At 49.4% G+C, this 231,107-nt stretch overlaps 1 protein-coding gene across 1 annotated transcript; it reads left to right on the plus strand.

Annotated features, from left to right (window-relative positions):
- Positions 1-88,409: 88,409 nt before the first annotated feature.
- On the plus strand, positions 88,410-225,191 carry HS6ST2 (heparan sulfate 6-O-sulfotransferase 2). The gene is made up of 2 exons (XM_026111079.2): positions 88,410-89,089; positions 222,369-225,191. The coding sequence occupies exons 1-2, from the start codon at positions 88,578-88,580 to the stop codon at positions 223,069-223,071; spliced, it is 1,215 nt and encodes a 404-aa protein (XP_025966864.2). The 5' UTR covers positions 88,410-88,577; the 3' UTR covers positions 223,072-225,191.
- Positions 225,192-231,107: the final 5,916 nt, after the last annotated feature.

Raw genomic sequence — 231,107 nt, forward strand, 5'->3', positions numbered from 1 at the left:
GCGAACCCGTGGGCCAGCTGTGCCAGCCTTATGTTGGGATTCATCCCTTGGCTTTCCCCCGGAGGGAGAGCAGACCCGGCGGTGCGCGGGAGGAGGAAACCCCCAGCCGGAGAAGGTGACGTGCTGGCGCCTGGAGAGGATTAAACTCGCCCTCTTCCTGCAGAGCTGCCAACGTCGTAAACACGTGTGGGCAGGAAGAGCAGCAACTCGTGTAAATTCGCGGCCCACAGAAAAGGGGTTTCTTCGAGTCCCAGATGGTGGAGCAGCATCTAAATTTGGGCTCTGAATCACTGCCTGGAAACCTCCCCGTCTCGCCGGTGGCTGTGCGGGAGCCGAGCAGGAATGGTTCCCTCCACGGGGCTAAGTCTGGGGTGCCCGTGGCCCTCTTAAATACATCATGACAGTACAATGCACTGTTCATCTCTCCGGAGTGTCCCGCCACGATGTCTCCTGCTATGCATGTCATTAATTTAAGTAATCTGATGCAAATCGATATGCTAAACCCTTCATTAATTGAGTCCCTGATTTATACTAATGAGACTTAAAATCTTGGAGGAGGCTGAGGGTATTTGTTTCTCTCCTAAACGGCTTGACAAGCTATTGTCAGCGCCACAATGGCTGGCCCTTGCCTGGGCTGGTAATGGCCTGGTGAGGGGATTTGCATCAGCATAATAGTGAGGATGTTAGCAGGAGTTAAGACATCTCATCTTTCCTCTGAACAGGAAAATTCAGGATTAACAAGGTGCAATGGGTCTGCCGGCAGCTGCCCGCAGCCCTGTTGTGCGATGTGGCTGCTCTTCACCTACAGCTCCGGTCTGTCAGGGTTTCCATCACAAACCTCCTTTTTTTCAGAGCTTTGTAACCCCAGCCATAAAATTCAGGCCTGCCTGAAACTTGGCACATTAGGAATTGGACAGGCTTTTATTTTTTCTGGTGGGAAGAGCTGATGATTATTTTTAGAAGAAATTGTTGCATCTGTTAAGTTTAATGGGTTGAAATGCTGTTTTGGCATTCGCGAGCCTTGAAAACAGCTTCGCTGAAAACCCCATTTAGCATCATCAGTAATACAGTAATGCTGGGGCTCCCCAGGGACAGGCAACTAAAACAATAGCTGAAATCTTACATTTATAAAGCTAATTGTTGTACATGCTCAGCCATTTCCCCTGTGCCAATACCACACACATGCTGGCTGTCTTGTGCAAGCAGATCGGGGGACGCTTAGGTCCGCAGGAGGCTTTTTGCTGGCATTACCAGGAGGTGCATCTGCCCCTGGCTTTTCAAGGGACTCCCACCAGGGCAAGGTCACATATACGTATCAGCCAGGTTGGGGTAGAAAAGCTATTTTGATGTAACCAAGGGGAGAGCCTTCTCTCTCTCTCTTTTTTTTTTTTTAAACTCTGTCTTCATGCAGATCCATGTGAGGTGGGCTGTTAGAACTGGTATGGACTATCCCAGACCAATCCATGCCTGTGTTGCTGTGCTCCGGGAGCGTTTTGCAGCGAGTTTGGTCCTCAGATCCCCCTTTGGACATGGAGTAGAGCTGTCGCCCTGCCGCGTTTGCTGGGATGAGCCAGGTGCCCTGGGGAAAGCAGAACTGGCTCCCGTTCAAACAGTCCTCAACATCTGCGGTGGTTTGCACCGCAGCTTCCATGTGCTAGCGTAATTCATGCTGCTTTCTTGAGGATGTTTCAGGTGGAATGTGTCAGTGAGTGAGACCAGGCATCAGTCTCAGACTTCTGCTGAGAAGCGCTGGCACCTCCCTGTCTTGGGGCAAGTGTGAAATTTGGCTGGGATGCGGCGGCTTTGTTACTTTTGCTGTTCCCATTGGAAAAAAAAAATGTCCAAATTTGGAAAAGTTTTAACACACATAACCACTGTTTATTCGCTATGAAGTTCTTTGGATGTTTGTGCAGCCTTCAAAAATACAAAACTTTAGTATTAAATAAGAACATGCCACCACAAAAATAGTGACGGGCTGTTCAGTTCTGAGCAGCGCTCGCCCATGGCGGGACAACGGGTGAATTGTGCTTCTGCGGGGACCGCGGGCTGCCCGCTCGCCTGGGTCTTCCGGAGTCTCGTTGTCTGAAAATAATTAACCAAATAAATTAGGTGTGTTATACTCCCTGTGCATTTTATGCTAAAAAAATTCTGACATTTGGCTTCCTAGCGAAAGGGACAATGTATATAGAATAGATGCTGGGGTTAGTCCTTTGCCAGCGTGCTGGCTTCAGAGTGGCTCCCTGCAAAACCCTGCTCAGAGCTGCGTTTTGGCGCTCCGGGGCTGCCCGCACACGAGTGTGGCCTGCTGCGGAGGGGGCTTTTCCTGAAAATTGGTGATTTTTCGCAGCCTCCTTCAGCGTCGGTCCTGGTTCCCACCTGCAGCCCCTGGAGCTTCGCCCTTGACCCCGCGCGTGGGCAGCGTCTCCCCTGCTTTGAACGACCTGCAGCCTGCATTTGGAGAAATGGGAAGATCTCAGGGAAATGTAGAATTTTCCCTTTTAAAAAAGGAGTGAAAGGGGTTTACTCTGCGGTGCAGCGTGCTTTCCCCTTGTGCTCCCCGTTAAAAGGCTCTGCATGTGGTTTTCCAGCTCCGGGAGGCTCTCGGGGACTGGAGCTGGCAGTGTGTCCCATCCTTTGAGTCCCCAAAAGTGTCACGGGAGGCGAAAAGTCCCCTCCAGCCCACTCCACTGCCGGAGCGAGAGCCGGCACTCGGCGCCGGGGGCCTCTCGCCCGGGAGACGGGGATCGCGGGGACGCGTGTGGCCGGCCCCGGGGCTCGCAGGAAAGCCCGGCGTCACGGCAGAGCCACCGCCGAGCCGGGGCGGCAGCCGAGCGGGAGGGTTTTTGCAGGCAGGAGTTTCGTCGTCCCCCTCTCCCGGGCCCGGCAACGAGACAGCGGAGTGTTTTTAATGAGGGCGTATAAGTCCAAATTGGTTTTCTCCTTTCAAAATTAGTGGCAGACTGTGGCTGGTCAGGTTGCTGTTTTAACTGCTCCAGATGTCAAGCACAGCTCTGCTGAGATCAATGCGTAATCCAAAGGAAATACTATTAATTTCAAAGGAATGTGGTCGATATTTTAATGTTTTGGATCTTTTTAATACGTGGACGGTGGTAGGGGTCTAGCTGGGCTTATTAACCGTGCTGGTGGAGCGGTGATTCTATTAGCCTGAATTAATGGCTATTAACATTATTGATTTTCATTTATTTTAACGCGCAGGCCTGTAACGATAGTGGTTATTTAAGACATTCTCCAAGGCTGTACTCAGTCGGGAGCTGTTGGTTTAAGGCCTGATCCCACAAGCTTTTATCCTTCCCGTTGCTACTTAAGCCTTGGTTTAACTCCAAGTCTGCGGAGCGGCTCCCGCCGGCCCCGGGAAGGGACTGAGCCTGCTCTGCCGAGGGGCTTTGCTTGCGGAGGGGCTTCGCCCTGGTCCCGGCGTGTCCCGGCCGGATTTAACCCTTTGAGCACAGCAGTAGTCAAAAGAAAATATCCCCCCTGCCCTATGCCAAGTTATTCTGCTCATTCACAGGCAGATGCGGGAACTAACCTGGCTCCTACGCCTGCAAGCCAGTGGTTGCGAGCGGCGGTGGACCTGGTCTACGCAGTAAGTTCTGTTCCTAAACCAAGCCTAGGCAGAAGGATTTTTTTCCGCTGACTTTTTGTGCCCTTTAAATGTTATGAAGTGCTTGTAATGCAAAAAATTTGTTCCGAGGAACCGCGCAGAGTCTGTGTGAAGGTTTTGTGTTGAGGGTTTGACAAAATTTGAGAGAAACATTTTTTTAAAAAAAAGCTAAGTTTCCTTTAAAGCAGGTTGAAGAGCAGCTTAGGAAAACACTTGAGAGTGCCTAACATCTTGCAAAACTAGAAGTGGACTCAGATTTTGGCAAAACAAAAAGTTCATAACTTTTTGTTATTTTTAAACAAAATATCTGTTTTCAATAGCTGTTTGAAATATTTGGCTGGTAGAGGTCACGCATTCCTAGCAAAAGTTGTGCTTTTTTGTCAAAAGGATTTCAAAAAGCCAAACGATTTCCATTTCACAGTAATTGATTTAAATCACCAGTGAAATTACAGAAAGTTGCACAAGAAGAAAATTATAATCAGCACGGATATATTTTTGGAAAAAGTGGGGGCTCAAAAAAAAAAAAAGAAAGAAGACGACAAACGCAAAAGACTTCAGCCTGCGTCAAACGCTTTCGGTAAAACGAGACCTTTGGCTCCTTTGTCTGAGGACACCTCACTCTTTGTTCGTGCCTAAGAAAAATGTTTCTTGTTATTGCGAGAGCGTTTGTCCTGCATGAAAAAAAACATTTCGGAGGGAGATGTTTTACATCCAAGTGATGCTGGAGAGGCAAAACGTTGGGCTGCATCGGCCGCAGAGGTGCTGCAGCCAGAGCAATTAAATGGAGATGCATGGGGGAGGAAAGGAGAGGGCTCCCCCCTCGCAGGAGGGATGCAGGGCTGGGCTCGCTTTTTTGGGGGGGCAGATGGAGGTGAGGTCTGCAGCCCGCGGGGCCGCGGCTTGGCGCGGGGTGCTCTTGGCACGCCGCTGTTGCTGCTCCAGCCTGCACGGAGAAGTTGGGCAAACATGGGAGAGGCCGGTCCCTGGTGCCTTAAGTCACGGGGAATCCGCGTACCAGAGACCTCAGGAGCTAACGGCACCTCTGGCTTCCCCATTCGGGCTGTTTCCATTCGCTCTCTCTGATTATAGTGTTGCACCGACCCATCCTCTCTCTTTTAGTGTCGGTATCGCTGCGCGTGGTGGGCCAGGATCAGCAGCCAGGCACTGCAGCATAACACGGGAAGGTGTGGGAAGAGGACGCATCCGAGCGGCTGCTACCTAGCTCCTTGGATACAGCAGTTGGCACTGACTGCCTAAAACATCCTAAAAATAGAGGAACTGGAAACCCCTGTGTCATTTTAAACTGTCGCTTGCTTCTCAGACTCCCTTACTACTTGGGAGAGTCACAAGTATCTTGCTGGCTACTCCTGCGTTCCTCTGTCCCCGTGTCCCTTTGCTGAGAGCAAGCCAAGGCAGTAAAGCCCGGGAGGGAACGGCGCAGTGCGAGCTGTGCACTCGCGAGCACGGAGCCCGTCCCGGGGCGCCAAGCAACGCGGGTAACCGTGGTCCTTCCCCGCTCTGGCAGCACCGGGGTGCTCAGCCCCGCTTGCGTATTTATGCTCTAAGATGTCCCGGCACCGCCGCGGAGCTGGGCCAGCACCTCCTTCTCTGCAGGGTTAGTGCAAACCCAGAGGCTTTGCTGCGACGAATGCGTTCTTGCTTCTAGCGTTGTTTGCAGTTTCTCTTGAAAACGAAATCCTGAGCAGCACTCGCTAAAAAATGGGTCCCCGCTTCCCCCAAGGGTGGTCAGCGAGCGATGCGGTCCCTGAGGAGCGTCTGCTCCTCTGCAATCTCCTGCCTGCCGCTCCCGGGGTGCTGAGTCCTGGTGCTGGAGCACTGATACGGACCGAATGCAGCTTTGCTTTTCATTTAACGTTGCTTTTTCTTGCCTGAAGGTGTCCGTACAGAGCGCTAGCGTGCAGTTGCCGATAGATCTAATGATGAACAGAAGCATCATGTATTGTGTTAACATCTTAACCTAGCCTTGTCTTCAGACTTTCCAGGCTGCTCCGCTACAAGGTCAGCGTGCCTTCGCGCCTTCGTCCCCTGGCAGCGAAGCTCAGGTCAAGGTTTGTCTGTTGGTGCTTGTGCGCAGCGCTGGTTTTCACCTGGGGCTTTTAGGCCGGGCGTGAGCCTGCACAGGCGGCTGCGCAGGCTGAGCCAGCGTGTGGGGCCCAGCAGGCTCGGTCAGGTTTGGTGTGACCCTGCGCAAGACTTCTGCACGACCGCGCCGGCCACGTGCACGGTCACCCCGTCCCCTCCTGGGACACCGGGGAACACATGTGCGTATTTGCTGTCTGCTGCACGTGCTTGGATCAGGCGGAGGAGGCTGCCTCTGCGCAATGCTCCGCTGCACCCCTGGAGAGCAGTCTCCGGTAGGCTACGTATTTCCAAAACGCTATGGAAAGCCCTAGGAATTAGTAGTATGGGAGACTTCACAATGCGGTCCTGCGCAGCAGACTTGCAAAAAGCCCTTCCCTCTGCATGTGAGTGGGTGTTTGATCTCGGGGAGAGCTGCTCACACCAGTTTGGTTGCTCAAGTTTCCAAGGAGAGGGAGCTGGCCGGCTTTCCTCCCGGCGAGGTGGACGGCTTCGAGCAGAGCCGCTCTTGGAAAATGGAGCGTTTGTGTTTGGTTGAGCTTCTCGGAAGAAGGACTTGGCCTGAGTGTGCTGCTCGGGCTGTTCCAGCGCTGTCAATCAGGGATTCTTGGTTTCATGCCTTGTTTTACATGAAACCTATTTTGTATGATCTTTGGCAAGATGCTTAACTTCTCTGTCTCTATTGTGCTCTTGGAGAAACAGATGTAAAACCTTATCTGCAGCAAAGAACTAAGCTGTGAGCTAAAAGAGCTATTGCGAAGTTCACCCCCTGCTTTCTGCCTTTTCTGCACTTAGCCAGCAGCACCACCGCTGCAACGTTTCGCCATTTCTGATGGAATATGGTGATTTTCCTGTTTATCAAGGGAGGTAGTTGGACGTGCCTGATCTGATGCTCAGCTTGCTAAGCAAACCTCCAGAAACACGGTGTGGTTCTTGTTTTAATGCTGAACTGCATCGTAATTTTGTTTTTTTTTTCCCTTTGTAATTTAAGGGAATGTATCCATTGTCTTAGCAACCAAAAAATCTGCTGTCATAAAGCATATAAATTTACCTTTCCCCCCCTGCCGTTTGACTGTTTGTTTAAATGGGATTTCAAAGCTAACTTAAAATGCAATTCACTCCTTAGTATTCCTGCAGACTTGGGTAATTTGACGTGTTCAGAGAACCAGAACATCTGTATCTAGGACTGTGATGTGGACAGGAAATGTGCGTTTTTACTGCACACTCAGGGTAGAAATCTCATTAGATTCATGTGATCACGAACCAATTATAATCCCTGTGCAAAAAACAGGCCTCAAGCACTGCGGCGAATATCTTTAAGGCAATGAAAATAAAACAGTATCATCTGTAATGTCCTTCTTGATGGGATGAATTAGGAAGCTTATGTATGGACATGATGCTACAGACTACAGTAAGCATAAGCGATGGTAGGAGGAGGATAAAAGAGTATGTCAGAAGTCTTCAGCGTTATTAAAGGGAGACAGTTATTCATGTGCATGATCTTGGAGCGCTAGTGTCCAAATATTGTGATCGCAGCAGGCACCCTGAGCGGTGCTCATCTGCTGGGTAAATAACAGCGAGGCACCTCTATTTACAAATTAAATTGCTCGCACGCCGCGGCAGCCTGGAGAAGCCGGTGCACCTCCTGCAGCCGCCTGGACGGGAGCCGCCTCGGCCACGCTCGGCTCTGGAAGCGGAGCAGCTCCCGAGGCCGTGGGCTGAGCTGCTCGGAGAGACGAGCACGCAGAGACCAGCAAAGCTGCCAGCGGTGCCGCTCCAGACTGAATCCGATACAGACCCGGCCAGAGCTGCACCTTTCCTCTCCCGGTTATAAACCCCCTTAGGCTGGTGCTCAGTCCACGTGTGAATAATGCAGGGCATGTTTGCAGGCACAGGCAGTTATAGACATTAAAAGGAATTTAAATGCAGAGGCCTGGAGAGTTGTAGGATTCTTATTGTGCCCCCTTGCACCGCTGCTCTGCAATAGCAGCCCGATGGGTTACGCTGGTTAGCGATGTGTGACATTCCTGTTTTCCCTCATCCACTGATGGCAAGGGAGACAAGCTGTTCGGAAAAGGCATAAAACTGTGGGAGATGCTCAACTTATAAAAAAGCTTCATTGTCTCTGTTACAAAGAATGATTTCGTGGGGAAGGGATGGTGTCCATTCACTGTTAAACATCTTCACCCTCCTCCCCAAACCCTCCCACCCTTTCTTCTAGACCTGCTTATGCATACGTTTTTTTAAACTATATGTGAATGTTTTTTAACTATATGTGAGCTGGACCGGGTCTGTGCTCTTCTGGCACTGGAATTAATGTGGACAAAATGTAGCCTGACAACAGCCTATCCATTTCTGAAGGTGCCTTTCAAAATAAGGTAATAACTCTTAAATTATCCTGGTGACTAGCAAACCTGTGCGAGCCCTGCTTGCGAAACAGCCGGGCCTGGACTCAGCCCACCTTGCTGCCACGGCGTTAGCTGTCGGAGGCACCCAAGGTGGCTGTGGGTGGGAGAGTGATGCCGGCCGGATAACGTCTCAGAGAGCGAGCGGGCGAGTTGGCCACCGGCCCTGTGTGAGGGCAGGAATTTGGCCACTTGGTGGGCGTCCGCCGAGGACGCGGGGTGGTTTCCACGTGCATCGGCGTGATCCTCTGCTTTAAGTGCCAAGCCATCTCTGCCTGAAGCTGGGAGCTGATCCGAGTGCTTTCATAATAGAATTAATACCTAAAAATATGCTGCAGCATCTCCTTAAGACATGATCTGTCTTTCAGCGGGTGAGCTCTATCTTGAAATTACAGCTAAACTTCTGCAGTTCAGTATCTGGGTGAAGGTTTGATTATCTGGGAAGAAAGAAAAAAGAAAAATCCCAAACATACAGAACTGAGCAGCAGGTTTTATCTCAATGGATTTCATTGGTAACCTTCTTGGGGAACTTAACAGAAAATTAGATCTCTGCCACTGAATTCTTAAAGGCATTAAAAAACACTGTAGAGAAGATCTTACCTTCCGTCAGCTTCTACTTGAGCAACTTTTAAAGAATGCTGCTGTTCACTCTGTCTGAATTCTTTCAGGCTTTTCCACAGGGGATATTTCTAGTTTTGCAAACAGTTTCCCATCAGCTCAGTGAGGAGGGGGAAAAGCAGAAAGGCATTTTGTCCTGGGGAAAATATCTCATGTACGAAGCTGGAGCCCTTCCCCGCGAAGCCGCTCGCCCCCCACCCAGGGAGCTGCTGCGAGTTCCCGTGTCCCTCCCTTGGCTCTGCCCGCCAGCTGCTCGAGGACACCATCCCTGGGCGTGGGTGACACGGTCGTCCTGGGCCATGTGTGGTGGGCCTGTACGGAGTAACGCTGGTGGGTTCCCAGGGCGAAACTCCCCAAGGGAGTCAGCTAGCAAAAAAACCCCTGCACGTCACAAGGTTTAAAAAAGAAAAAAAAATATTGCCAGGAATATGTTTATCATTTGTTTTGGCTAGTCTTGTCTTTCCAGCTGAGGAAGCCACCTCTGGTTAAGTTTTGATGGCCCAGCCTCAGGCGATGGATAAACATCCCTCCTCCCTCTGCACCTATCTCTTCCAGGCTTTCCTTTGAAAAGTTGGCCTTTTTGGCTGAAGTTTTGCCATGTTTGGTCCCAGCCCAAAAGATTATTTTTTAAAGATCTAGTAAGAATCCAGCCGAATGACTTCAGCAAGGGAGAAGCTAATGGTGGTCTCCCATGGAAAGGTTTGCAGCCGGAGGTGTGGAGGAGCTGCTGAGCTCAGGCACCCGACTCTTGCTGACGGGGCAGCGAGCTGGGCGCCCACCTCTGCTCAAAGGGCCGCCTGTGCCACCAGCATTACCAGCGCGTTACCAGCACCTTTTGCTTTTCTTCTTGCTCTCTCCAGGTTTTTGGCTCTGCCACAGGGACGTGGCACACTGTGTGACGGCCTTGGCAGCCCACGGTGTTCACCTGGGATGTGCTGCAATGCTGTTTGCTTTTGGCAAAGGTAGGAGGAACGGGTTATTTCCTTGTGCTTCTCCACGATAGCTGTGCATGATGCTGACTGTGAAGTTAAAATGAAAAATGTCTTGTTTTTTGTTTTCTTTAAATACATATTGACAAGAGGAGCTTTTGGCCGGTGGCTTTGGACAAACAGAAGACTGACCCAGCAGCGTTGCTTGCGGGTCAAGGAAGTTAAACGAAAGTAAAACAAAATTATTGAAACAAAAACTAACGGAGGAGAATCATGTTTCCTGGAGGGTTTTGCTCCTCTTGGGTGTGGTGGTTCCTTCTGGCCGGGCATCCGGCTGAGCTCCCCCCGGGCTGCCCCGCGATGCCTGCCACGGAACAGCCGCTTTGTTCCCGGCACGCGGGGTGGGGCCTCTTTATTGACCTCGATAAACCCCCACTGACTCTGGATTGTCATTTCTCTTTCTGCAGCATCAGCTTTAGTACACGGTATTCTGTACTTTCATCTAAGACCTTTTTATTTAATAAGTCCTGACCAGTAATTACGCCTTCTGGTTCTCCTCTTGCAAATACCGCAGAGACTTGGAATTGTGGCCAAGATAAGGAGGAAACACGCTGTGGTTAGCGGTGGTCCTCACCTACACTGCCCCAGTGTGGGCATGGTCTGATTTTCACCTATCTGAGCTACAGAGGAGGAAGTTTTTGCATGGTGTGAGGGCTCTTAATGTTGTTGAGCTCCCGGAGATGTTGTCCCAGAGTCTGGTGAATGCTGGTGAGCTCCCAGAGGAGATGTTGTCCCAGGGTCTGGTGAATGCTGGTGCCATTTTAGCTCTGGTTCTGGGTGGTTAAACTGATGCACATGAATGCCCTTACCCAGGACTGTTCCCCTCCAGCTTTGCTCTGGTTTTATTTCCATCCTGTGACAGCAGTCGTCATAGCTTTGCCCTGAAAAGGCAGGTGCTAAAGGTGGTGCTGGACCAGTGCGTGGTGGTTGTGGAGACTCAGGGCTCAGAAGCTGGGCAGCTGCTTCCTGCGGTCGGCCAGGGCTGAAGCCCTGCCTGGTCAGGCTCTGCTGCCACAGCCCTTCGTGGAGGCATGGGCAGGTCCCTGCAGTCCCTGCTCTCCGTCCTGCTGCAGGGCGCAGGCTGGTAACCGTCTGTATGTGGCTCTGTGTGCAAACGGGATGGAAGGGGACAAGTTAGTCCCTTAAGGGAGAAGGTTGTACGGTGAGTTTCAGTGTGGAAAAAAAGTTGCATGCAAAAGCTACAGAAAACTATGTTTCTTCAGTTTAACTGTTCTCAGGTCTGCTTGTTCTTCCATTAGTTGTGCCTGTAAACAAGACCTAAATCTATCTTTCTCTGTTTCCACTTCACACTTTTTCACCCCGTCTTGAAAATGAAGTGCTTTTACTTAAGAAGTCACATTTGCAAACTTATTCTGTAAGGAACTGGCAGCCTCTAGTCTAGCAAAAGGGTTGACCTAGAAGGAAGAAAATGGCAGAATGAGGATCTGAAGACAGCTGAAGGAAAACCTTAGGTCAAGCTTAAATATCAGCGTGGATGTGCTCTACATACCCATGCTCAGCTAAAGGGCTGAGTCTGCCAGACGGGAGCAGGAGTTGCATTAAGGCATACTGGGGACTCTGTGTCCTCTGAGCTGTTAAGCACCTTGTGAGACGGCACCAAAATCCTGTTAACAATGAATCTTCTGCCATTCAGGGCAGTCTTGAGTCATTGCGGTTTAAAAAAAATAAATTATCATATAAATAGCTGCTTAGGAATCTGAGCCTGAAGACCACAAAATCTCACTAGCGCGTAGCTTTTTTGGCTTGCGTAGCACCATGTCTACTTGTGGAAAATTTTGGCCACATGTCGTAAAACCGCTTCCTACTGAACAAATCATAGGAAAAGAATAAAGTCTATTGTCAGTGACAACGGCTGGTGGTTTCCTGGTGTCTCTCGTTCCAGGCGGCTGAGCATGTTCTCACTGGTTTTTGCATCCTGTCTTCAACCAGTCTCACTGGTGTGGCCCTGGCTGCTGACCCTTCCCCGCGGCGTCGCTCCCCTGGGGGCACCGGTGCCGGGGGAGGCTGGCAGGGTGGTGGGCACCAGCACCCATGGGTCTCCTGTAACGTGCGAGGGGCTTTCTGGGCAGCTCTCGGGAAGGCCTAGCGTGTGTCGTGAAGGCGGAGCAGAGCCCAGGATGGGGAGAGGCTGTGAACCAGCAGAGCCTTGTGCTCCTGAAGTTGGAAAACACCACTGGGACTTTCCTCTGTAAGCCACCTCCTCTTGAACGGTGTCCCGTCATGTTGCCTCCAAGCAAAGCTGAGGATGACCCTTTTGAATCTGGGAGCCTGTGTAACGTGAGAAAGTACCAAGGCCTTTTTTACAGGCATCTATCTCTGTCCTTGTGCTATGGATGGCTAATAACATTTTCACTGGCTTTAACGGGAGCAGGATCAGACACCGACAGTGAAAATCCTCCCGGGGAAACCATTCCGAGTGAACTCCAGCCAGTCGGCTTGCATGTAATCCGTCCTTGCGCTTTCCCACAACGCTGGCTCTGGCTAATAAACTGCTTATTTTAGTTTTATTTTTTTATTTTTTTGTTTGCTTTATTTGCTTATTTGTGAATTCCCTTCAGAAAAAAATGGCCAGGGGCACAACGGTACCCTCCGAGGCTGTGGGACTGTGCGGACGGCAGCGGCCCGCTGTGCGATTTCTTTCTCAGGCTTTCTACAAAGGTTCACAGTCCCGGCGCAAAATGTGAGAATGATGTCTGTATCAAGAAGGCATTTTCCCAGCACGGCTGAGCTGTGATATGAAACAAGTTGATTTTCTCATGAGAGGGGAATAAATCCTTGGAAGTGTTATTTTTCTAATGTTTTATTTGAAAAGTCCTAGCATGACCTTTTCTTGATGTTGCTGTTTCTTTCTCTTTTTTCTTTGTAAAAGCCCTGCAGGATTGTGATTAGCAAGATAATGAATACCATCTGCTTTTAATCAATTCCTTCCTTTTCTCCCAAACCTTCCTAACTTCCAATATTAATGGAAACAGATTTGAATACTGGGAAGGGGCTGCTCTGGAAAACGGTTGGCTATTTACTAGGTGAAAAGTGAAATTGCACAGGTTTATTTCATAGCGTTGGGCATTTGACAGGTGCAATTTTTCTTCTAAACGTGCTGTATGCCTGTTTTATAAACCAAAATGGTTACTGACACGTGAGATTATAATTCTGCATGGAGGGAAACCTCAAGAAGGGGAGGTGACCTCATGTGTGAACCCGAGCTGCTGAGCGAACCCTTCCAAAAAGGGAGCGATTGCTTGTTGCCACCATGGCCCAGCTAGGCTGTAAACGTGATTTACAGGTAAACCAGGTAAAAAAATGCTGCTTCCTGGCAGGAAAGCAATGCCTACAGGCCCAGGCTAGTCTGAGCATCCCTCTTCATTCGGTTTTGCCATATAATACAGATAGGACTTCATGCTACAGCTCTTCATAATGCCTGTGCTTCCAGATTTCCATTGCACACCTTTATCTCGGAAGCCAAAAAATCTGAATTCGTCTGCTGTCAAGACTTGCTTCAGATGAAACCCTTTTTTTCCTCTGGACAGGAATCAGTTTGATTTGTGCTTTTCTCTTCGGTTGGAATCAATCATCCCGCTCTGATCTGAATGACCATTTTACCCCTCTGAAGGTTTGCATTAACAGGCATTCCTAGGATGTTTTCTTGATTGGGTTCAAGGCATTGTGCATTCCCATCTGTCCTGGCTGATTACAAGACAGCTCTGCCAGCTAACATTGGCTGGGAAACGTTTTCTTTCATGCATCGGTCCAAACTGGGCCTCGAGGAGAGAAATTGCTATTCCTACTACAAACATATCAAAGCCCGTCATTATTATAATATGTATTGGCCAGTTGGGATTGCTTATGTTGTGCTTGCTTATTAATATGATGGTGTTTGAACACCAGAGCCACGGAAGGAGCACCAGCATTCACGGCGCTTTACAAACTCCATCAAAGGTCCTGCTTACCCCAGAGAGCTGAAATTCTAAAAAGATGAGACAGAAATGCCAGGAATGGAGGAAGAGCACAACAGAGAGCTCCGAGGGTTTGCTGTGTGCCGTGTGCCCAGAAGCAGCGTGGAGTGGAAACTCCAGGTTGCCCCAAAGACCTGCATGGGTCTGGGCATGGTCAGGGATATGTCCTCCAGCATGCCTAGTGGGTGCGTGCGGACTCTGGATTGTTTCCACGCTGCAAAGCTTTTTGGGGGCTGCTGTTGTTTTCTAAACAGGGACTGGCTGCAAAAGTTTTGAAGGAAGTTAGTTTTCAGCAGAGAGTTTTAACTTCTCTGGTTTCTTCTCTAATCTTGTGTTATAGGAGCTTTGAGCAGGCAGTTTGGGGATGTGGCAGTAAAACGTCACCTTTTTGGCTTGGAGCTGGAGATGTGAAACCGCTGAAGGGAGAGGCAAGCCTCAAAGCGGCCGCGGCTGGGAGGCGGGTAAGCGGCAGGGGCTGCACGTCCGACGCACGCGGGGAGGATGCTCCTCCTGCGCCTCCCGTCAGCACCCGCTCACTGACTCACCTGCAGAGTCGCGGTGGGGTTTGGCGAAAAAAAAAAAAAAACTTTTTTGCAAGGCTGATTAAACAGAGAAGTGGGGTGGGGAGGAGGAGGAAAGGAAAATGGTCGTGGGCTGCACCTCTTGCTAGCAGCGGCAAGCTGAAGGAGAAGTGAAGGAGGGCAGCAGTGGCTGGTGGAAAAACCCCTTATTATCAGCAGCCATGTCATGCATGTAGACCTAAAAGGCCTCCTTCACCGCCCGGGTCACCTGCAGCTCCTGTCCAGGCAGGTACAGAGCTCGGACGTTTTTCAGTTCTTGCGTCCAGGAGCCTCACCGTGGCCGCGCTGGCTGGCTGCGGTGTCCCTGCGTCCTTGCTGCCTCCTACAGAGGTGGTGGTGGGTGCTTTTGGCTGCTCCTGGCTTTGAGCAGGATCCAAGCAGCTCGATGCCCGCGAGCCTCTCCCGCCTCACCGCTTCGTGGTCACCCAGCCCCGAACGCGAAACAAGGGGCGAGGGCTGCCCCAGCGCCGACCGAAGCCCAGCCGGCGGGGCCTATGGAGACAAACGTCAACTTTAACACAAAGAGGCTTAAATGACTGACACAGAAAGGACTAATCCTGGATCTGTTTTCCAGGCTGCTCCCCAGCATAGCTGCGCTGCAGACGGAGACAATTTTCCGTTCCCGAGGGAGATCGTATAGCCAAAAAAAGATACTTGGTGGTGATATGCTATAAGACTAGGTCATGAGAATGGATGTTTGGAATAATGACAGAATTCGTTATAGGCAAACTAAATTAGCAGAGTGTCTTGAGAAACATATGGGGAGGAAATTGCCACTGAAGCCCTGCGAAGTGCAGCTTTATTTCTCATTGTACCGGAGTCTCCCAAAGGCCTCCGTGAGATGGGATAGCGGGTTGGGGAAGGCGTTTTGCGGCAACTGTGTGAATTGGTTGCCTTTTTTTGTTTGCAGAAGGGAGAGCAAGCTGCTATGTATAGCTGCCCCCAAATGCTCCGGAAAAGCAAAAGTAATTAAGGTTCGTAAATAACGGGATGGAAATGAAAATATACCCACCTCCTCCCCGAAGTGGCAGATAAGCAGGTGATGTGGCATACTGCTGAGCAGGGACCTGGGGCCATGGCTGTGGGTCCCGACTGGGAGAAAGTGCCCGGTGTGGGGCCAGGCCCTCGCCACCTGCAAAGCTGGGGCACTTCTGGTGGCTTTCTTAGGGCACATTAGTATTTTTTGCACACCGTGTTTATAATCCTATTGATTCATACACCAATACGGGTAATGCGTGTGTGTGCATGTACGTCAAGGGACGAAAGCATGTCACAAACCCAGAGAGGTGTTTTTGGAGCATGGTGCTGGGTGGAGAACTGCATCAACAGTGTTCACCACGGAAAAATATCTTAAAACTAGTAAAGCCTAATTAACTTGTGCCCAGGAGTCCTAAAGGAGCTGGCTGCGGAAATCTCCGTGTGATGCTGGGGAGGGTCTGGATTTTGCACCAGCACTTGAACAGGAAAGGGAGGAGGCACAGCGTAATCAGCGCTGGTTAGCCTGGCATTCGTCCTAGGCTAAACAACGGCGAACGGGGTCCCAGATTCAATTAGTAAAGAATTAAGGGATTGAAATTCAATTAACGTGGAGCATTATGGAAATAGCCTCTTTTTTTCTTTTTTTTTTTCTTCTTCCAGACAAACCCGCCTTCAGTGTTTGCCTCCCCAGGTTTTGTAAATCAAGGTGATAAGGAAGCACGGCGTATTCGGATCCTGGGAAGATGTTCAGCGCAATGCTTCAGGAGCTCCTGATGAAGGCACCGTGTACCAGCGGTGGGACGTGGCAGTGTCTCAGAGCAGTATGTGTATGTATGCAGTACGTGCTCCTGCTTTGGGGGAGACTTTATTTCCAGTGGCACCTCTGGGCCCTGATCTCGGATATGAGTCGTGGTCCAGCCAGCAGCTCTCCCTGGCCATGGAGGGGAAGAGCCCTGTTTGAAAATAAGGTTTGGCCTTTTTTTGTTTGTTTGTGTTTTTCCCTACAAGTCCTTTCAGAGTTGGAAAGGTTTGGGGCTTGGGCCAGTGATAACTAAAACCAGATATGTGTGCATATATAAAAATATATATATATGCTTTTTGTAAAGTGTTGGCAGTTTAACAGCCACGGAGCCGGAGACATGTGCAGGAAGGTTTAGCCTCCTCCTGGGTGGTTCGTGCAGCGGGGCCGAGACAATGGCCAAACCCCAGGTTTTCTGCCCGCCTTTAAAAGGATTTGCGCTTGCGGCTAGCTCTGATTCAGGGTGGAAAAGGAAAGGGCCGGGGAAGCTCAGAAGAGCTGACAGCAGCAGAAAAAGGGTGTGAAATTCCTGCTATCTGGTGCGTCTCCTTTGATGTGTCACGCCGAGATTGTGCCGGCGCTCAGGAGCGAAGGGGTTAAAGCGTTTCTCAGTAACCATTGAAATGGGGGTTGTTATGGTCTATTTAGGCAATGATCTGTTACAATATCAATGGCATTTTCGATGGCAGTGTCTCCCATTCTTCTATTGAAATCACAATAGCTTTGGAAGTTCATGGCCACGGCGGTCTCAGGGACAGATTTCTGTTCATTTTTCTTTGTTGTGAAGATTTTTTTTTTAAAGTAAATTAACTCACACAAACGTGAAAGAAGCCTCAAGTGTGTGACCTTTAGACAAAGCCTCCAGATTTGTCATTCTCTCCCCTTAACGCCTGCCGCTGGGCTCAGAAACGCCGGCAATACAATGCGCTGAGCGCTGCCTGCGCGCTCTTAGGTACCTGGGCACCAATAGCCCCGCAAGGACGGAGTGACAACGTCAAATCTACATTTCTATGCCGTTGTCAGGAAAAAGCCCGAGCCGGGGTGAGGTTTTAGCTGTCTGCCTTCCATGCATTTAAATATAATGGAAGCCTCCGGCTCGGCCCCTCGGTGCTGCTTTAGAAACCCAGGGGCTAATGCAGCCTCTCAGGACTGTCTCCAGCGGTTACGCGCCCAGCCTTCACTTTGATGATTGATGACAGTGGAGAAACTAATGATATTTTATTCACCTGTCAAAAAAATTACTTGCCCTGGGCAAGGCCTGCCAGAATTTTAAGGCTGCTTTTTTTTTAAAAAAGAACGCTGTTATCCTGTTTCCCCTAAAATATTATCTCACAGGCAAAGAAAACAGTGCCATCCTGCCGAGCCCGAGGGGAACCTCTCCCACCTTCAAAGTCCCTTGAAGTTTGCATTTGGAGCGGGAAACGTGCACTGCGAGGGCGTTCCCAGGGGCTCCCGTTGTCTCTGTGGGCAAGCAAAAGCCCTCAGGGCCCATGGATGTTTCGAAGCTTTTTCCCAAAGAAAGCAAAGTATCTTTAGATGGGAGTCCCCAGGTACCTGTTGTGCCTTAAACAAGTGTACTGAGTTTAAATCTCCACCATGGAAAAGAAGGATGAAGCGGGTGAAAAGGAATCTAAATTCCTACTCAGCCTTGAGCTTTCCAAAGCTGGATCCTCGCAGGAGAGCTGATAGCATGGACACGTGCAAAGTAAGCACCTCCTCTTAATGCCGCAGCAGGTAGGGCTGCTCAGACAGGACGCAAACAGCTCTCTGCAGCCCAACTGGTCTGAAGTACCACTAAAATTCAGAAACAAGAAACCCACAGTGCAAAAAATGGCTTCTTTTGACCTATTTCTGAGTTCACCATGGGGCTGCCATGTCCCGTGCGTGACCGGGGGGCATCATCCCTGCTCCCCGCAGCGCCGATCTGCCAGGCACCCAATTCCCGCGGGATGAACTCCCCGAATGAGGCCCGCCGTGCCGAGGAGACAGAGCCGACGTGTCCCTCATCCGCTCAGTACAGGAGTGAAGGGAAACGTGTATCGCGGCCCCCGCCTCGGGCGAGAGCTGCTCCGGCGGCAGTGCTCGCCCCGTGGCAGGCAGCCCGTCGGGTGGCCTTGCACGGCCACGCTTCTGCAGGAGCTGCGATTACACCCAGAGGTGGAACCGAGGGCTTGTGCACGTTTCGAATATTACCCTTTTTTTAGCTTGACTTTTTTTTTTTTCTTTTTTTAAATTGGATAATGTGAACGCCAGTTCGAGTTCAGGCTCTGGTTACAAGGGCTCACCTCTATTTCACACTAAGAAATTTGTCTCGACATTAATCAATGCAGGTTTAAAAAAAGAAGAGAGAGGAAGAGAAACGTAAAGCATTTGAAATCTGCAGGTTCCAGTGAGCTGTAATTTCAGCTCCTTCTCTTCCACCTCCACGTCGAATACCAAGAAAGAAATGTTCTTTTTTGACATCTCCATGCAATTATGGAGATAGAAATGAAACTTATGGAAATGAAAATTGCTGCATCATAGGGACGCAAGACTTCCCGAGCACATAACTCCCACAGAAAGGGTGAAATCTCCCTCTCTGGAAAATCGCACTTGATTTTTTTATTTTTTTTTAAATTCTACCCAGTTGTGGTAATTACTGTGTTGCTGTTATTGCCCCCTGCAAAGTCACAGCAGAATGTTTTATTTCACTACGTTTCTACGCAAAATGGTGGCATTTCGGCAAAAACTTGAGAACTGAGCTGTTTTGCTTCAGCAGCACGGGTGCAGCATTGCAGGCAAACAGGAGCTTGGATGTGCCCTTCCCTTGCTGGGAAGTATCCCACGCGCTATAGCATCTGGCTACCGAAAGTGGCATGCTTCAGCCTGCTGAGATTTGGGGTTTCAGCAAGCAGTATATATGTGTGTGTGTGTGTGTGTGTGTATATATATATACACACTTTTTTTGCCCCTCAGGAGACAGACGCTTCTCCTAGGGCGAAACAAGCAGCAGGGACCGACTTGCTCTGCTGCATCTCCTCCGGCCAAGGGGCTCTGCTGGAAACGTTCCTGCTCCCAGCCCCGGCCCCCGAGAGCTCTTTCTAGCTGAGCTGTCCATGAATTAAAAGCACAGTGGAGATGGAAGTCATCTTCGTAACAGCCTTGATGTTTTTGACGCTTTCTCTTGGCTTTGTGCTGTATCGAAGAAATAAACATGAGGCTCAAACGGGATCTGGCCAGAAATCAGGGGTTTTCAGCCACGCGCCAGCAGGAAGAGTCACCGAAATGGCTTGGTTTGGATGGCTGTGGGCTGCTGGCAAACTCCCCGAGCTATTACTTTAAATTGCCACTAAGTGGCAGCCGAGTAAAAAATATAGGAAAATGAAACTCTCCTGAATAAATATTTCATTTTGCGTCAACACAGGTGCAGAAACAAAGACAAAATTTCTAAGCTCTTGTTCCTGAGCTCTGCGGTGCCCTGCTGTTTACCCCTGGAGATTCAACCTGGAGAAGAGAAAGCAAGGACAGGGACTTTGAAGAAATCCCCAGAAGTTTTATTTCCCTTTGGGGAAGCTAAGTGTGGCCATCGTGCATGTTGGGGACTAGACCAACAATTCAGCCAACACTTCTGCCTCCTGATTTCAGCCTTGGTTGGCCAGCGCGCTATTGAACACTTCAAAAATCAGCCCAAAGGGGTTTGGGGCATCAGTCCAACGCAGTGAGCACGTGTAGGGTTGAAATAAAGGCAGGGAATTAGACGGACAGCGTTTGCTTCCCGCAGTAACAAGGAGGAATACGCTGTCCGCAAGCAAAGCTGGGGCTCCCGGCAAAGCCAGCCCCTGGGTAACATTTGGTTGTGATGCATTATTAACCATTTTAATTTTTAAGTGGTTTGAAGATACCTAGGTAAAGCTCCTGCAAGCAAGGCAGAACTAGGTCAGACACATGCTATGTTGGCTTTAATTAGCAGCTGGGCAGATTTTTTAACCTTTTGTGAAATCCGGGGACCTCAGGTACCCACCCTGCTCTGCTGTGAGGCCGAGTCGGAGATGACCTCTTCAGGGAGAAATGGTAATTGGAAGTGTCAGTTATCTGAAACTTTTATCCAAAAAGACAGGATCCTGGGCACCGTGCCAAGGTCCTTACGTTTAGAATATTTTAAAATATTTGAAGAAAGTAGCGTGCATGGCATAAATTTTAATGTTCAAAGGGCTCCTGAGACGATGGATTTTTTTAAGCATAAGCCAAATAGTAGCAAGCGGAGATAACTATCACAAAGTCATATAAAAATGCCAGTGGGTCTGTCTGCAGCAACCGCCAAAGTCCGATGGTGTGGGCATGCTGAAATGGAGCAAAGATCGGCCACGATTCAGTGCTGCAATTGCTCTTTGTGCGTATCGTTTCGCTGACTGTCACTTAAACTGGCAGCTGCAGGGCGAGTTGTGGTCTCGCCCCGGGAGGGTTTTGGGGTGGTCCTGTGCCTTGGTCGCAGGAGGGGCCTGCGCAGGTCTTGTTGCTCCTCTTGCTGCCCCCCTGGGGAAGGAGCTTGCTCTTGGACCCATTGCCACCTCGGGGTGTTGGGGGGCTCTGCCTCGTCCTCCCCGGGGCGCGTGTGCCACACGCTTGCTCCTGGGAGCTGCTGGCGAGAGGTAACTGCCTGACCCGTGCTTGCCGGCTGGGCTTAGCCATGTCCACGGCATCGATAGTCCCTCTGTCCTGTCCTCAACGCTGCATCGTGTTTTGCTTCTGTACATTGCACCCTCTGCAGGGGCACTTTTCCTGTATGAAATAAGGACTACAAGCAGCCAAAAAAGGGGACGGGCCTTTCAAACTGTACCCAGGCTGCTCTATCTTACAATGTCTTTTTTTTTCTTAAAGGTTACGCCAAGCGACTGTGTTTTCAGTGTTGAGCTCGTTCATTTCCACCGCAACCACTGTTTAATCTTTAGGGGGTGGAAAGAAAAATTAACCTACGTTCTTGGAAAGATTATATAATGCAACCAGAAAGCTCGGCAGAACATGCAAGATGTGTCCAGATGCGGGAGCCGCGCTCTGGGGTCTCCTCAAAGGTTGGCAGAAAGCCGCGTGGTTTCACGCAGGGTTTTCTCCAGACGGTGAATGTTTCCAGCACATACTCATGCCTCTTCCAGCCATGCTGGGGGCAGCTCGAGCTGAGCGTCGAGGCCGGGTCGCGTGCGCGGGGCTCGCAGCCTCCTCCGTTGGGGCGGGCGCTGTGCTGCTCGGGGCACGCTGGCCTGAGCTCGTCCTGCTGAGATACCTTCTGGCACAGCTGCTCTTCGTCCAAAGGTGATGTGTTTCATTGCCGGAGCTGCTGGGCTTGTTGCAGGTGCTGCTCTCCAGCCCTTCTGCTTCCCCGGAGGGTTTTCCCTTGTGATGTGCCCAAGTTCACAGCAGCCTTTCCTATTTTGGAGCAGAAATGCCGTAACACAGACTAAACTGTTTGTTGCTGATTGCTTTTTTTTTCATGCACTGATTTAGACATCAGGTTTCCTTTGGAGTTTATCTCAGCCTTCCCATCTGGATTCAGTCCGGGCTGGGTCTGGTTTGCCATCTGCATGTGACACCGCAAAGCAGCGATGGGCTTCAAACGGTGTTACCTCTGCGTAGGTGCCAGGGAAGCACCGTGCCAAAACTGTGGTTCAGCATAGACAGGCGGTCTGAAATGCTGCAGAACAAACGCTGCCTGGGATGTGCTTTTGGAGCTCTGTTTCCAACTAGCTGTGCAGCCAGGATCTGTGCACAGAGGCAAGGTGAGCTGTCTCCAGCCTGTGACACCCCCGCGCTTCCCGTTTCTCCGCTGGACATATCTGGGGAGAGACGTGCCGTCCCCTTTGGTGCCCCAGCGCTGCTTCTGCGTCACCAGGTTTGCTCTGATTGCTGGATGTGTTTGTTTTGTTGGAAATCAAATGCTTGGCAAATAGCAAATTAGCCCTTGTTTGAATTTCTTCTGCTTCCCATCTGGTGACTCTGCCACCAGTTACAAACTCAAGTATCAAACGCATTTTTCTCAACCAGCATCTCAGTAGAAATTAGATACGTTTGAACAAAAAAGCTCTATTACAAGCATGGCACAATATATTTCTCATTGTTTTAACCTTGTCAGTGGAGTACTAAAATGGATTGTCTGTTTGAAAGCCTACAGCACTACTTGCTGCTGAGCACAGAAGGGGGAAATGCCTTCCACTCTTCAATCCGTAACTTCTGCCCTTTGCATGATGATGAACAGAAACATCGCAAGACCTGCCTTTCAATTTGGAGGCATTAAGAATGCCATTTACCAACAGAGGGAAACGCATCTTATTTTAGATGTGTGATTAGCCCCATTCTCTTCAAAGGGAGAGAGCTGTAGCTGGAAGTTGGGCATGTCCTGAGGTCTCTTGCTGAAATGGAGCCCAAGAACAGAAGAAATTGGGGCAGCTCAAATTTGCCGTTCCCTGCACTGAGAGTGTGTATAGGCAACTGGTGAGGGGAGTGCGCCTACAGATTGGCCCTGATATTCCTCTTCAGATGCCAGCTCGATGGTACTTACCATTAACAGAGCTTAAATCACCAGGGTCAGATCCTCAGCTGGAAAAATCTGAGGTGTTCTGCTGACCTTGGTGGGTCTGCACTAGCGTATACCCCAGGAGGTTTGGCCTTGAACGCTTCTGGAGTTCACACAATACTTCTACAGCCCTTTCATGAAAGTACCACCTGCTGTTTCTTCTTTCTTTCTTTCTTTTTTTCTTTTTTTGAACCTGTGCAGCATCAGCTTGTCTTTGCACGTTTGTGTTCATTTCCTATGCACATCTAGCAGATAAATGGTGCTAAATATTGTGCTGTTACTTCATGCAATTTGATTGATTCATAAGGGGGTTGTGCTGGTCTCATTAGGAGCAAGATTTGTTGCTTCTCTTAACACTCAGGGTTAACTTTTGCAAGCATGTGTGTAGAGGATAGTGATGGGAAAATATTGATAGGGAAGAATGACTTCTATCACCAACATATCAGAGAATTCTGGGAAATCGCATCAATTGGCAAGCGATATCCAATGGATCATATCGGATGATGTATTTCCTTGTTGTGTATGTTCCGTATTGCCTCCGGCAACACAATCGCTTACACCGTGCACCCGCTCAGAGAAAGTTTACTGTTGCAGTAAGACATGACAGGATTGAGGAATGGGGAGTATTCGTCTGTGTCTAATTGTGCCAACAGCACAAGGCCAAGCAGCTCATGCCTAGCAAATGAGATCTAAACAAATACACCAGAATGCCTGCCTGGTCTTCAGCTGATTTCTTGTTCCCACAAGGGTATATAAATATGAGCAGTTTGTGATACCACTAGCATCCCAAGGCCGACCTTGGTTCACGTTACCCGGCACCTGCTCACGTATCCCCATGTTGCAGGATGGGCAAAGAGGGAAGGGGATGCATGACAGTGTGAGGGCATCTATTTTGGGGACCTCTGCCCCACGCTTTGATGCAGAGAGTTAGTTTGTAATTCACAGCTTCAGAACTGGCTCAGGAAGCAGAGGTGTATGTTGGATGCTTTTAATGTGAGAGATGCTGCTGCACTGCCTGTGCTGCTCCCACACTGCCTTTGTTTTCACTTTTGCTGGTTTGATTTACAGATTTCCTTTCTCATTAAAAATGGTGGCAATATTAAGCCCATGAACCACAGGCCCTTGATGGATTTCAAATTGAATACTGTGAGTATTTTATTAATGCAGGTTAGCTGCAAATAAAGGAGGAAATCCATTAAGCATGTGGCGTGCATCATAAATATTCCATAACGAAAAGTGTTAATGTAATGATAAGGAAGGAAAAGCAAAAGTTCAGGAGTCAGGAAATGCCTCGTGTCTAGGGGCCACTCTGAACTTCGCTAGCTTCTGCATTAGCAACCGTTCAAATGATAAAGGACTCCTCACCGAGCCCTGTGAGCAAGGAGCATCTTTCTTTTTTTTTCTGATTAGATTTGAAATCTCATGCAAGTTTTGCATAACCAGCCAAGTTTGAGTGACATAGTTAAACACATGTAGCACTAAAAACGAAGTAATTGTAGATGTAACCAGTAATGACTTCAATGAGGCTGTGCCTACTTACTACCAGTGCGCTTGTCCTTTGATGTGTGATTGGGTAATTGAAGCTTCTGTTTATAAAATATTAATCCAGAACTGGGCACTGTGCTCTGGAGCCATATAAAGTGCATGGCAGGCCGTGACCTGACGTGGCGAAGTCAGTACTGCCAAGTCTGCTCCAGGTGTTTGCGTTGACACCATTAGCAGACACGTGCAATTAGGAGAGTTATATTAAAAATCAATCCAGCACATCTGCCTCAGAGTCGAAAAACAACGAACGAAGCGTGTGGTGCACTCGGAGCAAATAATAAGAAATGCAGCATATCACCAATGTGTGGACTCCTCTCCATCGGCTACAGAGACAAATGTTCTGGCTGGATTTTAATAGGCGCATTCATTACTTGTGCAGCTATGCACGCAGGGACAAGGACAGAGTAAACCCGACCAAACAAATGTGCACGCACACGGAGAAAGCCCTGCAGTGACGCATGCTTGTGCACGGGAGGTGAAGAAAGCACCAGGCACATTCATGCCACCTGCAAACCTCCCCCATCGTAAATGCTCCCCGCTGCCGGGATCGCTTGGCAAAAGCAGTGCTGTGCCCTCCATCGAGGGCACTGGCTTTTTGGGCTTTCTCTGGGTGGTGCGCAGAGCGCTGTGTATTTTCCTCCTGTGCATTGCTTCTTAAAGAAGAGGCTGGCTCCTGGCACTCTCCCCCTCCTCCCCGTGCCGGCTCGCATCGCTGTGCTCAGCAGCCCGGCGCTGCAGCCAGCGCTTACCGCTGGCAAAGCAAGGTTTGCAGCTACCTCCAAACTGGCAGTGATGGGGGCGAGGAGGTACAGCTCTGGCAAGCAGCGTCCTGCCTGCCCAGGTGGTTTGCAGGCTGGAAGGCTCCACACACGGGGGAATTTGGTCGGCCAGGTGGGCCGGCGACAGAGATTGAATTGCTGGCTGCAAGCAGCAGTTTTTAGCAGTTTCCTTTCAGCCTCCTGGGTCTGAGCAGCAGGAGAGGTGAGCTACGGGGCCGGGGTGTGCAAACCTCCCTCGGCTGCCTGGCACAGCTCCCGCTTGGCGCTGGGTACGGAGGTTGCGTTTGAACATCTGGTGGCTGCTGCACCGACAGTGTGAGCCGCGGTGCCTTGGTGGAAATAAGCTCACGGGGTGCTCTGGCCTGTCTGCCTTCTCCGACAAGTCTGCCTGTGCGTCAGCAGAGGGTCCAGGGGGTGGCACTGGCTGGTCCTGGTGACGGCACCTGTGCTGGTGTCCTCTTAGGTACCGCGATAACGAAAGAGATGAAGCCAAAGCACCACAGGCCTTGATGTGAGTGGAGAATGAGCTGGGTGCTAGCTGCTAGCTCACGTTAAGCCTGCGCTGTTACCGTTACTGATGCTAACTAGATTGTGCTGACATTCTCTGGCGACACAGTTATTCCGCTGTGGAGGCAGGACTCAGCCGCCCGAACGGCAGAGCTCGGGCTGGAGCGCCCCGGTTTCAGCACGGAGCGTCTCTTTTCTGCGATTTGCACTTTGCTTGTGTTTGTGCAGAGGCCCTGCAGTGCCACGGTGTGCGTCGCGGGATAAGATCATTGCTGTTTGGAAATACCGGCGAGGCAAATCTGTCTCCTCTGCACTGCAGTGCAAAAGCTCCCTGCAGACGCCGTCAAAGGAAGCAGCAGATAAGCTGCGAGCGAGGGAGCTGGAGCCTTGCCTTGTCTCAGGCGCTGAACAGTAACACCGTGTGCCCAGGTGTCCCGCTGCTCGGCTGTCTTTGGACCCCATGCTGGATCACATCTTCGGACTGGCTGCCCCAAATTATCTAATGCATTTTGTTTTTCCATCTACAACCCTGTGCTGTCACTGTTGCTCGCTTTTCATCCTGAAGAAGCGTTTGGGCTGACTAAAGTCTTTTTGAAGCCCAAGCATCTTAGAGAGCAAAGTGATATTGATTTATTATCAAGCCGAACGGAAGGGACTGGAGCCAGAGGTGGTGGGAATGGGGAGCACCTTGCAGACATCAGTTCAGTCCCAGTCCCCTCCGATATCCGAGGCACTGTGCCCTGTATTTTTGCACCCCAGTGGTCTGGCTGTTGGAAAGGAGCAGAGTCAGAACTCCCCACTCGCCATCCGCCGGGGAGTATTTTCAATTTGGCTTCAGATCTGAGGTGGTAGATGGCGACTCTTTAGAGCCAGATGTTTGAACTTCCATTTCATTCACCAAACGAACTGGCTGACACCAAGTTGGTTTGGAGGTGACAGCAAAGTATTCTTTGTTTTGCTATGCCACAGATGACCTGAGACCCAAAAAAAGCTAGGAGGTGTGACAACAACCTGGTGACAACTTAGTGCATTGGCCCAGCCTGTTTTGGGGTCTAATGCCGGGGAGATTTCAGTGAAAGGCTCATCATGGGGGTAATCACTGAACTCAGCAGGGATGTTTTGAGTCCCCCGTCAGGGGCAGAGCTGTAAGTCATTCCACCATGGGAAAGGTGCCTGGGCTATGAGACGGTGGAGGCGGCTGCGCCTTAACACCCCTCTCAAGGCATGCAGAACGGGAGAGGAGAGCCTGTCTTCAGACGCTTCCACCTACTCGACAGAAGTGGCGGGTTGTTTTATTCCTGTTCCAGGCTTTGGGGGAGAAACTGAAATATTCTGTAGTTTGCAGTCCTTACTACGTTGTTTTTTTTTTGTTTTTTTTTTTGTTGTTGTTTTTTTTTTTTAAACTCATCTGCCAGATGGGGGAATTTTGCCTGTTTTGCATGAATAAGAAAAGTTCTTTCTGGAGATTCAGCACTGTCCCCAGGCAGGGATTTTACCCCTGCTGCCTATACATTAATGGTGGCCTATAGCTTCACAGGCTGACTGCGGTGAGGTAGGCTGGTTTTGTCGTCCCGTGTTTCAGTACCCCTGTGCACCATCGCGGCGTTGCAGGGAAGTTCGCTGAGGGGCTCATGCTTTTAGCACAGGGACCACTGGAAAGCAAATCCAATTCGAGGAAGAGTGAGAGGCTTTTTTCCCCCAGCCTCTCTTATGCAGCGGTTAGTTACGATCTCTTTTTAACCTGGAGTCTCAAAATGCTGTGAGTGGCATGGCTGGCTGTTGCCCGAATCTCCTCTGACAGGCTGGCTCTCATGATATATTGGATTCGAAGGAAGTTGTCTTGCACACATGTGGCAGGCGCACAAAGTTTACACTGACCTTGAAGGAAAGATACCCTTAGCAGAATATGTCATCAAATTAGGCAGGAGCACGTGGTCTTTCAGTGACTTATGCAGCAGAGATGCCACTTTTCTCTCTTAGTTTTTCCTCCAACAAGCATTTACTGCTGTCTGAGAGGCAAGGAAAAACCTGTTTTCCCCTGCTTTTCACTTTGTTGTCCCCGGTCCCTGGCTTTTGACGGGGCTCAGGATTGCTGGATTTGGAATCGTCTTGTTTTTGAATGTGTGAGGGTGATGGAGCACCTGGTCTTGCAGGATGACCTTGCTGGCTGGGAGGTCCAGCCCAGCGTGCCTCGTCCTTCCCCATGGCAGGTATCGCTCCAAGCGCTGGCTCTCACTTCGGTGCTCCCTCTCACGTGGGGGGGCAGGAGGCAGGTGCTGGGGGGCCGGGATGTGTCAGGAGCAGACCCGCAAAGGACTGAGCTGGTTTACGGTCGATCTTGGAGCTTGGCCTGTGAAACCTGCTAGTTTCCATGGGCTGTTTCTAAAGGAAGATGTCTTGTTAGAGTGTAAAGAAATTCTTTATAGTAAGCTAAAATGGTCAGATGCCCTCCACTCACAAGTGAAAGGTATGTCTCAGTACAGATCTAACCTGATGCTGTGCGCTGTGATAGATAGATATGATACAAGAAATGTGACACATTTCTGTGAAAATAGCATTAGAAATCCTAAGTCTTGGTTTATCAGCATGAAATAAAATAGAAGTAGAAAAATTGGGCTACTGCAGAAATATTTCCAACATAAACAAGCAAGGGAGCCTTTGCTGCATGTATCATTTCTATATTGCTCATCCTGTCTTTGCCAGAAGCTTTTGGTGTCTTGGTCTCCATTCTACACCCCGGTGATGGGCAAGTGGTGTACTCAGAGGTCACCTAAGAAGTAATTGAGTAATAGAGGAAGAACAAGGTTAAAATAGGGAAAAGGTAAAAGTACGAGTAGTCTATTGACTTTGCAGAGTGGAAGCTGCTAATTTGCAGTAGATCACTAAGTGGAATAGCAAACCAGCAGGAATAACAATGCTCCAATCCAGCTTGCTAAAAAGAAGCCAGTGGCTGGGCTCGTCATGTTTGTCTCTCTCTCTGACCCGCTTAGATTCCTTCCTTTTAAAGGACGTCTCTCCAAATGACAGTGTTTAACTAATGCAGAATTTCTACGTCTGAAGGACAGTCTGCGATCCAGTCCATTGACTCCTGATTTCATTTAAACTGCAATTCATTATTTTCTTCCTGTGCTCATTCAAGAACCCATTGTTCATTACTCTTTCATCACTCTATGATTGGAACAATTTGTATCTGTCGTTCATACATTGGCCAGATAATGAAATAATCATTTGTGCATCTACACAGTATTTTACATTTATTTTTCACAGTGTAATTCACTTCGTAGGGTCATTTTATCATTCTGGAACAAATTGTGATCTTGTTTAAGCATTTACTAGTTGGTAACAGTCTGCAACTGCCAATGTCAGGACACATGTCTGAATATTGCTGTTCACAGACAGACTGAACAGCAGGAAAGTTCTTGCTGATCCCCCAGCCAACGGAACGAGCCCATCTTCTAGGAGGAAGGATTCTGCTGACCATGGTCTTGATCCAAAGTGTACTGATGTTGTTGAGCAAATTCCTACAGTCTTTTCCAGGCTTTGGGTCAGCCCTTCAGAGAGAGACATAATAAGAAGGGATAAGATTACCTTAATAAAAATGGAACTAGATGATAATGCACACAGAGCGCAGTTATGGCTCTATTCAAATAAGCTCCTATTCTCATGGAGGTCAGCAAGGTTATGATTTCTAGAGGAGTCAAGAGATTAGGAGAATAAACCAATTATTCTGACATCAAACAGAAAGGTGATTGCTGATTGGTTAATTTATTTTTCTTCTGTAAATCTATTTCTGCTCAATTAATTAAAATGACACATATGTTATACTCTTCAAATATCACACACATTATTATGTAAAGGTTGAGTTAGTCATTATGTTAGAAAAGGTCAAGGCTTGAATTTAATGCTGGAGGGAGATACTGTCTTCCACTCACACGTCGTAATTACCACCCAGTTCCAGCCCTACCCACCGATGGGATCTCCGGTGTGTCTTTCAATGGATTTGCCACACAAAGTGTTTTGGGACTCCCTCCAGGAGATTCTCCAGGAAAAGCAGGATTAAAGCAAATAATACAGTCCTTAAACCCCTTGCTTTGGCATGAAAGCTGAATTGGATCAGTGGCAGGATGCGTAATTCTTCCATCTTCTGTGTATCTCAAGGTACCACCAGGAATCTCTAGCAGAGGTGAGGCCTCCTTTATGTTGGACATTTTGCACAAACAGCAGCAGGAGACATTTGCCCAGCTGAGGACTTTGTGGTATAAAATGCACAGAAGAGACCAGTGGTAGAAGAGGAGCAGATGCGTGGAGGAGCAGGTGACTGTGCACTGTCGACTTTGCTTCAACCTCAGACCCACTGGCCTCAACATCTTGCTGGACTTTGTACAGACAAGGTACGGAGACTGGTGTTCCCTCTTTGACTCACCATTTCAAGTCCCTTGGGAAAGCAGTGCTCTTTTTGCATCTCCTAGATGGAAATGTGGGTTTTGGTCTTCAGGGCCATTGCTCCAGGACGCTTCTCTATTTGTGGGCTTGTCCCTCAGAAAACACCAAATCTTCTAGAGATGGAGAAAGCCAGAAGGATTTTTGCTAGCCTTGTAAAGCAGCCCAAAATATTCCAGGTTAATACCAAGTAAAGAGTTCAAGCATTTGCTTACGCTGTCTGTTTGGAACAGGAATGGGAGAGGGGGTACATGTGGCCATGAGGCTTGCCAGAGTCTGTAAAACCAGATCTGCAGTCACGTTTGTAAATTAAATGCATTACGTGAGGCATTTTACACTTATGTTAATGGCCCAGAAATACTTTTTTTGGTAAATATATTCATTCTTCTTAGTTACGCTCCATTAAGCGGTGTTTAGTTAATGTGTGTATAGACTGTACCAACCATTTTAATAGAACAAGAATGGTAAGAAATGCTACAAGACACTAGCTGGCATCAGATTTATCTAGAGAGAAAATGTTGGCAGAAACAAACTGTCGCTGGATGTTAAAAAATCACCTGCTTCTTAGACGAGATACAATTGGGTAACGATCCATGGAAACATGAACATTTCAGATTGCATATCTTCTATTCAAATTTATGACCAGCTGTCAGAGTGCTGGTGCCCCTCACTCCCCTAGAAGAATTGCTCTTTGCCAAAAAGTAATGAGCAGATTATGGGTGGCGCTAGAAAAAGTATGGAACCCTTTGAGAAACTGCAGTGCATCGTATTAACTTCTCTCTGATGTTAGCAATTTCCCATCATATTGTATTACCAATCACTGTCACTAATATACCATGAAATTCAGATGTATAATGTAGTGTACAACTCAACCTCTCATTTCAAAGGTTTGTTACCCATAATCCTGCATGAGTCATTAGTAATGTCACTGAACAGAGTAAAACTCATTCACTTCTTGCAGTGTTTCCCCTATTGGCAAATAACTGACATATTACACGTGGGCACAATGCTTAATTCTCCGGAGAACCTTGATTGCAGCATTGTGAAATGTGTGCCTCTTTAATGGGCAATCAGGTCTATATGCAGCCCTCAACTCTCCCCAGTCTAGCACACCCCGCCGGATGGCTGAACATCTGGGTACTCTGATAAAGCATCTATTTTCTTTTCTTTAAATTATTTATCTATCGAGATGCTGTTTGTAGCATTTTAAGGGCAAGATCGTGCTAAAGAGTGAGAATACACCCACCAAAAATGGAAAAACTTACAGGTAGGGTTAAAATTTAGAAAAGAAATTATTTAGGACTCGGTCTCACTTGCAAAAGTCACTTGACCACTTGTGGCCTGAATTTGGGGAGGAACGTAGGCTCCTAGGTCCCTATCAGCAGCACAGAGACAGGAGCTAGGCACGCTGCAGTCGGTCTGGGAGTGAGGTGCTGACACAACACTGGAAATGCTCTCTTAAGTGTAAGGAAAAGCCCTCAAGGCAGGCTCAGCAGAAGATTTCACAAGGAAAGGGGTTGTCTGTCTCCTTGAACAAGAAAGGGAAAGGCTCTAGAGAGTCTCAGAGCCCCAGCCAACCTCTGGTCTAGCTATTGGGCTGTTGCATTCAACAAATGGCCTTACTGAATTTCACCATGCTGATTTTGGGCTATTTCTCCCATTTGGTGAGGTCATCTGGAATGGTGATCCTGCTGCCCAGAGTGCTCATGCTGCCGTGCAGATGTGTGTTTGCCATTTGTGGCGGACAGATGAATGAATTTTTTGCCTTAAACATTTCTTGGTGCATGGGGTGCAGGCAGGCCATAACCCCGAACAAGCCATCTGTCCCTGGCGGAAACAGGACTGGGCTGCTGCGACCCCCGAGATGGTCTCCCTGCGACCACCCAGGACACACCGAGCCTGCATTGAACGAGACCACAATCGGGCAGAGACTTTGGGATCCGTTTTTAGCACAACTTCTATAAACCTTGCTTGGCATGAGTGGCTAAATTTGCTGAAGCCTTATGACCGCGCTCCCTAGTTCGGTGAGAAAGGGCCCCAGAGCTGGTGCAGGCGGGAACGATAAGGGAGTTACCAGCAATTTGCATTCCTGTGCACTGCTGAAACAGTGCTAATTGCTGGAGTTACCACCTCTTTGTCAAGACCTTGAGAGATGATGGTGGGACCCGAGGAAAGAAGACACACCTATAGAAAGGAAGACACACCTGTCGGAAGAAACTGCAACAGAAAAGATAAGGGAGAAAAGAAACAGCCTGCCTAGGAACAACGATGAGATCCAATAAGGAGCAGGAGACCCCAGACTCAAAAATTACTATTGGTCTGAACTACCACGTGAGGGGTGGGAAACTTAATTTGAAAAAGCTATAATTGCCCAGGGATCTCTTCGTTCAGGGTCCCTCTTTGGAGGTACCCAGCTGAGCTGTAACCACTGCACGCATGTCATTCCGAGCTAACCTAGGGTCGGACCCAACTCGAGTTGTAATTACTGCACTTGCACCACCAAAACTTACACCCAGGGTGAAGAGGACCCACCTACCACCAGACGGGAGCCCCCCCACCGCCGAGACTCCCAAAGGAAGAGGACCAACAGGACGCCGCTGGATCCACGGGTGGTGATATCTTTCTCTCTCTCTCTCTTTCCCCCTCTCTTTTGTTGAATGTTGGTAAGATCTGTTTTTGTCTAGCTAGTTGCAGTATTCGCCATTGAATTATCCTATTTGACCACATGCCTTATCTTTGTGTTAATAAATCTTAAAACCGGTTGGCTGGTGTCGTTTCACCTTAATTCAGTCCAAGGGCATCACGAACTTGGTCATTTGGCCCCAAGGGGAGGGAGGTCGTCCTGAACCACTCCTTTCGGGCCGCGACACCGTTTTGTAAGTGAGAGATGCATCCTGCCAGCAGAAAGACTGGCCACAGGACAGGGCTGTGTTTGATGGTCACCTGCAGATAATCTTTTTGAAAGTGTAGATTTGCAGTATGTTTTCATTTAGCTACTATTTCCTTAATTTGCTCATGTGAAAGTTAAATGGGATGGTGTCAAGAGCTTTCCTGAACCAAGATATATCACACCTCCCCTTTGCCTCCATGTTAATTATCCTGTCAAAGGAGGAAGCTAGATTGGTTTGCTGTGATTTATTTGTGAAATCTGTTGATCATTTCCCACCTTCTCATTGTCCAAATAAACGAGTAGTGTTTAGTTGTTTTCTCCAGGCTCTTTGCAGGTGATAGTTTGTCTGGCTGGTCTGTACTTCCCTAGCTGCCTCCTGCCCTCCCGCGGGGCCTGGCCATGGCCTGCCGTGGATTCCCACCAAGCTGCCGCTTCTTGGTTAACTTCAGAACCAGCATCTTTAGCAGCAGAAACCATGTGCATGGTACTGACTTGTCATCCGAGCAGTTAGACCATGTGGCAGTCACTCGTGGAAGACTCTGCTCTAGATCTGGAGTGTCTTTCTGCCCAGTGTCCAGGTCGTGCTTCCTCCCACTTCACCATGTTTAACAGCTTACATGTAGCGTCTGGAAATGCCACTCACGTGCTGCCTCCTGACAAATACATTAATAGACTGCCTATTTATTCAGTTCCTTCCTTAGATTAAGTCTTAACAGTGAGTTTTGCCTTCTAAATGTTTTTGTCATTTTATTTTTAGTCCATAATGTAAGGTTTTTTTCCCCTCCCACTGTCCTTTCATCACGTCCAAGATCAGGTCAAGAGCTTTAAGGCTGGCAGGCCACTTTGCTCATGAAGGTGCTCTGACAGTTTGGCATTACAGTGTGCCTGAAGCAGTTATAGGGAAAAAAAGTGCTCGAAGTAGCAGGTGAAGTACGCAGCAGGCTGAGGAGCAGGATGGCAGCGGGTCTATAAGATCCCCCGCCAAGGCATGGTTGTAGCTGCTTCATTTTGCCTGACCTGGGCTGCGTGGAGGTGATGTTGCAGCTGTGCTCGCAGCTCGCGCGCACGACAACGCTGCAGTCATTACAGCCGAAGACAGCCAGGTTCATCGTCTATTCTCCCAGCAATAGCGTGTCAGCCGAACGACAGGCCCAGTGGTTCCTGCATCGTCAGTCCAAGTACTTAGCCTGCCATTCCCAATTTATTTCATGAAGTGTCTGCAGCCTCCACGTCTGCTAATGTCATGATGGTGATGTATCTATTCTTGTCTCCGAAAGGATACAAAAGGGGGACATTAGAGCCAGCGCAGCCCTGTTAAATACCTTGTTGGCAGCGTTTATCAGAAATGCAATCTGTTTTTTGAACACGACTTGCGAAAAATTATGTTTCGTGGAGTACATGATTATTAGGAATGATGCCTGTGATGGTAACATGCATGGCATTTGAGCTGTTCCTCTATTTGGTCTGGCTGAGTAACGGCTTATGGCCTGATTGGGGTGCCAATATTTTTTGCCTATACAAATAACCGGACAGCTATTCTCAAGCTGCAATTAAAAATGAGATCCAAGCTGTTACAGGTTTAAATCTGGATGGCTAAAGACATACCAACACAGGAATAATAAGCCATCAGTGACACCATCAGCAACTTACAGTGAATTAATGTTTGTAGCCCAGCCTGCGCTAGGCTGGAGGCAAAGCTGCTAAGTGTCGTAACGCAGAAATGTGTCATCTGCCAAAGGCTGCGATCCCGCATCTGGGTGTTGCGTGATACAGAGAGCCAGTCAGGATCTCTCAAAAAAACAAAAAAAAACCAAAAAAAAAACCAAAAAAAAAACCTCATTACAAATCATTAGTTTATGCAGCCCCAAACTTTCTGCAGAAAATACAAGCTCCAGTAAAACACAAAGGTTATGGCACTCACCACTGATGAAAGGAAAAGAGGTTCAGGACCCTATTCTGCCTCCTGGAGACTATGTTAGCTAAACCTTGTTTTCCAAAGCTCCAGGTGAGCACTCAGGCTTCTGAGATCCAGGCTGGCCTGGGTTGGCGCTCTCTCAATCCCCAGCTCATCACGATTCAATTTTGACACTTTAGAAGTCTCAGATCTATTTCTGACTGGCTCTGCCAGTGTACCCCTGTATGTTGTTCAGATGGCAGGAAGAATAGCAAGGAAGCCTTCACTTCAAATCCCAGTTCAGCTCAACACTTCTCTAAATTTAAGAATTTGCATAAACCCACCAAGTCTCTCTGCTGCAATTTCTATACTGGGCTTTAGGAGAAAATGCTATAAAAAAACCATGAGTGGAACAGAGAGATATTACATATATATGCCTGTTTTTTTTTGGCAAAAATTTCTGATCTAAAGCCCAGAGTGGCTCAAAGATATTCAGGTTAGTCAGATGTTTAGAGGCTTGTCTAAATGCAGTTGCTGAGGTTTTGGGTCCATGAGAAAGTGAAACATCAACCAAGTCTAATTTTTAGTCATTCACATTTATTACTAGTTGCTTTGGGGCCCAGGTCTCATTCTGCTCTCTAATGACTGTTTTTCTCTACCAGAGAGTGGCACTGGAGCTGGTAGGTACAGATAAGCCCTAGGGGCAGAAGTTTCTTTACAACTTGGAGACCTGAAGGCTAGAAAACAAGAGGTGCACGTGGACCACCTGGGGCTTTTGCAGAAGAGAGCGTGAACATCCAGGGTGGAAAACCAAGCTTAGGACCTTGTCTGGTAGCAGGTTCAGAATAAACAACACAGCTGTATCTTCTCTCAACATGTTGTTCAACTGCAGCACTCATTGCCACAGGAGACTGTAGTTGCCAAAAGCTCAAAGGGTGCAAAAAACAGTTAGGCAAATTCATGGAAGAGCAATGCAGCGAGGTCTATTACGCACCAAGAGACTCCTTCTTGCTCAGAAAGTCTCTAAGCCCAGATCACTGGAGAGGGTCAAAGCACCCCAGGGAATGATCACTGTGTGTTTGCCCTATTCTTATTCTCCTCTGTAGACATCCACAACTATTTAGCACCAGAGAGAGTAGTGGGCTAGAGACACTTTTGGTCTGAGCCAACATGGCCATTCTTATAAGGTGGAAGGACAGACTTGTTTTCATCTCTGTTTTAAACAGCACTTGAAGATGCCAAGTCTGCAGGATGTCTTCCATTAGTGATGTGGGCTCTCTTTCATAGTGTCTTTGGGAGCTGTTTCTGTTATGAAGAGCCTCAATTCACCTTCAGGAGACAGTCTGGAGGAGGAGGGTGGCAGTCATTTGTGTGTCTTGCTAAAGAGTATCATAACTGTGCTGGGTTTTGAACTGGTTCAAGTTAAAAAGGAGGAAAAAAAAACAAAATAAGAAAAGGAGAGGTTGACTTGGCAATTCTGGTGTCAACAGGAGCTGATCCCAAAAGTTCAACATAATCACTGAAAGTGGAGAAAATCCAGGAGATTTCACTGGAACTGAGCAAGAGCTTGACAGCTGGCAAATGCTAATGTAAGTAGGCAACTGGGAGCGTGGGGTGGAGGGAGGGTGGTGTCATTTAGCATCACTTAGAGAAGCACCGTTTCTATCTGAACAGAGCCTGTAGAAAATTTGCCGCTTTTTGCTCGGCCTCCCTCCTCTGCAACACACTTTTGCTCCCAGGCACTACAGACCTGGGCACTGTTTAGCTGGAGCATCCTGCTGCTTTCGCTGAAGCCCTGATTTCCACACCAGGGATGGGGCGGATGAGGGATGGCTGAGGTGGGGCTGGCGCAGGGCAGGGCTGGCTGTCTAATCTAAATGCACCAGCGTTTTTTTTTCCTCAGCTGAACCTCTGCCCAAATGGCCTCTGTCCCTGTTGGCGGATCGGTAATGCTGGTAACACTGGTGAGTAGCTGCTGTGATTTTTCTGGACGCAAAGTTTCCTTGCTTCTCATAAGCCACTGTGTGTTATTTAACCCTGGGCTATTGGGAAGTTCAGCATCCAGTTCCATCTCTGTTTTACTGCCTCTCTGGATTTCTGGCAGGACTTCGTGACCAAATGGGGCCAAAACATTTCTGGATGAGTACTAGCAAATATAGCCGTTTTTGTTCTCTTAGCGGTGAATTTATCCCATAAGCATCAAACCTAAAGCAGTTTTCTTCTAGAAATATCTCAATGCCGGCATCCACTCTGTTCTGAAGACAAGAACTACCGCAGGTTGTCCAAGATTACATCAGGGCAGAGCACACCATATTTAGGCTGTCAGTGCACCAACAATAATGTCCTTCACACCTAGCAACATTTCTCTGGCTATTTTCCCCCTCCATACAATTAACTATTTAACATTTGACAGTTCAGAAAAGCTTGATTGCACTGAAGTGAGGGTCTACAAGACAGTTCCACCACCTAATGCTCTGAAATCACTCCCTTGCCTCCATTTCCAGCAGCCTTGTCCAGGGTATGTGATAAAATGCTGAAGTGATGAGCCCATATTCTCATTTTAACATCAAAACTGATTTTTTCTCTGTCTAGATAATAATTTTCTTGTCTCAGAATAAGATTTTTTGGCCTTAGAGCTCATATTTTGGAATTTTCTCTCACTAACACCTGACCACATTAAATGTCCATGCTGGACACTGTGATCTCCTAAAGGAAAAAAAATTAGCAAGCAGCGTGTGAAGCTTTTAACTGCAAATCAAAACACTTTCTAATTTCCGGAATGTCATTGTGCTATTCAGAGTTTCAGAGGTATTGTTTTCTCTCATAGATTGTATGTAACTTGGGATACACTCCAATAATTTTCCACAATGGCTTTATATTGAAGAGTTAAATGTAATGTTAAAGAATCAGATTCACAGGAAAGTCTTCCTTTGTTGACCGCTGTTAATAACAAAGTTCTGCAGGAAGAGAACACCTGGTCTATAATCCAGGCTGCTTTTGTGCAAATTACTTCTGGTTTCCTGTAAAATATTTAGTTTTAGGGATCTTGAGAAGTGACGTATTTGGATGTTTCTGCAGGCATTCCTTGAATGACACCTTACTGATGATAGGCTTCGGAAGCCTGTGGGTGTATTAATTTGAATTAATTATAGCCTATTTGACTTGCCTTCGCTATAAAATTGACTTGTCTAATTTGCCCAGCAGAAGTTGTCACTATTAAATCCAGAGGGCTTATGAGGATAAACATCTCGGGATTCTGGTGTCCCCCCAAAAGCTTGAACCACACTGTAGCTGAAATCAGTGGAATATCAGGTCCCGCGCGTGTGTTTACGGTTGACCACCATTCAGAAAGCCAGGTGCATGCAAACCCTGAACATTTTATGCTCTTTTTGATATTATTCTAGTTCAGAGGGTGTGGGGGAAGTCACTGATCTCCCAGGAACCTCCTTACTACAGAATGTCACTTTGTGTTTCCAAAACCAGCGAGAGGTGGTCCTGGGAGGAGAGGCGAGAGACGTGTCACTTTGTTGAATGAAGGCCACGACGGGGACAACTTCATTAGCGGGCACGAGGGCTTGCAGGAGCTGGGCTGCAGCTGGGGGCTGCGGGTCTGGCAGACCCTTGGGGAAGCCGGTTCTCACATGGTGAAGGGAGACTGCAGGACTGACTGCTTGGGGAAATCAAGCGCCAAGACCTTGGCAGCTCTTGGGTTATCTGTTTCTTTGGGATGAGGGGAAGAATCTCACCCTGAGCCCTCCAGCTCAGGCAGCCGGACCACGTGTGTGCCCAGGCTGGGGGCTGGCGTGCAGCTGCGGAGCTGGCAGGGACCCAGCTTTGGGGTATTTCTTGCCAGGTGCACTTATGTTGGCTTAAGGAAAACCACCGTGGTGCCGAATTTCCATTGCTGAGAGAGCAGCAGGAGAGAAAAGACACAGACTCCGGGGGTTAGACGTTCCCCTGGGTGGTCTAGACAGGGGATCAAACCCCGGACCCCGCGCGCCTGGCGGGGCCTTCCCCAAGGGCTGCTCCGCAGGACTGCGCTCCTGCGGGACCGGCACCCTTTGCACTGAGCTGTTCACCCCAACCTCATCCGCTGCCGAGACAAGTTTCATGCAACGTTTTTTTTCCTGCGTGAGGAATAAGGTGAGCAGGAAGGAGAGCTGAGCTCCAGCGTGAGGGTTTTTACATTTCAGTGAGAATGGGAGAATTATATATTGCCCTACAGAGCTAGACTCAAATATTCTGTCTAACATACATGTGTGGCTAATTCGTCTTTTTATATTGTTAACATTAAGACACTTTACACTAAGATTAACTGTGCTTGTAATTTGAATTCATTGGAACATTGTTCTGTGTAAGCTGCATTTTTATAACGAGTATGTGGAAGAGTATTTTTGTCCTTTTGCATGTACTTGTCTTGGGCTTTATCTTCATTAGCCCCCAACCATGTCTAAGACAGGAAAAAAAACAACTCCCGTTCATGAGGAAAGATGTAAGAGAGAGCAGGAAGCCCCAGTTTCATATGGGCTACATTAAAATTCGAAGATATGGCTGTACCACAGCTGAAATTTTGTGTTTAGATTTAAATGCACTTGGATTAATAAAACTTGTTAATTTACATCAAGTTGGAAATGCAGTGACAGAGCAGGTTTGGGGACGCTAGTTTATGCAAGACGCAGGGGATTGCAAACGTGGCGTGGGGCTTGCCGAGCCCCTCCTGGGTCGCAGATGCTGCCGGCTCATCTTCAAAATGATTAAACAGCACGTGGCATAAACTGCACAGACAGGAGAGGTGGTGCGTTCAGAACTGCAATATAAAACTGGAAAATGTACAGACTGTCTTATTAAGTTTTTGGGCTCCTTGACATGTTATAAGAAAATTAAGGTAAAAACAGGATAACCTGTGAACAGGTTAATTATAGGAACTTAAGTCATTTTCTGAGCTATGTTTTCCATAATAATCTGTGCAGTTTAGCCAATGTAGAGTTGAAGAGTCTGGCTGCACTGTATTTTAGGCATTTACTACGAATCGGCATGGAATTTAAGGGTAATCTGCAGCGGAATGAAATCAAGTTAAAATTTTGAAAGGAAGGCCACAAAGTCTGAATGGATGAATTTAACATGGGACGGTAAAACTCAAGGTAAAACTCAAGAAGCATGACAGGAGATGAATGGGACAAGCAGTCTCTGGTAATCCAAGTAACCTCACGGAGCAGATTGCTTATAGGGGAAAACAAGCTTGCCCAGGTGCTGCTGAGCTTGCTCGCATTCGTGGCGGGGAGGATTCAGTGATCTGGGGGTAACTTTGTAGGAAACTATTCAAAGTGGTATTTCTTTACTCAATCTTATTATACTGAGTATTGCCAATTAGTAATGATTTTGTGGTTAGCTTAATTCCATATTTCATTTGCTGTGTTTATCGCGTGGGATGTTAGCACGCCAAGTAATGAACCTGGAGCAGCTGAATGATTCAGCTAAGTGTTTGCTCAGATGATGAAGCTGGTTAGTGATCAATTATAGTTTTGTTATTCAGGAAAATGCTAGTTTCTAGGTGCATTAATTTCGATGTCTGTAGTCACAGTGGAAAGCAATATGCTCGGAGATTATTTTATTCTAACTAGTTCAAGAAGTTCCAGTAATGGAAAAATGGAAGTTAAAAGTTATGCGTCCTATGGTACTTTACATTAATTTTAATCATGTTATTCTTCCTCTCATGAAGTGCCTTTCTGGTACTCATCAACCACAGAAGTGAGTATCTTCTACTCTGACTACAAGTTTACATGAAAAGTAGTTACATGTAGAGTTTCTCAGTTCCTGTTTGAGACAATTCCTTACTTTGTTATGCCATTAACAGCATTTTTCACAGTTTTGTATATACATACAATACATTCCCTGCTCTGGGCATCCTTCACAGCTTTCAGAAACGCACATAAAAATCAGATATCAGTTATCTCAGGATAAATCAAATAACTCTAAAAATAACATAAATGCAATTAAGATAAATGTACTTGCAGGCCTCCCGTTGGAGTTGCACCCAGCCCTGCCAACCTCCCAATTCACAGCTGCAAGGACAGAAAGACATTTTTGGCTATGTATTACACACCCTTTCTATAAAGTTACTGCTTCCCCCCCCCCCCAAAAAAAAAAATGTATTTTGGGTGCTTGGTTTTGTTCAAACCACTTGGCTTTTTCTTGGCTTGGGAGTTTGCTGTGTCTTGCTGTGTTTTTAGATCTGTGTCCTGAGGGCTTCTCTGTCCCCACTGCCCCCGTCCTGCTTCCTCCCATCGTGGACTGCGCCAGCAGGACCAAATTCGGTAAGTGGGAGTAAAAGCCTGCTCCAGACAGGCCTGGCCTCCTTGTCCATGGCGTACAGGACAAGAAACCAGAGACTTCAGCAAAGAAAAAGACTCAGGGGGATGCAAGGAAAAACTTCCTAAAAGCTGGGCTAGGAGAGCACGGGGAAGATAGGCTGGAAAGGCTGCAGCATCCCTGTCCTTGGGGGTCATCAAGAACAGGTTGATCAAACCTTGGCCAGGAATGACATAGCTATGGACGAGTCTGCCTTGGGCAAGGAGAGGACATGAGGTGACCTCTTCCCTCCTGTCCAGCTTCTGCCTCTGCAGGCATGGTCTCCTGGCTGATGGGCAGGCGCCTTGGCTCTGCCGCCGGCCAAGCAAGAAGCAGGAAAAGAGCTGGAAAGGGGCTTCTGCTGGCAGGGGAGGTTTGCTGGGAGATTCTGCTGGCCAAGCGCCCAGGCTGGCACTTTGCATGCGGGAAAGTAACGCGAAGGAAAGCTTATTGCTTAAATAAAGACAACCGCACAACTAAAGTTTGGTTCACAAGAATGAAACAATAGTCCCACAGCTAATGGCCAAAGGAGCTACCCACAAGCAAAAGAAAAATCAACACTGCTGATGAATCCCCTTTTATTTCACTCTTAAGGATCATCCACTTCTAAGGATCCTCAGGTTTTGCGTGTCTGAGCATCAAATAGGAAGAAGCGCAGTAACTGTTCCAAGGAGCTGGCTTTACAGAAGACCATGACACCTACTTTTATTGTTGAGTCTTTCTGCTCAAAATCTAGGAAATTTAACAGGAGTTAATAGAGAAATGGGACTGAGTCACACTGTCAAACAGCAAGAAAAGAATATTTTCTATACTAATAAGTGCTTCTAACAACATCTATTTTCGTAATACTGTTTTGTTGAATGGGCGGCTTGGACAAAAGTGCCGGTAAATCACCTGAAACGAGACTGCCAGACGCTCAAGTAGCTGCTAATGGTAGGTAGCTCCTTGCCTTCTTGTGTATTTCTCTCTTGCATTTAATCCTGTCCTTCTCATCCCATTATATAGAAAGACACTGCTTTGCTTGAAGGATTATCCATGTAGTCAGGCACTGGAGAAGATCCGGGTGCAAGGTAGTTGCACTTAGTATTAAGATTCAGAGATGGGGCCAAGGAAGGGAGCAAGCAGGCTGCCGGGAGACCCCGTGGGAAGCACCCAGCTCAGGCAGAGCTGGGCTCTGTGGGCTGGAAAAAGCCCACAGTCCAGAGTCTTTTCAAAGTCCAGAGACCCTTTCCAAAGGTTGGCATGTGGGAAAATCCCAGTACACCAAAAGGGCACAAGGAGGGCACTGTCAGCAGCGGCTCCATCACTAACAGTGCAGGGCACTTTCCATTTTAAGTCATTTTTTGCTCCTCTTCCAGTAGAGTGATGCTCACGGAGGAGCAGCTAAATCGCTCATAATCTAAGCAGCGTCTTTGGGCTCTGCTGCCCTAATCACGTCCTGTCAGCATTGGGGGTTTCTATGGCAACTCCCTGGGGAGTATTCCTGCTATCCGGGGGAATTTAGCTGGAAACAAGTAAACACGTTTGAGATGAAGCGGTGATGAAGGTTGCCTTCAGAGTGCCGCTTCACAAAAAAGCTGAGTTCTTTGCAGGAACTCTCCCAGTTGGGTTTTGAAGCCTCTGTGATCAAATATTTTGCCCATGGGCCCAAACGGCACCACCAGCCACGGCGCGAGAGCGGTCCCAGGTAGAGGCAAATGCTGCCGCGCTAATAATAAAACATGCGGCGCTGGAGCCGGCCAAGCCTGGAGATGCCTAGCCGGGGAATGGGATTTTCACACACAGTTTGAGAAGATCAATAGTCCCTGTTTGAACCAAATTATAATAAACCTGATGTCACGTCTCATTAGCGGGCGTTGCTGCACGCGGTGTCACATCCTGCGGCGGGGGGAGACGGCGCCGGGCGAGCTCCATTTCTTGTGCCGTCCTCAGGGCTGCCGGCGGGAAGCCGCGGTTCGGCCGCCCGGTGAAGCGGTGTTGGCGGGGATGGGGACGGCGCGGAGGGCAGGGAGGCGGAAAGCTGCCGCGGAGGGGCTGCCGCCCGCGGAAACGCCGGAGCCGGCTGCAAGGCAGCACCTCTGCTCGGGGGCGGCCGTTCGCCCACCTGCAATGATGTGCGGAGCGAGGCAGAGCCCTGTCCCTGCCGAAACACACGTTGCCGCAGGCGATCCAGCAGGCTGGCACGGTTTAATGAAAGAATGCTAAAGAGAGGCCTTTCCTGCAGCCAGGCCAAGCTTAAACACTTTCCGACTTAAAGATTTGCTGACCTTAATGCTCTTTTCTGTTGCATTTCAGACCACTGCGGACCCAAGCTGCTGGCGGGCCGGCAGCTGTTTGCACGCTCCTGGACCCGCGCTGCTTGCTGAGCATCTCTGCTGAAGCTTGGGAAGCTGCTGGGCTGGAGCGCTGCGCCGTGCCGCTGCCGTCACGGGGGAGTGGGAGCCCGGCCGCCTCTGCGGCGCAAGCTGCAGACGCCAGCAGCCTCCTTCCCTCGCTTCAATTTTTGGCTACCGGCCACGGGTTGCTTATCATCGGCTCTGATCCCCAAAGCTGAGGTGCCGATGCTAATCTGCAGCTGCAGCCGGGTTTAAATCTTTATCCGCAATCGGTGAGCCTGAGCGCTGAGTGTGCAGAGACATTATTAGATTATTAAATCAATGACACTCAGGTTATTAGTCACACTCATCCGCATTACCTGACACTGTAATGATGTTCTATTTTTACTTCCATCCTGCTAATGTCCCAGAGGTACTGAAATTATGACCAGAAAATTAATTTCTATACGTTTGAACAAGAAATAGAAGTATAGGGAATAATCCCACATCGACAGTATAAATCCTAATGGAGTTGTTTGGAAAAGCAATGGGGAAAAGGAAAGGGCTGAGAACCACGTCTCCCATACAGCCTGCTCTCTGTGCCGCGATGCCAAGCCCTGATGGGCGTGCTGGCTGGTAATAACTGGGCCAGCCTATTTTAGCGTGTAACTTATTTGGGGCAATTAGGACTCCTGAGCTGGCGTTAATGATTCCACTAGCTCAGCCAATGTTTTCTTCCAGAATCCCTCCATCAGGATGCTGCATGCGGCTTTTTCTTTTCGGAAGTGCAATCAAACCCAGCAAACAGAAAAAGGACAGCACGTGGCAAGATGATGTTTTTGTTTTCAAAAATTACTCCTTCGGTGCAAGCAAATTAACGTCTCAGCCCACAGGTTGAGTTACGAACGGAGGCCCGATGTGACGGTGCCCGAGGGCTGGATTTGGTGTTGTTTCTGCTCCGTGTGGCTAACCATCTGCAAGTCAGGAGGAATCTGTTTCTGGGGAAAAATACACCCAAAGGCGCTCAAAGTCCGTGCCCACCCTTGCCTGGCAGAGCGGTGGTTGCACCTTGTCCCTGCGGCGTTTCTCCCAGGGAGCCCCGAAACGGGACGTCTCCTCCCTCCTCGCCGGGGCTCTGCTGCTCCTTGAGATGCCCCTGGGCCATCCCGGCGCTGGGGGCTCTGCACCGAGGGGGGGTGCGATTGCAGCTGGGGGGTGCTGGAGTGGGACTGGCACAACACCGGGGTGAAGATGGTGGAAAATGAGGAGAAACATGGTGAAACACCCCCCTTCCCACAAAAGAGCTTCTTGCCCTCTCCCCACGCCGCCGACAGCTCTGGCTACCTGAAGTTCCTCCAGTTTGTTGATTACTGGGGGCAGTTTTGCATATTGCAAAATCATAATTTGCCTTTAACCTGCATTTTAACAGTGGGATTTATTTTGTATTTGCAATTCATTTCAAAAGGTGCTTGTGCTAACCACAAATGGAGCAGGACAGCTTTCCGAGGTCTTCAGCTGGAAAATTGCCACTTAAACATGGAGAGGGATGTGTGATTGCATGTGTGTGAGCACAGGTCCTGTTGGTACCTGCCACAATGCATCTTTCAGGATGCTCTCATGGACAAAAGTTGTGCTGGCATTATAATGAGCTGAGCTGTTTAGGTGTAATTAAAAGATGGGGTGTGAACCTGCATGGAAATCCTTCACTCCAGGCTTTGGGAAGCCTGCTAATAAGAAGCAAACATTTAGCAGCTCAGCTGGAGTACAGTGTGCTCCTTGGTTAAACATTAAAGGGGCATCGTCAAGTGGGTTTAATTAATTAGCTAGGCTTTAAATGAAATCAAATCAATTTGGAGCAGTTAGGCTTAAAATTAAAGTTGTTTTCACCTGGTGGGAAATGTCCTTCAAATTCTGAGCATCTTAAAGACAAAGAGAATTAAAAAAGTCTTTCAGAAATTGCATCCACACAGTTCCCTTCCGCTTTCCCACTTACCCAGAGAACAGCCAGTATCTGATTATCTGGCATCACTGTAATTGCTATAATAATGATATGTCCAAATTAGTCTTTTAATCTGTGTACGGCCAGTGTTTACACAAAATCTCCTAGACGTGCAATGCCTAGAACCCCCAACAAACCTGGCTTATAGGGTTTTGAATATATAGGTTTCCCTTTTTATTACAGCTTGTCCTCCTGGTGCAACAGGTCGTCGCTGGCACTAACAGGTAAATAAGAAGGTTGGGCAAATAGTTTTGTTTACACGTTGTTAACACCATTGCTGAACATGGTGGGGATATCGTTATCTCACGCTCGGTCTCCAGTAATTTTGGGCTGTCTGCTCGCTTTTGGTGGGGATGACGTGCACGGCTGGTCGTCACCTCGCTGGACGAGGGGGGCACGCTCCGGGCCACCGGGCAGCCGGCTGCTTTCTCTTTTTCTTCTTGCTGTTTTTGGAAAGCAAATAACATTGCAGGTATTGACTTTTTAAAAGCAGAAAATTGCACAAAATGAGGGTTTTGGCACCTCTTATTAGGCCAGCACAACGCTGCATGTTATCTTAGACGCTTTTTGTCAGATTTGGGGGGGGGGACAGAAATCAGCACAAACTCCCTGTGACACAATGGGCCATAGCTGCTCGAAGCTGCTATGGCTATTATGTGAAGCTGCTACAGTCTGTTGAGTAAATAATCTACAGATTAAAGCTTTCTAAGCACACAGTAACTTGATAGGTAACCAAAGAAGCCATTACGATATGTCATGTCAATAAGAGGAGGATTAAGGTCCCTCACGCTTTATACAGTGGCAGGGTCTCTCTGCTGTAAACCGCTGTTAAACAAAAGCGAGTGCTTTTTCCAAGAAAACCCAACCAAACCGTGCAGTGCAGTTGTGCTCCGGGGCAGGGGACAGGAGAGAGGCTAATTTATTGCAACCCCTGGGTGAGCGTGCAAACCCCTGCCTCCTCGTGGGTCGCAGCCCCCCGGGCTCGCTGGATGCCTGGGCTGCAGGTCAGCCGGACACAGACCCAGCTGCCGCCTGCAAGCAGCGGGATGTGCATCCCCGCATCCCCCTTGCTCTGCCGGCACCGAAAGCCGCCCGCTCCCCGCCGGCCATCCCTCCCGGAGCTCCTTCCCCGGCGCCTCCCCCGCAGCATTTAATTACTCCAGGTTGCCGGTCGCGCTGGTGTGTTTAATATGAGCTATGTAAATTTTCTCCCAAGAATGATAGGATTTTGACAGTCTGATTTGCCTCACAGGCATACTCAAACCAGCTCATTTTCTCTTCCCTGGAATTTTTGAGCGTTCGGGTGGCATTTGATTATCATTGGCTGGCATGTCTGAGCTCCGGGGTTGAGCATAGAGATATTTTAAATTTAATAGGTTTAAGATGTCATTATTTCCATGCTGATGAATTTATACTTGTAACCAGAGAAACTTATAGCATTTAATGAACTTATTTAGATATAATGGTGCAAGCTTTAAACCCAATCCTGAATATGAAATTAAATCATCCTGGGTAAAAACTAACACCCAGAAGCAAAAACCGAACTGGGTAAATGAATGAATTTCAAAAGACTGAATAAATACAGACATAAGGCACCTAGGGGACAGATTTACGGAGAGTTTTTGCACTGTTTTCAATGGAGCTTGTAATAGCATAAAAGTATTAAATCTGATTTACTAGGATTTGTACAGTCTTCCAGCGCCCGCTTCCCAGTGTCGGCAGCCCCTTCCCGTCGCTCCTGCTAGCAGTAATTCTGGACACAGCTGTGCACTTTGGAGAGAAAGCTCCTGCTTTATTGAAGACTATGAGCAACCAAACAGTCAACTAATGCAACCGTTCAGTGATCCAAAAGGATTAACAACGTGACTGTGAAAATCAGTGCTATCGCTGCAGCGGTGGATGTGGCGCGGGACGGGAGGGGACGAGCGCGGCACACTCACGCCCGCCGGTCCTGCCCACCCTCCGCAGCGAGCTGGGGGCTTTCGGTTTGCCGAGCCTGCGACGTCCAGATGGCAGCTTCGAAATATCCTGCCTGGCTTCGTGGTGCTAAGACTTTTCTGAATAACTTAAAAACCCTGTGAAGTGCTGTAGGCTGAAACGCTGATACCATGTTTTGCTGCAGAACCTCGAAACTTTCCGAGTCTGCGCGAGGGAGGCAGCAAAGCCAGCAATAATGGGAGACTTTGGTTTGCCACAGGACAAGTTGGTCATGTCAGGCCATGACGCACCGACCAGGTTTTGAAACACCATAAGTGACATTTTTTTGAAACAATTAACGAGCCCGGGTGAGGAAAAGCAACTCTTAATTTGCTCCTGAGCAGCCCGCAGGCCCTCATTCAAGATGTAATTACCTAAGAGCTACTCTCTAATAGCGACCGTCGTTATCAAATTCAAAAAAAGGCAATTGCCTCAGTGCCACTTACCAGCACTATACCAAATGGGCAGGGATCGCCCGTATGACGCGTACCAAGTTTGCTAATGCACCAGAAAGCAAGGCAGCAGGTTTAAATGACAGTGGATGATGGATATTACAACTAAAGGATGATGGATATCAGAACCTTTAAATGTACAAAAAGCCTCTGAAAAAGAGACTCACCAAAGGGACTTAACAGGACGAAGCTTTCCCAAGATTAATCTTCTCATGGACTGGAAAGAGGTAGGAAACAAAGCCTGGGAACAAACGGTCTGTTTTTACAATGGATGGAAATTGCGCTAGAAATCCTACAGGTTCCTCTGCTGCAATCTGTCCAGCATATTCAGACATGATCTGGAAGAAGAGGTGAGTGGTGAGGTGGCGAAGTTTGCAGGTGACACGGATTTGTCAGGGTAGCCAGATCTGCAAGCAGCTGTGGAGGTCTGCAGAAGGATCTCCCAGAAAGAAGTGATGGGGCGATATAACAGGTAGGTGAAATTCAGTGCTGGTAAGTGCACGTTAATGCCCCTGTTAAAACAGACCTTATACATACACAGAACAAGGAGCTCTAAATTAGCACTTCCCATTAAGTAGGAAAGATATGCTGGGGTCTTTGGGGCTGTTCCTCTCCTAATGCGGGCACCAGCCTCAGCCACGTGGGCAGGAAGGGAGAGATGGATGCCTCTCTGAGGCGGAGAGGCATCGCTGCACCACTCTTCATCCCAGACCATCAGAGAGAACAAGAAGACAATACAGAAAAGACAACAAAGATCATTAGACGTGTGGATCAGCCTCTGTGGAAGGAAAAGCTGAATATCTCTTGCTTGGAAAGGGCCTGAGTGAGGGGGATCAGGGTGGAGGTCTGGGCCATGCTGCTGGCGTGAAGGTGGATAGGAATGATTGAGATGGGCAATGCTAGAGGCAGAGGGTGCCCATCTCTCAGTTTAGGAAGAAGGGGTTTTTTGTTTGTTTTTGTTTTTGTTTTTTTTTTTTTAAAGTGTGGTTCTCGGCTGTCTTGCTCAATGATCAGCCGCCAATAGAGCGGGTCAACAATTTTCCAGCAGAATAGTTTTCTGAACCACTTTCTGTTGGAAAATGCTGATTCGATGGAATCGGGATGCTCTGTGGGAACATGTCGAAGCCATCAAAGCGGTTCACAGCAGCCAGACATCTGCCTGGCCGCCCGGCCTGCTGCCCAGCTGGCTGGCTCCCTGGGCAGCTGGGCTGCTGCTCAGCAGCGAGCAGGCGCTTTGATTTTTCTTTACTTTGTTGTTGTTGTTCTATTTATATTGCATTTTTTCCCTTTATTTTAATCTTCATATTTTATATCCAACATATTTACAGCATTATAAAACCCCCAGTTGCCTGTTAGAATATCAGGCGCCAAATCACAGTACAAGTGACGCAATGAGAATAATTTATATTATCATTTAAATGAGGTTTTAAACCTGCATTTTAAGGTATAAAAATGTACAGATGTAAAAGAATATGTGCAGTAAGAAGCTGGTATGTTTTTATTAGTGTATGATGTCATATATTAATATAATGCTATATTTTATGTTGCATAAAGGTTGAGTCCATGAAGCTAAAAAGAAAATTTATAGTTGCATCTCTTTCAAGCTTACTGGGTTAAATGGAAATGGCGTATCGGGTTTTGCAGAACACAATATCAGAACATCACTCCACGGGCAATATTAACATTTCAATGTTTTGCTGGGTGGTTTCATTGCACAGATGTGTCCACAAAGAGCAGGCAGAATGGACTGGACGTTCTCTCTGTTTAAATGAAAGTACCTGTTCTTAACCCAAATCAAGGCTGACACGTATCACATAAAATACATGAGTTGGATTTTAAAAGCAGGTGGAAAATCATCCATACTTGGGGTAAAACGAGCAGAGCAGAAAGCCGCACCTGGACGAATCCTGCCTGCGCGAGGGTGGTCCCCACTCGCACCGGACAGCCAGCGCTCGCTCCTTGCTAGGTAAGCAGAACCTCCCAAATTCTCATTATGGCCGTTTTGATCTAAAAGGTTTAAATTTGGGCCATGCGCTCACATGAATGACTTGAAGCCTTAGCAGGTTGTTTCTTGGGCGAGCTGGTGGTCCCGGAGTAAATTAGTGCCATTACTTTTGTGCAGTTGAGCTCGAGGAGGGTCTTCTGCACACAGCATTGCTGCCATCGTCCCCAAATCCATCGGTTGCCCCTCGCCTGCTGCTACTTTTTGCCTTTCTGGGGCAATTATTCCCAATAATTTCGAAAAGGCAGCTGCAATAACTTTGGCACGCCACAGGCTGCCATTAGCAATTAAAATGAGATAAACAATTAGCCCGTGAACTCGGCGCTTGGATCACAGCTGCCTGCGCGGGAACCTCCTGTGCTCCCCAGTGCACCCGGGGCCGGCCGCGGCCGCAGCAGCGCGGGGTGCTGCGAGGGGTACGCCGCGTTGTTTATTAGACCTTCGCTTTCTTTCTCTTTCCCCTTTCTTCATCAGGACATGGGAGGGAATAGGAACATGCTATCTAACTTCCTAATTTTCCTGTCAGCTTTCTGGCTTTCAGAATGATTGCAGCAGAAATCAATAAAATGAGGATGAGGGAAGCAAACTTAATACTGCTGTAAATCTCCAAAATGGATGCAGAAACACAGTGCTCAGATAGGAGTAAATAAAAGCAAGGAGAGATTCATTCCCGTTTTCTTCTCTGTAAACCTACTGGCAGCTTGGAATTATTTAGAAAACAACATTTAACAGAGAAGAAAGGGAACCCTGTAAAACAGTAAAGATTATACTGTAAAGCTAAGCACCCTCCATCAATCATAGCCGGGAACACTGCTAAGTTGTAGGAACCTGCAGATGGCTGTCATTAAAGGCAAAGGGCCTCTCCCGGCTTGGTGGCCACGTGGCACCGCGTTGCACAGCCCCAAAGCGAGCGGCTTCCATGGGAGAGCCACAAAAGGCAGGTTAAAAGAGGAATTGAAAACAGGCGCTGCGTGAGCAGTTCAGCAGGACTCATGCTTTTTGGGAAACCACCACGGTAATTTAAGGTGTGATTTACAGGAGATCCTGATAAGCCTCCCTTGTTTAAAATAATATGGGAATAGTTTATCGCTAGCAGCTCTCTGAGGGCAGAGCAGCAGCGGTGGGCAAGGTGCCTTGAGTGTGCAGAGACTTAATCCTACATACTGCCCTGGGGCACAAGCCCTCCCCGTGGCGATCCCGCACCAGGCGGTTCAGCTGCAGGTCTGGCAATCTGTGTATCAAGGCCTCCACGAAGCTTGCGAAGAGGGTGGAAACGCCTCGTCCCACTCAGCCAGCCTCTCCAGGGCTCGTGGTTTTTCAAGGTCACCATCTCTAGCAATGCCAGGAGCCTTTCCTGATGCAAAATGGCACAGCAGCTGATTGCACTGACTTTTCTCCCCCCAGCCTTCCCACTGCTGTTGTGCTGTTCTTGCTTTCTGTTCTCAGCACTTCTGTAGGACCCTCAGAGTGCTTCTACCTGCGGGTGCTGGCAGAGGCTTTCTGGGCTTGCTGCTCCCCAGGCTCTTCCAGGCGCTAGCCACGTTCCCCTGTGAATGCCGTATTCACAACGCTTTCCAAAAACTTGGCCAGGAGGAGCTGGAGCCCGTAGTATTTTTCTTCTTCTCTCTATCTCTGGGTGAACTCGAGAGCTGCTCACTGCATCCCCAACAACTGTATTCAGCGCCTTGTGACAACCCCCTTTTGTGTGTTGGTAGAAAAGAGATCACCAGCAGATGCAGTTCCTTTCAGTGCTGGAATTGTGTTTATTTTACTGGAATTGTACTCCATTTATCTGGTTGCAAAGGGACTAGGCAATTTATATTGGCAGCAACGAATGTACCGAGATCAGCAGCGGTTGGGCACTCATGGCTTGTTACCCAGGGAAAGTTCAGAGCATACTAATTTATCCCACCATGCAGCAGTGAGAGAAGAAACGTACAATTGGATCAATCAGTCTTACATTAGTAACACTGTAAACATTTTTTCAGATGGTAAAAGATTCAATAAATCTGCTTTATTCTCTTTCATTGTAAGGTCCAGTTCCTCCTTTCAATCATACAAACAACTTCAGGTAATGGAAGGGATATTGCATTCACTATTCACAAATCACAGTTCGACCTATTATTTGTAATTTTCAGTGCCTGCTTTTTTATGTGGTGTTCATAAAATGAGATTAGAGTGATTTGCAATAGTGAAAGATGGAACAAGACCATGAGGAGATGTGACTCATTAGACATCATCCTGTGGCTGCTGGAATAAAACAGAGCTGCATCATTCAGGAAGATGTGCTGCGATTTTTCCAGAGTGGTCCAGGGGATTTAGACATATCTGTGAGGGGTTTCATCACCAAAGTGTCCGTGTTCATCCGAAAGCATGACCTACCATCCCTGTTTCTATCTTTTATGAGGCCAGCAAAGAAATTCAGAGGGAAGACTCTCAAGACTCCTTTCTGACCCTCTAGTCTTCTTTATATTTCTCTAAAATAGTGTCCTTTAAATGTTGTGTCGCTGTGCTTTTAGAAAGGGAATGAGATATTTTTGTTGGTTTTCAACACGGGGAAATTATGCTTTGGTTGTAACTTTTGGTTTTTCAAAGTTATCAATATTAGTTACAGTTCAAGTGTTTAGCTGCTGTATCTGGAGTCTAACAAAGAAATAGCATCGCTGGTGGAAAAAACCAAAACCACACATCTCTTCTGTTAACGGGTATGAACTGGGCTTCAGAGAGCAAATGAAAAAGAAATAGGAAGGACACCTGAGAGTTTAAACGTGCGAGGAGCCTAACTCCAGCGGGAGCCGGTTTGCCTCTGGCGGCATTCCTGGCATGGGGAACAGGAGCGTGGATGCATGTCCCAGCGTTTGGAGGGTGGTAACAGCCCTCCTGTTCCAGTATCTCCTGGCTCCAGGTTCACCCTTCCTGAGCACCCTGCTATTTCTGCCAAGCTGCTTGATGCATCTTGTTAAAAAAAGAATTGCTTGTCAGGAAGCAGCACTAACTTCTGTTCTCGCTGAACGTACAGGAGCCGTAACAAATGACTCACACGTGGTAATTACACTCTACTTCTTCTTATCCCGCATTGATTATTCACATGTGAGAGGAATAGTTCTATCCTGAATAAAAGAAAAAGATCTGAAGACCCAAATACTGGATCATTGTTATCTTTTTTCTCCCCCCCGCAGCCTTTCTTTTTCAAGGCAGTGTTTGCAGCCATGGTATACCGAAGAGATGAAACATTCATAAACAAAACCTCCTGTCGGAGCGCTTGTAGTTTATGTTTGTTTAAAGGACAGTTTTGTGTCACCTCTTTGTATTTTAATAGTCAAAATAAATTTTGCATAATAATTCAGCTCCTCTCTGCTGCCTGTAATGAGGATCTGCATTTCTCTGATGGATGTTTGTATTTGTTTCCCATGATTTACATGACCTGACGTCTCATATAATGAGCTTCCTAGCACAAATGTCATTTGTGATACTCTGTGCAGCACTAATCTATCATCTGATGACCTTACAAGTGCTGGGGTCATGGATTCAATCACTAAAATGTTTCAGGGTGCAATTAATTAATTCCTCCCTCCCAATGCTCCACAACTGTTTGCTTGAAACCTGATGGAAGCAACATTTTTTCATAACACTTCTTCAATACATACCGAGTTTGTGTATGTAATCAATCATGCTAAGTTGGGGAGTTCTTTGTATTCATGGCTTTGTCTTGCCTGAAACTTCCAAATGTTTATTTTCTAGCATAATTTAATAGTTTAATTAGCCAAGCTACTGTACTTTTGAAAGTACATTCAGGTTGTGATTTAATAACGAGGGAGCAGCCGTATTTTTGCCGGTGATAAAGCTGGGATAGCTTGTGCCAGCCGGGAAGCAGAGCCCGCCCGGGGCCAGTGCTGTGTTCTGCAGAGCTTTGTTAGTAACTGAAGCAGCTTTATTTTTTTGTGTATTCAGCCATCTTTTCACCCAATAACGTGAATCTCTCATCTGTAGGTAGCTCTGGACCTGGCCTAAGGGATTCTGTTGGAGAAGAAGATCTTTGCCAGCAGCGCGAAGGGCAACTGGGACAGGGACAGGATCCCCTCGGTGCCTTTGCCATGGATGCTCGAAGATGTCATGTTATTGTTATGTTAACAAGTTTTCTCTTACCCTACAGAGGTCTTAGGGAATCTTTCTCTTGACCATTAAGGCAAAGCGAGACAAAACGTGCTGAAATTGAGAACTCAGTGCTTATGGATGGAAAAACCTGCAATGTTAAAATGTTCACTTTGGGTAAAGACAACTCCCTTGGCATCTGGCTTCTCACAATGGCGAGAGCCTTTGGAGAGCGAGGGGCTGTCCTGGTGCCGGGAAGGCGGTAGATGCTCCTTCGGTTTGGCTCTCCGCTGCTGGGAGCCAGCGTTCAGCGCGCTCGGCCCCGCAGCACGAGCGGCCGCAGCCCCCGGCTTTGGGAATAAGTTGCAGTGGGAAGAAAGGCTGGGAGGCGACTCCTTGGCATGGTTTCAGTCACTGCTCTAGAACTCGCTTTCTTGCAAATTAGGTTTTCTTTCCACTGTTTTAAACAGTGCAGCATCAAGGCATAGTATGGAATTGGCTGCATCCAAAAAGAGGCATGGTCAACATGCTGAGAACAAAACATATAGTCTTGCTATATAGACTAGGTATATATAGACATATATAGACTTTAACCATTGTTATAGTGGGGGAATGAATGTTGCTGCACAGACTTTTTGCAGCGGTATTTGGGCTATGGAGAATATGTGTTTTCCTTTGAAATGTTAGAGGTCAGGGATGACTAGTCCCAGCTAAGAACTAATTGCCTGGAGCATAGTTTTTCTATAGTGAGACAGTATGGAAGTAACATCTGAAACCACGCAAAAGTCACTGTGGTTTTTGCTCTATCAGCAGACTTTAATGAAATTTTGAAGGGGGAAAAATTGCTTCTTGGCTTAAAGCATAAGCTATGTTATTAATCTCTGCAAAGGCATTTTGTAATTGAAATGCCGATGCAATGGCAGCTCTGCTGACTGTAATGATGACCTCCCACTATCTCACATAAGCATATATGAAGCCACATAATGCTATGTCATGATCATAAGAGTCACCGATAACGTAAGCAGATTGAAAACTGCGGGTTACTAAATTGGGCCCCTTTGAAACTGTTTTTCCCCACCCTAATGACACCTGGTTCCTGTATGACCCGACAAGGCCTCAGACTACCCCATGGGGTCACGTACGCTGCGGGAGTTGCCTTTGGCAGGTTTTTGGCGTGATTTATACTGCCTGTTGGTAAAATAGTTTTTTTCTGTGCTGTCATTGGAGTTACTATTTTTAAGAAAGCAAGTTAAGAGTGATTTTTGTACCTATACTGACAGCATCCGTGGCCTCAAACCAGCAGCTGATTATTAGAAAAGAAAAGCTAGTGTTCTCCTCACTGCGCTCTTCCCTGCATCTCTCAGGCAAACTGTGCGTTTGAAGGATGGTTTCTTGGCTAGGTTAGCTCAGGGGCCTCTCGGCCAAGCCAGAAGCTCAGCTCTTCCCAGCTAATCCTGGTCCACATAGCTTATTTTGGATTTTTGCTCTAGTTTGCTCAGCGCTAAGGAAACCGTGACCTCGTAGGGCTGGTGCACTCAGGGAGACCTGCTCAGATCTGCTCTCTGAAATGCTGACAAGTAATGGTAATTTTTATTCCTATTTCTCTACATTTTCCTCTTCTTAAGGTTTGAAAAAAACTGTGAAGAAAGAGAGACATATAAATTACTAGGCTCAGCCTGAGCCTTTCTGTGTGCCTTTCTGATTAATACCCGCCAACATGCCTTCATTATCACCCTGTTTTGTACTTACCCGTCAGATATGTAAAGCAACGCTGATATCGGAAAATCTCATCTCCTGCTTCCCTTTGTTTGAAACTAGGTGAATGTGCAAACGAGCTCGAAAGAGAGACGGTGCAAAACAGCCTTAGCTTTTTAAACGACAATTTCCTTCCCTCGACCGGAACGCGAGCGTTTAAGGGGACGCTCGCTCTCCCTTTTCATCCAGGCTTTGGGGAAGCTTTACAGAGAGGAGAGGGCAGGCGAGGACGGGAGCGGGAACCCGCCTGGGAGGGGAGCGCGGGGAGGCGGCAGGGAGGGCACGGCGCGTGCAAGGCAGGAGGCCGGACGCTTTGCAACCGAGGCGGTTGGATCAGACTTCTGCCTCGGCTCTCTGGGCCCGGCATTGCTCCTAAAATAAAGCCCCTTTCCCTTGCCAAGCAGATGCTGCTCCAGTTGAATATCTGACGAAAGGGAACCAGCTTTGAAATGGGCCCCAGAGGAGCCGTGTGTTTCGTCTCCAGCCGGCTGAAAGCTCCGGCAGCCTTCGCTCCGGAGAGCCTCCCCTCGGCCGGGCGCCCGCGGAGCTTGGCGCAGCATCCGCGAATCTGGGGCGCTACAGCTGGGGAACTGGGAGGATCTTTTTTTTTTTTTTTGGCTTACATAACCAAAGCTATTTTTTGGATGAATGCAGCGAAAGTCACTCTTATAACCACCTTTTCAGGGTGCCTGCAAATGAAAGAGTGAGCAATGGGGCAGCAGAGCAGCCCAGGGGTCCTGCCAGCTCCTGGTCCTGCTGATGTCCCTGGCTCCGCAGTGCCCTGCTGGTTTCCCCATGGAAAACCATGGGGAGCTGCAGTTGGGACCCCTTATGGGTGCCTTAAAGGTATCGAGGAGCTGTCAGTGCCACGGAGACCCTCCCAGAGTGCCTATCTCCTGATCCGGAGAGCTTGTGAAAAATGAGAGTGGTTTAATATCTACTCTTTATATTTACGGTACACAGAGTTCTTTGTGCACCTTTTAAATGTTACATTAAAATACAGAGTGGCACCAGCTTTAAAGCACAAAAGCTGCTTTCCAGCTCTTGTCTCCTATCGTGAGGAATTTGCAAAACTCTCAGGGAGCCTCTTGAATTATGGCTCTTCCTCTTCCTCACGATGCATGGGGAAAATAAATGTATTATTAATCTGCCCGCCGTCAGAGATCTCTGCTCTCCCTCTCTCTGTCTGTACACAGGGAGACAGACTGACAAGAACAGCAGACGTATGCAGAATTGCCTAGCGTGTGTTTAGGCTGGTGAATCACCAAATGCGCGGGCTGATGAGACGCTCGGTCTGAACGAGCGCTTCGAGCTGCCCGTGCTGCAATGCTGTGCTGTCTCCCCGGCGGCCGGCGTTCCCGGAGGAATTCGGCGTGGGAAGGGAGCCGCGAGGCTCTCGCCCAGACCGCTCGGTCCTGGACTGCAGTGTCCTTCAGAGCCTTGCAGCAAGCTTTTTTAAAAGCAGCCTGTCAGTTTGGGGACAGCCAGCCGGAGACATAGTAAACGGTGGTTTTGGAGGACTTTCACCCAGCACCGCTGCTGGCGGGAGCTGCCTCTCCAAGGGGCACGGGCAGCGGGCGAAGTGGGAGGGGAGCAGGCTGGGTGCAGACCCTGGCCCTGGGCAGAGCTGCCCGTACCAATTCGGGCTGCAGAAGCGCCAGGTGAGGCCTCGTTCAGCCAGAGGTGGGACCTTTCTTCCCTGAGCAGCTCCCCGGGTGCTGCTCATGGCTGCACAGATTTATTCCGGTGTTGACTCTGCCCCCTTCCTGCTCTGACTCCTACCAAACGCATTCGCCCTGCACCACTAGCTGAGTCTGCACGGGGCGGGGAATCAAGTGGTCCTGGGATCTCAGCAAATCCCTGTTTTAGCTTTGGAAAGCCGGAGCCAAGGCTGGATTCAGCAGACGTGAAAGTGCCTCCGGGTGTGACTCAGTCTCCGTGGGATGCGTCTGTCCCTTGGGGGGAACCCCGCAGCTCGCACGATGACAACAGCTGCCTGAGCCTTGCGGAGGGCCAGACACCTGCTGAGCAATACCTGTCTCCCAGACAGAGAGGGATTTAAGCTGGATGTTAGCATGTGCTTTCTCATAGGGCCTCAACGAATGACAGGGATCAGGTGGATGTCACAGTATGAGACACAGCTTGCTCTGGGCTATGTTGCGCTTTTCCCTCCATATGGACCGGTTCCTTCATCCCTGAGTAGTTCCAGTGGGAATGCTCTTGCTCTTAGCTGATATTGAGAAGGAGCTAGTTTCACATCCTAGCGTGCATCTCCTTGGTGGTTCGTTTTGCTGCAGTACCCTGAGCTCAGCTGCAGAGAAGGCCCAGATTTATTTGCAAAAAGAGGATCTGCTGCTCCCTCAGTTCAAAATATTTTCCATCTCAAAAATTCTGTTGGAGTATCTGGGCACCAAGCACTGCCATGGTATGACAGCAGAGATGACCACTCATGTTACATGTAAGACGTACAGTGTGCTGGCAAGGGGCATCTAAGGAGTTCTAGCATCTCCCACCACCTTTGTGGTAGAGATCCCACCGCCTTCTCAGTCCTATCCTTGACAGGGGATATGAGAAGTGTTCTGTGGCCTCTTGTAACATGACAACTTTGGCTTGTGTTTCTGGAGCAGGAAATTTGGCCTTCCCTGGGCTAGAGCATGAGGCCCAGAGCAGGACACTGGCCATCAGTTTGCAGGGGGTTTAGGAGAGCTGGCCAGGTGTTGTATCCTGCCTGCTGTATGTATCCCCGATGGAGCAGAAAACGGGTGGGAGGAAAGCTGTACTAGACACGTGCATTAGCAATGTCTCTTTGTGGCTCTGTTAGGATGTTTTTGCTCTGTTGTTATTCCGATGGCTCTTTGTTAGTTCCATCTAGTGCTCAGCGAGGCCTTCGCAGCCCTTATTGCATGCAAAGCAAAACAATAGCTGTTTTCTTCCAGAAGTTCCCATTCATGTTTCCTTCTGTTCTCCAAGGCCCTGAGGAGAACTGTGATGAGGTCAGGGCCTGTTCCCCTCCTGAGCACTATGGGCTGTTGAGAGGGAAGCTCATTCATATTTGTATGAGCATGTTAATAGCCTGGAAAAGTGCACTGACGCTAATTGGCTTCCTGTCTTTTTCCATGTCCAAATGATCTGCTGTATCAGTGCTATAAAATCAAAAACCTCCTGGTTCAAAAAACCGTGGCTGAAAGTCATAGCCTTGTGGTTACAGGAATAAAGGGCAAGAGAAATACCAGCTGTTGGTCATCTCAGCTGAACTCCAGCCTTCTCTCCTTGATGCCAGGCCTTTGCTCCTGTGTTTTTCATCTACGCTATGTGCTCTGGCAGCCACCTGTCTCTTTCCTCCCACGCAGGAGTGGCCAAAGGTTGGTGTGACAGACGACACTGCCGTGTGCCAGTGAAGATGCAGCTAGGGTGATGCTGGTGCCACTCGCATGGACACGATGAACCCGGTGGGCAAACACATGGGGAGGAAGCCATTCCAGGGCTGCCGTGACCCTCCGGGGAATGGGGGACTGTGGGAGTTTTGTACATAGCAACAAGTGTCATAAAGAGGCAGAGAAACCTCTCACCCTACGAAATTTTAAGTTTATAGGGAATGTAATACATCATAAGAAATGTAAGGACAGTGTAACTTCATGTGAACTGGCTGGAAGCCCTCTTCAGCAGTTGGGTAAGGTCAAGAGATGCCTGGGCTTTGCATTGGGATGGAGCTGTTCTGACTGTTATCACCGGGTGAGGACACTCCCTCCATGAAGTCTTGCATTAAGCCAAATCTCTTGTGCTTGGCCAAGGGCATACCTTGTGCTTGACATCTCTTAAAGTAAAAGCTCCAAGTGTTTGAGAATTCAGCATAGTCTTTGAGCTGATGGGCAGTCACCTTCCTGGTTAAAAATGAGGCTTACCTTCATAAAAAGGGAAGGCTAGGGGAGGCATGATAATAACCTGCCCTCCTTGGTTTGGGTAACTTCTGGGAGATCACGTGGTAGGAGGGGAAATACAACTTTGTCACAGATTCACTGTCAATTAGCACAATCATTTTAACAATCCTATATCTGATATTCATTCAGATAATATTGAATGAATTTTCCTAGCAAATAACAATCACTACTAACTTCCACTCTGACAGCACCCAAGGAAGACCTAAAAGCAGCTAAATTTTGCAACGCAGAAACCTGCATCCAGTTAACTAATTTGCTCAAGGTGTGACCTGACTCATTAGGCTGGACAGAAGTCATTAATCTCAGAAATAAGGGACAATTTGAAGAGCCTGGAGAAAAGCCCTTGTCTGCCTGGTGTTTGGAGGAGGGAAGTGAAATGGTTGGGTGGTGACCTGGGCAAAGCAATGCAAGTGCAGATTCTGGTGAAGAAGAGCTGAAAGAAGGTGAGATAATTTGAGTCAGTCAACATAGGGCTATATAAACTAGATCTTTTCACATTAACATGATGTTGTGTCCTCATTAGATTACATCTGAGGTTAATAAAAGCAATAGTATTCAGGTAAGGTAGGTAGCTGTATGTGTTTATGATTCTACAAGCTTTTATTATCAGTCAAGAATGATACTTAATCATTAAGGCACATGTTAAATGGCTTAAAAGTGGCCAACCTATGTCAAAAATGCCTATGCAAATGAAGACATTTCTTGTTTGTAAGGATCAGACTTTGTTTCTATGCTCTTTGTTACATTTTTGTCAATGGTGTGGAAGACTATATTTTGAAAGTATTGATAAGGTTTCCATGTGATTTGAGGATTGGAAATATGGTAAACAGGGAACAAGTAGGGTCTGATATACAACCTGGAAGGCTAACTAAGCCAAGTGTCAGCAAACAAATATGCATTTCAACACATGCAAATACAAGGTCATGCGAATGCAAGGTCATGCGTTTAGAAGCAAAGAATGTAGGTCAGGCTTGTGGAGGAGGAGACTGTCTTAGGAGGCAATAACTCAGTAAAGGCATGGTGGAAAAATAAATGCATGTGATTTCCCACTTGTGGCAGCAGCTAGAAGACCAGTAAGATTTCTGGGAGTATGGCTAAGTATAGTAGGGAGTAGGAGTAGGGAGCTTGTGTTACCTCTGGGTTTGGCATTGGTGCACAGCTGCTGGATGCTGTGCTCATTTCTGGTGTCCACGTTTCAGAAAGTGTGAAGAAAAACATGAAAGTGTCAGATGAGAGACACAGGAATGATCAAAGTGTTGAGAAACTGCCTTATAGGTGAGAGCTGCTGCATTTCATTTATCACCCAGAAGGTTAAGGAGTGCTCGAATCACGGTCTATGAACGCTGGCTGGGGGAAAGGCAGCCGTGTCATGCAGAGCTCTTCCTTCTCCAAGCTAGGCAACGGGATGGGAAATAGGTGGCAAATTGTTAGCAGCTGGGGCAAAGACCCGTTGCAGTGGCTGCAGGTTCTCCACCACTGCAGATCTTAATAACCAAGATCGTTTTTCTCAGAAATATGTGATTTAACCACAGACGGTTCAGTGTGGCCTGGATGGTCCTAAGGAGACCAAGTGAGACACATGTGCTGCTGCCTTCTGCCAGCTTTCTGGTCCCGGCTGGTATCTCGTGCTGGGCAGGCCGAGCTCTGTCGGGAAAGCGAGGCAGGAGAGCCGGGACGGCGCTTGGCGCACGATGGCCAGCTGTTCATTAGCTGGTCCTGCTTTGCGTCTTGGGGTATGTTTGATACCTCTCTGGTCGTTTCATCAGCTGATTTGACTGCTGGGTGTTTTTTGTCTGTTAAAACACCTGGTTGCCTGCAATTTGTTTTCTCTTATCAGCTCATCCCAGGCCCCCCTTCTACTTTTGCAGGAGTTATAAATAAAAACCACTTCCTTTTCCCATGGGTCTCTCTGCCTAATGTGATACTGTAACCTAATTCCCTCAGGTAAACAGCCTTATCCAGGCTTTCTGTATTCATCTAAAACACAGCAGTATAGTTTTTTGAGATCCAAAGCCCCCAGATAGTGTGCTGAAGCAGGTGAAACCAGTTCAGGAGATCAAACGTGAAAGGAGACCGGTCAGGGCGAGGTGCCGTGCTCTGCAAGGGCTTGTGAAGCTCTCTGCAGTACTGCTGACTTCTGCAGAGGGTCTATTATCAGATCCAATTTCGCTGCCTGTTTGTTTTTGTTTATTTTTATTGTCATTATTGCAGCTTGGATCTTCGGCTCGCTGTCGCCTTGCAGTGCCTCTGCACTATAGCCATGTAAACAGCATCACCGGTAATACATAATCCCTGGTTTTAACATACTGTTATTCCAAAGGTTAGGTTATCTCCTTGACAGCTTGACATTCAAGGATCACAAAGCCACCCTGTAAGAGCAATGCGTGGAGTGATCTAATTACATTCTGACAGGTCATCCCACAAAACAATTAGCTGGGACTGGAGGTATTTTATCATGCTGCTGTGTGCTACATGTCAAAGGCATAGAGGTAGGAAAACTTTAAAATAAACAGTGCTTTCGGGACTGACGGTTGCAGCTGGGTGACCTGTCTGATTCCCTTCCCACCCCCCCCGCTGTACGCTGCCTTGCAGCGGCTGAGGTTGTGGCTCTCAAACTTGCTCTGTCCGCTTTCAGCTATGGCAAATTGTATGGCAAAATCCTTTCAGTGACAGGAGAATCTGGGCCAAGTGCAGCTGGCATCTGGAGCTGCAAAAATGCAGCAAATGACCTTCCTGATATACTTTATGGGATTTGCCTTGTTGTCTCCTTATTTTCCTTTGGTATTCTCTCCACCCAAGCCTTGCTGCAGTGGGACCGGTTCTCTCCTCTCTAGCACTCCCTGTGCTCATTGCACTGGAAGTAAAATGTTGCATTTCTGCCTTTATACCAGAATGAAGAAGAGGAGCTAAGTTCCTGGCTAAGGTCCTTTTCAGAGAGGTAGCTCTGGGAAGAGCTTCCCTGTAGCATCTTAATTGCTACTCACCTGGTGTTGGTCCTCCAGGGCTCCACCTCGGTGCCCTAGCAGGGATGTCGTCTTTTGTTTTGGAGCTAGTAGCACTTGTATGCTCGCTGACTGAAATGCTTCACAAGCAAGGCACCAGCAAGACCAAGTGGATAGTTTTTCCATGAACTGTACCTTTCGGCTTGCCGCTGCCTCCTCTACTGTAATTTAGAATGAGATATTGCTGTGTTCTTGGCAGTAATTACATATGTACTATGATAAAGGTTTTCTTGATTAAGAAGGTAGGATGCATTATTTAAAATGGTCCAAATATCGTTTCCATTAAGATAAAGGGATTATTTAGTGTAATAGAATGGTATTGAGCACTTATGGCATTTTTCCTTTTCAAAGCACTTTAGCAATATTATTCTAGGGGGAAAAAAAGTCTTCTATAAAACTGGAAGAGAACACTGGGGTCATGGGGACAGAATTCAATGTTTCATCATCTTCTGTCGAAAGGCTGGAGCCCTTCAAAAAGGCATTGCCACTAATATTGTTTAGCAGAGAAGAACCCGACCTGTTTCACAGGCCTCTTATGCAGGAAAAGGGTCCGGCCTGATGATGAAACCTCCAGGAGAAAATGTTCCCTGTCTCAGAGAGGCCATGCCAAGGTTCTTCACAAAGGCTGGGCTTTGAGAAGCCCTGAGCATTTGGAAACATGCCAGGGAAGGAGAAACACTGAGTCATCCTGAGCAAGAGGGGCCGAAGGCTCTGCAGCACCTAAAAAAGGCAGGAGGAAATTTTTTTTTAAAATGTACCTTTAATTGCTTTCCAAACGATTATGTCATTGTCCTTGGTAAATCCCAGCTTAGAAGATGCTTCTTACAACAAGTTACCTTCCTCTTTAAAATAAAGGTTAGTTTAAGCTTATCAAGAAAATTAATTGCCATTGCAATGTACCATGGAAAAATGCTTTCACTCTGTCCTGGAGACAGCTGTGAGGCTGTAACTCTCCTTCTGGATACACGAATAAGTTCTTTGCCAGGACAGTAATTATCTCTGCATCTGTCTGTTCCTTCGCGAGACTCCGAAGCCTCTGACAGGGTTTGCAGCTCAGAAACATGGGGGGATGCTCTGCCTGCCTCCCCAAGGATGGACGCTCGCATCCTTGCCTTGCTCTCTGCTCCAGCCCCGTGGTGCGTTGTTGTGTACGAGCGCTGGCAGGAGAGAGGTGCACATGGCTTCCCAGGAGCAGGGGGTGGAGGGAGGAACAAGGGGTGGGGAGAGAAAGGAGAATTCGTTTTATCAGAATTTTTCCCAAAGGCCTTTCAGGAGTGTCTCTAACCAGCATCAGCCCTCAGCTGGAAGGGCTCTCCTACAGCTGCCGGGCAGCGCGGTATAGCCACAGCCAACACCACGGCTGGTGCTTTTGGCTGAAACGTAGGATGTCCTTGGATCCAAAGGAGGAACAGGAAGCCTCTTTCTGCCCTTCTGACGGAGCCGCACGCTGTCTTTCCCTCCACCAAAAACCTGGGTCCTTGCTGGGTGCTCTCCTGGCTGCCTGTGCCAGTCCCCAGGGCAGCTAATCCTCTCCGCCTCGTCCCTGCTCCATGGAAGCATGGCCAAACCTGCGAGCTCTCCTCACCTTTGCTGTGTCCTTTCTGCTCCTCCCTGTGCAGGGAAGTCAAAGCTGCCGATGCTGCAGGATTTCCCTGCTGAAGCCAGAGTCGTTCCCACCTCCTGCCAGGTGCCTTTCGGGATGCGCGCCTCTGGCACCCCGCAGCCAAGCGCTGCACTGGAGGGCTGAGTCCTGCTCACTATTAGCCTCTGTCTTATTGTGCAAGACCCTGGAGACAGACCCTGTCTTTCGTGCTGTCCCGGTCATCATTTCATCCCCTCTCATCTGAATTGCGTGTGCATTTTGCATCCACCTTGCTTCTGCTGGTCCGAGCCCAAGAGCATCACCCGCGTGCTGAAAGCTGCTCCATGATCATTCTGTACCGTGAACAAACTGCATTGCTGGACTGCGCCTTCCTCCCAGGTTATTGATCATGTGAATTAATTAAACTGATTCCAATATTGATCTCAATGGCAGTCTATACTTTGCAACCTGAACTGTTTTCCTTTAACTACTCTTTCTCATCAATACCCCAGCCATTTCTTTATCCACTCCAGCAGCTCCATCTATACAACAGCCAATATGCACTTAATGACCTTCCAGCACAGCCCTTGCCAATTCCTTCTTTTATCCAAATGCTTTTTACAGTTCTCTAGGGTGTGAGAATTTTTTCCTATGCTCCTGGCAGAAAAGAGGAACGATGTAGGCCTTGAAAAGTGTTTAGGTAGAGAAATAATCATCACTGGAAAGAGTGAAATCATCTTCCACGTGCGCAGCAGCTATTGCTTTAAAAGGCAGCATCGGCCAATGCTGCCTTTGGTGCAGCTTCCCAGCGCAGAGCTCCCTGTTCCAGCCCAGGCAGCAAACAAGCAGGGTCTCCGGAGATGCTGCTCTTGCTCCTCTTTGGCGAATAAAGTAATATTTGTTGCCCCTCCAATTGCACTAACCTTTTAATGGCAATCTCTGCTCTTTTGTTTGGCAGAGGTGTTCAGTTTGAATCTGTGTAACTCCCAGGGGTCTGAGGTGTCTGGCTTTCCCTCTTTGTAACTTAGCAGGGGCCTCTCTGCCTGTTTCCAGTTTATCATGATCATCTGCCTTGGGACTGACACTGCAAGATCTATTAATTTCTCATTGCTCCAAGTTTAAAGCGAAGACCCTCTTGTAACCCATTCATAACCTTCACGGGAGAGTGGAGTATCCTTGCCAATTATCTCAGAGATAGCTTTATAAACGCATTCCCTCCAAATATATTTTACAGCAGGAATAACTCACATGAAAAAAAAAAAAAGATTCACCTTCCTTTCAGCAATGTCACTGGAGTCACAGCAGATTCAGAAAAAGTTGAAACGCTAACAGGAGCCTAATGAAATCACAGGCATTTCCTCCTTGTTCCTTGTTCTCTTCCCACCCACCTCCCTCCCCCCGCCCCAGTCCTCCTGGCTGTCACAGCTCCCAGTCACATCTCTAGCAAAAGAATCTACATTTCTAAGTCTTTTCACCCTTTGACATAGTCAATTTGTCCTTATCTCCCTTAGGACCAAAAGTAAATGGGAGGCTTCTTCATTATCTTCCAAATGAGATGTAAAACCGAGGTCCTGACCACTTGCAATCATTAGAAAAATCCCATGGTGCTTCTTGCAGGAGCAAGACCATTAGCCCTGATGTCCTGGCAGAACTCCAGTTTGGGTGATTATAATTACATTTTGTCTGCTTTTGTAGTTTCAAGTGGATAATACAACTTTCCTCCCTTCCTGTCCCAGGCTGTTGTATGGGGGAAGAGCCGTCAGCTGCCCCGCTCCCCCGGGGCGCATGGGTGTCGCTGGCTCCTTTGGGAGGGCACCGTGACCCAGGGCTTGCTTGGTTTGGGCTCACTCTGGGAGCGGCAGGTCACAGGCAGCTTCCCTCCCGCCTTGGTTTGCTTTCTAGGGCCCTAGAAAGTGTGTGCCCGGTACCTCCGTGCCAGAAGTCCCTGGGCTGTGCGTTAGCTGCGCTCCCAGTAACGTTGCTGCTGGCCGCAGATAGACCCCTTGGGTGATCTGCTTGCGTCTCACTGTGGTTTCTTGCTCTCTGCTATAAAAACCTTCTGATGCACAGTCATGGTTTTCCATTCAGCCTGTTACTACTTGTATTATATGGGACTGAATAGCAGGTGCCTTCCCGCTACAGCACTTAGTTTATTTTTATTACGTTTTGAGTTTTTACAGCCATGCAATCAACCCAAATAACATGCCCACCTGCTCCAGGTGGAAGACTATTAATCTTTCCCAACCTTTTTCACGTTTGCCTCTTGCACCTGGACCTAGACGGTGCCTGTCCAGCCACAGTAACCTTTTAGGGAGCTGGGTGCTTTAGGTCCTGGGAAGGCAGTGGGGAGGGCTTTTAAATGCAAGCTACGGGCCAGGATGCAGCACCCACTGAAGCCAATGGAAAGACTTCCACTGAGCGCAATAGCTGTTGAGCCAAGCCCTAAGCCTATAAATAACTTAGTGTGGGTTTGAACCATGCCGAGGAAGAGGAAACAAACTGGGCTGAATTGTTCTTCAAAGTTGCCTCGCTGGGAATGAGCCGTCTCGGTCCCTCTGAGCGTGGATTTCATACGTGTTCGCTCTGCTAGCGTAATGTCACAAACGCAGGGCAGCGCGGCTGATGCCGTCTGCTGCCTGTGTCGCAGCCTTGGGTGGCAGCTTTAGCAAGGCCAGGACATCTCACCTGGGTGTTTTTGGATACGCACATGGCGAAGCAGTGCCAGTGCTAAGAAGCACCTCTGAATGCTTGTATCGAGTGCAGGCTGAGTTATGTTGGACTCCCCAAATCAGCGCTCATCCAAACGTGCATAGCAGCGGGGAATTTTTTCAGCATAGCTACCAAAAATTATTAAAGTTTTTCCTGCAGAAAACATCAATTTCTCAGAGAAAAAAAAAGTTAAAACTGAGACATTTTGGGTAAGGAGCACAGGAAGGAGGTAGCTGGGGGCTCAGTGCCTCCTGCAGACCCTCTCCCCCGCGAGAGGGGCCGGGGCAGCCTGCACCCCCAGGAGGGACTGCATCATCCGCGGCACCCCGGGCAGGGAGGAGCTGACGCCAGGCGTCCTCGGGGCAAGGCAAGCCGGAGACGGCCACCACGGCCCCCTGGGCTGCCCTTCCCCAAGGCAGCATTCGTGGTCCGCAGCCACGAGCTGTCCGGTTCTCCGTTGTCCTGTTGCTCATGTCCCTCTTGCTTTTTTATCCTAAGGTGGGTGTTTTCTGGGAAATGCAGTCATTTTCTTTAGCACAAAGAAAAACCACCTTTAGCGTGAAGCCCACAGCGCATGGGCTTTTGGTTTTTAAATCCAGCGTTTTCCTCTCAGTTCGCTTGGTCGGAGGCTCTGGCTTTTTTGCCCGTGTTTATTCGCCCGTTTGGCTGGCTCAGTATGGGCCGCCTTTCTCTGGCTCCCTTTGCCTTTCTTTGAAGCCTGATTAGAGCAAATCTGCAAATTGCCTTGCCGGGCGGGAAGACCCTTCTGCAAACCTGCGGGGTGCCAGCCCGGCGCAGGGCAGCAATCCCGGTTTCTCCGGGGAGCGGGGCAGCGTGGGCCCCTCGGCATTCGTTGCTGCCGGCCTGGCAGAGCCGCGCGGACAGACGCCGGCTGCCACGTGGCCACGGTGGGAGCGAGCGAGCAAAGTCATGGGGAATCCTTCCTCAGGTTTGCAGAGCTGCTGCTTGATGGTAGGTTGTGCAAAGACACACTTTGGCATTATTTCTCCCTGCCGCGACCCAGAGCAGCCAAATATCCCCCATCTGCGACAGGGAAGAGCCTATAAAAACAAAAGATATTTCTCTCTAGCCCAAGTGACGCTGGAAAGGGCTCAGGCTGCAATAAGCTTTCATTCCCCTATGTCTATTTGTAATTAAGCTTTGCATTAATATCAGATGAAATTAATGCTCAAAGCTCTTTCCCTATTAATCGAGGGGGTGGCTGCTGTGGCACATATGTGCTTAAAGCAGAGTTGTACCTGCTGATCTTGATGATTGGGTCATTTGTGCTCTGAGTTTCCTCTGGAAACGAGGAGGAGAGTACACAGCCCTGGTGCTGATAAGGGATGCTGTTATTTTGTGTTCTGTAGCCATTTCTCCAGGAAGCCGTTGCTTCATTTGCATTGCTTTTTTAACCTTATAAGCTCAGTGGGCCCAGGCGAGGCTTTCTTCTTCTTGAATTAAATGTAATCAGGCTGAGCAGTGAGGAAGAAATGATGAATGAGGACATCATTTTGGAAAACACATATCTCCTGACTGCTTATCTCAATGACATAAGAGGACTTGAATACAGTATGGAAAATAAATGCAGATGGGGGCTCAGCATATCATGCTAGAGAATAATAGCTCAGAGGGCTAGACCTGGCCAGAGACTATTTATTATTTAGAGCATTGCTGGTGTAATTTATAAAGGTTAATCATTAAAACTTTAATCCTCCTAGAGGAAAATGGCTGCAGAGTTGTGGCATTTGTCATACTTGTGGCAAGAGGAGACCACGCACGATAAAAGAAGCAACCTTGCAGGGAGAGCCTGTGATCTGAACTGGTGATGTCACCGGGGAAAGAAAACGGGAAAGTGCTCCCGGGAGCGCTTCGGAGAGCAGGGATGGGGGGAGGAAAACGCCTGCAAGGAGCAGCCCCGAGGTGGGGCATCCTCGAGGAGATCAGCACAGCCTTCGTTATACGCAAGAAGCAGTTGTCCTTCAGGGATGACACCAAGGAAAGCGTCCCCCCGCCTTGCTGGGGCTGGGGGAGCAGCGGTGCCTGCGAGGAGCTCATCTCCTGGCGACCCTCAAGGGCTGGCAGCAGTGACACCGAAAATGTAGCAGCGCATTAAGTTTCTAGAGGGCAAGAGGAGGAAGAGACTCAAAATAAAACTTCATGAAGTGGAAGAGCAGCGAGGTTGTCTAATCATTTCAAAGGCTACGCTTCTAGCTCAGGGTGCATTCGTTAATGACTCTATAAACTGGGCGAATAAGGAGGAGAACACAGGGGGAATACTTGCCAAATAATATGCTTTTAAAACACTCCAATGTACCACTGAAGTTATTTATTTGTGACTTCCTCTAGACAGAACAAATTGATAAAGTCTGGCCACGCAGAGCTAAAGTAGCATTGGAACAGGCTGGTTCAACACGGGTCAGCGCGTAATTATGGAAACATTCCCTTTTTCATCTGGAGCAGAACGGGCCGCTTTGTCAGGAAAGAAAAGGGGCTTTTTTGCACTGATAAAATAAATTCCAGCAAATAAATTCCCTTGCAAATTCAGGTCAGCTCCCAATCACCCCCCAAATGTGATGCCTGGTTGTGTTTTGGTGGGAAATGGTGCATCCAAGCTCCTCAGCACAGGACCAGGGAGCATGGTACATCCCAGCACAAGTCCAGGGAGAATCTGAGTTAAGGGAGTAGTAACTATGGTGAATAAAGATGGCAGAAAAGTCAGGGTTCAGAAAATAAATGGAGGGCTAGGCCCCAGCTGAACCCATGCTCAACCTCAAACAATGTCCGACTTTCAATATCTGAACTTTGAGACTTCAGATGGTCTTTAGTGCTAATTGAAAAATCCTTAGGTATGCAACGCAGTGCCGTTTGCTTGACCTCCACATGAAGCATATTTCATTGCAGAAAAGGCCTTGGGTGCTGCAGGAATCTTGGCCCACCTACCAGCAGAGGTGCAGTAAATCAGTTTACATTATAGCTCATGGCCTAGGGAGCATCTGGATTCCTCATGGAGCCGAGGAAAATATCCAGCCTTGCTTGAAGGTTTGCAATATCCGAATGTGGGGGAAGAAGAGCTTTGGTTAGTGATTTGAGTCATTACTGCATTAAACTATAAGTGGGTATTAATTAGTGTCTCTGTTTATTGGCATTGCAGTAAGATTTTCCATTAATTCACAGAATGGCTGTTTTGCCTCGCCGACAAAAGCCACGTATGAATCCTCCAGGTCCTGGGTTGCAGCCCTTCCCCAAGAGTCCTTCACGCTGCTGTTGGGCAGATGCAGCTGGATGCAACTGTTGGGAATGAGATGAAAGCAGCAGAGAAAAAGGTAAAATTATTATTATTCCTGGTGTAAATTAGAGCAACCCCAGCCTGCTGGTATCTTGTACTTGTCTGTGATGCTATGGGGTTGCTGAAGCCAAAATGTTGTGGGTGTAATGTCCCAATTTTGCTGTGGGAGGCCTTGGAGCAAAACACAGCTTGGGTTTCCCCAGGTAACGTGGGGTGCATGGGCCACGCAGAGCATAACAGCATTGAAACAGGCTCGATCAACACGAGTCGGTGTGTAATGATGGAAACATTCCCATTCTCATCTGGAGCAGAACGGGCCTCTTTGTCCAGAAAGAGAAGAGGCTTTTTTGCAAGGATGAAATGAATTCCAGCAGCAGCCATGTGCCTCTGCCAATTCACGTCAACTCCCAATCTCCCCCCAAATGTGGTGCCTGGTTGTGCTTTTGTGGAAAATGGTGCATCCAAGCTCCCTTGGGATAGGAACATAGGAACAAGGGCTGTGGTGCATTCCCGACTTCTAGCTGCCCGGCCTCTCTGCAGGGGAGACCCAGCATGGCTTTCGTGCACTGGGGATGTTTCCCAGGTCCGCGTGTCACCTGCGTTTGCTCTGCGCTTGATGAGCTGCTCGGCGCGCGGGTGCCTGGCTGCACCTGGGTGAGTCACCAGTGGATGCAGGCATGGAGGGGAGACTGGGGAGGCTCTTTTCCCAAAAAATCCCCACCAGATTTGAAAACTTTGTTGTGGGAGGTCAGAAAGCTCCTCAGCCGAGCCAGGTGGGAAAGTGGGAACCCCTGGCCAGGCGGTAGCGGAGGGTGCGGGAGCTCGCGGGAGCTCAAGGGAGCTCACGTGCCAGCCCTGCCCGGGACATCGCTCCCGGGATCCTGACCCCGGCTGTGAGCCTCGGAGAGGTGCTGAGCATCCCCCCAGGTTGCAGCCCGGGTGAAAGCGCTGGCAGGATTTTCTCCAGAAAGTCCGCGTGGCCCTGGGGAGCTGGTGCTTGGGAGAGGACGAAGCGAGGTTTAGCAAAGCGAACCCAGACCTGGGACTGAAGTGTTTTCAGAAATCCTTCAATGGCCTCTTTACTGAAAATGACAATTATCCTTTGGGTGCTTCTTTGTCCTTTTTATTTCTTGATTTCACTGTTAAAGCAGCTGATTTTCACTTTTTATTAGCTCCCCCCTTGTTTTTGATTTACTTCAGCAATTATCTCCAAGTAGGACTGAGGTGTTGTGAGCCCAAGGTGGTCTTCTGCCTACCAAAAAGCCACTAAATCTTGGCAACTAACCATGAAATCTAATAACAGGACGGAAGGGAGACATTAGCTGTAGCAAGGCTTTCTCAGAAAAGGTGTGGTGGAAACCTCAAGCACAAAGGAGCTCTTTGCTCAGAGCCGGCGCGGTGATGGATGCCAGGCTACTGCGTGGGGTGCTCACTTTGTGATGATCTCACGGATCGCACGCTAAATGGCAAAGTGTTATGATATGACAGAGGGAACCTCTGGCTTGTAAAAACAACCCTTTTCAGAAGTGCCATAGAAACCTGTTGAGTGCTCATCCTTCAAAGGCTGCTGCTGTGCAGGCCAAGGGCTCCTCGTTAGCACACAGGGAAAAAAAATAAATGTCCGCAAGGTAAGAAACTGTGAAGGGGAAATACTCCCCCCCTCCACATTTGCACACTGCATTATATAAATCAGCCCCACCAAGGAAATGTGGAGCATTCTGAAATATTGTATTTGCTTTGGATCAGTTCACAACCAGATTGCTTTTATTTTGTTTCAGAAGAAGTTGAGATTGGAGATGTATGGACACGTTACTCTTTATGTTTGCATCTGCCACTCTGGCAGGAGAAAAATAGTTGCCTGGGTTTTGCAAACATTCTCCAATTATTTTCCTAAAATGGTTTGGATGAAATACTGTTGGTTCATATAATTAGCTGGAATAATAAACTGGCAAGAGTTTGGTTTTTGCTTCCTTTCAGAAGGGAAAACACTACGATGGGCTCAACACCCTCTAGTGCGGGTTGGCATGGGCTGCAGCGCTGCGATCCCGACGATTTGGGATGGATGGTAGGCTGCACCCGGACCAGCGGCAGGCCTGGATAGGGGGAGCGTGGCCACGTCCAGCCCTTCGGGGGGGAAATGGGTGGCCTGGTGGGCTGCGCGTTCCCCTTTCTTACCAGTGGGCAAGTAAGCTCTTAATACTTCTTTCAGCCGTTGAAACGCTCTGGTGACTTTACCGTCCCTCTCTGGCAGAAGCACAGGTGCCCGGTGCAGTTTGGGTCTGTTCCTCGGGGCATCTGCGATCTCCGCGTTGCAGCGTCCCCTGGTCCGGGCAGCAAAATCACCCTTCAGCATGCGCAAGCCTCTTCTGCGCCCGTCGCCCATGTGAAATGAATGGAAGCAACGAACTGTCTAAGTAGCAAATGCTTCAGACAACTAAAATGATCTAATTTTCAGCTAGCTTTGGAAAAGAAGTGTCTTTTTCTTTTTTTAAATGCTTTTGAATCTGACAGTACCAATTTTTATCCCTGACCTCTGCAACAACCCTGCCTTCCTTCTGAGCTGGTAGAATACTCTTCCCTTGCAACACCCTCTGTTCCTCCATCTTGCAAGAGTTGCGTACGCTTGAATAGTGGATCAATCACCATAATAGCTGTTGTCTTCAAAGTTTATTAATGCTTTCCACCTGAATTCCTGTTTTCCTGCTAATAACGCTACCAGTGGAACACTTATGTGGGCACGCAATAATTCACGTGGCAAACTTGCCATCCAAACGCTGGTGGGTAATTAGTAAGCCTTGCATCCAACGAGAAGCAAGTCATTTTTAATTTCTGCAACAGGCTTGGAATTGGGATTCTTTCACTGCAGGCCTGTCTTCGCTCCAAGCAGTGTGTAGGAAGGACGGGCGGCTGTTGCATGTGGAGGGAATGAGGGAGGCCCAGGCGCTGCTCACAGAGATGTGTTCAGCCCCACAGCTCAAATGAGCAGGCTTGTGCCTGTAACTGCATTTTTAGAGCTGCAACCAAAGGGAGGGGAGATCCGAAATGGAGATGGCATCTAGAAACCAGGAGTTTGAGCCTTAAAGTGTGATCCAGCCCTTGCTGATAGGGATGAGGAAAAAAAGAGATGTAGAAAGAGGTGTGTATGGGACTGGAGCAAGGAAGCTCCTATGGGACCTGCGTGAACCACCGACCCCACCAGCGATATGTGCATGGGTGGAGGCACTGGGTCCTGTCCCTGCCTAGGACATGGCACCATCAGCTCAATGGCTCACAAGGCTGGTGACCTTCTGGCAGCAAGCGAGAGCCACCCAAGAGCGAGGTGGCACCAGCGCCCTGCTGCCACCGCTGCAGCTGCAGAGAGCACCAGGCAGCCGCGAGCGGGAAGCCCAGCAGCTGGCTTATTTATGCTCCTCTTGTTTAAGCGAAATTGCAGGTATCACTTCACTAGCTCAGCTAATAGACACGATTTGTCCCTAGCAGTTCTCAGTGGTTTTTCAGCAGATGGGCAATGCTCAGGACCAGATACGACTGCTGGGCACAGCTCCGGTTCCTGCTGGTGGAGTCGGACATAGCAGCGTACAGGGACTGAAGGTCGCGTGTGGTCTTCTGCAGTGTTAGCCTTTGCCATTTCAATGCATATCATGTTTTGTAGTCAAAATAGTTGCCTAAGCTAAGAGTCGTCTCTCTGCTTCAAAATACTGCAACCTGGCAGCTCGGTTTATCCTTTTCCAATTCATTTTGGTGGAACTTAAAATTTTAGAAGCTTAAAAAATGAAAGGAAGAGCCTGATTGCTGTAAAGTACAGGTTTAACTTGTGGCTTTCTTTTTTCTTCTGTATTCTTTGCTGGCCCCAGGCACGATAACAGAGCATTTCATATAAGCAGTGGTGGTATTTTTATGCTGACTATAAAAATATCCTGAACTATTCACTCTTTAAAAAAAAAAAAAAAAAGGGAAAAAGCAGCACCTCTTTGAAAGTCAGCATATTACTGTGCCCAGTGTATTTCTTTTTCAGACAACTTAATATGGAAAAGAATGCAAAACACGCCAAAAAAGCAGAACCCGTCAGTCATGCCATGGCAACTGCTGACATCTGAAAGGATGGATGCAGAAGTCAGCCGCGACCATCGTCACCCAGTCACTCATGTGCTCAGCTTAGGGGTAATTCCTCGGCAGGGGGAGGTGCAAGCTCTTCACCAGGACGTGTCGGAGATGGTTGGGGTGTGCAGTCGACTGGACATGCCGCCCTCCTGCAGAGAGTGGGTGGAAAGGGGACATGGCGAACATGCAATGGCAGGAGGCCGATGGGCCTGTCTGGAGCCCCTGGCCGTCAGTGGGAAGCCTTGGGTCGATCCAGGAGATGGGTGGATGGTTATCCATGGAAGCCAAGCGCTCCCAGTGCTAGGTGCATCCCCATCCACGGCACCCTCCTGCCTGCCAGCTCCTCCAGCGCGAGCAGTGCACGACGGACCCGGCGCCTTGCCCCCACGGCCGCAGTCCTGACCGTGCTGCAGCTTGCGGCAAGCTCCCGTCAAGCCGCTGCAGCCATTTCAGAGCGCTCTCATCCCACTTGTTCCTTTATGCTCTTACAGCTCTCATCAGACACAGTGTGCTAATTGTTTCAATCCCACCCCGGCAAACCCTGGCTCCCAGAGCCTCCCCAGGGTTTCCAGTCTGTGGAACTGTAACAGAGACTGTTTATCCCAGTGCGCTTAACTGGATGCTTTTCCGTGATGGAGCTAGAGGCAGAGGGATTTGTGATTGCAGGAGTGCACTCGAGTCTGTAACTCTGTATGCAGCATCAGAATTTGTATAGGATTTAAATAATTCATTGCTGGGCTTCAGTATATTTAGTCATTCAAATTGCGAATTTGCAATTTTGTTCTGCTGAGAGTTAGTGTGTGTAACTGGCAGAGGTTAGCTCTGCAGCCGATGTCCACAAAGAGGAGTTTAGACAGATTAAGTCAGAGGAAGTGACTGGCAGCAAAAGATAGGGAGAAATCCGTGGCACAGATACCAACCCTGACAGAGCTGCTAGGCAGCAGCAGCTGGGGCGATGCTGGTCCGTGATCCGGCTGGATGCACAGCACCAAGTTGTCAAGAAACTTCACTGGAAAGGAGCATTGCCTGGGGCGCAGCAGTGCAGCATTGTACCCACGTGCAAGATCCAGGTAAGGCCTCCGGGCTCGGGCTCACAAGCTGCCAGTGCTTGGGGACTATTTCCATCTATTTTCTGCCGTGCTGTATGCAGACTGCAAGCCTCTGGAGGCACAGAGACGCTCTTGCTCTTCGCAGGTTCCCGGTCCCACCACAGCAGCACTGAGTCCCAGCGCAGCGGGATGCTTCAGAAATATGCACCCACAGCTTCGTTTTGTGGCTCCTGGTTCGGGTCTGCCTCCCCCCTTGCTTTGACCCCAGGGAAGTCCTTGAGAAGGCACTCCAGCACTCCCAGATTGGGAGAGGTTTGCATGCGGTGTCTCCCAGCCTGTGCTACCTGCTCAGTAGGTCGGGCGTTATCCCAGCCATAAAGTGCAGCAGAGCCTTTGGTCCAAGCAGCAGCCGATTTGTGGGAAACGCTGCTGTTCAGGAGGGGCCTGGATCTGCGCGGTCTCAACGCCTCTTCACCTCTACGGCAGCCAAACGCACTCAGCACCTCTCCGAGGATCCCAGCACACTGCACAGGGTCGAAACCTTCTGTATCCCTCTTGTTTTTGTGCATTACAGTCACATTATAAAGAAGTCCTGCAGAACATTCAGTTACTTACTACACAATTATAATCATATTTGTGTACCTATAAGTAGGTCACCAGTCTCTTAGGTTAATCAATTATAATGGCATTCACACCGGTTTCTTTCATAAATCACTGGCTTTTAGTGCATCCACTGATATAATGGAGGAAAATCATCTAATTTTGATCTAACTAGAATGAAATGTGAACGTGCATAATTTGCTCTTACAAAGTGTATCTAATGTTCTCTACATCTGTATTTATTTGTGCTGTTTCATGCTGCATGTCGCTTAAGTGGCAAAAAATACTGAGGCTGCTGCACTTAAAACTAAATGACCCAGAGTAATACAATTTATCTGCATTTATTTTACATTGTTCATCATGACAAATATTTTAATAACCTGCTTCTGATGGCTGATGCACTGATTACAAATCACGCTGAAATTTGAGGTCCAACAGCAAGATCGCGTGGTGTGCTGAGAGAATATCTGGGAGGGCTGTTTTGCTGCAGAAGCTAAGCAGCAAGGGGAGAGGGAGGACCTTGCTGCTGCTGGAGGATGCAAATGTTTCAGGGCATAGCCGGATGCCACCGAATACGGAGCACTGCTGAGCCGCAGACACCGTGGCTGCTTTAATGCCTGCCCAGGGGGGAGATTTTGGACAAGACAGTGAATGGGACAAATCCTAACTGAATGGTCTCTGTTCTTCTGCCCACTTAACGCAGGTGTCTCAGCACCACTGTCAGGGAAGATGTGTGGGAGCAGGATTTCCAAAGTGAGCAAGGGAGGTCCCTGGGCCTCCCGCCCTCCTTGCTTGGCTGGCTCCAAGGGAGTGTGAGGCTCCTTGTGGAGTAGAGGAAAAGGTCTGGTCCTGTCCTGCTGGAGCTGTCGGATCCCGGTTTAACTGGAGAGACTGGGGAGGGCCCAGAGTGGGGCTGCCGAGATGTCCAGGGCCTTGGGATGCTGATGGAGCCGGGCCGGTTTTGTCTGGTGAAGAGGGTCCTTGAAGGGAAGCTGCAGATGTGATGGACCCAAACTTTTGGTAATGGCAAATGAGACAGCAAGGGGCAAGAGCAGGGTGGGAGGATTAAGGCAGATGTTGGGAAACCCTTCTTCCCTGTGGGAGAGGTGCAGCCCTGGTTGACCGCAGGGGCTGTGGAGTCCACATCCCAGGAAGTTTTCAAGCTTGGGCTGGACAAAGCTGTGGCCAAGCTCATTTAGCACTGGTGACAGTCCAGTCTCCAGAGGTCCCTTCCTACCAACACTGCTGCGATTTCATGTCTCAGCACCTCTGCAAGGGTATTGAAGGATATTCTAGAGGAGTGATGTGAGAGGTTGTGAACCCTTTCCTTCATAGCAAATATACTTTTTTTTCTTGACTGTCTGGAAAGCATAGAGATTGATCTGTCACTTACAGAGAAATGCAGAGCTACACCCACACGGGCAATGCCGGTAGGAAGGCGGAGGGTCTGGCATCAGCAGAGACCGTTGCCTGCCGCGAGCGTGGTGGTACGCCCATTGCAAACAAAGAGCCTCTGCCAGAAAATGCAAACAAACTCTTGATGTCCGAGTGATGTGTTGGCACCAACTGCTTCCCTAGATGCAAATGACTGTTCTCCATCCAGCCCTTCTTGGAGAAAATGTTAGGCAAACCGGATTTAGCTTGCTGTCTGCGTGAAGGTCTGCCAGGCAGTCCTCGGGCTGCCGCCTGGGAGGTGGCCGTGCTGGGGAAGAAGAGGTGGCCGCGCAGGAACCAGGGCGCAGACTAACCTGGGGGAGGGCTGCTGGGACTCACCTTGTGCAGAGCTATGGACTATCCTGCAAAAGCTAATAGCAAAACTATAGTTACTGACTACTGAGTTATCGGTTAGGAAAGAGATTCTGCCTAAGTGTGGTTTGTTTTGGAGCTGTGCAGCGAGTTTGTGCCACCCCCCAGCCAAGGCTGGAAAGAGCGGATGAGCGCCCGAGCTCGGCTCTGCGGGGCGGGTCTTCCCTGGCTTTCGGCAACCGCTAAATCCACGCGGCGGGCTGCAGGCACGCTCTGGGCCCTCTGCACCTTACGTGCCCAGCTGGTCTCGGAGGAGCACAAGCACCAGCGTGTCTTGCAGTAGGGAAATGGGGCAGGGGGCTGCCCCGCCGTGGGGCTCACTCCAGCCCGGGCCGGGAGGAGCAACTGTCCCGGGAGAGCAATCGCAGCTGGAGATGCACTAGGCAGGGCCCAGCTCCTATTGTCTCGTTAATCCCTAACGAGTTGGCCAAGGGGGTTGACAGCACACTGGAAATTGCTCCTAACCTTAGCTGCAGTTTCCTACTAAAAATTTTCGTGTTTTCAGAAGCAGCTGCTACCTAAGATATGAACAAAGAGCACTGTCACGTGCTCTTGTGAGAGGGTTTTTTGTGTGTTTTGCAGAAAAGCAAGAATTTTTATGCTTGAATTGGTTTCTGTTTTTCCTTATGAAAAAATGGCAAATGCTTATCCAAGGGATTCTTGGAACTGTTTGTTTTTGACAAAAGGCTGCATTTTTTTTTCCTCAAAATTGTTTACTGACGAAAAAATACTCCGGCCAGCGCGACTGGGCCCACTGGAAGGTCCGGCTCGTTATTCGTGTAATTATTCCCTGGCTGGTTTTTGGTAGCAGCAAGAGCCCTCAGGGCACCGCTGTCATCCGAGGCGTTGTGCAGGTTCCCGGGCGGGTTTGGTGGCCGTGCCCGGGTGACGGTGATGTGTGGTGGTGGGAAGGACACGGATGGTGCGTGAGCATCGCTTCCGCGTGCCCCACAGCGGTGCGAGAGCAGCCCTTCGCCTGGGCCGTGCTGCTGGCCGGGAAAAGCGTTTCTGAGGATTTACTTGCCGTTTCTGTGCGCCAAGCTCCTATTTTAGGAGGAAATCTGTCAGTAGATCATAAATGTTCTGAGCGATTTACGTTCACCGGTTCAGGTACCTTAGCCACAGGAGTAGATAAATTGTGGTTTAATGTTTTATTTACACTTTCTGCGGATTTAGTGCCTTTGGGAAGCACGGGGTCGATAGCCCTGGAGGGATGTGCATTCCCGTGGGACGATAACCCACGTGAAGGGCTGAGCCAGCTCTGTGCGGCAGCTCCTCGCCCGCTCCGTACTGCGGGGCAGAGGTGGCAAAGGATCTTGTTTTTTAATTATTTTATTTCTGAGTAGATAGTCCTAATGTGTTTCTATCAATGCGGGAGTCTGAAAGTCCTGCACGGCTGGAATGACAGCAGATGGCACAATAGAGGGTTTAGCTGAGTTTTAGGTATGCAGGCGAGTTAAATTAATTAACAATAATCTCTTTAAAACGTAGGGCAGAGCAAAATCAGCCTAGTCTATAGAAATTCTTCAGGACTTAATAAAGCTCTGGGAGTAATTAATTATGCAATAACCCATGGTTAAGTAGATATTATCAGCCAATTGGTGGGTAGAACTTGAATCTGTCATTTTTCAGAGAAAAATGCATCGGGTTTGCTGCCTTGGTGGCTCCGAGGTGGACGTGGTCCGCTCCGGTACCTGCGAGGTGCAGCTCAGCCCCGAGATGCCCACGCTGATCGCAGGTGTAATTGCCTACGCTTCACTAGAGCAAAACTATTCTAATGTGAAGCCTCTTGGGTCGGAGAAGGCACAGTTGCTAGGGAAAATGGAATATTTTCTTAAGAACAGATAGTTAGCTTATTACCTTACCAGCACCTGTCTAAGCTCTGTTCAATTAACGAAACACAATTTAAAGCAAAAAGGATGGTACCAACCAAGCCATTGCACTGTAAGCTCTTCTAATTACACAATAAGATAATGTCTGCCAGATTAAAATTTTAATTAGCTTAGTTTAGAAATACTAAGTGATTCCTTCATCCTAAAAGAAAAAGCATTAGAGATATAATTCTTGAATACCTAAAACGACCTCAAAAAAAAAAAAAAAAGTGAAAATGAGTAGGGCCTTGTGCATGACCCCATGTCCCCGTTTTCTGTGAGCCATCAGCAAAGGTGGACGGGTAGGGTGGCTTCGGGGTGTGGGTCCCTGCCTGGGGTTCCTGCAGCATCCATCTCCGACTGCGGCTGCCTGCAGTCTCTCTGTCTCTGCTTTCAGAAGGCAGAAACACCCTGGCCATAATGGGGCCTTTTGTTCTCCTTTGTTTTTCTCTTTCCTTTCCTCTATTCAAAGATTTAAAGGCCAAAACAGCCCATTAAGCCAACTAATCCGCCGTCCTGCATGACAAAGGCCATCCCGCCCGTGCCCCATTCCTCATACCCTGCCTGCCGGGGCCCGCGCTGCCGTACGCACTCGCTTAACCGCGCTGCAAGAGCATCTACTGCTCCAGACGCGGAGCAGGACCCCCTGAAAATCCCCAGTCTTGATTTAAAGACTTTAAGTGGTGGATGATTTATCGCGTTCCTCATGAAACTGTTCCAGTGGTTAATTACACGTACAGTAAAATAACTCATGCGGGCTGAAAGCGCGGGGAGCCGTAACGTGCAAGTGCACGGTGGGCGCGTAGTTGTGTTTGGCTATGGGGTAAGGAATCCAACAAATCTCCTTTATGTCTTTTCAGGGAAGAAACAAAGACATTTGAACTATTTGCACAACATAGAGGCTTTCCAGCACAAACCTTTAAAGGGCTAGATGTCTGCTGGGGAAGCTCTGAGGAGAGGGAGTAATAAAGAGAAGAGGTTTTACGATGCAAGATCGAACGGGAAAGTTTTATTGGAGAGGCTTGGCGAGCTCCTGGTCCCACGGGGGAAGGAGGATGAATCTGAATGTAGTGTTTTCCCTTTTGGAAGGTCAAAGCCATTCCATACAATTGCAAAGGAGCATAAGAGAAATACAGTTATTCCTCTGTCACGGCTGTCAAAAACGGAGGGGGTGGGAGGAGGAAGTCCCAAACACCACATTTCATCAAAGCCCTGAAGGTAAAAATGATCTGCTAGCTTGAAATTTATCTTAATGAGCAAAATCCAGCCAATGGAACAGGGTGCAGATGAAAGTGACAGATGGGATCATTTAAAGTTTGATTCTTTGCATGAAAAAAAATAATATTTTTGATTAGTTATTTTTCTTCTGGTTGTTACAGTGTTCTGCATAGCGCCACAGTCTCCCACTTGCAGTCCCAGGTCTTTGGCACATTAATTTATCCAGGGTCAGCTCCTCAGCTCTCAGAAATTCAGAGTCTGAGGGAGTCACTGCAACTCCTCAGCTCATGCAAACCCACAGACCCCATCCAGTAGGTAGTGGGCAGAAGCTATGGGAGATTTTCTTGGATGGAGACAGCAAGTGGAGATAGGACAGAAGTTATGACCCAGTGAGTGTTTTGGAGGGCCACTTAATGGAGTGCAATGGTGCATTGCTCCCAAAAACATGCAAAGGCACAAATCTTTTGGGCAAGATCTTCAGCAAGAGTCCCGAGCGGCAGGGTGAGTATGGGAACCAGTCCTTGTTGGCCAGTGTTAATGGGAACCTGTCACTGTTGGCCAACATCATCAGGAACCAGTTCTTGTTGGGCAACGTTAACAGCAACCTGTCCTTGTTGGCCCTGTAGTGCTCCAGAGCGGCTGGGAGATGCTGGCGAGCTCCAACCCACGGCTGGAGCAGGTGACCCCTGCGTCTCCTGTGCTAACCCCGCGGTTCCCTCGGTGCAGTCTGCAGTGCCGGGGCTCTGTGTCCCAGTTTTCCATGTGCGCTGGGCTGGACCGCAGCGTAGACTGGGAGATCTGTCTCGGAGACCAGCCCCTGAAGTCTGAGGGGAAGCTGCCCAGGACCAGCCCTCCAAAAATACGAGCAGGCATCAATCAGGCTGGTTAGGAGAGTTTATAGAAACATAGCAATTTGTTCCTGGGTATTTTCAGATAAAAACAACTGCAAAAATTTACCACTGCTATATAAAAATACAGCTTGGGACCCAGACAGGTCAGTAAAAGTTCTGTGGAGCTGGAGAATGCATTTCCTTGCAGGACATCTGCTGAATTTTGATGCTGAGAGGTGCTGTCGTACACCCCTTACTGTGTAGGATCACACTGTTCATGGGTTGCTTATCTTTAATAAGGCAGAAAAAGGAATGGATTAGAGTCCCATGAAATAAAATAATAGCTGTCTTTACTATCTCCTCACACAGGTAATCTCCGCAGAGTAATCCAGTGCATACACAACATCTATGTGTAATATAGTGTATACGCAGCATCGGTGGACCCTGCCATCCATGACTGAGCAGGAACAGGAGCTTATCCCTCTCTCTTCCACCCTCTCATTTTGTGATTCGATCAATTAGCAGCGAGGTTTAAGATAGAGAAGAGGAGATTTGTTAGCTCTTCTTATTTAAGCCTTGTTGGACTAGGTTCTACGAGCCACATGGCAAACGCTCGACTCTCCAGCCTGCTAGTGCCAGGTAATTCTTCCTCCAAGAGCCGAGTTTGATTTAGAAAGCTTTGGGGTTAAATCCTGCCTCAGATTTGACTGAGCACCCTCAGTGTGCAACAGCCAAAAGCATGGTTGGAGCGAACAGTTTTGGGACAAACCTCAGGGTGTTCACAAGTCAGCGTAAATCTAAAGCAGGCAGGAACAGGAGGCCTCCCCGGAGGAACAGGCTCGCTCTCTAATCCCCGGGCAAACACAGAAATAAAGCCGAGCCAGCCTCCCTGGTGAATGCCAGCCAGCGGATCCCTCCAAAAAAGAGAAATACAGCAGAATATGCCCCGTTTGGCTCAGCCTTGAGGAGCAAGAGCTCATGTTGGCATCAAACGAGAGAGGGAAAGAAGAGGCTGCTGCGTCCTGCTGCACGAGCCAGACGGGCACCGTGGCAGCCCCATCCCTTCCCAGGGGAGGCACCGGCCTCGAGCAACTCCCCAAAATCCGCCTTCCCGCCCACGGGGTGAATGGAGACCCGGCCTGGGGGCACGTGCGCTCCCCTCCCGCAGCTCCGTGCTGGCTGTTAGCAGAAGAAAGGGATTGCAAAGGGAATTTCTTCAGCCGTACTCCAGCAGCAGATTAAAATAGCTGCTACTATTTTAATTCCGAGAAGCGGCAGCTCCCGCACGCGCAGGACTGGCAGCAAGAGCAGCGCCCGCCGGGAGCGGGTGAGGAGGGCAGCCGGCTTTTAGGTAACGCAAACGCGGGGCTGTCGCCAGCGGATCAGCCCTGGTAAAATGTTGTCCCCAGCCATTTGACCCAACCGGCTAGAATTTAGGATCAGAAGAGATAAAATCAGCCCTCCCTGCTTTTCTTTGCTATTGCAAAGTGCTGTAACACCATGAACCTTCAGTGTTCTCAGAACAAGAAATTGCTGTGCTCGATACTCTTTGCCTCATTTATACACAGCCCAGCTGGCCTTTATCTGCTGAATTCTGTTGAGGTTACATCTAAATTGTAACTATTGGTTTTATTTTTTTATTCCAGAAATTTCAGTGCGATACAACATGAATATTGCGTTTTCCTGTGCACTTGTGACTGCGGAGGAGGATGTTACAGAGAAAGGTGAGCTTTCTCTTTTTCAGGAATGCTTTTAGATGTAAGTGGAAAGTGAAAGTCTTGCTTTGTCCCTTATTTTTATTTTATAGGTGGATGCTCGGTGTAGGCACTTCTGCAACTTGCAGAATTATGTCTGAAATAATGAAAGGGAAGAAAATTTATCTTCATGTCTTCAGCAATTGTGAATTATTTATTTGCTATCCCTGGTAAATCAGCTTTTGCAAAATCTCACCGCGAAACAAAAGCATTTCTTTGTTTCACTGGGCTGCGAGATCGCTCCCCGAAGATTCGTCTGCACGGCTGCTTGTGAGGCTCGGGGCAGGAACTGACCCTCGAGCTCCCTTTGTTTTATTTGATGAGGCTTCGGGTTCTTCTCACTTCACATTCATTTATTCTTACACAGATTGAGCAATTACATGAACTCATCTGCGGAAACTGAGGACCCCTTCCTGCAATCCTCACTTGTGCACGTGATCCCCTCTCATGCAGATTAATCCCCCAAGACTCTGCTGCCCAAATTTGGCACCGATTTCAATATGCAAATATTTATATGGCATTGTAGGTGCAGTCTGTACACAGAATGACACCAAATTAAGATAAATCCATATTACGAACTCTTGGACTGATTGAAGAGTGTCCCCACAAAAGGGTGGTACCAGTTTAACCAAATCACTTTAGAAACCAACATAATTAAACTGGTGTAGTTTCACTGTGGAGGGTGGATCTCATACAAATTCTTGAATGCCTTTGGACCAGATCCTGCTGTATTTACTTCTCACAGGACACAGGAGTACCTAAGGAAATGGACTGCAGTATAATATTGTGCTGTATTCCCACTGTTCCTTTCAAGGCCACATGAAATTATTTCCTCCTTAGTCTTAGGAAGATGCAACACACATTTTTATGAGAGCTTTACATCTTTTCTCTCCAATGTGAAACTACTGCTGACGAGCGTTTTATGCTATATGAGGCAGGCACTTATCTACCGTGGCTTGGCGAATGCTGCAGTTTTGTTCGAAAGTAGGTCAGGTTCCCCAGGTGTGCGTTATACAAGGGACAAGGGGAACGGCGAGGCTGGCGAGCGCGGCGCCCCGCTCGGCCCCGGGGCTGGGAGCGCGCTGGGGACCGGGGGCTGGAGCGGGGTTTGGGAGGGCCAGCGCCGCTTCTGCGTGCCAGCCAGCTGGTCTCCTTCGCACCGGGCACAGAAATGCCGCTTGGACCATATGGTCTGCACCCGCACCAGCGTTTTGCTGGCTCACACGCTGTCTAATCCCTACTTAGCCGCCCATAAGCACCTCCAAAGAGATGCCCCCTGCACCTCTCCAATAATCTCTTACAATGCCCCGTTGCTCGTTGGCTCTAGCGCCAGATGGCATTAATATACCCATCACTGTAATTATCCAGGCAACAGCGGCAGGAGCAGCAAAACTGTCCCGGCGTCCCACTTCTCCCGCTGACGCAGAGGCACGCTTGAAAGACTGCCTTCCTCCCCACGGCTCCTGCTCCCTAGGCTTGTCCCAGGCTGTCCTCATCAAAAGGGAATTTGATGTTTCAGCAGTTTCCCAGCCAATTTCATGCTGGGATAAGAATCAGTGGTGACGAGACAGCGTCATTTATTTGCTCGCTGACTGGTGCCCAGAAGCTTGGTACGTGCTGATGCCAGGCCCTCATCAGGACCTCATACAAAACCTTTTGCTGGACGGACACCTGTGTGAGAAATGGAAATACTGTTCATGCTGCGTACCTCGAAAGCTAGCCTGCCTTTTGTCCGGCTCCAGCTGCACACGGAAAACCAAGGTTCATTGCGATGAGCGGCTTGGCGACGGATGGGTGCTGATGCCACGTGCTGGGAAGTGGGTGCTGCCGAAAGGTTCCCGCACCCAGCGAACGCTGCGCAAATGCTTCCTACCGAGTCCATCTTCCCACAGGTGATTCCTGCAAAGTTTATTTAATGGTCAGGCAGCAGCGAAATCGAACCGTGAGAGATTACCTCGCAATCTCCGGAGAGTCCTTTGAGTTTGCAGGTCTTTGCATCAAGCCTTTAGAGGCTGCTCATTTTCCCGCATGCCCAAAGGGCTTTGATCAATCTTTGTGCTCAGTAAGGCAAGATCTATAGGCAGAGGTAATCACTGTACCGGGTGAATAGTTGGAAAAACAGATGTTTTGGGGGACCCCAGGTACTGCCGGACCCACCGCCCGATCTGGAGCGAGAGCTCACACTCATGTCACGTGCCCCCGGTCTCAGGAGCGGGCAGTGGCGATGCCGCGGTGACAAGGAGCAGGGCTTTGCGGGGTCCGATGCTCGTGTTACAAGGCAAATGCAAACTCGTATTATTCCTTTGATTAGCTGCTCTCTGATATGTCAAGGCCATGAATAATCAAGCCTCATTTTCTAATTAGTTTTACTCATCACCCTGCTGCTCCAGGCCTTTGCTCATTTGCATACCCTTTCTCTAGGGAAGGGCCTCGTTCGGGGGGGGGTCCGGGGAAGCCCGGGCCCCGGCTCGCCCAGGCTATAACAACTTGGCTTATAATGACTCTGGAGTTTCCCCGCTCTCGGGCTGGCTTGTCCCTCCGCGCGATGCCAGAGCCCTGCTTGCAGGCCCTCCCGTTGCTCCTGTGCTTCTCCACCATTTCTGGGCGTTGTTTCCTTAGGGAATGGGGGTGACGGGAGGTGCTGGCACTGCCTGTCTGTCCCCCACCAATAACTTTGGACTCCGTTATCAGACTTCAGCCCCGACGGAGGAGATAGTGGAACCGTGAGAACGCAGAGGTCCCTTGCAAAGGTCCCTGTAAGGCTTGAGGCACGGCGCTTTGTATCCACCTCTCGCTGGGCAAATACCCGGTGGGATCTCCCGCTCCCGCTGGAGATTTTTTTTTTTTGCAATGACCCTTGCAAATCCTCCGGACTGCTGCTCCCAGCCTGCCCCTGCCGCCTGCGCGAGCCCGGATCGCGGGCTGTCTCCCCGCTGCCCCTTGGTCTGGGTAGACCCGACCCACACTAAAACAGCCCCAGACTCATCACATCGGTCCTCAGCAGCGGGGAGGAGGCCGTGGCGGGCGGCAGCTGCAGCCGGGGGAGGCCGGAGGGGACTCTTGTTTCTGCAGCGCCTCAGCAAGCGTCGCGCGTCCCTGGATCAGAGCTAGGGAGCATCATTTACACACGCCGGGCGAGGAGGCGGCAGACGGGAGCCCATCATTCATCAGCGAAAGGATGATCATTGTTTGTTTAGCCCATTCCAAAATAATGGCTCTGCTGGGAATGCCAGCCCCGTATGCATCATATCTTTTATAGTATATATTAATTTAGTGTAGACATTAGGCCATCATTATTCCCTCCTTTTAATCCTTACATATTAGCATTCAGGATCTGTTTTAACTCAGCACACATCTTTGTTATTTCATAATGTAAAATAAATAAAGCTGGAAGCGAATGCATTTTTTTATATCAACGACTGTGAGAGAGTGATGGATATAAAGCACAGAAACATCTTTATAATTTTAAAGCTTGAATTTCAGAACACAGCATTTTCATTAAACAGTGCAATCCATTCATTTTGGAGAGACAGATATAAACAGAAGCAAATTAACTCAGTGGTTCTCATGCCTAGATTCTTTGTGACAAAATTGCCTATTATTGTGAGTATAAATGTTTTCAAAATATTAGAGACAAATGGAAAAAAATTGGGAAGAGAGGATAGGTTTCTCGAGGATAAAGACATCTCCTCTGAATGCCACAGGTACCTGGCGAAATAACTTGGAGCAAATTGCAGGAGCAGTGAGAGGGGAGGAGGGAGGCCTTTTTTTCCCCTCTTTATGATGAATAAAGGTCTGAGAGAGTGTTTGCAAATTGCCTTCTTGCTGGCTGCTGTGCATATCAGAAACGCAGCTCTCGGCTGGTTGGTGGGCCGGGGAAATGGAGGCCCCGCGAGCAATGGGAGAGCGAAAGCGGTGGAGAAGACCTGTCCCTCCGCTGGCTCGCCGGGGCTCGGAGCGCTTTCCGGACGCGGCCCGCTTTGGGAGCTGGTGCCTGCCCGTGGGCGAGGCCCTGCCGCAGGGCTGAGCATCACTCGCGTGGAAATACGCAGAGGACTTTAATCAGCGATAAACCCAGAGTGCTCGTTGTTACTGTTTCCTTTACTGACCGCTCGCCCTGTGCTTTTGAGAGACAACCGTGCTGCCTCTCCGGCCGGGGAGCACGGGGAGAGACGCCGAGGAGGCTCATCGGCTGCTTTTGGATGCCGTTTCCGAGAACGAGAGCAGGGCTGTACGTGCTGCCGTGCAGCCCCGAGTGCGCTGGGCCCGGAGCACGGCGCAGCGTGGGACGGGACCGCGGCCTGAGCACGGTGCGCCCCGGTGCCAGACTGCAGCTGGGGCTGGAGCAGTGCCGTACACCCGGTGCCGCAGCGTGCCCAGAGCCCGGCGCAGTGTGGCACACCCGCTGCTGGAGCATGCCTGTGACAGCTCCGTGCACCGGGTCCCGGATCATTCCCAGGGCCTGGGGCAGCTCCGAGCACCTGGTACCGGATCATTCCCAGGGCCTGGGGCAGCTCCATGCACTGGGTACTGGGTACTGGAGCATTCCCAGGGCCTGGGGCAGGTCTGTGTACCCGGTCCTGGAGCATTCCCAGAGCCCGGGGCAGCACCATGCACCTGATGCAGCGCCATACGCTGTATTGGAGTGTGCCCAGAGCCCGGTGCAGCTAGACCGTGCCTGGTGCAGTTCCATGCACCCGGTCCCGGGGCATTCCCAGGGCCTGGGGCAGCTCCGAGCACCCGGTCCCGGATCACACCCATAGCGCCGTGCAGCTCCGTGCACCCGGTCCCAGAGCATTTCCAGAGCTCGGGGCAGCTCCGAGCACCCGGTCCCGGATGATTCCCACGGCCCCGTGCAGCTCCGAGCACCCGGTCCCGGATGATTCCCACGGCCCCGTGCAGCTCCGAGCACCCGCTCCCGCCCCATTTCCGGAGCCCGCAGCAGCGCGGGGAGCCCCGGCCGCGCCGGCCCCGGGGGGCGTGGCCTGCGCGGGGGCGTGGCCTGCGCGGGGGCGTGGCCTGCACGGCGGGCGGAGCCTGGCGGGGGCGGGGGGGCTCCGGCGCGCGGCGCGGCGCGGGGGCTGCCGGGAAGGGCCGGCGGCGGCGGCGGGGCGGCGATGGCGGCGGCGCGCGGCCGGGGCGGCCCCCCGCGGCGGCGGCGGCGGCGGAGGAGGCTGTGAGCGGCGGCGGCGATGCGCGGCGCTCCCGGGCGGCCCCGCGACGATGGAGGACCGGTCGCACAAGGTGCTGCTGGCGCTGGTGATGCTGTTCCTCTTCGCGGTGATCGTGCTGCAGTACGTGTGCCCGGGCACCGAGTGCCAGCTGCTGCGGCTCCGCGCCCTCAGCCCCGCCGCCGCCGCCGACCCCTACCGCGCCGAGGACGAGACGCCGGCGCGCTTCGTGCCGCGCTTCAATTTCTCCGCGGGCGACCTGCTGCGGCGGGTGGACTTCAACATCAAGGGCGACGACCTGATCGTCTTCCTGCACATCCAGAAGACGGGCGGCACCACCTTCGGCCGCCACCTGGTCCGCAACATCCAGCTGGAGCAGCCGTGCGAGTGCCGCGCCGGGCAGAAGAAGTGCACCTGCCACCGGCCCGGCAAGCGCGAGACCTGGCTCTTCTCCCGCTTCTCCACCGGCTGGAGCTGCGGGCTGCACGCCGACTGGACCGAGCTCACCAACTGCGTGCCCGCCGTGGTGGACAGCAAGAAGGAGGTGCGCCTCCGGCCCTCCAGGTGAGACGCCGGCGGGGCCCGCCGCCTCCTCCGGGCCCGGGGGGGACTGTCCGGGTGCCCCCTCGGGGCCCCGGGGCTGCGTGTCCGGGGGGCCCCCCCGGGGACTGTCCGGGTGCCCCCTCGGGGCCCCGGGGCTGCGTGTCTGGGGTCCCCCCCCGGGGACTGTCCGGGTGCCCCCTCGGGGCCCCGGGGCTGCGTGTCTGGGGTCCCCCCCCCGGGGACTGTCCGGGTGCCCCCTCGGGGCCCCGGGGCTGCGTGTCCGGGGTCCCCCCCCGGGGACTGTCTGGGTGCCCCCCCGGGGACTGTCCGGGTGCCCCCTCGGGGCCCCGGGGCTGCGTGTCTGGGGTCCCCCCCCGGGGACTGTCCGGGTGCCCCCTCGGGGCCCCGGGGCTGCGTGTCCGGGGGGCCCCCCCGGGGACTGTCCGGGTGCCCCCTCGGGGCCCCGGGGCTGCGTGTCCGGGGTCCCCCCCCGAGCTCCCTGCCCGGGGTCCCCCCCGGCGCCTGTCCGAGGTCCCCGCCGGGGCTCCGTGTCCGGGGAGCCCCCTGGGAGCCTTTCCTGCTACCCCCCCGGTGCCATCTCCGTGCCCCTCTCCCGAGGGGGCTCCCGGCTTCATCCCCCTGGCGCTCCCCCCCAGGCTCCGGAGCCCGCCCAGGGTGCCCCCCCCGCAGCTGCCCTGGGGCCGTTGGTGGGGGGCTGAGGTGCAGCCCCCCAGCCCCGTGGGGAGCTGCCCAGCGGCTCCCTCCCTGCCCCGCTCTGCTCCGGGGTCTGCAGCAGAGACCACCGGCTCGGCCCGGGCCCACCTCACCTGGCCCAGACATGGGGTGCCCCTCGGAGCCCCCGGGACCGCCACGGTGCCAAGTGCCAGTCCTGACACCCGCAGGCAGCACCGCCTCGGAGGCCCGGCAGGATGGGCAAAGAAACCCCTGGACCGCCCGGATGCCTTTGTACCGGAGGTGCCGGTCCGGTGCCTGTGCTGCGAGCACCCAGCCGGTACCCGGCGCCCCGGGACGGGCAGGCTGCGGTCGTGGGCCAGCCCTGGCAGCACCGGGACCGGAGCGCGCTCCGGAGCCCAACCGCCTGGCATCGCCTTGGCGGGGCAATCGTGCCGCAAGTGCAGTTTGCTTCGGGCTGCTGACCAAAACGAAATCCGCCGTGTCTCTCTGCTGCAAGTTAGATGTTTTAAATGATACCCACGGGCTGTCGCAATTACGGAGATGTCTGTGAGCCACTGATGGAGAAAGTCCAGGAGTTGCTGTGTCTGGTCGTTAGCACCAATGAGCCTCTCGTGCAGCAATGTGCAAACAGGCCTGAACTGCCCCGGTGGCTCTGGAGGTCCTGAGTGCATCTTCCACGTTGCTCAGGGAAGCGAGGGTCCTTGGCCTGAGATCTGCGCCTGAGCTTTTCTGTCCCTGCCAGATCCCCCTGTCGTGCTAAGGTACACGTGCGGTGGCCCCTGTGTGCGCCAGAAATAAGCACTGTGCTTAGGAGTGTTTGTGAACCACAGTATTTTGCTACATCTGAAGTTTAGCTTATGTAAATGTTGGCCTTGCAAAGGTTACTCTTAGGACTGAGTGTTACCTGCGAATATTTACATTGTCCTTCAGCCCTAACCTTGTTTATTTTGGGTTTGCATTCTGAATTTTGGTGGCGCTGACTGCTCTTTTTGTCCTTGCGCCTTCTGCTGAAGTTGATAACCTGAGCTGACTGCTGCTAGCTGTTGTCTAAATGCCGTCCCTGCCTTTCCGAAGCCCAGCTGGCCGGGTCTCCTCCTGACCGGCGAGGACCCGCTCCCGGAGCTCTGTGGTTACAGCATACCTTCGGTTGTAACACACCGAGGAGCTCATCCACGGCTGTGCGTGCAGCTGTAGTACGCAGCAGAACGGCTTGGGGATTTTGGTGTCCTTTTGCATTACTTTGAGAAATTAGAAACTAGGATATCACTCCTATTGTGCTGTTAGACTAATGGCAGGTCCCCTCACAATGAGGTACTGTTATATTTCATGCTATCTGAAGTCAAGTCTAAGCGCAGATTCACTTGAAATAGAATGCAATTTCCTTCTAGAATTTCTTTTATATAGTGTGACACTACACTGCCATCTAGTAGAAAAATGGTTAGCGTCCTTATCTTCCTGTACTCAAGATGAAGCTCTTCGGGAGACTTGGCTATTGTGCTTCTTGCTCTTTTGTTTTCCCTACTGCTTTAAAATTTAATTGTCTTATTTTTGTGACGCTCCATTTGCAAATGTCAGGAACTAATTCCTTGCCCTCCGGGTCTATTAGCACCTGAATTTCAGGCTGCTGAGCCTTTCAGGCTGTCTGTGTCGTTTATTTTACCTGTCCTATAAATATGTTGTTTGTCAGCAGAAATGGAAATGCATAACACGCTCTCCGTTTTGCTGAATAGCTTCTAGTGATCTTTCTTTCTCTTCCTCTAGAGACGGGCCTGGCCTGCAGAACTGTAGCTGTGAGGCGCGGATTCTTGTCCCTTCCCTAAAGACAGGTCCGTCCAGGCTCAGGGTTAGTCCTGCCCTCCGGGGATAGGGGAGAGTACTTGTCCTGGACCAACAACTGAGGCAGACGGGAACTCCAGGCCTTGGAAAAATGAGGTTTTTTTCTGTGGCTTTTGGTTTTGTTTTTTTCCTGTTGGATTACTGAACCTGCTTTTCTTCTGTGTCGAGATGGAAGTGGTACGTGCACCTGCCCAAGAGTTCAGGGTGGTGGTTCCTCGTCCAGCAAAGCCATGTACGTCAGCATAACTGACTTCTGAGAGGTTGCTAGGCCTCCTGGTTTAGGATCGAAGCTAAGAGAGGGGCATGAAAGTGAAGCTGTGATGCTCTTGCATTGGGTAGAGGTCTGTTCTCTAAAAGGCTCTGAAATGATGTTATATTTTTAATAACCTAATTACACAGCTTGCTTAATAGCTACAGTTATTCTCCCAAATAATGTCTTGACAAGCAATTATTTGGACTGAGACTTCTGAATGTTTAAAAATACCGAAAGAGAAGAGAGTTCTTAAATGAACAATAGTCCCTTCAAGCCTTCCCGCCCGTTGTAATATCTTGCGTTTAGTTTTATTTTGCATTCTCGATTTAGCAACGTTCAGCTGACAACTAGTTAATTAGCACCTATTCCTAGCGCCAGTAACAGACGCTAATCTAAGCACTTTTTGGACAGATAATAGCTTCCTTCGGAGCAGCAGTAGGTGCAGGCTGACAGCGTCTGAGCGGAGGAGCCTTGCTGGGCTGCTGTAGCTCCGAGCAGGGCAGCCTGGCTGCCCCGGGGTGGGGAGGACCGGCAGTCCTGGGCAGCCTGGCTGCCCCGGGGTGGGGAGGACCGGCAGTCCTGGGCAGCCTGGCTGCCCCGGGGTGGGGAGGACCGGCAGTCCTGGGCAGCCTGGCTGGGCTGGTGCTGATGGGTGGAGGGAATGGCACAGCCTGGTCCCTGGGGTGCTGCAATGCTGAGAGAAGGGGGGCAACTTGGAGGAGTAAGGAGAGGGTGCAAGGCCAGGTCAGGGTGCATCATGGGGGCAAGGAGCGGGATTCGATCAGGAGCAGATGGCTAGCAATGTTTCCTCAAGTGAAGCTTGGCTTGACAAGAGTGGGAATAAATCTTGCATTTATAGTCACGGTGACTGAAAAGGGAAACCTGCTGTAAGGGTGATTTGACTGGCTTGGCAGCTGTGTTCTGTGGTCTGTAGTTACCGTGTTCAGGCTGTCTGGCCTTGTCGGGGAATAGCCAAACGAGTGGTCGGTGTTCCAGCAAACTTTTTGGCTTGCACCTGTGTGTGACTGTTTTGCACAGAGATGTGTGCTGAGAAGCACGGAGAGCCTGCTTGTCTTGAAGCTGCTTAGACTGCTGACTAGCTGGGCCATTCACCAGAAACCTTTTGTTTTATGTAAAAGTCGAGCCTTGTTTTGGAGGTCCAGAGGATGCCCTGTCCTGGGTCTCTAAGGCTCCGCACTAGGTGCAGAGCACTACCATGGCATGATCTAAAGGGATCAGCCTCAAGATTAAGTTGATGAAGAATATAGCGGCCTAGAGCTTCAGGACTGTTGCAAGCTCAGCCTCTGCTCTTAGTCCTGTCTCTATCCTTCCCCTGTTTTCTTTGGGAATGGCAGTGTTGAAGGATAGATTCCTGCACTGAAGCAGTAGAAATACTCAGTATGGCTGCTACAGTATTTGTTGTTTTGGATTTAACATAATAGTGCTTCCCTGTCTCTGAGCACATAGGTCCCCCAAATTTGCTTGGCTATGTCTGTAGTGGTGTCGTTGATTCCTCTCTGGTGGCATCCAGGACCAGGAGGAGGTCGTGTGCTGCTGTGAAGCTGCCAGCGGGCCGACAGTGGGGCGTGTGGTCTAGTCTGGGATGGGACAGGACTCCTCTCGTTAATGGAGCAACGCAGCCCTAACTGCAGCTGTGCTCCTAGAGCAGATCTGTTGATCGGTGCTGGCAAGGCTTGGCTTGAGAGAAGCAGTGTTTTCTGTTGCCCTTCAAGGTGGGTGGAGGTTCCCTCTGAGACAGAGTGGGCCCATGCGTGGCAGCTGTGGCTCCGAGAGGGGAGCTACATGCTGAAGGGTGGTGTGCCAGCTGGAAGAGCAAGGACCATGTGGTGGGATGAGCCTTTTTTGGCTGCTGGGATCCTAATTCCTGCCCAAAAATCTGGCCTGTGCTGCTTGATATGAATCAAGTAGGTAAATAGATCTCCCCGTCCTCCTTTGGGCCCTCATTCCTAGAGGAACGTGAATCTGCATGTGTGAGGAGAGGGATGTTTCCTGTGTGTTTAGGTTACTTATTTATTTATGGGTCCGTGTGGGGAGCATATTCTGCACACATCCCATCCTGCTTGTCTCCTCTTCCCCCAGCGCTGCCTGCCGCTGCCCTCCCCTGTGCCTGTCCTGCCTGGCTTTCCCTGCGGCTTTGCCTCCAGCCTTGTGCTCTTGTCTGGAGCACCCCTGGGGCTGGCAGCCACCTCTCCAGCGCTCTCCTCTGCGGCTGGGGCTGTGGGGCCCGCAGTCTTGCTGCTGTGATTTAAGAGGCTGTGCCAAGCAAAAGCAGGGCGGTGGTGGTCCTTCTCGGCAGGTTGGGCTGCTTCCTGGAGCGGTGTCCTGCTGAGTGTGGGTGCTGACCCCGTGGATGGGGAGGGAAGGGAGCAGCACCAGCACTGGGGCATCTGGTAGTCTCGGGAAAGGGGAGGGGGAAGGCACGGACACAGCTGGTGCTGTGGACACTCTGGATTTGCTGCTTGGGAAACTGGTGCAGTGGGCTGATCGTGGCGGTGGAAAGGAGGAGGTTTGTCTCAGCAGCTTGGCATCAGTGGTGAGAAAGGAGAAATGTGCCTTTTCTTAGCCATGAGTGACTGACTTGGGTTGCTTGATTGATTGTGGAAGCCTCAAAGCTTTTGGCACACCAAACTGAAGCAGCATCCAAAGCAACTGTGTGAGAGAGCATCAGAAAACTGAGATTTCACTGAGCTCCAGCTAATTATTATGGGAAGTATCTACCAAACTTGTCTATAGCAATAAATCCAATGGCGCTATTGCAAGAAACAAAAGGGCCTGGGGTTAGACTGAAAAATGTAATGCGACATGGGAGCAGATACAGATATCTGCACTGTGAGGTGGTGGTGTCCTCACAGGGTGTGAGACGGGGCTGTGGGTAACGGTCAGGCTGTGTTCACGGTCCCTCCTGGCCAGCGTTAAAGGAAAGAGGGGTTGTCCTTTGAGAGGAGAACAACTTTGCAGAGCTGCATCCGGAGCCAGGATTTCTAAGACTGGAAGAAACTTTACACTGCTGGTACAAACGTGTTGGATCAGGAACAGCATTAGTAGCTACTGGATTTTTGGGAAGCTCGTTGCTGGCACCATGTTGTGATTCAGGGCAAAAGCCCCTGGCAATGCCTGGATGTTCTTGTCTTGTCCTTGATGTTACTGTTAAGCTCTTTCAAGTTATATCGTGCGTGTACCTGAAGAGTTGCTTTGAAACTTTTTCCAGCAAACTGAAAGCGTTTGTGTGTGGCTCCTTTGGCCGACCAGATGAATCCCCACGCTGTTGCAAAGGCGGCGGTTGCATCCGCGTGTTTCATACGTTCTGCGGTCCGCTGCGGTGTTGCCTGACTTCTCGCAGAGTCCCTGGAAGAAGGCAGTATAGGTGGAGCACATGTTGCCGTCAGCCACGGGGTTGGTGTAAGATCCTCCTGGAATAGGATATGTGTGCGTGCGCACATCCCTGGGTTTTCCTAACAAGCTGCCTCTGTGTCCTGTTGTGCTTGGAACCTGTTTTACGGCAGGAAATCATGTAATGCTGCCAGAGAGACAAAAATTGTTCTGGAGGCCTTGACTCCAAGGGAGAGGCCTGTTCCACAGCAGCCTTTATGGGAACAGTGAGGCTGGTGCATTGCTGTGCGAGGGAACGAGCTCCTTGTTGAGGACCTGGTTTCACCTGGGACTGTGCTGACCCAAGTGGAATCTGGGGACCAGTTAAGCACTGTAAATCAGTGCAATATCTCTTGTGCTGCTCTGTGAGGGGTTTCGTAGAGTCCTAAGGCTCTGAGGGTTGGGGTTGGTAATCAAGGACAGCTGCTTCCCAGCTTCAGCAGGAGGTGGACAATTTGAAATCTCCGGATGCTGATGGTGCAGAAACTATTTCCGAGGATGCTCCTTCCAGCCTGGGAGCGGTAAACCCCTGCTCACCGGAGTCAGTTGTGTGCCAGGGCTTGCTTCTTACCGCCGCTTTTGTTGTGCGGCCCGCTGAGCTTTCTCTCTGCCCAGCGGCACTGCTCCATCTGCTTACTTCCCGAGTTAGGCGCGATTTAGTGGTTATCGCTTATCTGCAATGTTTGTGATTGAAAGGCTGAAAATGAGAGAAGGGAAAGAAGTGGAAGGGGGTGTATGAGCGTGCATGCATGCGGCTGCGAGGTGGGCGCTCAGGGCGTTTCATGCCTTTGGAGCAAGGGTCTCCCCGGGGGAAATCGCGTGCTGGTGGCTGCACGTTGGGGTCCCCCAGCGTGGCGGTGCCCTTTGGGGGAAGCACCAGCCCCGCCTGCGCTGGCGAGGCCCCCCCCTCCTCAGGAGGGGCAGGGGACAGCCGAGCTAGAGGAGCCGTTTTAAGCGAGCAGATGTGGTGACCTGCAGTAACTTGGCCCCTGGCCAGAGCAGCAGAAGGGTGCCTGCCCTTGAAATACTCATCGGTGAAACTCCCCGAGAAAAGCTTAACAGTTGTGACGCCAAGAAATAGCAGAGCATTTGCAGAGATGCTGCGAGGCCTGAGTGACTCTGTGCCGCTTCATTTATCAGTGGGGTTTGCTAATGACCCTGCTCATTTTGGTTTGGTGGCTGCTGTGGCTGCAAGATAAGATACTGATAGCGCAATGAATATTACCCAGTGACCTGCTAATGTGTTTGCGGCAGCTGAATTTCCCTGTCTGTCTCCCGGTCAGATAGGAGCTAGGCCTGGCGCTGTGGAGTTTGAATCAGCGGGCCAGCCCGGCGTGGCAGGGTGTTATTTTCATAAGTACAAGTAGTTCCTTTACATAATCCCATTACAGGGCCTGACCTTGAAGATCTTGATTATATGCTTTGCATTTTTAAAGTTTGGACTACATGACTTACAAAGGTCTCTGAATTGGTGTTGCTGGTTTTGCAGATAAAGCGGAGCACTTTGTCAAGGACCTCTTAAAGGGATTAAAAAATCATTTTCCATATTAGATCTCTTCAGTTCTCTAAATCTTTAATATAGCGCAAATTGACTTTTTAGTTATTTAAAAGTATATATTTCTTACAGGCTTTTATTTTAAATTCTGAGAATATTTGTGCTTGGGTAAAGCAGAGAGACTATGTATTGAAATATAAATGCCAATTGTTGTAGTAGAGCCAGAAACAAGGCACAGAGAGGATTTCTTGCACTGTTTATCCTATTTGTTATCCAGGTTGGTCCTCCCTAAAGAACAGAGCAGGAATGTGAACCCCAAGGCACAGTGTTGCTGCACTAGGACATGATTATTTTTTTTATTGAAAAGGTGCCTTGCTGTGTTTTTGGGAGTGGGGGGCTTTATAAATATTAAAATGAAACCATAAATACATACTTTAGCTGTATTAAAATACACACAGATTCTGCATTGTGATTCATGTTCACAGCTTTATAACCTTTGACACAGGTTGTCAAATGTACTTTGAACTCAAGCATCACTGATGGATTATTTTTATTAAAAGACATGTTTTAAGTTTAACAAGTTGAGCATCAGTTCTAAGGTATATTAACTGAGATTAATTTGTCCCTCATTTACTTAATCTGAATTGTCAGGAATCGTGTTCTGTACTGATGTAAATGTCAGCAAAAAGGACTTATTAGTAGATTTGATTGCTTTTTAAATTTAACAAGCAGAGATGCACTGGCATGCCTAAGAGAATTGGTCCGTTTCTTGTGAACAGTTCGGTGCTTAATGAATCACTTCAATGTACTTTTCTGAAGGAAAGCAGAGCAATTTAAATGTGCAACGCATTGATTTACCTCAAATGGATGAGGCCTCTGTGTGCAATCCTTAGCATTAATTTACTTTCTCCACAACTGTAATAATAAAGACAGCATTTCAGTACAGTAACAGCCCAAATTAGCTCATGTAGATCATTGCAACTTGCTAGAAAGTTAAATAATAATACGTGGCCAAAAGCTGAATGTGGAGCGGATCTTTGCACTGACTGCAGCCCGCCGTGGCTGGCGGAGGGGCTGATGGCCAGCACAGTCCTGCAAGCGCTGATTGAGTTGAGGCTGTATAAAGAGGAGAAATAAGTGTTTCCAAGGTGCTGATGGTTTCTTGACCTTTTTATGAAAAAAGAAATAAAACAGATGTAATTTGGTGCAACTTTAATAGGTTTTCGGCATGGCTGAGGTCTGTGACTGAGGAAGCAGTACAAAAATCTGCGACTCCAGTAGGTCTGAGCACGCTTTTATTGCCGTAGTAACTTTTCTCTTCCCTCTCCCCTCCCCGTAACATCCAATCTGCCATGCAGTTCGGCTAACTGCATCCTTGCTAGCACAGCCAGAGGCCAGAATGCAAAACTCGGGATAATTCCTTATTTAACCACTTAGCTGCAGAAATGGCATCGCTGCTTTGTTCCCCTCTGTGAGGATGACGGTGGTTAAGCAGCCCGTGCGACTTTCTGGAGTTACCCTGGTATGCTTTTTACATACTGCAGAGGATTAATTCCCCCTCACACTGCTGATTCTTATTGCTGGGCAACTGTCTGCTGAGATGCAGAACGATGGAGCGTCTCCGGCCGCCTTCCTCCCCTGCGGCCCCCTTCCTCGCTCCCGGCTGGGGGCTGGGAAGGCCTGCCGGAGCTGGGAGGTGCCCGGTGGCCTTTTGGGACGAGAGGCATCGAGGTCCAGCCCTGCCTTGCCCCTCCGAGGGGCAGCTTGGAGCCGGCACCGGAGCTGGAGCGTGGACCGCCGCTCGCGCTTGCTTTGCTGATGCTGGCAGTTGCACAGCCTGTTCTGAGACTAATAGGGCAGCGCAGAATTATTCAGGCGTTATTGAAATGAATCATATTTGTGATGAGTAATAAGTAGCAGACTTTGGTATTTATGAATAATTAACACAGTAAAGTTTTTCTCAAACAGACATGAAGAAATGATTTAATTTTTACTGCGAACACTGTAAAATTAATGAAAGATAATTGCGTTTGCTAATGTGAGATGAAGAAGCCAAAGCGATGTATTTTTTTTCTGTATGTAAGTTCATATTGCTCATATAAACAGTGAATGCATAATTCCTTCAATATGTTTTTGCTGGGTGAGACCTGTTTTTCACATCCAGTGTTTTGTTTGTTGAAATAAAAAGTCTATTGGTAAACACTAACTCACTGTTGCTATTTCCATATACTCACGTATCTCTGGGTGGTTAGCGTATATATGCATGTAATGAGATAATGTTTTTGAACGAGTGGTAATTAGGATTAGCTTTTTTCCTCTTTCCCCATTCCAGCCTTGTTCCTCAGCTATTCCTGCTTTTAAAGACAGAATCCATTTAAGATATTGCTTGTATACGGCTTTGAGTGAAATCTCCATTAATTTAGTCTTGAAAAAAATCATTAGCGTTTAGAGACCTGTATGTCATGAGATCCATTAGGGGTGGGACTCAAATCGTGTTATGTCTTGGTTTTCAGCAGCTTATCCAACTCAGAAGGAGCCAAACTTTTGATGTGATGCAACTAAATATATGCAGCTATGGGAGAGATAATCTTGCAGCATTAAATGATTTTGTGCATCTCAATAAAAGCATGAAGAAGACAATGCCTTTCATGAGATCCTTGTAGCAAATGCTCCTAATTTTCCGTAATCAAAAGGACTGTGAAGTTTTGATGCTCTTAGGGGTCCAAGTAGCTGGAAGATCAACTCTTCCTTTATTCCATTTTATGTTGGGTAAAGTAAAACATTGCCAGGCTCCCTCAGATGTAGACAGCAGTGGGACTCCACTGCTGTTTGAGCTCTGGGGTCCTTCAGCAAACACCCAAATTAAGTGAGCAAAACAGTCCTGGGGACTGATCATTTTTTTTCAAGCTTGCATGTGTTCAGAGTAAAGTGACTGCTGTAACCCCCTCTTAAGAAGAACAGTGTTTTTCTGCTCAAAGCTGGAAAACTTGTTTTTAACATAGTTTCTCTTCTAGGGAAACTGAGGAGAGAGAGTTCTTGAACAGATCTGGATAGAGTTAATTTAAATTATCTGTGAAATACCCAAAACTTTGCAGCTTAAACTGATATTTGGGTGGACATACTGAAAATGTTGTCTTCCGTTTTCCTCCTCCTGCTGTGTGTTCACCTATGGGGAGCGGGTGGAGGCATCTGTCCGTGTGATGCTCCCCAAAGAGTCCCAGGCTTCGTTCCTTCTTTAGCTGCTTTCACCAACTGGGGACAGGGAGGAGGAGGTCTGCGAGGCTTTTGCGCTTCGAGAAGCTGTTTGTTTTTCTGTGGGGATGTTGGATCTAATCAGTATAGTGGTTGTGCAAAACGCTCAAGGAAATGTCAGACGCAACAGGATGCGTCTGCCTGATGATAGCCGAGTGACTTGCAAAAATATAAATGGCATAAATTAGGCTTCGACTCTTCTGCTTCGGGTGTGCTGCAAGTCAGTCGCTGATGAGACGGGAAACTTTTGTGTTGGCGTGGTTCCCCTGTCAGGTTTTTTCTTTCCTTTCCTGTACATCTTTAGATGAAAAGTTTGATTGGATTTTGGGGATTTTGCAGTTCCCGGTAACTTTAGGCCAATAAAATATGGAATATGGTTCTGACTGGGAAATACAACTGACTTGAAGGTTAGTTGTTTGGCTTTCCTGGGGGCACTGATGGGGTCTGTCATCTTGTCCCTGGTCTGTGTGGGAAAAACATGGTAGACAGACATGCGCCTGGGATTTGAGGAGGCAGGACTTTATACCTGACTCTGTCACTGAGCTGGGACGAGTCCCATTACTGTCAGCCTCTGCCGAGCTTATCCATTGAATCCAGCTCTTGGCAGCAGGATATCTTGGTGTATATGTAGCATGAAGGTTAGTGGATTTCCTGGCCTGAATGGATGTAGCAGCTCTTCTTAGGTAGAGACATTTTGTAAATATTTTTAAGGGTTTAGTTTGAATTCAGAGAAGGGATTGACGAACTGGGGAAGATCAGAAGTCAGGTATGGTTCTCCTCAAGTGTTTCCTGGTGCACTGGCTCAACGGAAAGCATAGGGAGAAATACTAGGATCTGCTCTCGCTCCTCCTGAAAAGGAAACTTTTGGTTGTGTAACACTAGATATCCTGCCTGCAGTCACACCACTACAACATTGCTGCCCTGCATGAAACCTTTACGTTGTCTGCTTAAAACAGGCAACTGTTATGACCGCATCCGCTCAGAGCGGAAAGGATTAGGCCATGGCAGTGTTACAGACCTAAGAGATGCTCTGATTGCGTCTTTGCCTCTCTTGAACATTGTTGGTTTGCAGAACCATTATAAAGAGCCATTTAAACCAGTCCTGGTTCTGGAATAGGCCAGATATGCCTCAGGTGATCCTGTCTTCTTGAGTAAAACTGATGTATTTTGTAAAGCAAAGTTAGGAACTCCTTTTCTTCCTGTTTCCAGAGGAGAGGGAAAGCAGAAAGAGCAAATGGAAAGAGTCGTTGCACCTGCAGCTTCTTTTCCCAAGAAGTTACAGGCTCACTTTCTGTTCTTCTAGTAGCATTTTGGATGTTAGTGGTATTCTAGGTTGGAATATGAGCACTGCCGATATTTTATGGAAAGAGGGAACTTTTTCACTAGGAGTTACATTTAAGGGATAGTGCTGAGGTTCAGCTAGTGTGTAATACCTGCTGGATTTCAGAGAGTGCAGCTTGCTGGCACTGATACAGGACAGCTGAAGAACAGGGCTATAGCCAGGGATGAATTTTAACTGGGGAATAGTTCTGCATGCTGTCTTCTCACCCAGTGTTTTGCAAGATATTCACCGTGCTGCTGTGTGCAAGAAGAAGTTCCAGTTTTGCTAGAAATAGTCACCAGAAGATGTCATGCAGGAAATGCATGAACCCTGCCCTGCGATTGGCGTACTGAGCTCTTTTGATGCTTGCAAGGGCAAAAGCGCATGAGTAACTACTTGTCTGTGAGCTTGGCTAGGTGTGCTGGACCTGGGGTTTGGTACAGTATAGCTTTTGGAAAAGTCTGCCCTAAACTGGCTTTATTTGCTTGTTGGGACACTTAATTGAAGGCATGTAAGTGAGGGCAGTCCTGATATTTCTGGAGTAGGCATTGGAGGGAGGTTGTGCATCACTGGGTTTAAGATGCCCACAAAATATATCTTGTCAAGTCTGGACACTATGCTATGAATGCAAGTACTTAAATGTATTCCTTGAGCATATACTTAGAGTGCCTAAATGTACTGCTAAGCGCCGTGCAGAGTGGGGGTCAGTCTAATGGCACAAGCACCTCCTGTTACCGTGGGGCAGTGAAGTTTCCTGCTCTGCACAGTTAGGATTTCATGTGTTGCTGATGTCTTTGGCTGCTCCAGTTCTCGTTTGGGATGCCAACTTTCCCTGCTGTCGTCCTCCCTTTGCTACTACTTGCAAGTTCACCTACTAAAACTGGTCAGTGCTGCAGCTGCGTGACCAAGATGGGCAGTGTTTGTAGGGTCTAGAGACTTGCTGAGACAAGTGAAAACTGAGATTCCCTGTTACAGGCAGAAGGGCCTAGAGAGCAGCTTGGGTAAGCTGATGCGTCCATGTGACGGTGTCTGTCCTGGCTTGTATGTCGGGTTTGGACTGGGGACCTGGAGAACCAGGAGCAGCAGCTGTTTCAGGCTATGTGTAACAGCCAGGTCTCTGCCAGCAAAAGCCTCAGTAAAAGCCTTTACAAATCTGGTTTGGGGGCAAAGGGGAATGTGAGTTTTAGACATCTCTCCCACCAGCATTTGGGAGAGCAGAACCAAAAGGCCAGCTCCATCTGACCTGAATCCAAACCCTGGGTCAGCCAGTCCCTTGTATAAAATTGGTTGGTGTATCAGGTAGCACAATGGAAGAAGATGTAGAAAGGGCTGAGAACAGCTGGGCTTATGGAGAGATAAAAATTTCTAAGAGCCTGGATTACGGAAAGATCCCGTTATTTGTAAAAATATGTAAGCAGATTCTTTGCCGTGGCAGCGGTGGCTCAGCAGTCGTGCGGGTGGATTTAGTTGGAGTGTCTCCCGTATGCTCGGCCCTTCCTGCCTCCCTCCGTTGCTCTGCCACGTAGAGCTGAGGTCTGGGCAGTGAGGTTTAAGGCTGACAACAACTCCTGTATTAAATGTTGCAAATAAACTGTATTTTGGAAATGGAAAATATATATGTTTTTAAAGAATCCAAGGTTCTCTTGCTTCTTGTCTAGTACAGATCAGTATATTTTACAGCGTGGCTAATTGTTTCTGTTACGGCAGAGGGCTGACTTAATTTACTATGGGAAGGGAAAGCGGGCATCTGGGATGTGATATAAAGGCAGCAACTGCACTCTTGTGCTGTTGGAGATCGTTGCCTTTTCGTATTTGTGGGTGTTTGTTTGGGGCTGTGTTACAGGACTTGAGAGATGCACTTCTGAAAGTGGATTGTGGTAGGAGTTATGGATGCTGAACAGCCGACACGCTGTGTTCCCAAGGACATGACCTACGCCAGTGCAAATGGTCCTGAAGCCTGTTGTGTGCTAGCTGGTGGGGGTGGGTTTGGGATGTTTGGAGATGGGGGAGCAGAATACAGGCTTTCTAGCTCATGCAGACAACATTCTTTTATTTTACAAGTTGTTTTTCATCTTCAGCTGAGCAGCTGAGATGAAACATTCCTTTCTGTTGAGAACAAAAGCAAAAGCCTTCGCTTTAATGCAGGTACCACTGGGCTGGGATGTGCTGCAGTCACTTATTGCATCGCTTGGCTTTGATCCTTGGTTGTGGTGCAGGAGTGCACAGCTCAGGAAGGTGTGGTGGTGAAGTGGTTTTAAATCTCTGGTCTAGACTGACGCCTCTGTCCCTGGCTCGGGTAAGTTAAGACCATCTAGGCTGCGAGCAGTCATTGAGTTCTTGAGGGTCACCTACAGCAGCGGGTTCCTCTGGCGTGCGCAGCCCAGCTCGCTCTTCCCTTGCCTCCATGCATGCCCCCACAGGCAGGGAGTCTGGAGAAAAGCTGCTGGAAGGAATGTCAAAAAGGCTCTCTGGTCCCTTCCCTTTTGAAGATGGGATCCTTTTACTGCTTTTTATTTTCTACACATTGATTTTTGTCAAACAAAAACAGCCTGTGTGCGGGCTCTGCTGCTCCTCGGGTTGGGAGCAGGGTGAGTAGCTAGCTGCCTAGCAGAGGCTTTGTGGTGAATTTTGTTGTGCCTGTGCTTAAACACTAACCTGAGGGATTTCTTTTTTCCCCTCTGTAAACAAGTTTTTTTATCCTAATGGAAAATTTCAGCTTGTCCTCCACTTAACCGCAGTTCAGGCTTTTCCAGGAAAACTGAATGAATCAGTAACACTTCTGCATTTGGCTTCTTGTGTGCTTAGCTAATTGTATTGTCTGTGGGTTTTGGTTGCATAAAGCCATTTTTCTGTCCCCACCAGACTGGTATTGTTCTCTCGACCAGCGAGGACAGCTGGGATCACTAAAAGACAGTGGGAGTAACATGCTTTCTGCAAACTGCCCATGTGGCTGCTGCGTCTTCTCTCCTTCACTTTTGCCATGGCCGTGTTACCTCCAAGGCTTTCGCATTTGGAAATCAAGGATTTAAGAAGAGGAAGAAGCTGAACAAGGCTGCAGATGCTGGGGGCATGCTCTTTCACACCCTGGGAGCACGGCAGACGTGCCGGGGTGGGTCTTGGGGACAGTGCAGGTCTGCCTGTGCTGTGACATCGCTTTCAGTTTTCCATCGGGGACAGAGAGAGGCAGTACTCATGCACACTGCTGTCCGATAGCCTCTTGAGGCTGCTTGGCTCCCTTGCTACCTGCCACTGCTCTTTGGGTTTCCCAGCACTGTCCTAGAGCTTTGCTCTTGATCGTTTCACCTTTCACATAGGTTTGATGCTCTTTAGATTGATGTCTTGAAGCACAGGTTTAAAAATCATAGCAAATGGCTGCACTGTAATGGATGTTATCACACTAGACATTATATTATAGAAGTCACTCTGGTTAAGCAGAGTATCGCTGGAATCTTGTTTTTTATCAGGACATTTATGTTCCCCTCTAATTTTTGTGGAGAGTCGTTCAGATGTTTTCCAGATTAGAGCATAATGGAACTGTTAGCTATAAATGTTCGGAGGAATCCATTACGCATGGTGATTTAGTGGTTAGTCACAATTACTTTGGAGCTACAGTGTCAAATTTAACACCAACCTTCAAAACCACGTATTGTGAAATCCGGTCATCCTTCCTGTGAGATGCTCCTCCAGCCTCCCAGAGAAGAAAAAGACATTTTGCCATTCAGCATTGTGTACTGCCAGATACAAAAGTAATTTGAAGGGGAGGAGCAGGTGCTGGAAAAACGAATCATTTTAAGAAGCAAACCGGCAAGCAGTTTTTCCAGTAGAGTTTTAGCCTTTTTCTTTTTGCTTAATTAAGATCTGGAATATTTCTAGCTGAAAGCGTGCAGTCTGAAAGCCATGCTACCCATGTGTTGGCTTAAAATAAATAAAATGGAGTTATGAGACACCAGCTCCATCAGTAGCTCACTACCTTCTTCCACTGCGTTTTCCCAGTATGAGTGCGGCTCTGGCAGAGTCTCGGCTCCTGGGAAGGCAGCGCGTGGGGCGTGCGTGACTGTCACACCGGTGCGGGACCGGGTTTGTGCACAGGCCGGTCCTTGCCTGTCGAGGGTTGGCGATCCCTTCCTTTCGCTGTCTCAAGGAAGGGCTGATGCTGCTTCGCCGGCAGAGCTCGGTCGAGGTGGTGGCTCAGCTGATGGGTAATGCTAGGCAGTTTTGTGCTGAGCAGCGATGATGGCAATGCATTTTCGCTCCTGTTGGAGGTGCAAGTGAGGGCGGTGACAGCTGGAGCCGGAGCAAGACAGTGTTGTGCTAGTTAATCACCCAGCTCCACGCTGGGGTCTTGCAGTGCTGCAGGGCTCCCGGTCGTGCCGCAGGACAGCTGTGTGCTCCAGGTGTGCCAAGAGCCAGTTTCTCTGTGGTCTAGGGTTTTTTGCTGTTTTAGTTTTTTGGTTTTGTTTGTTTGGGTTACTGCTGGTGGAGACATTCCCTGCAGGTTTGTTGAGGAAGGCACTGTGGTCTGTAGAGCTGTAACTAATGAGAGGAGCTTTTGTATAACAAAAGCATCAACAGATGTTTTCATTTACCATAACTATATATAGGGACCTGCTTTAACCACAGCCTGCAAGCGGAAGTTGTTGCCTCTGTTTAGCTTTTGAAATAGCACTTTTTCCCCTAGGTAACTACCAGTTTGTTGCAGCTGGCTATCCATCCCCATGCCTGACCCAAACAGAAATGTGTGCAGTGTCTTGAGCTGAGCCTTTTCCATCCATGTCCTGGGGTGGACATTATTTCTGAGCTGAGCGACCTCTGTCCTGCTGGTTTTTGTTTGCCGAGCAGAGGGTTTAGGCCTGCAGGGGTGTGTGCGTTTCCTTAGCCCCAGTCTGACTGCGAGTTGAAAGTGAGTTCATCTGCAGACTGTTGTAGCACACTGTGTGACATATTTTCAACCCAGGGTGGAGGCTGTCAAGATGACATACATAGATCTGAGGTTTAGATGACGAGCAGGTAAAGCCCATCAAACTGCTGTCTTAGAACTGCAGATCAAAATTTGGAATTATTGGACAAGCCCATGCAGTGAGGCGTCCCAAAGCTCCTCAGCCGTCCTTGTTGACCAGACATGTTTGTTTCTGCAGCAATTGGTGCTAGAGATGCCCCCAAGATACCGGGACATAGCAGTGCTTTAATACCATGTTTTAAAAGGAGCATTAGTTGGAGGAGTTAAGAGTTGGCCTTGGTTTGAATTCTCCCTTGGTACTGAAAGGCAGTATTAAAATTCTACGTTTGCACAAACTTCAAAAGGTCAGTGCCCTGATCAATAGCTGAATTTACTAGTAAAGCTTTGTCAAATCTCTAGGAATTTTTAGCTAATTCAGGTCATACCCCTTCCTCTTACCAGCTGCCTAGAAATCTGAACCGTTTAAAAATGTAATGCAACACCTGGATTATCTAGCCCTTTCATTCTCTTTAGTTTAGAAAGTTACTTTGGGGTCTCTCTTCATTCATGAGCACAAGATAAACTTTTAGAAGGAGGTCATGTTGGAGGCCCTCAGTTTCGTGTTGAAGTTTGGGTTTTCTGGGAGCTGTAGCACGGTAGCAAGGTTGGTGGGAGTCTGACCCACCAGGGGAAGGACCCATGTTCCTCCTCACTTTTGTGCCTTCAGCAGCCCATCCTCGGCTCGCTCCTGCGGGTTTTGAAGTGTTGAGAACGTTAAAGGTGATGCTGTGATGTGACGGGGCAGGTTGGGTGTGAATACTAGGCTCTGCTCTGGGTCAGGCACCAGTCTGAAGAGCCTCGTTGCCTCTGGCTTGAGCAGGGCGGTTCTCCATCTGCCCGTTCGCTCCCTGTCGCGTGGGGCTGCTGGGCTCTTCCCGGCCGGGTGGCCGGCCACGCGAGTGGGGTGCCGCTCCTCTGTGCCGGTAGCCACCGGTGAGGTGGTCTCCCAAAGAGGGATGACCTCTGGCAGGGCAGCATTAGCCAGAATGTCATGCGGTGCTGGCTGGCTTAGGGGCAGGAGGAGGAATGGGAGCCTGTCTGTCCTCCGCGTCCTGCAGAGCTGCTGGGTTTGATCGTGGCTGTCCTTTGGTGCTGCCCGCCTGGCCGCAGCACGGGAGAAGATGCTCTCTCCCCATCACACGTGCCGGAGCCCGCGCAGGGGTGATGCTTTCCTGGCCACCTCGTCCCTACTGGAGACGATGGAGCTCGTCCTACGGCGCTTAAACGAAGAGCCTTCTTACCCCGAGGGACGGCCTCCCTGGGAAGGAGATAGTTTGTGCCCCGCGCTGGCTCAGCCTTTGCCTGATTGAGGAGCTGGATATGGTTAGCCTTAATGATAAGAACTCGGTTTTTGCAGTGTCAGCTGTTTTACGTGTGGTTAAAGCTGGGACCACAAAACTCATTAGGGTTGTATGGTGGGATAAGAGGTTAAAAGCTAGTGTGCTATGTACAAAGTGCTCCAGCCATACAAAGAAATGTCACTCCATCCTCCTTAAGCACACATAATTAGTAATTCCTGGTTCGTCCTGGCTCTGCAGAAGGGTGTGCTGGGAGGACGAGCCTCCAAACAGCGCTCGGCAGCCTGGCTGGGTCTGTTAAATAAACATGCGCTTTTTGACGTTCTTCATTTTTAGAATTGGGTTTCCACATCTTGCTTTTAGTGTTATCATTAGTGATTCGCTGGATTTCATTTTGGTGATGAGGGACCGTTTTGCGAGCTCTGAAGCATTCTGTAATGCAGCAGCGTGTCGAAGTGACAGTACATAAAATAGGACTGTATTATTATGTTCTAAGTGTGGAGGTATTTTTTAATTTTTTGTTCTAATCTAGTTCCTCTTGGCAACTTCACTGAGCATATGTGTCATTGCTAACATTTTCTTAAAATCAAATCTGGTACGTTTAGTGTTTTACTGTTGCTTTTAAAGTACTAATTTTTTTTCAGTAGACTGTTCATCCTGCTCTCATGACTTTTTTCGTGTTTAATTGCTTTAGTACTGCCTTGCATTCTGCTTTCACTTTTTAATTGGCAATCATATTGTGTCCATGGTGGACGAGAGAAGAGAGGGAATTCTGCTGGGGAACTGCATGCGGAGATTGGACCACTGTTTTTTATTTCAAGAGGAGAAGCCTTCCCACCAGAGCTACAAACTGTTCTTGCTTAAGCCAAGCGTGTCACATATAGAATGCATACTTTGGCTCTCTCTTTAAAGAGAGTTATTTGAAAGATTAAGGCATTGCTGGCAACTAATTAAGACTGCTCCACAGCAAAACGGAGGAGGAGGAGGGTGCTAGCATGGTAGCCCACACGTGCTGCCCGAGGTGCGCAGCTGGGCTGGTGAGCACGCAGTGGTGCAGCCCATGGCGAGTGAAAGGAAGGATGTGGTCAGACGGGCCTTTGCCCCTCTGGCTCCTGAGCGGAGGATGGGAAGGTCACATCTCAGTTTGGGGAGGGTTGGGTGCCCTCTTCTGCATGGCAAATTGGTCAGTGTGGCATTAGTGCTGCAGTGAGATGGATATAACCAAGAAGGTCTCAAGGCTGGTAATTCCCTCTTCCTGTTGTCCCCGTGGGTTGGGGTGCACTCTCTGCCCTCGTGTTCCCCATGCTTCAGTGCTTGGATCCAGCTTCCCTTGTGCTGGTGAAGTTTTCTCTGCTGGTTGTGCTGATTGCTCGGTGTTGAGCCCCGTATATAAGATTTGACAGCACAGTTCATGCTTTTGCCAAGGTCTGGTACTAGGTCCTGTTTAAACCACCCGGTCGCTTTGATTGCAGATGAATGCTTCAGTTCTGCTGAGTTACAGTGTATAAATAGCTTTTGATATAGGAGTCCAGCCTGTATAAATGCCATAATATCTTGTCTGTGACGGTTCCTGCACTTAATATTTTAGGGTTCTTTAGGGTATGGCACCGACTACTATTGATTGCTTCTTATAGGTGCCTGTAGTTAGCATAAAATAGGAAAGTACAACTTGTATTGCGGGCACTTATTTATATCTCCGAGTTTGCAAGGAGCCTCAGAGGGCACGGTCTGGGCCCCTCGGCGCGGGGCTGCGCGCTCAGGTCATCTCAGCGCCTGCCCCAGGGGCTTTGTGGTCCAGACCTCTGGCCTGGCGATGCGCGGGCTGGGGAAGGTGCACCTGGAGCTCGCCGCGTGCCTGCACGGGAAGCGAGAGTCTCCTCCTGCCACCTGCCCGAGCTTTGCCGCTTTAAGGTCACGGCGATGCAAATGTGCCGCGCTGTATGCAGGAAACCTGCGCTTTGCTGCTGCTTTCCCCTTTTGGAATGCAGGCCACGCAGTCCTGGCATTCAGCTTAATCAGAGGCAGGGATGTTTGTACCGAGATTGGCTGATGTATTTATTTTACCAGGGTTAATTTATAAACTCTGTCTCTACCTGGAGAAGTTTGATTAGCATTGTAAATCCAATGTGCAGTGGGTACTTATCGAGGGACTTTATTTCAAAACACATGCACACGAAATTTGAGGGAGAATTTGGGTCTAAATTCCTAGTCTGCCTGTGGTCCTAGGGGAGCTGAAATTCATCAAGTCATGTCCCCTGAAAAAATCAGCTCATGTGGAATTTGTACTGTTATTTATTACAAGTATAGAAAACATGCTTAGCGCAGCATCTGGATGTGTCTTAAGGGTTTAGAGGGGGTACCAATGACAGTACTTTCACAAAAACATAAATTTAGATGCTAAGCTACAAGATAGTTCACTCCCTAACATGACCCAAGGAAATAAAAATGGAAATCCCACTGAACAGCTGAGATTCCTCTTCAGTTTTTCATCTCTGTGGTACACAAGATTTTCAGCAAAAATCAGGACCTGACTGGCAAAATACTACCCATGCGAACAGGCATCTGTCCTGGAAGTTAGACACATGTCTAAGGCTTGATCAAGCTGCTGGTGACGATCCTGCAGACTTCAGCAGGGAGGCTGCCTGCAGAATTTACTTCTCGCAAGCTGTGAGCGCTGGGCTTGTTCTCCGAGGGAAGATGCATGGCTTTGGGGAGGAAGGGAGAGCTTTGCCTGGAGTGTGCTGCCCAGTAATGATAAAGTTTATTACTGAATATTGATTTTAGCTGCAGGCCTGTTAGAGGGCAAGTGGTATTTTTATAGAATAAGAAAATGCCTGTGTTCCTCCTGGGAAGAGTGTTGCCTGTTGCAGCTGTCTCTAGGATTTTGGAGTCAGTGTGCAAGGTACTGGTCTGTTTGCTTTCCCAGCTCTTCCCCACTACTTGCTAAATGGGTCTCGTAACCTGAGTGAACGCAGCTCATGGATGAAAGAAGGCAGCTGGAGGGAGAGAGGAAGAAGTGAGGAAATATTTCCTGATGCAGCTGAAGTTGATGATATTACTGAAGCTGCTGATATTACTGACTGAGGAGGTGGCAGGCAGCCGTCTGCTCACTCTCCCCATCCTCTCCAGTTAACCTTAGGTTTGTTCTTCGTGGCTTTCTCAAGTCTGTTACAGAGCTGTTGGCGAAGCATTTATGGAGAGGGAAGAACTTCATTGCAAACTGATTCACAGGGTGGCTCCTCCTTTCTCTCAGACCTTGTCTGTCTCTTGTACTTGGTTGCTAAAGCCACTCGCACATCATCTGTCCTTATCCCAGAGCAAACAGTGATAGACCCAGCTTCTCTGCACTGCTGACGCAGACAGAGGGTCCTTGAAAGCAGGCAGTGACAATGCGGTGCTGGCATTTCCCTTAGTTCTGCTAATTAATTACGGTCACATGCTCCTGTTATTAGTTTGGCCATTGCCTTTCTCCATGAGGCAGGCCGTGATGTGCCGGGGAGGCGCAGGGATGTTTTCCCTTCCTGCAGAGCACCACCTCGAGACCTGGGTGTTGGTTCCAGGTGCTGTCGAGCCGCCGGTATCCAGCCTGCTGAAGGAGCAGAACTGTTTGCTGCTCCAAAGAGGAGATCGTGTTTTACATGGCAGTAAGTGTTTAGAAATTCTGCATGCCAGAGTGTTTCCCTGATCTTCCTAAGGGTCTGCCATGGTGAAGGCTTGCTAGAGAGTGAGATGTTCCTGAACCTGCTAGGTGCACGCTGGTGACATTGAGAAACAGGCTTCAGTAGGTTCAAATAAGCAATCATTGCCGTTTCTTGAAAAATAGCAATTTTAATCAAGACTTATTGTTGAAATCTGGAGGACATTCCAGTGCAGAGTACGTCTCCTCTGCAATTGTCTAGACAGGTTACCCATGTCCCTGTTAAGCAAGCTCATTATTTATTTATAGTTATTTATTATAATAAATATGATTGCCTGCAGTAAGACGCTAACTCCACTGAGTCATATTTCAGATCACACAGCTGTGTTGTTTGAATATTCGGAATAAATAAAACATTTAGAGCTGCACATGGAGCAGCCCCTTTACCTCTCCGATCTCTGCAGTAGGTGCTGTTCCTGCTGGAGTCGCAAGGGGAGGAGAAGCTCGGGTTTTGTGCTCCAAGGGAGGAGGATGTCTTCTTCAAGCTAGCACATGCCTGACCTTGAACGATGCCCTCGTGGGGCGCAGGAGCTGGTGGAGCGTGTGGTCACAGCTGACTTCAGCAGGGCTAGGATGTTACCAAGTTGCTGCATGGTATCCAAACAGTTTAAAAACATTCAGTCTGTGCACAAAAAGTGCAGTTTTATGGATCTAATATATTATCACAGGGATCATGTTCTCTGTTCGCTACAGGCCCATTGACTTTGGTAGAGTTGCTTAAGATTTGCCTCTGGCACTGGCTCTGAAAATTTCCCTGGAGTTTTGTTATGCTGCAGGAGCGTGTCTGCATCCAGGCAGCCTTGTTTTACTAGGAGAAATCAAAAGCTTGCGTGTATCTGACTCCTGTCCGAAGGATATGGATTCCTTGCTGACCAGTTAGCCAAAATCTGGGGTCCTCAGAGTCATTTGACAAGGAGGAGAGCCAGACATCTCTGCTTGTCCTTTGTGGATAAACGCAAGGTGTTTTCCTCGGCACAGGAGAGAATTGAACAGGGGGAAACAGTCTCCTTGCTCACCGTTCCCAACTAGCAGTCAACGCAGAAATGTTCCTTGTCTTTTTTTTTCCCCCTCAGAGTCTGAGGTGCGTAGCTTCTGGGACTGCTCGTGCTGCTTTTCTGGTTGCTCTGGCCTCTTCCAGAGGCTTTGAGAAGCTGTGAAGCTCCTTTGCATGTATTCCACGAAATTTTGGATATGTGCTACTACATGTGCTTGTCTCCTGGGTGGAGGATGCTGCTGTTTTCACTCCTTGGCTCTAGGGGCAAATGAGCTCTTTTATTCATCCTAAAGGAAGTGTAGCCACTACATCCATCTGTTCAGTCAGGTGGGACCCAAACCATATGCAGAAGACAACCTTGCACGCTGCCAAGTAACAGTGGAAAGCTTATGAAATGGTATATTTTATATGTATTCTGAGTGAGAAGATTATGTACAGTAGATCTGTTTTGTTCAGTTTTGGTTAGGTTGATCTGATGGTAACATATGGTCGGAATGGTTGAGCTTGGCTAGACGGATGTTTTCTTTCCTATGGAAGTTAATTTTATTAAAGTGTGAAGGAACATTAAGCTTGGCATTTTATGGAATTACTTGGGGGAATTGAAGTTACTTGTTCCCTGTAGCATTTGATAAAATACACAAAGGCCAGAAGGAATGAATGATTCACTTCTCAACTGTCAGCTGTGGTGGAAAAATGAGGTGAAGCTGGATTTGGGATTTGAAAATCTGTTCATCTGCACTGGAACTTGTCAAAACATAATTTCATCTTGTTAATTTTAGTGAGTTATTGAGTCAAAAGTAAATTATAAAGATTTGTAGAAGGAGAGCAAAACGGTATTTTACGGTGAGTGCTGCTTTTTTTAAACATGAGTTTTCTTCCCCACCCGGAAGATTTCGTAAAACTTCCAGCTGTTGTAAAGTTAACACGATCTTGCTCCAGTAACGCCTGCCTGATTACAGAATTTGAAGTTTAATCATGCACCATGAAATTCTATTTTCAAACTTAGAGTTAAAACAGTCTTTCAGGCCTAAGTTAACCTGCCTGCTTTCATTTCAGTGGGCATAAAGTGGCACATAATTATTGTGTGTTCTATATTTTCCTCATTAACATTAATAGGTTGGTATTACAGCTTCTGCCAGACCACAAATAATTAAGGGGTACTTTAAGTTTGACTTAAAAATAAAAAAAAATTCCAAGGTATTGTGCACAGGTAATGCAAATATCTTGCAGCAGGGACTAGGTAAATGACTTAACAAGTGCGGATCAGCTGAAAGTTGAACATAAAACCTCTTCAAGCTCGTTAGCTAATCTTGTCCGTAAAACTAACTGCCTGTTTTTCATGGATGTTACCCCACTTATACTCATGTTTTAAGGTAGAAAATGTGCCAAAGTGGAAAACTTACATTTGAAAAGGTAATAATAAATGAGCCATTCTGCTGTGATTAAGCAGACTGATCTGTGGGTTGATTGCAACACTACCGTTCGCGCGTAGAGCTGATCATCTTCAATCACTGCTGCCGAGTGTGGTTGTCCGGCCGGGCGCTAGGCAGGCTGCTGGGGTAGGAGCATCTGGATTTGTGCTGGTGTGTGCCGTGGAGGACTTCTGGGGGAGAGGAGGAAATAGGCTGCCTTTGGGAGGGATGTAAGTGAGGGGAAGGAGCGTTTACAAGCCTTCTTGTAATATCATCGACTTAGATGAGTTTGCATTTAGTAAGATGTGCAAGTAGAGCAGTGTTTTAGGTTTGCAAAGTGCTTTAGGGTCCCTGGATAAAAGACACTATTGCTGTGAATTGCTGCTAAATAGTTCTGCTGGAGCCCTAACGAAACAGCAAAACTTGAGCGGTTTGGGCTGTTTGTGGGGCAGTGAGGTGTGCGGTGGAGGGCTGCTTGGTGGGAGGGGGGAAGAGGGGAGCTGCTTTGCGGATGCTTTGCTTTAACTTTGAGGAGGGGACCACTATGGGAGAAAGCCCCGAGGCGGGTTTGCTTGTTTGGCTTATGGGTGGTGTAGGTGCTCGGAGGTGGGAATCGGCCCTTCCCAGCAGGACGGGAGGTGGCAGGCAGCTGGGAAAGGCTGGGAAGGGCCCTGAAGCTGAAGCTGAAGCCAAGCAGCTGGTTTGGTAGAGAAGAAGGAACGGAGGAGAGATGCATGGCTGGAGGCATGGTTTAAGCTACTGGTCAGGAAAAGGACCTATTTCCCGAGCTTTCTGAGTAGATATCAGCAAGGCAAGATGCATTTGTCAAAGCTGAGAAGAGGAGTCTGCTGTAATTGAGTTGTGAGATGAGCGGTCCCTGGCTGGGAGCTGCCGTGTGTGGCTGGGTAGGAAAGGCTGTTCTTTAAATGTTATGCAGAAAGAATCAGCAAACCTTAGATACAGCCTGGCTGTGAGGATCTCAGGTGGTTTGTTGAAAGCATGTTCGATGAGTGTAGAGATGAAGGGAAGCTGGGGAGAGAGCTGGAGAGACAAGTGCATCCGAGCCCGGGAGAGACAAAAGTCTGTGCCTACTGCAAGGACGACGAGCCCGGGGGGAGCAGGAGTGGGGGGATCGTGGGCACATGGGTTCATCGCTCCGAGTATAGCTCTGCTTTTCAATACTTTGCACTTCTGATGATGGACCTGGAGAATTAATATGCTGTGTTGCCTAAAGGAATAAAAATCCAAATACTTCTTTGCCATTGAAAATTCAGGGTACTTTTGCAAAATGATGGGAAAAAAGCAAGCATTAAGTGATACAGATAATTTGACTCATTTTCTTTCTTTTGCCTGTTTCCTCCCACTGGTTCGCTGGGTTCTAGCAGGGCCTTAATGAGGGAGGAAGAAGAAAACATGATCTGTTTTCTTTGCGACTATTTTGGAGCTGATCGGTGGTGGCTGTGGCTGCAGCTGGGATGGGCAGGCATTAAGAAAAGGAGTCTTCAGCAGAGATGCTCCTCGGGAAACCAAACCAACTCCCCAGATTATAACTGGCTCTTCCTCCCTGCGTCCTGCTTTTGGCCGTTCTGATTGAACTTTGCCCATTTTGAAGAGGAGGTGGCTTCCAGAAGAGCTAGATAGCGTGTCAGCAGAACCACACAGTGCTGAGTGTTTCCGCTGTTTCTTTACTAGCACCGTGGAGCCCGAGCTTTTCCATGGATTCCTGTCTCAAATTCTGCATGGGAATTGTAGGAGCAGTGGGGTTTGCTCACCCCTTTCTTGTTAGTTTACCCTGTAAGGTGTCTGTGAAATTGGCACCTGGCAAGATCTTTGATACATACAGTCTATCAAAGAAATACTCTTTAGTTAGTGGTGAAGAGTTGCAGTTGTAATTTGGGGGAATTTCTTGTGTGGGATACACAAGAAATTGGCCAGCAAGAGTAAACAGCAGACAGCAGTTGAAACAGCCCTAATATGGCCAGGCGGAGGAAGGTGATCATTCATCACTCTCCCAGTTCATTAGAAAGATAATGTTTGAGGAAATTAAAGTGCAGTGCAGAGCTGCTCAGGGGTCTCTTTCTCTGGACCATGCATATGCTCACGCTTTGTTTGCAATTACTCTGCTTTTATGTATGCTTGGCTGCGAGCAAGCACATGAAAATCTAATATCTGGCTCAAACCGTGCCTCCTTTATTTATAAACAGCTTTTCTTTTGCATTACGCTGATAGAGCATGATACAGAGACATCTTGCAATAGACTATTTCAGTATAAGATGCCAAAAATGAAGAGGAAACATTTTATGTGATTAAGCAACTGAGACATTCTGACAGATGTTTGCCTGACAGAGTTCGCAGGAAAAGAAGTACTGTTCATATCTGATTATTGTTTGTGTGCGTGTTTGTGCCCCTAAATTTGGTGGGAGGTTTTAACAGCTAACAGCGTAATGTGAACAGGGCCCTTTCTCATTTCCGTGATCTTCCCGGCGCACATCTCAAAACACCTCTGAGCACAGTGTGCAGGGGCTCATGTTCTTCCTGCTGGGTTAGTCACAAAGTCTTTCCTCATACCTGTCAAAACAGCTTTCTCTCCTCTCCTGTCTTCCTTTACTAGAGACTTGCTTTTTCTTCTGTAGTATCTTTGCTTCAGGGTTTCTGGCTCTTGGTAGTGCGTTTCATGCTTGTATTTCAAGAAGTTATTCCTGGTTTCAGCAATGGCTTTTAGTGTAGATCTTACCAAAATTAAATCACACCAGAGGTATGGATTCTAGCCTACCAGCCCTCTTGGCCCTGGCTGAATGTTCTTCCATTTACAGCCCCAACCAGATGATTTTATGCTTTAAGTCAAGAATGCTTTAAGGGCACTGGGGCTTTGACAATTTTTGAGTATTAGAAAGCTTTAATTTGAAGTCTGAATTCAAGATAATACAGTGGTGGCTTCTGAAAGATTGCAGTTGATTATTTCTTATTCTTATGTGGGTGGCGGAAAAGCCCTAAATATTTTGAAGTTTTTTTTGGAGAAGAAGAAAAAAGTGAATTTAGACCTGTCCAAGCAAAGCCTTCCCCCTGTCTTTTTCTTTTCTTCAGCTTAGTAGTGCTTTCGTGATGCGTTATCAAGTTGGAGACTGGTCTTGAGTCAGACTGCAAAGGTGTAATCCCTTTCAGGGATGGCGGTATGTTTTGCATGTTTTCTCCCAGTGCCTATCTGAGGATACAATGGATGCTTTAATCCTGCTGGCATCTGTAGCCCTTTGGGGAATATTTGTTCCTAAAAATGGATTTTAACAATCGCCTTGCCAAGACAGGAAGGAAACCAAGGGTGCCTGGGAGAACAGGGACCATCATTGCCCAGTTAGGTATCATGATCCTGGCAAGTGCAGTGATGATGACACGTGTACCTCATGTGCCAGAACTAACTATAACTGATTTAGGGTTGAGTTCACCCCAATGAGGAAGAGCAGGGTGAATGAATCCATGAAGAGCTGTGAGCTACTGAAGCTATACTGCTTCCAGAGCCAGCTCAGGCAGTTTTCACTCAAGTTGCCCCCCTTATACTGTGCAGATTTGGGAACAAGCTGTCACCGTGTGTTGCAGAGGACAGTTGGCCAGCTGTTGAAACACACGTGTGAGTTGTATCCTCTGGCTCTTGCTGAGAGAAGTCCTTTCCTGGTCTTGCGCTTGCACCCCTTGCCTGGATGGGCTGCAATATTTGTCTTGCTCCAAATAGTCTGTGAATCATGGGATCCCTGTCACTGACTGGGACAACCTCAGCATGTGCTTCAGCCCGGTCCAGTGGTGGTCACTGAGCAAACAGACTTCTCAGTGGAAGTAGGGTGGGGTTAGAATAAAAATAACAAAGAGAAAGTGTATCCTACAAATGGTTGAGTCAGATGATACATATTTCTCCCTTTTCCCAACCAGTGCAGCCCTTTTCTGGGGCATCCTAGCAGTCCTAGTTCTGCAGAGACTCCTTGTGAGTCCCTCTGTTAAGTCATCTCCCTAGCTCACCACATGCCCTGCCATGAATCAATGCACCAAAAAAGGAAAAAGGAGGGGGGGAAAAAAGAAAAAAAAAAAAAAAAGTTCATCCTTTGATCCGCCAGCTCCTTGAGTGTGGTTTTTACTACAGGAGCTCTAAGGCGAAGCGCCTGCCCCGTCGTCCTGTGCCAGGAGCGAGTGCCAGGGATGCTCCTGTCCAGGGGGCACAGCTGCTCTGTTGTGGCCCCGTTAAACTGCCAAGTGCATTGACGCAGCAAAGTTGAATCCATGTGACATTATCTTCACATCTGTCAGGCCAAACCAAAGACCCGTCCAGCCTGGTAGCCTGTCCCTAGCAGCAGATGCTTGAGGACAATATGAAAAGAGTCCAGACCCTTTCCCTTCTGTGCTTTACCAGTTTATGGAAGTCAGCAACCCCATGTAACCTGTACAGCCTTCCTAAAGTGTCCTTTCATGTGTGTTTAATGGCAGGAATTGTCTGATTTTCATCAGTGGGACTTTTGAGGTGTTTTAGCAGTCAACAGTAACATCACAAGTCTGTATGTGCTTTTCCAGGCCAGCTCTCTACAATCGCTTATAAACAGCTGTTTGTGTTAGAGTAAACCAATCATGGCTTGCCATTAAATCTTAATTAGGTAACAAATGGTAATGTGTTTACATGATATCTATTTAGTCTCATTTGCATGGGGTGGAAGATAGCCACCTGACTGGGAGTGTGAGGTCTCTTAGTTGTTGGTGTGTGGTTAAGAGGATTAGATGTGCGTCAGCAAAGGTGCAGGCAGGACAGTGGGGGAGCTGGGGTAGGTAGGACAGTGTGTGCCATGGCATCACTTACGCTGGAAGCTTTTATGTAAAAGAACCCCCCCCCCTCCCTTTTATCCCGCCATGCTTATGTTGAAGGAAGTGTGTTTGTTCCTTTTGACTTAATTGTGGAAGAAGGTTAAATTATTGCTTCATCCTAGAAAAGCGCTGGGGGAGTGGGGTGGAGAGACAGCGTAAAGGCTTGTCAGCTAAATAAGTGTAAAAGATTTAAGCATTTCTAATTTATGGCACAGTGCTCGCGGGGGAATATGCTCACCAAGGTCTGAGACCTGCAGCATCTTTTCCTATTGAATGAGCGGATTAATGATGGCAAATTCTGCTGTGTTAGGGACGTGTATGAGGTCACTCCTCATGTTTGGCGGTAGGAAACACTTCAACTGGAAAAAGCCACCATTTCCTTGCGGCTGCTTTGGATTCTGCTCCTATAGTCAAAAGAGCAGATTTTTTCCGGGATAGTTTTGGAAAATATTTAATTAAGCGGCTCTAATGAGAGGCCATTATAACTGCAAACAGAATTATTGTTATCATCATTTCAGCTGTTAACGTTTTAAGGGCAGTTGTTCACACATTGTTCAGTAATTAGGGCCCAATTCACTGTGGGGGAAAAATTGCAGCTGGGCTGCAGCGAATGTAACGTGGAAAGGAGCATTTGAAAAGAAGTCATCCTTCCCAAGACGCACAGACGTGCAGAGCCATCACTTCTCCATAACATAATCCCCCTTCAGTCCAGGCTACAAAGGTTTAGATCTTAAAAGTGGCATGGCTTGCTTTGGCAGTTGCCTGGTAGGCTTATTACTCACCATCAGGAACATCATGAGATGATTTCATAGTCTTTTTTTAGGTGCGTGGAGCAAAGGCAGTGTTTTGGGACAGAACCGAAGAAAATTGTACTTCTGGCACAGCTGCTCTAATGATTATGGTCTATGGCAATTCTGTGAACATAGTAGTATTACTACATTAATGGCCAGGTGAGCCTTCTAACCTCCTAGGAAATTAAACAGCACGAAGAGGGGAAAAGCACGAATTACCTTTCTCTTCTTGGTAAGAAGCAGCACCTTACGCAGCTTGATGCAAATTGTTTCTAGTTAAGGAATGCTTTAAAATGCAACTCTGCAGGGTTGTTCAGCTGTAGCTATAGTTAGACTTGCAGCTATACATAGCTTTAAATTTATTTAAGAGGTAATAAAGTGAAACCTGGCGTTTCCTCCAAGACTTATTTTAGAGAAAGTCTGAGCTGTTTAACAGTTTAGGGAGCCTCATGTAGAAGAGCTTTCATGCTATTTGGGTTGGGCAAGTTAATATTAGGCTCTGTCGGCCTCTGGCTGAGTGTTTTGCTTCCTCCTGCCTGGTTTGAGTAAACTGGGCAGAAAGAAGATAATGCAGAACACTTTGGGATCTTTCTGCAGAAAGTGTGTTGGCAGTGCAAGCTTCCTTTCTGTTCGTGTTCCAGGTGGGGAGGAAAAGTGCAGCTGGAGCACTGGGCTCTGCTTCCATAAGGAATGATCTCTGGTATTAAAATAACTTGGGGCAAATCTTATGCTGACAAAACCCCAATTCCTGTATTTTTACTTCCTGCCTTAGAGCACAGGCTGCAACTCTCAGTCTGTAAATCCTCTTTTTAAGTGGTGGTGAATGTAAAATGCCGAGGCATTCAAGGGGCAGTTTAACAACTTCAGGTCAGGAATGGGACTTGACGGCAAAAAAGGCGCCCTGGAAGAATGCTTGGTACCATGTGTAAGGCCTGAGACTCTCTGAACCTTCTCGTTTCCTTCTCTTCAGATTAAGTAGGTATCTTCTCTCCTGGGAGCTGATGTATAACTTCCAGTGGGTCTGGGCAAGGTATCTTGCTGTTACCAGTGGTTTGATCTTGGCGGAGGACGTGGCAGGAGCTTGTTAGTGGTCTCGGAAGAGGTGCTGCCGAATGGCCGTGGAGGTGTGAGTGGATCACAGTATCCCTACCAATGAGTTGTGCCCTGTGGGTGTGCATGGCCTGTCATTCTAGGACCCTCCACTGGAAAGTTGACCTAGGTGTTATGGTCAGGAAGCCTAGACTGGGTTTTTGGCTTGGCAGCTGGCTTCCTGCAAGATCAGACAGTCCTACAAAGCTGCCTTCCTGTTTTGTAAATAGGAATAGGAACCACGGACAAAACAGGAAGCCAGTTTGGCACGCCGTTCCAGCTGTGGGAGAGCTCAGCAGTGAAGAGCTGTGTAGTTTGGTCTGAGAAATAGTATTTTTCTGAAGGAGGGACAATGTGTTGTGTCATGATCAGTAGCTTGTAGGTTATCTCAGGCTACTGCAGAGAGAGAATTAATGACACCTTCAGAGACCTGCTAGCCAGCTGGGGAGTGTGCTAGCCCTAGGACATGTACTGGAGCCCTCCTGATGGAGGGGGGTTTGGAGAAAGCAGGCTACTTCCTCAAGCTAAGGTAGAAGTTGATTTGGCTGCAAGCTAAATGCTCATTCCAATTAGCATCACTAGGCCAGGGAATAGCCGTCGATACCCTGGAGCTGAAATCTTGTTGCTTTGCCTGCGGGATAGAGTCAAGATAGGCTGAGCAGCGTCCCAGCGGGCACCTGCCTCTACTCGCTCTTGTGGGGCGAGGGAAGCAAATGGTCCTTCTTCATCAAGAGAGAGGGTCCTGCCTTTTCTTCACTTTAGTGTCACCGTGCCTAAAGGCAATTAAGGCCTGAAAGTATCTGAGGCTATGCTTACAGGCAACGAATTGGTCCATCTCAGGTAGGATGGTCAAAGTGGTGCCTCCTCCTCCCAGCACCTGCAGACACTCGGACAGCAATGCAATGTAAAACATTGCTGCTCTGGTGCCCAGAGCCGCATCCTTCCCACTCGGAAGTGTGCCTGGCTATCGTGGCCAGCGATTTTGTTGCCCCATGGCTGCTTCTCTACTGAGAGATGACCTCCAGTTTCCAAATGGCCTCCAGCTGACATGCTATACAGTTGCTCATCGGTGAATGCTGTCAGTCCTGTTGTGCCATGCCTCTGCAACCTGCAATAGCAACCTTGGTTGATCTTAATACAAAAGCCTCTGTCAGACTGGGGTTTGGCTGTGAAACCTCACCTGCTGTGTCCATCCTCACGGGCTGCCTTTGGGTGCTGAGTTGCGCAGCACTGCTGCTGCCCCAGGGAGGCTGAGAGCCTCCTGTGCTCTCTGACAGAATGGACGAGGCTCCAAGATGGAAAAATAAGCTGTGCAGCATCTGTAGCATCTTTTTCTTCCATAAGCCAGGCTACCTACCTGCCAGAGGAGAGTCCTCCTCCTTTTCCTGCCTCCCTGAACTACTTCAGACTCATTTATAATTCCACAGAACTGGTTCCTTGCACACGTGGATGTTGCAGACTCCAGCATGTTTTCTGGTGTGGAGCTGTCCCTGCTTTGTCCTGGAGACATTAAGCATGGTGGACACCCCTCCCCTGGGTGTCTCCTTATGGTGTTCTGGAATATTTTTTATCATCACATTGCTTAATAACATGTCTGTGTGGGCCTAGAAGAGTTGCTTGTGCACCTGACTCTTCCAAGTCCAGCAGTTAGTCTAATAAAACATATTATCTCTGCCCACAGGCCTGCTCCTGCCTGTGTCCTTGGTCCCTTAAAGCCGCCAGGTCTGAGCTGTGTGCCGTGGAGAAAGGACTGGTTTCTCAGTGTGGAGATGTGAAGTGGGCGCTCAATCTAATGGAGGGGCTTTCTAAGATGTAGAGCTGGCGCTTCAGGTCTTTCCCCGAGATTCTTCCTGGTGAGCCTTATGCTCTCCTGCTTTTTTCTTTGTGCAAGCTGCGAGTAGATGTGCGGTGCCTGGTGCAGCAGGGAGCTGCGTGGTGCCCTCGCGGCTGCCCTAGGCCCTTCGAGTTGAGAGGTTTTGCAGCGAGCCAGGCACGATGGGGCATGTTCTCTGATGAGAGCTCCTCTGCATTGCGAGGAATGAACTGAGACTTGCGAAGCTGGATAAGCTTTCTCCTCACCTCCTAAGCAGTGTGCTAGCAAAGGAATTTATGGTAACGAAAATATTTTTTGTGCAGAGTGCAGTAACACGGAGCAATAAAAACTCCATAATTGCAGCAGGAATATTCCACGTTAAACCAAACTATCAATTATAGTTTGCATAGGGGTTTGCTAGACTAAAAAGGTGGTGCTTTCATGTGAAAAAATATTCATTATCTTCTTTCAAACACACCTTAATTGCCAACATCAAAGTTATTAATTAAGCAATAAATCTTGCAAAAGTGGATTGGCTCATCCAGCGCGTGTGGAGTATGGGAGGAAGGGTATGTGAGAGCATATTAGCATTCTGGATCCCAACAAAAGAAGCCTATTGAAGCGAATACCTTCCTCCCTATTAAGGTGATACTGAAAGGAGTTGATTTTAGTGAAGCAAAAGCCCATAAATGTGTACTGGCTTTATGCAAAAATGTTATATTTTGGGGTGCAGTGTGCTTGCTTTGGCAGCAGAGCTGTAAGAGATGAAAACAGTGACAAATTGCTAACTGGTCCATTCACTTGCATTCCCTGCACAAGACTGCCTGGACCATCCTGGCATGCCACTTGCCCCAGGGGTGGCATGGCTTTGCGGTAGGCATCGCTGCTGCGAGGCTTGCCTGCCCCTGGGACTTGGTTCCAGATGGTCCAGCCAAACAAAATTTTGATAGGAACATCCTTAGCAGAAGCATTTGAAGCAAGAAAAGGTGAGGGAGGAATGTGAATTTTGTCTGGCTTGTCTGTCTCCAGTTCCTCCTGTGCTGTTGGTTTCCAGTTGCTTCCAGTGCTATTTTTTAAGGAAGCTGTATTTTTCATAATACAAGTATCTCTCTCATTCTATTCCTACGTATTTTTCCTTTGGAGGCATTTTTTGTTTCCAGGTTAGCAGAGTTCTCTTGCTATGCATAAAACTCACCATTCTAAAACTGCGGGTTTAGACCTGCAAATTTGATTTCTTTTGCTTCAGGTTGCTCAGTCCTTGCTCAAAAATAGCTTTTTGGTGTAACGTGGTTGGTCGACATCTAAAGTGATAAATGCAAGGAGCATTTCAGGTTAACTCAGATGTATATCAGATGCTGGTTGTTTTATTTCTGTTTTTCTTTCCTCTGCTTTATTACATAGCGCAGGAAATCTACCAAATTAATGGGGAAAAGCTGTCAGAGAATGGTCCTAGTTGTTAGGTGTGAAATTTTGGGGTACAGCTGGATTGCTGGGTGTCTAATGCTGGCTGTGCCAACTGACCATTCCCCTCCAGGCACTGCAGTGTGTCTGATCAGCCTTCCCTGGCTGCAAACTCTCCTTTCTCTTTGCTTAAGTGCTTACAGCCCTTCTCATACTCTACCCTAACTTTTTTCGCAGGTGTAAATTTGCCACGATAACAGTGAAGAATTTTTTCCTCTGTACGATTTGAGAGAATAGTGCTATCCTCTGGTTCCCACTAGCTGTGTGTGAAACTATACCTCTAAAGGATTTGTCTCATCAATTTGCAAAGACATCTTTATTGCCCTTGGTGGATCATAAAGGCTGCTTTCCAAGAGGGACGTTTACTGTAAAAGCTAATGAAGACATTGCTTTCCATGGCATCCTGTAGCTTGTTCTCCAGAAAAGAGTGATTTACTACTTATTGCAGCTGTATTTTCACTTGTGTTAGGTGTGTGTTTTTATGAATTTTTTATCAGGTTCTTAATGGTGAAGTGGAGGGATCAGACAAAGAAATTGTCTAAACTGGTGGGACTTGCTTATAGCAGACAAGGAGGATACCAGATAGAGCACACTCCATTTGCTATTCAGTTTTTCTTTGAATAAGCAAGTGCTCTTTTGTGTGTCACTTTAAAAAAGTTACTTAATAATTAAACATTTTGTAACACTTTCTTTCCCTCATCTCAGTGCATCAGAGTGTTCCCAATCACGCTTTTATGACTATAGATTTTTCCACTTCGCATTCTCAAGAGCATGGGAACATGATTAATGTAAAAGATTGTCAAACAGCATTAATCACTGTTGATTTCTTATCGATTTCTCGCTCCTCTTTTGCCGGAGAGTCTGTGTGCTTGTGCTCGCCAGTCGACTGCTGTACAGTGAATAAAATCTTGCACCTTTGTGCGTGCCCTCTTGCCCTGCGGTTTGAAGGAGCGCGATGAAGAGAAAGGGAGCTGCTCGCCTGGGATTGCTGGAAAGCCTTAGTCACGGCAGGAGGAAATAACAGGAGGAAGGAATAAGCATATCTTATTTGATGTAATCACTTCACTGTTACGTTTACTAAAGTACGCACGCAAGACAAGTGGTTTTACATCTGATATGTATTTTCAGCCGGGGTGGCCTTTGCGAGACATAAATGACATAAGGTGAACAAACTGCTTATTAAGGTAAGACAATGAAGGCCCAATTTTAAAAGGTTAAGATGTACTAGAAAGTATCAGTGCATCCTCCAAGTCATTAATGCTATACAGAATGCACAGCGGGTGGTATTTTGAAAGGCCACTGTAACCTTTTCAAGCATGAAGCATGCTAAAAGGAATCTATTTCCTTACTGCTTTGAGAAGAGAAATCAGTCTTAAGCCTTAGTTTTTATTTGTTTAAAAAGAAGCCATTCTTTGGAGTGTAAAAAGGAAGAGGAAGAGTCCTGAAAGCTAAATGAGCAGCAAGCCAACTCTGTCTGTTGCAAGAAGACAAGCCCTAAAGTCTGTGAACATACATAAAATGTTGTTTTTTAAAGAGAATAATGTTCTCACTGTTGTACTTTCTCCTCTAAATCCTTTGCTAAATCTTAAACTTCGCACAAACTTGTTTTTGTCCCTGTTCCAAACAGCAAAATGCTGCAGGTGGGCAGGTGCTGGGTGATCCTCCGCGCTGCCGCGGAGGGAGGAAGGGGCAGTCTGAGGGCACAGGGGCTGCTGAGGCACCTTCTCCCTGCCTGTGCACGAGGGACGTCTCGGACCTCAGGATCTGACCTACCGAAGCTGTACTTGTAGACGAATGTGTTTAGAAGTCTTGGGTTAAGGTTGGGGTGGAGGACAGGCAAGATTTCAGGCATATATATAGACCGTTCTTCAGCTCTTTGGTTTGTGGGCCTGAAAGCGTGTCTGGTATTTCCAGTTATATCATTTGGCCTCGTGTAAAAGATTACATCTTCCTACAGAGCCTGCCGGGCTGTCCTTACGCCGTCACGGAGCAGCACCACCGCTCCCACTCGAAAGGTGTCTGTGCTTCGAAACCTGGAGTTTCTCGCTGCCCGCTGCTGCTGGAGGGAGCACAGCCCTTCCCTCCTGCCCCGCGGCTGCACTTCGCGCTCCATCTTTGCCCACCCTGTATTTGCCGTTGCCTTTTAAAAGAGAATATTGTGAAAAGTTTGCAAGACTCCTCAGACCTGAAGATGTCCCCAAGTTGCCTTTTGCTTAAGCTTGACTGTTAGATGTCAGTGCTGAGTTCAAGCAGCTGGGTTTTGTGGCAGGCATCTTGCATTTGCCCTGAGGTGGTCTTCATTTTAAACAAATGTAGGTTTTGATTTAAACCCCCTGGGAACGAGGAAGGTAGCGGGCCTCCTTGCTATAAGTTAAGAATGTATACTATGAAAGAACAATGCAAGTGCTCCTTGTAGCCTGTCCTTGGCATGTGTTGACTATAAATGGCCCTTCAAAAATACACTACAGCTTCAACCTCACTTAGTGGCAGCTAAGCTCTTGATTACAAGATGCTCCTTCCTCCTCGCTGTTGAGGCATCAGCTCCTGCGGTGGTGGTGGAATTCAAGAGCAGGATTTTGCAGCCGGTGCTGCCGCTTTTGCTCACGAATGCTGAAAGCTGCTTCGGAAGAGCAGGGGCTTTGTATGCAGGGGGAAGAGATGAATTCAAAGATATTCTATCCCCTCCTGAACACACAGAGTGCCCTTATGCTCGGGTGGTCTCATTTCAGCGGGCGTCTAAAGGCAGCATCCCTGGAACATGACTGGAGTGAATGATGGGCAGCGTGCTGGGGTTTTCAGTACATGTTGCGTGAGAGTTGGGGTTTTTGCTTTTTTGAGAGGGTGGGGGGAGATTTTGGTCCATCGGGTTTCTCTGAGGCTGGAATTTGATTTGCAAGCAAGGGTTTGCAGACTGGCAGACCAGGCCATTGTCACCCTTGCCTCTCCTTTCAGATCTTGCAGTTCCACTGCCCATCTCTTGTTCTCATTTTCCTAAAAACCAACTGTAATTGTAGTGACCTATTTGGGACTCCTGAGGGACTGTTCCCTGTGTGACACTTTCAAATATCGGATCATAAAAGGAGACTCTAGAACACACGAGGAAGGGACAAAGCAAGGATCTTGGCAGCTAACCAGCCTTGCTATCTTTCTTGGCTGAGGTTTGCAAGCATCGAGTTGCACTCCTGTGTGGAGGAACAGTGGTTTAATGTTTGATAGTGATCAGATCAGGAGGAGAGCAGAGCACCAGGCATCCGACAGGTTGTCAGACCTGTCACTTTCCAGCCTTTTCTTCCCTTTGACAAGGTTAGCCACTGACTGACAAGGATACACTTTGCCGGAATGGCAGCAGAGCCCTTAGAAGAAGGAAACATGCTTTCAAAAATGGGTTAGGCTGCTTCCCACCTATCACAACATCTCTGAGCAAAGCTGCATTCTCCGATGTGTCTTTGCAATGACTTTGTATCTCTTCCTTTCCCTGCTTCTCCATTACTGGAGAAACAAACACGTGGAGCATCTTCTCCGTAGGCTGTATTTGCTTGCTGAACCAGGCGCGGGTAGGCTGGGAGCAAGCCTGGGGCCGTAAGCTCGCCTTGTGACAGCTCCTGGTGTGGGATGGGTGCTTGCAGTCCGGGGACTGGGGCAGGGCATTTCTTCACCCGTTCAGCTCAGAGTGTACGCAGCCCTGTGAACATGGTGACATTGTTGTTAGAGATATGGAGACTTTAGGAAGGGATGCATTTTCTGTCTGAACTGGAGAAGTTTCTGTCCCGATACCCACCTCCCCTACCCACACCTGGTTCTCTGCTGAGTGTTTAAGGATATTGGAGTGAAGTGCCACAGTGTCAGTCTGTTCATTGTGCACAATATTGACTGCTGTGTTGGTAAAAATGCTATATCTAAATATTTTTCTAAATGAATATCCAACCCCCTTCCCACCCCCCATCACAGTGCCTATGAATTCTCGTGGCACTATGGCTCTGTGGTTTTGCAATGCAGGCTGGTGTACATTTGTGCTGCACGCTGTTCCCCGTTGCATGCACAGTCATGTGTAAATGCATGTGCCCTCATCATTGTTCGTTGCAAAAGGAAATTCTCCTTTCCCAAATGGTGGCCAGCCTCAGTTCCCCACTAATACTAAGACCGTAAGTTTACAAAACCTCAGTGGGATCTATATTCACTGTAGGAGTGAAAGGACTTCTGTTAATCCTTTTCCCATGGCAGTCTTTATATTACCTTGGATCTGGTATAATTTTGAGCACTTTCAAATCAAAATCATAAAGATGATCGTCATAAGACATAAAAAAGTTAGCATGCATTCATCTATTTTAATTTTGTTTGAATGATGCCATCTGCTTTTCTGAATATGGCAGGCAGTTGGAGAAGGAGAGTGCTCCAGTTGGGAACTGTAGAAACAAAGCAATAGCATGTTTCTTGTTGTGGATGTTTTTTTATTTTATCTTTTTGCTCAACTTCTTCAGTCATGATTGAGAAAGCAAAAATCAGTATTAGGACGAAACAACCAAAGAAGAAGAATCAAATTACCAAATTGGTTTGGTGAGGTTCACAGGTGAAGTACTTGCAAAAGCGAATGTGCTAGTTAAATGAGAAGGCTGGGCATCTCTGTAGGTCCTTTGTCCAGAGTTCATTCATCAGCCTTCCAGAGCTGCCAGCTGCAATCACAGTGCTGATTTCTTCTGAACACCAAACTGCCAGACGGTCAGAGCCAGAAAGAAGTAGATGTGTGTGTACTTTTGCAGGATAGGTTAGTTGCACAAATTTCCATTTTGGGTATAAGTTATGCTCACACTGTCTCTTGGCGTTTCCTTGAGAGGATGAATTTTGTATTCTGGATGAAGGCTGCTCACTTGTCTCCCTGCTATAGAAAATGCCACTGGGATGTTATTTGTCCCACAAGTGTGGAGGCACTTACTGTGATCTCAGCTGCGATACGCATCCGAGCCCTTCCATATGCATGCGTTCCCTCACCTGCATTGGACAACTGCTTGGGATTAGGCCTGAACTGCAAGACTTTCAATGAATGTGATTATTTTTCTGCTGAAGTATTATGACAACAGAGTGGGTGTATTATGTAAAAGCTGCATGTTTAAAGTATTCGCTGTTATTTGCCATCAGATTCAGAAAGGCATAAACTGCTTTTCTTTGTTGGCTTTTTTATCAGAAAGGCAAGAAGCAGCTGCTTAGCTGAATGTTGGTGCACAAGTTGGTTATTTGATATTCATCATGTTGCTCTAAGCATCTGTTGACAGGTGGGAAGAGTTCTTGGTGAGGAAACTCATTACTTTATTGCTTACCTGGGTATAACTGCTGCTTGGAAAGCTGACAAGTTAGCAGAAAACTGCTACTTTGTGTTGTGTGCAAATCTGTTAGTATGTGTGGATATGGACTGAGCAGAGTAGATAAGAATGACATTTAATAAGTGCTGTGAACACGGGAATGGAGAGCTGAAACTGAGCTGTTGTCATGCTAATGCCGCACAGGAGTGCGTTGCTAAACCTGTAGCTATGCACCAGCAGCAGTCATGATACATAGCATTTGTTTCATTATATATAGTTCTCATGTCGTGTTGGGAATTCAGTTTAACTTTGGAAGATGATGGTAGCCTGATGAGGCTGGTATTAGGGCCCAGCCAAGTGAATTAACCAGCTTTAGAGACTGGAAGAATAACGAGCTTTGGAAGATACTTGCTTTGAGGGTGGGTACTTTCTTTCCAGGTGTGGAAACCTCATTTAAGTGAGGTTCGTGGCTGCTTAGTGCTTCTCAGCTAGAAGTTTCCCATGTTCTTGATGACTAAACAATCTGAAAGATGGTAGCTAGAAAAAGAAAAAAAAAAGTTCCTTTTTGGAGCCAATGCTGTATGTCTACTGTATGTCTTCAGAATGTATGAAGACAGTCTTTGACCTGCAAAAATATCAGAGGTCCGTACAGCTGCTTTAAGGTCTCTTGAATAACCCAGCAGAATAATATGTTGGCATTGCCTTTGACAGATAGCTTGGAGCTTTGTTTACTGAAGCCAGTCTTCAGAGCCACTGTGTTTTGGTAGCAAAGCCTGTAATAAAATTGTTCAGCTCAAAACATACCATTCTTCATGTTGACTAGTAATCAATAACTGTCTGTGGCTGGTGTTGGCATGGACTCTGACTCACGGGGACTTATTGTGCAGTGAAGTCCGCAATGCTAATCTGCACTTTTAAATACAGATCCATCTCAGTGAAGGCTTTTACATCCTTCCTGGGCTGGTGGAGAACCGGGAGTGGCGCAGGAGTCCGGCAGGTTCGGTTCCCTGCGCCCCGGTTTGGCAGCTGGGACACTGGGAGCGAGCTGTGGGCACAACGTCCTGGTTGCAACGTGAAGCTCACGGCAGGGATTCGGTTGACTTGAGAGCTCTCTTCTACGCTGCTGGAGTTGTCGGATATTTTTTTGTGAAAGGATTAGTGCTGCAAAGGCATCTTTATATGGATATTTGAGGGAGAGGCTGCTGGATGGTGGGAGGATATTGAGTGGCTCCGAGCTGCTCCGGGATTCGGTGTCTGGTGAGCAGGCAAGTGTCTCTATTTATACGCGGAGCTGATGATGGGCCAAAGCTCTCGCTCTCAGACTTGTGCACGAGCTGTTGTCTGTGCCGCTGCGAACCAGCCGGATGGATGCCGGGGAGGTCAAAGAAACGCGCCGCGCTCCCTCGCTGGGGCTCTGGGCCACGCGTGTCGAGGCAGAGGGACTATTTGCTATTTACGCTGTCCCGTAACTGGTGCCGCCGCAGCGTGCAGGAAGCGCTGCAACGTCCTCGTGCCTGCTAGGGAGAGGCATGACGGCACTGGTTGGTAGTGATATTCTTACCGACTGGGAGAAAAAAGGCTTGGGACAGGCCAAGGTGCTGCCTGTGGAGATGAGGCGTGGGGACTCTGCCCCGCGGTGCCGGGCTGCTCCTGCAGCCACCCTCGCTGCTGGGGTTTCCTGCACCCAGCAAGGTGAAGCTGCAGGTGCCGGGCAGGGAGGGCTGGCGAGGAGGCGGGACGGCCGCACGGGGCTAAACCCCAGCGTAGCAGGGGGAGAGCGTTGGTGGCTTGCTGGGATTATGCTGAATATGAAATAGGAGCAGAAGAACATGGATCTAACTTGGTGTCTGCCCACGCCGTTGCAGACCGCGGCTGAAAAAGCGTTCCTTCCCATCAGCTGAAGGAGCCTCTGCTCCACCGCTTTGCTCGTAGTGGCGGCGCAGCGAGGAGTCGACGTGGGGTAAAAATAACCGAGCTGAAAGAGAGAACGTGTCTGTGGCATGCCGTACCTCCGAAAGAAATGCGTCCCGAAATGTACCCTCGAGCGCGAAGCAGGAACATTGCACGCTCTTCCCGTCCTCGATGGCGTGCTGCTGGGGAGAGGGAGGAATTAACCAAAGCGGCTCTTCGCGCTCTATTTTTGCTGTTAGCAGAACGCCTGTTCCTTTATGCGAGATGTCTTCTGCTGGGGGGGAGGCGTAAGACGGGTAGGTTGCAGTGTCCCGGCTCTGCGTGGTGCTCTGCGCTGTGTCTTGCAGCGTGGGATGATGCTCCGAAATGCACCCGTTTGGGATCCTGCTCCTTTTGGCGCTCAGCTTCCATGCTGAGATTGCATAGCTGGCAGTAAACACTGCCAAAATGTCATGGAGATGAAGCAGCATCGTAAGAGCTTTAGTGCCACAACCTTTCCTCAACCCCTGCAATTACATTTTAATTCAATATTTCATTGGAGTTTTCAAATAATTTTAAATTAATAGGGAACAGATTGTAGGGGGAAGAGTTGGCACCGGTCTCTGTTTGCTTAGAGTCTTCTGCACTGCAGATACCCACTCGATACACACAGCTGGGTTTTCCCGAGGATACTTGAACGATTCCTGTTTCCAGTGCTAAACCGAGACCCAGAACTTAAATGCCAAAGCAGGCTGCTGCAAGGAGGGGGCATTACATGTGTGGGTGGGAAAGGTTAGACGTGGGGCCGCCTTTCTGCAAGCCCTCCCTTGCCCCCGGGGCTGAATTATTGCCCCCGCGCTGGGGCCGAGGGGTTTGCTCCGGGCTGGCTGCCGGAGGCCGGCCGGGAGGCACGTGGCTCGGGCCAGGGTCACCGTCTTCCCGACACGCTGCAGAGAATGACAAAAACCCCTCCGATTTCCCCAAGCACAGCGAAGAGGGGCTTGTGACCGGTATGCTTGCGTCACACCTCTTGAATGTGTGCAGAGCTCATTGATTTAAACCACCGAGTTTAGTCATTATTTAGATCAGCATGCAACAGCCTTCATTTAAATAATTGATTTTAATGTTGTTTTTGCATTTATACTTGTTAAAGTGATTCTCGTGGGCTGGTAGCCATAAAATGCACTGGAAAGAGTGGCTGTGTTGCCTTGTGTTTGGGGGTTCCTTTTTTCTTAACCAGGAAAAAAAACCATTTTCCATGTATATGTGTTTGATAAGTTGTAGAGATTGATATGTGTGTGTTAGGAGTTGTAACATTCTTGATATATTAATTATGGTTATTTTTCTTATGATTTCATATCAAACTCTTTTTGGAAAGAAACTGGAATTCAATTACCGTGCACAAAAATAGCATTTGCAAAGCTGTACTGAAATATAATTATCTAAAATACATCAGATGCACCAAAAAAAAAAAAAAAAAAAAAAAGCCCTTTGCGTTAAGACTGCTCTTTTAATGAGAGGAAGTTTAGAATGTGAAAAATTTGGACTGATTGTCTGTTTTTACCATGCTACTAAAAATTTTATGATTAGTAGATCTCATTGTTTCTTCGTAAACAAGAAAACCAAAGCAAGTTTCCTTCTTTGTCTAATTCTTGTTAGTTTTTCAAGTCTGAGTGTATGAAGGTCTTTGGAAAAACCTGAAAGAGGAAAAGTACTTTCTTGTGTTATAGCCTCTGCTGAGGCTGTTACGCTCAAAGTCAGGTCAGTAATGTGCAGTCTCCACGTACTTGGTCCAGCTCAGTGGTTTGAATGGTTGTGAAACTTCATCACCAAACCTTTTATAAAAAGGTTCCTTTTTTTTTTTTTTTTTTTTTTTTTAATTAAGGCTAAAATCTAGTATCCAGACACACAATGCATTGAAGTATTTGGGATCTTCAGCTACTAGTGAGAGTAAGAAAATGTACTTACGTGGCTTAAGAACAAGATTTCTGGTTTAAAGAATATAGTGCTGTGTATTTCTAACACAACTTTGTTAGAAATTCTGGTCTTGGTCTTGCAGCTCTATTGCTTTCACCTGGGAGCCCCGCTAAAAAATTTATTGCATAGATCTAAGTGCAGGATTTGAGCCCCTGAAAGTATTTCTAATAAATTCACTTTTCAGTCAGCTGAGGAAAAAGTAAGTTTCTGTTAATAAGGATCTGTGTTATCTTGGAAGTCAGTTATGAATGCAGGAACTATAGTATCATCAAAAAGTAAAAAATAATAACAAAAAAATGTATTTTGAGCATTACTAAGGAAAAGATTACAAGAAAACAAACCAATGTCCTATAAGACCTAGAGATAGGAACTCTGATCATGAGAGCGAAGAATTGGTTATCTCTGGGCCACTGTGGTCCCTGATAGAGGAGGAAACGCATTAACTTTATTCAAAAGGGAGAAAATGATTTTTTTCATCCTATCTGGAAGCAGTTTCATTAACTTTTCATGATTGCTAGATTGTGAAAAAGAAACAATAACTCTGTGTGACAGACTTCTTCGAGGCCAGAAATTTTGTATTTTTAGTGGAAATAAAAAGACTATAGTTCTGTGTTGGCACGGATTGACATAAATTAAGCCTGACATTGCCAATAGTATTTAAAAAATTGGTAATGCGATTAGAGTGATTTAATGCTGACTTTACATAGAAACGTTCTTAATATTTAATCAGGTTAAACACAGCTTCGGTCGTTTTGCTTTACAACTTAATTTTCCATCCTGATGCGGGCGCTTTGCAGACAGTACCCATGTGCAAAGCCGCTGCAGCACGCGCCCGGGCGATGCGACTGGGTCCGGGAGGGCACTGCTGGCTCTCTAGACCTGTCAAGGCTTGGTCTGCCTACAGTTTGGTTAAGCAGGTTTGATCTTCAATTACCAGCATAAGAGATGGGTCACAGCGTGGTCTGGCCTTTGCATCTCTGCTCCATCCCCTCGGTCCTTTCAGCCGCTCCTCCCCGGACGTGCTCTGCCTCCACAGCGCCCGCACCTTTTTCCGCAGTGAAGCTCACCTGCGCGTTTTTCCACGGTTGCTCCATCTTGGGAGGTCTCTACTCATGGTTTAAATCAGCAAATGAGATATTTTAAATCAATCTTTTAACTTCCAGGGTTAAACTCTCTTTTTTTTTAAAGTGTTTGCTTTTAAAGGTGAATATAAGTATTAAAACATGATTACAGTTGTTAGCATTCCTGCTCTAAATTTGTTGTTACTCTTGCTAAACAGGCGGGCACGATCTGAGCTAATGATGGGGCTTAGCACACATCCATCTGCATGTATTTTTATTTAGGAATGGCAAATGCCACAGCTCGTGTTTACTACAAACCGCTTATCTTGGATATGTACCAAGCTGCGTTTGGATGGGTTTGGAATTAATTAATACAGAAACGTGGCCTTAATTTTTTTTTATTGATGAAAAATCTTAGGTGTGCTAGATGCATTAAAAATGTGTTTAACCATTATTTTATGCTGATTTACAAAGCAAAGGAGAGATCGGGCCAGATGAGTCACCGGAGTCACTTTTCAAGTGATGCGGGTGCCAAGCCCTATTTATTACAGCTACGTGAGGATTGCGAAGTAGTCGTCTGTGCTTGGTACCAGCGAGACCTGGGCGGCTGATGGATTATAAGATACTTGTAAAAATACGCTGGAGCCCCTGTTGGCGGTATTTGGGATCTAAGATTCCTTCTTAACTTTTCTGTGTCCCTGCTTCGTGCCGGGCGTCCCAGCGGCTGGCCCGGGGCGGTGGTGCGGCTGAGCTGGTGTCGGCAGCCTTGCTGGACCTCCCGGGCGCTCTCCACCGGCAGGACGGGCGCCAGGTCCTCTGCTTCTCCTGGGGGCTGCTGCGCACCGCGGAGGGTCGACGGGGCTGGTTAGCCCGGGAACTGCCTCCCGTGGGGGCTCGCTGGTTAGGCAGCAGATCTTATAACTTGTTTTACCATTAGCAGCCGGAAAGCTTCACGTTAGCCATCCGTTTTGATGGTGGGTTTTCATACTTCCCATGAAACAGAACTTCTCCTCCTGGAGCTGTGGCTGGCTGTGGCCCCAGGGTGGCTGTTGTCTGAGTTGATGCTGGCGAACGTTGTGCCATAAGCTGTGTTTTTCAAGCTGACGGCTCCCGGGTGTTCGTGGGGGTGGTTTCCCTGGGATCCCCACATTGGGGCCGAGCTCCATGAATTTGCTTCCATACGTGAAGGCGCAACAGGGCGTAGCGGAGAAGAAAGCCAGAGAGGAAGATGAGATGCTTTAATATCCTGCCTCTGACTGAAACAACCTCCCTGTGTGGGAGATAATAAACATTTCTCTTCTCTTAAGGGAAAATCATGCACAGACAGAGACAAGCACATATAAATAATTTACAAAGCTGTAATACACTGTAAATAACAAGCCTACTGAATAATGAATTAACCCAACTGCTGATTCATAGGTAAATATCTCTTGTAAAGCAGAATTTTTATAGATTTTACAGCTTAGTTAATATCCCCTCGTATTTTATTAAGGCTGTTCAGGTGAAGTATGCTGGTAATAATATGTATATCTCTGGAAGTGACACGGGGCGGTTGCAGCGGCTGTTCTGGCTGCGAGCCTGCCTTTCCCCTGCACCGGCGACGCGGAGCCTTGCCGGGCCGGAGCAGGCAGCTCACTTTAGGAAGGTTTTGCTTTGGCTCTCGAGCAGGCAGCGGAGATTAAGCAGGAAGAATTTTGATGTGGCCAAAGAATTGGAGACCTACAGGGAGGAAGGAGTCTCTGAGCATCTTTTTCCAGGCTTCTGGTAATAAATAATGCATTTGCTCTACTTTGTGCTGTAGACAGAGCGCGATTTCTCCGTGCCTTCAAGGACGGGGAGGTGGTGCAGCAGCTGGAGCTGGGGTGGGATGGGAGGGATTGCCACCCGCTGATTCCCAAGCTGCGGCGCGAGCCGTGAGCCCTCCCTGGCCGTAATTACCGCGTGTCGTTAGCCCCTCTTGTCTGTCAACTGGAAAGAAACCCAACATGACATTTGCTTCCTCCGTACTGTGTTTTTCTTCCCCTCCCCTTTCTCAGACAAGCCTTAAGAAATAAAAACAGTTGCTAAGCTACAAGATAGGGAACATCGCAGCATTTTGTTGCAGTCCCAGTATTAACTAGCCTTTCTGAGCACCAAGGAGATGGGAAGGACCGTTTAGTAGCTTGAATTGTTTGTCAGTGAGTGTCGTACTCGTGATGCACATGATATTGAACATGTCAATTTAATTTATACCCGAGTAGCTGGGAGTTTCTCTCCCTCCCTTCCGTTCGCGCCTGTTTAATGTAGGCTGGCGGAAAAGGTATTACCTGCTTTCTGTTTCATCAGTTTTGGGGCACGTCACTTGTCAGACATGTTGTTGCTTTGTTTTATTTCTGATAGCTTAAATAATTGCTTTCATAAAAGATAACTAGGTTTCCTTCATCTGGAAGTACATTAGTTGTAAATTGTATTTTCCTTTAAGTTTAAAGTATGGATGTCAACACTGATTTTCACTGGCAATGTACAGTGCTGCTGTTGAAGGCATCGGTGATAAAGGTGCGTCTTTAACGTTGCAGGAAGTACTTCTCAAACTTGCGTTATTCTAGGGATGATGTGCAGGGACTCACTGTGCTAAGTCTTAGTGTGTTTTGTTTTTATTATTCTTTTTTGTAAAGAAATGGGTATTTTGCTGAGTAGGCTTTCATATAAGAAGTAAGTGCTGCACCCACTTGACTCAAAAAGTGGAGTGTGCCAGCTTGAATGTATTTCCTCTCCTTAAATGGTCTCAAGTTTCAATTTTGGCCTGCCTTAAGCACCTTATTCCATAAAAGCAGAGTAGACTGAAATATTCCTTGCAGAAGAACTGCTGGCCATTCTCTTCTAGACGCTTGGGATGGAATTAAACCTGAGTTTAGACCCATTTTCCATTAGTGTAGCGGTTCCCTGTACAGTTTCTTTATATATACAATTGAAAAACCCCCCAAACCTGGTGCCCCTGGGGACACATTTTATACAGGTTGCAGTGAAAGTAAATCTGAAATAGGAGCGCAGAAAATTGTGCTGTCTCCTTTGCCTGTCAAAATACCCCATGAAATCCTTGCCGCTGCTCGGCGGTGTATTTAATGAAGCGACCCGTGGGTTCGGCGTGCCGTGCGGCTGCCTTCGGCACGCTCGCTGCCGGCTTCCCTGGCAAGGGGAGCGCGGTGGGAGCGTTTCTCCGTGCGCGGGGACCAGGGGGAAGTGCTAATTGGTCACACGTACGGCTCTTCTCGCACGTTGCGTTTGCTGTGATAGCTCCGTGTGGCACCGGACCCCAATTAATGCAGAAAGTTGGTGCGTGCACATCTTTTCCCTTCTCACCCTTCTGCCAGGAATAAGCTGCTTGATTTTTATACTCCAAATGTCATTTAAAAAGTGCCACTGAATTGCTAGGACTGTAACTTGGGCTTTAACGAACGAGGGTATTGTCAGGCTCCCAGTAAAAGTGTGGATTTTTGTGCTAAGGACGTTTCTGCAGTCCGTCTGGCTTACTGAGGCTTCGAGGCACAGCAGTGAGACTAATTTGCAATGCAAAATACTATTTTTTTTCTATTTTATAAGTTAACAGAGCCTAATTTGGGGGAGAGAAAAGTTTGTGAAATTGGTTCTCAAGCATTTGTGTCTCGTTAATACTTAAATTCTTCCTGATTAAGAGAAGAAGACAAAAAAGGTTCTATGGCACTCTGCTTTTTTGCTGGTGGAGCATTTTCCTTTATTCTTGCCATTGCTGTGAAGAGGGATTTCCTGGAGACTGAGAAAACTTTCTCTTGTAAGAAAAGAGAAAGAATAACCGCTGCAAAGACTTTCAAATCGCTGGAAAGAAAATAACAGCAAAATACTATCTGGTGAAAGTCTCTTTTTTTCTTTTTTAAGATTGTAAATTAGAGATATTTATCTAAAATAAGTTTGTATTTGTAAGAAGTAATGTGCAGTGGCCTCAGCTGGGATCTGACTTTTACCTGCAGGCTCTGGGCGAGCCCCATGACGTGGTGCTTCCTGGGGAGAGCTTGCAGGCTGCCGCTCGCGCTCTCCGGCTTTGGGATGCCGTTCCTGCAAAGGTGGCAAATGGAAATGCAAAAGACCAAGTCACGAATGGAAAGCCCTGTTTAAAACTTTTGTTCCCTTTGCTCTCTATTTGCTCACCATCTTTTATCTGAGCAAAAAAGAGGCTTCCGCTTTCCTATGAAAGCCGCTGGATGGTGAGCGACTCGTCTGGAGTACGAGTGCCCGCGGCGCGGCGTGAGCTGGCTTGGGCTGGATGGTTCTTTTCACTGGCCTCCCGAGGAAAAATTGTGAGGGCAGAGTGGGAGAGAAGGAAAGGAAGGAACTACGAGGCAAATTCCTACCTCTGAAAATTAAGATCCTTAACTGGTCTTCACTGTTGTCCTTAAAATAACACGACTTCAGATGGGCCTGGGTGTGTGTTTCTTCTGCTGTCCAGCGTTGCATTTTCCCTTTAACAGCCCTTGAGACCTGCTGCCTTCCACCCCAGGGAAGCTGGTGTTCGTGGGGTCCCGTGGCGTGGCGGGTGCGGGTCAGACTGCGAGATGCCCGTGAAGAGGAAAATTCTGCAGAAAAATGAGGCCGGCTTGGCCTCGCTGGGACACCAGTGTGCAAAGCACTTCCTCTCTTGACGAAGAGTAGAAAATCCATTATTTTCCCCCCATCCTAGAGGGGGTTTGTGTGTCTAATTCAGACTTAATTTCCTCTTTTTTTTCCAGATAATTATCTGTGGATTTCATGTTCCAGGGGAGAGAAACTTAATTTTTTTTCCGTAGCAAGCAGCCAGAAGGACACGGTAACCACTGTGCTGCCTCTGCACCTCCCACAGAGCAGTGCTGAGCACCTCATAAAGCCTTGTCTTTGTGCCTCCTTTATATGGGGAAAATAAGGAAAGATAAATAGGCTTGCTCACAGCTTAATTCTTTTTTGCATCTACTCATTGTCAGATAGTTTGTGCGACTTTTTTTTTAACACCCAGATCTCGGCTGCAGGACTCGGCAGTCCCCCCCTGCGCAGGTGACTTGCCCTTGGGTGAGTAGTGGGGATGGCTGTGCCTCCAGCAGTGCTGCCAGGCTTTAGAGGTGCGCACAAAAGAGCTCACGCTGCCTGGAGAACAGATGATGGGAAGTAAGGGTATGATAGAGACATGTATAACCACGTGTGGCTTTGAGGACCGAATAGGGAATGACTGTTTACTGTCTCTCCCAGTACAGGGGCCAGCGGGCATCAACTTCAAACAACCTGTGGGAGGTGGTTCCTGATGACTTGTAGTCACCGTGGGTACTCAAAGTTTGCATGAGCTCAAAGACTGGGCAAATTCACGTTCGGATGCTGGGCTAGAAAGATCTTTGGCCTAAGCCGGTATCACAGTCCTTATGTTTTAAAGAGGCCTTACTCTTTTGCCACTGAAACTGGTTGTGCCCTTCCACTGGATTCTGCTTCAACAGAGGCAAGCTGTGACTTCAATGATGTGCAGCCCACTGAGCAAAAGCAGGGGTGTAGACAGGTGACACTATATTTGTGGTGGTCTCACCGATGCTCTGCAGTCATTTTGGGGTCTCTTCAAAGCTTGGTCCCTCCCCTGGGAGGTCATCCCAAAGAACTGAGTGAGGATGCCATTGCCAGATTGAAGACTATGGTGCAGTGCTCCTGCAGAGTGCTTTTGGTCTAGGGTTCTTAGTAGATCTCACGTAGAAAAACTGATAAAGCCTTGTGGATGCAGGAAGGTAAGTTCAGAGACTTGCTGTGGCTTGAACCGGGCTTATGATGGAGCCAAGCTTTTGTAACCTCCTCCTTTGAGTCTTCGACGTGTGTACCGGAGCCAAATTCCCTATACAAAAAATCTGTAATTACTGATAGAGCTGTTGGGTGACAGCTTCAAAAATAAAGCAAAGAGTCTGTTAGCTAAAACTGAAAGTGTTAGGAATGGAGAGGTACACTGGCTGGGAAAGGCTTGAGGATCAACAGGTCTGCGGGTCAAATGGCCTTGCAAGATTCTTCAGCCCTATCTTCTCTGATACCTTTTCTGTTGGAGGTCACTTCCACCTTTGAGACTTTGCTGCCAGGGTGAGGTGTGAACTCAGTTCTAGATTCATCTCTATACTGTGTGCTCTTGCCCTCTGAAGGTGATTAACCAACAAACGTTACCTGTCAAGACCCTTGGCAGCCAGAAGCAAAGATGAAAGTGATGAAGAACAGGACTGTTCCTGTGAGGCTCCGGAGAGTGTTTCAGCTCCACGCTGCTGCTCTTAGATCTTTGCTCTGATACAGATTCAACCAGTGTAAATCAGGAGCTGCTTCCTGTGCAGTTAGTCCATTCTTGGTCCGTGAAGTGACAGGGCCTAAAAGCATAGCGCTGCTGTCACTGGCTGGTTAGAGGTCGTCATGTACAAAAGCCTTTGTAGCTCTTTGGAATCACTTATGAATGGGCATGGAGGACAAAGCTGCTGTGGGGGCAGACATTGGACCATAGATGCACACTTGGCCTTGGAGCCTGTCTTTGAAATGAGGCAAAAGTGTCAAAGTCCTTTTGTTAAACAGTATTTCTGTAGAAAACTGTATTTGAGCCCCAGCATTGTACTGTCTCCTGCTTTGTAGCTACCTTTGTTGTTGAAGTTGTCTGCTCCACGCTGCTTCCCTTTAAGCTCTGGAGTCTTGAGCCAGCTGCCTACCCATCTTAGACTCACTGCCGCAGCCTTCTGCCACGCAGAAAGGCCTGGGTTAGGGGACCGGTCACCATTGCCTATGAGGAGTAGGTACCAGAGATCAACCACAGACCATAGGTGGCATTTTTGGATAGGCTGTGTGCAATATGATTGTGTTCAGTAGATTCTTTTCTGAAATTTTGCGTTACTCCTGTGTTTGTACTTGCATGCTTTTTCCTTCTTTTAGCCTAATACTGCCTTTTCTTGTGTTAAAAAGAATGCCGGGGGGTGGGGGGGAGCTTCTTTGCTTTCTTTGGCCTCTATTATGGTTAATGGTGGGTTTTCATCTTGGAACCTGAAACTTCCAGGTAGGCCGTTCCCTAGGCCTCCTCCTCGGAAGTAACTACACTGCTCAAGCATCAGAAGTCAGTGGCATAAGGCCCCGCTGTCTGGGTACTATGAAAAAGGGATGAATGCGTTGGAGGGGAAGAGGGAGAGAGCACATCTCCTCTTTGTGTAGCATCTCCTGGACTCCTTCTCCAGGGCTTGATGGCTCCTTTGCCTAGATCTTGGAATAGTGAAGACGTGTGTTGGGAAGCAGCATAACATCCAGATGTGCTGATAGTTGTGGTAGTCCGTAAGTACCCTCCACACCAACTTTCCAGATGGAGTTTATTAAATTTAAGTTAGTTTAAGTGACCTTAAATTACAACTGATTTTGGAAGGATTAATGCATTGTCTTAAGCCTCCTCAGCAGAGCTTTCTGTCTGCAGGGAAGCAGGTGCATCTTCACGTGACAGCAAAGCTCCAAACCTGGAGTTGAATGCTTACGAACAGTGTATTGGTGTGGGGAGGAGCTGGCCAGGAATACGTTTTGGCTAGAATTTGAAAAGGCTGAAATGTTCATTAGAGCAGGAGGTTGTTCACAGCCTCCTGGGGGAGAAAAATCCTGGCTGTTTCCAGGACGAAGCTTGGTTAGTCTCAGGAATGGGGATGAAGCAATGCAGCTGTCTGGAACAAGACAGGACAGAGCTCTGCAGACTGAGGTGTTTCCAGCCTGGTGTCCCAGCCTTGTCACAGCACCTGGGCTGGAGGGACGTTCTGAAACAGGCGAGTCTTAAGGTCAGTGAAGGAATTGCTCTTGTACCAAATCTGGAAGGTGTCTGCAATCTACATTGCTGTTAGGTTTCTCAAGTGGAGTAAAAGTGCACGACGGGCGCTTTTTGATTGCGGTATGGTACAGACAAAAGCCAGTGTCTGTGTCTTTTGGTCCCTGGGGAGGTTTGCTACATACCGCTCCGTGCCTTGCTGCCTTGGCACGTCCCGTTAGGATTATTGCGTTGCTGCACCATGTTTGCGATTGCAAAAGGGAAGAGCGGGAGGAGGATTTTGCTGTGGAGTGTGTACATTTGTAGTTCCTCCCCCCAGAGACTGGGGAGCTTATTTTGACCCCTGTGTTTCTAGAGGAGAGGTCCTCTTGGAGTGATCAATCCGCAGAAATCAGCCTGGCTGCTCTTCTGGACTCGTCAAATACTTCTGTCCTGGCAAATGGCATATTCTAGATGGAAAACGTGCAGTTTGCACGTGCAGGCTGGGTACCGTGTTCCCCCTTATGAGTATGTGCTGGAAGCTGCTGGAGAGCTCAGCAAGAGCATTGCTGTAAGCTCTGTTAGGAAATCTGGATTTGGACAACTGAGCCCTCTAGCCCCAAATTCTTTGCCTAGAGATTTCCCCTAAAGCACTTTTAATATTTCTTAGTGTATTGTTTTATTGCTTTTAGATGAATGCTCGCCTTGCGACACCTCCTGTCTTAGAAATCTGCAGCTGGGTGACACTTCGGTTTGGGCTGCTACTGCAACACGAGCCCCGGCGCAGCGTGCCGCAGGGCCGTGCTGTGCAGCCCCGTCACCCCGCAGCGGGAGCGGGGGCTGGCCGGGTCCTGCGCCCGGCTAACGGGCCCCGCTTTTTCGGCAGGGACCAAGCGGCTTCCGACTGAGAGCAAATACCGTTTGGGTGCGTGCAGGGGTGCGAGGGGAAGCTGAGCAGAAAACTCATTTGAATACCGAGATGAATGTGCTTTTCATTTTCACCATTTTTGTAGAGACTTGTAAGACTTTTAAAAAAAAAAACAAACTTTTTTATGTTGTTCATGACTTTTTTCACTAATTTGACACTCTGGGATGTTGTTTTACATTTCATTTTAGTCTCTAATCACAGAAAATTATAGCTGGCCGCGCATGCTGGCTTTGCATTCTTGCATCTTGTTTATGTTCATTCGTACTAAGGGATAGCGCTCACTGCGTCTGCCCAATTTATTTTTCTCCGCAGCAGCAGGAATTTCCAATACTCTGGAGCTTCATTACCATGTGCAGGAAACTAAATTCAAGGTTATCTTATTCGAACTTTATGACTTCTTGAAGTACAGTGTTTTATTTATTTATTTAGGGTTTATTAAACCTTTCAAGAAAAAAAAAAAGCCTTTTAGAAGAACTGTGTGATGTGTAGTTTATTAAGGAAACTTAATTTAAATTTGAGATTTAAGGAGTTTGAATTATGAATGTCCCAAATACTTGATTTCTGTCCAGAGATATATGGAGGGGAGAGCTGAGCTGTTGGAGCTCATGCCTTGACTTCTGATGTCTGTGAGCCAGTGAAAAGCATATTTTCAGAAAGGGATGAATGTATAGATTTCTTCTAATGGTTTTCCTTGGTGGGTTTTTTTGAGATCTCATTTTAACTTTCAGGTTTTACCCCATGACCTTTCAAAACCTGCCTTTACTGAGGACGAGAAGGTAAAGGTTTTCCCCCCGCTTTGATTAATAACCATTTTATGAGTCGCTCTGCCTACAGGCAGGGTTTGGCTGCTGGCTTGTTTATCAACGACAAGGTTTTATTTCTGCCTTAATTCTTATCATGCCTGTGGTGATCAGAATAAAATCTCCAGATGTTTTATAGGACTTGTAGTTAACAGCAGCACCCATTGGTTTGTTATTTTTTGAAACCTTTCCAAGCATAAAAATCCCGGGCAAGGGGGGTTTCTGCTGCGATTACTTTCTTCCGCAGGCGATAGCCCTGTGACACTAAATTCGTCCCCGTCTAACTCGCAGCGTTAAAGGTTGTGTCCTTGCTGATGTTTTCTGAAGGCGAAGAGCGATTTTTGAATATGTGTAGTAAATGTACCTCGTATTAATTTTTAGCAGGGGCTGAAAGATTTTACTGTCTTTTTTTTTCGTTTTAGAAAGGTGCAATTTAACAAAGCTTGATCTTTCTGTCTTATGCCCACAAAAATGGCACTGACGGCTGGATTTCCAGTGTTGCTCCGGTGGCTTGTGTTAGCTTGTTGGCCTTGGTGGTTCAGAAACGTGAGCTAACGAGGGAAGTGCTTGTGGACCGAGAGAGTCTCGTGCCGGTGTCCCGTAAAGCCCCTGGGTCCTGGAGGGCAGAAGGGTTTTCGGCATCTCGCCACGCACCTCTGGGATTCACCCTGCAGTCCTCAGCATTCAGCATAGACTTGGGCTGGGCTCGGGAAGGCTCAAGAGGGCTGTTGTACCTCTTTGTCTCTTTGTTTTTCATCATCCAACAAATAAATATCAACTTGAGGGTTGAATAACGTTGCTTTCAGAAGAAGCCTGCACGCCTCTTCCTCTATGGGGAAAAGGCTGTGTTAAATAGTCTAATAAATGAGTTTATTTTTTTTGCTTTGGAGAAGATGTGGGTGGTGGCCATTGCTGGTGTGAATAGAAGTTTTGTGAAGCCTGCGGAGATGGCAGCACGGAGACTGAAAGTCTCTGTGTCCAGACAGCAAGTGCAGTATGGGCGGTGGCTGCAGAGATGTTCCTGCTCCCGTGCCAGGTTGCCTGGGGCTGGCTGCGCAGGCTGCTCTGGAAGCAGGAGTGGGTGATGAATGGCTTAAGGCAAGAGGGAGAAGAGCAACGCGCTGGCACTCTGAGGACGTGGTTTCCGTTCCCGATCTGGACGTATGTTTTCTGTTGGAGTGATGTACATCGGGTTTGTCTTGAGCTCTTACGTGGAAGTAGTCTTCCCTACCTCTCAGGGGAGGGACCGGGATAGGGATTTTATTAATGCATGATGTGCTCGGACGCTGCAGCGTGGAGGTGTGCAGAAGCGCGGCCCCCACGTTGGCGGGACTGCCTGCTGCTCCTGGCTGCCTGTGGCTCCTGCTGCCAGCGTGCCTGGCCCGAGACCAGAGTTTTGGATCTGGGAGTTGCTTTGGGTGCTCTGCATCTCAGCTGTGGAGCTTTTCCATCCCCCGGGTGTAGCGTGTTGTGCATAGGTGTGATACAGCCTCGCCTTTGCTTCCTGCGCACGCATCCACCTCGCTCCCTGCGCATGCAGCAACCGACCGCAGGTCTCCAAAGAGCATATGGGGGCCTAACGGGCAGCGCTGTTTCCCATTTTCTCTCTTTTTTTTTTTTCCCAGAAATCCCCTATCCACTGGCCAGCAGCGCCGTCTCTGGTTTGCAGAGGAGGGGACCGGCCGCTCTGCGCGGGGGTCCCAGCACGCCTTGCCTGGGCCTGGCACCGGCGCTGTGGTCTGCTCCGGGCGGTTCCCGCGGCCTCGCAGCCTTGCTGCACGCGGTGTGCGGTGGGCTCCCGGAGCGAGTCCTCTGCCAGGGCTTGCGTTACCGTGTGTAACTTCCCATCAGTTAACGAAGCTCCAGGGTTCTCTCCTCTGTAAAGCAACCAGGCATTGATAAAGCATCAGTGAGGGATTTTAATTTAGTACAAATAATTGGATTAAGCCAGAATTTGCTTTCTGTTAGTTTTAGATTAGCCAATACAAATAGGTGAAGCTTGACTTTGTCCTGTTCTGCATGTGCAAAGTGCTGCGTGGACCTGTGCTCAGGGATTGCTATCCACTGCTGGTACATGGAGTAACTCTGGGTTTTCTTCTTTGCACGTGTAAGTCGGGGCAGGTAGAGATGACTATGTTGTTCCTTCCAACTTGCAACTTTTTGGGGCCCTTTCTCTCCATGCTGCTCACTGGTAGTTGCCCTGTCTATCTTGCTCAGACCTAGCTTGCGTAATATTTTCACATGTGCAGATTTAAACTACTTCCTTAGTGAAGAGGGTGAAGTGCCGTGTACGCTTCTGCCGTTAGGGACGTGGTCAGAAGCCTTGGTAACGGAGGGCGTGCAGGAGAGGAGGATGCAGGTGGATGGAGAGCAGTTGTGCCATGTACTGCCATGTCCTAAGGTGTGAGAAATAGGAGGGGATTTCTGTGGCGTGCAGGAGTGACAGACCCCGAACTTTGCCCCATAGAAGCAGACAGCCTGGGTTTGCAGCCCAAGAAAGACGAGGCATCCACCTCAGCCATAACGATCTGCTAGCGGATATTGCATCTCTTGTTGCTGGCATCTTTTCTCCTTCCAAAACCAGCTTAAATCTCTTTAAAGGGAGGGAGATTTTTGTAGTACCACTAAGTTGCTAATTTTTTCTAAGTGGCTTCAAAGAGCTGCCCTGAAAAATTCTTATTTGCAGTCAGCATTTGTCCAAGGGATAGATTTTTACAATTGCTGCTTTGTAACACTATTTAGCATGTGGAAGATCTTTAATTTTTTTATCTCCTTCTGATGCACCACTTCATTTGAATTTTTTTTCTCTCTTATCATTTCTGTTTGAGGGTTTGTGAACTAATCCTTTTATTTTCAGAGGAGAATACCAAATAAACAGTGATTAGCATGAAATATGACTCATGGCTTCCTAAAGGATGTGGAAAACAGTTGTAATTGCTGCTAGATGAAAGTAGCAAATTGAATACATTCTCATAATAATTATAAAGAGAGAGTATTCTGGTCTCAAATCTAATTGGGATTAGTATGACGTTCAGTTTCTCTAGCAGAGGATGATCTGTATGAAAGTTCAACATAGTTATAAATGTGTTTCCAAAAGATGGTTTCAAGTTAGTCCATGGAAGAAATCTACTTCTGCACAGAGGCTGGGGAAGTAACTGTGTGCTGTATTTTTCTGAGCGGGAAGGAATGAATGTAATATTCTAAGGCCTGGAAAAGACAGTGTGGAAGGTTAACAGGATCTTTTTTGTAGAAGATCCTGAGGCTTTGGCAAGTCTCAAGCTCTGCTGTTTTGTGTCATTTGGGAAAGGGTGGAAGGAGGTGTTTTTGAAACATTGCTAATTTTAATCAGAAACCTTAAAAGAAATATTTAATGGAGGCAGACTTCCTGTGTAAATCATTATAAAGAATCAATCTGTTTCTTATGCTGCTGCATACTACCCTATAAATTATTTCTTCCTTTTAATCCAGTTAAATTGCATGGAAAAACCAGGGCTATCCCTACGGTGTGGCGCGCTTCGTGCCGCATCCCTGTGACGTGCAGAGGTCTACCAAAGAGGTCTGCAAAGGGATGCGCCGGGTCTGTTTGCCCTTAGCCTTTTGATAGGACTGTTGTTTGACTTTGCAGCAGAGGAGGGTCCGCGGAGGGTGCTGGGTGGCCCCCGGCTGAGCCCCGTCGCCTTTGCTCGCCATAAGCCCTGGGGATGCTCTGGAGGGATGCTCCCTGCATGCCGGGCCCGATGGGCTGCTTGTGTTGGTCGTTCCAATGAACAGACGAGAGGAGGAGGAGGCGCTCAGCCGGCGTGGGTTCCCCGTGGTGGCGTGGGGTGGTCCCCCGTGGTGGCGTGGGGTCTGTATGGGGTCTGTTCCCAGCGTGCTCCTGCTGCAGCGACTGTGCCAGCGCGCAGGCAGGGGCGAGGAAGCATTTGCATGGAGCTTTCCTCCCCTTTCCCATTTGTTATGTGGCTAAAATGGCTTTCCAGCCGCAGGGGAGGCAGGTTGCAGTTCATTCAGGTTGCCCAGCAGTAAATCACGGTGTCGAAGCCGTGCGGGCGGCCGCGTGCTCCACGAGGGGAAAGGCGGCGGGTGCCTGAGCCTTGCCGCCTTCTCCCGTCGCTGGCAGCCCCCGCGTGCCCCTCCCGGCGTCCCCGAGCGGGTCCTGCCGTTGCAGCTCCTGCTCCCCTTGCAAAATAGGGGATGCCCGGGCTGACCCTGCGTGTCCCCGGAGGCAGAGCCAGCCCCGTCTTCCCTCCGGGTAGCAGCTCTTGCTCTGATGAGCAGAGCCCGGAGGCTCTGCAGTCGGCTTTTTAGCAAGGAAATTATTTTAAAAGAGCCAGTTTTGTAGCTAAACTTAGTACAGTTGGATGCAGTCCAAAACTGTGCAGCAATAATGCAGCAAAATACAACTGTTTTAAAATACATTAAATATGCAAGTTGGCTTGTAGTAGCTAAGCCCTTGCAGACAAAGAATAGGTGAAAAGCAATAACTTGCATTACGTGCATATATAGCATGGTTAATCTTTTGCAAATAAACATCCAAGTGGGGGAAAAAATAGTTAAACGTGCCATCAAATTGTGATGTTACAGCAACGTATTCTTGGCAAGAGCTCTTTCATCTCTAAACCAAAATTCATATTAAAATCCAAGCTGTAAAATATACCAAAGGAAAAAAAATGATAAGCCTGTTTTAGTTAAACAAAAGCGATGGATTCAGCATTTGCTAGAGGCAGATTTTGAAGAGAAACTCAGGCTAAAACTGGCACAGGAATCCTAATTAGCGCCTTCTCCTAACAATAGCATTGTCTTTCCAAATGAACCGAAAGTACAATAGAGGAATTTTTAGCAGAGGGATGTTTTGGTTTTGAGGCACAATTTGATAAATCTGCGGTTACAGTCTTCTCAAAAATCAGTCCTGATGCAGCTTTCCCCAGATTTCACCTTCTTAAGTACATATATGAGCACTGCTGATTCACCTGAGTGTTTAAAAATAACAGTGATCTGGCTTGGAATGACAGCAGGCAGGTGATTCATGTTTTTAAAGGTTATTTCTGTCAGGGTACATAAATCTTTTTTAAAAAAAAAACTTGCTAGATAGTTATTATTAATTTCTGTATGTGGATATTAATACTGGTCTTAATGTATGGCTTCTTAAAAGCACCAGCAGAACAGCCACAGCGGCAGCACGCCGCTGCCCTGCTCCGTGTGAAGCTGCCAGGCTTGAGCTGAGTGTAATCTTTCACAATGATTTAGGCAAATGGCATGCGGCTTTGCTGAGCCCTTTTTTGTGGCCCTGAGATAGGGGGTACGACTTTTTCATTAAGCACAAATTCAGGGGGAGAATAGACGCGTATATTTTTAGGTCAGCTCGAAGCACGTACGTGTGACTGCCTCGCGCAGATGTAGGTATCTCTGTTATTTTCGGTCTCTACTACGGGATACGCTGGCATTTATGGTTTTACAAATGTTTGCTGCTTTTCTATAGGAAAACTGGTTGCTTTAATTACCTTTGTCAGCTTAGCTCACAGGTGCAGAGGGTATTTTCTGCTTTGGACTTGTTTGAAGCTGAGAAACTCATTGGGAGTTGGGGAAAAAAAAAAGGGAATCGGTGATGGGGTGATGGATACTCCTCCTCCAGCGCCTTCTCGCAGCCGCCTGGCCCAGCAAGGCAGAAGAGGGGAGCCCGGACTCGGAGCCCTGGGCGAGCTGGGCTCCCCGCTGCGACGCGGGACGGCGTGCGGGCACCGGGCGCAGGCGCACACAGCATCGCATCCCATCATACGTGGAGCAGCGGCTGCTTTCAGCAGGAAACGCTCATCTGTCCGCATTTCGATACATGGCGATAAATCTTGGTAATCTGGCCCATACAGACTGGAGACAGACTGTCAGCTTTGCTTTACCTGCCTCCGGATACTTTTCATTAAAGCAGGCTGAAGCGCAAATATGTTCAGAGGACTCACTGGTCGTTAACCTCCTTGGCCAGCTTCGGGTTCGGCTGCCGTGCGGGACCCCAGCTCTGCCCGCTGGCAGCGAGTTTCCCCAGTTCCAGCCATCGCCCCGGTGCTCTCTGCGCAGGGACTTCGCCGGGGTTAGGCTGCGATTTTTTTATTTTCTATTTTTGATTTTTTTGCCTGTGGTCACACTGTGGCAAGACCATGGTTATCAGCTAATTGCAGGTGGTATCTCTCTGTGCTACAGACCAAATTTTCCAGAGGGAGAAAACTGCGGGCTGGGGTTTGTTAAACACGCACAGTGGTGGCTGTTTGGGTGTGCGTCAGCCTCATTTGACAGGCGGCCGCGGTGACAGCCGGAGAGCGTGGCGGAGGTAGGGCTGTGCCGCCGCGCGCATTGGGGACCGCACGGGGTTTTACGCAGGATGGAGGAGTAAAAGGCTCGTCTCCAGCAGTGAATTTTGAAATGAAGCAGAAGTGCTTGGCAAATGCCTGTGGCTTTTTTTCCTTTTTAACAGCTGAATTATAAAAAGTAATGTTAAGGGTGGGCTCTTTTTTATTCTTGCAGGTTTTCCTGGTACTTGTTCACCCAGCTTGGTGTTGTCTGGGTTCTCTCAGGACCGTCTCGCCTGAATGAGCTCTTCATGCTGTAGGAGTGAGGATGGAAAAAAGGATTTTAGGAAGGGTAGCCTTTAAATAAGGATAACTTTTTTTCCAGCGAGGCCAGCAGAATCGGTTTAGGTTTATGCAGGTTTTGCTGCAGCGCTTTATAATGACCTGAGTTCCTAACATTTGTTCAAGGCCCAAAGAAATTTGGATGTAGCACGACATTAAGTGCCAGTGCTCGGACAAATCCTTTAGCATGTTATTTGAACTCTAGCTTTTCTATCACTGGCTTTTAATTGGGGCAGACAAATTCACTCAGGCAGAGGGGAGGGAGGGGGATGTATGGTTGACTGCCTAATCAGCATTATTTGCAAAAGTAATTAAATGGTTAGAAGTGTTTGCTAGAATAGCTTCTTTGTATTGTTGGTAATTGAGTACCTAAAAATAATCTGATGAGGGGGGCAGGAGGTGTTGCTTACTGTTGTTCTCCCGTCAGTGACAAGAGCTCACCATGCTTCAGACTTGTATTTCAACAGCTAGATAAAATTTGGGGTTTTTGAGAAGCCGCCTTGCCCTAGCGCAAGGGACCTTGTTTTGTACGTTCAGCTTTGGGCTGGGCAGGGCTTCGGTTTTTCTCACCCAGCTTTTCTTTCCGTGTCCAGAAAGAACCTGCAACAGTGCTTTCAAGTTAAAACTTCTACTTTAGACAAAAAGCAGTTTGTCTGCTCGGAATTCAAGGGTTTAATCCCTATGGGAATGACTGTTGTCGGGTTACAAGATAATACATGGCTGAGGCATGCTAAAGAGTGGTAATACGCTAAATGCTGCAGCTGTAATTGAACCGCACCAAGCATCACCTTCTTTTAAGTTATTAATGAGTTTGGGCTATTTATAAACAAAGACCAGTGTGTAAAGAGTAGGCTTGTTTAGCCTACTCTTCTCTATTCTCTATTCTGTTCAGAGGTCTTGGAGCACGTTCTTATAGCGTATATTCTGACAACCCAGAGCATCTCTGGGATGGTACCGAGGGTCTGGCACGCAAAGGTCCGAGCAAAGCGTCCTGCGCCAGCACAGCCCCACGTCCCTCCTCTCCTGGGCATCCTCCTCCTCGCCCCCCAGGAGCATGCACATCCTTTGGCCGTTTCCCACTACATTAAGACACTATATGTTAAGACGGCTCCAAATGATTGCCACGCTCAGGCCAAGCGAGCGGTCGGGCGTGGTTGGGTAAAGTTGGCCATAGCTGTTGATCAGCACTGGCAGAAACCTGCTCCGTTTGGTTGAGACTCTGCTCCTTTTGGGTGGCCTCATGTTACAGTGGGTTTGGAAGCATCTCCAAAGCAGGACAATGTAGGCTGCGGTGCTTCATCCCTCACAGTCTAGAGGGAATTGGGAGGGAGGCTTTTTCTTCCCTTCCATTTCGAGGGCTTACTGCCAAACTGCCTAGTGACATTTTGGTCAAGTGAAAAACTCACAGGTAATATTTTACTGTAGTTCAGCATTGACTTCTGAAGAAGAAATAAGGGGATGAAAAAACAATGGTATGGATCAGATTTCAGGGGAATTAAATAGACTGCTGTCGGTGTTCTCAAACGTGATTTGATCTTGAAGAAAAACAGATCTTCGCTTCATCATTTTAAACCAATTTCATGCTTCAGCAGTTCCACCCACTTCTGTCATCTCAGCACCACGGGTCACGAACAGGACCCATGCAACCTGCAGACGCTGAGGCATTACTGAGAACACCCTTCCGGTGCTCTGCTCAGTGGGTTATTTAGAGCTGTAAAGGCCAAACAAAGTTTCTTTTGATAGTCCCAAAATTGAGACCTTAAATTGGGTTGTTTAAAAGATCGCAATGTCTTATGAATGATGTGCTGAGCAAAAATAGAGACTGCTTGTCTGACTTCAGGGATTTAACTGTGAGGCTGTGACCTCTAGAGGCTAAAAATAAGCAAGTGTCTTTCCATCATTCTCTGCTCCAGCAGAGATGTGTTCCTGTGGTGACGCATTTCCGTGGTATCTCGTGAGCTCTCGCTTCACACGGCGATTCCTCTAACTTTGGGATGTAATTATAGTATGCTGTAAATTTTTCACTTATGGCAAGATTATTAGCAATGGACAGTTTACTTGCTGAGGCCACGTTATAGCTGTTCTTAAACTAGTACCTTAAACTGCTAATGGACATCTGGCTTCAGTAACACTTCTGCCTAAAGTGCCACATTGATTTTTGTGCGTGCATAAAGTGTATATTACATTAGAATTAACTTTAAGTAACTTCTGCTACGGCAGTGGGGCCATTTCTGGGATGGAATAAATGGCAGCCATTCATTGTCGTTGGCATTATGTGATGGGGGAAGCAAAGAGCAGCTTCTCCAGCTGCAAGCGCTGTGCCCAGCACTGCGTAGTTTATAAGCTCAGATGGAGTCGCAGATGGTGCTGCTGATATGGCCATGGGTCTTTTTGCAAACAGCAGGCACAGGGGTGAAGTCTTGTATACCTTAATAAACCAACAAAGTGGTCTTGATTCTTGTCTGGGGGGGGGGGTTTCCAGGCATGATGTTGTGGATTTTTTTTTCAAGTAGTGTATAGTTTAATACTTGAGTCTTTTTGCTGCTTTATAACACGTTTTCAAGGTGTAAATGGGACAGACCGCTTGCTCACCTAGCAGTAAACAGAGTTATTAAATGGGATCAGATGAATGGTCCTTTACCTCCGGGGGCTTCAGAGGAAAATGCAGATAGATGATAACCTAAACCAGGGGTAAGTTATGTGCAAGGTCTGAAACAGTGTTCTTTGTTCCAAGGAATATAGGACTTTGGCAACTCCAGAGGTGCGTGTGAGGCCCACAGACCCCAAATCCTCCGCTCCAGTCTAATGGGCTTCCCTGCCTCCGCTGTGCCCTGCAGCGCTCAGTTCCACGGTTTAATGGCATCCTGCAAGGGGAACAGGATTTTCTTCATGCTATTTTAAAAGCAGGTAGCTGGTGTCCTTGTGTAATGAGACTGGAGAGGTAGTAACTCCAGATCCATTTTCCTGTTAGTATTTGTTGCTTTTGAGCAGTCAGATTATGTTTTCCCTTGTTGATACGGCTGTGCGTCAATGCAGGCTGTTCTGGAGCTTGGCCCCGCAGAGGCCTGGCGCTCGGCATCTCTGCTGCGTTGCGTGTGCCTAAACTAATCCGTGAGCTTGTTCCCAGGGCCCCGAAGTGGGAGGAAGGAAGTTTCCTGGGAACAGGGTTGGCCTCTCCTCCGCCCTGCATTCCCCGGTGAGCTGTCCCTGGCTGATCCCGCGGGTGAAGGCTGCGCTGGCTGCCGAGCCCTGGGCTCTGGTGCAGTAGCCATCATCTGGCAGGGGCCACTCCAGCTGTGTCCTTTCGGATTTACAGCCCCTCCTGCCTTTATGGATCTTGCCCTTTACATGCAGGTGTGCCCAGCATTAGCTTTGACCGCAAAAGAAGCTGCATGTTAGATTGCAGCCAGGATTTTCAGCAGCACGTGTCCAAGGGAGGAACTGGTACAAGCTGGTAGAGGCCCAGTTCCCATTCCAAAAGCTCCTTTCCCTCTCCCCCACCTGGGTTTTGCTTGCATCTCCAGTCTCGGAGCACAAGGGCTCCACGTTGCAGTGCTCCAAACCAGCCCAGCAACGGTGGCAGTACAGAAGGACAGAGATCCCCAGGACCTTCCTGCATCAGGTACATGAACGGCAGCTGAAAATCTCTCTGGCTCATTGACATGTCAGATTTGCTTTTACCTTGCCTCTCTCAAAACCCGTCAGGAAGTGCTGGCGTCCAGTAACATTTACCTTCTCCAGTCCATTGAGATTTGCATGCGTGAGCAGAAGCCGTGCTGCTATTTCAGGGCTGTAGCTGCTCCTAGCTGACCTCATTGCTGCCGTCACCGGAGGGTGCTGAGGACCGAGCAGGACGCCTGGGAGTGTACCTTGAGGCTACTATTTCAGTCTGGGCTTTCAGCAAGGAAGATGATGGTGGAAGGGTGGGAGGAGGTTGGACTCTGTGACTTGGAGACCAGCAAGCTCCTTTTTATTTCCACATTTGGTGAATTCAGTGTGGGCAGCCTCTTCCCCTTTCGTGATCATGGTGGAGAAAGAGATGTCTGCCCTCTTTGGTGTCTCCTTGGGTGGCCCTGTCCCTCAGGTGACTGCTTGTGTTCGTGGTGCGGGAGGTGGTCTGGTGGAGGCAGCTTGTCCGAGTTCATTGCTCATGGCGTGAGGAAGAGGTTGTGCAAGCTCAGGTGGGTTGGCCTGTGGGACTTGGGACAGCAATGTCCAAATGTGCCCGAAAGGCTTTAGAAAGCAATATTTAAAACCTTGCATGCAGCTGACTTTCTGTGAGACCTGGGCCTTCATGTGGCAGCTCCACAAAACCTTCAGGTGCCCAGTGCCTTTGTACTGAATTTGTGCAAATAAACTAATTTGTATTTCCTTGTATTAAAACCAAGATGTATTGGATGCCTGGGGTGCCTTTGGGGACCCTGGCTTAAAAGGCTTTTTTTGCTTGTCCTTTAAAACCTGTGCTGAGTTTAATTTTGCAGCTGCCTGTAGCACTTCCACCTCTGAAAGGCTTTGTGTGCAGGTGGGAGCTCCTCTGGGAGCGCTGGGGCTCACAAGGAACGTGGGGTCCAGGAGATTTTGCCTCTGGGGGGTTATGTGGGGTAAGTGGCAGTATTTTGGTGACTACAATGCATACCTTTCTCTTCAGACAAAGAGTTTTATCTTGCAAAAGCAGTGCTGTGTTTGCCCTCTTCCTTCATGGAAGCCATGTTCTCGCCGATGGCTATCCTCCGTCTTCTGGTAATTTTCTAAATGTAGTGGTCTTGATTTGGTGAGCGTTTTTCTTCTGTTCTCTGCTTGATTTATGCTTGTGAACCTTCTTACTGCCTGTTTTTTTTGTTAATGATCTTAGCCTTTTGTTCTCAGTCTATTTTAAGGCTAAATTGTTCTGTGTGCCATGATTGGAGCTTCGTAGAGCGTTACTGAATTCCACTCTTTTCCTGACTGCCTTCGTTGAGATACAGAGCGTAATCTTGTGCTTTCATCTAAAAATACCATGGCCCTTGACACACTTGGGCTGAAGGTCTCCTCCCTGATGGGGCAGGCAAGCAAAGCTGTCTTTCAAAGTGAGGGTCTGATGCACAAATTGCTCAGAGGATCTCTCAGATTAAAGGGGTTATCTTGGAATAAATGGGAATTGCGGACTGAACAGGTTTAGGAGCACTAGAAAACCCTTATGAACATCTGAATAGCTTTGTAATAGCATGTTGCCATAGAAATGTTACTACAGCATCTAGTAATCAGAATTATGCCAATACTCATACTTCACCCAGTTTTTAGAGCTGTTCTAAGCATCTGAGAGCCCTTGGTTCAAGTGTCTAGTGGGTTTTCCATTCAAGTCATCAGGGATAAGACCCAGTTGGCCTACGGTTAGCATGTAGCACTGAGGAACCACAGCAGGCTTTTGCTTTGGGGAAGTGCTGGTGCAGTGCCATGGGTGGGAGGGCTGTGACCCGCCATGTATTTTGATCTCGTGCCCCGAGTGCAGCGGGTGGGCTGTTCTCCTGGGCCAGCTCGCGGCCGCCTTGCAGAGCTTCCTAACTGCTCGCTCGGTGATGGCTCCTTTGGTTCACGGCACTGCTCCGTGCCAGGCAAGCAGCGATTCCTTCCTTGGTGCAGGCTGCAGGGGTGCTGAGTGTGTCTCCTGTATCCTGTATTGGTGGCTGTGGATGGCACCGCTCTGCATTTTCTACGTGCACATGCGCCCATGGAGAGACGTGCCCCTTCGTTCTAGTGCTAAAGTGTGCTGTTTTCCTGCACCCTTGCTCTCTTTTAGCCTCAGTCCCTGGGTGAACGATCGAGGAGGGAGGCAGCGCGTGGGCCCTTGACAAAGGGGAATAGCAGTGTTTTGTGAGATGCGCTCCAAGCTCGATATTCTGACTCCCAAAATAAACTGAAGTGGCCCGTTCAGGGGCAGGAGGCAAGCGCGAGCCTGAATCCAGACATCTGAGGAAAAGAAGAGAAGGTGCCTGGTGCGTGCTGGGGGCTGCGCTCCGCGGATGGGTGCGGGTGCTCCGGTGAGCCGAACCCCTGCGGGTTTCTGTTTCTTAACAAAAATCAACCCCCCGTATACCTCTGTGCTACAGGGACTTAATTAAGCAACAGCAAGCGCCGCTTGATGGTAACTGAGTGCTGGATGATAGGATGTAGCAGAGCTTTTCTCTTTTCTTTTTTTTTTACGTGAGTAGTAGTATTGTGCTGTGAAAACGAGACAGGCATTAAAGAAAGTCCTCCCAATTAACACTGGAAGTTGAGTGCTCTGAGTTCTTATGTCTGAAATTAATACGTCTGATGTAAAATGCTTGCAAGACAGGTAATTAATAACATTAGAAACTAATTAACTAGAAGTCCCGTGTACCTGATGATGACTACGTGAGCAGACTTGATTTGCAAATCACTCTGGGTATTGTGCAGATTTCTGGGGTTTTGTTCCTTCTCCTTCGGGCTCCCGCACCCGTGGGTGCCGTGGGGAAGAGCCCTGAGCAGGGTCGAGGATGGGAAATGTAGGGTGTCCTGTGTCCACCATGGATGACCCCTGTCTGCATCACCTGGAAACATGCAGATGAGCCAATTAGCAAACAAATAAGCGCTTCCACGTTTCCCTTCAAGTGACAAAGCTGCAGCGGGAACCGAAACCCCACATCTGGGGAGAGTGGCACAGCAAGGGCTCCTTCCCTGCTCTGCTAATGAGCCAGTGCTGCCGAGGGGCCTCACGGCCAGCAGCCGCAACGCGGCCCTGGGGCCTGCTCCTCCGCGGTCTGCCGCGGTGCGTGCTCCCCAGCGCCTGGACGCGCATGGGTGACGTCCGCCAGTGCCGCCGTGCCCGGCTTGGCCTGCTTTCGGTCCCCCTGGCTCTCGTGGTCCCTCTCGCTGCATGGTTGCATCACCGGTTTTCTTTGCTTTTCTCCCGTTCCTGCCTTGGATCCGATAGAGCATGGGTTGGTGAGTATAGGTGCCCAGGGACAGGGGAGTCGGTGATGCCTTGTCCTCTGTCCTTAGCAGCACCCCTGGTCCCCATAAACCATTCCTGGAAAGCAGCTGCCATGTCGCTCTGCTGGGTTCAGCATGGGTCGAGTCAAGACAGCGTTTTGGGGGGATGGAAAACGTGCAACCCCCAGCAGTCTGTGTGCATGGGAACCATGGCATAAAAATGCCAGAGACTCCAAACCACGTGGGGAGGGGGAAAAGTTAAAGAAAGGAGGGAAAAAATAAGCAAGAGCCATGTGTCTGCTTGCCTGGGTTGGGGTGGTCGTCTCGGGGTGCTGCTCCCCGCTCTGGGGTCACTGCCGGTGTGAAACGGCTGCTTAGCAGTGCCAGGAGCGAGTGATGACCCCGTTGCCTTTTGTTGCCATCCTGACAAGTAATAAACAGGGCTCTCATCCACATTATTACTAAATCAAAGCCCTATTGATTCCTTGCGTGAAAATCCAGTGCAACATAAAATATTTTATTTATGCTTTTAACCTGGCCTCACCATAAAAATGCTGTTTTTGTAAATAAATGAAGTGAAATTCATTGCCAAGGCGAAGGCTCTAAAAACAGCCCGGCTCTCCCTGGCGTCTCCCCGGTGGTGGGAGGCTCCGCTGTCCCACGTTGGTCCCGGCAGAGTTATGGGGCTGTTGGTGAGCCGACTGCGTGGGGTGGGAGCAGGCGCCGGCTCGCCACGGCGGGTGCCTGCGGTGCCAGGGCCAGGCCAAAGGAGCTCAGGTGTCACCATCTGTCCCCGTCACCGTGCCTCCTCCAGGAGCCTGGAAACTACCGCGGTGCTAAAATGATGGTCCCTTCTCCAGCGTGTTGCGCCTCTGCTCTGGGAGCAGAATGCAAGATGTTGAAGAGCAAAGTGCTGCTCAGCAGCGCGTCTCCCCCCGCGTTTTCCTTGTGCTTTCTGCAGAGAGCGTGCTGGCGGAGGGGAGGCAGAGCATTGCTGTTGCGTGTTGCTGCTGCGTTTGCGGGCAGCCAAGGGGAGCCGGCCCTGCTGCCGGCTCGGTTAGCAGTCGCGGCGTGGCACCGCCGGGACCGGGCTCGGGCTCTGCGGCCGACCTGCCGCGGGGGTCGTTGCGCTGAGCTCGGGAGGTGGAGGCTTTGCATGCAGCGTGGCACTTTGCTTGTCAGCGCAGCATTAATTGCAGTTGTTTAATGTGGTGATTAATGTTGTTTGTTCAGATGTCTAATGTAGCAATTAGCCTCGGCAGGGTGTGCGGCGATAGGTTACGAGTGAGCGCTTCCTGCCAAGCGATGCTCCGCATCCCCAGCACCCGCCGCCCCGGGAGCCGCAGCACCCTCCCCGCGCCTCGTCTCGCGGACGTCGCAGGCGTACGAGGGGAGGTCTCCTGCCAGGAGAGGGGTGCTGCTTGGGGACCTTTTGGTGAGAACCAAAGTTCGGCCTGGTGCTCGCTGCAGCTCGGCTCCTGCCGTGAACGGGTTTGACCTTCTTGGCGTTGTCCTGCATGACTTGGCCTGCGTTGGCCCAGCTAACGACTTGATGGCCGAACCTCAGCCTCTTAGCAGGGATGAAGTTTGCCCCAGAGAAGAAGCGGCCCATGGTTAAAATCCACTGTGATGTGCCAGATGTCCTTAGCTGCTGCAAAAGCATCACTGATATGTTATCTAGGCTCATGTCGCTTGATTAAGACCCTGGAAGAGGAGACAAAATGCATCCCATGGTGTTGAAAGAGAAAACTATTGATTTTTTTCCCCTCTCCACCGGGTGAGATCGGTTTCTGGGTTTTGATGGATGACAAGTTGAAGTGTAACGTAATCTCCAGGCTGTGGGAGATTGGCACTCTCAGGGGCCAACGCCATCTTATTCCCAAAACTATTAGTGCTGGCGGGTTTCTCATATTGCTTCGTAGTGCTGCCCTGCCTTGGCGAGAGGGACGCGAGGGAGAGGCAGGCATCGCAGCAGCAACTTTGCAATGGATTGTTTAATTAGCAGAACACTGAAATGTGAACATCAGATTAAAAGGCCGGGGCTGGGGATGAGAAGTACTGCAGCTCTCAGGGGAGGGTAAATGCCGTAATTTACACAAATGGGCTGCAGAGCGTTAGCAGTTTTCTCTGGGGGGTTGCTCCCCCTTCACTGATGGCTCGGGAGGTGGAGGCCCTGGAGCAGGCCGGCGGGCTGTCTTGGGGCCTGGGCTCCAGCCTTGGCCATCCAGCTGCTCAGGACTGCTCCGGGGGCCACCTCGTTGCACCCGTAGCTCTTGGTTCTCTGCTGTCCAGGAAAGGTCGGCACGAGGGGTGTTAGGGGACCTAATGTGTTGGAGATGGCTACACAGGCAGTTCAGGGTGAAATGAGTTGCTTCTGGCCCTTCAGGAGTTTTGGGCTCTAGCCCAGTGCCAAATTGATGTTTCTTTGCTGCGCTTGATTCTCCTGGTGGGCTGAAGTACTGGGAGCACTGGTGGGCACGGCGTGGAGGGAGGACGTTGAAGGTAGGTGCTTTCGGTTTGTACTTTTTGGTTGCGCTCCTGCCGTGTGCCTAACGAACACGTTCGCTCTGCGGGGTGTCCGCGGATAAGGGAACCAGAGAGTCGCTTCCGAGCCGGGTGAACTTCTCTGGTGGGAACAACTTCCCCCAGTTCCTCACTGTTTGAAAAACAGACCCTTTAGGCCAGAGAGCTTCTCGGACTGCCTGATTTTTTTTAATCGGGAAAACAAGCCCCTTTTTTCCTGTTTTTAAAAGTAAAACTGGAAGGAAAAACTGCTTGCTGGCAGCAAGCGCGTGCCACGGGAAAGCGAAAGGTAGAAGGGCAAGAAACGAAGCTGCAGCAGACGATGGCCGCCCACCACGGGGTGCCCCGCCGCGGTGGCATGCTGGACCGCCGGCTGCACCGGCGTCTGGCCCAGGGAAACAGCCGCTGCCTCCTCACCTCCAGCAACGTCTCTCCTTGAGGAGTGAGAAGCACTTCTGATATTTGTAAACCCCCCAGGGAAGATGCCGATGCTGAGAACCGCTGTGTGTTGACTGGGAGATTACAGAGCGAGAACAACTGTGTGTTGGTTGCTCCTTGCCGCCCGGAGGCTGGGAGCTTCAAAGTGAATTATACAAGCGCTGCGCTTCCATGCCAGGAGGGTGGCTGCTGGAAGGAGCCGTCTCCCACCCTCTCGCACAGCCCTGGAGGCGAGAGCAGAGCTGGCTACAGAGGAAGCACTAATTCAGCCCTGAGGGTAGCATTGCTGTGGCCAGCAACGACAGCTTGGTTGGGCATGGTCGAGTGGAAATGCTGAAGCATGAGAGAGCAAGGGAGAGCATTGCATTAAAGATGCATTTTCAAGAGTTGCATGTGCAAGAGTAAGGCTGTGTCGTCCTGGGGGGTTTCCTGGTGTTCCCTCCCGTTCCTGTATGGGTACTCGTATGTGTAGGCACCCACCGCCACCCACATCTCACGCTTTCCGTTCTTCCGAAGCGCTTCCTTGTGCAGGTAATCCTGTTTGCCAGGGCTGTGCTGAGGACCGAGCGAGGACCGGGACCCTGGGCTGTTTGGTGGTTGCTGGGCGGGAGGCCAGCCCCGGGTGGCCGCTGTCGCCGGGTGCCCAGGGAGCAGTGCCGTGGGTGGCTGCGCCCCGCTGGACGTGGAGGCCCCGCGGCAGAGCACGCCGCTCGGGGTCTGCAGCCCCCGGCTGCTGCTGTGCTCCTCGCAGGCTTGGTGCTCCGAGGGGGCTTCAGAGCCCCGCAGAATCCCCCAGAAGGCCATGCTTCAACATACTCCATGGTCTGCTTCTGCCTCTCTTGCCTAACGCAGGCTCCCAAGGTCTTACTTTTGCAGCACTGTGTATTTACCCGAGCAGTCTGCTGCTGTGTGAAAGCTCAGTGTTTTCTAAGCGGTGGGAGGACTCTGCAGAGGGCCTATGGAGCAGGGAGCTCAGGTGTCCCTGGGGGACGTGAGCAGTCCTTTGCCCAAGGCTGTTCCCAGGACGTTTATGGGATGAGGAGGGCTCGTCCCTGCAAGGATCAGACAACGCATAATTCTCGTGTGATCTGCAACCTGCATCGATCCTGGGGCCGAATCCCTTCCCGGTGCTGTACTGTGAATGCCCTCTCCCAAACACCCTTCCCGGTCTGCATCAGACCATGTTTCTTGTCTTGTCGCACCGTGCTGGTGGGTTATGGAGGAAGCACGTGGCTGCGTGATTTGATGGAGCAGCCCAATGTCAGCGCTGTTCCTGGGAGCCTTGAGCAGCATCCGACCTGTCAGCCCGTCCCGACCCGCTGGAGCCCCAGAGCGCTCGCTCGGTTTGGGGCCGCTGTGCAGGGCTGCAGAAGCAGCAGCAACAGGCGTCCCAGGGAGGAGCACTGCGGCGAGACCGCTTCTGCCCCGATTCCCGGTGCGCCGCGATAAGCTCTCTTGATTTCTTTGTGAATTATTTAAAATGCAGGAATTGCAAACTGCAGCCTGGCTGTTTTTGTTGTGTGCACAGACTAGATTAGAGCAGGAAGCTTCATTACAATAAGCTTAGAAGTCTTCAAAGGCTTGGATGTTTTTTCCCCTTCATTGATAAGCAATATTGATCTCAGCAGCGGTTGCCTGCTACGCTTGGCCACGGGAGCATGGGACTCCTACATACACGGGACTGCGCTTTAGCACACAATAGTGCTCTTAGTCTTGCGCAAACTGGGTTGTTCTCTGCAGGCTGTTAATTTACTTGTGGGAGAGAGGTTTCAGAAGACATCTAAAGGGGAGATTTGTATTTTTCTGTGCCAAGACAGACCATTTGAACAGTTTAAATCATTGCTGCCCCTCATGCGAGCTGCCTGAGTGCTGCTGATAGTGCAGAGTGGAACAGGTTAGCACAAACCGATCTCCCCTGGAAAGCCTCCCCCAGGAAAGGCAGCGTTCACCTGCAGCCTGTGCTGAAAAAAGATGCTTTAGATACCAGCCTGCTTCCAGTGAGGTCTGTCGTCTTTTTAAAGCATAGCACTTTATCACATATTGCGCGCTGTAAAAAAAAATGAGTGTTTTCTTCCTTGTAATTAACCAACTAAATGCAGGATTTTGTGTTGTTTTCTAAGTGGGTCAAGCATCCTGCTGTGCCCAGGTACCAGTGACAGAAAAGAAATATGATTATCTTAAAGGGGTTAGGAGAGATGGCGGAAAGAAGTGTTTCCCTGACCCGCGCGGGGTCTTGACGTAATTAAGGCAGACAGCTGGCAGTCCTGAGCTCAGTCTGCAGAGTAAACCAGACTGCGCTTTGATCAAAGGCAGCAGTTACAAACATTGCCACTATGCTGATTTATGTGCAAAGATTTATCCTAATGAACCGTTCCTTGTATGTCACATCAGTGACACTTACCTAGATGTGGGGATGCATCGAGAGGCTGCGTAAGGCCGGATCTGTCTGTATCCCAGAGGTGACATCGCCTGTGTTTCTCACGTATCGCTTCCTTTTCTTTCTCCTGCTTGTGCTTCTAAGTGTTTTTTGTTTTTCTCCAGAAGCAAAACTGCAAGATAAAAGATATTGAAGTTGAGTTTCTTTGCTGTAGAATATGCTTCTCTAGACTTCTGGTTGTGATCCAGAAGTTGTCCAGGAAAGTGTGACCGAATACTGGGTCATAAAATACCCATTCATGCACATCTGTGCTCTGGAGTGCTTCCGTAATGCTGAGAGCTGTTTGGGAGAGTTTTCCCACCGGAATCCTGTAATTTAAGCTGTGGGATCATGTCTGAGGCGCCTGATGATCTTCTGTTAATAGGCACAGCCAAGTTGATATTCATCCTATTATCTGAATTCTTGGGCTATCCTCAAAGAGGAGATTTGAGTTCTGTGAGGATTTCAGCTGAAATTGCAGCACGATTTGCATGGCTAAAAACGTGTGTGATGGTGCCTGTAGCAGCAATCATGAGCTGAGCTGGCACACGGCACCTTCTCCCCATGAAATATATTTGACTGAAACATTAGCATAATATAACATCCCAAGACTGAGGCAGCAGCAGCCTCTGGACCTTTTTATTTATTCATTTTGTATCTTGAATTTTTGGGGTGTACTTGGGACACATTGAATTTTTTGTTGTTTTCTTTTTATCCCCCTCCAGAATCACAAGGGCCCAAATGTTTCATATTTGAAAACCCAGATGCCAAACCTGAAACTAGAAGAATATGAAATGCAGTGAGTTGTGTCGTAAAGCCACGTGAGCGTCAATGCTGCTTCCTGAGGCCTGATTCTCTTCTCCTTTACGCTTGCCTAAATCCAAATTAACCCAGTTCAGCTGCTTTAGGCTAGTATGAGGCCAGCCCCGAACTGGGCTACTGTAGGATCGAGCGGGCTCTCATGTTTGCGGAGGGGTTTTCATGGCTGCTCTCAGCCGAGGGTTGTCCACCTTCTGCGTCCCCGTTTCCTTGACATTGGTCCTGCCTTTCTGTCACTCAGAGGTCTGGTTTTGGAGTTCCATCATTGTTTTTTGCTTAACAAAAAATTGTCCAAACCCATGTGTGAGCTGAAATGAAAAGCACAGGCACTTCAGACTGGGGTTTCTAAATCCTACTTTCATGTTGTCCCAGGATATTCTCAACCTCTTTGGTTTTCTCCCTTACACTCTTGTGATTTACAATTATCTTTGCTGCAGTTGAAGGAAATCAGAGCTGTTTTCCTTCTCACACTTGAGCTGATTCACTCTTTAGAGTTGTTTTCCCCATTTAGTTCTGTTCTTCTGCTAGTAAATCTCAATGAGAGGTGATGATTAAATAAAGTCATTATTATTATAAAGGAAAAGCTGACAATCAACACTGAAAACAATGACAGGGGAGTCTTGTGGCAGGCATTTTGTACCATGAATGCACTAAATCAGGAAAGCAACTAAGAGTAGTTGTCACTCAAAGGTGAACTAGCCGAAGCCAAGAAAACCTGGAGTCCTTGCAGCCCCTCGTTGTTGTTCAGGCTGGCTGGAAGGAGCGAGGCTGGGAGAAGCAAGATGCATCCTCCACTGATATAGGTCAGATCGCGGGGAGCTGAGGGACAATAACTGATTACAGCTTTACCTTTTGAAAGCTTTGTATTGCCTTTCTGGCTGGCATGTTCTAAGGCTGATGCTTCAAAGTCCACTTTATCTTTTATTCACAAATGCTGATGTGTTTAAATGAATGGTGCAGTGCAGTTGCTATAAATAAGTGAGTGTCAATACGAGGCTTTAGCACATGAAAGGCTCATTGATGGGAGCCAGCACTGATAATGGCTCTGCAGGTTCCTTCAGAAGTCAGCAGGACTTAGGGAGAAGAATCAGTTTTGAGATCTGTTGCAATAACTTTTTGATCTTGGTGGTAGTGCTTGTTCTGTGCAGCACAGAAAATAGGAAAATAATGGAGAAACCATTTATTGGTGTGAAAAGATGGGGCGGGGGAGGGGACAAGACCAATATAGGTGGCTATTATAAACTGATGTTTTATGGGAACGTTCTTCTGTCTTAAGCTCTTTCCTGCAGCTGATGATCCAAGGAGGAATCAGTCCTTTCAGCTCTCCACTTGGCATCCTGCATCTGCAGTCCCTTCTCTTGTTTTGTTTGCAGAAGTAAAATATCAGCAAGCTATTCCCTCCCTATGGCTGCATCCCTCTCTCGCCTGTGGCTCTTGTGGGTATGTCTGACACACCTCGTACCAGAAGATAAATGCTCTAATAACAGATGCTGCGTGTCTAGATCTCCAGGCATGGCAGGGAGGCTATGAATTTAATAAGAGCAGTTCATTCTTCTGCCTTATCACGGCCCCGCCGAAGCTTGCAGAGTGAAAGAGAAAGCCGGGAGGTTGGGTAGGAGAGCATGGGACTGCGCTGGCTTTGGGTGGCTGCTGCAGCGGGGATACTGCTGGAGGATGCTCTCCATGAGAGAGCTGCTTTTTATGCTGTCCCTGCTGCTTCTTGTAGCTCTCGGTTAAGGATGGCTATGTCTGAACCTGGGTGCGGAGGCCAGCCGTGCTTGGCTCTGAACGCTCTAGCCTGGCCCCAAAACACACGTCAGCCCACGTTATCGAGGTGGCCCTTTCGTGGCCCTGTGCTGTGGGGCAGGGAAGGAAGCAACGTGTGGCAGATGGGCTGCTTGTGCAATGCTGTGGCCAAAGCCAGGGCCTGCTTCCAAGCAAGGCTCCTTCTGGGGGTATGTTTTCTTGTTTGGTTGGTTGGATGTGCTTTTGCTGTCAGTGAGCGAGCTCAAAGGAATTGCACTGAAAGAGGCTTTCTCCTTTGAAGACAATCTTTCAGGTTTCTGTCAGGTTTTCACTGGCTCTGGGCTGGCTGTGCACGCGGGGCTGCTGGCCCGTCCCAGTGCCTGCGGAGGCACTGAAGGCTTCCTCAGCTAAAGGAGCAGGTAGCTCGTGTAAGGGAATGGCTTTCATTTGAAAGCTCTTTCCTGTGGGGACAGCGAATTTCCTCCTACGTGCAGCGTCGGTTGATGAGGATGTGTTTCGTTTTCACATCTGTCGCGAGGCCACACTGAAGTGTTGGTGTTGGTGCTCAAGTATGCAAGTTGGGATACAGAAACCCTCGTACTGTGCCATTTCCAAGGGTATTTTCCTCCTTAAAAATGCTGTTGGCATAGAGACAGGCTCTTAACGAGGAGACCGATCCCTTCCCCAGGCCAGGTTCTGTTCCCAATTACGTCAAAGCAATTTTTTGGCTTTAAATTAAGGACAAATTAGCTCGTTTTTGGTCTTTGTGACTTGGCTGTCGGCGTGGTTTGTTGGTGGGTATAATGTGGCTGGCACCGCCGCTCATCGGGGGTTGCCCCAGGGGACCAGCAGGGAAGGTGCAGGCTTGCGTGTTTTGCTCTTGTCCCTGCACTGTTTTCTCTGCAGAAGCTGTTTTTGTTCCAGCTTCTTACTGGGACGCTGTTACACATCATGCCCTTGCATTGCTCTGGTATTGCTCTTGCTTATTTTTCCCCTGCATTTTATTTTTTAATGACGCTGAAGCTATGTTGATGGCTGTTTTCTTTCCCCCTGCTGCAATAATTGGTACTTCAGGAAAACCAAAATAGACAGCCCCTGCCTTCCTGCTCTATTGCTTAATGCATTTTAATTTAATTAATTAAGTTGTCCATTCTGGTTACGTCACGTGCAAGGCACAGGAAGTCGGGACCCGAAGTGCAGCTGGCTGACGCGACTCGCAACACGCAGCCTTTTAGTGTTTCATAAAGGCTTTTGATAGAGGTATATATTGCTGGTTTTTCCCCTCTGTAGTGGCTCCATTAAGTCTGTAGCTGTGTGGTTAGGGCCGGGTCAAGTGTTCCCATTCTGCACACGAGCATGCACATTTGGATTCATGCTATTTGGTGTCCTTTTTCCCAGCCTCTCTCTTGAATGGGAAATGATCCTGCAGCAGCGATTCGCCCAGCTTTCAGAATATGATATTTGAGTTCGCTGTCTCCTGTGCTGCATTGCTGAGTGCTGCGGTTGCAGTGAGCTTGCGCTTACCCGTTGCACGCCAGCTCTGTTGCCCCCTGCTCTGGCTGTCCGTGTTCCCTGCAAGCTTTCTGAGCGGGGATGGCTTCTTTTAAAGTGCACACAGCAGCATGCACGATGGGGCACTGACTTAGCCCATGCATCTCCCCGTGCTGCAAGAGCACAAACTGCAATGGGGGTTGACTTTGGTAAAGCTGGCTTACTTGGGGAAGAGATGTTGTCTCGTCTGTGTGATGTCTCTCAGGCCTCTCTCTCTCTGTTGCAAGACGTGTTTGTGTAAAACCAGAAGATAGCACTATCGTTGCCTTGGTATTGCTTGCCTTACCTCCTGACCCAAATATCCTATCTGGATCGCTGGGTGTTGAATATCGTTTCCAAAAGGTGCTAACAACAGAGCCTGTCCCAAATGTCTGCAAACGTAAACTGTGGTTAACATTTTAGGAAAGCATCAATTTGCCTCTTTATTAAACTATTCATGGTTGGAGTCTTTCAAACTGCAGCCTGTAGTGTGGGAGACAGACAGACAGACAAAAAAACCCACTTATGCTGATTTGGTCTTCTGTCATTTGGCAAGAAACGAGCTGATTGCTGAATAAAATGCTACAGCAAGCAGTGTCATGACAGTTCATCCATCAAAATACTTGTCCCATTAATGACTGCAGCCATTTTCTTGCTGATGATTCCACGTAGGAGAGAAGGGACAATTGTCCAGGAATCAATTAGGCCGTCACTACCCTTCCCGATTGGAAGAGTGGTGTTGGGCAGGAGAGGGTACCGGGGACTCGTACTGGGTTAAATTGCGCTGAGCCGAGATACAGATCGTATGCAAAATGCAGTCTTGCTGACTTACAGACAAGGCAAAGATGTCTTGGAAAAGTTGGTGAAAATGAAGACAGGACAAGGAAAAACTGTCACTCTGCACTGATTGACAGCTTTTAGAGATGCTCTGTAATAACAGTGGTGGGTATTTTTCCCCTTCCACGCTGCCAGGGCTGGTGAGCTATCAGCTAGGTTGCTGTTTACTTACGAAGTGGCAAAAACTGACTGCCAATTTACTTGCTTGCAGCACAGGGAAGGGCATGACCGAGAGGCACTGGTGGTTGTTTTGCTGGCGCTGTCCTTGTGCAGGATCTGAGCAGCGAGAGCTTCCCGCGTGCTCTGGAGCGGTTGTCTTTCCACGCTGTGGTTTTCCTCTGCTCTAGAAGATGAGTGAATTAGCATTTGTTCCCTGGCAGACGTGTCTTGGAAGGGAAGCTGCAACCCAAATGGGTTTTAGCCTCTCACAAAGCAGCCTCGAACTCCGGCGGCAGGCGCAGGAGCAGCGCGTGGGGCCGCAGGGCACCCCGGCCTGCCGGAGCGCGGTTCGGCCAAGAGGAGGGTGCTGCCTGTAGGGCAGATGGCTTAGTTCATTAAAGCCTTGTCTGAGATAGCGGATCAAGCTCCAATTTGACTTTAAGATGGGATTCTCAAGAACTGTTGGGGCTGGGCTTCTCAAGTGATGCTGCATAATTCATCACCGATTTTTATCACCTCATTTAAAAAAAAACTATCAAAGGGTCAGTCCAGGAAAATCAGCTGCTGACAGCACTCTTCTCCTTCACTCACCCTCCTTCCCACCAGAAATGCTGGCAAACTGCATCCCACGGGTGCACGGCCGAGCCCTCCTTTCCCTCGGTCTCCTAGGGGCTCGGCGAGGCTGGGGCAACACCTGACCTTCACGTCCGGGCTCACCCCTTCCTCCGGGGAGGGCATTGGCCGGGCACTGCTGCCGCGGTCCTGTTTGAGCCCCGAACCAGCTACCCTGGGGCTGAGCAAGGCTGCTGCCACCTTCGAAAGCCAATTCTGAGGCTTTTGCTCAGTCGTTTGCTTTCTTGCACCATGCTCTGCTGGAGCAGGCATGCATTGAGGGCCTGGGCTGTTCGACTGGCCATGCCCCACGGGAGATGGGGCTGACTTTCTGCGTGCCGGGACTCGCAGGGGTGCTGCCGCCTGCCTTGGCCTGCTCGGGGTGCCCGGCATCTTGCTGCACGGCAAAGGGCGCCTAGGGCAATCCCAAGAAGCTGGTGCGGACGGGCTTGGGAAAGCCTCTGACAAGGCTTCATCCCTTCTTCTCTAGTCCCAAGTTTAGCTCGTCTCTTGACCAGGTGTTTCCAGCCAAACTTGGCAAACCAAGGCCCCCAAAGCAAGGTGTTTTGCTGCGCGAAGCTGCAGAAGACTGGACGTGGCGGGAGCATCCCAGGGAAGCGTTAGCCCCGCCAGCACGCGTCCCCTCCTCGGCTGCGGCCGACGTGGGGTTGGGACCCAAACCAGCAGGCCCATGCCGAGCTGGGCGCAAGGGATGGTGTGATAACCCACCGACAAGCCAGGCACCCGCAGAGCTGCGGCGGGGGAGAGGGACGCGGGTCGCGTTTCATTTGGTAGCTCTAGCTAAATGGTAGTGTGCTTAATCTTAGCCCATCCCATCCTGCAGAGCCGAGGGCTGGTATTCGAAGGTGTTGTCCGGAGAACTGTAAAATATAGCTGGCACGATGGCAAAAACACAGCCCTGTCTGTCGGCCACCCGCCGCTCCCCTGGGGGCCTGCAGCTTATGAACGCTTCTCACAAGGCAACTTCATAAAAGCTGGATTTTATTGGGTTGTTTTCAGGGCCCGTGGTACTCCAGTAGTTAGTGCTTCTCCTCAGACCCAGCAATGTTCAGATTGTGTTTTTCATACTGTGAAACTGCCTTCAGAATAAGTGAATTTTCTATCTGGCCGCAGGTTACCTAAAGCATTCAGAGTGGTTCACGGTAATTGTTTGTTTTTCTTAAACTCTGCTTATCATTGGGAGATTCACCTGGAAAGTTGTTATGTGTCTCAGCGCGTCCCTTAAACAATGCCGGTGCGTGTCGCGCGCTGTGTTGATGCTGTTGGCAGGTTTTGGAGGTGCGGAGTGGGAGAGGGAAATAGAGGGAAATATTTGATTTGGTTGCTGTACTAAGTGTTTGTTCCTGCTCCAATTAATAGGAGCTAATTTAGGTTCCCCGCGATCTAACTTCAAAAAAGAAATTGGTGCTGACTGAAGTGTTAAATACAGAATTTCTAATTGTGGCAGCGTCTGGCAAAAATCCTAGTTTGTAAGTAAAGTCCAACGTACTCTTACGCCGTAGACAAAGTGAGTCATGGAGGTGACAGATTTCTATTTGAGGTGAAAGTAATACATCTTAGTGTCTCCATCAGGTCCTCCAAGCAAAAGCTGCAGCTCTAGGTAGCAGGCCACGGGTAATACGCCATCACATACAAAGGCAGGTCTAAAGAGATGGGTTGGTGTCTGAAGCTCTGGGTGAAGAGCCGTGACTTCAGCAGGGCTTTTGACACCGTCTCCCATAACATACTCGTAGGCAAGCTCAGGAACTGTGGGCTAGGTGAGCGGACAGTGAGGCGGACTGAGAACCGGCTGAATGGCAGAGCTCAGAGGGTTGTGATCAGCAGTGCAGAGTCTAGTTGGAGGCCTGTTGGAGGCCCCCAGTGTCCCCCAGGGGTCAATACCGGGTCCAGTCTTGTTCAGCTTATTCATCAGTGACCTGGAGGGACAGAGTGCCTCCTCAGCAAGTTTGCTGATGATCCAAAACTGGGAGGAGTGGCTGATACCCCAGAGGGCAGTGCTGCCATTCAGGGAGACCTGGACAGGCTGGAGAGTTGGGTGGAGAGGAACCTCATGAAGTTCAACAAAGGGAAGTGCAGGGTCCTGCACCTAGAGAGGAATAACCCCATGCACCAGTACAGGCTGGGGGCTGATCTGCTGGAAAGAAGCGCTGCAGAGAAGCGCTGGGGGTCGTGGTAGACAACAAGTTGACCATGAGCCAGCAATGTGCCCTTGTGGCCAAGATGGCCAGTGGTATCCCGGGTTGCACTAGGAAGAGCATCGCCAGCAGGTCGAGGGAGGTGATCCTCCCCTCTACTCAGCCCTGGTGAGGCCGCATCTGGAGTACTGTGTGCAGTTCTGGGCTCCCCACTACTGGAGAGACATGGAGCTACTGAATCGAGTCCAGTGGAGGGCTACTAAGATGACTAAGGGACTGGAGCATCTCTCCTGTGAGGAAAGGCTGAGAGAGCTGGGCCTGTTTAGCCTGGAGAAGAGAAGACTGAGGGAGGATCTTATCAATGTACACAAACATCTGAAGGGAGGGTGTCAAGAGGATGGGGCCAGACCGTTTTCAGTGGTGGCCAGCAACAGGACGAGAGGCAACGGGCACAAGCCGAAACACAGGAAGGTCCATCTGAATATGAGGAAAAACTTCTTTACTGTGAGGGTGACAGAGCATTGGAACAGGTTGCCCAGAGAGGTTGTGGAGTCTTCTTCTCTGGAGATACTCAAAACCCACCTGGACACCATCCTGTGCAACATGCTCTAGGTGACCCTGTTTGAGCAGGGGGGTGGGACTAGGTGATCTCCAGAGGTCCCTTCCAGCCTCAACCATTCTGTGATTCTGTAAAGGCTTCAGACCTGTTTGGGTGCATGAAAAAGACCCTTAATAATGCAGAGAACCTCGAATCATCAGCGCAGCCACATTGCTTAGCAGTGAGAGTGTTTCTGCTTGGATTTGAAGATCATATGGGACAAGGGGTGTGTTTTCTTGCTGGGGATGAATCGGGTGCAGGAAGCTTTCCTGGGATTCCTGTCGCATCAGGGGTTTTGGCTCTGATCTCAATTATTACCTCCATCCCACATTTGGCCAGAGGAGACCTGCCCTGCAAATCCACAGGGTTTTACTGCACATGGAGGAAATCTCCGCTGAGCAGCCTGCTACCATATTTATGAAACTTTGTTTTCATAAACTGCTGGTTGTTCAATAGGGCATAAAACAGCCAGTATGAGATAGTTATTTGCTCTACAAAATCATTTTGCTCCCTAGCTCCAATTTTATACAGCACTTACTGCATTTCATTTAGTTCCCGAAGAAATGTGACACAGTAGATTAACTATTGATAGCGAAATATGGAGTTTCCCGTATGACTGTCACTTACCTTGCTCCAGCCTCTACCTTCCAACCCCGAATAATCAAGTAATGGCAAAGCGTGTTGCTCCTCTGAGGAAATAGGTTCTGAAATGCCTCAGTGAAGGGATATTTTCCTAGGACATTACAGGCATTTTGCTGTTTCCCAGGTCTCCTCGAAGTTAGCACCTGAGCAGCTCGAGTCTTTAGTGCGTGTGAAGCATTTTGTCGAGCTGTTTGGCGTCTCTCTTGGTGGCTAGTCAGCACCTGGCACCGTCAGTACAGAATTGCCGTCATCGACATCGATTATGCATTATTGACTTAATACGTGGCAATTAATGGCATGGCAAATAATTTATTGTGCAGCCAATTGGGAAATGCTCGCTTAAAAAAAAACCCCAGAAGTAAATAGATTCTGGAAACCTTTTGGGAGGTTTGATTTTTTTTGTTTGTTTTTAATTCGTTTCCCTTCTGCCCAGGACACCTGACCACGGTGCAGGGGCTCAGCGGGGCTGGCGCTGGGGCAGCCTCGGCGGGGCTGGGTTTGGCCAGCAGCCCCGCTCGCTGCAGCCCCTTTCGGGAGTTATTTCAGTGCAGAAAGTGCAGTGAGAGGAGAAAAATAAGCTGCCCACGTCCCAGTTTGCTGCTGCGCAGGGTGAGAGCCCTCCGTGGCCCCTGGTGGGGCGGAAAAATTTGGTCCTTGTCCTGATCTACTGCCTTGTCCCGAGGTCGACACACGGGATGGGGAGCAGATGCCAGCCCGGGGGCTCACAGGAGAGTGGGCTGGCGCGTTGTCCCCGTCCCTGGCACTGCTGAGACCCACGCTTTGAGAAGGACACCCAAAACGGTGCCCGAGAGGGGTGCAGATGTCCTTTGGCGGTGGGAGCAGGCTTGGAGCTCATCTGCAAATGACCCTCCAAGGTGGCTACGGCGATGGGATTAGTGCACAGACACTTGCCTGTGAAGAAAATAAAAGCTATTAGAGAGCTCTTTAATTTAGTGGAGAATTTGTAGGGAGAGCCAGAGGCCAGAAGCTGAGCGTTACCCCTGCTGAATACCTAGGCCTAATTTCCCTGCTCTGCTTTTACCATTGGCACCAAATGTGCAGAGAAACAGGGAATTTTTCTGATCCAAATGGGGTGCCTGCTCAGGAAATGGGATTCAGCCAAATGCAGGTCTCTGGGCTCAGCATCGCAGAGAGGGGCCCTCATTGAATGGCCTGTACAATAAAAAATTTAAAAGTTAAGAATTAAATTTAAAAATTTAAAAGCTAGGAGGGGCCATGGGCTCGGGGAGGGGGTGCTGAGCCCCTGGAAAGTGTTGGTGCTGCACAAAGATTTCTACTGCCTGTGGCCCGAATGGAGATTATCTTCCCAAATCACAGAAAACCCTTGCTTGCCTTTCACCTTCCCAAAATTTGCATTTCCCCTTCCCAAATTCACACGGGCTTGAAACGGCCTCGCTGCCCCAGCGCGGGCAGCCAGCATGCAGAGCCCGGTCCTCCTCTTTTCCACCCGAGGTTCAGAAGAAGAGAGGCATCAGTGCAGCATCCGAGCCGCTGGCGTGCTCCCTGCGCGCCTGCGGGGTTTCCTTTTAGCGCTTTAATGTGGATAAAATTCGCAGGGGCAATATTTTGGGTCTTTTCAGACCTGGCTTGGTAGGAGTTGGTGTCAGAGGGGAGAGACTGGCCTAGGACAGCGGTGCAGCCATCCCACCGCCTGCTTTCTCAGCGCAGCTGCTTTCCAGGTGAATCCGTATATCCATTCCTACTTAAGAGGAAAAACAGCGTTGCTAGTTTTTATATCAGTGCCGTGGGAGCCCTGAAGGCGCACCGAGGTGCGGTTTCACCCCGCCATCCTCACTGCCGACGCTGGTTAGAGCAACGTGATCCAGGTCTGAGTGATATTCAGGTACAAGCAAGTCACCTGTGTGCATCTCAGTGCAGCCTCAGACTTCTGTAAAACGCTTCGTACCAATAACGATGCAGAGTAAATCAAGAAATAGGACGGGTTTTGAAATACCAGCCGACTTTTGCAGTGGCATCGGTATAAAAAGAGTGAAACCTCTGTGCCTGTAAGGTGAGCGGAGTCGGTGGGAAGCACTGGGAGGCAACGATCCGGGTGCTCTTCCAGGGCTGCTTTTTGGGGATAGAACGATATTTTTTCCAAAAGGATGCAAGTTGCTGGGACGATGGAAGGGCAAAACCCCGGATGGGAAATTGAATGTTTCTTGAGCCTTTTGGCGTGGTGAGGGGGAGAGCCCAGGCTGCCTCTGGGATGCTCCCTCGGGCGCAGGAGGCTTTCCTTGGAAACCGAGGCCAACCATGTCTTGCCGCTTCTCCTCCTCCATGCACATCGTTGGTGTTGGGCGCTCGTGAGCAGAAATCACAGCGATTCGGTGCGGTCTAGGCAGCATGTGCCGGAGGTGCCCGACGCAGTCATTCACCCCTGCTCCCCACTCGGACTTCTCCTCCTCAGCTCATGTGTCGCAAGTCTCCAGCTGGTGATCTTAATCAGCTGTAGTTTAGGAAACATTTGTGGTACAGAGGGGTCGAGAAGCGTGCTTGGTTTATATGTGTTTTTATGTCTGCTCTCATGGTCTCTCCTGGCCTGTGGATCACCAGCCGTGTCGATTAAATGACACCAGGGAGTGTAATTCCGCGTCCTTACACAAATTGCCCGACCAGACGCACGTGCGACACGCACACGTCGTTACCCTGCTTTCTGCGGCTTGCATCGGCATGAGCCGGCGTGGGAGCGTCTGTGCCGTGCTAGCAACTCGGGCAGTAGCTGCCCTGGAAAATTTGGGACCATTATGTTGTCAAGATGGGAAGATCGACAGTGCGGCTTCTATTTTTTTTAGCACCCCGCACTTCCTCCTTAGGGGACCAAGTGTAATTTCAGGTCTGCTTCCTTTGACCTTTTGGCTTTGGGAAAAGCAGCCTTTATGCATGATGCATGAGCGTCGTTCTTTGAAACCTGTGAGAAATGGTTTGTTCATCGAACATGCAAACAAATTACTTGCCCTGGCCTGGAATTTAAACTGACATTAAGCTCAGAGAACATCTATATTTAATTATGCATAAGGGCCAGAAAACAATTTGTAACCTTAAAATGGTGTAATTAAAAGTGAAGCCCTTCCCATGGAAGAAATTTATCCTAATAATACCATAGCTCTTTGCTTTGGTCAAAAAAGCAAAGACGTGTTCAGCAGAGCCAGTGTTTTTTGGCAGAGCAAACTGCCTGTTGTGCTTCAGGTCTGGCTCTGCGTTTGGGAGTAAGTAGCCGCAGCACGTGAGGGGGGCGAAGAGGTGCAGCTGGAGTGGGCCATCTCCCCGGCGTGGAGGTTTTGCCCTCCCCGAAGGCAGCCAGCTCTCCCCGGGGCAGAGGCCGGGCTCTTTGCAAGGCGGTTTTTGCTCAGAGGCGAGGCACTGATCCGGTGTGCTCAAGGCTTGGCCCGTGCCGAGGGGTCCCCGCAGCACACGAAGCAGGAGGAGCTGCAAGGCTTCCCCTGTCCTCGGAGCCGTGCGCCCTGCGCGGCAGTCTGATGTGCACAGGCGGTCTTTGAGCTGACAGTGTTTCCAGGCCGTCTCTTTGCGTCGAGGCAGGAGGGGGATGAACGCGCAGTTTGCAAACGCGCGCTTGCAGAACGGCAAGCTGCCGCGGCACCGCTCTCCGCTTCCCCTTCCCCACGCTGGGCCTTCTCGCAGTACGAGGGAGCCCATTTACATGCATTGATTCCTTTCACTGCGTTGTGGTTTTGTGTTTTCTTTACTCTTTTTTTTCTTCCTCTGGAGTGCACTGACCGCTTGATCTCGCATGGTCGCACACAGAGGCTCGGGGAGGGATGGCTGCGCCCGTAGCCGCGGTGCTTTTGAGATTGATTTGGTGCTTCGATTTACGTGCTTGGAGTTCGTGTTTCGGTTTTGATTCGTCGCAAGGCACTTTCAGGGAAGCAGAAGTCAAGAAAGCTGTTGTAGGAGCCACGAAAGGCTTGCAGTTGGCATTGGCGGTGCCTTCGCCCGGAGGCGCCGGGGCAGGGGGACTTGCGGGGTGCTGCCTCGCAGCTGGAGGCAGAGCATCGCCCAGGGCCACATCCCAGGGCCCTTTTCCCTCCGCCTGCTTCGGCACACCTTGCAGGACGATGTGCAGGACGAGGTCCTCTCCCTGCCTGTCCTCAGTGCCTGGCCCACTCGTTGCTTGCACACAGCTAGCGGCCAAGCACTCGGTGTAGAAATGCTTCTTTCCTCAGATATAAATGCAGCAAGTGCTTTGCAGTATCCTGCTTCTCCAGCAGCAGCTGCTGCTGCAGTGGGCCGACAACTTTTGCATCACTCGAATTTTGAGCCATTTTGGCTGCGAAATGGCTGCAGCCCTGTGAAGGAGGCTCCTCTTTCTCCATCTTCCCCAAAACGCGGAGGTTTGTGTCAGGGGAGCAAAGCAGATCACAGTGCTGCTTCCCTCCCCGGACAGGAGCGCCCGGCACCGTCCCCCAGCGCCCCTGTGCACAGCTGGAGGGGACGGTCCCTGCAGGCTTGGTGTTTTAAACGTAAATATTTGGGGGCTCCCAGGAATTGGAAGCTACTCTGTGAGCACGTGGGAGGCAGGGGGGATTTTTCCGATCCCAAGAAAGAAATTACCGAGTTGAATACCCTAGAAGTGAAGGTGGAGGCTGTTCCTGCTCCCCACATCTGATGTTCTTTCAACATTGCATTGGTTTGTGCAAATCGTCTCCGGCTGGGATGGGTCATGGCTGGGAAGGAGTGAGGAATTTCTTTTTTTGGACCTATCTGAGTAGTTTAGAGAAGATTGGGACTTCTGAAATAAATGCGTACTTGTATAATTCTTATTAGCAGCCCCAGCCAAATTACACTCCTGTTCTCTTTTTGCATTTCTCCCTTTTGCAGCCACATTTTGTGGCCCCTGCTTCCAAACATTACAATTCCAGTCCAGCCGTTGGGTTCGGTCTTGGCAGTTTGCCACCTGCTGTCGGAAGTGTCAGCATAAAAAATTATGGATGCAATCTAGCGGTAGCCCTTTGCAAAACTGAATGTAAAAAGCTCAACTGTAAAACCTTTTCCCCTTTTCGAGGCAAGGCCAGGGTTATTAAGCACAAAATATTGCACATTAAAATAGCATTAATCAGCTTGACTGAAAAAAAAATCCCCTGGAATGCTGCGAAATCCAAATCAAAGATAAGGATTGTATCTTTGTCCTTGACTCGCTCTGCTTTCACCGTGTGTGAGGTTTCTCCATTTTCTCAGATCGCTGCAAGCACAGGCTCTCGACAGAGGAAAAATAGTCAACTGGAAAAGGATTCAGGCTTTTTTAAATTAATTTAGACTATGGTATTCTGTGAATACCTTTTTAAAATTCTTAATATTCGGGTTTTTTATTTTAATCTTTTTTTTCCTGTCTTGAGGCATGGAAAGTTTTACTTCTAGAGAAACTGGTTTTACAGAGGGAGCGAGGAAAGGAGCAGAGCGCGAGCTCTGTCCGCTGCCCAAGCAAAAGCACCGGTGGGTGAGTCGAGAGCTGCCTCTGTTTCCGCGGGGGCTGCGGAGAGGGAAAATAAGCGCCCTGTATTGGGGAGCTTGCTTCCGAAATGGGGATAGCCTGGTTCTTGCAATACTGAAACACTTTGAAGTCTCCTTTTTGATGAGGTTCAGGGATGATACCATCAAGCTTCTAGGTAAAGAACTAGGCAGCTGCCTTTCTGCGCTGTGGTTTTTGCATTTCGGCGCAGGCTGGCTCCTGATAAACGTGCCTCAGCGTAGTCAGGAGCCGGGTTCGGCTGGAAGGGGTCTCTGGGCATCTCCAGTCCCACCACTGCTCGTAGCAGGGTCAACTTCCAAGTATGATCAGGTGGCCTAAGGGAAGTGCAACGTCGTGTTTCTGCTTCTTGGGGAGGAAGCATGCATGTGCACTTGGACACATCACAAATTCGTTACTTAACCTGTCATTAGAAAAGAAATCAGCTAAACTCCTCTACTTAAAAAGGTCCCGATGGATAGTCTAGGAGTGCTTTAGGAAAACCAACTTCCTCACCGAAGACTTTTTAATCTTTGCAAGGCTTCAGGCAGGAATGGATTTCACAGCGAAGGCATGCTTGGATGAGCGTGCGAGTCTGCAATGCAAATCGTGCCGGGCCGCCGCAGTGCTGGAGGGTGGCGGGGTAGCATGGAAATGGCCAGGCTCTGCTTCGCTAATTCACCATGCAGAGCGGGAGAGCTGTACCTATAAATACCGGGAGCGAGTGCTTTAAGGACCTGTACATCAGCCAGCGTGGCATGGTTAACATCCACATGGGCAATAAACACCATTTGCCTGAGATTTGTTCAGCGGTTCTCATCATCAAATCCACTTATTTTAAAAAATGTGATTGGTGCCTCGGTGAATACATTGCTGGGGAAATGTGTGTTCGTTGGGAGAAATACCAGAGTCGCTGGTGTTTATCATTGAAATCCAGCAGTAAAAATAACATTTGGGGGGGAAACATGAGAAATGAGCTTTAGTAGAATGCATGTTTATAGTTTAATAGCTACTATAAAGCAATAACTCAAAATGTAGTTTGTTAATGGCTTTTAAGTGTCTTCTCTATCCTACTTTTGATTGCAAATAATCAGGTTTAAAAGAAAAAAGAGGGGATAGCAGAGGTTTAGTGTATTTCATTACGGTCTGGAAAGTACTTCAGCTGACTTCACAGTACCACATTTCTTGTGCAGTGTTTTTTCCCCTCTCCTTTGCTTCTGTGCAATCTCCGTTTCATCAGTTGTCCTGGTCTGTATCGACCTCCGTGTGATCTGTGAAGTCTCTGAGCTCTTTAGAAGAGGGTCGAGCAGGGAGCAGCGCGGCCGGTCCCTGCGCCCTCCTCCCGCGGTCGCAGCCCCTCCGAGCTGCTACCAGATGAGTGTCCCCAACTTACCAGTCCAGGCTCGTTTAAACAAACAAAAAAAGAAGTGGAAGAAGAAAAAGGTGTTGAGCGTGTCATTGATTTTCCTCTTGTCGGTGTCTGCTTGAAATGGCACTCGGGAGATGATGAAGCAGTGAATATCTGTCAGAAGCCTGTCAGGCTTGAGGAATGCATCACTTGATGATTTAAAAAAAAAAAAAAAAAGAAAGGGCTGCGTTTAAGCTAATTCTAAGCTCTTATTAATAGTCACTTTTTCTTGTTAGCTGATAGGAACAAATGCCTTGATTAAAGACTTATTTGGCCACTCGGTGCCCAGTAGACATTTGAGTGAAATCCTTTTGATTATTCCTCTTGCCAAAAGTTTCAAAATGTCGACAGCTCCTGGTGTTTTGCTTTCCAAGGTTGCAGCAAGGCCGTAATGGTTTGGGATGAAGTGCAGTAACATTTTAGAGGGTTTTTTCCCCTTTCAAGTCTTTTGGACTGAAAGTAGCTCAGGCATGAAAGTAATGTTTATGCTCAAGCACTGAAAAAAGCAAAATACAGGCAATGGGGATTTTGAGGGGGCCTTAATTTTTTGGGGTGCTTCTGAAAATGCCCTTGCGGTGGGTTGCCACCGGGTACAGAGGATACAGGTGTCTGGTAAACAGGGAATGAGAGCGCCCAACCCTCGTGGGGCCACGCTCGTCCGCGCTCAGCACCCTTGGCCCCATGGGTTGTGCAGGAGAGGAGAAGGGATCGCTCACCCGTGACTTCATGACCGTGGTACTGAGACCATGATAAAGAGGATGGTGGAAAACTCCATGTGCAGCAGGATGAGGCAGAGAGTGGAAATCCCTTCCCGGGTAAACAGGAGTCATGCCTGGATCCCCTCCACCTTTGATGGGCTGCAGAGATCTTTCATCTTTCCAAAGACTGCAGAATAAATATTTTTAGGCAAACACATTAAGCTCAATCTTCAGCATTTACACTGAGAGTAAACAGTTACAGTAACAGGATAAGGAACTATCTTTTCATCCTGCTGTTACTTCTTATTTTATGTTTGAAATGTCAGTTCACATCTTTATCCTCAATATTTGAAGGAAGAGGAGAACAAAGAAAGCAGAAAGAAAAAATACGAATTCCCGATAGACCTTTTACATAGCAGAGAAAGCAACCCCAAGCCATTCGTTCCTAAGGATGCATTGCAAAGGGAGATTGCCTTGCTGCTCGGATCAGAATTGCTCCTTATCTGTGAGACAGGCCAGAAACAGTGAGCTGCCCTGCGAGTTTCCATCTCGCCGCTGGGGAAAAGTGCTGGTCGCTAAGGGACCGCGAAAGCCGGCGCGGGCTTGCGGGCTGCAGGCGTGGAGGGGAAGCAGCGTGCTCTGGCAGGTGAGAGGGACTTCTCAGCTGCTTAAATGTGTGCTCAAGTCTTATAAAACTCCTGTTTTACAGAGTTCTTTTTATTACGGTTATGTGAGGCTTGATCACATAAAGTTATATGGGCAACAAACAGGCTGGTGCTGCAGTGAAGTTCTTATGGCTTTGTTTTGATTTCCACCAGGAGGAAGAATGAATTTGAAATGCACCTTCCAGCTGCGGGCAGAAATCTTATTAAAAGTAGAGCAAACTCTGAACCGCAAGTCTTGCGTGCCACAGGGTGTAAAGTACAAGTGCCCCCTTTCTGGCTCTTTTTTAGCATTCTTCAGGCACGGCTTTCCTTGTCTTGTCTGCGTTTCTGTGGCTGGGGTGGCAGCCTCGCCTGAGCGAGGACTGTCAGATGGAGCCTGGCCTTCTGAAAAATGGTGTAAACCTATCTTAAATACAAGCAAGACCTCTAACGGAAAACAGGAATGACAACTCTTGATTCTTAGCAAAATTATTAGTGCAATTAAGAGTGATGAAACTATGTATGGCAAACACTGTATTTGGTTTGCTAATCAGTATCTGTTTGTTTCTCTCCAAATGCCTTTCTCCTGCGGTGATCGGACATGCTTGAAACGGTGGGGTATTTGGCATTTCTCATTTCTCATCACAACTCTTCCTCTGGAAATTCCTGCTTGAAGGTAAGCCCATTTTTATAAAAAGTACTTGGTTCTACCTCTTTGATCTAGTGCTAGTAAATGTGTTTTACATTACATTTTGGGCAGGAAATGGCCAGAATGGATAAATGATAAGAGCAATTGGGACTGATCAGTCCGTAGTATATTCGGTTCTGTTACTGAGGGTTGGGTATCAATGCTGCACAGTGCTCACCAGCCAGGATAAAATTAGATTGCGTGCCACATTAGTCAAAGGAAGCATGATATATCCAGGAACCTGCCCAGTGTTTCCAGCACGCAGGATTTTACCATACCTTGAAATGTGTGGGGGTTTTTTGATGGTCTTCTGTAGGAATCAGGGTCTTACTTGCATTGTTCTTCTGCCAGCAGCAAAGTACATTTATAATCCTCTAGCTCCTAAGGATAGCTTGAAGACAAGACCATAAACGCTCTGAGAGCAGAAGTCAAATACAAATAACCGAGCATGGATTACTTTTTTAGAGTCTGAGGATTCTCGGGGCTTGTCTCAGGTTTTGAAGCCTTGATCCTGGGTTGCCTTTGGACGCTGTTCTTGGGTCGCGCTCTTCCACAGCATTCGTGTTTGGAAAGCTGCTGCCGTCAAGTCGGCCAGCGTCCGCGCTCAGGTGCAGCTCTTGCCTGCCGTCGCCGCAGGCCTCCGAGTTGGTGGGGTGATCCCTGGGCACCGGGGAGACCTCAGACCAGCGGCAGGGGTGGGATGCCAGGCTGGCTCTGGTGCACTAAGTCCCATGGGTGCTGGCACAGAGTGGCACGTTTGCAAGCACCGCCGGGTAATTGGCAGCGTGCTGAGCTGGCCGGCACAGTATTATCGAGAAGACAGCCCTGCACAAGTTTCCTCTCTCTTACCTGGTCATCTCCTACCCGGAGACCTCCAGACTGTCCTGCGCGGTCTGTCTGCTTGAGGATCATGTCCTGACACTGGGATGGCTGCATTCAAATGGCAGCTAGGGGATTCATGTATAACTTTGTGAAAACCGTGAGATGACTGGATGTTTTGAGTATTATCCCAAGCAGTGAAGATGCCCCATAGCCACCAGCCTCTGCATTACTGGGTGAGCTATCCCGGAGGGGTATCCAGGCATCTTGCACCAGCATCTAGGGGGATGATCCAAAAGAGTCAGCCAACATATTTTCTCCTTCCTAAGGCCCAGCCAAAGCCCTAAAGTACTTTTTGATCAAGAAAGGACAGAAAAATATTAATCTTCTTAACTGCTGCATGAGTGAGTAACTGTAGAAGGAGATATTTTGAGAAACTGGATGCTGAGAATCTGGTCTCTCTTGCATCCCTGAGCTTTCCTCACCTGGCTCCATGCATATGGATGCGTGCAGGCTGTTTCTGGAGCAGTCAGCTGCTGTCAGGTCTGCAGCTGGCACTGCTTGCCCGTCGCGCAGAGGTGAGCTCTGCTCCCCTCTCTCCGCTGCCCTGCTCTAGTAGCTTGCCCAGCAGACAGCCAGGACTTTGCAGGGTGTCTGTCTGTCTTTGGGTTTAATGTCTCACTGACAGGCCAAAAAATCCTTTGCAATTTCTCCCAGATCCATCCGCTCGGTCTTTTCCGTTTCCACGACGGAGCAGGTTTTTTCATCAGAACACAGATTGCCGCTCTTCTTTTGCAGAAGCAGATTTAATTACAGCATGAGTGAGCCACATCCATCATTTCCAGTTCAGAGCCCATCCAGAGCTTCTCTCTGCATTTTGGGTACATGAAGTCTCAGGGTCGTTCTCACTGCATCTCCCTGGGTTTGCCAAAATGATAGCTAATTAGGGCAGAAGCAAGCTATCCTCCAAGCTGTTTCCTTGCAGGGGTTTCTGGATGACACCATGCACTTTCCCTGGCATAGCAGCAGTTCATGCTCCTATCCTCAATATTTTCTTGCAGTGGAAGCTTCTGAATTTGGAGCCTGAGATGAGAATGATAATGCAGTGTTGATTTTACTGAGCTGTAATAACTGACCTGGGAAACTGGACAGAAATAGCAAGGCAAGTGTGCGCTGGTTTAGAACAAATGAGCAAGAATTGCTCGCAATTGGGAAGGTTTTTGTTTGTGTTGCCATCTTCCTTCTCACTCGTGCTGTTTTTATGTGGCTCTCATTGGCATTTAAGTCACTCTCCCTCTCTGTCTGAAGCAACAGGAGGCCTCTGAAGCTGAAGGTTTTATATTAAAAGAGGCTCAGGATGAGCCTGGCAGCTCAGATTTTGCGTGTCCACTTCATTAGCATTGGGAAGATCCTACTTTGGGGAAGTTCTGACGCTTTTTCGCTTTACCCCTGGGAGTTTATCCTGGGAAATGGATCCTCTGGGATTGCCCTCCATCTCTCCCGTTTTCATCCCGTATGCATGAAGCTAGAGTTTCAGGTAGGTTTAGGGGCAGGTGGGACTTGAACTGGTGGCCTTGCTGTGCCCCGAGAGCCTGGGATTTGAGGCCTGGCACGAAGCTACGCTAGCTGCTACGCTAGCTGCTGCTCAGAGCCCTGTCAATGAGCTTAACTGGTGTGAGTGAGGTGCAGGCTCATCGGAGAGCCCGCAGGATGGCTTGCAGCTGCCGAAAGCGGTTTCGGACCCTGCTGCTAGTAGCCAAGGACAGCCTTTGCGGGTCGGTGCCTGCCGGTCCCGCAGGAGAGCTGCCAGCGCTTCGCGTTCAACAGGTGAAAACGCTGTCAAAGCCTCTGCTTGGTTGCTGTCGTCCGCAGGCCTAATCCTGCAGCTGGCCTCCAAGTCTGTGGATGCCTTCTGCAAACAAGCACCTTATCTTTAAAGCCCCGTATTGCTCTGCTCTTTACTGGTGAGGCAGAAGCGTCCCAGCCTGGTGTCAAAACAGCTTTCTGCTCCGAGCACAGCCTTTGCTCCGGCTGCTTGGAAGACCCTGTCCCCACCTCTCCTCTGGCTTGGAGCAGCAAACGTGGTCTGGTGGTGTGTGGGAGGCATTATGGGCGTTTTATTCTATTTCATCTCACTTTTCTTTAGCTCTAATTACCCGTGCCAGGGTAGCAGCCTGGGCCTGCACGGCCCTGTCCCATGAGCCGCACTTCGTGCGTGGTGGAGCCATGTGTGCAGCTCGGCGGTGGCGGTGGCAATGTCTGCTGGGGTCGCTCCTCCGGCGCAGGAGACCTCCCATGGGTGCACTGCCCTGCCAGCCGCTCCGGCACACGGCCCTCGCCCTGCTCCGGCTCCCGGTCCCATCGCGCTATCGCAGACTGCAGCAGCCCCAAGTGTGTCCCGTTTCCAAACCATGCTTTAAAAATGGTGGGTCTGCTTCGACGTGTGTTCCCCCACCGCCTTTTTCTCCCCCTCCGCCCTTTTTTTGGAGAGGTGCATGCATGAGGTGGCTTTTTACCCCTACCACTATCTTCTTTTCCAGTGTATTAAATACTTTTTGATGTTTACGTGGCCCTCCCACAGCCTGGCCCACGGCTGCTGCTGGGCTGCGGCATCCCCTCGGCGCTGCATGCCTTGCAGTGACCCAGCCCCTCGGCATGACTTTAAAAAATGCAGTGAGGATGATAAGGTAACTATTGCTTTAGCTATCCCTGTTGTACATGCGGTTGCATAAATGTGCTAGATTATGATTATCTCTGCCTCATAATTAGCAATTTGCATAACTGCTTGCTGTGAACAAGAAGTCCCATTAGTGTTATGAAGGATTTATTTAGCTGTCTGAATATATTTTTGTTATCCAGTGCAGAAGGAAAACAATTGAAATGGAAGCAGTCCCAAACGCCTGGTGTTATTTCTAACCCACACGCATAATTAACAGGAGTACTAATTGTTCAGCACCAGAAACTCATTTGTTTCTCTATATACTGGAAGAACATTAATTCTCGGAGTGAGACTCTCTCTTTTTCCCTGTAGCCGGTTGTACCCTAAGGTCTGCAGTCGGTTGTAACCAGATTATATTTGCTGTGTTCGCAATGTATCATTTGTGATAGTCTTGTCTTTTCCCAAGCTTCTGTTTAAGCTGTAAAATGTATGTAAATGTATGTAGTTAGGGCCTTGCTTCAGTGGTCGCTACCGTGGGGCTCGTTACCACAGCCAGTGCCAAGAGAGGAGATCTGGCTTTGCTTTTCTGCCTGTATCTGTCCATCTACTCATGTGTTGCAGGAGATAAGCTGTCTCTTTGAAGAGGAGCTTTGCATGCTTGGTCCTGAGTTTGGAAAACCGGGTACAAAATTGGTCTGCATGTGTGGACTAGACCGATGCCGTAGGAAATAACTGGTTGTTTTCCCTTGCGTAGCCTGGAAATCACAGGAGCTGGGAAATCCACCTCCGCGAGCAGTCGGGGAGGCGTGATTACTGGGTAGCGAGTGCCTCGAAAGCCATTTAAGTGTGGTGCTTAGGTGAATCCTATTCTGCGCCATGTAACATGAATTCGCTGTTGTAGAACTGCACCTGTGCAACGCAGCTGGTGATGGGGCGGCAAGGACCTTAGCTCTGCAAATTTCTGGTTTTTGAATGTCCACTGACTTGACTTCGGAGCTGCAGAAGTCTGTGTTTTGGAGTTAAAAAAACATACACAACTCTTCATCGTAAAGTTCACGAATCATGGTGAAAACAAGTTCTGTCTTTTCTGAGCTTGAAATGGGGTAACAGACAGTAGATGTTTCACGCGCACGTTTTCTGAACAGCCCCATGCTGTGGGGCTGTGTGGTCGCTTTCTGTTAGGTAGTTTTTTTCAGTGGCAATCCTGAAACATCAAATCCTTGAAAGGCCTTCTCGGAAAGCCAGGGATGGAGGAGGCAGACCTGCCATGGTGAGGTCCCGTGTGCAGCCTCAGAACCAGCTCCAAAACCGTCGTCTGGATCAGGATCTTGTCAGTTCCTCCAACTGCCGGGTAGTGATGGTGCCTGAGTGACATTCCTCTACCAGGCTGTGGCTTTTTCTGGGTCAGCTAATGCATAGGTAATACTGGAGAAAAGTAATTTGCTAATGGACTATATGTTGTATGTGATGGCAAATATATTTACAATGTCTAGAGCAAAAGAAACATTGCTGTTAAAATAGCTCTGAAGCTCATGTCACTGAAATCATGGTGCCCTAGGAATGTGGTTAAGGGTGCTCTTGAACTGGGGCTCTGATGCAGGCGATCTCAAAAGGGAGAACAGTGTCTGTTAGAGAACTTGCTGAAACAAGGCGATATTGTGCAATTTAAGAGCCAAATGATTTAATATGCAATGAACCCAAAATCTCATTTAAAGATGTGAACTTGCAGGCTTGCACCAACATAATTTACTTATTTTTATATGAGTATCTTCCATGCACTGCTAATAAATATGAACTATTAACGGGTTTTTAATCTGATCTGCATTTATTACAAGTTGAGTGCGAGGCTATAAATAATGCTTGCTTAGAGGCATGAAGTTTAGAGCTATGTGAGTGGGTCCATCATCCACTCCTGGAGACTGGGCTGTGCAAGGCAGCACTTACTTGCAATGCTGATCAGCAACCAACTCAGCAAGGCATTTAGTTAATTCATCAGGCAGGTTTTTACATGGCTGTGAGGAAGGTTTTTTGGCACATTTGTACCTCCGTTTCCTCCCTGAAAGGAGGGCTTGCTCTCACTGCATGGTCCGAAATGGATATTTTGGGGTGTAATCAATGTTTCTCTGTTCAGTAGGGCCTTACCTCCATGAGCTGCCCGTGCAGGTGGTGCCTGCTAGGTTTGTCTTGGTTGTTTTTGATCTCCGGGCTGTGAAAGCAGGACTCCTCATTGCATTTCTGTTAATGCGTCTCTGGTACTCTGGAGGGGATGGCTGGCCTGGTAGAATATAAAGGCAGGATTTGGATGGTTTTTTTGCTCAGTGCATAGAACTGTGTTATATGCTGCTCCCCGAAAGGTCTCTCCCGGGAACGGGCAGCGAGGCCCACGCACAGGGGGGTCCCCAGGGCAGCCCGGCCGAGGCTGCGCAGGCCTCCTTTGCAGAGGGGCTGGATGTCTGCGCGCTTGCTGGCCCGGAGACGTTGGTGCATCGCCAGCGAGCTCTGCCGCTGCCGCTCCGCGCGGTGGTGGTCCTGGGGCCCTGCTTTGCCCCAGGCTGAGCCAGCGGCTCCATCCGACCAAGCCTCGTGTGCAAGGGCAAGGTGCCAGGGCATCGATAGGCAGAGCCGTGACCTTGCAGGAGGAGCCGTGGGTCCTTCGTTGAAAGGACAAACACGTTGTTATGTAGAAATCATCAGAGCTGCAGCCAAACCGCTTGTGACGGGGAGGAGAGGCCTTAGGAGATATTTAGTGCTGACATTTTCCAGTCTCCATTGGACTCATCTTTCCCTCCTGCCCTTCCCAAGCCGTCAGGTAAGACAAGTAATACATGTTCGTGTGAGGAGGGGAAAGGGTTGAGCATAAATGATTGGCAGGAGAGGGGAACACCTTGTCAGGGCTCCTTTACAAGGCTGACTGGTTTTATTCCTTTTCTATTTTTCTTTCTTTTCATGGAGCTATTTCTCCTACAAGGCTGAGTCCCCAGACAGATGCAGTTTTCGGAGGCATTTCAGGAGCTGCAGGGGTTTGCAGGGGTTACCCCTGTAGCCACCCGAACCCTCCAAATAAGGATGAAATGGAAGTTGCTTGTCACACTGTTCCCAGTGCAATTTTCAACCCAACAAATGGGAGAAATGCACGCTGCTAGCACCTCAGGATAAAATAACCTAGGGCAGGTATGAAATGACTCTGGTTTTCCTGCTGGAAATTTAGCTTTTATAAAGGAGGGAATAGAAGCAGGAACTGCAAAGAGGCTCTGCATTCACCTTGCATGGTGTCAGGGGCACGGCTGGTATTGCACTGTGTGCCCTTGGTGTCTGAGCAGCGTATGTGGCCCAAAACAGCTTTCCCATAGCGCGCTGTACGGTCCCGGTTACTCAGCTGCTCTAGGACGTTGTGGGAGATGCTGTCCAAACCGGGAAACCTGGCCCAAAAGAGGACAGTGCAGGGCAAGGGCAGCTCTAGAACTGCCCGGTGCAGCACAACTTCTCATTGTGGCTGGAAGCTCGCTGTTTATTTTGTCTCGAATATTTACTTTTCTGATACTCTGAAGCTCCCTGAGGAAAAGGAACACTGTGTGATAAATAGTTTTGTCAAAAACTCAATTTTCCTTCAAAAGCGTTCTGATGGAAACTTCTTATTGACACGCACACTTGGTCTTACTTCTCCCTTATTTGCCCGAACAGGCTTGATTTATTTAGCCCTTTGGTGTACCGTGCAACTCCCTTTGAAAGCTCCTGCCGTGGTGAGTAAGTCGTGGGAGCCGCTCTTTGCTGGTACCTGAGTTCGCGCTGACGCGTGGGGCGACCCGCGGTGTCGAGGACAGGCTGATGGAGTGACAGCCGGCAGAACCCCATTTATAAGCCTCAGTCCAAAGTACACGGCAGTGTGGACAAGTTATAGATCCAGCAGTAACTGTGTTTCTTGGTGCATTATGCTTTTCACACTCTGGTTTCCATTCCGTGATGCGACTGTTAACAGCGGAGAGAAACACCCTAGTCCGACTGAAAAGCAATGGAGGTGCATGTCCGCTTGGCTGTGCCTGGCATCAAAGGGCTGTTCGGGTGTTTTTGTAGGGTTTACATTAACAGCTGCATTAAAAGAGATGTGGAATATGATAAATATTTTACGGTGCTTTTTGAGTGAGAGAAAAGTCTGAGATTGCTTGTGTGATCTGTGCAACGTCCCCTTCGGTACAAGGGCGGGAAGGAAGGGAGGTTGTTTAGCGCTTCCTTGCAAGTGCCACCCTGGCACCACTTAACGCTGGGCTCCTGCTGATGGTTCAGCGTCTGCTCCTTGCCTTATATGCAAACCAATAAATGAAACATTGCAGACCTGAATTCCCCCAGTATTCCCCGGCTTAAAAGCGAGGGAGGGTTCCCATTGCAGCTGGCACAGAGCAGCACGGCTCTTGCAGCTGCGCTCAGTTCCCACCGAGGCTTGCAGAGAAGTGCAAAAGCTCGACAGCATCTTCGGTTTCCGCACGAAATGCCCCATGGAGGCCGTGCAGCCGCCGCGGCGAAACCTGGGTCTGCGTGGGGAGCGTCTGTCCTCTGGCGGCTTCAAAACGCGTGCCGAGGCGCGGCGGAGCGGGGTTTCTGAAAGGCGGCACGCTGCCTTTTAGGGAGCGCTGGGGCATCCAACTTGCGGTATTCGTCCTGCCGACAGGTAGGTGTGTATTGAACGCAGCCTGTATCACAGACCGACTTTGCTGCCCTGACAATATTAAATGAAATGAATTCTCGGTGCCTGCAATGTTGTTTGCTGCTTTGTTGTGTAGTCCAGAGTAAGACTGGGTCAATACTGCATTAGTTCTGCCTTGACGTGACCTATCTGAAGCCACTGGAGTAAATTCAATTTGTGTTTATTTCTGTGCCGGAGTCTGTTCTTCACAGGCTTGACAAGGAATTCAGCTTACCTTGTTTTTACTTATTTTGAAAGGAAGATCAGTGGAGGGACTTAATCCTGGAACGACTTTGTGCTAGCTTTCAAATGCTCCTTGTCTAATGTTTCTGTACAGCTCTGGCCTATTCATGCTCAGCTTAATCCATCTTATTGTAATTCTTGCAAAGTCATTTGCAGTCCTTGCTCCCCCACCTCTAGCTCCCAGGAAAGGTTTTTTACGGCTGAGGCAGTGCTGTAGTAAGAGTGGTTTATTTAGACATGTAAATACTGCATTTCTTATCCAGGGTTCCCCTCTGCACCTACCCCCCCACGCACGTGCACACTCGCTTTTTCTGGAATCCAGTATTGCTCAGTGACTTTCCCAGTAAAAGGGCATTTATAGATTTTATTCTCTAGTGCCCAATCCAGGAATCGGTACAGTCAGCAAATGGCTTTCTACTCCCCCTGCCCTGGTCGGGCTTTGGATCAGGTGCTAGCGAGCACTTTGAGTGAAAGCTTTCCACTTCTTTCTTATGGCAGTATCGTGTGTCACAATTTTTTTTTTCTCGTTAGAAAATGATATAAAACCTCCGATGCTGGAAGCCGTAATACTTTGTTAATTGGATTGCATTAAAGCGCGTTAATCAAACTGAAAGGGAACATAAACTGTATCTTCATATTTGCTTAAGAAGCACATGCAGGCTTTTGCAAAGACGCGGGCCTGCTTGGTGGTGGTTGGGGGCAGGAGGATCAAACCGCTGCTTCCTTGCACGGAGCTGCGTGTGCAGCGACTCGGTGGCTCTGGGAATTGCTGGTGAACGCAGGATCAGCCCTGCCGTCCCAGCCTTTGGGGTTCGTTGGACCCGCGGTCTCCAGGGACCCGAGTTCAAACCTACGCAGTAGTTGAGGATTCAGGTCGGCTGGGCTCCTTAAAGCACACGAGATGCAACAAAGGGCTTCATTTAAAGAAAAATTGGGGTCGCTTTGTCACCTGTCCCAGTTCTAGAAGCTGTTTCCGCTGAGCCCTTTCCTGGCACGGATAACTTTCTTTTTTCCCTTCTCTGTCCACTGGACAGAAACAGCAGAGCCAAATCTGTGAGCACGTGGGCTCCTCGCAAATGGGCCAGCCCTGCGGGTTTATGAAACAACACTGGGAGGTTTTAAGTCCAAGTTTATGTAGATAAAGGTGTTTAAAAAAAACCTTTTGGGGTTTTTGTATATTTTTCTAAGGATCCCTTGGAAATACAGTACCACAGATGAGATAATGAAGATATTCCTTTGCCTATTAGGCTTCTTTTGTATGCCTGTCTGTGTTCTGGGAGGCCACTAGCAGCTCAGACACAGCAGTTTTGTTTTTAATGTGGTTTTCTTTTTTTTTTTTTGCTATAAACTATTTGCCATTTCAGTGGCAGATTCTCATTATGCAAAAGGGGGAACAGCCAAAGCAAGTGTTTAAAACTGCTCAAGAGTTGGACTGTGTCATCTGTACAATTAAAAACCACTGCTTGGGTCGTTGTTTGGTTGCAACTTTGCCGCCATTACTCTGGCAGATGCTCAGAGATGCTTGCTGACCTCTCGATGTGGCACGGGGACCCTGGCCCTACTGCTCCCAGCGCATGGGGCTCTTCCCAGGGAGCCGCCACAAAGGCAGCGGGCAGCAGCGCGCTTTCCCCGGTACCGCCATGGCCATCCTGCAAGTAAACAAGCATTAATCATCCACCCAGGTGAACAGGTCTTCAATCGAAGGTGGTTGTTAAATTCCTGATTGCAATTGTGATTTGCATGGCCAAGTGGGACCTGGGGATTAAACGATCGATGCTTCATTTTTTGTGTTCTGTTGGCGTCTCGGTTTTCTCCCTCAAGAGGAGTTTGGTCGGACCGCTTGGTACCTTTGGTAATCTGGGTCCCCTCCCATTGCCTTTACAGCTAGTTATTAGCTTTTGTTTTTGGTTCAGTTTGCCTCGAGCCATAGCTGGGTTGAAATTGGCTTTCTAGAAAATGACTTTTCAGAATTTCGTGTTAACCGGCTAAAGTAACTCAAAGGTGGAGGCTATGTAAGAAAACTAGTAGGTTGGTCAAAACACATTTCTTGCATTCAGGGCTGACTAGGAGAGGAAATATATGGTCCCCAGGCCGCCCTCCCCGCCGCACCATTTGTGCGGCCGAGCCGCCGCGGGGCCAGCCGGGCGCCCGGGCGAGCTGCAGGCGATGGGAGTGCCGCTGGCACCCCCAAGCCCCGCTCGTCACCCCAGCGTGCATCGCTGCTGCTTTGCAAAGCATTTGTAATGTATTTCTGATGAGGTGGAAATAACAGCAGCGTAGCACGCTTATCAAAGGAGTCTCAAAGCCAGGGTGAATTGGCAATCCAGTGCTGATGCGAATTCATCAAATTAGTGAAATCATTTTGTAAGGATTGATTAATTTGGGTACTAAATTGCAGTCTAAGAGGGTGACTCTCCGTCTGGTAAAGGTCTTCTTTTGGGATTTATAGTTACAGTCAATCAAATCTATAATTGCAAGCTGGCTAAATCACATGGAAAATAAATGATCATCTGACGCTTCTGCCGCTACGGCAGAGCCCACCGCATCCGTGCGGTGCCGGAGAGGTGGGAAGGGCTTTCCAGCACCTTCTGGCTTGTCACGCGGTGTTTGCTCAGTGGGAAGACGAGAAGCGGCCGGGAGCCGAGGTCTGCGAGCTTCGGCAGGCGCCTGCCGCCGCGGAGACTCCTGGGGCCGTGGGGCGCGCGGCTGCGGGTGGCTTCTCGTGGTGTCCCTGGGCACTGCTGATGTGGTCGGCTTAGTGAGAGGGAACTAAAAGGTCTGCTGCGTTTTTAGACTGTTTTGAGTGGCGCACAGTGCTGGGTGGAAGCTCTTTAGCTGTTGCTGAAGGAAGAAGGTGGAGGTGAAGCAACCCTGCAAATGCGGGGCGTTTCGGGGCGGCCGAGCGCAGAGCAGGCTCAGGCCTGGGCGCCGGAAGGGCTCGCCTGGACCCGGCAATGCTGCTGGGAGCCGAGCTGGGGCCGGGCCGAGGGGAGCGGGCTGCCGAGCGGCTCCGAGACGGCTTTCCTTGGCCTCGGTGACGTTGTCGTAGATGGTCAGCAGAAGGGTTTGCCATCGGGTGCTTTTACTGCCCAAGGAGAGCAACCAAAGTTGGAGGAAGAGCAGCATCTTCTACTGCAGAGGAAATTCAGACTAGGCATAATCCTGAAATAACGACTTTGAAGCAGCACTTGCACGCTGGATTCCCAAGGAGGGCAACGAGCTGAGGCTTTTGGCATGACCCAGTGGCTGCACGCTTCGCCCCACAGCTCGACGTGGCGGGCAGGACGGGACAGGGCTGCTGCCTCGCACCTCCTCCCCGGGGACACAGATGCTCAGCCGCTGCCGGGAAAACTCCACACGAAAAGCTGAGAATTGCTTCCTCTGATGACTCTTTATGTAGCAAAACGTTTTGCTGCCTTATTTATGACTTCTTCAGTAGTGCGGGAGCCTGGAATACAAAGGGCTGAAGGCTTCCTTTTATTTTTGTCCGCAAACTCCCTCTCGCTGCGGTGGCTTTGCAAGTTCTTTAGCAGGATGAAAGTTGTGGCAGAGGCTGGCCTTCCCCTGAGTTGTTTCATTATGCTGTTGACATGAACAGTAAATCCTGCGTTCCTTTGCTGCATGCTGAAGGTCACTGCTGCAGTATGATCGTAATGAGCCTCATAAGCCAGTGTCTCATCTCAGCAGGGCTCTCCAAGGATTGCCCAAAAAACCCCCGACCATTTATTCTTTAACCTTATCAGTCTGCGGATGCCGAAGGCATCGTGTGAGCTTAGAGTCTTGGAGCTCATCGATGTCAGACGATGCTTTGATCTTACAGGACTTGGAGGTAACCGAAGGAATAAGGCAGTAGAATAAAAATAGGCAGGGTTTTAAGTAATAAATGCAATACGTAATACTGGAGTGACCACAGTGAAAGCGATGCTTTTCTTGCTGTTTGTGCGCGATAATAGCTATATCTCGGCAGGGAGGGGCTGTCGTGCAAGCCCACCATGACCTTTGCTTGCACGCAGTGGCCAGGTTGCCTAGAGCGTGTCAAAGGCGTACGGAGGGGTATTCCAGCACAGCGTCCGCGGCCGCTGCTTCCTGCCCTTTCCAGCGGGATGAAGCGTTTCCAAAACAGAGGGAGAATTTGGAAAGGAGCCATTTAAACAAATGCACCTGCAGCCTCTCCACCCTGTCTCTGCTCATGCTTTTCAAATTAACACCTGCACATTTAGAACCCATTAAAATAATAATTTCACACTCCGGTGCCTGCCCTGGCTGTTATGGACGTGGAGGGATAGCTGGGAATACCCCAGCAGGGCTCTTGCAGGGGGCTTGTCGCTGCGTGGACTGACATCAAGAAGCAGCCGTTTGTAAAACATGTTACGTTGCCGTTTAGATTGTGCAAGCTTGATTTAATTAAAAATAGAAAGAAGGGGAGAGAAGTCACCCAGAATTTGAAATAAAGGAGCTGACGGGAAATGTTTATCAGTGCCTCTCATGTAATTTATACCAGATTGGCATTGTGATCAGAATATGTCTGATGACATGGGAAGGTAAAAAGAGCTTGTCGACCGTGCCACGCGCCGACGGTGTGTGCCCTCGCGCACTGTCATGTTTTGGTGACAAAGGGAATGGGGACGGTCGCAGAGCCCGGAGTCACCCGAGGTTTGCTTCATTGGATTTCCATGCATTTTATTGCTTGCATTGTGGTTGCAATATTTCTTCTTTGCAAACATGCTCAAAGTGTGCAAATAAAGAGCTTTCAAAGGCGCGTGTGCTTGCAAGGGCCTCGCTAGGCTCAGCAGCTCCCCTTCCTGGCTGCCCGGCCTACGCTGATCCGGCAGCAGAGCTGGTGTCTGTCGCTCACGGGGTTCTCCCAGGGTTTTTCCTTGCAAAATGGGGCTGAGCTGAGGAATTGCCGACACCTTTGCTCTCAAGCTTGCTGATTTTTCACAGGTGTCACAGTCTCTGTGTGCAAGTCCACTTTTGTGGCACTTCTGTAAATGTGGTTGCTCCTGAGTCAGGCTCAGGTCAGCAGGAGCACGTTCATCTCCTTGCGCTTCCAGAAGTTTAGAAGTTGTTTGGAATTTGGAGCCTACCTGAGCTGGGCTCCCCTTGCAGAAGAGAGGGGAGGAATGGGCTTGTCTGGAAGCTGGCTGCTTCCCCCTTTCCCCCTCGGTTGTGGGGGAAGCGTAGGAGACTGCCCGTGAGCTGCTAACGGTGGTATGTCTGAGGGCAGGAGGGAAGGACCCAGCCTTCTGCACTGGGGGCTCCTGGAAGCTCCCACTGCCCAAGGTGGTCTCCAGGGCCTCTCTTAAAGGCAGAGCGGCCAGGCAAGCTGGCTCGGACATGCTATGCTTGGAAAGCCAGGCTCAGCGTAGCCCCAGAAGAGTCGGTTTGCTGCTGCTTAGCCAGCTCCGGGAGGCTGAACTGCACGAGTTGTCATTATAGTGTGGGAATTTTCCTTTGGATTTGCGAGCCAAGACGGGTATCAGGGGACCTTTATAGGGCTGTATTTAGGGCCGTATTTGCTGCTCAGCATAGTGAAAAAGAGCTTGCTGTAAGAGAGGAGGGAGGGCGCTCATCTGTGATACAGACAGTGTATGACAGCTGATTCAGCCCTAATCGGGCAGCCGAGCATGCGGAGCGCAGTAGGCTTGTATATCTTGCCCAGATCGCTGTTGCAAATATTCCTGGGTACGTGCCGCTTGCTGACGGTGCAAACACCCTGCGGGGAGGGAGGCAACTGCAGTGCCGGTGCTGCGCAGAAGCCAATTACCGGGCCGCGTTTTCAGCAGAAGGGTCTTCCCAAAGCGCGTGGGCAGGGAAATGTGCACCTGGAAAGCTGCCTCTCACCCAGCTTTGTCTTTTAAACTGCGTCTGCCTCGCTAGGGAGCTGAGTTTCCTCCTGTTCTCTTCTCCTCCCCAAGGCAGGCTCTCCTTGGCATGCCAAGAAACATTTTAAAAACTTGAAAGGGCAGAAGTTCCTCCTCCTCCTCCCTGGGCAATCCACCCTGAGGGAGGACCTCTTGCGCTGAAGTTTGAGGAAAAATGGCAGTTTAAACCATGGTGCATGTTGCCTGGTGCACAGTGATGTGCAGCTTATCCCTGCTGTGGTGCAGCTCCAGTGGCTTTTCCCTGGGGAGTTAGGTGGTCCCTGTGCCTTGAGGGGTGGGAGCAGCCGCTGTGGCCTAGCAGGACTCAGCCCAAATCCTCTGCCCTCTTGGTTTGCTTTCTCGTTGTTCATAAGATGTTGTGTAGGGCTCCGTGTGTGCAGCTCCCCTCTGGCAGGGCCACGCGGTGCCTGACAGCTTCAAGCACACCAGGTTTGAGGTCTGCTCTTCAGTATGGTCCTTCGCCCCCGACCAGGCGTCCCGTCTGGGGGGACAGCGTTCCTCCTCTTCCTCTCTGAGCACGGCGGCTTGCTGGGATGGCCTTGCTTTGCTTAAAGCTTGTTTCTTTTCAGTAGTCTCTAGTAGATGAGCAAATGTTAAGTGAGCCGTGGGCTGCCTGAAAGATGCTTGAATCGTAAGAGTAAGAGGAGGCTATTCCCACCCACCCCCTGCTCCCTGGGGCCCTCCGAAGTGGCAGTGCAGTTTTAGCACTTGGAGCTGAGGTTAGCTCCATCATGACTATGTATCACTGCCAAATCCGAGTTACTTGACGCTAACTTGGTTACTTGTTCTTTGTGACGTTAATAACTTCTCCCGTGATTTTATACCGCAGAGCAGCACGCTAGTTTGCATGTTGTGATTTGCCCGGAGGACAGAGCTAAGTGGCTTGTTGCAGCGTTCGGATGTTTCCTCTCCTCTTTGTTTTTCACTACTTTTTCTTGTTTGGGCAAAGTAGAAGTGAATGTTGTGGGACTGACAAACGCTGGTGCGCGCTGGTTTCTGGAGCAATGCCGTACGGTACCAGCGCTGCCTTCGGACGGGGAAGAGGCCCCAGCGGCCGGTGGAGCCAGGGCTCTTGCAGGCGCTGAGCCGCGGTTCAGCCCTGCCTCCGGCTCCCTCCGGCACCGCGCGAGGCTGCAGGCTCTTTTGGCTCACTCGGGTTAGCAAGGCTAATCTGTGCTGAAGCTGTTACGTGTTACCAGGACAGAAATATTAAGGCAGACAGAGGTGTAAAATCAGCTGAGATGCGGTGCTGCGTTTTTGCAGGCGTCTGCGTGGAACGGAGGGACTGCCCTTATCATTTGTTCTGCAGAAAAAGAACGGGCTGACACAAAACAGCAGGCAGTTTCTGGCCGCATGCTGCTTAATAACACGTTCGGTATTGATTAACTGTAGTTTTAAGCCCGTTTGGACAATTCAGCCACTTGATTGAGGGGGCAAAACACAGTGGAAGAAATGTTAATAAATGTAGTTCCCTGTTTGATCATGAGTTTAAATTTAAAAATCCTTCTTGTATGAATCAAGTTGTCGTATTCCCAGGGGGATGCCAGTTTGATTTATGACCTTTTGATGTCCCAAATACAATTAGCGCTCCGTCAGTATGCAGATACTATCGCTGGGTCTGGTGACTTGAATGACTTCCAGTTAGCCCTGTATCAGGAAGAGGTGTCACAGCTAATGAAATTCTCTCCAAAAAGTATTGATTCATTAGACAACACAATCCTTTGACTGTCCTTTGCCCAGTGAACTGTCAGGAAGAATGCATCTCAGGATGTCAAAAACGTTCCTGCTGTTTCTGATCACAGGTCGTTCTCCTCCCCGGCGTGTGCTGGGCTCCCACGCGTTGAACGGCCCTCATACTAATGCACCTTGGGGCGTTTTACACATCCAGAAAGCGTGGTCCCGCTGTAGTGGTCCAACCCTCTAAACCAGGCTTGCTCGATACAGGGCTGCCTGCCTGAAGAGATGCAGTCTCCCTAGCTTAAACGCCTGCACGGCCAAAGCCAGGCTGAGAAACAGCAAGTGCCCTGCAGGGAGCGGGGAGAGGGCAGGATGCAGCATTTGCACGGCAGTCGGGCTGGATGTGAATAAGGGACAGAGGATGGGAGGGGGTGAAGCTGTCCTGGCACTGCTGATGCTTTTGGTGCAAGCCAGGAAGAGGGAAGGCGCTCTCCATCCGCCGCGTCCCTACATGCTGGTGGTGACTGCAGCAGTGATGGCATGGTGGATTTTCAGAGCTCTCTGTTAGTGAAACATCGAGGCTTTAATCAAAAATGGATGGTAATCCTTTTTGACACCTTTACAGCTAAAGAAGAGACCCACTATAGCAAAATCAGTCACACATACATGCTTGTTTCTGAGCCCAGGGTCAGAACTTGTCCCCTTGCGAAGAAAATCCTGCGGTTGCAGAAGGGCTCGGATACCCCAGCCCTGCGTGTCTGGCTGTCAATGGAGGAGGTCTGGTGCGCTCCAAAGGCAGATGTCATGAGGGAGATGCGATGGAGCTTATGGAGACTGGTAGATTTTGGATGATGTTGGTAGAGCTCCTTGGAGCAAATCCACGGATGGTATGTGTTACTGTAGCAATGGTCAAATCCCTCAACACCATTGCTGTTACAAAGACATGCAAATTGGCAGCCTTGGTTTAAGAATCATCTAATTTCTGCTTGAAGTTTGAGCCTCCTTGAGAGACAGATGAGTTATTGATCTCTGCTGTGTTTATGCACTTGAATTTATTTACTCATTTTTGTTGTTCTAGAGAGGATTTGTCCACTCACTTTGCTATTCTGAGAAAGGGAAAATGAGGTGGATTCAGTGACTTGCAGAAAAAACAGTAGCTTCTGGGTTGGGCTTGGCAGAGGTGATGTTCATAGTGGATAGCTGAAAGCCAGTCCTCTAAGGGTTTTCCCGAACCCTGCACAAATCCTTACATCAAAATGCTTTACCATGTCCCTGTGGTACCTTAAGACATCATTGACACTTTTTTAGCATGTCAGGGAGATGGAGAACTTGGAAGTACAGGACTTGGCTAGAGCTACCAGGAGCAGAACTCAAGTTTCTGGTTTCCCTTCTTCAGGGATGCTCTTGGGGCTGTTTTCCTTTCATTTAATTACCTTGATGATAGCTGCAGTGTTTCCAGATGTTTTCTGATTTATTTCCTTTCTCAAACAACCGCTGGAATAGCAGGAAATGTTAAAATAACAGTGAAGAAATATGGTGATGCAAATCCAATGCCAGACTCGCCAACAGATTGTGGCTGTTTGCGTAGTACGGAAGTCTTCACTCGCCTTGTATCCGGAGCAAATGAAATTTGATGAGCTTTGTGCCTTTTCTGAAGGGGGAGTCGGTTGGTTGTTTTTTTGGTCTCTCCACGTTGCTGGCTCTGTGCACCAATTAATCCATGCTAAAAGGACTCGCAATGAGCTTGTTATTCTGTGGGCTTGTGAAGTGGCAGCTTGCCAGATTTGAGCTTGTTTCAGATGTTTATTAGATAGAAAGTTGATCACTTGGCAGTTGAACCGGCACCCTGGAGATTCTTCCAAGGCTATAAGATAGGCTGGGATCTAGCAGCTTGGGAAAGGCTGAGTAAATATGAGCTTGAATAACTTTTAGCCTAACTGTAAAGAAATACATGGATACCTGTCTTAGCTTTGGATTATTTGAACTCCGGTATGGTTTTCCCTCTGCTAATGTGGTGCTGTCCTGTTTCACCTCTGTATCAGCATAGTGATAAGCAAATAGAAAGATAATCACTGGCAGATTAGTGGTTACTGTGGGAGATTATGCTTCAAAGTTATGCAAATTTTGCTGTATTCATCGAATCCGATGCATGTGCAGAACTAAATTTTCGTGTTTTATTGGCCTGGGTTGTAATAAATAAGTCTGAGCTGAAAAATATATCTGGAGCCTATAAATATGGATTTGTTTGAGGCAAGATGCTTCCTGGGCAAACTTGGAAGCATCCTTGCCAGCGATTTATGAGGACGGGCTGTGTGTGATCCTGAGAGAATATTTTGCTGTCAGCATCTGCTGACACCTTAAAGGACAACGTGAAAGCTTATCTAAGGGCAGTAATAACCTAGGTCAGACATTTTTTTTTCTCTTTGCTGCTTTGGGACACCTCTTTTTAAATCAAATTGGGGAATTGGGAGGGGAAGCATCCGAAGTGCCACCCTTTGGGAGCAGGGGTTAGAGAGCATCCTCTACTCCTGTGCAATTTGTCAGGCCAGCATCAGAGTGGGCTTGCTACAAACACTTTTGGTATAAAGCATAAGGAGGAGCGTCTATGGGGAGGGAATACGGGCAATAAACACCTTGTGGTTTTACAAACTGCTGAGGCAGAGGCTTTTGGCAAAAGCAGAAGCTGTGCAAAGTAATTCCAGTCCCTGAATGTTTTGCCTATCTGGTAGTGGAAAACAACAGAAGAGTAGTTTGGGCTGGCTGGGTTTTGCTCTAGGCTTCTATGCTTTTGCTCTTCTGAACTTCCTTCTTCATGCCTCGCTCACCAGCGGACCTGGGAGTTTGAGGAAAGGCTAAGCCAGGCTTTTGCAACCCGGGAAGGCAGAGCTGTTTCTGGTTTGTCTGTCTCTGCACCACCCCCAAAGAGCCCAAGGAATGGGTGGAATTATTGAAAATTTAGTGTTTCTAGTGGACTGCAACCTCCTTGTAAATCCTTTCATGAGCCCTTGGAGGTGGTGGGACCTAGCTGGAGAAATACCGTGCTAAACCTTGGGATGAATTTCAAATGCAGGGCTTAGAACGAGAGGCTTGAACTGCCTGATTTAAAAGGTCTCCATCCAGTAAAACACTGCGGATGAGAGTGCGAGCTTGCTCCCCGTTGGCTCTCGGGGCTGGTGTCCCGTCTGCAGTCCAGCCCTGAGCCCCCGCTCCCTTCGCTTGAACTTGCCCTCGTGTCTCCGTGCTCACTTAGATGATGGTGGTGATGCTGCTGGAGAGGGGTGTCAGTGCGTGGGCTTTTCCACACAGCCTGAACAACCTAAAAGAAGTGCAAGAGCTTCTTCGGCAGCCAGGCTCACAATTCTGATTTTCCTTCGTTACCAGTTGGACGGCGAATGAAGGTTTGGGGAGTTTCGGGTTTCCCTGTTAACGGACTGATCGGCCTCGCATGGTGCCTTCAGGGAGGCTGGACCCGCTCCCGGTTGTTCCCGGTTAAATAAGGGAGTTAAGCCGAGCCGAGGGTTCGTCACGCGATGCCAGCGCGAGCAGATGGGCACGGTGGCTCGTAACAGCTTGTCTCGCACCTGGATGCTCAGACGCGCTCCAGGGCGGGACGGAGAGGGACCTGCTGAGCTGTGCCCGCGCCCTGCAGAGTCAGCCAGGGGCCAGACCGGGTTGTGCCCGCCGGCCCGGGCACGCGGCAGGGTTTGCGTTACCTGTCAGAAACGTGGGCGCACGCGGCCCGGTTCCCTCTCCTGCCTCGACGGCCTATTTTGGGCTGGCCTATTTTCGGCGCGCGGCGCAGGTGACGTGCCTCGCAGAAGCGGCACGGCGTCGATAACGATTGCTGGGGCGCCGCGGAGGAGATGACACCTCGCCGCTTCTCTGAAGCGACGGGTTTAACTGCGTTGCTGTCTGGATGATTTATTGGGAAGTTTGGGTTGTCGTGCCGGTTCCCTGCTACTGCCAGGCAGGAGAAAAATCAGGATCTGCTAGGAAGGAGGGCTGCGCGGCGTGTTGTATCCGTTTCAGCCTTACATATAGGAGGGGAGGATCAGTGTACTAGTCAAGATGTTACCAGCGTGGATTTGTTGGCTTTTAAAAATGCTAATGATTAAGTAATTATTCTTTTTCTCCTGCGAGAGTCCTACCTATCGGGTGAGATACAGTGATGGAGCATTTGATTAGTACCTTCGCTGCTCACTTAAATCTCTCCTGTTTGATGACTGTTCCTAAAAATGCTTATAAAAGGGAAGTTATGTGTTATTAGAAATGATCCAAAGCCTGTTATTTAGCTGTGATTAGTATGTTTGTGTGCTGAACAGCATGTGTGTTGTGTTTATTGAGGCTTTTATTTCCCTGCGAACACACCACGAGCTATATTAAGGTGCCGTTTCCCCCATCCTGCCCTCTTGAAGACTGGCATTTGTTTATTCCGGTATTCTGCTTACTGAAGAAATCTTGGGGGTTTGTTGAAAGCAGAAATGAAGATGTTTCCAATTGCACACCCCCAGAGTTATCGCGGGTTATGTTAAGCTTGCGTGTTATGATCTAGATCAGGATCCCAATTAGGGTAATCAGGAAAAAATTGCATACTCATGTGTGTCTGTGCTAGTGCAGAAGAGTTGTTGGCTAGCAGTGAGCATGGTGCAGAGGCTCCAGGGAGCTGCTGCCTTTGGTGCTCACTGGAGAGTTCGTCCCTCAACTTTATACTGGGACAGTGGAAAAAAATATATATATAAAACAGAACAGCAGCAGCTGTCCTGGTATGGTCGTAATGTGGTAGGAGAGAGCAGGTAGGGACAGCAGCAACCTGCACCCAAAGAAGTTTTAGAGGGCAAAGGGAATAGTTGGAAACCTGTGGGGGGGGGTAGCTGGGCACAGCCCCCCGCTTGCTGTGGTGGGTGGTGGTGGCTCCCCCTCCCCGAAACCCGGAGCTCTTCCTCTCGCGTGGCTCCGTCGACGCGGCGCGAGCTGTTTTGGCTGCCAGTCCACGGCCCGGAGAGCGCGCGTCTCCTGGAGTCGTTCGGGGAACCCGTAACGTATAGTGTTCACCACAACTAGCCTCCAGTTGTGAATTTTTAATTATGCCAGATCATTTTCAGTAAATGGGACTTCAGACTCAATTAGTGCTGTCAGATCCAATTTTTCACTCACCTGCTATTGAGCTCGTCCTGGGCTGTTTGCAATAATTGCCAAATCCACAGCGAAGACGAGACTTGCAGAAGGAGAACGTATTTCCCATTCCTGGAGCCTGCCATTGGCAGGGCGGTGGGAGCACGAGTTCGGGTGAAAATCAGGTGCTCAAGGAAACACTTGGCCTGTTGAGAAATATTTTGCCTGAAGTAACAAGAATAAAAAGCCTGGCTTTTGTGTTTAACAAGGCAGCTCATCCTAAGTTCTAAGTAAGAATTTGCATCTTAATTAAAAAAACCAAACCATTTGCCATTGTGGGAGTGGAGTTTTGTGGGCCATTGGTCTCGTTAGAGGGTCTAGGCCAGGGACGCTGGGTCCATGCTGGAGACGTGGCTGCTTGGGCGAGCGGCTGCTTGACGTTCTCTCTCGAATACCCTCGGCCTGGGAGCCAGGTCTGCCAAAGCAGTGTGTGCAACCAGGTCCCAGAGAGGTGCTAAATGGCCGGGTGACGTCCCCCGTGTCCCACTGCCAGGAGTAGCAGGGAGCCCTTCCCTCCTCGTCATCAACGCTTATGTTAATTTAGGCCTGTGGAGACTTCATAGCATGCGATCTCCCCCCATCCGTGTGGTGAAGCGTGGGGATGGGTGAAGCCTGTGCTCACTGGCCGAGGACTGCCAGGTGTTGGCACCCAAGCTTCCACGCCTGCTCCAGCAGGCATTAATGACGGGAAATCCCAGGCTTCCTTAGGTTTCGCAGGAAGGGTTTGCATGCTGCAGGCGCTCTCCTGACGCCCATGCACCCGTGTTTCTGCGCCCTCCAGGCCGGTCTCCTCGCCCGTTCCTCCTGCTCGCGTCCCCCCAGCCGGCCTGTTTCTGCTGCCGCTCCCGGCGCTCGCTGCCTGCTCCTGCCCGCTGGGAACAGCCGGTTCCTTCTGCAGGCCTGGATCCTCTCCAGGGCTCCCTCCAAGACAGCCGCTACGCAATAATAAACGTAAATACATAGCGTTGTGCTGCAGAACTGGCTTTTCCTCCCCTTCTGGCTTTTTGTATCTTCATCCCATTTTTACGCCTGATTTGAGATGAAACATCAGCGCCCCTTGGCGAGGGCGCAGCCCTTGGGGTGGGGGGGCTCCGCGAAACGTCGCTGGCCCCCTCGGGACGCTGCACCCGCCGCTGCTCAGCAGCGCCAGCGAGGAGACCCTCCGCGTGCTGCATTGCCGCCTTGCGCTGCCACAAGTCACTGTGCGCTGACATTAAAGAGCCGCAGGTCAGATGCAAGGGGGGCGGGAGGGAAGCGCCTTGGGCCGCGGGAGGGCCGGGCCGCGCTCGCCACCACCAGCTGCAGGTTCCCCCTGCACCTTTGCCAGACGCTTTCTCATCTTCCCCCCAGATTTGACAGGAGAATCTCAGGTAGGGCCGCTGATTAAAAAAACATTAGGGGGGATCGGGGGGGAGGAAGGAGATGGACAGATAGCGCGTTCACGAGAGGCTGATTTCCTTAGGAAACGATGCTAAAAATAAGTTCAATACTGTTTTACCAAGCCTTTGCTTCAAAGCAGCCTGCAGAGCGTCGCGTTCCTTCCTGCTCTGGGCATCCAACCGCTGTCATGTTCTCGGCTGTAATTTTCCAGCTTGCGTGAGCCGCTGCTCTCGCAGGAAGGCTGCGAGATCCTGGCTAATCACAGAGGGCCGACAAGACCTCTGTTTTAAAGGTCTTGCAAAAAGAAAGAAAGAAGAGCCGGTGCCCGGTAAGTGGCACAGAGCTCCGGTGGCTCTGCCTCCGCTGGATCAAAGCCCATGCTCCAATTGCTGATATTTGAAGTGGCATCTCCAAAGTCTCGCGCGCGGTGTTAAGCCGCGGAGCCGTCCCCGCTGGCAGCGATGAGGGGCGGAGGGTGCACATCGCTCCTCTGATGAGGGAGAGCTTTCACGGCCCGTGTCCACGCGGGACGCTGGCGTGCAGGGTGACCGCCCGCTGCCAGGACCCGGCTTCGCCTCCCCCGAATACACGGGGACAGATAAACCCGAAAATGAGCTCTTGGGCGGCATGGGCAGACGCCCGGGGACACGGCGGCCTCCGTCACCCACAGCCCCGCTAGGTGCATTTTTACAGAGCGTTAAAAACGAGCCGTAGGCACCGTGGGGAGACCGGCAGCCGGGACGGCGTGCAGGAGAGCGCTCCAGTATTAATTAACTCGTCCTGCCAAGAGCAGCTATCGATTTGCTTTTACAGGACTTTGATGAGTCTTGATTATGATTCTATGGAGGTAGGAAGGTTTCCTGCCCTCAGAAGACTAGAGCAACCATAATTATAAAATAATTGTGCTTGTTTTCTTCTAAAGTAGTATTTTATTATTTGATGAATCTCTTGTTTGTACTGAGTAGACAGTACGACTTCACAAATTACTTGTTTACTGTCATGCCTTGATTTATAATTCTCCCTTAAAGTTTTAGAGGGGTTTTTTTTTTTCCCAGATATGCATTGAAATTACTGTAAAAGTAGGTCACATCATATTCTTGCAGATGTTCCCCTTCCCCTCTCACTTGAGCTCTCCGCCGGTGCAGAGGCTGCCGCTAAGCCTGCGCCGATGACCCAAGGCAGCGCTTGGGAAAGGTGAACCAATCTCATAAATCTTTCACCGTGATCCTGCCGCGCACTAAAGGCTTGCACGTAGCTCGGAATATTAATTACCAGCAGCTAAACCGCGGTTTTGGGAACATGTCTTTAGTCTCTCCTGCCTTGCAGAGCTGCTTATTCCGGCAGGGCCAGCGATGGCCACGGCAGGGCGAGCGCCGGGCTTCGGGAGGTAACGGCGAGCAGATTTACGCTGCTGCTCCTTCGGTGCTGAATAAGAGATTTCCCTCAGGAGGTTTTATAGAGAGGTGCAAAGAGCTGTTAAGTCATTAGTGCCGTTTCCCATCACAGCAGCATTATTCCTTGTTATCTCCACTTTATAGCTCCTGTTTCTCACCAGCAACTACTGACCCAATAAATATGTGTCCTGACTGTATTTTCTGCATCCCAAACGCTTACGTTGTCCTTTCGCCTGCGACTTTAAGATGCTGCAGCCCCTTCTTCTGCTGGATACAGACAGTCGGCACTTCATTACCAGCCGGAGCTGCTGAGGACACAGATCCTGACCTTGGCTACGGCCCGGCCAAGCGTCCCTCGACAAAAGTGCTGCTCTTCTTCAGCTCCCATGACGTGTCCTTGACACAGCAGCTCCTGAAATGCTCTCCCCATGTCACAGCAGCAGTTCTTTGGCTTATTTTTTCTGTCCCATTAACTCTGTGTTTTGCAGCCAACACTTCTGTTAATTAGGTGCTAATTTATTATCCCAAGCAGCTGCTGTTACTGTGCAGCCCTCTTTCCCCGCCAGCCCCAGGTCAGCTCACACCTGGGTCCCCAACGTGCTCTCAGCCCTTGCATCGTTATTTGGGGCAACCATCTTCCCCAAACGAGCATCAGAGCAGGGGGCCTGGCCTGGCCGTGAGACTTGGTTGCAGGTACCACCTCATCCCCGTGGATGGGACTGGGATTCCCGGGGGCATTTCTCAGCAGCGAGGGGCTCGCTTCCCCGGGCACCAGCCCGGCATCGCGCGGCCCCCTGCTCCTCAGCCGGGCTCTTTCCCAGGGGACCACCTCCATGAGGGCTGACGGGACCTGCTTTCCAAGGGATTTATGTCTCTCGGTGGGTTGGTTTTAACGAGGTGCGAGCACTAATTGAAGCTTTCCCCTGCTAGGTGGAGCTTGTACACTTCCCTCTCCCACGTGGGTGCTCCGGCAGCGCGGGGGCTCCTCTGGCAGCATCACCCCGGGCAGCAGCTCCCGGCGGCGGGGCTGGTTCGTGGTGCACCGCCGAGGCCGGGGGTCTCTGGCACGATAGCAGCCCCACTGCCGCTTGCACGGAGGTCGTTAGACTATCTAAGGAGTGCAGTGGGAGGGCCTGGGCTTTGTGATCCCCTCGCTGGAGGTGGCTGGGCTATGAAAGCCATATTTATATTTCCCAGGATCGATTCCGCGTTCCCTGCGGATAATTCCAGCAGTGCTATCGTTTAAGATGGTTTGCCAGCTCTCATGAGCTGGCCTGCTCTAACAGACCTGCAATAGATTTAAAAAAAATCAATTAAAAACATTTTTGGTAGATAATCATTTGGAAATGTTTCGTCATCTTTTCCTCAGTATTTTCAATTATTCCTAAAGGTGGAAACATAAACTGCTTGATAGCTTTTTTTCATTCTAGTCTTATAACAATTTTTTTTTTTTTAATATTCATGGGAGCTTTTCTGATTGAAAATCAAACTAGTAAAACCTCCCCAAGGAGAGGAGCCATTTCCCAACCAGCTCTTGTTAGTACATCTCATAGCTATCAAAAATAATGTTCTCCTATCTCCCTGCCCTTGCTGTGATTCATTAGTGATATTAATTAGTTGTAATACATTAATTATGAACTGATATTGCTAGCATAAAGGAGACCGAGTCCAAGAATGAGCTTCATAACCTTTCTGTTTATAGATGAGTAAAGTTTCTGGTAACTCGAAATTACAGAGCTGTCCCCGAGGCTCCTGTTGGTTTGGCCCCTGGAGAGCTGTGATTACATCTATCAGGTAACGAACGCAGCTGTGTCCGTGGTCATTCGCAGGAGCCCGGTACAGTCGGAGAGATAAAATATTGACTCTAAGCACTGAAATTCTGTGGATGGACAGGGTTGCTGCTAGCATGCTGAGGTCTTCGCGCTGGGCAGTTGGGGGCATTGGTCTTGCTGCAAATCTGCAAATATCTGTTGTTTCCTGGAGGTTCCAGTTCAGGCGCTAGTTTGTTACCAAAACAGCAGCCTGTACGTGACCCGGCTGTGTCGAGCACGCGTTGCCTGGTGGCATGAGTCATGCCACTCGAGGACAGTAGCACAACAGCATCGAGCCCTGGAAAGACTCAGCCGCAGCAACGTAGTTGGGGTCACTTGTGCAACCAGACGTGCTAAGGCTTTTAGACAGGCTGGCGTTTGGCGTGCAGATGTAAGGATGTGCTGTGTAACGTGGGCTGTCCTTCACATCTTCTGCATATGCCACAGTCGCTTAAGAGGATCTGTTTGGTCAATGAAAGCAAAACAATGCCATCAAGTAGGAGAGCTTGTCTCCACGGAGATGGACGCATGGAGAAGAAGGTCACAACTTCATGGCAGAACAGGCTGAAGCTGGAGATTGATGAAAGATCATTCGATAGAGGAATTGGCAATGCTGCAGTCGATAATCTGGTTTGGCTTTGTTTACGCTGCAGTCAGTTAATTCCGCTGTGATACTCTTAACCTGACAGAAGCAGGTAAACATCCTTGGTGATTTATTTAGCAACTGCTTCGAAGATAGGATATAAGTGCGGAGCCGTGGAAGCAGGGAGAGGTTTCAGCGTTGCTCCCTGCTGTGCTTCTGCAGGGCTGCACCAGGGCGGGCAGTCTTCACGTACAAACGCTCTGTACGAAATATAAACTATTTGGCTTTAATCCCAAGGACTCTTAGAGATCAAGTAGCGTTAGTGTAATTCAGTAATCTTTGGATTTAAGACGTGCCAGGCAATGCCAGATCATGTAACTCTTGCAGAATAGTTGGTGATGTTTCTCTTTGCCTCTCTCCTGCTTTAGATGAAGAAACATCATTCAGTGTTAGTGCAATATTTTGGAGCAGACGAGCTCTCAAAGAAGAATCATGTGATTATTTTAGAGAGTGATGGGGCACTTGCAGGTGGAGCGTTGGCTCTCTTGTCGCTGTTTCTCTCCCTTTGTGGGATACTTCCTTTCCCACGACGTTTATCATGGTCTGTAGGGCGCTCGTGCATCCTGCAAGTGCCCCAAGGCGCTTGGTGCAGAAGCGTGGAGGAGCTGGTGGTGAGACAGCATTGCTCTGCGGTCGGGTGCAGGAAGAAGCCCGCTCGGCTGGAGAGCAGGGTGCTGGTGGACCTGCCGGAGCATCTGTTACGCGATCGTCCTGCAGCTCCTTTATCCGAATGGACGGAGGGCACTTTACAGTGGCTGGTAGTTGCACAGGCTGATGCATTGTAGGAGCTCCGGCTTTGGGGGTCACTTGTGCAAAGGGCTGCTGCCATCCATAGAGGCGGGACGCTGCAGACCTCCACCTGCGTCACGTCCCGGGGGGCTGCGCGGCACCGGGGCTGCGCCATGCTGGAGCCGAGCACTTTAACCGAGGCGAAAATTTGCAGACCCTGGTAGTGCAATGTAAGTACTTAGCTGACTCCTCTCAGTGCTGATCTACAGGCGGAGGCTAGGTAGGCAGCTTTAACGCTTTCCCCCCTGCTGTGTGCCACGTGCTCTCCCAGCTCGAGGTAATTTGGTGATGTGACAGCGTATCTCCCTCGCAGCAAATATAAGCAGGCATTTGGCACACCTACCGCATAAATGTAGTTCTGCTGGAGGTGGGGGAAGCAGCGGCCGTAGCTTCCGTAGTTAAAGACCAGCGCGCTGGTGTAATTTTACAAATTGAATTTCCGCGGCGTGCTGGCCGCGTTAGCGTTACGTTGCAGATAACCCTCCGTGCTGCCGCCAACCAACGAACACCAGCCCGAACCCCTCCGTGCCGTGGGCCCGACCATGCAGGAGCTCCCTCCCTCCCTCCCTCGGAGCGCCCTCCGGGGCATCCTGCCTCCGGCGATTAGCAGGGAGAACCGTGAAACCCGTTAGGCGTCACTGCTGCCTTTCTTAGTTTCTTTATTCTCGTTGTTTTTGTTAATGAACGTGTTATGTGCGCGCATGGAAATATCCTGGTGAGGCTCGAAGAGCCGAATGAAAGGGAAAAAGCCTCTGATTTTGCACCAGCGGTTAACTGATGAAATGTAGAGATGCAATGAGCTGATTTGTGATTCTGGTAATGTAATTAATGTCGCTGTGCTTTCATACGTGCAGAGGTGGAGCTGAGCGCTCAGTGGAAATTTGCCCTGAATGCACAGTTCAGTAAACTCAAAGTTATTGCTCCCTAGTTATGATTCCTTCAGTAATTCCAAATTAAAATTGATATACTTGTAAACGTAGAGCAGGGCATGCTTGTGAATTACAAGGGCCGGAGAATTTGGTTGTAAGCTGTGAATGTTAATGCAGCCGAACGGCTGTGCATCGAGGACGTGAGGGAGCAGCGGCAGGACACAAATAGCTGTGGGGTTGGCGTTTCTTCCAGGATACGGGCGCAGTGGAAGGGCCTGTCCAAAGTCCTCATCCCCATTCCCCGGGCTATTGCAGGCAACTAGCTTTTGGTAGCTTCGATGATGCTTCTTTTAACATCTCAACCATCGTGAGCCATTAACGTACTTTCCAGTCTGAAACCAAACCTGGATGAGTTCATTTGCATGCGACATGATTTTGGCGTGCCTTGCATGAAACCTTTCCCTTTTTTTTTTTCTTTCCATTTTTAATAAACATCATATTATCAAAATATTAGTGACGCTGGATTTGCCATCTTCGGCTTACCATAGATAACAGCGTGGAGTGTTCTTTCCGTTTTGATTCAATAGTGCATGACAAGGGAATCCAATTTGTTCAGATTTAGATGACATGCCTCCAATTATGTAATTCCATTAGGAGGTGCCTGCAGCCAAGTCTGTGCTCACAGCCTCTGCAGACATCACTGTAATGGGACGTGTTGCAATATTGCTGTGTGGTAAGCACAACTTTGATAGAGAGCATGACCTGTCTCTCCGAGTCGTGTTTGTGGGAATGGAGAAGATGAAAAACGGTCTTGCTGTACTTAGGGCTCTAATCTGGCAATAAGTTATGTCACTACAAGAACAAAGCTTTGCAATGAAAGGTGAATTTGTAATGGCTATATATTTTATGTATTCAAAATCAGACAGTAAATGCAGCACTTTGAATATGATCTTATATTCAATTCCATAAATGGAAGATATATTGGTTGCAGTTTTTCCTCCTGAATACCATTTCAGGTTCCCATATACTTGGGAATGTTGGATATTTATGAGAATATAAAGCAGTGATGAACACATAAGACTAAATCTTACCACAGTTACAACTTGCTTTAAATTATTAATCTTTAAGAAGTGTGGTAAAAATTCTGCTATGCAAATTCTGCGGGACTGTGTGCATATACATTACCATAGAGCTATCTAAATAATGTCTTTAAAATAATTTTTTAATGTTGATGCAGGCTTACAGTTTCTGCAGACGGGAAGAGGCGATCCTAGTGGCAGATATTTCTGCCCTAGAAAGGAGATGTAGCACCAGGGATAAATAAAGCTGTGGAGATGGATTTAGCATAACTTGCAAAGCAGAAGATATCTGCAGTGCCTTTGGGTAACGCAGCTACGGATGTGGCACAGCTCTCCGAGGGGCTGGACGGGACATGTGGAGCATATTTTTGGAGAGAGGCTCAGACCCATGAGCCCAACATGGGCACAAAGTCGACGTCATGCGTAGCAAGCAGAGACAAATGCAGAAGTCAAAGTTATTCAATAGCTGTAAAAGGATCACAGACTTGACAAGCCTAGGAGATCTCTCGCTCAGTTTTGCCCAGTACTGGCAAAGGTGCTCTGTCCTGCTTCTGCTCTTGTGGGTGACTGGATTGAACTCCCAGGCCGGAGGCAGGTCCATGACACGAGGTTGGGGTGCGAGCCTTACACCTCATCTCTGTTGGCCACTGTGAAATAGGGTTTGGCTGAACGGGTATTTTTTTTTTTTTTAATATGAGGCCTTTTTTAGAAGAAAAACTCCCTAATCCTTACTCTGGGTAAGTATGAATGATAGCATCTCTGCCTTCACAGTCCTTTGCAGTTCTCACATGAATATATGAAAGAATTTAATAACGTTCTGGGTTGGAAAATGGGTATGCATATGTATACATCTTTAAAATCTATCTTCTCTGACTCTCTTTCCCCTTATTTATGTTGAGAGAGGAAGCCAGCAAACAATTTCAATGTATGATGCATCCAATATCACCTTTCACATAAACAGAAAAAATATGCTTCCTTCGTTGATGTGATGAGACTAGGATGCATTTAAGTGTCTGGAGGAAATGTCGTTTTGGTTAAAATAATGTGAAAAGAAGCCCAGTCTCAGTATGTTGGAGTGAGTTATGCAGGTGCTGCTGTTTTAATGACAGGATGGCTGAGATGTAGTTAAGGATGCTGCTGCTGCGCCTGAGCCCCAGCCCAAATCACCACTGTCGCAGGCAGGCAGGAGACCTTTTGCACCCCGCTGCTCTCGTCCACGTCTCTCCTTGGATGCTTAGCCAGAAGACGCTGCTCAGGTGGCATTTGGCTTTGCATTAATCTAGCCTCTTGGTGGATGGCTCAGCCTGCGGACATAATGGAGTGTATCAACCTCAGGTTCAAAACCCAGTGTAATTTCATGGGAATGAATTGTGCAGATAAAGTCAGAAGACCACAGTTTCTTAATGTGCTAAATGGGAAAAGACACTGCTGCCTGGTGCTTATTGGATTTTGTGCAATTTGGGAAGAAATCAGATTGTTTTAGATTAACCCCTCCAGGGATGGAAACCTAGGAAGAGACTTGTCTCTGAGAACCGGTTGATTTTTAGGTTTATTTACACTGCGAGCGGGATCGCTCCAATAACTGAGAGCAGAACCCGAGCTGCCGTGATACAGTTCATCATTCTTGGAGCACCCATTTGCCGAGTACAAATGAGAAGCCATTGATCCACTGCAAACCAGGCTGGGCCCTGCTATCGGTGCCGCTGGCTGGTGCTTTTGCTTTCTCCTTGGTGTAACCAAATAACTGTGCAGGGTTCCCTGTGTTTTCAGAGGCTCACGGGAAGGTGCCTGTGAGGGCACCAGTGCTCAAGGCAAGCTCTGGCAGGGGAGTTTCCTCTTCACCTCGTTTTGGGCCTTGGGATTGTCCTGGTGTTGCAGCCTGTTGTGATCGCTCCCAGAGACGAGCGCTGGTTTGCAGCACTTTGTCTTCCAAAATTCGGTCACTCACGTGGGGCGACTTCTCTGCTGCCTGGCGCGTTGGTGCAGCACGCGGCGAGAGGTGCTCTCTGGGTGGAAATTTCTCCGCTTGACATTTTGAATGGCTACCAAATGTGCATGCCCAAATCCAAGCTTGCGCTGGCCCCTCCACCTCCAAAACTCCTGGAGATGTTTCTAAACAAAGCGGGAAGAGTTTGGGCTCCCGAAGAGGCTTTACAGAGGCCCGTGCTGCATTTTGCTGTGCCGCCTGGTCTTCGCACGAGTACTTCCGTGTCGCAGAGCAGTGTCTGCAAAAAGGAGCCGCTTCGTCCCGCTCTCCTCCGGAGGGACGGGGCACCGTGGGGAGCGCAGCGGGAACGGGGCATCCATCCGTCTTCAGCGGCCCCAGCTGGAAGGCAGCCTCGTGCCGACGCTGAGAGGAGGGGTTATTGCTCTGCACGCAGAGCCGCGAGAGGAAGCGTTCAGCGCATTATATTCTGGGACACCTTCCCAGAAAGCGTTTCCTTGCGGTAATTACAGCAGTGATACCACAAGCCCCGGCAGCAGCTCCCCTTTGCGTTGTAGGCTTGTTGCAGTGAAGATGAATGAAGCGGCGGGTCGGGAAAGCTTGCTGAGACTAAGGTTTGCTGTAGCCTGTTAAATCAAGAGCCCATTCCGCACGGGCAGCGCTCGCTCCTCAGCACGGCGGGGAAGCAGCCCGGCTCTGCAGGGCGACAGCAGCAAGGTTGGCCTTGAGCCGACTCGAGTTGTTACTCGAGCTCTGGGAGGTCCTCGGCCACCCTCTCCCAACTGCCGCTGGGCCCACGCGGTCTCCTCGTGCGCTGTGCGAATTGGCTTGGAAGCTCCTCAGAGCAAGAGCTGTGTTCCCCGCGGTGCTGTAAGCCCAGGAGATGAGTGTTCACCAGCTTCGTTGTTTTCAGGATGGGGTTTATGGAAGATATGTGGAAGGCACCGGTCAGCTCCAGCCTGCAGCTGGTTTTTCGATAACGTGTGGCTACATCCCATTATTGGATCATGCTTGGACACATCCGATCACGTATGTGGAGCACCAAAGGTGACTCCAGGTCCTTGTCCCTCTCCACATGGTGTGACGCTGGTCGTTGTGTTCCCCTGTGGCTTTTGTTTCTCAATTTATATTTTATTTTTGATGCTGGGGGAAAGGAAACGCATGAAAGGGCAGCTCTGATTACGGGCATCATTTTTTTAGCAGGGTGACAGATCAGCAGGCCCCAAGGAAAAGCTGCTGGCTTTGCTCTGGTCCCCTGATGATCAGGGGCTCTGCACTGATAGTCCCCAAAGGGAGACCCATCCCATCCCATCCTTCCCCATTTGGGAGGTCTACAAAACACACCAGAAGGGAAGAAGAGAAAATCCGGGGGGTTATAACTGATACGAGTGGGATTTGTTGAGGAAAACACTGGGATAAACAAATCCAATCACGAAGCTCTTCACTGAAGTGGAAGCAGCAAGGTCACCTCTTTGCTGCCCCATTTCCAACTTTCATCCCTTCTTCCTTTTTCCCAGGTAACTGTGCTCTCCCACCAAACATGCGCCAAGCTCTTGGAGCATATAGAACTGTGCTTAATTTTTTTCCCTCATTGGCAGTGTGTTGTGTGTTTGCTTTTTTGGATGAAGTAGACTTGCACTGGGTTTCTGCTGCCAAAGCTGCTCTCCTAGCATCTTTGGTTGCTGTGGTTGAAATGGGGAGAGAAGATGCAGTTAAGGCAGGACTGGAAGCTCAGTGATTGGTGAACTGTAAATTTGAGCTGGAAAACGCTGGCTACACTGTAAAATTCAGGACACCATCTGTTTCATTGCTTGCTTGCAGTAACATTTGTACTTGGTAATTAAAATGTCACGCACATTTTTAGCCAGAATAATCCATACAGGAGTAGAACTGTGTCTTCTGAAAATCATTCAAAAGATGTTCACAGATAAGAGCACTGCTATTTTGAACTATTTCCTGCTGCTCCTATAAGCAGAACGTTTAGCAATATTTCTCTTTCATATGTTGAGGAGGAGGGTTGGAGGGATGGGAACAATGCAGATCCTTTTGGAAGGAGCCTGTGATCCCTCTGGGAGGTTGCCCACAGGCCTGGCAAGCTGCTCTAGGTGACCCTGTTGGACCAGGCGATCCCCAGAGGTCCATTCCAACCTCAACTATTTGGAGATTCAATGAGCTGTAAATCCCATTAAATAACCCTTCATTTTTGCAGCTCATGGGGTGAAGTGCAGTTTGTGCTGGTTCAGTGTGTTCATTCAGCATTTGGGCTCATCTGCTGTGAAGAAAGTCCTCAAACAGGGAGAGGCTTTTAGTTCTTTAGCTAGATCTGGCTGCTTCCCATTAGCATCAGGAGTTACTTGCTTGCAGCCTGGAGAAAGGTCCCAAAGCTGTGACATACGCCCTTTTTTAAAGTTGTGTGCTTCTCAACCAAGAGGGCATCTCAGGTAACTTTAGCAAGGCCCTTTTCTTCCAGCTGGTCATCTGGTAAAGTGTTTGAAAGCACCGTCTACTTGGTCGGCCCTCTGCTTGGGGGATGTGCATGGCAAGCGCTGGCACCTCAGCACCCCTGAGCAGCAGCCTCAGAGCTTGTGGAGCCCAGCAAGAAGCTGCTTGCAGAAAGGTTAGGTCTCGACCCGTCCTCGTACTGTCTTCATCATGAGAGAGCCGGAGCAAAAGGCAAAGAAAACCCTGCTGCTTGTGGGCAGATGAGTTGTGCGCTTTTGGCTCAGCGATGCAAGTCGTCATCCCTGCAGCTGGTCCTCTCCTTGCCTTGCCCGGCTTGGTGCATCCCCTTGCAGTGACCTCGGGGCAGATCACAATTTGGCTGAAGTTTGCTTTGTGCATTGAAAAGATGCAAGTGCTGAAATTGCTTTTGGCTGCCCTAAAATAGGATTTTGAGCCTCTTAATGCTAGGGATTAATTAACAATCTAGGAGATATCTGAAATCCATAAGCGCTCCATGTGTCCTAGCTGATATCTGTGCTGAACGTGCTTTCCCTGACCACCAGGAAAGCAATCGATCAGGTTTTGCCAGTTCAGCCTGTGCTTCCCAGGCAAGTTGTGTGCTTGGACTGTGGAGAAGGTCGTCCTGCGAGCACCCTGCCTGCCCTGGCCATCCCATCCCTGTCTTGGTTCAAATACGCTTTGGCTGTGTGGTGGAGCTAGCGTACATGGGAAATGGGATGTTCTTTTCATGTGTTGTTTGGAAAGTCTCGCTTGTGTAGCTGAAATAAAACCCCTCCCAGCTCAGCTGTGGCACAACAAATACATCTACAGCATTTTATTAGAAAGGCACTCTGCTATTGCATGAAAATTTTAAACCCAGTTATGTGAACTGTGTATGAGTGAGATTTTTAAAATCCTGGTCTGCTGGGAGATGTTTAAAGCTCACAGCTTTACGGTGCATTGGTGTGTGATATCAGTGACTAGTCAAGATTAAAGATGAAGCCTGCGAAGGAGCTGCCGTGAGTGCTTTGGAAGGGCTCACCAGCAAGTGAAATGCTTTTTTCTGGGCTGTCTCCATGCTTAAATCAAACATTTTGGTGACACACCAGCATCCGTGCAGGCCGCCTGCTATGTCAGGGCTCTGGAGATATCCTTGCACGACGCGTCCTTCCTGTGTTTTACTGTGAGACTGTGTTATAATGTATGCGAGAGGGTTTAAAATATTCTAATTGTCTACTGTGAAATTACAGTTTTGTTCCCTGGAGTAGAAAAGTGAGTTTAAATCATTAACGCCACAAGTCTCAGTGATGATTACAGAAATGTTTGCAAGTGACTTAATCAGTATAGTTTGTCTGAGTGGCCTATTTTAATATTATTGCACTGATTAAGTTTTCTTAGCTAATATGTGTTTCATTTCCAATTCAATTAAATGAGAATCCCCTTCCATTACATGATATTACTGAAGTGCCCTAGTGGGGCAAGAGCACACTTGGTATTTTCAATTGATACAGATTTCTTCATTATCATGCCGTCTCATGGTGCTAAATGAAATCAATGAAAGCTGAAATGAAAATTGTAGCAAGTTGCGGCTGTAAATACGTTGTCCAGTCCTCAGTCCCTCTTTCAGCAGTAGGCTGAGAATATATTAGTATCAGTTCATTAATTACATTTCAGAGACATTTATGGTGGCTGCCTGCCTTTGACAAAATTTTAGGAAGCCTGTAAAAGAGCTTCCTTGGATTTCTGTGTGCTGAAAAATTATAGTGAGTTAAATATAAGTTGCATATATGTGCCTTTTTATGGGCTATATATCTTTGCTTTAGCTTTTAAAAATACTCTCTTGTAAGCTATCGTGAGCTATGTTAACTGGCAAGTGGGAGATTATCTGCAAATGGCTTGTGAAGGAATTATCATCAGCCTTACGTTTTCTCCCATGAACCAAACCCTCTTCTTTTATGTATTATTGAAGAGAATTGATTTAGCTCTGATATGGTAACAAATGATTTTATAAATACCTCTCCCGAGTTAATTCCCCATTGTGGAATATGTAGAGCTCTTAGGGCTAATGTGTACGATCTTTTTCTTGAAAGCTCCAGGATTTCTCTAGTGTTGGGTAGTACATATTTTTATATACTAAGGAGTTGCAGGGGTTATTAAGATTTAAACAGCGGCTAGGAAATCCTAACGAGTAGTTGGGAAATAGGATAAATCACAACTTATAAATACACATTCATACAAGACATAAAAAAGACAAATCTGTGTGTCAAACTGAGATCAGAGCCCTCTGCCCCATCTTGTTTCGAGGCCGTATTAATAACAGAACTTGCAAGTAAAGGGCACCGGCTTCGATAATCCTTTTTTTCGCATGCAGCAGCAGCAGTTTGCGGGTAGCTGGGGGGCTGTTGTGCGGCGGGAGGAGCCGGGTCGGTCCCTAACATGCTCCGTTGATGCTTTTGGGGTCCTCGGCATGGCGTTACGTTCGGCCATGCGCCTTCGCCTGGAAAACTAAGGGCCAACTGGAAACTTTCTAAAGTATTGATTTTATTAAATTATTAATAGTGACTAATGTATCTTCATCTGATCAGACAGTACATGGCTAAGCACATTTAAGACATAGCTAAAGTATATCTGAATATACGGATAAATCTTTTTTCCTTTTTTTTATACTAAATATACACTTTTTACAAACAAGATTCTAGATTTTTTTTAGAATATAATAAATATTTTAGCACAGTTATTTTGGCTCCATAAGTGCAATGAAAATGTTAGCCTTGGCGTATCAATCGTGCTTTACAGATGACTGTAATTTCCTGAATGTCAAAACTCCAAATTTTTCTGCTAAGCAAACTTTTCAGTGGCAAAATAGATTGCCTCCATAATATATCACTGTGTGCAGGAAAAATGAAATCTTTATGTACTGTATTATGAATCAATGAGGCATTAAGATTCTTGGAAGGGTGAGTGGACTCTGGAAAATGAAAAACTGCCACTATTCCCTCTCTGCAAACCGCTGCTTGCGGAGTGTAGGCTTTGCAAACCTCTATCTCCTGCGCCACAGAAATATCAGCTACAAGTGGAAACCCATTCCTGCAACGGCATTTAGATAGGGTAAATACTGTTGTAAATATCTGATTTATAGCAGCATCCTGTGGTTACGCACCGGCTCTTTTGCAGTCGCCTCGCTCGCCTGCCTGCTCGTTTTGGGCGGCTGCCGTGGGCTGGAGCCCGAGTCGCGCTTCCCTCTGCTCGCTGTAAAAAAAGGCACCTGGCTTCTCTTTTTAGCCACCGCCACCACGAAGACATAAAAACGCTACTGTTCTCGCTGAACTGGTTGCGCGCAAGGGTATCCTGCAGAGATCTTAATAATGCCGGCGATTAGGAAATTAATACCCCTCCGGCAGACCCGCGGGGCAGCTCTCGCCCGCGCAGGCAGCGCTGCGGGCAGTCAGCTTGTGCGCGGGGGTAGCCGGGGGTGTGCGTGCTTGTGAGGCTGCAGTTTTTTACATACCTAAAACCTTTCTTCTCAGTATATTTGTGCCCGTGTGCCACGTCTGCACACAGGGACACATACCTCGGGCTGAAAAATCTTAAAATGCTGCTGCCTTCCCTGCCCAAAATGCTGCTTTTCTGCAATTCTTTCCCATTTGATAATTTCAGGGGTGATGACGGGCTGGTATAATCGCTGTTCTTGCAAAATGCAGCTCCTTTTTACGGGTTCCTCTGGCACTCGGCTCCCGCTGCGCTCGCTGTGGGTAGGCTGCCGCGTCCTACCTCCGCCGCTCGTGTTTCTAGACAAAACATCCCTGTGATTCATTGAATGCTAATAGAAGTGAAAACATAATGATAACCTAGAGGAAATGTAAATTTACATCTGCTAAAGGCTTTAAATCGCGGTTCTGAAATACTTATCTCCTTTTCTCCTAGGCCCCCGTGCTGAACGCAGGCAGGTTATGATCCTCCCGCGCCTTACGTAGGCCAGGAGCGAAGGGACGTAGTCCCCGAGCGTGCGGTTTTGTGGGCACCTGCAGAGAAAATCGGTGCTTGTTCCTCCTCCTCCTCCCCTTCCTGCCCGTAATCTTTATCCTCGCCCTCACGAGCCGCTGTGGAGGTGAATGCTGCTGCTCCGGCTGGGTTTCCAGCCGTCGTCATCCAGGCAACGGGCGCGAAGCATCCGGGACCGATGGCGGGGTGAAGCCCAGCTCCCAGCTCCGCGCGCCTGAGCCTGCCACGCGTTTTGGCCGAGCCCCTGCCAGCCGTCCCGCGTGGGCACCGGCTGCGGGGAGGAGGTGTCCCCCCTCCGGAGGCTCCCAAGCGGGGGGTTTCCCGAGCGTACCGGCTCGGGACGGGGTTGCCGTGAGGATGTTCACCCCCGTCCTTTTAGTGATGTCCCCAGGTGACAAAGTTTGGGTGAGGATGAGTCACGCCAGTGAAGGAGCGTTTTGCTTCTCCCCCTCTGAGCAATCGCTGAGCAGATGCCGCTCACTAACAACTACGGCAGCGGGGGGGTACTTCTCTTCGAGGAGCAATTTGCAGGATTAGCAAATGAAATTCTCAGTGGGCTGCTCGTGCTGGGAATTACCCTCTCCCCGGGGGACCGCGGCACCCCGGGCGCTGCGGCGGGCGTGAATGACGGGCGAGGGGCCGTGTGATGCTCCTTCATGAATGAACTCCATGGGCTTTCGTTCAGAGGTTTTGGGGGTGGGAAGGATGCTGGCTGGCCGTCTGGGCGGCATTGGCCAGCTCTGCCTGATGTTCTGTTCTTCTGGTGCCGAGTCATCAGCCGCATGGTTTTTTATTTCATCAGTACCATATGCAGAATAGGTTTCAGCCCTCTCCTCCCCATCTCCACCCGAAGAAATGGAGACGCCTGTGTGCATTTGCCTCCCGTTCGTTGCATGTACCCATCCGCGTGTCCAAACTGTCCTAGCCAGGCTTGCTGTCTGGATAAGCTTGACCTAGATACGAACCGATGTGCTTGAGCAAGTTTAAACTCAGCCCTAGTTTTGCTGGGAAAACAGGACTGCCTGGTACACTGCCCGCTGCTTCGGCTGCGCGTGCCGAAGCCGTGCCTGCCTGGCTTCGCTGTCCCTGCAGACCCCGGCACAGCCCGAACGGGGCTGGGGCACTCCTGCAGCTGGTGGTGCTCCTGGGCAAAGGCGGTGGGTCTCTCGCCCTCGGTACCCCCCGGAGCCCTCCTTGCCACAGCCTGGCTTCTTAGCGGAGACGGGGAAAGGTCACTCGGTCGCCCAGCCCGTTCCCTGCGCTAATGGATGTGGTGGTTCGCAGCTGTTTAGCTTTCAGCTTCCATCTCACGGCTCCAGCAAGCCGGGCTCGGGTTTCCCGGCCGCAGGCACGGCCGCCGCCAGCGTCTGCCCTCCGCCTTCCTCTGCCGCCCGGGCGGTCAGATGGTGCGGGAGCCTCTGTGCCCCGGCGCGGCTCGACACCCCTCCGCCGCAGCACCCGCGGGGATTTTGGCTGGAAGGGGCTCGGATGTGTGGAGCGGGGAGACCCCGTGCGTCTCTGTCCCCAGCTGCCCACGCGTCACACTGCTCATCTCTGCTGCCTCCCCGTTTTCCTCGTCCCTGGCACCGAGAAAGCTCGTGTGCTGGGTTAGTCAGCACTGGGGCTGGTTTCGGTGCCGTGTCCCCCCAGCCCGGCTTTCGCGCCCCTGACGGCAGCTCCAGCAGTTAGCTGGGCGCTTATCTGGAGTGAGCCTCCGACCTCCGCTGAGCTCCTCTGCAGTCATGGATCGTGTGCAAATAATTCCCTGCTCCTGAAACCGGTCTCGCTTTAACCTTGAGGTGATGTGATAAGCAGAGCAGTTGATGTAGCGCAGGGAGCAAACTCGACATCGTGAGGCTGTGCTGTCCCTGCTGTCCTCGGGGGAATAGCTGTGCGCAGGGACACATCAGGAGCAGATGACTGTCACGCCATCTCTGATTCCTCCTGGCTCCAGGGTCAACCTACTTCTTGGGTTGCCTGCAAGCTCCTTTTGTTCTCTGCTTCTTGGGCATCCGGCTCAACCTGATTATAAAACCCGTATTTCTGATGAGTGCAGCTCTTTTCTGTAAGTTGGAGAGAGGCACCGCGGTGAGGTTTGTGCTCCACCTGCAAACGCGTTGTCTGGGGCTCTGCAGCACGAGCTCCAGGGAACGGGCAGGAGCTCCACACCCCCTTGTCAAGACAGCAGAAAGAACAAGCTGTTACGTACAGAGCTAAAAATAATTGCAAAGCTTTGAGTCTTCCTCCCACTTACAGCGGGAGACTTTGAAGCAGCGATGGCCGAGTCCGTCTCTGGCACGGATCTGCCTTGACGATGCATTAAAGCTTTTGTGACTTTTTGAAGCTCGGTTCAGATAAACGCTCCGCAGCACGGCTGTGTTCCTGGAGCTGCCGTGATTTCTGTCTCAGATGAAAGGGGCTTGGGGCTAACCCAAAAGCTGGCGTTCCCAAAAGGGACGTTGTCCTTTTCAGTAGGATTTTAACATGGAAACTGAAGATGGGGAGAAGTGCAGGGGGGGGAAACCAAAAAACTGAGACAGGGCCCAGCAGCTGACGAAGCACCTTTCTGAAAGTCATGTCTTGAAAGCGGGATGCACTTGGGGAAGAAGTGACCTGGCTGTAGGAAGCTGTGCTCAGGCCGGGTGGGATGTGGACCTGGGTGGGGTGTCCGTACGCAGGTGCTGGCAGATGGCTTGGTTGCTGGGGCAGGGGCTCCTGGGGGGAGCTCAGGCGCTTCCACGCTCGGCGCAGAGCCAGATGAGCGGTTTTATTCAGCATTTTACCTAATCTCCCTCACCTGCGGCGTTTTCCCTTGAGAGGCGCTGATGGAGATACCTGCCCAGATTGGCACCGGGGACGACCGTGATCCAAAACAAGATGGTTTCTTCCACCAACATGCAAGTTTTATTCATTCTTTTGTTTTTACGATAGCAGCCAAGTGTGGCTCCGTGTCACCGCCTGTGCCCTGAGAGCACGAAGGGAAAAGGCTGGAGGATTGGAGCTGTGATAAAGCGCTCGCTGTATCGATCTTGGCTCGGGATTTGTTTCCCTGCTTGCATTAACTTCCCATCGATTGCTGCGATGACCTTAGAGCGTGCGGTGTGGTCGGCGCCCGGCCCCGCTGCCCGCCGTGCCCAAGTGCTGACCTGCTCCGGCCGTGCGGCACCGACCCTGCGAGCGGGGCCGGGTCTGTGCCTGCGAGCGGGGCACCTTGGGGTGGCAGCGCGCGTGGGAAGCCCGCGGGCACGTTGCCTTCTCCAGCGGAGCCGGAGAGCTGCGGATGAACCCGCCGCCGAGCGAGGGGGAAGCCCTTCCCCTCCTTGCGCGGGGCGGCTTCGGCGGCCGAGGTTGCGGTCGAGTCGAGGGCCCGGTGGTTGCAGCAGCCCCAGGGGCAGCGAGGCGCCGCCGTGCCCGGCCGCCGATCCTCTCCTGGGCTCCTTGCCTTCCTTCGGTTTTGCAAGTTTTACTTTCTATTTACTTACCTATTTATGAGGCTGGATGCTCTGCACGAGAAGAGCCGTGGCGCAGCTCCAGGTTTGCTCTTTCCGCACCTCCGACCGCCTTTCCAGCGCCCAGCGACGATCCGCTGTAAAACGATGACATCTAGCGGCTCCTCTTCCGCGGAGCCGCCGGGGGACAAAGCCGGGCTGGTCCTTGTCCCGCCGCGCTGCGGAGGCAGTCGCCATCCGTAAACCCCCGGATCGTGCCAGGCGGCCGCAGGCCCTGCGCCTGCTGCCCTCCTGCAGCGCTGGGCGGGAGCCAGTGCTCCGCTCAGAATGGGATTTTATAGCAAAATACTGTAGTGCAATGTTTAATTTCCTGTTATTTACTTATCTCCCCTCCCTCATCTTTGCAATCCCGTGTCAAGCGAAAGCAGGAGGGTGAAACGGGGGCTTTGCGTGGGCCCTTCCGAGATGCCCGTTTCGGTGCGGGCGGGCTGGGGCCCCGGGAACATCCCGTTTATCCGGCCCGAGGAAGGAGCCGTCTGCTCCCCGGAGGCGTCACGCTGCGACGGGGCCGGGGCAGCTGAGAGCTGCCACTTGCCGGGAAAGGTAGCGGAGGCAGCGCTTTACGGACAACACAAACGCGTTGGTCCAGGTCTTTTGTACGAGCCACCCAACGCGTTGTCCTCCGCTGAAGCTGGAGCTCAGGGCGGGAGCAACGCAAGCTGCCGGTCCTGGAGGTGGGACGACCTGCAGCGTCGGGCAGGGCACGCACGAACATGAAAGCTCGTTGCTTGCGGAAGGTGGTTTCTTAGTTTTTCTCAGATGCAGCTTGGCAGGGCAGAGGCAAAACCCAGTAAGCAGCGAGACACTTGTGCAGGGAGGTAAACCGTGTTACGTTCTCCTGCGGGGAGCTTGTTCAGGCGTCCTTCACCCCGGGCGGGTGAATGCAGACTGTGGAGCACTTCCCAGGAAGGTTTCTGAGGCTCTTAAGTGCATCTCCGAGTTTCTATTGATTTTGAACGTTAATGTGCTCTGTGCCGTGGACACAGGCGGCTAAACGCTCTGCCTCTCTCTCCCCTTCGCAGGAACTTCTACTACATCACCATCCTGCGTGACCCCGTGTCCCGCTACCTGAGCGAATGGCGGCACGTGCAGCGCGGGGCCACGTGGAAAGCGTCCCTGCACGTCTGCGACGGCAGGTCTCCCACCACCGAGGAGCTCCCCAGCTGCTACACGGGGGACGACTGGTCGGGCTGCTCCCTCAAGGAGTTCATGGATTGCCCTTACAACCTCGCCAACAACCGCCAGGTCCGCATGCTCTCCGACCTCAGCCTGGTGGGATGCTACAACCTGTCCGTCATGCCGGAGGAGCAGAGAAACAAGGTTCTGCTGGACAGCGCGAAGGAGAACCTGAAACGTATGGCTTTCTTCGGCCTGACCGAGTTTCAGAGGAAGACTCAGTATCTCTTTGAAAAAACTTTTAACATGAATTTCATCTCGCCATTCACGCAGTACAATAGCACAAGGGCCTCCAGCGTGGAGATAGACGGGCAGACTCAGCAGCGCATCGAGGCCCTCAATTTTTTAGACATGGAATTGTACAATTATGCAAAAGACCTGTTTTTGCAGAGGTACCAGTACATGCGGCAGAAGGAGCACCAGGAAGCGCGGCGGAAACGCCAGGAGCAGCGCAAGATCCTGCGGGCCAAGCAGGCCCACCGGAGAGAGCAGGGCGAGAACAGCTCCGCCACCGACTACATCGGGAACGTGGAGCGGTGGCGGCGGTAGTGGGGGCTGAACGCTTCCCGGGAGACTCCGGACACCGAGAGCCAAGCAAGCCCCGACCCAGCGCGCGAATCCGAGACGGCAGAGTAGTCCAAACGAATCATGCTTCTGAAATCCTTGGAGCAAAAAGAGGTTAAAATGTTGCCTTTGCAGTTGCCTTTGCAGTAAATGTTGTACTGTACGTGGAACACTTAATCTTAGCGTGTAATTAAATTGTCCTTTTTAGGTTGGTTGGATTATTTATGAAATGCAGGAGCCAAGTAGGCTCATCGGAAATGGTTGCTTGGACGTTTATTAAAAAAAAAAAATCCTTAAATTAGTTACGAGTACAAAATGGGATGCTGGAAAATGTTTATGATGCTCTGCTGAAATCTATCTGGGAAGCAAACTCATTTCCTAATAATGAGCATTTAACATACTCTCACAATACAGTATATGCGCAAAACCTTTTCCCTTTGATTTTGTCTTAATTTTATTTTAATAATGTGTTTTCAGAGGGCACCAACTGCTTATGATATTTACCAAGTTAACGAATGGACAATGAAGGGAAAAATAAAGGTCTAGAAAAAATATCGACTAGTTTTATGTATAATATTGGCTTTTAAAAGGAATAGAAGTAATTTGTCTAGTTATATAAATATTTAAAATTTTAAACTTTTTCTACCTACTGCTGTTTAGAGTTTTAAGCTTGATCTATCTCATATTGAAAAAAAAACCACGCATACTTTTCTGAACTGAATGCCAATGTTAAAGAAGCTATTTCCAGAATTTTTCAGGGCAGTATAATTTTAACCATTCTGGAAAAGTTACAGCACATCTTCATGTTTCATAAAGCCTTTTCCAAATTGTGCTCCTATGACAGTATCTGATTTTACATCTTTCTTACCCATTAGAATGCATAATGCTGAATTTATCAATCCTTAATAATTGGTAATATAAACTAGATGAAATCTGTTGCGGATATTTGTATAGTGTCTTTAAAAAGTCATAAAACTCTCTAATCCCAGCAATATTATGAAGAGAATTACTCAACCGAAGGCAAGGTAGATTTACACTTGAGTTATGATTTACTCGCAGTAAATCTTTAGTACACAATACAAAAATAGGGCTTTTTTGCTCCGCTCTTGAGCCCTTAGTGCTGAGAGATTAGCGGCGATTTAAAAGCGATGGAAATGATTACCATAGCCATAGTTATCCAGCGGGAGAGTGTTGCATGGGGAAAGGGGACGTTGCTGCGGAGCAGGGATCGCTGGAGCTGCGTGCACGGAGCGCGGCGGCCGCCCGACTGCTCCCGGCGGCGACAGGGCGGGCGGTGCGAGGGGGACGCCTGAATCTCTATGCAAAAAACCTCTGCGAGACTTGGGTTACGAGTTCGGCAAGGCGAGGAGTTTGCTGCAGCCCGAGCGCGCTCAAGCGTTGCTCAAGCAGCGATCTGGGCCACGGCGGCACACGCGATGCTTGCGGGGCTCACTTGCACTATTTCCTTTTTGCCTGTAATATTATACACACAAAGAAGGCAGAGGGCATAAAATGAGGAAGAAGGCTTTAAAACGTGCATCTTAGCAGCTCCACGCCGAAGTTACCTAGAAGTTGTGTTACATCTGGCGTCACGTTGCGACCCGCGTGGCAGCGATGCCACCGGGGGCAAAGGGAAAGCGAAGCAGCAGCGAGCCAATACCCTGCATTAGCAACGCGGGGAAGGGAATAACTTCATGTACAGCGATTTTTTTTAAAAAATGAGAACTGCAGTTGCCAATATGATGTCTCCGTTGTTTTTTGGTTTTTATGGGGGAAAATAATTCGCTCTTAAAACTGAGAGGCACTGCTGGAAACAGGACTTAAGCGGGAGCTAGCTGCAGGGCCTGTTGCAGGAGGTGCGTTTTGTTTTTATGCTGTGGTGTGCATGGTTTACAGAGACTAGTTGCATTTTCTTTGTGTATACTGTTTATTGTATATAGGGGATGTATGAATATAAGGATACCGTTTTGTCATAATCATATCAATTCTACTGATTTCCACTGTAGACGCTGTCTTATTGTGTAGATTTACAAGCCGATCCACTGACTTTGATTGTGTAATTTAACGATAGAACAGATAAATAAAATTTAACTACAGTCTTCTGATTCTTTTATGTGATTATTCCTTTATCTGACAGCAGGCATCAGGAATCGAACGGTTAAGAGAGGAGGGTAGTTTCGACGTGAATGAAATAGCTGCGGGTAGGCAAGCTCGCGAGTTTAAAATGATGCTTTCTCTGAAATGTGTTTAAACTCCAGCCTTCTGGGGCAAAGCCCCCTTGCGCTTCCCCTGCTTTGGGAGTGCGTGTGTGTGTGTGTGTATATTTTTTTCCTTTGCTATGCTATCCGCCGTCCGTGCTCTGGAGCTGCCTGTGGAAGCCGCCGGCCTGGCCACCGCCGCGCAGCACCTCCTGCTCTGCAGAGAGCTTCGGTTTCCCTGGGACACTTGAAAAACAGAAAAGCTGAACCAAAAATCAGATGCAAAAGCAAGCGAGCATGAAACAAGCATCATGTCCAAAATCAAGTAGAAAAGCTTATTGTATCAACTAGAAAAGTTTATTATTATTATTATTATTATTATTATTATTTTTATTAATTTTTATTATTATTTTTATTATTAGGATGGAGACTTTTCTTTCTCTGCGGTTATGAAACGTGCGCTGGGGGAGAGGTTGCCGCAGGCGCCCCGGCTTGCCGAGGCCCTGGAGCAGGCAGGGCAGGGCTGTGCTGGGCAGTCCGCGCTGGCCGGGCCGGGTCCACGTGCGGGTCTGCCAGCGCGGGAGGAGTTGCCGGAGCAGCAGCTGGCATGACGGAGGCCGTGCGTGACGCTTGCCTGTGAAGATAAGAGTGCATCGTGGGTGGGAGGCGGCTGCTGGCTTCGACAGTGGAGAAAATCATCTTTTGTTGCAGGAGGGTACGGACGGGGCGAGACAGGGATGCTCTCATTCGGATAGACAAATCGGCTCGGAAGCAGGAGAGCTGCAGCCGCGACTCGAGCAATGCTCAGACCCGCTGGTGCGTTTGGAGAAGACTAAACCCGTGTTGGGAAAACTCTCCTGAGCAGCGGCGTCTCCCAGTTGGAGCCAGAGGTGAGCACAGCTGGTGCCAGCCGCGGCAGGTGAGCGGCAGCCCGGGGCTGCCTTCTCGGGTGCCGAGAAGGGTTTTGTGCAAATGCTGACTTCTCTCGCAGGCCCGCTGCAGTGGCTCGGCCGGACTCTGCAGGGCCTAAGCGGAACAGCGGATGTCTAAGCGGTGAGTCGGGCTGCGAGGGGTCTGGCGGCGTGGGCCGGTCCCCGCGGGGCCACTCGGGCAGCGCCCTTGGCAAAGCGCAGCAGTGAGCCCTCCCCGAGCGCTGCCTCCGCAGAGCTGCTGTTCGCGGGGTGCTCGCAGCGCCCCGATCCCTGGGCAGAGCTGATCTCCCCCTCCTACAGACTGACAGCTTGAGAGCAAACCTGGTCTTGCAAAGCGCCCGCGTTTGGGGGGATGCTCTGTATCCCCTACAGCTCACCTGAAAGGCGCCTGGTCTGTGGGGGCTGCGGGAAGGGAACCGCTCAGCCGATCTGTGTCGTTGGACTTCGCAACCCATTTATGTATCATAGTGTAATTGCATATTTCAGTGCAATTTATTTTTCCTTCCCATGTGCCATTATTGACTAACAATGAACTGAATGGTTTTCTTCTTAGTGTAATTTTTAAAATTCACACATTACCAAAAATGATCAGGAAATGTGAAGACCTGGCAGATGCCAGTGCAATCGGTGTTTCAAGCTCATGCAATTAGTGAGGGGAGGAGAAGGAAAGCGGATACATTTCCTCTCTTAAATTGCAGTAGAAACATCCAATAATTGAGGGAACCTGCTAAACAGACGCAAACCTTCAGCTACAGAGCTGGACTGTCGGGTGGGCACCGAGCGCGGCTCCAGGTCTTTGGGGAGCTGCCTTCCTGCCGGGGGAAGGCAGCTGAGGTTACATCGCTTTCGGTATCGGCAGCGATGCAACGCAGAAGCAACACGTGTGCAAAGCAATCCACATGCTTGTAGGAGGGTTGAGTGCTGGTCTGCAGGAGAAGGTGAAAGCAGCTTTTTTGGTATTCTGAGCTTTTCGAACTTGTATTTTCTTGTATTTTCTTGTATTTCGTATTACTGCAAATAAGCTTTCACTTGCAAGGATGTTCACGAGCAGTTGTTGACATGAACCTCTGTATAAACTGCATTTTCAATAAACTACATTTTTCCCATTCGCAGGCAGAGGGCTGCGAGGAGCTCCACAGCGTCATTTCGGTGACCAGTCACACAACGGTCATTTTGCCAGGGAAAAGCAAATCTCCTGCTAGGGGAGATCCGCAGTGGTGAGAGCTATAGCAAACAAGGACGACTTCAAGGGTGGCTTTGGCCAAGCCGGAGGCGGCCTTTCAGAACAGCTTTCCATTTTGAGGGTCTCTGCTGCCATTTCTATATTATTCCTCTTTGAAATAACATTTTTCCTGTAAAGACTATCTTTAACTTGTTAAGAAAATCTGCAAGAGTTTGAATGATCCACAAGCTGAGTTACACTTCTTATTTCGGGTTGAATAGCTCAACCTGGCCCAGGGTGGAATTTTGTGACTTCTGTCTTAAAAAAAAAAGGGGGGGGGGGTGGAGCACGAACATGAGCTGCTTCTTGGGGGGCTCCAGTGCCAAATGAGCCCGGCTTGCCCGGCCGCCCGTTGGCTGCAGCGGGGCTTCTCGGCCGGGAAGGATGCTCCGGAAATCATCCGCCGGCACCCGAAAAGCTGCTGTTCTGCGGCCGCGAGAGGGAGCAGAGACTCGCCGTGAGTCGCAAGTGGAAAAGGGGAGCGGGAGAGGGCGGCAGCCGCCCGGCTAACCCAGGGCTGTTCCCATCTCCAGCTGCCCTTACGTCAGGCAGCTCACCCCTCTCCCTGCCTCAGTTTCCCTGCTAGCAAAAGCAGGATCACATTTCTCCCTTGCTTTGCAGCGTGTGCAGGGTTGCACTGCACGGGGGACGTGCGTGTCGCAGGGGGGGCCAGGATCTCCCCGCCGGGCACGGCAAGCCGGGAAGCGTATGAACAGCCGTCATTACATCGGAATAATTGCAGAGGAATCAGCAAGCCTGTACGTAAGCTGTAATGCCTGGGAAATCTCGCACGGCTTCAGAATAATTAAAAGCGGGATTAATCTCAATGCCAAACAACAGCTGCCTAATTGCTAATGAATAAAGCTGTCTGAGCGGCTGCAGCACCCGCAGCTCAAGTCAAGCCTGCCCGGGGCTCGGGCCGGCTCCTGCCCGGGCCGCGGGGGTGACGGTGCGGCTGGGTGGCCCGGTGCCGGCAGGGACCCGGCGCGGGGCTGGGAGCTGGGACGGGCCCTGGTGCTCCCGCTCGGGAAGACAAGCTGTGGCTGTGCTTTCGGCAGCCTCCGTCAAACCTTTTGCAGACGTGACCTCCGTGCGGCATGTTTTGATCCTTTTAAAGACAAACCAGCCACACGGGGAAAAGCCTCGAGCGCCGCAGAGCCTGTGGGTCCCGCACGGGGCCGATGCCCCCTCCGCCCAGCGCTGCACGAGTGCCAAGTCTGCACCGCCGCTCGCGGGCGCGCGGAGGCACCCAGAAAGCCCCGGATTCTGGCATTTGGCTCACTATTCAGTATTTTTATGTTTATTATGTTTGCCTTTCGAAGTTCCTGCATTGCACGTGCTCCTCTGGTGGCCTGCTCAGCAAAGCGGGCACAGGTCACCTCTTCCGTCGAGGGAAACCTGCTGGGGAAGCGGGGGGGGATCGGCTGCACTGATCCTGACGTCTATTCCACCCGACATTCCTGAAATCCCTCTCCACCTGGCTTCACCTATAAATGAGAAGCTTTCTGCTGGCCACACGCTGCCTGTGCCAAATCCGGAGCCGGGAAGCCTTCCGCCCGGCTTTTGGGAAGCACCAGAAGCGGCTCGGAGGCGGCGGTGGCCTTGCCGGCATCGCTGCCCTTGCCGTGGTGGAAACCTGTCGCGGAGCTGCGGGACAAGGCAGCGGCCGAGGGCGGGCGGCGGCGCCGCTCGGTTGTGACGCTGCCCAAGAAGGGTTTTCCTCCCAAAAAGATGCTCCTGGGTCCCCCCCAGCCCCAGCTGCCCGGGCTTTTCCCCAAAGCTGAGAACCGACGGGCTCATTGCGGCCCTTTTCCACTGCCTGAGTTATGGAGTGCAGCGTGCTTTTGGAAAACAGGCAGCTCCCAGGGGGCTGGAGCAAATGATGCTTTTTTAGTTCTTTGTTTTGTTTTTAAGATTTATATATTGCCATTAGCTTGGGAGCTGCAATTTGAAGCTTTTCCTGAAATTGGAGCACTTAGAAGGGCCTCTCCGGTGTGCGCTCTCCGGCTTATTTAATAACTTTGGCCCCCGTCGCAGCCTCTCCCTTGGTCAGCTAATTTATCTGAGCCACCCTGGGGTCCCTGCCCAGCTCTGAGCACCCGTCCTCGCGGTGGTCCTAAGAGCTTGTTTGACTTAGGTGCCTTTTTGAAAAGGTGGGTGGCTGGACGGGGGACTGGATGGATGGACATGTCAGGGCTGTGCAGCCTCACTTCCTCAGGCAAACAGGGAAAAAGTTTCCTTCTCCCTTCCAGCATATTGACATTGCCTGAATGCAAGCCAGTTTTTCACTTAATTAAAAGTTAGAGACCCAAACTTGATGCCGTGCAAAATTTAATGGCGCTGCATTGCTTGTTTATATAGAAATATTACAGGTGCTTACGGTGAGTGATGAACGGTGAGCAGAAAGCAGCCGTGCACCGGATTTCTAAAATACAGAAAAATGTCTCCTGACGCTAAAAACACACACGAGAAAAACTGGGAGGAAACCTAAAGCATTGCTCCAGAGTCAGCGGGAGCAGCACGGCGGAGGGGCCACGTCGCTGCCGGAGACGGTGGCCTCGGTGCGCGGGGGGCTCGGGAGAGCAGGCGAGGCAAAATCCCTGCCGGCCGCCTCGCGCCGGCGGCTCTGCTCGGCTCTGTCGTGGTGGCGGCGGGAGGCCGCGGAGGCACTGCTGACTCACGCGCCGCGCTGCGCGATTCGCCTCGCCGCCAGGTCACACTGTTGCGATGCACTTTTTTGTGTGTTTGTTTTAACGGCCTGGCTGCAAAGCTGCTGCATGGGCCACAGCGGCCGAGCTGCCCCGCGGGGCCTCTCGGGGCGGTGCTGCCTGCAGGGAGCTGCGCCGGCGCCCGCTCGAGCAGCGCGTTGAGTTTAAAATTGCTTTGCTGGTTCTTGGAGGCAGCGCGCTTTTTGTGGCCCTCTCTGTTTGCCAAAGCCGCTCGCTCTCTGTCACCCGTCGCGGGGCGGAGGGGCAGCACTACCCGGCTTTGCTGCACTGATTTGCTGTAAGCTGGGGATCATGTTTTAGAGGGGGAGAGGGAAAGGCGGGCTGAAGTCGGGCTCTCCGATTTCCCCAGCCATACGCGGCTCTCGTGCAGGACGTGACCTGCTGAGCACCCTCCTGCAGCGCTCGTCCTCCCGAGGAGCGGGACGTGGATGGGACATGTCCCCCCAGGCCGGGGGTTTGGTACCATGCAGACACAGAGCAGCGCTCAAAGGGGGTCGGTGCCCTCCCATTCACCCATCCTTTGCTAAATCCAGTGCGCCGTGTCCTAAACCCTCGCCCTCCGACCAAGCCAGGCTGCTTTCCTGCCGCTTCTGCACGGAGATGAGACACAAAGCCAGCGCCGCAGAGGCACCATGTGAAATGGAGCTGGCAGGTGACTCAGCCGCCACCTCCCGCAGCCTGCAGCGCAGCCCTCCTCGAGGGGCAGCGGAAGCTCCCTGTCTGCACGCTCAGCTGTTGGTGCCGTAAACTAAACACAGCGTTTTGCAGCTTATTGAATCATTACTGTCGGCAGAACCAGCAGCCCAAGCAGGCTGCCAAGGAGGGAGACGACGCACAGCATTAACCGCGTGGTAGCGGTTCACGCACGACGTCTGCGCCAGGGCACTGCAGTGCCGGCGCGAGCTGCCGAGGACCAAACCGTGGAAACGAGCCCTCCCGC

This window comes from Dromaius novaehollandiae, chromosome 11 (assembly GCF_036370855.1).
Source record: "Dromaius novaehollandiae isolate bDroNov1 chromosome 11, bDroNov1.hap1, whole genome shotgun sequence".
Classification (NCBI taxonomy): Eukaryota; Metazoa; Chordata; class Aves; order Casuariiformes; family Dromaiidae; genus Dromaius; species Dromaius novaehollandiae.

Bases quoted from the DNA above. Each gene is read 5' to 3' on its own strand.
- HS6ST2 (XM_026111079.2), top strand. From the start codon at position 88,578: ATGGAGGACCGGTCGCACAAGGTGCTGCTGGCGCTGGTGATGCTGTTC. The intron at 89,090-222,368 runs GTGAGACGCCGG...TCCCCTTCGCAG, and splicing joins GTGCGCCTCCGGCCCTCCAG to GAACTTCTACTACATCACCA.